The sequence below is a fragment of the Nipponia nippon genome, unplaced genomic scaffold, assembly GCF_047370975.1.
Source record: "Nipponia nippon isolate SJK-2023a ecotype South Korea unplaced genomic scaffold, ASM4737097v1 scaffold_1, whole genome shotgun sequence".
NCBI lineage: Eukaryota > Metazoa > Chordata > Aves > Pelecaniformes > Threskiornithidae > Nipponia > Nipponia nippon.
In genome coordinates, this window is record NW_028262290.1 from 56,249,416 (window position 1) to 56,515,043 (window position 265,628).

A 265,628-nucleotide genomic window follows, 5' to 3' on the forward strand; every position below is an offset into this window, starting at 1 on the left:
CTCCTTCCCCCGTACATGTGTACATCCCAACCATTAAGAAATGTAGTCTACCTCCCTAGACCAGGCTGAGGAAAATGAAGGAGCACTGGTTCTGAGATGTGACTTGGAAGAAGGAAGGCAGTGGGCCGGACAAAACCTCCATGAGCCAGGAGTTGCAAATGAGGTTGAAAATAATGGGTAAGATCTAGAAAGTGGAATCACTTGTAGTGAGGTGAAATAAGATGGGGAAGGGGTTGGAGAAACAAATAAGGTCAAGAAGAGATGTTTGAGATGGGAAAGAGTAAACCACGATTCTGCTGCCAGAGAGAGGAAAGCCAGACTGAACCAAAAACTAGGGAGAAGAGTAAGAAAGCCAGAGTTCAGGTGGAAAACAAAAACAGTGAGCCATCTGCTTTTCACATACATATAAGAAAAATACCCTGTGAAAAGATCATTCTGGAGTCCTCATGTATGTACTCCACATGATAGATTAATCCTACTCTAAGCATTGTTCTCTTTTGCTTTCCTTTGCCAAAGCTAATTTGGTCATTAGGCCCTTAACAAATCTGTGGACTTCCCTCAGTTTTACCCCAAAACAAGGAAAGTGCTTGCTGTTTTTAAACTGAATTCTTTCACTTCAGAGGAAGCCAATACCTGCTGCTAACTCAAATGCCAGATGGTGCATTTGGATTTATTTAGACATGACCCACTTCAGAGGCGGGAGTGTTGCCCATATAAGATGATACCTGTACCTTGTGGGTTTACATGAGGGACCAAACTTCAGCAGGCTGATAAGGCTGAATGCAAAGCGATGCTGAGCCCAGCACTGTATACTGCAGGTGATTCATCGCATTAGCAGCTCAGTTGGATGCCTCAGGAATCTAAATGCCTTCAAACTGGCAGCTTTTTTCCACATTAGGAACTAATAGTTCTTGCAAATGAATAAACTGCAAAAGTATCTTTCTGGACTGGGTCAGGCAAGAAGCATGCAGAGCCAGAGTGGAAGAAAGAAGCCTGTATTTCTTTTCACCCACATTTCTAGCTTCAGCCTTTCAGAGTGATATTTTGCACTCCCTTTTGCTCTCCAGCACTATAAAAACATCTGCTATGAGTCTCTAAAAGGTGACTGTTGCTAATCTGCCTAAAAAAACCACTGTAGAGACTGGCTTTAAAACTTCCTGGCGTCATTTCTTAGTTAGCCGAAGGAGTGGTGAATGAGCCAGGCTCTTCCAAAGAAGATTAGGATGGCATGCAGTGTTTCATGCACACAACAAAACAAAACAAGAAATCCATCCATCTCATATGTAGTTGTGTGGAAAGATGTCTTCGCAGAACTGAGCTGAGCAAGAGGCATGTATTTATTCACAGCAATAGAACACAAATAATGACTCGTAATGTCCATAAAGGCATTCACACTTCTCAAGCAATGCAGTTCCCTGGAGTCTGCTCACTTATAGGCGTTCACTAAGGTGACAGTGTCTTACTGCAGTTGTTTTTCACCTACAACACTTAAAAGATCTCCTTAGGGAACAATTACAGGATTAATACATCACATTTAGATCAAAATGACTGACTACCAGGTCATAAATGGCAGAGGTAAAATCCTGAACTTACAATGTCTTCAAAGTCATTAATTACCTGCTTCATTTTGCAGCCACCTGATTTAGGATGTCATGAGCTAGAGGGTCTCCAATAAGTGTTTCTAAATCCTTTTTGAAGACCCTTATACTTTGGACTCAATGGCATTGAGTTTAATGATTTAATCATGCATCCTATGGAAAGAGAACTTGCTTTTGTTTGCTCTTAAATCTGATACCAAATAATTTCACTGAGTATTCTGTAGCTCTCATGCTGTGAGAAATAACAAACAGCCACTCCTTAATCACCTTCTCTGTACCACTCATGGTATTATAAAATGTATCACATGCCCCCCTTCCCTCCCACTGTTTGTTTTCCAAGTTGAAGGGCTCTAGATTACTTACTCTTTTTCTGTGGAAGTTGTTCCACTTTGCAGATCAATGTTGCCATTCTTCTCAGCATCCTTCCCAGCTCAAGTACAACCCTTTCGAGATGAATGGCAAGAAGTTCATTAAATGTGAAATATATTTGTGAAGACAGAACACTGACTCCTACCATTTGTTTCCTATTTTTCAACACAATATTAATCCCTGAGAGATATTCTGGTTTAGATCATGATAGCTTTGCATGCCTTTGGTAAGAAATCTTTTTGAAAGATTATTGAAAATCCATGTGTATGAACAACTGTAATCATCTGCTCATCGACACCTTCAAAAGACTGTAATAAACTTGCAAATAAAAAGAAATTTGAGCTGATTTTTCCCCTATGTCTCATATTTACACTTCACCCACTGACTGACTTTATTCTCTCTTACAGTTTCTACAGATTTGCTTAGTATGAAAGTCAGATTTACTGCCCTCAGAACAAGCTCTGTAGCTCTTTTAAAGACAGATGCAGCATCTGCTTTTATTTTTTATGTATAAAAAAGCCTTCAGTATTCTGGCTGCAACTGTCTCAACCTTTGTATTCATTTAAACAAATGTCTAGATTTAAGGATATAAATAATGAATTAATCAGCAAGATACTATATACTTCATGACGGGAAGAAAAGTTTGAGATAGGTAGACACTTTCCAAGCAATAATTTTCAGTCATCTGACAGTTCTTCTTCCACTTTCACTTGCTTCCCTTTCTCTTAGATCTCAGACCTTGTACTTGATAGAAAAATACTATCTTCAGAGCAATAATTCAAGAAAGTCTACATATGGAAATTTCTTTTCCCTTTAGCTTGAGTAATTCCAGTCTTGGAGAGAAAGTGGCAAGCTGTCCTTTCTACCAGAACCTGAAGGTAAATGCCATTTTTCTCTTATGGAAACAGACAGGAATAAAGTGCGGTGCAGTCTTAACATGAACATACTGAGGTGCCCATGTCTTCATCGTTGCATTTACAAAGACCTGCCAAGTCCTGGCAACAAAATTCATTATGCAAAGAAAAAAACCCAAACATATACTGAAATATGATTCTAAAAGTGAAGTATCTGGTGACTTATTGATTGAGGAATTCAGAGATGCTTCCAGGCTACTCGTAAGTATGTACAAATTATTTATCGCTACCCTGCAGTCCTTATTCAGAGAAAAACATACACAGGAGTCCCTCAGCTTGAGAGATCTCCTCACAGAATTTTCTATGCGTTATTTTGAAAGTTTCTTCACCCACATTGTGCAATGCTTTGCCTCCAGCCCAAGCTCTCGTATTTCAGACAATATCTTGAGGAAGCTGTCAAAAGTGAGATGTTTTCATGCAGAAACCCTCTGATTTTGTACTTGGGTGGGTACAGGAAAGCCTAGAGCTCACAGTGGTAATATTCAGTCCATCAAGCAGAACAAATCAGCTAGCTGCAAATGGCTTTCTGAAGTTGCAGGGAGTTCAGCATGGCAAGAAAGTGATGTAGCTCCGCTGGTTTCCTTGTAAACTGGAAGAACAGTGCAGCAGCACCCAGCTGCAGTCTTTGAACAGAGCAGCCTCGTGTTATGGCACTAAATGGGAAACTGAGAAACCAGGGAACAATTTTCCTGCTCGCAGGCCTCCGTGACCGTGTAAAAATCTCTTTTAATCTCCATCTGTGAGTTCCCTGATGCAGGAAACAGGTTAATAGTGTGGCAATCTGAAAAGAGAAGGGCTATTTTTCTTGGCTAAGCCAACATACATACATGTATGTCACATATATCAATGTCACACTTTGCAGAAATATTTCAAATGTGCAAGCAAGATCCACAGGTTTAAAATAGCTTTTAATTAACATTGTCCTGCCTCACAGGGACAGTGAGAGGATGAATACACTGAAGATGCAAGGTGCTCCTCTAGTAATAGGACTCACATAAGTATAAATAACACCCAGTTCAATTTTTATAGAATATTCTACCATCTGACTGATTGAAACAAAAATATCATACAGGCCCTGAGATCATCACCTGCAGACTTATGTAACAGTAGAAACTGTTTTTCAGGAAAAATATTAATTGCAGCCTATTATTAGCCATGAAAACATTCTTCAGTGTTATGAGTCATGGTTCTTGTCATCAAGCTAAATGCCGTGAAACATATTTCCTAAAAGCAATCACCTTAACTTTACTCAGCACAGTCGTTGCGTTAGCATGGTTAAATGCTGGCTCTCCAAGGTTTTCTTATGAAATAAAATGGGCATGTGTGAAAGGACTTGGATGGTATCGCATGTATTTGGACTTCGGCAGTGGAGGGCTGATGCTGCCATAGCAACAAAATCTCTGGACTGTTTGAATTTGAAACCACCACAGTGAAACTCCCGGTTGTGACAGAAAACAGCTGGTATCGCTAGCCTGCGGTCACCGTAATTTTTGCAACTACGGTTGCCTGAGGTATGGGCCATATTTACATTATTAAGGGCTGTATTTCCCTAGGATTTTACATGCGGGCTGATGCTTCTGTAGTCCTTCCTCCCACCTGACCAAGAATTTTGTCAATACCAGATTTTCAGAAGATAGAGCTCTGTGTACGTCTGTATTTATATACCTAGATACCAAAGCTGTGGCTGAAGTTGGATATTTCAGTAGTAATATTGTCTTGATGTTGCTTTTATTTGATTGTAAAGTATAATCACTGGACTTATAAATAAACATATACACATTTTCACATCTTATTTTATATATTTATATGTATATATTGCTCCCTCAATCACAAACTCGGGGCAGTAAAATAAGCCTTTTGCCAGACACATATTTCTGATACTTCTGTTCTTTTCTTCCTGAGCTTAGCAGAGGTCTGGTTTAGGAGATTGCCTCTCTGCTTAGAAGTTGTAATGCCTGAAAGCTTATAGATGAGATATATTTTAAATTTCTGCCTTTTCCGGCATTAAACTAGTTTTTGCAATACCACACTTCAGATGCTCAATTTTTTTCACACTTCTTAAAGCACTAATGATCTTTTTCAAACACTAATCTGTCTTTTTCATATGCCAAATCTTTACAGCAATTGCAGTTACCAATTTCATGAATAAATATTATTATAACAGTATGAAGAATAGATATCAATTTTCAATCCTTTTAATATGCTGGGTACAGCTCCTGGTTTACATCTTTTCATTTCTCAACTGGTAGTGCTTTCCCAAGTAATACCATATTTTCTGTATTTATCTACAGCCATTGCTACTCTAAACTTGGTTCTTCCTGCTCTCAGACTGCTTATGTCACTCTGGTGGTGTAAAGGCTCTGTCTAAAGGTAGATCATATTTTCATCTATTTTCGGGTCTTTTTATGTACAGTAATTGCATTGGGTATCTTCAAGATGAAGGAGAATCAGGTGTTCTGGTGTATTTTCCAGCCCCTCTGTAATTTGCAATCGTGCACAGTCAGAAATGGTGTATTACGAAAGAGCTGCTACCAATTAAAATATTTCTGGTGGGAACCCATTAGTGAAAAACTATGTTCCATTAGTGAAATTTCCATTAGTGAAATTAGTTATATAGCCAACATAACTAAGTGTTGGATCAACATTCCTCTCCCTCCCCACCTCGTAACTGGTTCACAACTCATAGTAGAGCATCTGACCACTGCTACCCCAGGGAAATAAAATGGGAGTGTTTTTGGATATGGAGTCTCTGCTTCAAAGCAGAAACTTGCCTGTGAAGGCAAATTATCCACGCAGCTGTAGGAATATAGTTCACTGCTACTACTGAGACAGTGTGACAACTTCTATAGGAAGTTTCTATAGGATTTGGAATGTCTCTTTTCCATTTAATATACGTCTCTTCAAAAGCACTTTACGCCAAAATGAAAACAAGCTTAAAATCACATAGAGGTTCACAAGGGGACTAAAATTAACATACTCTCAGTGATATAATTAAACCGATAGAGATGATAAACTTCCCCAGAGAAAAACAGCCTTAAATAAGCTCTTCAGTTCTGCATTAGAGGTTCTTTCTCCCCCACTAATAAAAAAAGTGTGCAAAACACAAACTTGCTATCACATAAGCTGTTATATCTCATGGTAGCCCACAGAATGAGATGGTTAGACAGTGGGTGTTGCATCTACGTGTGTTATCACGACAATCCTGAATACAGGCATCTCAGAGGAACAGTTACCCCCTAGCTCACCTTATTGGGGATTTGTATTTCAGTTCTGACACTGAGACCCTGTTGGTGTTCGGGGAGCACTGGGCATCCAGGCTGCTGCGTTTTCCCTGTCTAGCACCAAAGGTTCCTTGACCTCAGTGCAATAGTGTGGAAAATAATAGATTGTGAAGTTCAACCCTCACTCAGGTTTTTAAAAATAAACACATTTTAATCTTGTGACCGGAGGCTAGCGCAGGCTGTTCTATTGCTCTCAATAAATTTCCATTGCCTCTAAAGATTAACCAGCTTGGGAGCTTTTAATATATCATCATCATTACATTTGCCTTTGGTAAATTTACCTAAAACGTCTTTCCAGAGGACTAAATTGCAGCATAGCAAGGGAGGTGAGAAATTGCTATTCACAAGCTACTGCCTTGCAAAGGTTAGCTTATAAAAATGTGTGCTGACTTAGGCAGTATTCTTCATTGCCATTTCGGGGATGAAGATTTGGTTGTATTAAGATTTCTTACACATCCAGGAGTGTCCTCACACATATATAAATAAGAGGAACTGATGAGCTCTGAAAATAAATCACTTTTAGTTTTGCTTGGAGATTTTTAGGAATTCTAAGGGCTGTGAAGATTAAAAAAAATGCTTAAAATACTTCCATTTGTCTTAAGAAAAGTCAGTTTTCAGTGGGAAGTGGGATACACAGCCAGTACTTCATCAGAGGCATCTTCCAAGGATAGTCAGGACACAGCACTGAAGAAATGAGTCAAGTGCCAGTTCTTGGTTGCCAAACTCAAGGTATTTTGGAAAAACCAGGTACCCAACATGTATGTAGAGAGCTTGGCCTGTCGATTACTGTTCTTCCTTGCATTAAGCGTGATAAAGGATTGCGGTAGCAGGGAACCAGAGTTTCATGAGCTTGGCAAGTAAAAGCGGTGCTGAAGCTCAGTATTCGACCTCCAACAGTATGCATCCATTTGCTTACCTGCAGAATAAAGAAGGAAAAGCAAGATCAGAAGACCTAATGTTGAGGTCCTCGCTCAGCCAGGTTTTACAGTTTTCTGACAACACTTCAGTTTTCAAAACATAAAAACCATGTGGAAAAGAACATTTATAAATGATTAAGTGGTCTGACATCTTATGGATGGATTCAGATGTTATGGGAGTCATTAACATGTTACAACGATAAAGAAAATGTCTAAGAGTTCTTCTGGTGATACGGGACTTAAAAATGATGGCAATATGTTCCTATTATTTAGTTTGCTTTAAAATTTTATTATGTGGAGCTGCACATCCCTAGAATTTTGCATGCAAATTAGTGCCTCTTAATTCTTCCTCCCATATGAACCAAAGCATTAACTGGGCCACATTTTCAATAAGTGGAGCTCCATGTGCGTACATCTGTGCTTACATGTGCAAATCCCAAAGCTGTGCTTGCAGCTGAATGTTTTGATATCTGTTATTTGCATGAAAAATGTTGTCACTAAGGGTAAAAGCATAAGTGTGTTTTGTATCAAATTATAGGCCTCAGTTTCCTGGAAAGATTTGAGCATTTGAATTAATATAAATACGAATAATATATGGCGTGATATGTTATCTCCTTTTGGGCTCATTCAAGTGGGAGAAATTGTCTCCATAGTTGGGAAACTACTTATCGTTTGGATAGTAAGACACCCAAACATTCTATGCTGGCCCAAAACATTGCAGTGCCGATGCGCTCCCTGAATCCCCGAAGGCATGTTGGATTGTTTCAGGCAGCATTTGTTGCAGAGACCCTCCAGCTAAAGTGGAATTGTCCCATAAAATCTCCGATGATAGCCATTTTGTTGGCAAAGCAGTGTAAAGCAGTGCACGCTCTTCTCCAAGAACTGCTGTAAATTATCTTCCTGGTCACAAGGCGGCAATAGGAAAAGAATATGCTTTGCAAATACACATATATTTGAAGCATAGCACTTCCTTAAGCGGACAAGTTTGTATACCAGCTTACACTTTGCTCAGAGTTCTTCCTGAGCATAAAATCTCTTGCCAGAGCTTTGCAGGGTCAGAGCAATGTGCACACATTTTTCTTTAAAGTTATGAAGTTTGGTTATAATAATCAGTGATGTTCTTAGGTCTTTCCTAGGGCACTAATTTCCCAGAGCTTCTTTTATAGCTAGTTCCTTTATACAGTATTTCAGCTGTTCTGGATTGTAGAAGAAGTTAGCTCATCCCATTGGCTATAGCATAAGCAAAAGGATGTTAGTTTCCTTGGCTAAATTTAATCTGTGTGAATAGCCCTTAATTTTTACAGTAGTTTTTTCTAACATCTTTCATGAAAGGAACCATTCAAAATAATGCAAATTATTCTGACAAAGAAGGGAGCCACAGGATCAGGTGAAGAGTATCTGGTGCCTGCTCTATTTTATCTTGCATATTGTCATTAGAGGATACTTTTGTAAACAAAGATTTTCCAGGATGTATTTCAGATTTACAAAGGACAACATTATCTCCCTGGTAGCCATCCTCCTTCTGTGTCATATGTTCTGTAGCTTGTAAATACCATACATTGTCTACCGCAGGCATGTGTTCTGCATATCAAGACATGTTCTAAAATTTATAGAAGTGGATTTTTGCATTGGGACAGCTCCCACCTTTTGCCAAGGAGGCCCTTCTCAGAACGCTTCTCCGAGTAGGAGAGAGCAGTGCCATCTATTGATTGGGTGGTAAAATAATGTCTCCCTTCTGACATTCAAAATGCTTTGGGAGTTCAAGTGCCTTCTTCAGAAGACGGGCATTGTTCACAAGTTTTTGTTTTGGTAAGTGTCATGCTTCAGTGATGCATTCTTGAGAGGGAAAAGACCTAACCCCCACAGCTCAAAAGTGTGATTCTTTTAGCTATTAAGCATTGCAATCTAGAACATGGTACAGTTAAGAAAAAAAGGCTGTACAGTGCTTTCTTCCTAACGTTTGGCTTAGGTTCTTTCTAGTGTTTAACTTAGTAGCTATCTATCTAATGAAAATGTATCTAATAAATGGGATACTATATAACAGAATTATCTACTCCACCACACTTTATTTATTAAGAATATACAAACAATATCTCTTAGACATGTCTGGAGACTTTATGCTACTATGGTTAAAGTAGAAATACTTTACTACCAATATTTTAAAATGGGCATATACAAGGCCAGGATGAATCCAAAAGTAGAAATCACTGAAGCAAATCATAGATGAATGGAAACAGAATTTTTGCATAATACCAGCTACCAGACACTCTGTTCAATATATTTCAGATTAAAATAAGTAGTAATGAGTTGTTTAACTAGCACATTTACAAAATTATAGAAATTGGATTTTCTTCCTATAGTATATCTATAGCACATACATAATAGAATACCATGCAGCATATCACGACATTCATTTAGGATGATGGGCATAATTCACACGCTTACTGTGAGTAAAGTAGTCTTCTCAAATTCATGTCGATGAACCCTTTGACTAGTACTTCATGCTGCCATTTATTTCCTAAAATTTTGCATGCTTATATAACAAACCTGGTGGTGCCTGCCACCTGATTGCCAATCTCATGAAAAATGCAACTACCCAAATAACACTGAAGTCTGCTCTACCAGCTCAATATGTTTTGATTCTATAGGTATTTCTATACGGCTGCTTCTTTCTTTTCACCTCTGAAGTGTCAAGGCTCACACTTACTTAGGAAACAGCAGTACCTGGAGACGTTGTTACCCCGCAGCTAAATAAAAGCGGTGCTCGTTCCTCACCTTCAGTACACAGTGCAATAGCTCCGGTTAAACTAATGCTGAAGATGGGTTTCAGCTAAGGCACCAGCTCAGATCTTGTCTGGTCTGTTCAAACGTGGCATCTTGCCCAGGTAACCGCAGACCTGAGCAATGGACATAAACGTCCACTGGGTGGCAATAAATAACAAGACTGTGGAGTGGTATGTCCGTATGTCCGCTATCGGCAGCGTAACCAGCTGGGTTAATCTAAAAGGTTACAGGATGCTACTGGCATAGTTGTGCATATTCCTCGGAATATTCTGAATTTTAGCTGTATATTTTCTATCAGGTTGGCCTTTAAAATTCACAAATGCAGCACTCTACTTCTTCTGTTGCAATGCAAAAGCATCACAGAATGGAGACACCAGCTGTGGCAAAACAAGGTACTGCCTCTAACAGAAATCAGCAGTTTGCTCAGAGTGACTATCCATCTCTTAAAGCCTGCCCTTTACTTCACCCTTTTCTTTCATGATAACAAGTCAGACTAAATCGATCAGCCAAACCTTCACGAAGAAGCTCTAATGTAGTTGTTATTAAACCTTGTTTTAAATACAGTCTTCACCATAAAGAAACAAAGAAAGGCAAGGCTTGTAAGAAGAGTCGTATCTGTTAGTAGATAATAGTGCAGTCTCACAAATGCCACCCTTTCAAGCATACACACATTCTTCAGGACTTAAACCTAGTCTTTTAACGAACACTAACCTTAAGGCTTTAAAAAGTTTCCCTCTTGTGTTGTTTGAAGTGAACTGAACATCTGAAAAACATCCTCACTGGGACTTAGTGTTTATGATTTTGCCTCCTAAAATATGGTATCACCATAGATCTCTGTTTTGCACTTGTATGTTAAAAAACGTAACATACGAAAATGGAAATGGCTGCAGGAGGTCACACTTGAAGATCCTTCCAGTCCAGCAGTGGCCAATAGTAGAGCACGGGGCACGTGGTAACAGGGGAAACAAATACTGATGGCAAATTCCTCCAGTTCCTAACAGCCTGTAGCTCAGGCACTTGCCAGCACAGAGGTGATATTTGTGCTCAATAGCCTTTGGTGTTGTTTTTTTTAATGGTTTTGTCTTATTTATATTTTCTCAACATGTGTACGGTTTGGCATTTATTGCTCTGCATAGCACTAAGTTCCACATTTAAGTATGCATTGCTTGAAAAGGTATCACTTTTTGATGGTTTTGAACCAAAAGAGTATTGCTAGGTGTTTGTTTTTAACCAAAAGAGTATTGCTGGATGCAAGTATGATGCTGCAGTATTACACACAAGGAGAAAAGTTTTACACTTTTAAATCAGATAGGAGGGCTGCCTAACCAGACTTACATATGCTCTTTGCATCATATAGGATAAAAGGAGCTGAAATTATATTTTGTATCTTCTCTGAAGTCGGGTGATTACAGCAGCTATAAGGCTTAGCTATAAAGGCTAAGACCTTTAGAACCAAGCTATCATAGTGTTTATCCAGGCATAAAAATGCTGTGAGGATAAAGCTCGTTATCTCAGGCCTTTCCAGATTGAGATAGAAGTGTTATATTCATAATGACATATGGGAAGTACAGTGATATAAAGCACCGAGGTGAGATTCTGTGCTGTGCTTGAATCATCTTACAAGATCTTTAGATGTTAAGATAGTTTTACACCTACCCAGTTCTGAGGGTGTCTGTGACTGAGGAACTCTGCCTGTAATTTATGCTGTTTAAATCTCTCTGGGGCACTCAGAGGGTCACAACACTGCCTTGTATCATCCCCTTCTGCTAAAACCTTTTCTATGACACAAAATACATGTCATATATTTAAAGACAGCGAAAGGTTCAGTCTCTTTAAACCAACTGTAGATTAAATCCATCAAGAGGCTCTGTGGTTCCTCCTTTCAACAGTTTAGATCTTAGTGTATTGCTTCCTCTAGAAGTCAAACCAGTGTAATTATGGGGAAATCTGTTGTCTTAAAAGGACGGGGGAAAGAACTTTTCCTTGGAAAACAGTCTAAAAATTGGTGGCTGACAGATTTTTTACAGAAAATACAATAAAAATCTCACGATAAGGAGCTGGAAGCTTCTTACATTTGTTCCTAAGTGGCATTTTTCACAAGCGAAAAATGGGCCTTGGCATTTTCCAGTCCTAAGGTCAACCAGAAAGCTAGGTGCAGACCTAGAGTTTAAAAGCATTTCCTAATTTTGAATAAATCTGTAAACAAAACTAACTGGACCAAATTCCTTCTAGCCAAACCTAAGTGAAGCCTGTTGAATTATGTCAACAGGAAAAAATTTGACCTATCTTGTTTTTAAAATGTTGTGTAAATATAACAAATAAATCGAGTAAACAGTTCCAGAAAGAGTGCAGCATCATCATTGAAAATACGTTCTAGGAGACATAAGGGTAGATAGTGAGCTGAAGACTTGCATCATGGAAAAAAAGCTAAATAAGGATTCAAATCTGCTCTAACACATTTAGCCTTGCTGCTCTTACTTCTTTCCCTAGTTTATTTAGGACAGAAGCAAAATCTACTTACCAATCAGACAGGACCAAACTCACCTCTGGTGTAATTTAGGTGGATTTAAGACCAAGACTGAATCAGTATTTTGATTGCCAGAGGATGACAGACAGTAGGCATGGGTAAAGTGTAGGGTACAATTCTATCTACATACATTGAATATCCAAAACCAATGAGAATACTTAGTGTCCACTGCATGGATTAAAAGCACTCCAGTATCTACCTGCACAGGAAATCTGGTCCATTGGATTCACAGATATCCTGTTCCTCTCCTCAGCTTCTGTGTGGTATTATTCCTCCCAGCAGGAGTTTCTTGTCAGGCCCTGCAAAGCCTGGTAAACTGGTGTGGGTAGCAGAAACAGCCCTTCCCCAACTGTTACAGCTAGGACCTGGGGACCACCATAATGAGAGAGTTCTGGGAGAATGAGCCAGTCAATAATTCAAGCAGCCTTCTATTTATACTCAGCTTTTAGGCAATCCATCTGTTAACAATCAAAAATCAAGCATTAATTAAACATACAGACGTAAACATGAAGCCTTACGTCTACAATACTGTGAGACTGACGCTGCATTGTGGTTTATGATGGCTACATCATTTGACGATTCTTAGCCTCCAAGGCTGCGTTGGCTGAGCTTGAGAGCTCTCCGGCAGGGGAAGCCACAACCAAAGGGGGCATATTCTCCCTTCCCCAAGCTCCACTGTGTATCGCTCATGTTTACATACAGCTTTCCCATGGATCAAGGCCAGTCTGGTCCAAAGTTTTATTTCCTCTTTCCCTAGGTCAGAACCAGTCTGTTCTGGCTTGTCAGACAGATTTTATGCTCTTCTGCGTGCAGGTCCAGTCCAGCCTCCTCAGGTGGGTGTTACCTGTTTGCAGACTGCATGCTGGCCATCTGATTCCTTCAAGTTTTTGCAGACTGGGTACAGTTATCTTGGCTTTACTATTTTTGTGCAACTATGCCAAGCAAACAGATATTACACAATATTTCACTTCCTACCCTAAATCAGTCAGTCCTGTGGTGTGTCTGGATGCAAGGCAAACAGGATGCCTCGTGTTTCTGCTTTAACTCAAGCAAGCTTGTAGTACATCTGGGTACAATGCAAACACAAATATTTCACAAATAGGTCTTCTCACTGCACAGCTATCCCTGCTGACTCTTGCTTCCTGCAATTCTGGAGGCAAACCAGCAGATCCCACAACCGAGTACAGCATGATTTTCCTTCTTTTGTCAAATCATCTTTTACTCAGCATGGAGTTAGAGTCACTGATTCACCTGTTCTCAGGTGAGTCACTCCTCCTGTACCTGAGCCACTAAAAGCTGCATTCTCACCAGGTGCCACCGAGTTGCTCTATTACTCCCCTCCTCAGCAGAACAGGACGGGGAAATAAGAAAATAAGATGGAAAAAAAAAAAAAGCCTTGTGAGTCAAGATAAAGGCAGTTTAATAAAAGCAAAAGCAAAGGCTGCATGCAGAACCAAAAGGAAAACAAAAGATTTATTCCCTACTTCCCATCAACAGGCGATGTCCAGCCACTTCCCGGGAAGCAAGGCTTCAGTACCAGTAGCAGTAGGTCTGGAAGACAAATGTCATAAATAACGAATGCCTCCACTTCCTCCTCCTTTCTCTTAGCTTTTATTGCTGAGTGGATGTTGTATGGTATGGAATATCCCTTTGGTCAGTTTGGGTCAGCTGTCCTGGCTATGTTCCCTTCCAAGAGTTTGCCCACCCCCAGCCTACTGGTGAGGGGGGAATGTTGGGGAGACAGCCTTGATGTTCTGTGAGCACTGCTCAGCGGTAGCCAAAGCACTGGTGTGTTATCAACACCTTTCTAGCCACCAGTACAAAGCATGGCACTATGAGGGCTGCTATGGGGAAAATTAACTCCATCTCAGCCAGACCCAATACTAGGTAGAAGCAAAAGATACATGTGTATTTAAATGTTTCGGTGTTTGTTTGTTTTTTTTTTTTTTCTTAAAGGGAATAGGTCATTCACATGCTTAAATGTAAGGTTATAATTGTACACTTGTCTGACTTAAAACTTGGTAGCAGTAACGGTTACTTGTTTAATGAGGGCTGGGTATAAATACTAGATGGAATTTATAATCTCTTGTTCTTCAACTGTGAACCACAGCAGATGATTCCAGTCTGTGCAGATTAAGAGCAAAGTAACACATTTTGTACTTTCAGAATAAATAGGAATAACTTAACACAAGTTACCGTTACAGCATGCAAAATAGGAAAGACAGCATTCTAAGCACTGAACATCTACTGATTTGAGCAGATTTTGAGATTATAAATATTACATTTGGCAGTTTAGAATCATCCACATCACAAATTGATGAGAAACTGTGAGAGAGAAGAATGAATCTGCAATAGGACTGGGGTTTGGTTCCCCTTCCCGTCACACCACTCTTCCACTCAAGTCTTTACAGTAATTTCCAATATAGCTTTTTTTCTGCAAGGACCCATATTAGAACTAGTTTTGTTACTGGAACAGTTCCTCTGAGTAAAGCCCTTCTCACGTCCCATCCTTGTCTCCAGAAGGTTAAATCAAAGCATTAAACAGGAGAGGACAGAAGTGCTTATGGGACAGATGGGGAAGCACATGGAAACAACACAACAGTATTCATCAGCGTGACTGGTATCAGTTCCAGCACTCTTAACTGTTGTCATGGGTTTTTTAGATATCAGAGCAAAGAAGAACTTTAACAAGGAATTGGAAGGTTATTTTAGATATTCATACATATAGGAAACTTCTCCCCAGTGGGCAGCACAGGGAAAGCATGAAACAAGTGGGCAACACAGACTGGCATCATAGTGTAACAGAAGAGGAGATTTTCCATAGAACCACTGCCTTGACGGCACCAGCCTGCCCGGGAGCTCCCACGTGTTTGGTTTTGGTGCATAGCTCACCATCCTGCAGCCCAGATGGCTGAATTCATGCCAAACATGAGATGGCAATTCCAAGCCAAGCAATCTCTTGTCACTCTGTATGAGGACAATGTCCAGGACAGAGGGAACGTTCTATACGACAGCACCTGCAGTGGAGACAGGCATTCCTGTTGATGAGTCAGTGCCAAGGTATGTCCTTGCTTACCTTTGAGGAGCGACAGTTAGCAGTGTAGTGCAGATCAGACCATGGATTTTGTCAGGCTGCACGATGATACCTGGTGTATTTGTTGGTCCCATAGTTCCTGTTGTCACCCAGTTTCTGACAAAGAAATAGCTGTTGTACAGTTGGATCAAAATAATTATGGGGACTGAATAGAAGAAATAAAAATATTGCTAATGCAGCTTTATAAGGGGGGAGAGGCCTTGAAAGTGAAAAAAAGCCTTTGGAGAATAAAGGAAAGGCAGAACTTTCCTTTATTTTGTGACCAAATTTGGAGAAACAGTATTTGCAGCAATATTCTGAATGGCTGTGAATGGGGAAAGATTGAAATTACTAGGATGTTTACTCAGGAGAGAGAAAAGAATGTGACAGTTACGGAAATAAATAATAGACTTAGGTGTCAGCAAAATACAAGGGCAGAAGCTGCATTAGAGTGGTTTTTTTTATGAAACCCCAGATAGCAATTGTAAACTGTTTGTTAAGTACGCTGAGAGATGAAAAGAGAAAGGGTGATGAGGAAAAGCAGGAAAGGCAGATGAGTTCAAGGGCACTATTTTGATTAAGATGGGAGAGGTTAAATCATGCCTAGATCTGTGAAGAGGATAAACCAAAGAAGAGTGAGGAGAAGCCTGAAGATAATTAAAGATAGTGTGATGAGTGGGCATCAGAAACCAAAAGAAAGGATGAGATTAAGTTCTTAGAAACACGGTCAGAAGAGGAAAACAAATGAGAAATTTGAAACCTCAGCGTCTATCGTGGCAGAAATAGCAAGCTGCAGACAGGTAAAGGCATATATGTTTTTGGGTCTGGTACACGGCTCCTCTATCTCCTGTTCCAGTCTGGCGATCATGAATCATTGGGTCAGCTTTGGTGGTGAAAGACTGGCCCAGACTCTGGCGCAGTCACGCTGTTGGCACCCAGGCTTGGTGCTGGGTCCTGGAAAGGTGTGAGTGTGCAGAGGACACACGTGTAGGAGCCTCTCATGTTGTAAGCAGGACCTGCGCACCAGGACGCTCCTGTCAACTTGGCAGCAGTTTGTTTCACCACGGGTATCAAAGTATGGAACAGCTGGATCCTAATAATCCACAAAGATATCAAATCGCCCTGTCTGTTCCCAACAGGCCTAATTACTCTCAAAGCTTTGGATATAAGACAAATGTAATTCCTGTGCTTGTAATTATTATCCATAGAGCTGCGGAGGTAGCTCTGACTAGGTCTGAATGTTTTGATTTACATTAGGTAAAACAGACTTCTTCCCTGGGGACCCACTTTGATGCAAGGGAAAGGCTGATATGACCTGGTGATAGGGAGGGCTATGCCAACAGAAGTATTAAGTCCTGGAAGGACCATCCAAGGTGAACAGATCAAAGATTAATGGATAAATAAAAAACAGCTTCTGGTCATCCAGGATGGTGTTCATGTAATAATAGTCGGGGGGGGAAAAAAGGAAAAAAAAAGTTACTGAAATACAGTATAACTGTTATAATAAACAGGATAATAGACAAGGATGGCAGAAACTTATTTGTGCCCTAGGATACCTAACAGGGTGAGAAGCATTTGCTTTCAGACAAGATGCTAACACATTAGAAAGTCAGCGCCCTAAAACTCTTACTAGGCAAAGTAAAAATCTCCCTTTAAACTGCATAATAATGACAACTGCATAATAATAATTTGACCAGAAGTCAAATTCTTTCCTGGTAGAATTTTGTTGTCTCTAGGGAAGAAATGAAAATGTCTCCTTTCATGCACACATTCATTGTGTTGCGTTTTTTTGGTTTTTTGTAACCTCAACCCCAAGAGGTTTAATGCATTTTAATTTCTTTTGAAGTAGGTCACTGGTTTTCCTTTTCTGCACTGCCCTCCTTCTAAAACAACTCGTAGTCTAAACCTTTACTTATTCTTTTTAGAATAGAACAAAAAAAGCTCTGCAGAAATTTCAAATCTACTTTAGCAATTCTACTGTATTGCACTTTAACCTCACCCACTCAAGACCCACCAGGCTGTTCTCAAGTTCTTGCCTTTCCATCTGCTAGTCCTTCACAGACAAAGATTCAGGGAGGAAGGCATCCCAGAAAGACGAAAGCTGCGTACTGCAGAAAAAAAGGAAACTTGTTCTTAAAGAGTATGACAAGGCAACGCAAATTGTTACTAAAGCTGTCACCATTTTGGTCATGCACGATCTTTGTAAAAAGCCAGTAACACTGACCATCAGAAGCCAAAAGGTAAACAGCCTAAAACTCCATCCCATTATGTCCCTCCTGCATTTATCTCCACTGAAAATTACAGTTACCTCTCTTCCAGCCCCGAAGACCTGCAGAACTTGATAATACAATAACCCACAAAATGTCAAAAATAATTTACTCAGCATGAGGTGGGGAGAGACTGTGGTGAGAGAGTGGCAAGAATTACAGTACATTCAGGTAGTAACTGTGTAGAGGGGGGTTCATCTCTGCTTGCTTGCCTGAAAGGTAGAGAGAGTGCATTGGTAAATTTTTTGCTTGGGATGCAAGAGGCTGCAACATCACTGGTTGCATTTGGTCAGCACCCTGAAGCCCAGCTTATGAATCAAAGGCCATGCCACAGGGACTGCTGTGTTCCTTGGAGCTTGCGAAAGCAAGTAGAGCAACATTCAGACTCCCATCTCTGCCAGCACAAGACGTGAGGTTCACAGGCACTGTGGGAGGAAGGCATAAATAATAAATGAGCTAAATAATGAAGACTAGCTGTACCTAATCATAGTTCTAGCTGCCCTTTTGAATAAAGAAAGTTCAAAGCTGCTGCAAAAAGACGCTGATCCCTTTTTTGAATGGTGTTTGAACTTCACGGATGATTAACATGGGAAAGTCAGGAGATGCCAATGGAAGTCACACCAGCCTTTCATAGCCTTGTTGAAGAGAAAAGTGGTGTCTCTTACAGCAGTTTATTTACACATCAAAACATTCTTAAGCTTAAATTAATATCTAGCCTGAATACAGAACCAATATAAGAAGTAAAATTAAATTGTGGACTATTTGGAAGCTGTTCTTCCTTATAGCTTTTGGTACCTGACTTGGGAGACTAACTTAGGAAAGCAGCTCTTCAGGCTCTGTACGTGGTCGGGGGAGAGTCAGTTAACTATGGAAGGAGTGCAAGTTCCCATCCTGGGCATTTAAGTGTCTAACGCTAAGTGTGCGAATGCATTTACCTCCTCATCCCTCTCTATTCATAGTTTGATTGAGAAGAATCTGTTCCTAGTGCCCTTCCCATGCTGCAAACCAGGGATTACGAATGCCTGATCACTGGGAACTGAATTTCTCTCAGACTAGGGGAAAAACGTGGTCCGTGGAATAGGAGGCCAGGCTATAGGTCAGTGGACTTGTGTTCTTTTCCGGCTCTCGGTGATTTCTTGTGACTGACTGGTGGTCAGTACACGTCTGCTTCACATTTTCCTGTCTGTGAAATAAATATAATAATTCCTAATCACATTCTAAAAGAGGTCTTCATCTTTGGATAACAAAGCCTTAGTTATATACCAACGACGATTATTTCATTCCCAGCACAAATAGCTATCCATATGGGCACATTTAAGGTATTATTACATATTTCTAAATAATGTGAGTAGTAGAAATAAAGGACAGTTTAAATGAATATTCGTTCTAAACTTTAAGGGCATTTCCACTTTCATACATAATATGAAATGTACTTCCACATAAAGGTGAAATTTAAACTGCTACAGCATATTGAAACAACTGCATTTGTAGCCAGTACAAATCTAATCAAGAGACTTATAAAATTGTACAATGTCTTTGTGCAAATAGTAAATGCCATTAAGATGTTTTTCACCACCCCTTATTCTGTCAGTGGAAGAGTGTTTCATATTACTGTATAGGCTTGCTCATTAGATGTCAGTAACACTAAAGCAACATCTAGGAACATAAGCAATGTGTAGGCATGTTGAATAAAGTGCAGTGTGTTGTAAAAGAAGTACATTGTAAAGAAAAAAAACATATCATGTGTTGCTAATCTGTAATGCCATCTGTATACAGAACAGGCTATATCATGAAGGAAAATGCCAACAAGTCATCTTTGAATTTAAGCACAGATTACTTCTGTATTTAAATATATATCAACCTTTATGATATAAAACAAAATAACTGGCTAAACCATGTATCAATATTTTTACTGAGTTCATGTCTCCACAGCTAATGCAAAACTTCCTCTTATTCATTCCGTGGGTGTTGTATAAAGAATGCCAAGGTTACAAGCATTTTATCTGCATTAGGTACCCAGTACTGCGTGAGCCTGTTTTCATTGGCATTCTCCATCGTTTACTGGTACTGCTACCATTTGCTTCAAGCAAACTGTGGAACAGACACAAATTTATCGTCTCTAGTACTCAAGCCATGGAGGTAAAGTGGTCATCAACAAAAGAACTGCAATATATTTGTCGTATAGAACGGACTGTAAAAGCTCATATTTCACAAACCAGTAGGCCTGGTCCTGGGATGAGGAAAATCAGTTCAGTTCTCTCTCCTTCGGTGGAGCTATACCACTTTCCACCAGCACAGAATATATGGCCAGTTACCTGTGGCAGTGTCATGCTCCTTCTTTAGAGGTATCTTTTCAGGTGCTATAACACCTACTACACCTTCCAGGTTTCCCTGGTATAGTAAAGATTATTATCATCCCAGCCAGCCTTCCCCTACAGCAGCATTCCCTGGTGTTCACTTCCAGTTTGATTCTTACTTGTTATTCAGCGCTGTGGCTAAGTAATTGTGGGTTGGGTTTTTTTCCCATGTTCCATGTGCCTTCTCATTTTCTTTCCAGTCTCTGTCCTTCTCCAGTTATTTCTCTAAAGAAAAACGTTCCACAGAAGTGGTTCCATGTACAACCTCAACACTACCCACACAGTCACCTTTTGTTGGAAGAGTTCCTTCGATAATGCTAATAAATATCTGTTCTAATATTTACAGTTCTCAGGTGAGCGTGTTGAACAGGCAGGCCGTTCATTGCCTGCTTTGTCTCTACTTTGCTTACAGAAATGGGTCTCAGATCATACTTTACACTGGTTCTGCTCTTTAGTACATATATTTTTTTGATTAATTAAGTCTGTCACAAGGATAGCAACACTTTTTCATCTGAAACACTCCTGGGTATATAAGCCAGTTTTTTGTTCAGTGTTGCAATGTGAAGATCACAACTGAGAATGTTTTATTTTCCAATGTTTTTAGGTCTTAATTATTTAATATGATCTCTTCTGTTTGTCCCCTGTGTTTTCACACTTCCTAAAATAGATCACTGTACTGGTGTAAATATGAACATACCAGTGTGTAATGCTGAGGTTTCAGAAAGATCTTAATAGCTTTTTCTTTTTCTTTTTTCCATAGCTGACAGCAGAACTGATTGAAGGTGTTTTAATGTGATAAGAAGCCTGTGATAATATTTGATAGTATTTATGTTCTCTCCAGACGACCTCTTTTCAGAAGAATCTCTTCAAATGGCTCGCCAACATTCACAGACCCTACACTGCAAATTACTTCTATTTATATTGCTTAATGTTAGAGCATGTATCACAGAATAATTAAAATTGAATGTTTTCAAGTATGATTGGTTAATATTACTTGTACTGCTATGGCTGGAAGTACTACTTTTGAATGTCAGAAAATATACAGCGAATGCCTGTACATGAATAATGGATTGAAGATTAATGAAAGCCAATTTGTTTATTTTTGTATTTCAAGATGGAGAGTAATGTAACAGTTGTTAAATATCCCTAGTGTATTTCCATTTAAAACAAAAGCCTGAAAGCAATTATTTGGCATAATGCATGCTAACAAAGAAATCCAATGACACGGTAAATAATTATTTGATTGCAAGAATAATTCTCCAGCCTACATTTGCAGAAAACCGTAGTGTTCTCCCTCTCTCCCTTACTACCCCACGCAATTAGAGCTTGTGAGGCTGCTGGGGAGAGGGTGCGAGGTTACAGGAAGAGGTGCTCTGGCCATTTCTCGCCGGCCCGTGCACACCTGCCCTGTTGGAGACACGGGCGCAAGTACATCATCTGCTGCGTTTCCAGACGCTTACCAAAAGAGCCAACACAGGGAGCCTTGTTCTCCTTAATGCGGCTTGCCTTTTGGGTGGGTCACACTGGAAAAGCACTTGTCTGGAATCGTCGCGGTCCGTAAAAGAGCCTCTTCGGAGTCACTGGCGGTTTGAGCAGCTGTATGCACGTGCTTTGCGGTGCCGCATCAGGCCCTGCGCGGGAAGGACTTTGGCACCTCGGCTCAGTGCATGCAGAAGGCAGAACGCGCAAAGCCAACGGGCAAGTCTGCAGATCGTTGCAGATGCCAGACTCCCATTCGAGGCCACGCTGTTTCCCATCTATTTTTTTAGTATTGTCATCTGATAAATAGACTGAGTTTAAATTACAAATGCTTCCAAATGCTTCTTTTTCCCTTGCCTAGTAATACGTTTATGAAGTCCAACTGAAAAATGCATATTGAGCTAACTTACATATTTAATAAATTACTGTGATTATATATTTTATAGTATACAAATGAATATTTATGAATTTATCCACACAGGAACAGTCCCTGAATCTAATCATACATGGCCTTTGCTATTCTTAGACTGTATGCCTAGGGCAGATTCTCAATGGGATATAAAAATTTGGCTTAGCAACAGAATGTGTAATTTGTGCTTGAACGTCACTGCACCATTATACTTGCTCTGCTTTAGGCAGTCTTTCAAGTGTTTTAAGAATTCATCTCAGGATAGTATACAAGTACAGAAATGAGGTTTATAAGCAACTAAATAATTAGTGAAAACAAATAAATGAAAATATCAAATACTGGTAGCAGCACTTAAATTAAAAATGGTGATAGTAGCTCTCAGCATTGAGGAAATGAAGAATAAGGAGCAGGAAAACAACCACTGACTGCAGTAAACCCAAATGTAAAAGGCAATAATCTAACCAGAGAGCTAGCACCACATCCCGCCTGATTTGTGTGAATGAAAAGTATTCTATTAAAAGGACATTAATTACACTAAGAGTTGCCAAATACATATGTGCAAATATACACATATATGTGTCTATTACTCTTGTGAAAGAGTAATAAACTCAGCATCTTAAATTGTTCTAATATGTGCATTGCTTAGCGTTCTGGGCTTTGTCTAGAGCTATCTGTTGAGATGCAGCGGGGCTCTTGTCTCGCCATGCAGACAGGTTTCTTTACAGGAGCCCTCCAGGTCCAACTCTGCAGGGCAGAGCCACTGTGGTTCTGCCTAACCTGGCCTTTTGCCCCGACAAGTGCCCCAACGGATCATTTTATCAGTACGAATCCATAATGCAGCCAGGAAATCGTTTTAATAAAATTCAGTTTGCTCTAGTGTAGTTCATCCTGCCTTTTGAATGTTTATATGAAGTAAAAAAGGGTCTTTCAACACAAATAAGCAGATGAAAAATAAGGTAACATTTTGGACGAAGGAGAACACTGTAAGGAAGGCTGTTTTTTTGTTTTATCGTGCATTTACTAAAAGTACTCGATACTCATAGCATCAACTAGCAGATCACAATTTTTGCAAAGGTAAAATATATGTGGATAGACTTTCACTGTGCACTGCATGAATTTAATAAGGCTGCATCACTGAAAGCCAGGGTGGGGAGCGCAGCGGAGATTCCTCCCGAGAAAGGAGGAGGATAGGGTAAGGGATGTTGGAACATCAGCTGATGCTTTGCAAATCTGCAATGCTGAGTATTCATCGGTATAAAAGACTTCCTTCTTGGTTGTTATTCGCAAAATGTGAATTTATTTTACAGTGAAAAAAATACATTTGCATTCCTCATCGGAAGACCTGAACAATAAGGGGTCTACACAAGGATGGACCTGTGACCGATGTTTCTAACAACCTATTACATCCAAAGAAGAATCTGTGTTACTCAGATTTTCTTCAGTTCCAATATTTGTACTGTACTGACTGAATTATACTGTAAATGAGAATGTTTATCAAAGACCAAGAAGACAAATGTTTAGTCTTGTTTTTTCTGATCAAGGGAGGTCAAAACATAGATGCAAGCAGTTCCAACATTAAATACCCTGATCAACAGAACTGGGTAGAAAGGGGGAAAAGGGAGGACCAAAAAAAACCTCACCAGTTTCTCCAATTTTCCCCTATTTATTACAGACACTTGCGTCCAAAGGGATTTGTTTTTTCACACTGATGTATGTCACAAAAGGTTGAAATCCACTGAAAATTCTCATACGGATCTTGTGCTTTGCTTTCTTTATTTGACACAAACCTTCCACGTCGGACAGGGCAGGAATCCAACACCTGCAGGAGGGACAGCCTGGATGACTTCTCCTTCCAGAACAGGCAGTCACGATACCTGCTAGCGGAGTAAAGCGAGCAGCAACCCACGCGTTGGGGAATGAGCGGCCATGACAGCGCAAGGTACAAACCGCCCGCCGCTAACGGCGCTAACGGCGCTAACAACGGCCAACGGCTGGCGCGCTCCCGCCGAGGCGCCCGCCTGGCGGGCGCGCGCGCGCAGCCGTGCGTGGCCGGCGCATGCGCGGGGCCCGTCTCCTTGCCGCTGCGCGGAGGGCGAGCCCAGGCCTCAAGGAGAGGGAAGCCGCGGGGGGCGGGGGTCGCCGCTTCTGCCGCCGGCGCCATGTTCCTCTGCGCTCCCCTACGGGCCGGGGTCGCACGCTCGGTAAGGGGGGAGGCTGCTGCGGCGGCGACACGGCTGTTCCTCGCCGGCCGGGGCAGGGCGCCCGCTCGGCTGGAGGAGGCCGCGGCGGGGAAGAGGGTGGGAGGGAGGTCGGTCGGTGCTGCCCTCGCAGTGAGCGGGCGGCTGGGGCCTGCGGCGGGGCACGGCCTCGGGGGAGAAAGGCCCGGGACAGCCGGTGGAATGGCGTCGCTGCCGGGTGTCTCCCCCGGGGCTTGCCCGGGTTACCTGACCGGCTCCGGAGTTGCACTGCCTGTGTCAGGCGAAAAAGGCTCCAGCAGTAACTGCTTGGCGCTTATGGTAGGTTATTGGGAGGCTTCCCAAGTGGAAATAAAATTCCCGGCTTGCCTATATACGTAAGACTAGCCATGGGAAGGAAGCCCCTTAATTTGGTTTTGAGTCAGCTCTTGACACCAATTGAAATGCTTTGGATCAGTGCAAAAAACGGGAGTTCATCCTATTTCTTCTTTAAGTCTGGAATTTACATCTGTGGTTCTTGAAAACAGAACAATATCTTCGGATGGAATAAAGGGTTTTCATCTGAAGTGCTTCCTTTTGAAGCAACACTGCATATGTGTTTTATTTACTTAGTATTTAGTATGATTTATACCAGAGCATCACATCCTCATTTATATGCTCCTTTCAGCGTTGTCTGCAGAATTTCAGTTGTATTTGCATGCTCTACTTACACTTTAAGTCTTGCCTGAATTTTATACGGTCTGGCTCACTGAGAGCACTCAAATTGGCATGGCAGTGCAGTTCATTTGATGTGCTTCACATCAGTTGATAAAGACACTAGACTGAGAGTCTCCTGGAAAAGGTGGCACTCAGGAACCATCTGCAGTCCACAGAGTGATCCGTGTATCCCAGAGTTCATTTTGGCCTCTGACACAGAATGGCAGATGAATTGCTTTCCTGGCTGCTGCACAAAGAGGAAGTGGATGCATACAATGTAATACACGTAATTGCATAGGAAATCCAGTGCTTCCTGGAAGGACTGATCATATGACAGGGAAAGACTGCAGCCATCCTGTGAAACTACACTGCAGGTGAAACTACGTGATCTGCTGCTGAAAAGATTGAGCGGATCGGGTTGCTCTTAAAGAAGAGCAGAGACTGTAGGTCCTTGGTACTTAGGCTTGGATTTCAGATCTGACCCTGTGACAGTATTTTTGTTAGTTTGATGCTGATCCACTTGAAGTCCCACAAATTTTATACAGTAACAGAAATTAAGTAGTTAAGGAGGGTTTTTTTTTAATACACCATGCTAAAAGAAATCTCAAAATCGATCTAGAATTCAATGTAAAAATGAATATAAAACTAAATTTGTTATGGAGTGATTACTTATGACAAGATAATATTATCAAATTATCTTAGTAATACTGGACAGAATATAGAAATCTTGATCTGTTTTGGCATGACGGATCCAGACAGAGAGTACAGAGAATAGCTGAACAGAACTTGCATATGGGTCTGTGTTCTGTTTATATTTCACATTTGTGTTTACTTTATGTTTGTCCTCTTATGCCTGTTCCCACTGTTCAGTTAGACAAAAGCTGAAGAAGCATGTAAATGCATACTAGAGAAGAACGTCAGTAGTAATGGTAGTTTCTGCAGAGTTTCAATTTAAATCACGTAGGATATAAAGTAACAAATGGGAAAATTCTTTGTGAAATGTTTGATGAGAATCTGTATTCAAGGTACTTAATTTAAGCTGTGGCAGAGTATTATCTGTTTGAAGTTAAATCCTTTAACTTCTACATTGTCTGAAATGGTTATGGTGAGTTTGCTCTCCTAATAGTACAGGAGAGCCTTTAATAGTCTCTTCTTGACTTAATTTAAATTATTAGTGATGACAGTAGAATTAATGGCTTACAATTGGAATAGAAATCAAGCTGGTTCTGAAAGCAGCCACTAGCAATATGTATATTATTAACTATTAATACTATCTACTTTATTTTGTTTGTAGATAAGGCAAATCCGATACTTACATAGAACAGCAGTGTGCAATGCCAGTGGAGGAGCATTATTTGTGGTACGTAATTTTCTACCTTACTGTAAGGGGAATGTGCAAGAAGAGCTTGGGATGTGCTTTTTTAATCTGCCTAAAAGCTTCTGATGGGCAGAACTTTGCTACAGAAGCCTGCTGGCATTTACAAAGAAGCGTTTTTTTCAGTAGAACTTCTTATTAGAGTTACGATGGAGTATCAAAAGGTTTTATTTTAGTTTTTGGCCTTGTGTTTCTTTCCTTATATAGTAAAAACTGTTATTAATAGAATGGTGATATTAGTAGCATTCGTGTGTGGTGCAGATGAGACTTTCCTTAAACTTCATTTCATTACAAAACTGTTCTTGTTTCCTTTTTTTACTGGAGTTAATTGAGTTTGTAATTGAAGCTCATGAAACTTTTTGCAGGCGCAATTTCTTGATTTCTAAAATTTGCCGCAGAATTACCCTTAGGTCCAGGTCTAGCCCTGTTTACTAGGAGTTAAAAAGTACAGTTCTTGTTCATATTATATGTGATATAGCATGTTGCAGAATGATTCACAATTGAGGCCATTAGGCATTATCATAATATGTATAAATAGTAATAGTGATTGCAAAAAAGAAAAAACCCTCAAATTTAAATGTGTAAAGGAGATGTGTTGTCTGTCTACCTCTGAAGAGATCCTGAAGCATCTCTGAGACGTGTATTGTCCCATTCTGCTCCTTTCAGAGCTTTATGTAGTCTGCAGTTTAACAGCTGAATAATTTGGCATTTTTCCAACATTGGGTAGAAATCTGCACTTTACTAGAGAATTGACCACTTTGTTGAAAGCAGGTGCTCAGCAGCTCAGCATTTTTGGACAGGTTGTTGTTGTTGCCTTTCTGCAGCTGTGTCTACGGTTTTTCCCATAAGATGAAGTTAATGGGATTATAATACATGCTTCATATACTTTTCCAGAAACCTGAGCAGGCATTGATGATTTACGGAGTGAGAGCTGTATTCAAGGAATAGAGGAAACAGTGTAGGCTGACAACTTAGGAAACTTCACATGTAGTTTGAGGTTGTTGAAGACAGGCAAAAGGTGTCTTTGGCACCCTAATGGATGTTGGTGCCTGGCATATGAAGCTAGACGGCTTTGTAAATTCTCCAGGCATTTTTCAAGATTTATGTTAACTGTTGAAATTATTTGCTGGAGGGAGGAGCCTGAAAATAGAGAAAAGGAAGTAGAAAAGTAAAGTTGTGTATTTTAGTTAGCTAGTTGTGATTTGCAGCTGTGTATTTAATAGCATCATTGACTACTTTTATTTTTTCTCCACAACAGAATTTTTGCTAGAAGAGCATGGGAAATTGTTTCTGTGTGTGTTTGTTGTTTTTTTTTTTTTGTAGGGTAATATTTGCTCTTCTATGAAGTAAAAAGCTGTAGGAAGAAGACAGTTGGATGTCACTGTGTGTGTGTGTAATTGTTTGCCCTAACTACAACTAAAAACCTTCACAGCAAATTTCAAGGGAAACTTGTCCTGCTGATCTGAGCTGAAGGTGTTATTTTAATCAACAGTAGGTGTTTGCATAGTCAGAAAATGGGACTTCTTTGGCCCAGAGTTCTCTAGAGGAAAAAACCCAACTTAAAAATAGTCTTAGTTTTCTGGAATATTACAAGCAGATGAAGTGTCAAAGGTTGTTAAAAACTGCTTGAGGAACAGTGGGCTTACCCGGGAGTAACTCTAACCTGTTGTGGTGGTCCTCTTTGTATGTCAGTTTACACACAGGTGTCTTGGTTTTGTTTTGCAAAGGATACTGGTGCTTCTTGTTGCACTTTCCATATATGAAATCTATATGTGAGGAAGGGAAATGCATACAGCATATTCGTTTTGTAACAGCAGGGGACAGGCTAGCAGGGGACCTGGTTGTCATAAAATCTAGTATTAAAAGGCAGTTCTGGTTTGCATACCTATGCATCCCTTTGCAAACTTTTTTCATGCAAGTTTTTTTCCTTACATGTTACCAGAAACAAGACAACTTCTACCGAAACTCCTTTTTATTCTGAAACAGCCAAGAAGATACTTTCTCTCTACCATTAAGCTCAGTTTGGTGCCATCACAGGCAGCTAGATCACAATTCCAGAAAGAGTCTATCAAGTTTAAAACTAGATAGATTGTTTGCCCGTAGTAACGTAAGAAAGCTGCTCCAAATTTATCACGTTTCTGATGGCTAGGGAAGGCCTGATTTCAAAGATACTGTTATTTACAGTAGTTACCTTTCTTTCTTTCATGCCTTCTCTATGTTTGACTTTTACCTGTCTTTAGCCTGCTTAACAGCTAAAACTTAACTCTTCTACTTTGTGGTTTTCAACACATGGACTGAGTTTCCTTAACACATCAACTGCCCTGATCTGGGCTTTGTCATAGGGCTGCACAGGGGTTCAGTACAGAATGTTAGATAATTGCTATATTATACTTTTAATTACTTGTGAAGATGGTCAGTGAAATACTTGGGTCTGAGAGCACTTCAACCATTCTTAATTGAAGAGAGGTTTATATCTTGAGTTCTGCTGGAATAGTCAATGTAGGGTACTTTCCCCTTGGAGGAGAAGTAATAAATTTCTTTTCATTGCTGATTTGATATGGACTTTTAACAGTTTGTTGCTCTAAACATCTTTTTCCCTGCAGACCACACGGATCTCTCATTTTGGTTTACAGTGTTTTGGACTGGTGTTTACCACAGGGCATAGGTCAAGTTTCAGGCGGACTTTTTTGCAGTATACATGAAAGCTAAATTATTCTAGTTATTATATTGTAATTCTTCATCTTTCTGTCAAGAAAGATGATTAGATCACTGAAAAAGAATAATAAAATCTCCCAGGTTGGTGTAGCAAAAAGGATGAACATTCAGCAGCCTTCGTACCGTCCATGGGAGAGTACCATCATCTGTGGGGACAGTGTGGCTTGGGTAGGCCTTCAGAGTGCCGTTGTTCACGCTATAAGTAGGTTAGGCTGAATGCTGCAATACAAATGTGATACAGTCAAGCTATGCATGGAATGAAAACATATTGTGTAAGACTTCAGGAAACTGGGGAGCATGAGAAGGGAATCTGAAAAAATGCGTGGGTAGAGTTTGACTTTGCTTTTCAACAAACTGCTGTAGTTGGTACAGACATAATTGTTTGTATTTAGTTTGTGTACGGAGGAAGCCTTAGTATATCGGTTTCTTTTTATGAGTGCCTCTTACATGAGGAAAGGCTGAGAGACCTGGGACTGTTAGAGAAGAGAAGGCTGGGGGAGGGGGGATCTTATCAATGTCTATAAATACCTGAAGGGAGGGTGCAAAGAGGACAGAGCCAGGCTCTTTTCAGTGGTGCCCAGTGACAGGACCAGAGGGAATGGCCTCAGAGAACATCAGGAAACACTTTTTCACTGTGAAGATGACTGAGCACTGGCACAGGTTGCCCAGAGAGGTTGTGGAGTCTCCAACCTTGGAGATATTCAGAAGCAGCCTCCTGGACATGGTCCTGGGCAGCCAGCTCTGGGTGTCCCTGCTTGAGCAGGGGGGTTTGGCCCAGATGACCTCCAGAGGCCCCTTCCAACCTCAACCACTCTGTGATGTAACATAGCATTCCTTCCAGTACTGTGTCCTTAATTCTGATCGTGTTCTGCAGAATCTGTATCCTAAAAAAAGGCAGAAATGCACCGATACCATTTAGGAGCAAATCAGCTCATGTAAGTCTCAGATAAATGGTGCATCGTCAGACAAATGGAATACTAGGGAACATGTGATTGACAAATTCCTAACAGCTTTGTAGGTCTAGAACTCTGTAAGCTCTCAATGAAAACTATTAAACTCTCCACAGCCCAGAATTAGGTGAAGCCCATTTAGGAAAATAAAAAAAGGTGACATGGTCTTATTTAGTGTTCATCTGTGCTGTAGCCTTTACAATGTATCTTGGAGCCCTGCTGCACAGAACTGTGTGGCAAACTGTAGCTTCAGATAAAAAGTCTTTATTATTCCTCTTCACGTGTAGGGTATTTAAGGATATCAGTTTGGAGATGATACACTGAAAAGAACAGCTGTTCTAGACAAAGAGGGAGATTTTAATAAATCAAATAGACTTGTTTGCAAAAGAAACTGAGATCAAGTACAATTGTAACTGTATCAAATAGATATGGAAGGCAAAATAGCAGCCTGAAATAAAACAGGCATGCAGATTTGAGAAGGAAAAGTTAAGTTCTGGAAATACTTATCGTGAATCATGGATTTGATCTGTGCAGCTAAGACACAGAACAGGTCTGTAAGGGAAAAAAAAGTAAAATTTGCACAGTATTTCCAATCAGTTTTTCCTCCATTAGCCTCTTTTTGAGACCTTTCATTAAAATTGATAGAAAACCCTCACCAACACTACATATGAGGAGTCAAACCCTTTATCTGGAAGGGTCAGTCTGAAATAGTGGCAATTGTGTTCCTAAAAGCTGTTTTATGTTATCTTGTAGACCACACAATAAGCAATAAATTCATACTCAATAAAATATTAGTATGTTCAAAGGGAATCTGTCATCTTTCTGTAATTCCTGTTATTAGGGGAAAGTCATCCTTGGTGGAGAAGTAGATATTGACTGTACTTTTATAGTTGACTGGAAACTGTGGTAGGGGTACATGCTCTGAAATCAATGGTGGCAGTAGTACTGTCTGCTCCTGGATACGGACAGGATAAGTGAAGGGAATCTCTTGCTAGACCAGCAAATGTAATTGAAGTTAAGTATTTGGCCTTTTGATATTTCCATATTAAAATTTCTAAATCCAGGAATAGCTATGGACTATACGTATTTTAAGTTCTGCACTAATGACAGTCTTTCAGTATGTAAGTATCTTGTAGTGTTAAGATTTTTCATTAAATCCTTTGCTGCTTAATAACGCAGTGTGGAAACTGCAAAATCACCCTAGGTTACTTGAGAAAATGATCAAAGTGAAAGTCAGTGGCATGGGTTTCTTTCTCATAAATATACTTTTAAAGCTTTTATTATTAGCTGGTTGTGGGTTACTTTTAACATCAAGCCTCAAGTATAGTTTGCATTCTTCCCCAGACTTTCCATTTAATTTGAAACTTTCTCAATTTGAAAACTGTATATTGGAATGAAACTTAGCTAGGAGTATTTCAGGGACACCCTAAATGAGCTGCTTAGAGATAACTGAAAATTTTGTGCAGGTAATTTTTCTGGTGGATAAAGATTTTTGTCAGAACTAAGATTTTATTATAGGAAAATGTCACTTTCTTTAAGACTTCGAAATTTCTATTTTCTGAAAATAGAAGAACTAATTTCAATTCAGTGTTTCCCTAGAAAACCACCTTAAAAATAATATTATAGAATACCTTATTTTGGAAATATGAATTCAAAATTCTGCTTCTTCCACTCTGATTCAGAATGTATCTAAAATTAAAATGTTGAAATCCATTGCAAATCAAAAGAATATGTTAAAGTGGGTTAATAATGTGTGTTTGAATGTGCAAACATTTTAATTATATAGCAAGCTTCTTGATGGATTTTCAAGTTTTTATAGTTAATGTCTCATGGGAAAAGACAAAATGGGCTGTTGATTTAGTCCCTTGTTGTTTATTAAGGTATTAACCAGAGGACTCTTAGTCTGCCTGTGATGAGTTTGAACATAATTGCCAAACTGTATTAAGTGTTTAAAAAAAAATGTATATTTTGATAACAATACCATATTCCTCAAGAAATACTTTTTAAAATAGGAAATAACAGGAATAAGTCATTATTTTTAGGAGTGATGAAATGATTACCGGTATTTTTGATAACTTTCTCAGAGATATTTAATCATTTATGATTGAGTACTCTGAAATTTTTATCTGGAATATATTGGTTTTATTCAAGCCACTCAACTGTAACTGTCTTATGAGAAGATATTTTACAACAGTAAATCTGTCCTGAATAATTTCCTGACAACCCTATTTTTACATATTTTCTCTTTCTTTTCCTGAAGCACAGGGACAGTCCTGAAAATAATCCAGATACTCCATTTGAGTTCACACCTGAAAACCAAAAGGTATGCAGACAAAAAAAGTTAAACACACAGACTTTGTCTTTAGATCAGTACTGATATTTTTTCCTCCTCTTTCCCTTTAAAAAGCGAATAGAAGCAATCATAAACAACTACCCAGGGGGACACAAGTCTGCAGCTGTCATGGCAGTACTAGATTTGGCCCAAAGACAGCATGGATGGTTGCCCATATCGGCTATGAACAAGGTACTTAGTACTTAATTCTCTTTCAAGCATAATTTTACTGTTTTCTTTACATATGTTACTAGAATATTGGCATTTATTTATCAAAGCGTACATGTGGCACAGAATTGTGAGAATTCTCTATGAGACTACATTTTAAAAAACAGAAGGGAAAACTAACCCAGGGAACTCTGGGCTCTGTTGTTTACATAATGTTAGCCCATTGCTAGAAACTACAGACAGAACAAAACAAAAATTACACGAGCCTTATTTAGATAGGCTCTTTTCCCAGAATCGTCCTGGAAGTAGGAACAGAAACTTGAAAAATTTTGTCCGCTGATGAATTTGGGGGAAGAAAAAAAAGAGAACAATAGTGGGGTTTTTCTTCTCTCAGATTAGTGGCACTACACACGTTACCAGGGTTGTACTTAATCTCTAGGCCTGTAAAAACTTCTGCAAAGCAGTGTTAGTGTAGTATGTGTCACGAGTGTTTTATAATGCCTCCCAGCGAGTGCCAGGAAGACTTAAGAAATTATTTATTAAAATCGTTTCAAAATAAGCAAGCAAGCAACTACACTGCTCCAAAGTGGTAAGTTGCATGACAGTAATCAAATACCAAGAAATAAAAAATTCTGGTTTGTATTCATATGAGTAAATCTATCATATTATTTGTTACAGTCTGGCATGTCATCAGTTTTAAAGTGAAAAGTTTTAAATTCAATCAAGATATGCTAAGTGAGGATTGTGAGCATTACAGAAATTACTGAAGGAATTAAACGCACATTTAGAGAAGGGCAGCTTACGTCTGCTGCTGTTTCTACAGTGTAGCCTAAAGCCTCAAATTGCCATTAATACTGAATGGGAAAAGTATTTTTGTTTATTTACTCTTAAGTTTCGGATTGATATTCTATTTAAAATGATCTTAAGATTTTTAAGTGAACAAATATTTACTGTGGTTTGTTATTTGCCTGCTACAGAGACTGGAACATAAAACAGTTACACTTTTGAAGACAGAGCCAGTTCTCAACCTGAGCAGTTTGCCAGGGTTCCAGGTTAATGAGGTCAGGGATACTTACACCGCAGCTGGCTCCATGGAGATCGTGCTTCACTCCCTATTTATTAGCTGTGACGCCAATCCGCAGATGTTGCGGTGGCGTTTCTAAGGCCAGCCCTGGTGTGTCACAGAACCCGAGACAGGTCTGCTGTATTTGAATTAGGTGAGCGTAGTACCAGCCTGTAAGTATTCCCTTAACCAAAAGGCTTACGTGGCTTAGCGTGGGCAGATGCGTACACGTTTGTTCATTCATACAGCAAAGGAGCAGAAGCGCAGTATGAGCTGGAGCTGACAATGAAAGCTAGAACCCAGCTGACTCCTCGCATCTGGCTTCTGTATGATGCTAGATGCTGGAGGGAACTGACTGGAGCTCCTCGCTGTGCTAATCTGTGGCTTAGTGGAGTTTGTGCTTCAGCAGGGTGACTCCAAGCGGAGTAACTCAAGTGCCTTTCCTTGGCACTCGAATACAGTTATGCTTTGATACCCATCCCCTCCCTCTTTATTTATCTGTTACTGCAGACAGAGGACAGGTGACTTTATTGTTAAATGCCTTTACTGATGCCCTGTGAGAATTCAATATAGTGTCCGTTTTCCCCTTGTCACAGGTTGCTGAAATTTTAGAAATGCCTCCCATGAGAGTGTATGAAGTAGCAACCTTCTATACGATGTATAATCGCAAACCTGTTGGGAAATACCATATTCAGGTCTGCACTACCACGCCTTGCATGCTGCGAGACTCTGATAGCATTTTAGAAGCCATTAAGAAGAAACTTGGTATGACACAAATTTGTGATATACTTTTTGTAATTTTTTTTACCTTTGTTTAATGATACTGAAGTAAAATTTTTCATATGGTGGGGATAGAGTGAAAATATAGAGTGAAATCATTGGAGAATACGCACTAAATACTTCAAATTTCAGGTTTGGCATTTATTCTTTATTTCTAAAGATTTCAGTACAGTAGAGCAGAAAAGGCCATTGTCTGGAGTGGTTTTAAAGGCCGTTTGCCAGGAAATGCGTTAATCTAATACGACCCTTGGACTGAGAAAGTCAGCCCTATCCCATGTATAGGAGAGGACACTGAATGCTATGGCACTTTTTTATATGCAAAGTAAGATTTTTAAGGTATATGCTATATGAAAAGTTTTTGTGAGGGGTTTTTTACTTGAGTAAGATGATAAAATCATAGAATGGTTTGAGTTGGGAGGAACCTTAAAGATCACCTAGTTCCAACCCCCCTGCATTGGGCAGGGACACTTTCCACTAGACCAGGTTACTCAAAGCCCCATCCAGCCTGGCCTTGAACACTTTCAGGGAGGGAGAATCCACAACTTCTCTGGGCAACCTGTTCCACTGTCTCACCACCTTCACAGTAAAGAATTTCGTCCTAGCATCTAATCTAAATCTACCCTCTTTCAGTTTAAAACCATTATCCTTTGTCCTATCACTACACTCCCTGACAGAGTCCCTCCTCATCTTTCCTGTAGGCCCCCTTTAAGTACTGGTAGGCTGCTATAAGGTCTCCCCACAGCCTTCTCTTCTCCAGGCTGAACAACGTCAACGCTCCAGCCCTTCTTCATAGGAGAGGTGTTCCAGCCCTCTGATCGTTTTCATGGCCCTCCTCTGGACCTGCTCCAACAGGTCCATGCCTGTCTTGTGCTGGGGGCTCCAGAACTGGATGCAGCACTCCAGGTGGGGTCTCACCAGAACGGAGTAGAGGAGCAGAATCACCTCCCTTGACCTGCTGGCCATGCTGCTTTTGATGCAGCCCAGGATGCGATTGGCTTTCTGGGCTGCAAGCGCACGTTGACGGCTCATGTCCAGCTTTCCATCTACCAGTACCCCCAAGGCTTTCCTCTGCAGGGCTGCTCTCAGTCCACTCATTGCCCAGCCTCTATCCATGTTTGGGATTGCCCTGACCCAGGTGCAGGACCTTGCACTTGGCCTTGTTGAACTTCACGAGGTTTGCATGGGCCCACCTTTCTAGCCTGTCAAGGTCCCTCTGGATGGCAAATATGATGTTAACGTAACTTATGAATTCTCTGTGGAAAATGTCAGTTGAGAGTGCTGCATCATATGAGATGCAAGGAGAACCCATGGGTTTTGTGTGGGGTTGTGTTTTTTTTTTCCTCCTTGTTGGGTGGTTGTGGGGAGAAGAGGGGATAAGATCAGCAACTAACAACTCTTCCCCTTTTATGAAGTCACAAGCTGTGCTAACATTTCCGAAGAACCACTGTGATAAAAGCTGCAGAACAGCTGCTTATTATCTTGCATTTCATATATTCTGTTGTCTGGAAAAGGCATATTTAGATGAAATTTGTCTTGGTTTGTTACTGCAAAGATAGCTTAATTTTAACTGAAACTCTTAGCTTGAGAAATCAAAGCATTAGGGATGATTGTGTAGCTCTTACTGAGACACAGGCCTTACTTAGACTTTTATTAGGCTTTTTTTCCCCCCCTTCTAATAAGTATGAAGGAAAACTGCTTTTCAGCATTCTTCCTTCCATGGAGTATTTTGTTGAGATCAGACTCGGATGTTATTTTGGCTAACCTGCCCTCTGGAGAATGTCTGTATCTATATCACTGGAACAATAATGTGTCATGGAAGCTAAGTATGTGTACAGAGTTGTTCAGGAAATAAGCCTTTGTGTATGAACTTGGAAGTTGTTTATGAATTAGTAGCTAACAACATTAATGCTTGGATCTTGGTTAATTTGGGAATTGAGTACTCAACCCTATATGTTAATGCACTTCATATCAGCACACAAAAGCAATGTTTTCCCTATTTTTTCCATTCTATTCTATTGATTACTAAAAATGTTCCTGAGTAGAGCTGTTCTGTTTCTTAGAACTGTCATTTCATGGGTTTTCTTTCAGTAAATCATACTGGTATGATTTTACCTGTAAACCTGTAAATGAGGTCTCAAAAATGTTTCTGAAGACTGACTTCAGAGTTTATTAGAATCCTTTGTTTAATGGAAACATTTTGGACTCATTTAAGAGGATTTAACTATGCAAATGTTTTTAAGGCCAAAATACAAGTAATGAGAAGACTATGGAGTACTTAGACTCATGCTTTATTAATCTTGTTCAGTAACCATTCCTGAACCTAATATTCTTTATTGGTTTAGGTATAAAAGTTGGGGAAACAACACCTGATAAACTCTTCACACTGATAGAAGTGGAATGTTTAGGTGCTTGTGTAAATGCACCGATGGTACAAATAAATGACAATTACTATGTAAGTATTATATTCCCTTTTAAAAGATTAAACTTCTTTGCTGTGTTACCTGTATTTTCACTTGTTTCAGAACCTGAAGGTTTGGTCAGTTACTTCAAATTCCTATTGGCAGGGACAACTTGCGACCTAGAGCATCTTTTAGTTTCTTGTCATCTTCCTAGAACGCTTCATCTGTATCACAGCGTATCCGTGTATTTTTCCTTTCAATTACTGTCTTGATTTATACAAGTGGGGTGATGCGTTTTTGTGATAGTGGTGTGCCCGTAAATCTGGAATTTTTAAATAGGTATTTGATAAGCTTTTAAAAGCACTTTAAAGCAGTCGGTTGGAAAGTATGGACTGGTTTAACACTATTTTTGAACTTTTAGACTTCTGAGTTATGGCTCACTTGGATGCCATCAGACCAAAGGAAGGAATGTATTAACTGAATCCAGCTTTTTAAAAAAACTTGTTTTTAAAATATTTTATTTTGTTATCACAGTCTGATTAATTTTTTAAGAATTGTACCCACAACTTTTTTTGTCACAGCTGACACCATTTTGTAGTATGTGCAATGGCATGTGTATAGTGGGTAGGCAGAGATCCAGCTCACTAATATACCAAGGAAGCTGAAAACACAAATCCATGTTATAGATGACCCACATCAACATGGTTAGTTTTAACATAATTTCTGTAACTATATGTAAAATAAAAATTTTAACATTAAAATTACAGTAGGCTTTTTGATTTTCCTAATTCTTTGAACCAGTATTTGTGTTAATGGACAGGATCAAAATTACCTGTGCTAGGATGACACCTAAGAGAGCCACTATCTGATGAACTTTGAACGCTGCAGTGAGCATAATTGCTGACTTTTTCTGTTTTGTCAATGATCTGATTTTTTTTTCTTTTTTTACAGGAAGATTTGACACCCAAAGATATTGAAGACATAATTGATGAGCTAAAGGCTGGCAAAGTTCCCAAACCTGGCCCAAGGTATGCTATATTTGCATAATAATGGCCAACTACCTGAAGGCTGATCCTTTAGAGTAACTAAGTTCCTGTTCCTGTGATTTCAGTTCACAACCTGCAGCTAAAAAGCATTAATTACTGAACAGAATGGCATGCATTCAGTGCCTTTCTATATATTCAAAGCTAAAAGAACTGGAAAGAACTGAGAAGAGAATTTTTCATGTTCTTGACGACTGACTAGAGGAGCATAAAATGTGAAAATGTCAATTCTGATTTGGCTTAGTACCTAATAGGGGAATGATATCACCTGTTGGATTTTTTTTGTCTAGATCAAGTAAATCAACAAATGCCTGTTGGTTTTCTGAGTTGTTTGGGTTTTTTTATTTCTGACAAAAACCAGGAAGATTGCAAGTTTGTGAAAGGGTTATTATTTCTGAACTTCTTTATCTATTATTTCCCATTGTTCTTTGTTAACCCAACTACACATATGTTTGTGTGAATAGAGAAATTAATTTGACTTGTGTGTGTTACCTCTTCCTATTGTTTCTATAATGATTTTTTTGAACACAAAACCAATAATCTTAAAACAGGTAGTTTCCAAACACAGGGAAGCATCTTTAACAAAAATATGATACTGCCTTGGGTATTACTGGAATCAACATCACTTTTGTCTGGCCAACCTATAAATAAATAGGAAAACTAGCGGTCCTATCTTGCATTTCAGTTATGAAACTCTGTCACTACTTGAATTTGGAATCCTTTTTATTTAAGAGTAGCATCACACATTTCTGAAGGATGAATAGGAAGAATGAAAGAAAAAAGAAGTGGCTTCAGCCTTAAGTCAGATTTGTAACTGTCTTCTATCCAGTGATTAAACAGTATCTGAGGCTATAACAATATCAGCAATGAATAAAACTCTCTTCATTTTTCAGGAGTGGACGTTTTTCTTGTGAGCCAGCTGGTGGCCTTACTTCTCTGACTGAACCACCCAAAGGACCAGGTTTTGGAGTTCGAGCTGACCTCTAAGGATTTTTTTAATGTAAGATGAACTGTCTGAAAACAATAAAGTAACTTTAATCTCGGTAAAATGATGTATGTTCTAGTACTTCTTTAAAAAATGAAGAAAGCAACAGCAATTTGAATATCTAACTTACCATGGTTTTAACTACTGCAAAGCATAATCATAATTCTAGATTATAAGAAAAGTGGTTCTGCAGACTGTAGAGTGGCTCACTAAAAGAGTCCACTTAGGATCACTAAGAGATGAAAGTTGCATCTTTTGATCTGTCATTGAAAATTCTTCCAACTTTTTCTAAGGTTCTTTGAAGAAGCAACAAAACTGACTAAATTATAAGTCTGGCAAATGCATAAGGAAACAAACTGAAAGGAGATTATCTGACAAAACTTCATCACATGTTACTTTTAATTGCAATTTGAAAACAAAAAACAAAACAAAAAAAAACCAATCAGGAAGGGTGACCCAAACTGTGTCATGTAAAAAATCTGGTAGGTTCAGTAATAAGTGGTTCTTCTTGAGTCTAATTCTTCTTACTACCATTCAGTGACCAGGAAAAATGTGAAAATTATCTTCTTATTATGTTACCAAAAAAAAACCCCAGGTACCAGTAGTACTCTAATAAAAGAATGAACAACAAGAAACCACTTCCTGTACAAATTTATACAATACAGCCAAGGTATGCAGTTGGGGGAAGACAGAATATACCACAACAGTTTAATACATGGCTAAGTGTAATATATGAAACTAGTTACTTGATTCACGGATCCTTCTTTGACCTTACTGCTACGTATCAGCTACTTTTAAGACCCAATCTGTGTGAAATTGAGGTATTTTTCCCAATATAAAAAAAGTTGAAGATAATTTTTTAAAAAATTGACTGCATATTGACACTTAATACATATGCTTGTAAAATCTGGGAAATGCTTTATATATATATATATACACATATATATACATTTCAATGTAAATTAGGAAATGTGAACATGTCAGTCACCTGAGACCATATTGGGTCTGCCTCTTCTAAAATCTGCTGTGGAGCTTAGATTCTTATTACAATTAATGTAATAGATGGAGCTTAATTGTATAATTTATATTTTATTCTGAATTATATTTCGTTTGTTTTGGTATTCTGATTAACAGTACTTCCCTAAACTATTCTCCCTCTTCTGAGTCAAATTTGGTACCTACAGATTTCCCTGCATCATGGTTATCTCATGCAGTAGTCTGTTCATGCCCCACCTTTACTTCAGTAGGCTGTGAAGTTCCTTGATGTATTGTTAAACAAGTAGTGTTACTGTTGGTAGTTCTGAGAGCAAAATATATATGTATATCATTTGTATGTAAAACTTGCTATCCCTTCTACATTACTAAATTTATAATATGAAATAATGGAATTGCATACAAACAGGAAAGTAAATTTGATAAATAAATACAAGTAATGAGTGAAGCAGTCACCCAATAAGCATGGAAGAAAATCTTGTAAGTGGTATAGAACACTGTGCAATTGTACATGGATTGAAATATTTGTAATTTAAAGTTGCTGAATGCTCTTCTGAAAGGTCACTGCAGTGTAACGGCCACACGCCTTGTAGCAGGCCAGGCATCTGGCACTATGCGGCACAAAATGAGATAGCATATTACATTTTGATACAAAGACAGACTCATTTTAAGACACCAGTCTAACTAAGCTGTTTGCTCAACTGTAACAACAAAGCTGTACTCTATTCCATATAGGATTATCTTATTCTAACCTAGTATGAAAGCAGGCAACTATTTTTAAAGTATACGTTGAATATAAATGAGGATTTTGCATGCATTATGCAACTATCGTGTGCTACAATTATTCATGTTTTTGTATGTAACTGAAACTGATGGGATTGCATAATTGTGTTGAAGGGAAACATAGTTTTAGACCTGCCAAGTTTGAAACTTTCAGGTATACAAAACCAAGGCTCTAGAATGCCAGACTCCTCCCATTGGTAAAGCTGGGCAGGAGAATTTGTCGCCTTGTCCCGCTTTTCTCCCCTGTTCATTCCATCTGTACGTGAAAGTCTTGATGTCTGTCTCATGAGCAGAACATGGACCTCAACAGTTTCCCATTTGTTGGAGATCACGTTAGTGATGTTCCACAGACAAGTATGTCAGTCACTTTGATGCAACACGTAACAGTCTGCCAATCACTTGACTAGAAAAGGATAATTTACATTATCCTTATTGTGTGGTACAAATCTGATACAGCACTGTTTAAATGCAATACTGCAGGGCAGCTATAGGACTGCGAAATATTTGAAGAGAAATAAGCAAATAACCATTACTCTTCTCTCTTACCCACTTCACTCATCAATTATATGAGGCTTTATGGCCCTGGTTTCTACATCAAAAAAGTTTGGCAATCATTGTATTAAGATAAATGATTAAACAAAAAATTCACATCTTGTGTTCTTTCAGGTTTTGTTGAAATTTGAACATTTCGAACATCTCCACTAGAGATACAGATTCTGCAATATTTGTTACATGTTGTTTATTATATACAAAATTACTTTCACAATGATAACTTCTGCAAGACTGTGATGAGGATTAACAAGGTGATCACTATGGAAGAGTTCTAGAATAGCGTAAGAATTAATATATCCAAGTTCTCTTTTCTGTTCCTGAATAGCTGCAGATAATACCCTGTGCTTGCTTTTACTAGTAGTATTGAATATTTTAGGTAACAAGTATTAACAGGACATAACTTCCATCATTCTCAATCTTCAATAGCAGAGGGTTACTAATAGTAGTTCTAGGCAGCTGACACTAACGTCAAATAATTAAACGCTTTTAATTCTGCAGTTTTGATCTCCTGGTTAATATCTTGGAATGGGCAAGTACAGGGTGGTGAGTTAAATGAAAAATGAGTTAACTACGGCAACTGCCAATGCAGTCCCTTAAACTGTTAACGCAGCAGTGACAGAACCAATTCTGTGTTTTTGGTGGTCTTGCTTGCCCCTCTCCTTGAACAAGGGAAAAATAAAAGAATTCACATGCTATATTAATTCTCCAAATGGAAAAGTTGAAGGAAAAAAAGGCCGCCCTTTAACTGGGGAGGAAAAAAAGATTACCTAGAGAAGATTTTAAGAAAAATAGGTACAGTCTTGGGAAAGGAAATGAGATTTAGAGCATGGAAGCAGAAGACACGCAAAGAATCCACTGGACTGAGAGAGCGGGTGGTGGCTGTTCTTTCCTTTGGTAACGATGGAAGAAAGTTTGGACTAATAGGAAACTCCACTAGATACTCAGTGTTGGATGATGGAAAGGATTTCCATGACCTCCACAGACCACTAGAAAAATGCTACGTGGAACTGCTTGCTGTCATGAAATAGGAAGCAGCAATGACATTCAGCTCCATCTGTGCAGTATGTTAGCTGGGCTCACTGGCTGACCCACCGGTTACCTACCCGAGGCTAGCGCATGTGCTTTCACCAGCGTGACATTTTGCAAGTTCTTAGGATAAAGTTCTTACTTTTAGATGTTTGTACTGCAGTCTGAGATTTTCAGTCAATTACTAGACTGAATTCAGCAATGGCGCAGTTGAACCAGATGCCATGCACGTTTGTCTCAAGACCAGGAGTTCACGCAGCTGATAACACAAGAGACGTTGGCAGATCAAGGGAGGTGCTAGGCACGCCACCTCACTGCAGCCACACAGGCGATTTGCAGCTGTGCTATGTAAAAGGGAGGGGCTTCTGGAGACAAGGGGAAGAAACTAATGTAGGGGTAGCAATTAGCAATTAACTGACTGATGCTTTTTGTTAGTCCGAACGGTAGTCCTTATTAAAGGCTTAAGGAACCATATTTTTTAGTTATTGAGAGAGATTATTATCAAATCTTAACATCTGCTGCAGAAGGTGTTGCTCACGAGAATCCTTCCCCGTTATCTCAGCTGCTGGTTGCAAACACTTAACACACACTGAAATCCTGCAACTGCACGCTACTGGTGCTGCTGCACACGGATCAGAATGCTGTATGACACCGCCACGCTACACCTGTAGCCTGTTGTTTTCTAGGTGGTGAATCATCAGTATCCTCCCTCTACAGTACTGTGAGAAGAAGAAATATTCTGCCTTGGGAAACAGCTCTTACACTGGCGGTCAGTAGCCTGCCTACTCTTCAATCTGCTTGCCACCTCAAGCGATGGCCTCCGTAATCAACCTGACGTGAAAAGATACGAAGTGAATGCAGCTCCCTTTCTTATGTGGTCACGGGTGTCACCATACCTGCTCCTAGTTAGATGACAGCACTCAAGGTACGCTGACAGAATCAAATGAAAATGAAGGCAGTTGCTTTACAACACCAATGACCTGTACCAGCATTTGTACAATAAGACTTTGGAAGCAAGCGAGAGAAGTTTGCCTGAACAGTAGGATGTTGTGCACGATGGCAATATTTGAGATTTCTGATGCCATTCTCTACCCATGCTGGAACATGATGGGTGGAAATCAGAATATAGAGGAAGTCCACACAATTAGGTGGCCTTAACCATAATAAGCTTTTAATTCTGAAAAATTCACATTTCTGACTCGCATAGTAAATACTAAGGAATTCTTGCTTTCTACACAACAACAGATGGAAGTAATCCAGTAGCAGGCTGAGCATGGCAATTAAGACTACATCAAATGGAAGGGCTTTGCTCAGCTGCCTTCTCAGAATACTGCACCTGACAGACCACCTATCTTTAGCACGTTCCAGAAGCCACCTGCAGAGTATTACTCAACAACCCACGAGTACAGAACCACACAGATTCTTTAAGTCTTACCACATAATACTACTTTAATAAGCAGATGCAAAACCTTTCACAAGTGCAGATGAATGACCCGTTTTTAGGGTTGCAACTAGGGCTAACGTCAGTCTACTTCTGTAATGCCTTTTGATGCATTGATATGACGTCTGGCTTTCGAGCACAAGTAAGACACCCTAAAAATCCGGGTTTTTTTTTTTTGTTTTGAAAACTAGAAGTGGGCCCAAGAGGCAGGTTGTGCCCGCCTGCGGGGCCCGGGGCCGCATACCCCCACCGAGGGTCCTGCAGCTCTCCGCCTGCACCCGCCGGGACGTGAAGCGCTGGGAGGGAGCGGCGGCGGAGGGGGACGCTGCCCAAGGATAGAGCCTTCGGCAGCGGGAGCAAGCACCGAGCGGGCCCCCGGCCGCAGCGGGCTCCTCCCGCCGCAGCCTCTCTACGCGGGTGCCCCGAAGGCGAACGGCCCCCCCGGGGCTCTCCGGCACCGCGCCACACGCACCTGCGTCTAGCGGCTTGCTCCCAAAAGCTGCGGGCCCTTTAACGGCAGCCTGCCGGTGCGCAGCGCTCCTGTCGGCGCTCAGGCCAGGCACTGAGGCTGCCCCTACCCGGCGGGTGCAGCGGCCCCTCCATGACCGTGACCGCGACCGCTACCGCCCGTACCCGCCTCATTCAGACGCGGCACCACCCACCGCGCAGGCGCACCGCGCCGGCTCTTAAAACTCACTGCGCCATCGCCGCCGGAAAACCCCTCCCCGGGGAGGGAGGGAGCGGCCGCCAGGGGCGCGGCGGCAGGAGGCGGGGAGCGCCGGTGGCCGCAGGTCGGCTCCCGTCCGGCGGGGACTGGCGAAGCTCTCGTTCCCCTCGCCCCGTCTCTGTCCCGCCACCGGCTGCGCCGCAGCCGGGCCGCCGCCATTTCCAGAAAGTTCCAGCGGCCGCGGCCAAGAAGAGCGCCGCTGCTCTGGCGCCTGCGCACTGCTCGCGCCCTCCCGTCGCCACCCTCTTCTCTCACACCCCCTCCGCCCCTGTCACCCCGCGAGCCCGTTATTCCCCGCCGCCTGCCTGCGGGGGGCGAGGCGAGGCGCTCCGCCCGCACCGCAGCGAGGAGCCCGGCGGGGCGGGGGGACGCGGCCCTGCCCGTCTCCCTCGGGACGGGGAGCGGAGCGGTGCGGTAACGCTGTTCCCCCCCCCCGCCCTCAACCGCCGCCCGGGCGCTGTAACGTTCGCGGCAGCCCCCGCCCGCCCGGCCGCCTCCCGTGCCCCGTCTGCGGGCCACGTGGGCGGGGCGCGGCCAATGGGAGCTCCGCCGAGCTCTGCTCCGGCAGCGGCGCTGGGGGGGGGGGTGGCGGAAGGGGGAGGGGAGCGGCAGCGCAGGGCGAAAGGGAGGGAGGGAGGGAGGGAGGCAGGGCTGTTTTCAAACCCGACAGCTACGGCGGCCGGAGCCGGGCCGGAGCCTCAGCCCCTGGGCACCGGCGGCGGGCGGCACCCGCTCCCCTGTCGGACCCCCGCGGCCGCGCCGCCACGGAGAGAGGAGGAGGAGGAGGAGGAGGACGCGTCCCGCCGCCGGCTCCCGGGAGAAGGTAAGGACCGGAGCGCACCTCCCCACCCCTTCCCGGTGCCCGGCGGGGACCCCCGATCCCGCTCGCCGCCGCCGTGCCCGCGGGGTGCCGTCCCCCTGTCTCTGAAGGGCGAGCAGCGGGGCGTCCGGGGAGCCCTCGCCCGCTGCCCACCTCGGGGGGTGTAACCGCCGCCCTGCCCTGCCCTGCCCTCCCGGGCAGCGGGCACCGCGCCTCCCCCGCCCAGCCCGGCGGGGCGGCGGGCGCGGCCCCGCGCTTGCCCTGCGCGGGGTGCACGGCGGTGGCGGGCAGCCGCTCTCCGCTGTCAGCCTGTCAGCGCCGCGGCGGGAGCCATGGCCGCCGCTGTCACCGTCTGGCGGCCGCGCCTCTCGCCCGCCGAGCCCAGCCTCTGCCCCGCCGTCCGGTGGGGGGCCCGCTTCTGGCCGGGGGGCGGCGGTTGCAGGGGGTCGGGGCGGCCGTTCCCGCGGGAGGCAGGGCCGGGGCTGTGGGGAGGGAGGGAGGGAGGCGGCGGCGGGAGCTGCACGGGCGGCCGGGGCGCGGGTGCCGAGCGCGGCATGGCGGTGTACACATACACACACATACACACACACACACCCGGACGCACACGCACACACACACACCCGCCCCGCCTCCCTTTCGGGAATTTCTGCAGCTCCCTGCAGCCTCGGGAGTTGCTCCGGCGATTTCGGCCGTGCCGCCCCGGCGGGGTAACCTGCCCGCGTCAGATCGAGAGCTGGGGCCAGCGGGCGAGGCGTTTCTGGCGTCTTCCGTTAAGCGCTAAAGGGTGCCCGGTTGTTTTGCAGAATAATACGTTCAGCTGGCTGGGCTGCCGGTACGAGGCAGCCGCCGCTGAGGTGGAGCACGGTAACTCGCACAGCACAGGTGACACCAGGCAACAAAGGAAGGATGAGAAATGAGAGAACGCCAGGCTCAGTTGCACAGTTCTTCATGCTAGTTCTAGCCTAACTCTCTAGGTACCATTGCTAATATTTTTTTTTTTTTTTGAGGGCTGGGTAACTGATAAGAAATATAAGGATTTTTTTTTTTTTAAATTTAAACTCCCATATAAAATGAGCAGTTTAACATCAGTATTATCAGCTAGAGGTCTTGTGGAAATTGCCTGGATGCTGTCGCTGTGTTCTGTGCCTTTCTTCTGCAGGCCATGTGATGCGGAGGAAAATCTGAATTTTATACCTCTGAATTACAAGATAGTTTATGGGATAAAACACCGCTTTAATGAAGACAAGCGAGTAAGTTTTGATGCTTGTAGGAACAAAAAGCTATCAGACAGATGTGGAACAGTCCAAATATACTCATGTTCCAGGAAAGAAATGTTTAATCTTGGAACGCTAGGAAAGGGTGAGATCATCATGTCTATAAGAAATCATTACCTTTTATTAAAATAATTCAGTGTTATTGACATGTCATGATTTGGAGGTGGGGGTCACTTCTACTCTCTAGTTTTGAAGCAGCAAGGGTTTGGGTGTCTTTCAGTATGCAAGTTGATGGCAGCTTGGTTGTTCTCACATCTAGGTTACTCTAGGTCCTCAATCTAGGTTATTCTAGGGACATGGTGAGCTACCCACAGGTGCTGCGCAGCTGCGAAGAGCTAAGCATCCTGTGCTTTCTTTCCTTCTTCCGCTATAATCTTCTGCTGTAGCTCAGTGGGTAAGAGTCCCCAGAGTGACAGATCTTCAGAATAATGTGAGACATCAGGGCATTTCAGCTGTTCTTATTATTCAAGGCTTGTGTAGATGTTGGGTGACACTCGCTTTTCTTCATTCTTTAGATGGAAACTCTCAGCTAACCTTGTAACTTGATGAGCTGGGGTCCTTAACCTCACCCTGTGTGAATTCAGTAGGTTTCTGTGCAAGCTTGAGAAACTGTCTGTTCAAATAAAATTGCAGGGTTTGAGGTATAGCAGAATACTTCATTGGGAAGGTAATGGTAAACCCATTGACTATCTGTGTCTGTCTACCCCCCTTTAATACTTCTACTTTCCTGTATATGTCTTGTAAGCTAAAATGTCAAGGAATTGCCATTGTTTTTCTCAGCACCCAGAGGACTATGGTGGCATTCTTGTGGTGATGTCGGGTTTTTTGGTGTACGGTATGGGAGTCCCTTTTTTGATTTCCTGGCTTTTCTCTAGTAATCACTGAGTACAGACAGATGATCAGAGAGCCTTTGGTTCTTTCACAAAGATGATAGCTCAGTCTTTCAGGTATATTTCTGCCTTTCCATTGCCATCTCTTTGTGTGTTCTTCTGCCACCCGGAGGATTATTCAAAATTATTTATGAACTCCAAATACTACAGACAGCAAAGCTTAGGACAGATGTTGTATAAGAAAGCGAGCTCTGTGCAACAAACTTAAGTTCATTTACGGTTTCTTCCAGCAGGCTTGCACAATAGGTAACATCTTTGAGGAAAAGGTTTTTTAATAAGCAGGCTGAATGAGTGCTTGCATGAAGCTTCAATGTTTGGCATTAGTTACAGGGGGTAGTACTATGTTACCACTTACTTTAGGATTAAAAGCACAAACTGAAAATTGAATACCTGTGTTTATTAAATTAGAGGTCATCAATCATAGTCTCAAGCAGCAGCTTCTTTGCACCATTAGGTGTGTGTTAAAATTGCTACAAAACCCATAAACTGTTGCAGCTTTAACCTAACTAGATGGAAAAGTCCTGGATATCCTTTTAGCGGAAGTATTGACACCTAGAAATGGCTGAGCTAGAACTTCTTCCACAATATTGGGCGTACAGATATATGAAAATGAATTCTGTTTGTTGAACTGATTTACCATGTTTAGACGATCTTAGGCTGATGAAATTGTCTGGAAGACTAGTGTAGTTGGGAAAATCTGGGAAAAATTATTGATCACCAAATATGTAATGATTAACCTGCTACCACACGGTTAATATGCACACTCAGAACAACTTACTTTTGACAAATTTGATCTTATCTTATGAAGAGGTGGGCTGGACATGAATGTTTGGTGTTTCTTCTCTTCCATGTTCTATTGCAGATGGAGCAGTATAAATGTTGATTGGTCATTTAGTCTCCAGATCAGACTATATTTTTTTTAACTACATCATTAGACTCTACTTAGACTCTAGCGACAGATGGTATGAAATAAATATTAGCACAAACTCTATCTTGCATTTTGTGCTATGACACTGAATAGTTTTATTAACAGAATAACAGAAGTCAGAGCCGTGCTAACATCTTTAGGTTTTTTCCTACCAGTTCATTATTATTCCAGAACCTAGAGAAGTCTTAGAAAGTTCCTCCGTAAGCTTATGGAGCCATACTTTGTACCTTACCTATGCAGTTGAGGACCTTTATTGCCACCTTGCATAAAACCTAAATATTTATTAAAGAGAGACTTGAGGCCCTTGAGAGTATGACTTTGCCTTGGCTTATTTTGGGTTATCTCCCTGGATCTGACAAAGCATCCTTATATCTTTAGCAAGCAACAAATGAATAAACTCTCCTCGGTTTCATAGCTGCTACTCAGAGTCCTCTAGGTAGTGATAATTTCACAGGAGGATTGATTTCACACTGGTTAAGCTAAGAAAAGCCATTAGCAGTGTTAGAGACACAATTATGATCTATATTAGAGGCAAAAAGTGAAAATGCAAGCTGACGAGGAAGACTTGAGATATTTTCTTCCCTGCCCCTGTCATGTGCTTTCTACTTGCCAGTAGCCTGGTGGAGATGAAGAGTATTGGAACGACTTTCTTCTTGTTCTATGTCTTGCATTCATGAGGCTGGAAAACATCAGAGGTAGAAAGCACTTTTTTCCCCTCTCTGAGCTTCAGAATGTATTAAATGCAACAGAAACCAAATAACACTTTGCATTTCCAGGAGTATTGTTGTGGTAGAAATCTTAGAAAGTTCCATCGTTTCATGGCAGCAGAAATGAGCTTACTTATGTGAAGACATTGCCTATAGTTTCCCTTTTCTTTCAAAGCCTTTTGTATTAGTCCTACTTAATAGGTGCCTGGCTTTTCAAACCATTCAAGCTCTGATAGATGGATAGCTTCCTTAGCCAGTTCGTGGAAATACCTTCCTCTTGTTTATACGTGCTTCAAGATTGTGCGCAACAAAGAGCGCTAACTGAGAGAAATGGGCTTTCTGTGGTGCTCTACATCACTACTAACCTGAGTTCTTACTACTAGTTTACTGATAAAGGAAAAATGGAAAGATCATTTAGTGATACTCTCTTTGTAGAGTGAGCAATGCTAATCCATTTGTCTTCTGACTTCAAGAAGGGACAGGTGTCTTGACAACCATATTACCTTTTTTAAATAAATAAAAAAAAAAAAGTCTTTTGTCTTGAAAATAACTGGTTCTTTGCTTTCCAGTCCCTTTGATTCTCCAGGTGACATAGTAAAACATTAATGAAGGTTAATTGCAGTACTCACTGTAGTTTTACAGCTCTAAATAGTTATACTTGTATGCAAACAGTATTCTGGTTATTCTCTGTTTCTACTCCATCTGTTACCTCACTGTCTCTTTTCCCCCAAAGAAAAAATACTTCTGTAAAGGAACTGCCGTATGATTTTGTTCTGTTACTTTTGTGATATGTGGTGATGGCCAAGAGGTGGCAATAAAGACTGTTGAATATTTTGCGTGTCTTCACAATTTAGCCAGGACAAAAACCTCAGTTATCCAGTTCGGGACCTGTAAGTAAGCCTAGTCAGAGTCAGAAGCTTGCTTTTTTTTCCCCCTGCATAGTGTTTTAGGTCTTACTCATGAACGGTAGCACTCAAGCACACTGTTTTACCTGTGGTGAATCCTGCTAAAGTTGAAGGACTGTGAGTAGGTGTTGGCAGTCCATCTGCTTTTAGCCTATGAAGGGCCTTTGCGTGTTTTTAGGTCATGTTCCTTCTGGCAGTGCTCTAGATAAGTTGTGGGTTTTCTTGGTTTTGAGTTGGCAAATTATCGTTAGCTTATGAAGATTTAAACGGAAATTACTGAGTTTCTAGTAATAATGTGTAGAGTAGATTTGAAAGCTCTTGTCTTGGAAATCTTTAGAAGGCTTCCAGAGGGGGACGTAGATCCCTGTAGAAGGAATTTAAACTTAATTGGCAATAGGCTTGCTTATCTTAAGTCTGGCAAAGTACTGATAGAAAAGCTTTAAAGTTTTTCTTTGGTAGGCGCTGTGGTGATGGAATAGTCTTTCTTAGCTGACAAATATCTACTTAGTTACACCTTTAAGGGATAACCAGGAGATCAAAACTGAAGCTTAGAACTCCATTTCTCCATTTAGTTTAATGGGAGTATCATATTATGCTAAACATCTGTGCAGGTGCTTCCTTTGAACCCATAGCTCATCCTAAAAAAGGCTCAAGAGGAAGCACCTGTGAACATACAAGTTTTTTAGACTTGTAGATTAAAAGGGAGGACTAATGGATTTTGCAATAAGTGTCTTTGACTCCTGAGAGCCAGAGTTCTTGGGCAAGCATGACTCTTTCTTGATCCTATAAAGAGGAAACCTATTCTGGGAAAGAAAAGAATCTCCTTTATTTTGAGAGGCTCTCCAGAATAAAGAGAGATCCCTTCAGGCACTCTGGAGGCTTAGGTATGTCTGATTCTCAGAGTAAAGAGCTGAGGTTGTTTTTCCATGTAAATGTTTACTTTGACAGCTAGGTATGTCCCTCAGTAGGAGTATGATGTTTGTAGTCTATGCAGCTGTCTTAATGATACGATTTAACTTGAATATGACATCAGTACTCACAAGCTACACAGGCTCTTCTAGCCACCTGTATAAGTCTTTGTTGGAATAAATGCTGTCCTGACTACATAGCATAAGCTGCTGGAGAATATAGAAGACTTAAACTTTTCATATGCTGAACGTATCAGCAGGAGGAGAGAACTGCCAGTAGACATGCTGCTGCTGAGGTAAAGAACATCTGCATTTTTAATGCATGGAACAGAATCATAGACTAATTGAGATTAGAAGGCACCTCTGGAGGTCATCTAGTCCAGCCCCCTGCTCAGAGCAGGGTCAGCTAGAGCAGACTGCTTATAGGCATGACCAGTTGAACCTGGAATTCACCCCAGTAGTGTGAGTAAAATGTTACGGAGTTCTAATATTAGTTTGTCTGCTGGGATTCCATGCTGAACCTGTTGCTGAAGGCTCGATAAATTGTAAAACTGTCAAACCTTTTTTTTCTTTCAAATGTGGAATCGAAATGTTTTTCAACTGTTGTAGGTAATGTGTTTTTCCTGACTAATCTCATTTTTAATAGTCAAAGGATGCATTCTTCTTGTACTGCCTGCGTGTGGTAGTCTTGTAAAGCTGTGGTGCATTTTGCTAAGTTCTGCTATACAGATTCTTAATGAAGTTTTTTTGGTTTGGTTTTGTTTTGGTTTTTTAAATTTAAATGACTAATTAACTGGTTACATAAAGAAGACTTCTTTGCACTTCATCTTACTTATTAAAAATGGAGTTTCTGATATTTATTTCTTTTTAAGAAAGAAAAGACACATACATGAATGTCTTTTCTACGTTGTTTGTACTGGAATTCAGTTGAAGAAAGTCTCTTCCAGTGCCTGCAACTCACAGTAGGCTTGTGAGTGAGAAACTGAAAGTGAAACGACCTTATTTTCTACTGCTAAAGGAGAAATATGAAAAGTAGCTAAAGCATAAATATTAATAAGAGCATTTCTTCAGAAATTGCCACTTGAATATTGATAACATCTGAAAAGAAACTTATGATATTTTTGATCTTGCGGAATTCCTTTCAAGAAGAGAAACAATTATTTATTCAACCAATTGTATTTGTACTCTCATCATTCTGTTTGTTTCTTTCTAGTGCTTCCTTGCAGAACAGCCAGCCATATGTAAAAACAATAATGCTAGTATCTTCCATGACAAGACAAAGGGTTAATCTGAGAGTAGAGAAATGCACTTGAGAATAAGACAATACTGACAAACATCCTTCAGATTCATCTTGAATTCTGGCACTGGTTCCTTACTGGCCCACATGGAGAAATGGTGTATGTGGTTCAGAAGGAATGATGCCCCTTGTCACTCTGGGAGCCATTCCTGACCAACTGAAATGGGAGTCAATGCCTGACATCTGGAAGGCAGGCTTATCACCGTTTTGGGGAGAGGGAATGCTTTTTTTGTTTGTTTCTCTTTGTTGTTGATGCCAGGAGTTAACCCTATTCTTAAACATACGTTTCCTACATCTTGTCCCTCCCAATTTGGGGCCACAGATGTGTACCTATACACATAAAAAGAAGCTTCAACACAAATCTCTTAGAATCAGGGAGGATTTTCTGCTTTTAAATAATTCCTAACCATTCTCTGATAAAAATGTCATCTGGTTTATGTTATACAAGTTCCACAAACTTTCAGCTTTGGTATTTTAAGCTGTTTCATTTAAAATTAGTTTTGTCATAAAATATTAATTTAAATGCTTTGAATGCAGCACTTTTCTTGGGTATTAAGAGGAAATTATATGAGAAAATAGAGAAATAGTGGTGATAGAATGATCTGCCCCTTTTTTTTTTTAACATCAAGATAGTACTGGCTTATTGATGAAGATTCTGCCATTCTTGAACAATCTGGTATGCTGTTATGCTATCAAATGTCTACTGTTTTATGTTTTTCTAGAAAAACTAGTATTTTTCCAATCCTGTTGTGAAAATTATTAATTACTTAAGACTATGATTTTGCAAGTTCATTTGTAACATATGTATCCAGTCCACACGCTTCAGTATTAAGCAAGCCCACAGCCCTTCAAGTGCTTATCTGAAATAATGGATAATTCTGTAATCTTAAGTTGGTAGGACTTCTGTTCTGAAAGTTTATCCTGAATACAACTATCTGTACAATTGAGGTGTAAATCAGAGAGTACCTATTGTAAAGACAGTCCCTTGGCCCTGCGTATTTCTTTTACTAAACAACTAACATTTAGGGTTTCAGGCTTGAGAAGCTATTTCTGTTCAAAAATAAAAGTGAAGAAATCGTAGTATTTGATCTTTTTGTTTCTTCAGGTACCTTCTCATTCAGTGCTTCCCTGTTTCAGCTGTCTATTTATATTGACTCTTCTTTTGGGATCCCTGTTGCAAAGCAACATCTTCCCCACTTGCCTGTTTTCAGGGTTGTAGCACCCTGTCAGTTTAGGCCATGTTTGTCAACATTGTTTTTCACCCTGAACAATATTACGTAAACAAATTAATTCCCATAGCTTTTTTTTTTTTTTTTTTAAAGTCAGGAAGGAGTTCAGTGTCTTAGAAGATGTTTAAGAGTCAACTGCGAAAGAATTCATCCCCTCCCCACTTCTTTTGTTCCATGTCTTTTCTCAACGCCTTACAGGGTCTTTGGAGGCAGTCTCTTGGTGTCTTCTTTTGCATGGGGCTTGATGCAGATGGGTTTACCAATGTTTTGGGTTCATGAATCTAACTGATTCTTAGAGGAGTGTCCTGTACTTTGAAAATGACACCTTTTTGGATACTAGGACTTTAGTGTACCACTGTGAGGTGTTAAAGTAGAAGTAGAGCTAGCACACTCATTTTCTTTAGTTCTTCCATGTTCAGTTATCTATGTGGAAGAACATTAAAGGTCATGTATAGCTAGCTGGGATCCTTTTGTTTCTTTTCCTCTGTCATGTTCTGTTAATAATTTTTAGCTCTTACATGCCAAGCAAGACTAGATTGTTTGGCATAGCACCTGCAAGGATCTTTTTACAAAATGTTAGTTTTTATGGTTTTTCAGTGGCAAGACATAAACAGTAATTAATTCCATATGAGTGTAGAAGTCTGATATCAACAAACTGCTTCTATTTTTTCATAATCTTGATGCACGGAGTGACATTTGCAGTGGGAGGATCTCAGAATCTATTTGAGATTAGAAACTTTAGAGAAAGTAAAGGAAGGAAATGAGAGTGTGTTGCAAAAGAAGTGAAGCAAGTTCTTCTTGTTTGTATTTGAACACTGTCTTGCTGTGTACTACAGTGTCACTGACCTTTGTGTTCTGCTGTGTCAGAAATGCTGTCTGCCATATATTAGAGTAGCACTGCTCATTTGCCCTTCTCCAGGTAGAAGAATGGGATCATGAGTTGATGGGTTTTGGTTAGGACTCCACTTTAAATAATGAACAGGATGGATCTCTGGGGATAAACTGCAATTGTGCAGTCCAGGACACTGCTCCAAGAGGAGTCCTAGTGCAGAAGTTGAAATAGGTCCTCTAACTTAGGAGGAGGTTGCAGGAAGAGAAAAGAGGGTCCCATGTTGGAGAAAGTTGAGTACTGACCCTGAAAATTACCAGTTTTCAGTCTGTTTTGGAATTTGTGTAAGATACGGACTTTTTATAAGCATTTGCCAAGTGTTTTCCTCACTTGTGGATAACTGCTTTGAGACTCTTTTACCTTTTTCTTTCTGCAGTGGTAGGGAAGAGGAGTTACTTGCAGAAGCTGAAACTGAAGTCACTAGTAGCTATGGTCTCACCAAGTATAAAGTACTATATGATGTGAAATAATCTGAAAAATAAGGTCCATAATGTATTATAGGTATGGCAAATTGGTCAAACTCTTGACCTCATTATTTCTGTGAACTTAAGTCGCCATCTGTAAAATGAAGGAAATAATGAATTCTCATCTTCCACCAATATTGCGAAAACAAATTAATGTCTGTGAAAGGAGGGAGAGCCTAATCCTTCTTAATCCCAGTTTTGATTGATGGATAGTAAGTTCTGTGGTGTTGTCCAGGATAGGTCCTCCTTTTCATTTAGGATGTTTTTTTAAAATGAAAAAAAGTGTTGTAGACGTTTCCTTCTCTTTAAGAAGGTGGAAATTGAGGCAAGCTTGAAATAGCAGGGAATCATGGTATGAGTGATAAATAGATTCTCTTTCTCTGGAAGCAAGTGAAGCCACTTGCTAGGTGTGTTTCTGGTCAGTGGTTCCTCAGAACTTCACCGGGTTGTCAAAAATTTTCACACAGCAATAAAGGAAAGTTTCTTCAATTGCTGTGAGAGTTTACCTTTGCCAGTAGTAAGAATGATCACAGAAAGTTGAAGCCCACTTTTTGTCTTGAGTGCTACTTAAACATTTCAGCAGGAGCATTAAGGGCTAAACTAACTTAAAAGGAATGTGCAGCAAATGAATATATTGCTTGATCATGTCCAAGGAAGTATAAATAAAATCACAGTTGTAAGATACCCTAAAAATCTCATTTGTTTCATCTTGTTTTGTTTTCACTTTCAGAAGCAAATCAGTGTGAGTGTGTTGGTTTCATTCCAACAGGTAGATTTTGGAGTTTTAATTAAAAGTGTGTGAGGTGAGATGTGTCCAACGCTACTCCAGTAGGAGTTTCGGCCCTTACTTGACTGACATTTATTGTAAGTGTAGTTGCAAGAAAACATTACAGAAAGAAGTGCAGGTGTATTTCTAATGATAACCTGTGACATGAAAGAGGAGCAATCTCTTGCTCAGATACAGCTGTTACTAAAGCATAATCTATCTGTAATTTGTAAACCAGTAGTACCTTTAAAATTCAAGTCAATCCACACAACAGATCTCAAAGGCATATTGGGGTGTAATATTTTCAATCAGTGAATAAGATTTTGTAAATTAGATTTTGGGCCAAAGCTTTTTCTCATTCCACAGTGTGCTGCTTCTAAAACTCTGCTGCATAATTTATAGGTGCCTACAGTTAGTCAAGAATAGGAAGGTCTGCGTTTTCCATGGTTTCTTTAACATTTTTCTCCTGCTCAACCTGCTCTATGTAAGGTACAAGGACGGCTGAAAATATCTGACTGACTAGATAACGGAGGGACTTAGATGACCTCCAGATGTCCCTTAACCTCAACTGTTTAATTCTATGAGCAATGAAGTTCTTGTGTTCTTTGGTAAGCATGTGTTACTTTAAAAAAAAAAAATAGCCTTACTAAAACTCAGTCAGAAAACTCTAGATTCAGTTATGGTCTTTAATAGAGCATATTCATTAGAAAGAGGTTGACAAGCCTAGGTGCTACTATTAGCACAGAAAATAAATTGAAGAGTATTGTGAAATCTGTGGAACTTGACACTTGAAACCAAGCACAGGTAAACTCAGGCTCTTAAAATATGGATTTGGAGGCGTTCTGGGTAGGAGCCCAAGGTCCTATACAGGCAAATGCAACAAAACCTCTGCAGAGAGTCTTGTTTGTTTTCTGCATAGGAAAGAGTTGTATGTCCTCTCATTTTTTGCTCTTCCTAGTAGAAATTCCTAGACTATGAGATACATTCTTTATTTTGGTAGGAAGTAGTGGTGAGTTCCAGCTGAAGTATTGGAAAATCTTTCTGCTGCCTGTGTCGGCTGTTTTTTAGGGACTTCGTCCTAGCCCTGCGTAGTGTAGTCTGGCATGTGATGAGTAGGTACTTCAGAGTATATTAAAAGCTGTTCTGGAGATTATGAGTAGTCACTGCCCGTTCCTATTTCACTATTCAAGGACATCTTTATAAAAAGGGATTCAAATATTTTACTTGTCTTATTACAGAAAGATTTGTGCAATCCTTATATGTTTGGATCTCAAGTACCTAAGCATTTCAAATTAAAATGTTGAAATAACTCTGTGATAGGACAGCAAGCCTAGTAGTCCATTCCATATATTAGCTAGGATCTGAGGAGTCTCCGAAATACACACATCCAAGTTATCTCATGGCATATATTTCTGAAAGGTGTGTTTATGTTAGGCTATTGCTTTTGTTTTCTTTGTTTTTTAGTGTATCATCTAAAATCTGGTAGGGAGAATTGCTGCAGGGGAGGGGTAAGACACTTTTCCTGAGGTTGCACAATAGCTATAGCAAAGGAAGGAGGAGAACTGATCTCAGTGTTGCGTGTCCTAGCCACAGAATCGTCTCAAGTATTGTGCAAATCTTAAAGGAAAATTGTAATAAGAAAGAATTCCTCACTTCTGGACCAAAAGTGTTTTGTCATATTTGATCATCAAATGCTGTAAAATCTGCCAAATTTGTGACTCATGTCCATGCTGGGTACTGCATTTGCACTTAATACCACAACAGACTGTTGCCTTAGGCACTGTTAGTTTGAGACTGTGTTGGAGCTTAATTCTTTCATCGTAACTCTGACACTGGAATCTGCATGGACTGAACTGTCGCAATCATGTGTGGAAAAGAGCTGGTGAATATTTTCCAAATAAAAATGTTCTTGTCACCTTTCATCTGTAAAAGCCACTGCATGTATCATTCAGGAACTGTTCTCTCCAATGTCCTAAATTGGTGTGCTACCTAAAGCCAGTAGTATTTAGTAATTCGTTTGCTGGTTACCGCTAGAGAACTGAATTTGCAATTCAGTACAATGAGAGAGCATGGAGTGCAGGGCAAAAAGTGCCTGATAAATTGTTCTGTTCATTGTATTTGCTGGTATTTTAGTGCACACCACATACAGGAAGTGGTGATGGTAAACAATTTAGTCTTAAATAGTATAGCGTACACAAATAGCCTCTTATTTCATCTCTTCTTATGCAAAATGTGTTTTCCTTTAAGCTTGTAAAGGACAATATGCTTCTGGCCTGCAGCAGGAGGCAGGCTTGCCAGTAGGGGTGTACTGCAGTGTATGTTTAGTCCATTATAGCTGCATATGTCTAATGTATTATCAGCTTTTGGAAAAAATGTTTTACTACATAGATCTCATACCTACTCAACTTTGACTTTAGCACCCTGGGGTTTAAGTTGTTTAGTAATCCCACTTAGCAGTAACATGCATGCTAGACTCCAGCAGCACCCTCATTTGCTAAATGATTGGGAGGAATTCTTTTTATGGGATCCATGTAACACGGTTTTCATAGGTTTCTGCACAAGAAACCTAAAACTATTTTTGCTCAAATGAAGCCTTTAATAGCCCTTTCATTGTCTTCATTGTAAAGGTCAAATAAACTGCTGCAATAATTATAGAATAGCTGTGTTTATATAGTCCTCTGCAATGAAGACCTTGGTACAAAGACTAATATTTTTGTGGCTATGGTCACTCTGAAATTTTGCAATTTAGAACAGTATTTCATATAATGTTCTAATGAGATTATTAAGTGCACGCCCTGGGCAATGTCCCATCCTTTACCATCATTTTGACATTCTCATGAGACATCAGTAGTGTTTAAGGCTTCGTTTCTACAAGTATGTCTGTCCAAGGAGGTAATGGAAAACTGACCACAGTAGTAAGCTTGTCATTTTCCATTAAAACTAAAAGGAGATGGAACCCTTGTTCTTGTTTGCCACAGGAATGGCAAGACTAAAGAATTTTGGTTTGTGTTCCATGTTCTGGGGAAAAAATTCTTGTGTGTTGATCATAGTCTCCTGTGCTTTCCTCCCAATCATGGTCCCTTCTTACCTGTCCTTTCAAGTTTCTCTGCTGCTTCTTCATCACAGTCACATTCTCTCATTTAGGTAATCTGAAGCTTTACGCCTCACAGGCATGCTTTTGTGTGAGAAATACCAGGTAAAAATATAGATGTTCTTTTCATACACAAGGTGTTTAAATTCCCAAGCCAGAAAAGCCCAGCTCTGTACTACTGGACTTTGCTACCCTCCTGCTGTGTGTTGTACCTGAACGGTCTCTTTCCCCACAGTCCCAAATGCCTGGTCTTGTGCCTCTTAGCATGTCCCCAGCCTCTAACCAAAATATCCCAAATAATGTCTGGTTCCATCTTGAGCCCTTTTTTATTACTGGACACCGTAGGTGAAAAGGTAGATGCTGATCTGATAACATATGCATTGCAGTCTGGCTGGGAGCTGTTTCATTTTATAGCAGTAGGTTATGGTTGAGTAACTATCTGTATAGAAGCACCAAGTTCTGTAAGAAGAAAAAAAAGTTGACAATGCTTCTACATCTCCCATCACAACGTTTCATGTGGCACTAGTAATGCTGGAGTTTGTTAACCTCTCTTTTGGAAAGAAATCACTTCTCCAAGTTGTTTGCTGAAGGATGCTTTTATTGTGAAATAAAATACTGAAGTCATTTGCACTTTCCTGATAAGAACAACAAACCCAAAGAGTGTTAAACTTAGTTAAATGAACGTCTTGCTAATATCTTTTTGCTTAAACTCTGCTCCTTACAGTAATTAAAAAGCCCTTTTTTTTTGGTGGATTTTGGTCCTTTGTACTACCCGTTCCCTTTCTCCCAGTGCATTAACCTCAGCTGCCTTTGACGCTCCCACCAGAATACAGATAACATTTGGCATGGCTAGGCAGGAGCTACCTACATACTTCTTAATTAGCCAGTGTGTACATATGGGTTGGCCAGCTGGCTTTCTCTGAACAGAATATGTAATGTTGGCTTTTGCCTGCCTTTCCCTCAGTTCAGCTGTTCTTAGATGTCTCTCTCTCATACTCATCCACCAACTTTTTTTTTTTCCCTTTCCATAATAGACTCTTAATAGCTTTGAGATCTAGATCATACCAGTCGTTTCTAAATAAATTTGGAAGAGACAAAGTCTTGGGGGGTGGGAGGGAGGAGATCGCTAAGAGGAAATCTACGTCAGTGTCTTAGTTTGAATCAGGAATACACCTTTAGAGTGACTGCCCCTGTCTCTCCTCACTGTAGTTTAGTTTGCTCTATGCAGTGGCTTCAGAGCTTGATTCCTCCTGTTTTAAGCCAAGAGACGTGTTCAGGAATGTGCTGAATGTGCTCCAGCCTTTAATGTGTGTTTAGTACATGGGGCTGCACTAGAACTAGTCCAGAGCAAAACTGCTAAATGTGACTGGTGTAAATTCTGAATTTTTGTTACCAGCTGTTCCACTCTACAGATCAGCTCTTGATAATTCTGTACTTCTTGCTAATGTAGATGTAGCCTTAGCTGTCATTTTCATAAGTTTAATTTTAGCAAAACATTCTGAAGCACTCCTGTCAAATATTTATAGCAGAAATTTTGTACAGTCGATTCACTTTTTCCCAGTCTGGAGTAAATCCCTATTGGAAGAGAGGGATATTTTTCTTCATTTTTTTCCTCTGCAGATGAAATAAGATATGGGAAATACAGAAGAACAGAGGTAGTTGAGAAGATTGCCTTATGCTAGATCCCCTGCTTTTTAAATGCAAATGTATTCTAGAGCTCAAGGATAAATGCAATATCTTGGAAATTAACCCATCTACTACTAATATTCTCATAGAATTTCAGTCTTGTGCCCCATTGATTTGCTATAATAGAAGTCAGCTAACCTTCAAGATCAACTGTACAACAGGGCTACCAAAGAAAACCTTCCATAAGCATTGTGTAACTTTTTGCTGTATGTGTTATAGGGAAGACATGCAGGCATAAGAAGGTAAGCATGCATTGTAAACCAGAAAGGAAACAAGTAGTTCTGTGAGCACCAGAACTAGTGATGCTTAATTTCTTGTAGATTTATGTCTTATGGTTGATAGACTCTGGTAACATGCAGGTCTCAACTGAAACTTCCCATGTGACTAGTGGAAAAGAGGGAAAATGGTTTATAAAGGCCATCTTATCTGGAGTTTTCTTACATGCAATATGGCATGAAGCTCATATTGAAACTTGCCCTTGGCGGAAACAGTGGCAGATTATTATTGTTGTTGTTATTATTATCCACCAGCCACCTTTTCCCATGAAATTTGTGAGTGCTTAATATATTTGAAAACTTTTCTCTGCTGTCAAATTTAAAGAAAATCCATCTACAGGCTTGAAAGTCATTGGTGAATCATACATACGCATGTAACACAAACACATGGGCCTCAGTTTCTCAGAGACGGGGCTGAAAGCAAAAACTCCTATAAAGGGATTGAACAACAGCAGCAGTGGCGCTGTTGGAGTACTGTATGCGTTCTCTGTTTTTGGTTTTTTTTTTTTACATAGGTGAAGGCATGGCCTTTCATTAGTGCTAGATGTAAGCTTATACAAATTAATACAGTAACTTATTAGTATTAGAGATTTATTATATGCTTGATTTTCTGTAGCTAGTTATATCTGAAATTCTGGTGGTCATTGGTTTTTTGTTTGGTTTTTTTGGGATGCGTTTTTTTAATCAAATAATCCTAGCTTTTTATATCACTGCCTATAGATCTGTTAAAATGCTTACCTTTGTTACTTTAAGCAGAAAATAGGATTATTTAGTTCCTTTACATGAAAAATGATTGAGGGAAAAGTTTAACAGTATTTCAAATTGATAAGTGATAATGAATGTGCAGGAAAGACATCCAAACGTAAAAATCAGAATATCTGATTTTGTTACATGCAAAGAAGTTTAGTAGGAAGCAGATTCTATGTTTTATTGAAAAGCATGAAATAGATCGATTTGTTGGAGAAAAAGCACAGCTGTGCCTGTTTGTCAGATGATAAGTGATGGCACTGCTTGTTGTGACAGAGGAGAATAATTTGAATGTAAAGAGTTTTTAACTTTTAATTTAGGGTTCTGGTGATTTGAAATATGCCATCAAGACTGCCTGATAAACCAGTAATTGCATTAAGAAACATCCCTGAAGGAAACTCAAAGCGGACAGATCTAGGTTTCCCTGGAAGAACCTGCTAATGTTCTACATTTTCACTTTGAATGCAAATGTTTGTTGACCGTGTTCAGAACATGACTCGAAATGGCACTGAACTGCAGGCAAATAGAAATAAAGTTAAAATGTCAGTAAAATCACTTCTTCATGTCAGGATTTTATTGTAATATATACTGTGTGGTCATGGATTAAATAGTTCGCTTACATTTCTGGACCATAGTGACATCATATGAAATAAAAAAATCTACCCTTTATGAAAAGTATTTTTTTTCCTCAAATATTTGAAGCATTTATGTCTATTTGAGAAGTATTTCACACAGGGATTGTGACATAGCAACCTGGCACATAAAACATGTAATGGAAACACTGCTGTGTGTCAGTGTGATAGTTGGGATGGTTCTGCTTTAATAATCCAGTATGTGATATACAGTTTTAGTGAACTTCCAAAGCGGTTTTCTCTTCAAAACATAATTGGCTTGGGGTCAAGAATTGAATGAATTCACATTTAATGTTGGTCATGTGATGAAGCAAATGGAAACATTCTATGCTTTCTGTTTTCATTTACTTATATTTGTGTATTATTTGTGCTAGCTGTCTTATTTAAAAATAACTTTAAAATTTATTTTGAAAATGTTTTCATCATCCTCTTGCCCCTATACAATACCTGTAGCTTGATTTTTTTTTTTTTTTTTGTCTGCTATTTTTAAAAATAAACTATTTCTGTTCAGTAAGACTTGAAAGAACATGCAGGGAGGCTGGGCCTTTTGTGAAGGAAGAACTCTTGTTCAGTTAATGTGGTTTAGCCCCTACTGGTGCGGCAAATAAGAGGAATGGAGCCAAGCCTAAGCTAATAAATTTTACTAACCTCATGAAGTTGGGCTCCTTAGTGTCAGTACCAGAAGGGCATAGGGAATGGCGTACCGCACCAGGAAAGGAAGAGACACAAAGCAGGAATGGCGATAGTTTCAGGGAGTCAAGTAGCAGGAAAAAAGGAAGGAAAGAAAACAGCAGCATATGCAATGAGAAATATTTTGACTAAAAAAAGATAAAGATAACTTTCACACGTTGATCTGTTTTAAAGTAGCTGTAATCATGATGATTTATACAATGGGAATTGTTGCAAATTAAACTTAAAGAGAGGATTTGAGAGGCTAACAGAGCAAAAGCAGATTTATGACTTGTGTTTGCTTTCTAAACCCATGAAAACAGAGATATTTGCTGCTATGGTAATACTCTATGTATGGTGTAATCAGCACAGTAGTCATTGTCTGCGAAGATACTAACTCGTTGCTTCTTTTAGGATTAAGAAATGTTTTTGTAAACTACAGGAAACTCATTCGAGAGTACTCTCCATTGCGCCAATAACTTTTTTTCTTCCTGCAACTGTTATGAAAAGCAAATTAAAAAAAAGGCTAATAACTGTGTGCTTTGATGTCCATTAAAAATGAACAATTACTCTCTGTATCAGTAGGACTGCATAAATCCTATTGATACTATATAAATGAAGGGAATACACTAATGTTTTTTTTGTTTTGGGTAAGAGAAGAACAGTAGGAATTTCACAATGTTGTATCATAGTAGAGACAAGATTCAGGTCATTGTATGTGAGACAGTTTCTAATTAAGCTCTTCCTTGTCGTTAATGTTTAAAAAAAAAAAATGAAAAAAATTCAGGTGTGGGGAAAGGGAGGAAAAGAGCAGACCTTAGTGCAGTATTTCCTAATTTTCTGACTTTAGGATTGAGCACTTTGAACTTTCATTCCTGTCTTATTCTTCCCCTTCTGATCTGGAAGAGTAAAAAGTAAGATGTTATTTTGTTGTATACAATGGTATTAATCTTAGCCAAGTATTCTGTAAGGGAATTTTCCATAGTTTAGGTCTTGTGGGGGATGGATGGGTCGGTGGGGTGGTGGTGGTGTGGTGAGTAGAAATTTTTTTGAATGTGAAAGTTTTGTGTGTCAGGTCTTGTGTGCAAAACAGTTTTCTCAGTCATGTGCCAAAGAGAAAATACCAGTCTCTCTTGTCAGTTACTTGTGTCAAACCAAAATAGTGGCCCTGGTCCTATAACAGCAACAAACTCACTAGGTAATGATCCCAAATTCTTAACTGTAAAGCAACAATAGAAATGTCATACGCGAAACAACGTCTAACTGAGACATAAAATTACTACAAGACTCACTAAGAATGCAATCACATCAGTTCAAAAAGACCCATAAAATGTCACCGGCTTCAAAGTGATGTCAAATGCAATTTTACTTTTCATGTGACCTCTCCTCCTAGGCACTCTTAGAAGAGCAGCTCTTCATTCTGTGTAAGAGGCAAGTCAGGCGAACAAGCGAGTTCAGCAGATGACTTTGGGATTTTTGGTTATGACACTGTTCCTGCTGTAAGCCATGTTTATTTGTTAGATTTTTTTGGTTTCCACCCTCAGCTGGAATTGGCTTCTGAGTCTTGGCTAAGCCAGAAATCTCTTAATATATTTTGGGATTTATGAGGAGTGGTCTGTAGCGGCCTAACAACACGTTTGTCTGTTAACAAGCCTGAGCAGATTGAATGAGAATCTCCAGTGCACCTTTGGGGACGTGAAGATGATGGTTCATGAGCTTCTTCAAGTCAAATGAGGGTTCTTGGTACAAATTTCTTTAAGTTAGCTTTCTAATATTATCTGCCATGTTTTCTTCTGTGGTCTTTTACTTACGCACTGTAGCGAGCTGAGTTTGCCCTGCTGATTCCTGTCTCATTTTAGCTCCTGTCTTGGCAGTTGCCTGAACCGTAGAACATGGAGAGATGTGTTAGTTATTTGTTCTTTGTTATTCAGAATTGATACTGTTTGCAGTCTTTTGTTGCTAAGCTCACTTATGATAATACTTAATGGTTTGCGTAGTAAAAATTCTGGTGTGCTAGCAAGATATTTTGGCCTGTTTCTTTATCTTAACTTTTTTTCTTTGTAGTGAGAACTTTATAGTTCTTAACAAGATGCTAAATAAATAATGCAAAAAAGCACTAGAGTGTCTTGCTGGCAGTGTTGAAAGTGTAGAGCAGCCTTCTGCTATGCTCCTGACATAAGTTTTTAGGACAACCTGGCTTTCCTTGGTAGGTATTGCGGTTGGACTCGATGATCTTAAAGGTCTTTTCCAACCTCAATGATTCTATGTATTAAAAATATTTTGCTTCTCTTGAAGTAGAAAAGTGGAATCAAAGCTAACATGGAGAAATCAAAATTCCGTTATGTGAATCTGTAACGACACTTACTTGGTGTACCCTGGCGATGAAACACCACAGAGCTCTTAGAGCTTTATATATATGTGTGTGTGTGTGTATATATATATATATACACACACATATAGCAATGGCTTATGTAATTAATTTGCTAGACAGTGGAAATTAAGGTTTCTAGTTCCAGGTCTAAGCTTTAGAATTTTCTTCTAACATATATCTCTTGTTCCAGCAAATAGTATAGCAAATCACCAAGATTTGACCTTCTTTTTGTAATATTTTGGATAGACAACATTTCAGTTTCCCAGGCTAGAAAGCCTAATTTCTCTTCACACTGTTGCTAGAAATGATCTTGTGCATCCTCCCAGTCTTATTACCTATAAAATTAAATGAGATATTGAACCAATAAACCATCAAATACCCAGAAGTGTTAAGTCTGCCAAAGAGGTAAGTTAGAGGGATGAGGTAATTAAGCAACTGACTTGGTGGCTTTCTGATGATGCTGTCCCCAGCAGTAGCCGTGTTAGACCTTTAGGGTTTTCACCGCAAGGTTTGAGCTGCAGATGAGTGGGATGCTTGAAGTCAGGTGTCATTGTTAGTCATCTTTTTTGGGGTACTATTCAGCTCTGCTACTATCTGCAGTAACAACATTTGTCCTGAAATGATGCTGCTGTGTGTATATTTATATAATGTTGGTTGTTTATTTTTCAGACACATGATGAACCCACTGATACAAGATACAGCTAGCTAAACAGCTATAAAATGCCCAAATTTGGGTCTACAAAAACAGTTCAAGTTGAAAATTCTGACAGCGATAGCACCATGGTGGAAAAAACAACAGCAAGAAAGGTAACAAAATTATATTCATGTCCATTTAATTTCAGTGAAATGAAGAGCATGTGTTTATCACAATTTTTGTTACTGTAATGGGAAGAAATAAATATGAATTTGTATTCTGATATCTTGAGTGCAGGAAAAAACGTAAGTTTTTACATGGCTTTAACTGTAAATTAAACTAGGGAACAGAATTTATGCCTTTTATTGTAACTTGCAACTTAATTCAAAATGAAGCTGGATGCGTTGGGTTTATTTGATGTAAGTTAGTGCACAGTTTCCATATCGTACATCATATGAAGTCTTTATACACTCACAAGAACAATGATTCATATTTTATTTAATTTTACAGTGTCTTACTCTCTGTAACAAACACATGAAACGTGTCTGAAGGCCCGTGATAGAGCACGGACCAATGAAGAAACACGTGTTTCTTATATTCCTTTGTAACACAGGGACTTGTTCCCTCTGTTAGGAGGACTTGAAAGCCATATGCTGCAGAAGGGTTAAGAGTAACTCCTGTACAAGGGAGTCCACTACAAAAACTGTACAATCCATTTTCAAGTGTTGGAGAATGAAGGAGTATGCAAGCTCCAGTAATACTGAAGGGTGGTTTGTTGTTTACAAATGTGAAGTATCCTGTCATTTTCAAACTTCTGGAGCCAAGTTGCAACTAACCCAGTTCTCTGTTTTGTCTGCCTTTTAACACTTGTACAACAGATGAGTTTATCTGTAGTACTAACAAATAACAAAAGATAGAATAATATTCAGTATTGTGAATGATGAGTTATATATCGCCCTAAGGAGAGAGAATCCATTTATCTACCAAATGATGTTTAAAATTGTTTTCTCTGGAAAAGAAGATTGTGTGTGTGGTCGTACTTGCTGTTACAATTTTGTTGGCGTCTGTATTCTCTGTAAGACCACTTAATGAATGGATGTAAGACAGGGAGAGATGAAAAAATAGAAAAAGATTAGAAGATCTAGCATCTGCTTCAAACTGTGTGTCTTCTGAAAACATTCATAGAAAACATTCGAGTTTTAGTCTCTTTCCAGTTTGTTTTATGGGTCCTAGTAAAGTGAGGCAAAGGCAGATGTTTCTGCTAGCTGTGTTGAACCACTTCGTTAAGAAGAGGAAGATAACAGTAAAATGGGGAAAGGAAATTGGCTTACTAGTAAAGGGATGAAAAAATGCTGGGTTTTTTTGTCATTGTTTTGTTCTGGTCCTTGTTTGGGATATGGTCAAGTTAATTGAAGTGTCATTCAACACTGGGAATAATGGGGAAAACTGGCACCTACAAGCAGCAAGAACAGGAAGGCTATTGCAATGAAATTTAGTGGTATTCAGTACTGCCTTTTTATTTAAACACTTGTAAATAAGCTATATTTTGTAAAGATTTTAGGTTGTTTATTTAATTTAAAAATATTTTCTGGCTTTATAAACTCTTGTTATCTTGACACTTAAGTATTTCTGAAAAAAGCTTTTAACACAGGAAAATCTTGAAGACAATCAACAGCTGCTTACGCTAGGAAAATTGACTTATGTAATTTTTTTCAAGCTTTACTTGTGTTTTCAATTTAAAAAATCTATAACACAGGTTAAAATGAATTTTCATCTTTTGTTCACTTTCATCAAAGCAAAAATAGTAGGTTTGCTGGAATGTGTAAATTTTTAGGTTTTGCTTTTCCCTGTTTCGCTGCTAAAGGTACAGCTTGAAATGCTTGGAATGCATTTGTTTGTAGGTTTGAACATATAGAAATAGATTATCATATCTTTATAGTGCAGATTACTTTCTTCCTTTGTAGGCTTTGAATTTTACATACAAATTGCTCTGCAGTCTGAGTTTTAAAAAAAAATAAACCAATCAAAATAAAGAGTTTACTTCTGAGGCCCCTTTTCCTCCTCTACTCTCCACCTCTGACTCCCCCTCACCTCCTCTCCCTGTTGCTTGCTGCCATAGTAGAAAAACGGTGCTGGTCTCCAGAGTGGCTGCTGTATCTGCGGCCACTGCCAAAGGAACTGTCTTAGCAGTGATCCTTGTGCCCAGTTCAGTATTTGCTGGTTGTCCTGACACCTTCCTCTGCAGTAATCTCCTGCCTCTGATCTACTAATAACAGTAGCAGTTATGTCTGCTGAGCCATTTAACCCCCCTACCCTGCAATCTCTGCAAAGTTAGGTAATCTTCTGAAACAGATATGTGTAGCTCTTTCACCAGAAGAAGATATGAATCCATATGAAAATATGAATAACTCTTTCTAGGGAACAGAACAGTGAACATGGTGTCATTTATTTAACCACCAGAAAACATGGCAAATTTTGATTTGATTTAGAAAGGAATAAATTAACATTCTATTTTTAATGGCTGCATAAAACCCTTTTGTTGTCATATTGGTTTGGGTGAAGGTTTCTCCTTAGCTGGGTGTTCTAACAAGGAAATGCTTGGTGTTGAGACTGATCACCAGTACAGGAATTAGAAGTATGGACCAGTGTGCTAGGTTGAGATTCTACCTTGCCTGGTATTGGAGATTAAGATGCCAGTGAAGGCAGGATTACTTAGGAAATTAAAATCCAGGGGAAGATGGAAGTTTGACCAAGGACATACACAATGGTGGACTAATTAGATTGATACCAAACAAGTGTTGCAGTTAATATTCCTGTATTCAGGTTTTTAGCACAATAAATACAGTTCGGTTGCTTTTGTCGTATTTTGAGAAAATTGAATACGTGGTTAAGATGTTAAATAGTCGCTTAAACAGTCACACAAACTGTTCTCTAACACATGGACAAGTAATTGTCAGCAGTGCTTAGCTGGCCCTTGAATAATCTGCAATCTTTTCCCCTGTATTAGAAAAAATAAAATATTGCCATAATGTAATCATTTTAATTCAGCCTAGAAAGTTATTTAAAATTCAACAGACAATATGGTAAGAGTAAAATTTGAGTTTGAACAACATAAAATCTTGAAGGCAAATCTGTATTACACACACAGATGTAAAACTCTGAAGTGAAGATTGATCGGGTCAAATCATGTTCATTTCAATAATTTGAAATGAGGTATCTTCAGGAAGAATTTAAAAACAATAGTCTTTGAAGCATTAGAACTTCTTATGAAAAAGTTATGGATTCATTAACCTAATGTAATTGATGTAAGGAGGTGTAACTGATGCTGCAGGTGAAAGGGATACTAAAGTAAAATTTTTGCTTTAGTGGCATTTCGATACGGAAGTGTCTTGATTCATCTGGAAAATACCTCTTGTCTGCAGACTTTTCTCAGTATTGTGTGAGCAGTGAGTGACCATTCACTGTGCCATCAGAGATGCCTGAGTCTTCTAGTAGCATGAAAAGACCCTGAGGTCGTCAGCATTCAGATAATTGCAGTGGTCCTTAGTACAAAAAATGCATTCTAATTGTATTTTTCATGTAGCTTTGGCTTCTTATTTTTTCTGCAGAGTAGTACAGTCAAACCACTTCTGCACTTTGCTATGTAAATGTGCTCTTACTTGCTTCTGTGTTCGCTTTGTTATTGAAGCAGAAATGTCTTTGAACTACTTGTGGAGCTTAATCTCCATGACTGTAAATGAACAGAAAATAGGTAGTTTAATTATTGGTGTTCCCTTACATGTTCATAGATGCATTGTAGGCACAGGAGGCCTAATGTGAAATAACGTTCACACAAAACACTGCATTTCCAAATGAACAGTAATGTTAAAGCATACCACTCCCTAAAAAATGCCTTATTCTTCTCAAAATAAAAACCGTAGTGGCCTAAATATATGGTGTAAGACTATTCCAATGGTTAATATATTAAGATAAAAGAAAAAACACTTGCAGGATTTATTTTTCCTAGTTGACACAATGCTTAGCTCTTACTGGTTGTGCACTCTTAGCTGTTGACTGAGCAATGTAGTAAAGTTACTGTTGTTATGAGACTTCATCTTTCATATTCGTCAAGTGGAAGTTAATGCTTATTATGCTGTTCTAGCAACCAGTAAATAGCTATGTGAATCAGCTATGTGTTCAGGTCTTCTGAGAGCTTAAAAAAATCATTAGGAATAATCCTGTGAATAAGCTGAGTTTATATCCTATATGCTTTAGGGTGCATGTATTTTTATTTCAGTTGCTCATCTTGGGAGCATAAAATAAGTAAAAAAAAAAAAAAAAATTGTAAGAGTATGTACAGCAGATAGACCATTTAGTGTTTGCACGAGATATTTTGTAAAGATAAGAACATAATGAAATTTTAATTTATCTGAATTTATACTTTAGAACTTACATGGCCAAAACTCAGGAAATAAATGATAGATACGTGGTCCAAAGGAGAAACACATTTGGGGTTTGTAAGAATTAACTCCCTTCTTAGAAGAGTCCAACAGTAGTGCCCAAAGCCATTTTAATACCATGCAGAACACGCTTCAGTATGTAATTATCTTTGATAGGCAGAAAAAGAATGCTTATTCTCCCGGGGCGTAGTACATCTGCTAGATTATATGGCATGCTTGTCTCCTTTTGTGTATTGTCATTGATTGTAGCGGTACCAGACAATAGAGCTGGAATGGGATATGAAGAGATTGTCCAGACCGCTGTTTGTTAGCCTTCTGAGACAGTTTCTGTTGAACAGATTAAAAAATGTGTTCCTCATCACAGCCCACTAGTATGGTTTTGTTGAGAAAGGAAATTCTTCCTTGTTACTACGTCCTCCAGTGAGGCATGCATTAAATGTTGAGACATGCAGATCCAGTTCATCCATTTGCCCCAGAGTAGAATAAGCTGTACTCAGTTCTTGACAGATGTTTGCCAGACCTTTTCTTTAAAGCCTTGACGGATGGAAATTCCAGTCTCCTTGGGCAATTTATTCTCATGCTTAATTATGCTGATTGGCATAGAGTTAGATACTTAGTAGAAGAATAAATAACCTTTGCATGTCTCCTGTTGCAGTCTAAAGCCGTTAAATGTTTTCTAACTGTAATGGACATGGAGAGTATGTAATGCTTTTCTCTTTGCAGCAATAGTTTATGTATCTGAACATTGTCATGTCTTCGGTGTTTTATTTGATTACCAGTTTTCACTTTGGATTAATGAACCTCTTTGGAAAGTCCACAGGTATTCTAAGTTACAGGTTGCCTTATAAGACATGTCAACTTCATTTTGGGTTGCTTCCATGGATCACATTAAACTAATACGTAGACCTATTCATGCTGAATTTTGAACCTTGCTTTGGACCCTGAAAAAGAGATGTCCATGCTGTTGCAGTGACCAGGAGTAGCTGGAACAACAAACGTTCACTCTTTAAATTGAAATGCCTGTTCTAACCTGCAGGGCTTGTTACCTCCTCTTGCCTTCCTTTACTTGCAGTTGAACCCAGGAGGCTGTTAAGAGTTTTGTGGCTTTTAATGTGGGGTCTTGTGATTGTACAGTTAATTATTTTTTTTTCAATTTGCAGAACCTTGGTTTTATGCTGGCTTTTCCCGTTTTGTATTTAGACTGTTTTTCAAATTCTCTAATTTATTTTCCCTTTGCCAGTGCTCTTTGCTTCTCCCTCTCTCCTGGTTGTGATGGTGTCTGCATATCTAATTGCATCTCTGTTTCAGCATTGTCACTGAAAATACTAAATAACATTGACTACTTTGTACAGACTTCTCAAACACCCTGTTCATTTCATCTTTTGGGCTGAAAAGTTCACCGCTGGTGGTGGCTGTTCATTTGCACAATAGCAAAGGAACAAAATACTCTCATTTTTCAGTTTCTGTGTTTTCTGTGTAGAGCCTGTTCTTTCATTTTCAATGTATCTTTATTTTTCTGGAAGTATGCATTTTGAACTGTCTTTCCTCCTAATTAGATCATCACAAAATTAATATTCAGTGATTATCAAGACGGTAGTGCATCAGTCATAATATTTTAACATAATGCATATATACAATTTAAGAATAAGAATAAATGTAAAGCTATAAAATCATTTAAGCAGCTTGTGTCTCTTTGTGAGCATGTACCGATGTATTTTACTGATTAGTACCAAAAAAAGTGGTGATTCTTAAGGATTACCAACCGCAAAAAGTTTGCCTTTTTTTCTACAGGACAAGTTGAAACCAATGTTTCCTGCTTAGGAAATTTAAATTATTTTTAATTGATCCTTTCTATCGCATAGTACCTAACACAGGATAATATTCTAGAGAAAGCAATAGAATTTTAATACCACTTTATCATATTGTGGGAAATTTACATATGTACATATGAGAAATAATTGGATTGTTTGGAACAAGGGATGAGAGAGCTCTTGGTGAGATTGGGCTGAAGTGGAGAAACTCTTACCTGTAATGGAAGAGATCGGAATGGGCTTAATGGAGTTTGGATCTGCTCTTGTTAACTTACAGATGCATTTGCAAATGATCAGTTGTGTTAGATTGATTAGCTTCTTTCAAAAGTAATAGCACAGACATTTTACCTCCCAAGAGCTTAGGGGAATCTTAAGGGGGTTTAGATTTTTAGATTTTCTTGTTCTAGCATGTAAGAAAAAGGCTGCGGGGGGTGTTTGTTGTTTCCTTTGGGGTTTTGGAGGACGGCTGGTTTTCGTGTGTAGGTTTTATTCTGCATTTTGGTTTGTTTGGGGTTTTGGTTTTTTGGAGCGTTTTTTGGTTTTTTTTTTTTTTTTTTCCAAGTTTCCAAACTCAGAGTGAAGATACGTTTTTCTCTGGGGGCATCAACCTTTTACTTCAGGAATTCTCCTGACATAGACTGGTCCCTTCTTTGTGATTTCCATGGTACAGACACTTGCTGTCTGAAGATTGTAGAGTTTGTTTGCAGGTTCTTTTTGTAATCACTTCTGTCTACTCCTTTGGCAACAGTTTAAACTGAGTGTCAGATGATACAGTCAAACTACTCTTCTTACCTGTGCTTGTTTTTAAATAAAGAAAAGGTGCTCTTGAGAATAGTACCTTTACTTGGAGTTATTTTCTAGTTTTCCTCTAATCAGAATAAATCTTTTAACAACTTGCTTCAAATCCAGGTTTTTCTCTGTTTATCTTGAAATACATTTTATGACCCCAAAATCCCAGATTTATGCAACTAAAAATTCCAAATATCTTGTACCTGTTTTTTCCAAATTTGATACCAGTTAAAATGTTTCTTCATAGATTTTTTTAAAATGTTTCTTCATAGATTTTCTGAGTTCTTAGTAAATTTTGCTTTAGAAAATGAAACACTACACTATTCTTGTTGAAATAGAAAGGGAGCTCTGTGTGGATGGATTATGGGGTGGGGGTGGAAGCAGGGGATGGTTGTTAGAGGGTTTTTTGTTGTTACTGTGTTACTGTTCACAGTCTGAATTGCAGTGTGGGCTTTTAATGTGCTTTTAATGTGATTATTATGTTATGGTCAGGGAAGGAAATTGGGATGGTCATTAAGACTTAGCAAATTCTTGTCCAGTTTGTGGTGTTCCTTTGCTTATTAATCAAGGCTCTAATAGTGAATAACAGTTCTACAGTGATATATCTGGAAGTAGAAATAACACAGAAGACACTCAATCTTAAAAAAAAAAAAAAAAAAAAAAAGAAAAAAGAAATGAGTGATTATTTTTAGCAAGGTTACTTTAAAAGTTTTTGAATAAACTACATAATACACATACATACACACATGCACATACATTCTCTCATAGCAGTCTTTTCAGTCTGTATACGTTATGAGACTATTCTGCTTTATGCAAAAATTACTTAGTATACTTTTTATTTATATTAGAGCAAGGACAAGATTGCATCCTACAGCAAAACTCCAAAAGTGGATAGGAGTGATGTGGGGAAGGAGATGAAAGAAAAGTCTTCCATGAAACGTAAACTTCCTTTTACTATTAGTCCATCCAGAAATGAAGATCGCAATTCAGACACAGGTAGAACCTTTTTATTTCCTTAACTAATTATTTGTTGGTAAAATACGTCCTAATTTAATTAACTGTATATTATGTTTTTTATATTGATTATTTTTTCCCTATAAAAAAGGATACTAAGTATAAAAGTTGCTTGCTTGCTTCTGATTGTTGCATCTCAGTCTGATAGGCTTTCATCCTATCGTTAGCAAGAGCTAGCTTGCCAGCATAGTTTATCTACATTTTCCAGTTGTTTCCTAACCTCATTCTGTTGCTTCTATTTTTAGTAATAAATCTTTCTTTTCATTGTCATCTCTTGAGGTTCATTTGCTTGAACAAGTAAACTGATGAAAAGATATGTAAGTGCCTTGATTTGAGACAGAGCTGTCAGCCTTTTGCAGCCTTTTTGGGGGAGGGACAGTGGGAAAGGGTGGTAGATGTACTGTCCTCCATATAAGAGAAAAGGTTGCTGAGGTTATGCAACTAACTAAACTAGCCATGGAGAGTGAACTTTTCTTTCTGTCTAAGCTCCTATGATCTGTTCAGGATACCTTTTCTGCACAGGCTGGTAGTTCTTCCTAACTTAAGCATATGCTATTAGAACTGATTTCAAGACTTTAAAATACCATTCTTAACATGGCTCTTTTCAAATCAAGATGGAGGGGTCTGGATGTATTCCAAGAGTACAGTCATCTCTTAGTTTAGGTAATCAGTTATCTATGTCCTAGTTCAGTAATAGTTCTGTTGGTAGCAAGACAGTATCCGTGCCCTCTGGAAGGCCACCAGAAGGCAAGTTTGCCAAATTTGTCAGTCGCTCAGTACTACAGTTTCTTATACAGTACTCATTGTATATTTGAATATTTTTATAAACGGGTAATTCCCTTAATATGCTTAGATTTAAATGCAAGATGAAGTATATACCTCAGTACATGTCTCATTTTTGTCCAGGATTGATTTCATGCAGAAGATTTGGCTCCTGGATATTACATACATATTTTTGTTACTGTAAAGAGAATATCGTAGGAAATCCAAATGTGAAATAGTGACATTACAAAACAATGCTCTTGGCTTTAGATCTCTGTTTTCAGTGGATTTACAGAATTCTAGAGTCTTACGCTATTCATGATACCACTTGATTCTGAAAAGACCATGTATAAATTACAAGTATGCTCCCAGCATCTGCTTTATTAAATTTATTGCTTGGCATTAGACCCTAACCATTTTTCATAACGGAAATAAATATATTTAGAAGTAATATTTAGCACTTATTTAATGTTTTCTGTGTTGAAAATCTTTTGTCATCTCTCCCCACCCCCATCAACTTTAAATAATTCATTGTCACAGCATCTTTTAAGGTAACATAATTTTTTGTGTTTCTCTTGCTATAGCATCTATTGTCACAGTTGCCACAAACAAGATGGATTATTCTAGGCACTTAGACATGCACAAAAAGACAATGCACACACTACAAAAACTTTTTGTTACAAGTTGTAGCAAGGAGATGAAATAAACAGTTCAAGTAGGGGCAAGAAATACTTAATGTAACAATAAAAGGCACATAGGTTTTAACTACTCTGTAGCAAACATCATAGCTTGCTTGTCTGTTTCATTACTGCTGAGGTAAGTAGGTAAGAGCAACTACCCTGTTTCACAGATGAGGAACTTGGAATATAAGCTTTCCATAAACTTTAGAGGCAGGAGCATTACTAGGACGAAAAAACAGTTCTTACAATGCTGATTCTGTACGTTAACAATTAGATTAGACCAGTGGGAATTAACCGCTTACATTGGTGCAGAGTTTGGCACTGACATGGATTAGGACTGACATCGGTGATCATGAGATGCAGTGCTGCTTCTGACACAAACTTGGCATTAGACATTGAAAAGGTTTGCCATCACTGGACTAAACTGTTAACCTCTGACAGAAGTGTCTCCCTGCTAACTATGTACAGAGAATGGCAAGTGTTATTTGAAAAGGAAGAAAGTAAGATTTTGGAAACGAGAGTGTAACCAGAGACAGGGGGAAAAGAAGAGGTGATGAAAAGCTTCATATCAGCTAGTAGTGCTAGCGTTTAAAAATGAAATAAATTTTTAAAAAATCCCAGTTTTCCTCTGATATTTTGTGAAAATCTGTAGTGGTATTCTAGGGAAATGGTCAAAGGTTGTGTATACAATTCATCATTAGAAAGATTCTGAAAAAATATGTGGTACTACTCCATTCTTCCCACTGTCCGTTATGGTTCCAGGATGTATTGTATCCTTTCCCTGTAGTTTTGTTTCTTTTTTAACAGTCATAGAATCATAGAATCGTTTAGGTTGGAAAAGACCTTTAAGATCATCGCGTCCAACTGTAAACCTAGCACTGCCAACTCCATGACTAAACCATGTCCCTAAGCACCACATCTACACCTCTTTTAAATACCTTCAGGGATGGGGACTCAACCACTTCCCTGGGTAGCCTCTTCCAATGCCTGACTACCCTTTCGGTGAAGAAATTTTTCCTAATATCCAACTTAAACCTCCCCTGGCGCAACTTGAGGCCATTTCCTTGTGTCCTATAGCTTGTTACTTGGGAGAAGAGACCAACCCCCACCTCGCTACAACCTCCTTTCAGGTAGCTGTAGAGAGCAATAAGGTCTCCCCTCAGCCTCCTCTTCTCCAGGCCAAACAACCCCAGCTCCCTCAGCCGCTCCTTGTAAGACTTGTGCTCTGGACCCTTCACCAACTTTGTTGCCCTTCTTTGGACACGCCTCAGCACCTCGATGTCCTTCTTGGAGTGAGGGGCCCAAAACTGAACACAGGACTCAAGGTGCGGCCTCACCAGTGCCGAGTACAGGGGCACTATCACCTCCCTGGTCCTGCTGGCCACACTATTCCTGATACAAGCCAGGATGCCATTGGCCCTCTTGGCCACCTGAGTACACTGCTGGCTCATGTTCAGGCAGCTGTCAACCACCACCCCCAGGTCCTTTTCTGCCAGGCAGCAATAGTCTATATAGCTTTAACCCTTATTTAAGTTAATCTTCTGAAGGATTCTACATGCAAGCTTTGATTAAGACTGGTAGAATTGGTGATGGAAGGAGAAGCTTTTTTCATACCTTTTTTTTAATAAGTTCTCTGATTTGAAGTCTCCCAGTCCAAAAACATAATTTGATTGAAAAGCCATCACTTATTTAGATTACTTAAATAGCACTATTTAAGTTTTGTTTATTTAATTAATCTGGTTATTTGTAAATAACCTCTGATGTGGTTATCAGAATAATAACAACAGGCAAGCGCTGCTTTTGCGAAGGACAAGTTTGTTTGCTTTCTCCACCTTATTAGTCTGAAGAGAGAAATGTTAATTTTTCATAATAATTAAACATAATTGCAGATTGTAAAAATCTTTTCATTGTGAAGATAAGCGTAGGCTTTTTTTTTTTTTGTAGTCTTGTTACATAGTTGATTATTCAGGAAGAACAACAAGAGTTACAATTACACTGAATGTGCTAATTTGTTGATCTTTCCTTGGAAATTGTGTTCTCCAGATTTTCTGTTTACAGTAGCATCTCAGTTTTGTTTTCTGACCCCTTCAATTTCTGTCTTTAAAGTAGTCCAAATATGGCACAGTCATATTTCTTTTAGCATTTAATTGGCATCCAGAAAAGCAAAACAACTGACCTCTTTATGTTCCACGTGTACATCACAGTAACACAATTTCTATACTTGTGCTTCCCATAGTTACAGAGGGTAGTGGGGCTATTAAAGGGACTGTTCACACACTGCGTTACTGCCTGCTGGATTTGGACGTATTGTTCAACTGTTACAAGATTCTTTAACTGTTGTTTGGGCTAGAGGCAGGAAAGTGGAGGTGGGTTTGTGTGTGTGTGTATGTGTGTGTTGGTTTGGTTAAATAATTATGCCATAAACTTGATTAATTAGGTATCACAATAGTACCTGGATATCTCTACAGTGTACAGTATACTGTGAGGTCTCTTCATCACATTCTAATCTTTCTCTTTCACTGAGGATAGGAAGCAGCAGTCAATCATGATGTGTTTCTCTTTAAAATAACTTCAGTCAGATTACCACAGTCACACAGTTCTCGGTAACTCTGTTTCTCTTAACTTCATAATCTACAGAATTTATTATCTTGACCTCTCTTCTACTGTTGTTGATAATAAGCATGTTAGTCTTTTGTTGCATATCACATCTTATCACTTCCTTAGAAGCATTTCAAGCAGTTCATATTTTAGCTTTGCATGGTCCTATTTTTTTAATCCTGTTATTCCTTACAATTTGCACTATGATAGGAGTTTTACATTAAACCAGACTACCATGAACTCTGACGTTTGAATTTGGTCGTTTTGCTTTATTTCCCTTATCCATGATGGTGGTTATTTTACCAAATGAAATATTCTGTTAGCTTGGCATGATTTGTTTTGAGAAATCCACGTTACATTATTTAATAATTTATTTTCCTAAAACATTTAGAAATTACTTAACCGAGAATTTGTAATTTATCCAAATAAAAAAAAACCCCAACAAACCAACAACAGATACATTATTGGTTGCCTTGGGACATCAAGTCATGCATAAGTTCTAAAATAATTGCTGGTGATTCTGATGTTTCTCATGCCAGGATGTTTAAGTACTGTGAGTGAATTTCATTAAGCTCTTCTACAAATAAGTGCTCAAATACACCTAAATCACTGTTTCACATAACTTGGCTATTTTTAAATCTGTTTTTTAAAGCGTTAGGTGAAAAGCTTACATTGCTAAAGGAAAATCTTAAAAGGGACGTTGTCCAGATAGATTTGCCTGCATATTATGAAAGTTATTTAATAAAGATAACTGAACATGAAGCCACTTGAAGAGTTTTGCTTTTTATTTTTTTAATAACAAGTAAGAATTTCCCAGATGTTCTGTTTCTAGCTGCTAAAGAACACCAAAACATGACGAGAAAGTGAATGTAAAAGAAGATATCTGTATTCCACAGACTTTGAAAACAAAATGCTCAGAATGTAAAAAACAAACAAACAAACAAACAAAAAACTAATTGACTCTAACAGTTAATTTCATACATGAAATTCTACCTAAACGTAATTTCTTAAACTGATATTCTTTCTCTATTAGGGAAGTTATTACTGTTCAAATTGTATAAACATCAAGTCCACAGCTGTGAAAAGTTTTCTGTTACCACAAGATAAAGAATATCTAAAAATATATAACGTTCAAAGTTCCTGAATGTTAAATTGGTCTTCTCCTGCTAAATATAGTGTACTGTGTGAGGATATTCTTGGAGCAGCAAAAACAAATCTTATAATATATTCTGCAATAAGCATAATGGGAGTTCCCAATATTTTATAAGACTTTTTCTGTGGATTTGTGTAGCTTCTTTATCAACAGTTGCATTGTTGCTTTCCATGGATTTAAAAAAATAAAAAGTATTTTTTTTACTATCTTATTTATTGGTGTATAAAAATTTCTCTTTTATGTGCCCTACTCCCTTCCTTTTGCGTCCTTCCACCCCTTTTGTCCTATATTGTTTTATCTTGTACATTCAGAACCAGGGCATACACATGAGATCTTGCAGGGAAAAAGTAATAGCCTCTTAGAGGACATACTCCTGTAAATGGATTATCAGGTGCACCTGCTGTAGCCCTTAGACTTTTTTTCTTTAGGTTTTTTTTTCTTTAGGTTTGTTGTTGATCATATTAATTTTGTGTATTGAACCGTTTAGATTTACAGAAACACATATGAAGTCTCACACAAACTTTAATAAAATTGTGTCTTTTTTTGAGTGGTAAGGGCATAATTACAGTATAACTTGGTGAGAGCAGCTGTATTCTTATTAGGTACTTTTAATTGGTAAGATCTAGAAATGCTTTGCAAACACTGTGTTAATAAAGAGTAATAGAAGAATAATTTGCCCCACCACTGAAATGCATTGGAATATGTAGGGGAGGATCTTCATGTTGTTTGACAACACTAAACACGAGATGGGACTAAATTGCACTCATTTACTCGTAGGCTTTTCTAACAAAATGATTAAAACAAACAAACAAACAAACAAAACACAAAAAAAAACCCAAACCAAAACAAAAACCAACAGATAAAAATACCTGGCAAAGGACACTGTATAGTAAAAAAGTAAAAGCTAGATCATCAAAAGATTTATTTCACTTATTTTGATGTATTATTTTCTCAAGCTGAGTATAGCTATAAAATTGTAAGGAATAATTCAGAATGAAAACGAATGTGTTTTTCAAGAAAAGAATCGTGAACAGTAAATAGCATAAGCTAAGAAGCAGCAGATCATGCCAGACAAACTGAAATGTGTTGTTTTGATGGAAGTACAATTTCATTGTAGACTTTCTTTAAATCTTCCTATGCAGACATTCTACCAATAGGGCAGTAGTGTTTATTTGGATATTGAATGAATTTTTAGATATTCAGGAGTATGACATGCATGCAGTTTAGAAAACTCTCATCAATTACTTGTGTAAAAGAGGTCTGGTTTCCTTTTTAAACATGATGGATAAACTTGTAGGGTTTTTTTAATATGTACATATGTCTGTAGCTTTCTGTTCTTAAAATAGTCTTGCTTGTAATTGTTTAGTCTGTAAAATCATGTATTTCTTCTTTGGTTACTGTGGAATTCAAGATGTGCACTATTTACCTGCCTTCCTCTGCGTCAAGAGCATTGCATTACTAGAGCCTGTGTATGTAATCAAGCCTAGAAGATGAGACTTAGAGAAGGCTAGGAAGGCAGAAAATTAGTTGAGAGGAAATGAGTGACACAAGGAGGGCCAAAGAGAGGGCCTAAGGCAGAAGTGGAGAAAATCAAAAGATAAAAAAGGGTCCATCTGGGGCTTAATGAAACAGGGAATGGTGCATCGTTAGGAACCTCAAAGGCACTTAGTATTCTAATTAGTAATTTTTATTAATTTTTGGCTCTCTGCGGTAGGTTAGTGAAGTTTGCCTCAGTGGGGTCTTCTGTTTTAAGATTTTTCTAGTTTTGCAGATGACAGATTTTGCAGATGAAAAGTGTTTAGGGTTGTGATTTAGGAAGGGAAACTGGAAGACCAGTATAATCATAGGGACAGTAATAAAAATAAAATTCTCCCCCAACCTTGACTGCAGCTTAATTGCATTTCCACATTTTTTTTTTTTTTACTGTGGCCCAAAATGCTAAGATTAACTAAAACCGGATGAACAGTGCCTCATCAGATGGTAATGAGTCACAGAAAGAATAAGATGAAATAACTTATTACACGAAGAGCTAAAAAGATCAGTGTGGCACCCAGGCTTATTTAACTAATAGTAACAATCCCCAACCACGTCTCAACCCATTCCCAGCCAAATTTTAGCATACTACTATGGCCAAGTCCGATTAATCAGTCCAACATCTTTCTCCCCTGCCCCGCTTTCATTTATTATATATTTCCCATTGTAATTTTTAGATCTCAGCTTTGTTTCATGTTCTTGCTTGCTTTGTGGGGGGTTAGCCCATCAGCCAGCCACAGAAGAGAAAGCAGGCATTAGACATCCTTACTGAATTCTGTCCCTATCTTTGTGGTCAGTACTCCAGCCTGGAGGGTGAGTTGGGTTTACTCGTGACTGTAGGGTTCAGAGTCCTGGCTGGCTGCTTAAAGGCCTTTTGGGAAGGCGGTCGGTAGCAAAGCTTCCAAAAGGAGAGGGTGCGGTAGAGTGAGCAGGATCTCTGGAAAAGCTAGTACTGAACCTGGACTTTTAAGGAGAGAACCAAGGGGATTATTTGCTCAGAGTTCGGAGATGTTATTTTTGTTGGTTGAATCTGTTAGAGTACTCTTCACACCATTCATTTTTGACACTGGCGGCTAAAATTTATTTTTAACTCTTTCAAAAATTTTAATTCCAAGTCACCAAATGTGTAACTAAGGTTCCTTAAGCCATCTTTTACATCCAGTGTGTTTATATGCAAGTAGTAATCTTAGGGGCTCTGAAGAAAAAGGTAGACATTATAGATCTAACATGTAAGTAATATAAGCTGCTTACAAAATCTAAAATGTTGAATTTGATAAGAACTTGTTAAGACAGAAAAAGAGCAGTTGCCTGGAAAGACGAGATAATTACAGGAAATGAATGGTCTTCACTACACATAAATGCAAACTAATATGTCTCTAGGAAAATGTAGTTAAACAATAATGACCAGATAGGGAGATCTGCTGAAAATAGTTGTACCAAAAGAAATGTGATGCACTGAGAGTTTGTGATTCTTTGATGTTAAAATCGTTAAATACTGTTCCAGTTAAAAGTGATTTAGCTGAAGTCACTTAATCACAAGTCAGTTGTTTTCTATCATACTTTAATCTAAATGCCTGTGTTTGGTTTAGGAGACCTTTCTACAGAAAAATGAAGGGAAGACTTTTGAAAAGGATGGAAGACATAGACCAAAGTTTCCAAATTACACAAATAAAATTCTAGTTTTGAAATTAGTTAGGTATTAAAAAGTTGTCTGATTTCAGAACACATTTAACCAGAACACAGTCTGAAGATCTGTGAGAATTTGTAGGTACTGAATAGCTTTAGAAATTACCTGTTTATCCAGATGTGTAATTTTAGCTCCTAGTTTAAAACTTGGACATGAAATATTAAACAACTACCGTAAATACTCATAAAAGGAAAGAAGTTCTGTAGATAAAATAGCGGTATGTTTTTGAAGGATATGAATTTTGGAGAAGAAATTGCTCTAATGTGAAGTAACAGGATGAGTTTGAGAGAAACAATCTTTTGTCCAATTACCTAACAAATACCAATATTAAAAAGTCTTTTCCTAATTTTTAGCATGGTGTCTTGAGAGAAGTAGAATAGAGCACAGTCTCAGATCTGTATTCAAGGCTGAAAGTTGACTAGCTGATCTTACAGAATTTTTTAAGCGCCTGACTTGATTCTCTGAAAATTAAAGTTGTGACATATATAGTCTTCCTGCTGCGAAACAGGTTTTTCATCTTTTAGAATTTTTTAGTAATCCTCCTTACAGCTTTAAGTGCTTTAACTCAGTAGCTTATTATCCTGACATGAACAGGTAACCAAAACTAATGCAAATGCAGCAAATTAGAGATGCAGTTTCTGGTTTTCTTCACCTGCCACCAATCACCAGTTCACATAGCTTAAAAGGATGTTTTTATTTCTAGAAAAATGTTCTAAAAATGTTAATATTTCCAGAGAAGGAAGGTCCGGAGAAAAAGAAAATGAAGAAGGATACTGGAAATAAGAAATCAACACCAGTTAGCATTCTTTTTGGTTATCCTCTGTCAGAGCGCAAACAGATGGCACTTCTCATGCAGATGACAGCAAGAGACAACAGTCCAGGTGATCTTACAAAGTTAACAGTCTTCTTCCTCCTGCCTGTTTAATTCTGTCCCAATCAGAATACTCTGAACGCTGCTGGTTTTCAGCAATCCTTGCTTTTTATTGAATTTTTTTAAATTATTCATAATTCTGGTAAAACTCTATTGTGCATTGACGAGTAATTTGATGAAAAATTCTTGACCTTCTGTATTTATGTGCAAAGCTTTGCATTATGATAGCTGTAAAACCTGAAAATCTCTGTTCTTCCTTCGATTATTTTTGCCTCTCAAACACTGTTCCATATGCATTAATTAAAAACTGAAATACTATCTGTTTTTTATGACATTTAACTACTGTCTCATTGCCTCCATTTGGAGCAGGATTTTAATCTAGAAGGAAACTGGATCGTCTCCTTAGGATTTAATGGGAGAGGGGAGACACCTTGTTTTTAATTCAGAACTTCAACCTTTCCTTGATCCAGCTATATTTAAAAAATCCTTATGTATGTATATGTTCTACCTGTGTAATGTTTTTACAGATTTAGCATTTAAAAGTGAATGGCTGCATTTCCTCAAGAATTTGGTGCCAGTTACCTAATCTTTTACTCTCCTGCTATGTTTAAAACAAAATCTATGTAGAGAAAGGCAAGACAATCTCATGGCAAGAGGAGGTATCTTTAAAAAGTTCCCCAGATTTTGGAATACTTTGTGGGGGGAAAAAAAAGGATATTCTTTAGTCTCTCATGCCAGGAAGTCTACCCCATTATATGAAAACCTTTGAGTCCCTGGCCCATGGATATGTTCTCAGTTGCTTGAGTGATTAAACTCAAGGAATCACGAAGATGGAACCTGCTGGACAGATATGCTCTAGCCTCCCTGTCACGAATTATAAAAGTTGCAGAAGAATTTGGGACTTCCAGGCTCTCTTCTTTCCATCAAACCACTAGAAACATTGCCTGAAGTATTGCATACTTTTATTTAAACTGTTACTGAAATGGAACCAGACTGCTTTGGTTAGGGATTTCACTTTTAACTAATAGGCACTCTTCGATAGAATAATGTTTGAAGGGAAATACTTTAGCTAGAATTCTATTATTTCAGTATATATTTATATTCATAAAGCACTTTTTTGTTGGAAGCATATATTCTATCAACTATATTAATAACTTTAATTACAGAAGATAATATTTTAAGTGACTCCCTGTAACCAAAGACAAACGGAAAAATACAATAGAGACTGTCTTACTGCAGTTTCTCCTTTTGTGTAAATCTGGCTTTGTGGCTTCCCTTATTTTTGAGAAAATGTTGAGAAACTTTAGTAATAGTAGTTTACTGTCCAGTCCACCCAAAAACATTTGTGGTGGCACAACTGAGAAAGTGCAGGGAGCACAATGCACAACCAGTAATTCCTTAAACTGGCATCCCACTACATAAAAATACAGCAGAAGTGTGCTGGAGGAAGGGGAGGCAGGCTAGATACTGATCTTCATGGTGATGTTTTTTTCTTGTTTCAGAAGAATTTATGCCAGAGTATGTGAACCTTGTGTTTTGGATAGACTTCATCTGTCCTTGAAACCTACTTTAAAAATAGTGAGACTTTGCAAAACACCCTTTTGCAGATTGCAAATAGGCATTGTGTTGATAGATGTGAAGTGTCAAATACACCCTTTATTTAAATATTATTCACTGATAACTGTAGTCTTTGAATACAATTGTGAAAATGAGATGAAGTAAAAATAGTGTTCAATAACTTAGTGACCTTTTAAAAACTTATTTTGTAGATTCCACCTTAAATCATCCTGTACAAACAACACCAACACAAAAGAAAACTCCAAGTTCCTCTTCAAGACAAAAAGACAAAGTTAACAAGAGAAATGAACGAGGGGAAACTCCTCTACATATGGCAGCAATTCGAGGGGATGTTAAACAGGTTAAGGAGCTAATCAGTTTAGGTGCAAATGTGAATGTAAAAGATTTTGCAGGTAAGTTGATACATGTTCTCTTAACTGTACGAATTAAATATTACTGCTGAAATTGTCAGAGGTTTAATTTCAGTTCATGCTATATGCAAATGAAAAAACAAAATTTATTGGAAATTTTCAAATCATGTTTTTATTTCTGATGGCAGTGGTAGTACTAGGATGCTGTAGTACATAGTGGATTATTAGAATGGTATAATAATACTTGGATATTTGAGTTGTGACCAGGGCCTTTGCACACTAGGCATATATAAAAATACGTGTGCATGTTTGCTGAACTTTGTAGAATGACACTAGGCAAAGCCAGTAACTGATAATGGGATTGTAGGCTATGTCAGGAGATGCAAAGTTTAGTAATAGTGAAGGTGGTAGCACTGTAATGTACCTTGTCTTCTCTACTGTGACAGCTAATAAACACCAAAGCAGATGGGTGTGGTATAGCTTGCACTTGTCATTTAGTCCTGCTAGATTAATACTAGTTTCGGTATGTCGGTATCTGCTGTGATTTCAGCACTGATTGATAAACTTTAAGGTAAGTTGTAACTTGTACCATATTTTTAGTATCTTTATTTGGTATCTTTCTTTACCTTTCTTAGTATCTGTTTAGTAACCTTTCTATAACGAAATGTCTGTGCTGCCTGTCTGTTTGTCTGCAAGACCTCCTAAATAATATTTTGGAACCTGCTGGCAAACTTTTGCCTATTTTGCTTTTGCTACTCTCATGGTAGTTAAGTTTCTACATGTTTTAGTAAAAAAATCTCCAGGAGAGTAAATAGGAGATTCCTAAAGTACTGCTTCCACGGAAGACAGAACCTGCAGTTTTGAGTTCAATAGTTGCCAGCTGTTGATTGGCCAGGCACCAAATTAAATGCATTTACATAGTGAGATAAGCCGAAGTACCTGCTGGTTTTTCCTCAACCAGTGTGAAAGGGCATAAGACTTAGGAGCTGGAGTATTGGGTAGACATTTAGGGCATAGAAGGGGGTTGGGGTAATGAGGAGGGATGGAACAGAGTGAAAGGAAGGCTAAATCAGAGGATAAAGGGTTGGTGCAGAGGTGGTTGTGGGGTTGGGGTATAAGAGACATCTATAAAAAGATAGGATTCAGTAGATGTTTCTCTCTTAAATGCAAGGACAACTCTAAAAAATAATACAAGTATCAAGTGCACATTATATAAACAGCATAACAAACTGCTCCTAATACTCTGCCTCTTGACATTAGCAATTAAACACTGGCTTTTTTGCATCCACAGTAAAAGTGGATCATGGGAAAGTGAGGAAATATATATAAGAAAGAGCCATGTTGCTTTTGGTTATGTTCAAAAAGACTGTGCTCCCAATGCAAAGGGTAATGCTGAAGAAAAGGCAACAAAATTTGTGGGGAGCTCCTGGCATCCCAAGGGAATAAAGAGAATATTGAGAATACTTGGTATAATTAACTGGCAACATTAGCAGTTTCAAGTTTTTAGGGTCATTGCATAATAGAAGCAAAACCATAATGAAGGTCTGAACGAGAGTTTTGACTAGACCTACAGTGAAGCCTGCTAAAGATGCTCAGTTTATGGGTGTGAGTGGTTATAAGGAGAATTATATTCTCAATGGCAATGGTGAGATGAACTGAGGTAGCAGGCTCCAGTGCGAGAAATTAAGAACTATATGGTACAATTAGTTGTCAGCTCACACTTGGCATCAAGAGAAGATACTAATGAGATAGACTAAAATCTTGATTTTAGGTAAGAAACAGATCAGTGGTTTCTTGGTGTACAGAGGGTAGCTGAATTCGTGTTTGAAGATGCAGCTGCCCAGGACTCATTTGTAGAGGAAGAAGAGAAAGGAAGCAGAAGTAGAACCCAGTGGGATCTTCAGAGAAGTTGAGAGGGGAGATAAGAACTTGTTGAAAGAGCAATTTTAGAAAAGGCAGGGGAAGTTCAGGGGAAGACAGACCCACAGAAATCACAGAAAGAACAGAAACACTTCAAGAAGAGATGTTGTAGTCGGTTAACCTTGGCCAGCTGCCAGACACCCACCCAGCTTCTCTCTCACTCCCCCTCCTCAACGGGACAGGTGGAGAAAATAAGATGGAAAAAAAGCCCTCATGGGTTGAATTAAAGACTTCAATAAGAAAAGCAAAAGCTGCATGGGCAAGCAAAGGAAAAAGAGGAATTAATTCACTACTTCCCATTGGCAGGCGAACATCCAGCCAATTCCTGGGAAGCAGGGCCTCAGCAGGTGTAAGGGTTGCTTGGGAAGACAAACGTCGTAACTACAAACATCCCTCCTTCCTTCTTTCCCTGAGCTTTTATTGCTGACCATGACATCGTATGGTATGGAATATACCTCGGGTCAGTCTGGGTCAGCTGTCCTGGCTGTGTTGCCTCCCAGCCTCGTGTGTGTGGGAGGGAGACAGAAAGCCTTGACACTGTACAAGCACTGTTCAGCAGCAGCCGAAACACTGGTATGTTATGAACACTGTTTTATCCCCCAGTGCAATGCACAGCACTATATGGGCTGGTATGAAGGAAGTTAACTTGATAACTTCATCCCAGCCTGAGCTGGTATAAATCGTTAACTAATTTTAAAGGCCAATGAAAGGATGAGGAGAACGGTTGAGAGTTGGTTCTGAGAATTGATTGGGAGCAAGTCATTAGAGACTTTATTCAGAACTCTGGAGGAGGTGTTTGGGATCAAGTGAGATACTTTTCCATTGGTAATCCAAAGTGAGAAGCAGAGGTGGCTGACCTTCAAAATCCTGTGCAGAGGAAACGGTCAAGAAGAGGGGGAGGATTTGAGCAGTGAGTCATGGGTGGAGCAAAGTAAGAATTTAGGATGCAGTGAAGTTTAGAGAATTAGCGTTTTTTACTAAGAATTTGGCAGAACTAAAGGAGCAGAAAATGAATTAGTAATGGAGGAAGTAACTCTGCTCATGGGATATCTGCCAGAATGATACTGCTGTGTGAGAACAAGAGCAAAGGAAACAGATGTTGAGAGCAAGCCAGGACTAGAGTTGGCAGGCTGGACGTTGTGGTAGGATAGAAAGGCAAAGCAGTAAAACATGGAGAAGAATGAATTACGGAGAGAATTAATAAGAGGGAAGAAGATGGGTGTGAGAGGACTGATAGCAGAAGAGTGTCATCATTATGTGTGAGTGGGGAAAAAGGCAAATGACAAGAAAATGGAAGGAAGGAGGTGGTAGCCAGGCCGTGCTGGAAGTTAGTGACCGAAGTGATGATTGGAGGGGAAATTTAAGCAATTTAAATGAGTGGCAGGTGAGAAGTTGAGTGAGAGGTGAAGATGAGAAATTACGTTACTGAGGAATGAGATAAGTCAGGGTCTTCTTGTAGTCCTTCTTGTACCTCCTCTTCATGGATGTACTGATTAGATGCAGAGTTCAAGTGAATAAACTCTTCCAGACTTGGACTGGTTATGTTGGAAACAAAAGGTGAATGCCTTCCCAGAACTGGGCTTTAAGAAGGCATCAACAGCAGCCTGGAAGTTCAGGGCAGCTATGAAGTGGAAGGCATCAAGTTGGGGAGAGGAAATTGAGGTAAGGAATATAGCGTGTGGGTCGATCGTCATCTTTGGTTGAGGCTCTGCTACCAAAAATGAGCACTAAACTTCAGATTATCAATTTGGAAATCAAAATTGCTAAAAATGACTAATATTCTAGGAAGTATCAGGGATAAGTTCTTCGCCAATATTTATTAATAGCTTGCTATCTAGACTAATATGCTGAATGTTATTAGTGATTCCTGGTACATGTTCAGTGGCTGTAAAGGAGCACTGGTTATGATAATTTGCCATACTTATTCTTTCCAATAGTGTGGTTTTCAAACTGTTTCCATATAGAATAATGTTATTTATATATACCTAACACTGTGTTCAAATGCTCACTAGTCAAAGAATTTCTAACATGTTTAATCTGGGGATTTTGTGCCAGATTTTGTCTTGTACTATTTGATTAGTGATTTCTGTGTTCAATTTAATCCCAGTAAAATTTGGAATTTGTTGGCATGAGGTTTAAAGTTGATAAAGCATGTGTTGTTCATCAGATGCATGGTATTACCTTCCTGCCAACTACTGTGCGTGAGTGTATTTTGAAATGTTTCAAGGCAATAGAGATCTATAGCACAGGAGAAAAAAAACAAACCTTTGACCTTTCAAACTTACACTTACCACCTTTCACTATAGGTTGGACACCACTGCATGAAGCTTGTAATGTTGGTTACTACGATGTTGCTAAAGTCCTGATAGCAGCAGGAGCCGACGTGAACACGCAGGGCTTGGATGATGATACACCACTTCATGATTCTGCTAGTAGCGGGCATAGAAATGTGAGTTTGCTGGGAGAGTGGGAGGGGAATGAATAAGTGGTTTGAAATGCTCAGTCTCTAGAACAAATCCTAACTGTCCTGATTACTCTCATATAGTTTATAATCCTGCTTCTGCTGTTTTGGGGGCATCTTAAAGTTGTTTTGGTTTTCTTTGTTTCATCTTGCTTGTCATCCTACTTCTGTTGCCAGATATTTTCTACCAGTATCTGGTTTCTCAAATATTTAAAAGTTTCACTTTTACTTTTTTAATAAATAAAAATTTTAATGGCTTTTAAAATAAATAAACATTTTAATGACTTGTTGTTTTAAGAGAGACTTCTACTGCATAGGATTCTTGAAAGAAAAATGTCTCCAAACAGTATACTGGAGGTTTGGGGAAATAGTTTTTATTTCTGTGCGCACAGGAAAGTAAAACATGCTTTTCTATATATATAAAAAGTATTTTAATATATTTTTATATATAAAAATATTTAAAGTTATATATCCTGCATTTATTTTTATACATTTTTTCATGGGCTTTGAAATAAAGCATGGATGTATATATATTCTTTATTTTTAAAAAAAAAATTGCCAATAATGACTTAGCAGAGAGGATAAATGGAGCACTGTAGGTATTTTACATTAATTTTTTAATTTATTCTTGTTTTCTGCAACCTAAATGGAGAAATGATTCTGCTCTCCTTTTACGTCTATTTCATTACTATGTATGTGATCTGCTGCATAAAGCAAAAAACAGAAAATATCCTTAAATCAAGTATACCTTCCAAACAAGGTGTTCAGTTTGAAAGGATATTCTGGAAAGGCTAGAGAAGAGAATTATGATAATCTGATTGTGAAAATTTTATTAACTGTTTAGTAACTGTTTCTTATGGGTATCTAAACAAAAGTGGGTCTTTAGATCGAACTTGCATAAAATTGTAGTAGAGATTTGGAGAACAGGACCTCTTGCTTGTCTAGTCTCAGTATACATAACGTCAGTGAGATGGTCACAGATATGTATCAGAAAAATTCTGAAGTTTCATGTTACCATATCGCTGTCTGCTGAATTTCCCCACTCTTAGCATGTAGGACCAAAAAAAAAAAGTAACTGATACTGGATACTGTGCTGAAAAGGCAGTGGCCTGGTATCATTGTAACTTTAATCATTTCTTTTGCCCTTGATTCTAGAGAAATTGATGATTTTGCTGTATTATATTCAGTTGGGGATGGGGGTAGTTTGTTCCTCCAATAAGATACTTGGATCTCTGTCAGGGTTTTTCTGGAGTGCTGTGGAAACCATAGTACTGCTACTTGAAAAACTCTTCCTGCTCCTTAGAGTTAAGTGCTATAAAATTTGGAGGAAGGAGGTGAATTGAGTGCAGAGGAGTGGAGAGCTTGGTAGGTGAGGAACCACATGAATTGTGGGAGGAAATGCTAGAACAGCAAGAACAAAAAGCCACTGTTGCTTTTGTTTATGATGATGCTATGTCTGTGTAACGGAGGACAACTTTCTTTAGTCTTCCCTGTTACCTCTTCTAATGAGCAGATAATGAATACCTGGACTTTGCATTCTAGTTGCTGAAGCCTTGCTTTGCAGTCTCTATTTCATAGGCAGGAGATTAGGATTGCATATCCATTATCCTCATTCCATGTGCAATGGAAGATTTTTATGCTGGTCAAGTAACATGTGGTGAAAAACCTAAAAGTTCATTTATTTAATGCTGCAGATTGTGAAGCTGTTGCTTCGACATGGTGGAAATCCATTTCAAGCCAATAAGCATGGGGAGAGACCTGTTGATGTTGCTGAAACTGAAGAGCTGGAAATGCTGTTGAAAAGGGAAGTGCCCATCTCTGATGATGAGGACAGTTGCTCAGGTAACAGTAGCCATTTAATTGCACACTCAAAGTGCATCAGGTCACCTGAAGTTAAGTGGTTTTAATCTTTTGCATAGTGTTAGCTATTAAGAGTTGCTGCACATACCAATTGCTATTACTAAGGCCGTTTTCCACTTTTAGTTTCAGAGGTAGTTTTCAGATCTTTCCATTGAATTATCTGAAATGTTTATTCTGACTTTCTTTTTTCCTTCTCTCCCTCTTCCTTTAATAAGGCCTTCCCACTCTCCAAATCAACCCTACCTCATAATGGTGGTTTTACCAGAGAAAGATACAGAGAAAAATACCATATTTATTATAATACAAAGTGGTTTCTGAGAGGTCGTCTTGAGAGAAAATATCCCCAAAGTCACTTATTTCACATCCTTCGTAGATGAATCAGGAGCTAGTGTCTCACATACGCATAACTTACATTACACTTACTCAGTAAAGAAAAGTCCCTGCCAGTGGGGGAATCGCTGGTTTGTGAAGGTGACCAGATAGTACCTTGCTTGGTGGAGGCAGTAATTCTTGTCCCCTGCTGTATTTCTGCAGATTAAGGGGCAGGTATCGCCTCTTAGGGCACAGAAAGAACTGTTGTCTCCTTGGAAGCAAAAGATTCTTGACCATGAGTAACTTGCTTGAGCACCAGGCAGGAACTTTTCGTTCTGCTTTTACAGAGTCTTTAGGAATTCAGATTATTTTGAGTAAAAGAAATCAGGTGGATTGAAAACCGGCTGAATGGCCAGGCCTAGAGGGTGGTGATCAGTAGCACAAAGTTTGGCTGGAAGCCCGTAACTCACAGTGTTCCTCAGGGGTCAATATTGGGTCCAATCCTCTTTGACATCTTCATTAATGATTGGGGTAGGGTATACCATCAGGAATTTTACTGATGATACAAAACTGGGAGGAGTGGCTGATGCACCAGAGGGTCGTGCTGACATCCAGAGGGACCTTGACACGTTGGAGAAACGGGCTGGCAGGAACCTCTTGAAGTTCAACAAGGGGAAGTGCAAAGTCCTGCACCTGGGGAGGAACAACCCCCCATGCACCAGTACAGACTGGCATTTGACCAGCTGGAAAGCAGCTCTGCAGGAAAGGCCCCTGGGGGTCCTGGTGGACACCAAGTTGAAGATGAGCCAGCAATGTGTCCTTGCAGCAAAGAAGGGCAATGGTATCCTGGGCTGCATCAGGAGGAGTATTGCCAGCAGGTTGAGGGAGGTGATCCTTCTTCCCTGCTCAGCACTGGTGAGGCCACAGCTGGAGTGCTGGGTCCCTTCTGGGCTCCTCACTACGAGAGAGACATGGACATACTGGAGAGAGTCCAGTGAAAGGCCAGGAAGATGATGAAGGGACTGGAGCATCTCTTCTGTGAGGAAAGGCTGAGAGAGCTGGGACTGCTCAGCCTGGAGAAGAGAAGGCTCAGGCGGGATCTTATCAATGTGTACAAATACCTGAAGTGGGGCTGGAAAGAGGACAGAGCCAGGCTCTTTTCAGTGGTGCCCAGTGACAGGGCCTGAGGGAATGGGCACAACCTGAAACACAGGAGGTTCCCTCTGGACATCAGGAAACACTTTTTTTTTTTCACTGTGAGGGTGACCAAGCACTGGCACAGGTTGCCCAGGGAGGCTGTGGAGCCTCCATCCTTGGAAATATTCAAAAGCTGTTGGGACACAGTCCTGGGCAACCGGCTCTGGGTGTCCCTGCTTGAGCAGGGGGGCTTGGATGAGATGACCTCCAGAGGTGCCTTGCAACCTCAACCATTCTGTGATTCTGTGAATCACATATATGATGGAGAGCATCGTGTCACATGATTGTTAAAGTCAGTTTCTTTTTCCCTGACAATCAAAAAAGCACAATAAAACAAAACAAAACCAAACCAACTAAGCAAACAACAACAAAAAAAACCCAACCCCAAACCCCTAGGAGTGTTTTCTATTCAAGGCTTCACTATACTTCAAGGAACAAAAAAGTCGTATTGACCTATGTAGAGCTAATAAATACTCTGATGTAGTGTTAACTTTTTTTTGAATTAGAAGAATAGCCTGAAATACAGTGCATAGTCATTCTGTTTTAAGGCATTGCTCCACAGAATCTATTAAGCTTAGCCAAATCATTAAGATGAAGAAAAATATTTTTACATATGCATAATAGAAACTTGTTACTATTTAGCAGTTGATTCCTCAGCAGTTGTATGTCTGTGCAGGGTATTGCTCCGTTTCCATGGGCTGGTTTCCAAGAGGAGCAGAATGTTCTCTGCAGTTTCTCAAGGAGTCAGGCTCAGAGAATAGGTGATCAGTCTCCTGTACTTCTATTGTTTTACCTTTGGTCATTAAAGGAGTAAGCTGTCTGATGTGTTTGGAATGGGGAAAGACTGTTAAGAGCAAAGCAAACAGGGCCGTGGAAGAGAGAAGCAGGAACTACCTTGTAGGAAAAGGATGAAGGGAAGGCACAGACAAGCTACAAGGAGTGGTTAGAGTTAAGGTGGGAAGATGGCGGCATGTACATAGGGGTGGAATATATAAAAAGCTGATAGAACAGAACTAGTAATGTGTTCTGGGTGTTACAGATAATATAGAAGATAATAGGGACTTCTGGGGTTTATTTTATTGATACTGCGTTGTTGAATACAAAGTGTGCGAGAAGCCTGTTGGTAAGGTATGTGTCTTAACCATTGTGTACTGGCAGTTGGTCCACAGAGGATCCTACTGGAAATGAGGGGGAATCTTGCAGCAGAACTTTTTTTTTTCCTCATTCAAACTTTTAATGCATTGAAACTGCTTCATCGCTTTCCTTACACTATTATCTTAAACTCTTCTGTTACTTTTTATTCAGTATGTCAAATCTCTAGTCCATGATACTGAATATGACAATACTCAGTTCTTTTTAAAAAGCAAACTGATAGATTCAGCTGAAGAGGCTTGACTTAGAACATTATTTGGAGGGAACAATACATCCAGAAATACTTCTTAAAGATTTTTGAGTTCTAGTTTTTCATATGATCAGGTGGTGATAACACTCCAACATGTTTCCTAGAGTTTAATTTTAGGAACAGTTAAAAGGTTTATATTTTGGACTTGAAAGTCCAAGACATCCACTACAACATACTTGCTCCATGCTATGCACTCGTATAGCAGAGACCAGTTGCAGTGAATTATAGCATAGTCTACTTCAGACTGTCCGTATCAGATGCATAAAGATTCATGAGGGAATTTCTTCATACGAGCAGCTCTTTCTCTTTTAAGAATAAAAGCCCATTGGACGCTGAAACATGACTAAATAGTTCATGTGGAGGAACATAATTTAGTTGTCAGAGAGCGTAAGAGCTGATGAATTTCCAGAGGAATAAGTCATCGTAGCAAGATGTCCTTGAGAGAGAGTCAGATTATGCAGGAATTATGCACAATAGATGAGGTTTACCAAACTTAAAGTGCATTGCTTTTATTAGATTGGGATATAAATGCTAATTAATATTTTTACATACCCGAGTGACAGCTGTAAAGTGTGGGGAGCACTTTGGCTTCATGACCTTTTTAGTTTCTCTTAAAAAGCTTAATTCTAGTAAGAAGGTTTACTGTGTGTTTTGAGTGGTTTTTTTCTTTTTTCATTTGTATAGCAGTGTGACTGCTGAACTGAACTATTTTGTCCTGAACTGAAGTGTGAAGAATGTCCCATCAGTACTCAAGTAATTTTTTGTTTTCTTACTCTAGATTCTGAAGAAGCTCCATCTGTAAATCCTTCCAGTGTAGAGGGGAATGTTGATTCAGAAGCAGAAAAGGACTCTGTAGCCAATGACAGCAAACAAATGGTCCCTAGTAAGGCACCACCTCCATCTGCTCTTGATGAATATGAGTTTAAAGATGATGATGAAGATGAAATGAAAAAAATGATTGATGACAGACATATTCTTAGAAAAGACCTGAGGAAAGAGGATGAGACTGAAGTGGAAAAGAACAGTTTATTTGTGAAACAAGAAAAAGTTGTCTTTTCAAAATCATTTAAAAGCAAAAAGCAGAAACCATCTAGAGTTCTGTATTCAAGTTCTGAAAGTTCAGATGAAGAAGTACTTCAGGACAAGAAGATAGTCTCTCCTTGCTCTATTTCAGAGACATCAAATTCTGACGTAAGAGTAAAGAAAGAATATATGGTTACAAATGAACACAAGCAAAAAGGCAAAGTTAAAAGGAAAGTAAAAAATCAGAGCAAAAATAAAGAGAATCAAGAACTAAAGCAAGAAAAAGAAAATGCTAGAGTAACAAATATAGCTACTTCTGGGTTAGATTCTTTAGATAAAACTAGAGAGGAAGAAACCTTTAAGAAGTCTTTCACCCCAAAAGAAGATTCTTCTTTACATCTGTTTCATATCACTGCTGGCAAATCTCCAAAGCATCCCTGTGGATTAAGTGAAAAGCAGTCAACACCATTAAAGCAAGAAAACACCAAAACTTGCTTATCACCAGGAGGTTCCGAAATAACATTGCAATCCGAATTAGTTCGGTATGATCACAATGCTGATTCTGAATTTCTAGTAGAAAGTTCTAGTGGCAAATCTTGCAAGCACAAAGAAAAAAGCAAGCATCATCAGAAAGATTTTCACTTAGAATTTGGTGAAAAATCTAGTCCTAAAATTAAAGAGGAAGATAACAGCTCAACATTTGAGAATTCAGAGTATACTCTGAGGAAGATTGACAAGGAAGGTAAAACACTTAAAAAGCATAAATTAAGGCACAAAGAAAGAGAAAAGGACAAGCACAAAAAGGAACAGGATGGGGAAAAAGAAAAACATAAACATAAAGATAATGTTAAAGAGGTTCAAAGAAGTGTTGAGTTTGACAGAGAATTTTGGAAAGAGAACTTTTTCAAAAGTGATGAAAATGAAGATATGTTGTTAAATATAGAACATGAATCCCTTTCTTCAGACAGAAAATCAAAGCTAGAAAAAGCTCTGGCAAAAGAAGATAAGTTAGTTAAGGAGAGGCCGTTCCAGAAAGAGAGAAATGCTAAAGAGGAGAGAGAGAAAGAGAAGAACAAAAAGGAAAATGAGAAGTTTCTGAAAGATGAAAAAATAAAAGATACAAAAGAAGAAAAAGAAATTACGCTTGCAGATAAAGAAATGGAATTGTTCTGCTTTGGTGTTAAAGATGAGGCAGCCAGCATGCATTTAATAGAAAAAGAAACAGATACTGAAAAGCAGGAAAAGAATTTAAAGGAAAATAAAGAAAAGACTGAAAAGCGAACCTCAGGCAAAGAAAAAGATGTTGAAAAGATAGAAAGAAAAAATGGAGAAAAAGAGAAAAAGGTAAAACATGAATACAAGACGGAGAAAGAAAAAGCAGAAGTAAATGAAAATATAGAGAAAGTAAAGGAGAAGCCCAATTTCCAGCAAGCAGAAAGATGCCATAAGGAAAATGATAAAATAAAAAGCACGAGTACTCTTAAAAAACTTGATGACAAAGAAAGAAATAAAGAAAAAACTGATAAGAAGCATGATAAAGAAAAGGCTGATAAAGACAGACATTGGGCTGAAAGCAAAGAAAAACACTGTACTGAAAGAAAAGTCAAACAGTCTGAAAAAGAATCTGAGTATACTAAATCAGAAAAAAATAGAACTAAAGACAAAGAAAAGGAACTTGAAAAAAAAGACAAATCCAAAGACAAGGAGATCTCAACAGCAGCAAACTCAAAACACATGCAAGAGGAAAAGAGATGCAGTATTACAGAAAGTAATAAAACAGCGCATGACAAACTGTCATCTTTGAAAGAAAAAACAAAAGATGATTTGTTGAAAACTCCAGATGGTAGAGAGAAAGATAAAAAAGATAAAGATATAGACCGATACAAAGAGAGAGACAAGCATAAAGATAAGCTGCATCAAAGTAGCTTACTTAAACTAAAACTCGAACATGAGAAACTTAAGCCTAAACCAGCTCCTGCAGCAAAGGATGCTCGACCTAAAGAAAAAAGATTAGTCAATGATGATTTAATGCAAACTAGTTTCGAAAGAATGCTTAGCCTTAAAGATCTGGAAATAGAGCAGTGGCATAGAAAACATAAAGAAAAAATAAAACAGAAAGAGAAGGAACGTTTAAGAAACCGCACTTCTTTAGAACTTAACAAGATGAAAGAAAAACCAAAACACTCGTTAGCTGAAGTAAAAAGCAAAGAACTGATTCGTTCAAAAAGCTCAGAGTTGCCAGATGTTTGCGTGAAGGAAAAACAGCAGAAAGATGCTACAAGTAATAGATCACAATCAGTAGATACAAGAAGTGTCAATGTTATAAAGCCTTCCTTGGTTTTAGATAATGTAAATAGATCCCCCAAATCAGAAAGTGAAAAGACAGGTCTGAGCTCCAGATCAGTGTCCATGGTTTCAGTTGCAAGCTCTGAGGATTCTTGCCATACGACAGTAACTACTCCAAGGCCTGTAATCGAATATGACTCAGACTTTATGCTAGAAGGTTCTGATTCCCAAACGTCTTTTTCACAATCACCGTTTTTGGCAAGTGCCAAATCACCAGCCCTTCTTGAAAAAGAGACCGATGGTCTTGCCGAGTTGCCAGATCGCATTAAACCACCTTTCGCCAACAGGCTTCCACCAGCATACATTAGATCAGCATCTGTTGAAGATGTTAAACTGGTTTTAAATGAGTGTAGACCTGTTGTAGAGGTTCGAAGATGCAGCATGCCTGCTGCTGTTTCTGAAAGCAGCAAACAGCCTCGAATATCAGAAGAAAATAATCAGAATGCTCTGCCATCAGTTCAGACTTACGTCAGCACTTCTCCTAAACCAGACCTACCACGTAGCATGCTTGAAAGAGATTTTCAAAGTAGCGTGTCTGGTTTGCAGTCAAACTTTACATCATCTCTGACTGGAGCTGCTAGCAACAAGCAGGCAACAACGGGTACAAGTACCATTAAAAATACTGCTCAGATGAGCCCTTCAGAAGACTATAATATGCATTTAGAGCCGTGTAGTCAAAGTAGTGTGACTCAGCAAACCAAACCGTGGGATGTGCCTTTTGACAGACTTAATTCATTAAACAATGAGTTTAACAGCTCAGGTTATGGTGTATCAGAGCAAGACACTAACAGTGTTATAGCAATGCATAATTCTGAAAACAGGACTTTAAAAGAGCAACAAGTATCTGAATTTTTGCCTCAGAATGCTGAAATTGAGGGAAATTCCAGTTCTCAAGAATCTGCATCGGTTTTGCCTTCACACTCGCCTTGTTCTTTACCTATCCAACCACTCCCAGATGTGTCTAAACACATTTCTTTGCCAGGCATTAGCAGTCAAGATTCATCATTTGTACAACAACAAAATCTTGTTCAAACTACAGCCTCTGCTTTGGATACAGATGCTACTAGTAGCAGAGAGATGGAAAATGCGTTCTTCCCTTCAAATATTAAGAAGGCTGATGCACCCATTGCTGTATATTCTGAGAGCTCTGCGAAGGATATTTCACAGAGCTATGAAAGGGTGAATGATTTACCTACGGTACCGTTAGAAAAAGATATTCCTGAAAGTGATAGCAGTTCACAATTAAGTGTAAATTCATATACGTTCAATAAACTTGTTTGTAAGAATGCTCAGAGTGAAATAGACAGTAACACAGCAGATGCTTCAGACATTAGAAATGAAAAAGGCCAACAAGAAAAGTTGGTTTCAGTGCCTGTTGATAGTAAAGCCGATGCTGATCTCTGTGAGCTAAGTTCAGGAATGTCAAAGGGAATTACGAACGAATCAGCTAATAAAAAACCCTGCACTGCAGACAGAGAAAATGCGTTGACAGATGATCCACCACAGTACTCCTCTTTATCTAATTTGGAAAATAGTTCACAACAGATTACACAGGAAGAGGTGCATAAATACAGCCAAACAGCTAAACTAGAAGAAGAAATTGCTGAGGATCAGAAGGTGGAACAGCAAGAAGTACCTCAAAGAATCACGAGGAACAGAGCAAATATGCTTGCTAACCAGGGTAAGCAGAATCCTGTTGGCTGCACGCAGACATCAGAAAAAGAGTCTGAATCGTCAGCATCTATGAAAGCAAGGATTAGATTAACTGAAGAGGATGATGCTCAGGTACATCATCCACGTAAAAGAAAGGTGTCGCGTGTGCCTCAGCCTGTGCAAGTGAACCCTTCTTTACTGCAAGCTAAGGAGAAAACCCAGCAGTCGCTAGCAGCTATTGTTGATTCTTTGAAACTTGAAGAGATTCAGCCATACAGTTCTGAGAGAGCAAACCCATATTTTGAATACTTGCACATAAGAAAAAAAATAGAAGAGAAGCGTAAATTACTGTGCAGTGTTATTCCTCAGGCACCTCAATATTATGATGAATATGTGACCTTCAATGGCTCATACCTACTGGATGGCAATCCCTTGAGCAAGATATGCATCCCAACTGTAAGTAACATGGTCTTTAAATATACAATACAATGAAAGGCATGTTTTGGTTTTATTTTTTGTAACTTTCATATTCTTCCTAACTTCCTTCTGAACACTTGTGCTGAAAATAGTAAGTTGACATACGTCAAATTAATATTGACCAGTAATGTCATATTTAACAGCCCCATTCAGTGGAAATATAAACAGTGGTTTCACAGTCATTACAAGACAAACCATCATGTATGACACCTGTAAAAGGCAGAGAGACAAATATTATATTTCAAAGTATTCACTACTGTAAAGCCTACCCTTTCAAAAGTGAAGTCACTTGTTGAGACCGTCTCTGAATTTCTCCTGGTTAATTTGGTTAAAAAGAATTATTCAAAGCTGTTTCATTTGGAGGGGGGGGGTGGATGTGCAGTGCTTTAAAATATTAAGTCCATCACCAGAAGTTTTAAGTAGGAGAGTACATGCTAGCAGTTGTTTGGCTGGCATACAGTAGCTTGATAATGTCAGAATTCAGCAGTATTTGATTGTATGGCCATTACTTAAGATGTGTCAAGTTAAGGGAGAGTCTGAGTTTAGGAGGAATGGGGAGAATATGTTAATCCTTGAATGGCAAAAATGCCTACTAAACTGAACTGTTTGTGTGTATGAAGTCTCATGTGTACAAGCCAAGCATCCAGTCTTCAGCTTCCATATTTCTGAATGGACTAGTTATTATGTCGACTCATTTGAGATAGCTTGCCCCTACTTGAGACGCTGCCTTAGCTCTTTCCAATTGAGTTTGAAGATTCTTTTGATTAAGCAATGAACACTCAAATTTAATATATAAAAGTAAATTTAAAAATTTGTTTACTTCATTCCAGAGGTAGTCATAATCCCCATATAAGCTGTTTTCTCTCATTTTTCCACTATGCCCCCTATGTCTGCCCAAGAGAATTAATACGCGTATCCTCTAATGTCAAGTAAGTTCTCTCTTGTTTGATGGTGACCACAGTTCTTTGAAATTAGTTAATCAGTTATAGTCTGAGGAAAGATGTGGGTAAGATGACCCTTTTATTTGGTCTGTAAGTAAGCTAGGATGTATAGTGAGCTTTGCTACAATGTACCAGGCTGTCAGCCCTCCCCAGCCTAGAAATCTTTTTCAATAGCCGTTAGAGCTTGTATAATCCATCTTTATCACCGGAAGCAGAGAGATTTTTATTTTTTATAGCAGCTGCTAGTCAAGTACATACTGTTTCCAAGCTACAACTTGCTGATTTGGCATCACACTTCAGTGCTTAATTTGGGATAAGCAGAAAGTGGAGAAGCACAGCATGTATTTTTCCCTAGCCTATCTTCTACCTGGGCAATAGAATTCATTTACCTGTCATAAATGGCAATGTGTGTAGGCACTACAAGAAACGGAGGGTTATTGACTTGATATTAAAGCGTTGCCTCATCCTTCCTTCCTGTCTCTCTTGCTGTGTACAATAAGGACTCTGCAGTCCATGAGAATAAATATAGGTAGTGCAAATTCTTGGGTAACTTATGTTCAGTAAATATCTGAGGTGAATGTGTACTCCCCATTCTCATGGCTTTTAATTGTTGAAAAATAAAAAAAAACAACTCTAAAAAATGTGAATACATGCTTGAAGGATTACAGTTATTGATTTTTATCTCATTTAGAATTCTGAGTTGCTTCCCTACACATACATGTTCTGGTGGTGCTGATGTTTTAAACCATTACTTGTTTTGTATATGCGTTCATGGTACTGTTAATTTTCTACAGTTCTAGAAAGAACAGCTGAAGCTTTTTATTCCATGCCGGTAGGAGCAAAAGGGAAGGAAGAAAAATGCTGAGAAGCTAGAATAAATTATTAGGAAATTGGTGTTTATTTCTATTAGGAGTAAAAGTGTAAGAAAGCAGCATGAGTTGTAATCTAATGAGGGAGATATTTTAAGCATTTTAGTTTTGTTTGTCTGAAAAAAACCACCTACAGTGCAGCTAAACGCTTTGTTTAATTACTGTCATGTGTAAATACAAATTTTGATAAAATTCTTCATGTTTCTTTCCTGAAAAAAGATACCATTTAAAAAATTACCAGTAGTTCAGATTTAACTTCTTTGCAGAGCTTGCTTGTGTATACAATTTAATAATTTTAGTTTGTCACCACTGAAAGTCACATTCATGGTAGTTCCCATTACAAATACCATCAAAAGGAGTATTGTGAAACCAGAGATCATTTCATGCTCAGAAATGAATGTTTGTTTACATATTGCACACATTGTCCAACAACATGAAAATAAGGCCTATGCCTAGTCTCTCTGCAGTTGTGGAATATTAATAACATGTACATGTTGTTATGCATATAATGCTTAATTGAATACGCAACTGTAAAATGACCTCTCTGGGTTTTGGTTTTCGGTTGTTTGGTTTTTTTTTTTGATTTTTCCTTAGGTGGTTCGTTAATGATTCTCTGTTAACCTGATTTTTGCCTCATTAGTTTACACAGGCTACGTGGAAGTAGATACTCTTTCTGAAATTATTCCCATATTTTAGATATCACTGCGTGAAGGGCTCCATAAAGACAATATATTTAGCTCTGACACTCTGGGACTTGGAATAGTTTGTGTTCTCTGCATTGGAATTTTATTGATGCACTATAGTTTATCTGATGAACCTCAAACATCCTGTAGGTGGGAACCAGGAGATGGTGTGCTTAAGTTTGATTTCCACAGCCTTGTTTATATACTGTAATTTATGGCCTATATCACCCAAGGCTGTAAGGATAGTCACGTATGAATTGTGGCTTCCCTCTCACCAATGCAAATACAAAACATAATACAGGAGACATCAGGTCAGTTCAAAGCAGAAGGAAACAGATCTGAATTTTCTAACAGAGTAAATTTAAGTTGTGCTTAGCTATGTTGCCTTTCAGATTGCTACGTCAGTATGTTCTGTGGGGTTCGGTCATCTTTATCTGTACTGCCTCCTGAGAAGAGATAGCAAGATGATTCATTTCCAGCTTGCGATGGCTATCTAGCAGACGTGTTTCTAGTAGAAGGGATTCTGTCCAGTCTCTCTGGCATTGCTGTAGACACTTAAGTGGCAAAAGCTTATTTTAGTGCTGCCTCCAGAAACTTGCTTCCTAAATGCATGAAATACTATAGCAATAGAGCGGGCCAGTCGATTTGGGTGGCATGGGCGAGGGGAGATAATAGGGATGTGTGAAAATAATTGCAGAAATTTTGTGTATGTGTGAATCTGAGTTAGCTTAAGCGTTGCTCTTTTTTGTAACGGGCACAAATGAGGATTGAAGGTTTATAGTGAAGAGTTGGTGTTCTTGTAGTTGTTATGAAGGATGCAAGGCATGGAAGAAACTTTCTTAATTGATTTTTCATGTGTTGGAGATGGTGAGGGTACGTCTTGAACCTTAGCTATCCCCGAACAAACCTGTTCCGATGGCTGCCTTCTAGTGAAGCGGAGCAAAGCGGTGAGGGGCTGAGTTCTGCCCAGCTTTTCTGGGTAGCTGCTCAGACTGGGATTAGAGAATGCCCTCGAAGGCAGGGCTCCTCGGTTTCCCTCTTTTCTGTAGAGAGTCTGGGCCCTTAAACTAGCTTGGTAACTTATTCTGGTTATACAAGGAACTGAGGTCACCTTCTCCTTGCGGCACCTCGGTTTCATGCTCTGTTCTTGCAAGTCCAGCATACGCGTTCCTATTTTCCCTATACGCTTTTTATGGTCTCTCTACTAACCATCTCTTTGACTAGAAGATCCAAGGGGCTCCTCTGGCTGTTCTTGCCTTGAAACCTTTAACTTCAGTTTCCTTTGAGACCAGAAAGTTTACTTCCTCCGTCCAAATCCAGTGCTGGGTCACCAGTTGGGATTTCCAGCAGGTGGAGGGAGACGGCGCTAATCCTGTTTGCAGACTTCAAGAGCGCGAGGCTCGTTCCTCCGGTGTTGCTCAGAGAGGAAAAAATGCCCAATTTCGTAAATTAATGTAAACAAATTCAGTACCGTGTTTAGCTTTGTTTCGGAAGGCAGTATAGGGCTGACTGGAGTGAAACGTTCATACATTCAGACAGCGGCAGGAGGGATCTGCCGATCACAAAGCCCTGCAGCCGCCGCAGAGGCAGCCTTTCGTCCTGCTGGCGCTTAGTGCTCGGGCAGAGCGGCGCCGAGGGCACCCGTGGGGCCGGCCGCGGCTGGAAGGAAGGCCGCGGGTTTGGCCGCCGCGAGGCCCTCACCCCCGGCGGGGGCGGCGGGCGTCCCCCGGCCCGGCCGCCCGCCCGCAGGCCGCCCTCCCGCCCGGCGCGGGGCGAGGCCGCCCTCCCGCCCGCCCGTCCCCAGCGCTCGGGCGCCGCCTGCTGCGCGGGAGGCGGCGGGCCGCGGCGGGGGGAAGCTGGGGAAGCGCCGGTGCGGCCGGCCGGCAAAAGCAGCCAGCTAACGAAGCAGTTCCGCGGTCTGAAAAAGGCTTCTAATAAAAGCTGCGGTGGCGGAGCAGCTTCACAGGCGCGGAGCGCTCTTACACGTTCAAATAAAAGTCCGCACAAGTTCGCTGCCGAGATAATTAGGTCCTTTCCACTTATGTCCTGTGGTATTGATTCTTCTGTCGCAAAATTAAACGGTCTGTAGATTTGAAGGAGTAACATTTTATAAAAACTTCTGAAATTGTTCAGGTTATACGGATGCTTGCCAGCTCTGAAATTTTTATTGCTGCATAAACTCAGGGAGTATTTATAGACAGATCTTGCTTGTTACGCTGTGTGCTTCTCTATGAACAAAAGCGCTGAGATTTCTGAGAGATCTTTTGGGGTTTAGTAAAATTAATTAAATAAAAGCTTGGTGTTACTACAAACGTCTTATGTTATTGAAAGACTATGACAGGACTGTTGTACTGTGCCCTGAATGCAAAGTTTCCAGGCAAAACTGGACTGCAGTATATCTCGGGCTGAACTTAAACACACTGAAATCCATTATGATTGAGACAGATTATTCCAGTAGGTGTTTGTGAGTTGTTTGGGTTTTGGGGGTTTTTTTGTTTGTTTTTTTCTGTTGTTGTGTTTGTTTTTAATACCGATGACTTATACAAAATGGCATATGCCATAAACGTTACTCGCTGGTTTGGGAGCCAAGCCATTTTCATCGAGAGAAGTCAAGTCGTATCTTCCTTAGCAGTTTGAAATGTGAAGGGCTTGAATGTCATTTTATACCAAATAATAACTAAAGGAATGAACCGCAATTAGTTATTCAAGATGTTCTCTAATTCCAAAGACACTGGCTAACTTCCAGTTGGGGAAAAATTGTCCTGAAATCATTTTCCAAGATAACAATAATGGAGTAACTTTTGGCAGATAAATCGCTTTGTTACTGGAGCGTCTAGGTGCACCGTTGATACCAGTAACGTAATGTGTCCATATTTCCATAATGGATTTATTATTTCTTGACAGTTATAGGATTCATATTATTGAATGGAATTATTTATGTCTATGTGTTTGTGTTAGGTACGAGGCAGAGTATAATACCTGTAGGGTATGTATTTCAGCTGTGGTTTCTGAGTATCAGTGGTAGTAAGCAGTATTTTATTTAGTTTTGATGAGTCTTTCCAAAGCGGTACCAATGCTCTTACATCTAGCAGTTGTTAAAAACCATGCTGAACTGTCAGACAGAATTTGCATAAAGAAAAGTAAACTTTGGGTGGAGCCTTAAAACTCCCGAGATGTTTATTTAGTTACTTCTCAAGAAACATCTGATTTCTGCAGTTGCCATGAGGGCTCCAGGTGCCTTTTCAGTGTTTGTCATACAGCTCACTCAGGACAGTAATACCGGTTGTTTACTGTAATTGACTAAAAATGCAAAATGTTTAGAATCTAGCCAATCAATAACAATGTTAATAGCTCATTCAAGTCTATTTGAGGTTTTTATTATTAATTTTTTTTAGGCATAAGCTTTTAAAAAAAAAACCAAAACAAACATATTTCAATAACTTACAGAAGGAAACGCTTTTCCAAGCCACTGCCTGGGGCTCTAGTGTACTTTTTGCGCTTGCCTGTGTTCTGCATGATTGTAAGATTAGTAATATGGTTGGTTATCTTTTATGCCATATAAAATGCCAGTGATGCTGTACAGATACATCAAGTGACTTATTTTTTTAGCAATATTTTTCTTTTTCTTTCCCCTTGTATTTGGCTAGGCAGGTTTTAACTTCTCAAAATGAACAGTTGTGCTTTAAAGAGTCCTTAAAATTGAAAGCAAGTTTTATTTTTACTATCTACTAATGTATAGCCTTTTTAAAGAACAGCTATGGCATGCTGACAATGACTGGTTAAAAGCACTGAACAGTTTGAAATGCCATTTCAGTAGGGTTTATTAACTTTATGGTAAAGAATCCTTAAAACCTTTTATTGCAAATGGATTGAAGTCACATAATTAATGGAATGTACAAAACTCATTTTCCCTAAAAAATACCTTGCTTATGGGTTTTGGGGTTTTTTGTTTTTGTTTTTAATAAATGCTCAAATCATACAGGCAATGTTAAACATATGTTAAATACATATTCACTGTACTATTTATAAAACTTTTTCCACAGATTACACCACCTCCCTCACTGTCAGACCCACTTAAGGAACTATTTAAACAACAGGAGGTTGTAAGGATGAAACTACGTTTACAGCACAGTATTGAAAGGGTGAGACTGAAGTCTTTTTTTTTTTTTTTATTTCCCAATTTTAAGCTTTAGGGTTTTTTCTTTTTCAATGGATAGACTGTATTTTGCTCAATTTAACAATGCTTTAGAAGTAATCTGCCTTCTATCCAAATGTATGAATTAGAGAAACTTGTAAATACAAAAAAAATGTTTTGGACAGCTGTTAGCAGAATACTTAAGTCAGTAAGATAGCAGTTTTTTCCTGTTAATTGCTCTAAGATGTGGCCCGCGTTTTTCCCGGGGCAGTGGGAGTGGGAAGAAAGCTGCAGACTCTAGTTCTGAAAGCTAATAATCGTTGTAGACTTCAGAACCAAATTGGCTGAGTTAAAAGAACTGAAGCAAGAGTAAAGTCTGTATTGGTAGAAGACACATGTGGCTCTAAGACTAAAACATCATTTGCAATATTCTGCTTGCAAAAACTGCCTAAAATTATGTTAGAACTACATCTGTAGGCTTAACTGAATTCGAACACAGAAATTGAGAAAATATTCCTGGTTTAAGAGTATTCTTTATTTTTAGGTTGCCCAAGCCTTTTTCCTTGGCGGCCTAGATTAAGATATCTTGTCAGTATTGTGAGCCAGATTGCTTGTGGACACAGGCAGGACCCCCTTTCTCATGAGGAATGTGTCTTAAGGGTTTCCACACATTTATACAAGCAGCTGGCTCATTAAAACCCGACGTGGTAGTTTTTTGATTAAGTTGATTTCAGTGCGGCTTAACAAACCAGTTGAGGGAGGGGTTTTACTTGAATTCAGTATTTCAGTGTACAGCTAGGTATAAAATAACAAGCACAAAGAACGTAAACATGGTTCAAGTTCTGACTGAAAAGAAATTAGTTGTAACCAAAGGAAGATGCTGCTTTTTCTGTTTTCCAAGCTTTTTATAATCCACCTTGTTTTCTTTTGATAAAAATTAGAGCCATTATGTTGCAGAACAATAAACACACATGTGCATTCTTTCATGTCTTTTAAAACTCTGCATATTTTTAGTTACTTTGCTCAAATACACTGTTCTTCAAATCAAATCCACTTTATACAACTATCAGTCAAGTTTGGCCAAGTGAGCTATATTTTTCTTGTCTCAGTTCAGGAAAGAATCTTTGTCCAGCTACGGATTTACGGAGTTTCTGCATGTTGTTTAAAGAAAAAAAAATGTAAAAAATTAAACATTATTTAAATTATCCTGCAGATTATATTTCTTCTTCAGTTTGCTTGGCCATTGTGCCTGGCATGACAAGCATGTGACAAAAAGTCTTAATACAGTCAAGACTCACAAACCTATATCCCAACCATGTGTTCCTCATACCTTTCATCTTTCATCTTCTTCATTAGCTAGAACTTGCCTCAGTAGCACTAAGTGGAAAATCTGGGCATGACACTCAGCCAACAGTGGTGGTGAGGAAGAAGGTGTTTTCAGTTCTGACATTCAGGGAACCCTCTTTGCATCATTAAATTGAAATTTTGGATTTGATTAGATGAACAACCGTTCCTCCCTCCACCAGCCCATTTCTCACACTGTTCAAAAGTGTAAGTCCTAAAAAGAAATGTTTAAATGAATGGACATTTATAGGAATCAAACTGAGATGCTTAATTTACCAAATGTATATTTATATGTTGATATCTTATTCAATTAGGAAAAGCTTATTGTTTCTAACGAACAAGAAGTTCTACGTGTTCATTATCGAGCAGCAAGAACGCTAGCTAATCAAACACTACCGTTCAGTGCCTGTACTGTTCTGCTGGATGCCGAGGTTTATAATGTGCCTCTGGATGCTCAGGTAAAGAGATGTATTTCAGAATTTAAGACAAAAAGGTCTTTCTAGCCTGACTCAAAAGGAGTGTTTGGAGAGAATTCTGTTCCCGTGCTGAAAATGTCATTGATTTGTCTGGAATTAAGATTTTGCACATTATGGATTGTTACTTTGATTAGGTCCCACTTGGGTGTACATTAGCAAGAGGGATATGGGTATATGTATGCTGGTTTTCTCTTTTGTACCACATCTGGTTTTCTTTCATCTCCAGAAATTAATGAGAACATTACTCTGCTGGTATTTATGAAATCAAATTTCAAACAGAACATATTTTGGAAGCTCACAAATACAGCTTCAACAACAACAACAAAATTATCAGAATAGAAGATCATTTTTGTCACTAGTGCAGAGAATCAGAATGCAGTAGTGTGTGAAGTGATGAGATTGGTTCATGAAATTTGGAAATATTTTGTGGAGATATTCACATAATACTTTTCTCCTCTCTGTAAGGCAGTCATTAGAATTTTCTATAAAAACCAGATGACCAACACTGAAATGTTGAACGCTACCAGATGAAATTATTTTTTTCAAAATCACCTCAAGCTCCATATTATTTACATGCGCGACGTTATTTACATGCTCAATGTTGGTATTTAGCTCCTGATTAAAACCTGAAATGAGCAATATACTTTATAATCTGCATCCCTTTTATGGAGTACCGCTCAGAGGTTTCCTGCAGCCATATCTCCAAGAGAATATAATTTTATGGTTTAAAATAATAATTTATTTTGTGAACAGGTCTGCTAACTAACAAAAACGGAAACAGCATTCAGAACCTGTTTCAGTGACTGTGAGGAGCGCATAATGCAAGGAAGAAATTTGATGTTACAGATATAATAAAAGTGTTGATGCATTGGATGTTGGGCATTTTAAAATGAAACGCCTACATTTCCAACATATGTGGAATTCTACTTTAGACCTGCAGCCCCTTATAGAATTATTACAACTTCCCGTATTTCCTCAGTCTCTTATTACATTTTTTCCCCATCTTTAAAGAACTAGAGCTATGCACAATGAGGTGATTCAGCAGGAGACAGCAGTTTTATGGAGACTGTATTGTTCTCCCATTTTAAGCTTTATACCTACAAATTTTTAAATCATCGTTTCCTTAGTAAATCTAACTGATAGGACAAAAATGAGCTTTTTTTTTCCTCTTCTGTTAACAGTCCAAGTATCATCATGGTTAGTTCTGAAGTTCAGAATCTCCTTTGCTTTTTTTCCTGCCTCAATTTAGAGGCCCTGAGCTTCTTAGAAATTTGAGATGCATCTGAGTTATGCATGTAACTGCATTTTTATAGTTAACGTTTTACAATTGATTTTAAATGAGCTGATTCTATATTTGAATTCTGTGAAACAAAAGGAATCTTTATGGGGGGAGAAGTTGTTGTGGGTTACCCTCCCCCCCCCAAGTATTGCAGCTTTTTTGACCATCTATATAATAACAATAGTAGTAGTAAAATGCCTCTCCTTCCTCCTCACTACCTCAACAGCTTTATGTTTCGGTCTGTGGTAATTTTTCTTAGAAAATGATAATACTGCACATAATGTTCAACAAAGTATTAAATATATTTTTTATTATAATTGAAATCAATGTTTTAAACTGCCAACTTGATGCTTTGATTTAAATTTGCTTCATGGGAAGAATGTAGATGCATAAGAAACCATTCTCTTGTAATGCATTCTGCCACTTCCCTGTTACCCCACTTGCAACTCTTAAGTTTGTTCCACAATGAAGTAACGTTTCTGATGAAATTTTTCTTGTATTTGAGCAAATAGCTCGGCAAGATTTGTAAGCAACGATCTGGTTTATTTTGCAGAAAATGACCACCTCAGAACCGGCTTTGTGGGATTTCTGAGTCTTTGGAGGCTTGCCTTTACGGCCGTGCATATTGGGCAGACCTTGAGAATCATACTTCGCAGTCGTATGGGCCAAACCAGAGATGGGGGAGGGAGAAGGCCCAGTTTCTGGCGAACAGACTGTTAGCTGGTCACGGCTCACCTAAAGGCCTACAGTTCAGGTTTACAAGATCAGTGTTGTTGAGGGCTCTTTCTAGAACCAACTTGTTGAGCTGTCCTTGATATCTGAAATCTCAGCTGGCTTACAGAGATTTCAGTCTTTGCAGGTTTTTTCTTGTTCTTGCCCATTGCTACAGTGTACAAACTCCTGCAGTGTCTTTTTTTGTTTTCCTAAGAAAGTGATAGCAGCTTCTTCTATTTAGTGATTATTATTTAAATGTTAAATTGTCATAGTCTGGCTTTAGGGCTATCTATAGAGTATCTAGTTTCTCACGATGGGCAGATGTGACATTCCAGATTCTTATTAAATAGTTTTTGGGTTTTTTAATTGTTTCATTGAGCAGGACATTAAGATGTGTCTGCCCACTTTTTTTAATCTCCTTTTGGAGATTTTGATGGTAAAAAATATTTTTTTTTATTATTACTTTTGAATATTTGTGTAGCCAGTTAAGTCAGGCTGCTTAAGTTTTCCTTTATTAATGTTTTTTGCTTTCCTGAGGGAATATTCATTTAATCTGTTACTGAATTTTAAAGAGAACAAAGAGATAGCAATTTTGTGGAAGGTTCTGCCTTGTACTGATTAAGACTTCAAGGCATAAATCTTTAAGCCTCCTACTCTAAATTTCAAAAATAGAGTACAGTAAATAGCTTGAGGGAATCTGAAAATACCATTTTTACTGAGCAGCTGGCTCACAGTGAAAGTGGTGGTCAACATATATGTTCATATATACCTTGATACTTTGATTCAGAGTTTATTTTTCCATCTGAAGCATTGTTTATGAAGGTCCCACAAAGCAGGTTTTATGTTTTAAAGTATGTTTAAGACTGAATCATCAAATAACCTACCGTTTGAATAAAATTTTTTTTGCAGACTGATGACAGCAAAACATCAGTGAGGGATCGATTTAATGCAAGACAGTTTATGTCGTGGTTACAGGACGTTGATGATAAGTTTGACAAATTAAAGGTACACTTTTTTGTCTTTCCACTTAAAAAAAACAAAACAAAACAAAAAACCAAAAAACCCCCACCAAACAAAAACCAAAACAACAAAACCTCTAATGTCACTACGAAGGTGAGATGAATAAATAGTAGATTTGTATGCAATACTGTAGGCTATTGTAGAGGTTTTAAGGGCAACGTAAAGGAGGGTCTAGCAGTATAAAAAACTAACCTTTGTTGCTATATAGCTTAACGGAATAACCTGCAGATTTCTAAATACATAGTGGGGAAATTACTTACTACCACCAGAGAGACTCCTAGATATTTTTTCTATTTTCAAACTTGTTGCAATATTTTTTCAAATATTGAAGTAACTTCTTTCTCAATTTTAAAATAGACGTGCCTTTTGATGAGGCAGCAGCATGAAGCAGCGGCTTTAAATGCAGTGCAGAGACTGGAGTGGCAGCTTAAACTACAAGAACTTGATCCTGCTACATATAAATCTATCAGCATTTATGAAATTCAGGAGTTTTACGTTCCTCTTGTTGATGTTAATGATGACTTTGAATTGACACCAATATGACAACGAGCATCTTCTGGCTCACCCTTTCCCTTGGGCAACTAGAAATTGAGGTGCAGTGATACACAAAGGTATTTTTCTTTTAAGACAGAGCACTTAATTCTGTGGAATACTACTTTTCTCAATCATTCAGGTGTTCCTTCAGAGAAGTGTGGCACAGGCTCTCGCTCAAACACAGAAGATGGATGCTAATCTGAAAGTCAGTTTCCCAGTAAATGCCATTATCTGTATTTTAAAATTGCCTATAGCTTTAGCGCTTATTGCTGAAAAAGATGACGAAACATGGTGAGTTAACAGCGCTGGAAGCTGTTAATAACTAAAACAGCCACCAAAAAACAAATGATACTTAAAATCTGCTATAAAGCTTTGTATTATGAAACTTCAGTAACAGTTGAACTCCCACAGAAAACTGATGAAAAAGCCTGTGGAAGAAGATGTAAGACTTGGAGGAAAATAGTCTATTAATCTTATTATATTTTGTAAATTACTGTACAGTTTTCTTTTTGGAAAAAGATGTAATATTGTCTTCATTTTTAAATAATTTATTTTATACATATTGTGCAAATGTAAATAGTCTTGTAATTAATGTTCAAACCTGTATAAAATAGATATTTTAACTGTAAAACTGTTTTTGTCTAATGTTTTATTGGACCAAAGTTGTAGTTTTTATTAAGTGTAGTGTGTTCCTGGTTGGCAGTTCTTTTTTGTATGGCATGTGTTTGATTTAGCTGCTTGTTTCATCACCATAACTGTAAAAGAATTGAAACTGAACTGTATTGCATGCTTCACAGAACTCTTTACTCCTTTACTTCAATAACTGATACCTAAACAATTGTAATACTTACAAAATCATATTTCATATTAGTCTGCTGTTGTAATGCCATACCTATGACTTACTATACTGAAAATATTTTTGTGTAAAACAAAAAAACCCCTTTTGCTCTTATATGGTGGTCTCGTAATAGAGCCTATTTTTTCCAACAAAATGCCTTTGAATGAAAATTCTTAAATTGTATATTGTCTATTTTAATATTAATCTATGGAAGGATATGTAAATAGTTGTAAATATAATGTTTAATAAATTTTATTGGTCATGTTACTAGTTGGCATTTCTTAATATTGTAACACTTGCTATATCAAATCTTAGCATTCCTGAAATATGTTAAGGAGGCTCAATGAAACAAACAAACAAAAAAATTCCCGTGTTGTGAAATTTAACGCTTTCTCATTCTTCCTACTGTTAATGAGCAGACAGTTAATTATTTATTAGTAGGAGGTTACAGATATTCATGAAAAAGATTTGTTACCCTCTAGTCCGTAAATTATTCAAGAACGCTTGGGATCTGATGTCTGTGAAATTACTTCTGAAAGAAATGGGGCTTAGGCACGAGACCTGGTTACCCGGAAAAGAGATTTAAAGTACTTGGTTTGAACTGATTTTTAATTACTAGGTGAACTACTCCAGAGGGCTTATTCCTTCTGCTTGTATGACCGCCCAGGGTACCTTTCTTGCGATGGAGAACCAACGGGCATTGAAGAAGAGACATGTCCATACAGCCCTATTATCACTAGTTCCAATCAAGAATAAAGTCACAGTAACTCAAGCATAGTAAAACCAATTAATAGGTAGTTCCTGCCCTGTAACTATTTTTCCACTTTTAATTTGTTAGGTACCTGTGGGAGGAGAAGGTGTTCCTGCTTTCATATAGGAATATCTTCTTGACATCACCCAGAACTGAAGACGTCCTGAGGAAAATGCAAATGTGATATTCTTCTGAAAGTAAAATACTGTTCTGGAAGTAGCTGTAAAATTTTAAAAATAATACAGAAATCCGTTATTTTAAAAATAATACAGAATTTCCTTGCTTAAAAAGACAAGGAAAAAAATGGATAAAGCTGCAAGGTGTTAAGGTAAGTGGCTATGAGTTTACTTCCATCGGATACTGAAGAGTAATAAAAAGTAACATACGTAGTGGGAAAACCTAATATAGACTTTTAGAAGTATGGGACATGAATAATTGAGAGTATTTCATAAAGAACAGAAAAGATAAACTGGGTTGCAGGAGCGGTGGCTGCGTTTGGCAACACGCAGGTGACAAAAATAGTTGGGATGGGGGAGACAACCGGGCGGATTCACAGCTGGAACTTGGCGGATTCACAGCTGGAACTCGGCGCGGGCGTACGCGGTGCCTCGGCGGGTGCTTGGGGCGAGCCAGGGCCTCGGAGCCTGCGGCGGCCGGCGCCAGGGAGCAGGGTGGCCTCGGGGGTCGGGGATGCGGTGTGTTTACTGTAAAACAAACAAAGTTCATCCTCTGTAAGCATCAGCAGAAACATTTTTGTGATAATTTGAAAATATTTTGGCGGTATCCTATCTCATGAGGAGACCTGAAGACAGCTGCTTCTGAGGGTTAGCCTGTGTTTTCTTTACAAGGAGAGATGATTTCCCATTATCAGGGTCTGTGAAACAGATTTTTGCTTTTTTCAGCTGCAACTTAGTGAAAATGTAGTTGCTCAGAGAAACGGGACTGTCCAAATGTTTCAGTCCCTTAGGCAATGATCTCCTGGCTTCTCTCATTCGAATCCAGGGTTTGTTCCAGTTGTGTTTTGGTTTTCTTGTTTTCACGTTTACTCTGTGGGATGATACCTAGCGTGTTGGTTAAGGCCACCCTGCTGTGGATTTCCCTCAACAAAGCGGTGCGAGCTGGGAGGGGAGCAGGAGGGGTGAGACGAAACGCAGGGGTAACTTTTTGGGGAGAAGGCCGTGTTTCCTTGGCGAGGGTCTGGCTGGCCCCTGGGAAGCCCGAGGGCTACTGCGGGTTTCCGGGTGCCTCGCCAGGTTCATCCTGCGCTCTTCTTCTAGGGACCAAAGCTGTTCCCTTGGCACGCAGGAGGACCAACCGCCCCCCAGCGGTGTTTTTGGGATCCTGAGCGAGGCCGTCCGAAAGCACGGGGCCCCTTCCCCATCCCAGGCTGCCCCTGCCCGCCTCGGACTGGCTGCGGGCCTCTCCGCGCCACCTGCTCGCCGGGGGCAGCCCCCCCGCCGCCGGCTCTGCCTCGGGAGAGCTTCTGCCCGCCCGCCCCGAGGCCGCAGCTCCCCTCGGCGGGCTGCCTCTAGCGGCGGAGCCCGCCCGCTTCCGCCGCCGGCTCTCCCCGCGGCGCAGGGCTGCTTCCCCGGGCGCCCTCCCCTCCCCTCCCCGCAGCAGCCCTTCGGTAGAGCCCCCGCGCCCCGCTCCCCCGGGCGGGGTTCTGCCCCCACAGGGCCGCCGCTGTTCTCCCTCCGCGCACCCGGGCGGGACGGGGGACGCCCCGCCGCTCACCCGGAAGAAGCGCCCTCCCGCCGCCGCCGCCGCCGCCGCCGCGCAGCCCCTCCTGAGGCGGGCTCCGCCGCCTCGCTCCTCCCGCTCGGCGGGGTCGGGCACCAAGCTCCCAGCCGCCGGTTCCCGCCTTCGCCCCCGCCCCGCTGCGGGGCGGAGGGTCCCGGGGCGCGCTGCCGGCGGCGGGGGGAGGGTCCTGGCGCCTGACGGTGCCCCGAGGCGGGGCGGTGCGAGGCCGCGCCGCCGCCTCCGCGCTGCTCTGCGGCCGAGGGGGGAGCAGCGGCCCGAGGTGCGCGGTTGTTGCTGCTGCCGACGCCGCCGCCGCCTCCGGAGCAGCGAGAGCCGCCGGCGGAGCGGGGGGTGGCCGGCCCGCGGCGCCGTCCGGTGAGCCAGCCGTCGGCGGAGCGGGGCGGGGGGGGCGCCGGCGGGATGGAGCCGGCGGCCCGGGAGGAGGAGGAGGAGGAGGCGGCGGCGGGGCCGTGGCTGCTTCTTTGTGGAAGGAAAGTTTCGGTGCGGCTCGGCGCAGCCGCCCCGCTGCCTGCCGGAGGAGGAGGCCGGGCCCCCCGGCGCCGGGGGCGGGGGGCCGCCTGCTCCGGGCCGCCTGGGCGGGAGGGTGCGCTCCCTGTCACCGGCCTGCCGGGCCCCTGGCAGTGCCATCTTTGGGGCCGGGGCCTCCCGGGAGGCGACGGGGAGCCGAGCGCGGGCTGATCGGCCGGAGGGATTTTTTGGGGGGGTCTTTCCCGCCCCGGGTGTGAGCCCGCCGGTGAGGGAGAGCGATGCTGAGCCGGGGCTGGGGGGAGCCGGTGCCGCCGGGGCGGGCTGCGGGAGCGGAGGGGCGGCGGGGCAGGGTCGCGCTCCGGGGGGGACGGGGGAAGGTAAAAAGTCTGGGGAAGCAGCGGGCGGTGAAGCGAAAACCGAGCGGGGCTGGGGAGGCTGGGGAGGGGGCGGGTGCGCGGGCAGCCCGGGGCGCCGAGCAGGCTGCTGCTGGGGACGGCATCGCTCCGGCTGCGCTTCTCGGGCCCCTGTCCTGTCGTACCGCAGCCCGGCTCGGCCCGTCGTCGGCACGGTGCGGTCTTGCAAACACGCCCGGATCGCTGGGCTAGCCCAGCACCGCGCTCGCCTTGGCTTCTGCGCCTGGCCCGCCGGAGCGCAGCAGCCGCCGCTGGGTTTGGGCTGGGACCGCTTCTCGTTCAAGGGAAACTTTCTTCGCAGGGGGTGGCTGGGAGGGTGAGCGGTGACCCCCTCCCGCTGCCGCGGGGGCAGGGGTGAGGGGTTGCGGGGCGCCCCGTGCAGAGGGACCCAGGAGCGTTTAATAACCGTTGTGAGAAGGGCTCATCTGGCACAGAAACGTCCAGATTGCGCCCTGCTAGCACGTTGGCTTGTTTTTCCTGCTTTTTTAATGTTTGGATAAAGTGTTGGGTTTTTTAGTTCATGAAGCAGCAAAACAATACCGAAAGAAAGAAATCCAGTGCCGCATTAACATTTTTTTCCCCTCTTATGAGAACAATACAGGCTCACTGTAAGCTTGCCCAAACATGGGCTGCCTTTTATTATATATTGGTACGGTGCCTGGTGCAACAGGGTCCTCTTTTGGCTGGGTTCACACGCTCAGCACCAGTAAGAAGTGACTGGCACACCGGGGATGATGCTGTGTTGGTGACAAATACCACCTGCTGAGAAGCTGGGTTTTCACAATGGGAGAAAGGTGGAAGGCTTTGAGCAAACCCCGTTCTGTCTGTTTGAAGTAGCAGATGTTCGGCTCTGGTTGACTTCAGTCACTTGCGTGGCTCTTGAAAGCACCTTGTTCAAAGTCCCCAGTACCTTTTTTTTTTTTTTAATGTTGGTGTCTGTATTTTTTAAAAAAGAAGTTAATAACTTTGTGATTGAATTGAAAGACTATGTGACATCTAACTGTCGGTACGAAAACAACTGTCTGTCTACATTAAAGATGACACGGCAACTTACCTTCCGTGCCGTAAAAGGTTGCTGTATAGCTTTGGTCCTAGACACCTATGTGTACCTTTAGCCTGAGGAGATACTACATGAAACCTATCTGTCTGCTTTATGCATTTACAGAATTAGGTCTTCATTGGTGGGTTTTCTCTTCTGAGGCATTTTTTTATCATCACTGCTTATGGGGTATCATATTTGATATTGCAAGCTAGAGATTGTTCACTTAAGTTTATTGCAGTTTTAATCCAAAGGTGCAATAGCAGAAAGCTTCAAATAAGCTAGTTAGCTGGGGGAGGAGGGCTTGGGTTTATTGTTAAGCACCCCAATGTGACCTTTTTTTTTTTTTCTCCCCTCCCCCCCCCGCCCCCAAGAATTAACCTTTATTGAAGGAGCTGCAAGGGTGAAGGGAAGTAGGATTTAACTTGTGTTCCAATAGACTTTTCAGTTGCTGGTTTTTATTTCAGTGCTGGTTGAAGTACTTGTGAAAATTGCTCACCTGCAGGAAACATGAGGTCGCAGTACGTCACAGCGCCCACAGTCACTCTCCTTCTGTTCCTGCTGTGGATCCAGTCGTCAACAGGCTGCAATAAGGCGCTCTGTGCTAGCGATGTCAGTAAATGCCTGATACAGGTACGAGTCATGTTTCCTTTATTTGCTTTTAAGCGTTTAAGAAACAGTTGTGAAGCTGTGTCTTGAAAAGATCCAGTGATAAAAATAACCGGTATTTTATGTTAAATAGTGGGTTTTTTTAAAGAAGTTAATTATGGTCTCCTGCACACGTAAATGCACATTAACAACCGTTTTATAGGTAAGTGCATGTGTATATGGGCATGTTTGTTTTTTTAATCCTTGACATTTTCAAGTCATTTTCAACCCAATGATTGCTGGCTTATTGTTAGAAGCCACTACCAGTCACACAGTTAGTTTTCAGTCTCTTCTTCTTTATTAGTGATATTATGAACAAGCAGCAATTTAAAACAGGCATTTTGTTAGAAAGGTTTCTGTAGGCAACAATTGGGTTTTTTTAAAGGTATCTGCAATACCAGCAGTTCAAATGTGCCGACAGTGTTCTGATATCTGTCTGACATGTTCCCCTTAACTTGCAATCTGTCCGCTTCCTTAACTCTCCTGGCCCAGGCAGAGAGTCAGGAGTTGATGCCTGATGTTCTCCATAACATCAGGTTTGTACAGTCGATGAAAAGATGCCTGAAAACTCACATGAGAGAACTAACACGAGTAGGGACCTAACTTGTCTTAGAGTCCTGAGGTGCATTTGGAAAAGCTTTTTGATCAGGAGGGACCTATGGCTACTAATGGTAATGAGCAAACTCTGAAAGCATGCGGGTCTACCTTAAAAAAAACCCAACAAAACCAAACAAACCCTCAAAAACCCAAACAAAACACTTACAAGTTGAACTTGTAGGCCATGGAAGTTAAACTCAAATCCAGCTGCTGCTTTTGACTCACTGTGTGTAATGTCCACACAGTGAAAGAAACTGACTGAGACCAGGTTGCTCTTCTTATAGCAGGAGTAGAGAGGCGTGAAGTGCAGCAGAACGAGAGCGCCTTTTGTAGCAGAACTGCAAGCAGTTCTGGTATTTACCAAGTCTTTATTTATTGATGGTGTACTGAGCACGCTTTTTGACTCTATATTGGAAAAAAAGGAGCCATCGTGTGATCAGAATAGAATAGAACAGAACAGTTCAGTTGGAAGAGACCTGCAACGGTCATCTAGTCCAACTGCCTGACCACTGCAGGGCTGAACAAAAAAGTTAAAGCATGTTGTTAAGGGCATTGTCCAAATGCCTCTTCAACACTGACAGGCTTGGGGCATCGACCACCTCTCTAGGAAGCCTGTCCCAGTGTTTGACCACCCTCTCGGTAAAGAAATGCTCCCTAATGTCCAGTATGAACCTCCCTTGGCACAGCTTTGAACCATTCCCATGTGTCCTGCCACTGGATACCAGGGAGAAGAGATCAGCACCTCCCTCTCCACTTCCCCTCCTCAGGAAGCTGTAGAGAGCCATGAGGTCGCCCCTCAGCCTATTTTTCTCCAAGCTAGACAAACCCAGCATCCCCAGCTGCTCCTCACAGGACATGCCTTCCAGCCCTTTCACCAGCTTTGTTGCCCTCCTCTGGATGCATTCAAGGACTTTCACACCCTTCTTAAATTGTGGGGTCAGCTGCAGCTTCTTTAAAAGAAGCCATGTCTTACTGCCTCTTTGTAGCTTGGAAATGCAAAAGCAGAGAGCACAAATATCATAGGCCAGTAATGTGGTAGTATGTTTACTGTAAACGTATGATCACAGTCTGAAAAGTGATGCAGAAGTGGTGTGAAGCATTTCCATGTTTACTTCATTCCATTGACTTCCGTATAAAATTTGTCTGGTTTACAAATAAAAATACTTGCCGGATTCACGAATCCATCCCGTGGCATGAAGACTGACTGTAGGCTGAACTGTCTTCTTTCTGGCTTCTGCACTGCCATGGCTTTGGAAAAAAGAAAAAAAAAAAAAAGAAATTGCTGTTGCTTCTAAATCAGCCAGAGTCTGTAGAATTGTTAAATACAGGAGCAAGCAAGAGGCCTTTGACTTTCACATTTTCAAAGACAATGTCAGTGGTTTTGCTGGTGTGTTGGGCATTGTGCACTGTGACAAACTGATGTACTTACAAGTTCCTTCTTTTGCATTTTTTTGTATCACCTCTGGGCTTGAAACCTTTAGAAAGTAAGATGCCAGTAGCGGCACTGGATGTACGAGGCACTTAAATAGCAAGCACAGTGGTACAGATATGTTGATACATATTCAGGAGAAAGCAGTTGGTCCAAACGAATGGGGACGAAGGGAAAAACAGGGAAGATTTATAGTCTCCTTTTCCTCTGCCGATAAGGGAGTCTACCACCCATAAAAGTACAGGCATCTCCTTTCCATGTACCTTTTCTTAGAGTCAAGCCTGAGACGTACAGCATTTAAACTTCATTTTTACGAGCTAGCCTGGATAGGGTGCAGCCCAGAAGTGGAACTAATGCTACTGGAGTCCTTCCTCAGCTGGGAATGAGACAGGTGAGGTTCAGTGCTGCACAGAGGTGGCTCACACGACTGTGCTTTACTTGGATTATGTTGGCATCTCCGTAGCGATGCAGTCCTGTGCATGCAAAGAGGCCCCTGTACTGCTTTACAGTAGAGAGGTGTGTTCTGTCTTTAATTTGTACAGGTGATATGAAATCCCTTTTTAAAGCATCGCCCTAAAATCAAAATGGTATGCGGTTCTCCAAGACCCTAAAGTAACCCAGGCCATGTGAGTTGTGTACGTTTACGGGGGAATTCCGCTGTTCATTTTCACCATCTGGCTGCTCTTTTTTCTGTGAACAGGCCTGACATACCAGTCAGTATTCATTCTTCATAGAAGAACAAATCAGGTCAGACTAGTCTGATTGTGGATATGAAGACTCCTAAAGCTTTGACTCCTAAAGCAATTGTCATCTTTCTTCTTGGGTTTTTTGGGTTTGTTTGTTTGTTTGTTTGGCTGTTTTTTTTTAAATCTTCAGTGCTGTTGTGGCAGAAGCACTGCACTGCTGCGTGAAGTGCGTGTTATTTCTTGGGTAGGCGTAAAGGTAGAGTATATCCATGTATTTTTTTACCCCTCTAAACTCTTCCTTTGGAGAAATCTGAACTTAAAAATAAATTACTGCATTGAGTGAGTTTGCTTGACTATCGCAGGACATGTTTGCCTAACCTGTTTTTATAACTGTTCTAGTTTGGCAAAATCTGTGGCTTGAAACCAAGATAACGTCACTCGGAGACAACTAGGGGAGCAAACAGAATGTGAATGTTTGTCATCTGCATCTGCATGCAGAAAGTGAGGCTGCCTGTCTTAGAGGCATAATGAGACAAAAGACCTACTCTCTCAAAAAGCATACAGTTAACATAAATATTTTTGCCAGCATGGCTAGAAGTCAGTACAGTCATAACTGCCGCTCCTTAGGAGCTGCTCTGCTTAAGGGTGGTCCCTACATAAATATTTATTTTGTTAGCTCCAGAACAGAGCATGAGATCAACAACTCGCATGCATTCAGCTTTCCTTTTACATCTTGAGGCTCTAGCTTCATTGGTACTCTCGTAGTCTACTTATTTTTCTGTAAGCAAAGACCTGTAAGAAAATAGCTTCGGGCATCTCTCCACATAAGCTTAGCCTTTGCAAAAAAACCTTGTGGCTTCCTGTAGTTGTTGAAGGAGTTGTGGATAAGACTTGGGAGTGTAGGCAGAGTGGGACCACAAAATTAGTTCCCGTGAAGGCTTTGGATGTAGTGCCTTCCCATGTCTCTGGAATTGGGGCACTGAAGTCAATAACTGACTGTTACTTTGCTTTTCAGGTAGGCCACTGAGCCCTGGTTGCACGCGACGTGCATATTGCACTATTTATTCTAGCACATCTGTTGTTGACATGGACGCGTGGGTTGTTTTGATGTTTCCATGTGTGGAGGAGATGAGAAGGCCAGTTACGCTCGCTGGGCGGAGTGGAGGCGTATATTGTGTCCTTGCAACATGGAGGAAATCCTTGAAGGCAGAAACTTCTAGGATGGGACGTTCCCACAATTGTTCGTAGCAAATGGGTTTGAGGCGAGTCCCAGGCTGGCTCTTGCGGTGCAGAGCTACCTGCAGTAGTCAGGCTTGGGTGGTACGTCCGTGTTGTGCTGTTGTGCTCAGGTTTGCTGTCTCGTCTGCAACAGCTCTTTGAACTACTGCCGTATGTAGGAAACAAACGGTGCTGCAGTTCAGGCATGGATTTCAGATCTTTTTAAAGAGGGGTTTTCTGCAGAATACAGAGTTTTCTTTCCCTCCCGAACGCTGCATGCCTGCAGTCACCTTGGCCGGTGCGGCATCATTCCAATTAAAATCTCTCTGCGTCTTTGTCTTCACCTCCTGTTAATCTTGTGTACAAACTTGTCAGCTTGAAAGGATTTCCAAGACTTTTTAGTCCTGTGGTATGAAATAAACACCGCTCCTTAACTTCAGGTCTTAGGCATCTAAAAATTACTTTTAGTGTGTATGTTGTAGCTGTAGTACCTAACACAGTTGGGTTAACGAAACAGTTCTGGCTGGTTTGCTTCCAGGAGATTTTCTGTTATTAAACTGTTCTAGGAAAAAACATTAGCTCTCTTTCTTTCACGCCCCCTTCCAGTTTGCAAAGATGTTGCCAGTGCCTTCAGGTCCTGTTTCTCACTGCACTGAGAAAATAGTCTCTGTCATTTCAAGAAAGCTTTGGAAACATGCAGATGTTAAATACCTTGCAAAAATCTTTATTTGCTCTCTGGAGCAGAAGTATCTTTATTGTACAAACCTGCCTGCATCCTGTTTAATGCTGTATTTTTAGACTTAGAGGCTTATTTCTTGCCTAGCAAAATACATTCTCCGATGCACCTTCAGTAGTTCAGCTTGGGAAGTTGCCAAGTTGACTTATGAGTAATATTTTCTTCCACTGACGCCTCACCACCCCCAGCTATCAACAAGGAACATTTCTCATTCTGCCTCGCTTCACCCACGTCTCATATAAGCATTCTTTTAAAAAGATGTATCCTGTGCAAGTATCCAGTGTGGATGAGTCAGGCAGAAGGACTCAAGAGTGGTTAAGGAAACGATGTACGTGCAAACACATATATGGAAAAACATACAGTTATTGCCCTGAAGAGACAGCCGAACTCTGAGAAGGGGGGAGCTGGAGAACTGTGCAGAAGACTAATTAGATTGCTCTTTCTTCCCTCATCCCCCTCCAAGTTAAAAAACCAAAAAAGGTAAAAAATAAAAATAGAAAATAAAATAAAAAATTACACTACTCATAAGCCCTTCCTATAAAAATAAAGTTATTAAAATACTGGTAGGTATAGTGCTGCTATCCCAAGCTAGTGCTTACAGATATGAAAGCTAAGCAGAATTTTTTTATTACGTTGCAAATGTATAATTTAAGGTTACATTTAATTCAGTGAGAATACTCTTCTTAGACTCACACAGTGCAATCTATAAAATTGACACAACTTAAATTCAGTGAATTTTCTGGCTTTGATTCATACATTACATTTAATAGTTTATGGAGAATTGCCTCCTCTCACATACTGGCTTGTTAGTGTTGCAATGTTTTTAATAAGTATAAAGTCATTTGCCCAGTTTTACTGTTGAAGAACAAATATATAGGATGTTTTTAATGCTAATATGTATTAATATTATTCTCTGGCCAAGCTAACAGTATTTTACTCATGGTTGTTCTTAAAGTTGTCTTATTCAAGCTTTTTATTCTCAAGGCTGACACGATCTGTTTATCAAACGGTAGGATAAATATTTTAGAAATGCGTCATTCATTCACATAAGTCATCTTTCTAAGTTTGTGGTGTCTCCTCTTGTGGAAAAAATTGTATATTAATGAGCCTGTTTTTCATCTTTCACTTGGAAACAGCATAGTAATAGGTGACAGTAATAAACTTTGAGGATGAAAAAGTAAAAAATCTTGGTAGTTTTCCACTCTGTAAATAAAAATTCAAGACTTAACTAAGGCTGCATATTGCAAAAATGCATGTGGAGCAGGAGTTCACGCTCAATCACTCCGCAGGGCAAGCAGTTCACATTAAATTGTGCAGGCGACAGCATTTCTCAGCGCTACGTAGAACATGCAGTAGTTTGTGAATTTTGTTTCTTTGCCGGCTTGAAGAAGTTTTGTGATCTAGGATGAAGTGAATGGAAAAATATCAGATCAATGCGTTTATACTGCATTAATATGTTGCAGCGTGTCTGCAGCAGGTTTGGGGGTTTGTTCAGTTTTTGTCCAGGACTGAGAGCCTTGCAGCAGAATTACTTGGAGTGGAGTATTGCCCCCTCTGCTTCTTCCCAAGACGCTACAGAAAGACATTGCAGGTGATGTTTGTGTCTGCCTGTAAGGAGTGGTGTCCCTGACCCAGCTGTGGTTACCTAGGGTGGAGCCTCAAGTGGCAACTCCAGGTTAGGAGAATTCCATGCCAAACCATCGTCTTGCCCTTCCCTCCTGTCCGCGTGCGTCTCCTGACCACGCTGCGGAGCCTCCCTCCCCTGCCTCTGGAGAGCGGGATCAAAGAGCGGGGATGGACGCCAACTTCTCCCTGGTCCGGTGTGTAGCAGAGATTTGCCAATGGCTCTTCCAGTAAAGCTGGGATCCAGTGGTCAGTGTTTCCAGTAACGGGACTTTATTTTCTCACGAGTTGTGCGTAACGTGATAGTTAGACAGACATCATCAAAACCAAATTCTTAGACAGGACAACCAAATGTGACTTCTTGACTGTCCACGTTTTGCCCTATGGCATAATTCAAGCCTGTATATTATCATCACGTAGCCACAGTCTTACGGCTGAACTGGAATTACTAGTACGGATTTGAGGTAGAGGGAAGGAGACAGCCTCGTTTTTAGATTTCCTTCATCCGTGTAGGCTATTTCCATGCTTTGAGGTCTGCAAGTGTAGTGTCTTCAGCAGGACTGCTAAACCAGCGCCTTCAGGTTTAGGTAACATGAAGAGAAAGGTTTGTCTTTTTGCTTCCATGCCTTTTCTGTTTTTCTAGCTTAATAACGGTTGAAGAAGAATGTGTGTGCATACCATTTCACTTTCTAGAGGCTCAAGCAGTGTTGGAAGTATCCCAAGGTGTCGAATGGCAGGGGCGGGAAGGAGGGTGAGGGTTGTTTTCGTAATAGCAAGAATGAATCAGCTGGACCTGGGAAAAAAAAATATCTGATCACTAATATTGTAAATGGAGAGCAATGTGTAACAAGCATTCAGAGATGCACAAAATCCTGTGGTCAGATGACTTAACCAAGTAAGTTCCTTTTAGAATCCACGAATAGGTGTGACGGTAGACGTCGTGTATCTTCTTTGGTATGCACATGCTGCTTATAGTAACTTCCTTTTTTAACTAAATTATAACGTATGCGCACTATTTCTGTAAAAAGAAACATCCTTCTCTGAATTTCCTGTTGTGATGGGAAAAACATTCAAAGAACTTGTAGATTCAGGCATACGTAGAAGTGCACACACCTTTCCCATGAACAGGATTTTATTCTCTTTTGAATGCTGACTTCAGATTTGTCTTCAGAATTTCATCTTTTAAAAAAAAAAAAACAACCCTTGCAAAAGATCCTTTTATAAACTAAGATCGGTTCTTTGGCTGGAACTATTGTACCGTTTACTCACTGTATTAATGTACTAAGCTTTTTTAATGCCGTAATTTGAGTTGCGGCTTGAGGAAGGAATGCTGTGCCGTGTTAGCATTTTACATCTGGGGTTGCTGTGGTGTAATGAGTTTCTGTTGTTTTCAGGAGCTGTGTCAGTGCCGCCCTGGGGAAGGGAACTGCTCCTGCTGTAAGGAGTGCATGCTCTGCCTGGGCACACTTTGGGATGAGTGCTGCGACTGTGTTGGTAAGTTTGCATTTGTTTGGGATTTTCTTCTTTTTTTTAAATTGCTTCCTCCTGCCACATGCTGAGCTCACAGTCTTATAATAGAAGTAAAACATCGGGACAGAATCTGTGCTTTAAACATCTTACAGCTCAATTCTGTGGGTACTGAATAAATTACTGTGGGGAACCAAACATTTGAAGGCTGTATCTGCTCTATGGAGTTGGGGGGTGGCGGTAGTCCAGATTTTGCTTGGTTAATGTCATTGTAACTGACTCTTAATTTTGTCTCTAAAACATAAACTCCTTTTTGGATTCATCTTGAGGAAACTACGCAGCACCTGCTTCATGGGGTTGGATGCTGTATGGAGGTTTCTAACTGTAAAGTGGATTGACAGATACCCCACAGGGACGATTTTAGGTTTGAGTTCCCTTGTGAATCCTTGGGACCTGTAGTAAATGTGCATGGCCCAGTGTTTTCATTGTTCTTTTATTTGCAAAAAGAGCTCTTTGTGGAGGGTAAGAAAGAGGCATCAAGTTCTTACTGTAGGATTAGATGACAGTCTTAACAAGAACAGCATTGCTGCTAACAGGTAGTGTTCAGACTTACCAGATCTTTGCAAGTGAATGCTGCTCCTGCTTAAGGATATATTCTAGTTCTGTCTCTTGTTTTAAATATATGGAAAGCTTCATCCTCCTGTGGTTGCTGTAAGTCTCCCTCTGCTGCCATTCAAAATCCACCTGACTTCCATGAAAGGGATGCGTCCTGAGTATTGTACTGGCTCTTAGCTTCTCTGGCTGGCTGGGTCTTCTCTGAATTCACGAAGATGATTAGCTGCAAAATGCTCCTCTTCAGTGCAGCCCATTGCTTCTCCTGTTCCATCATGATGTGAATATGCTTTCTGACATCCTGCTTTTTCCTTGGCTCTGGCTAGCTTACCTTTGCTTTACTGTCTTTCAGCAAGCAGTGGAGTGGCATGGTCCTGCGCATGTGTGATTCTTCCCAATAGCATAAAGTATTTTCAGCCCCTGCACCTGTGGAGGACATAAACTTAGAAATAGGCCTTAGAGTTTGTTTTTTCTTATTTGATCTGAAATCTTTTAGTGGGCTTCTTGAAAAGTGAAATATAAATATATATCTCTCCTTTTTTCCCCATCCCCTTTGCCCTTCCAATGTCTTCTTGATTTTTGTAATGTAATACTAAAATGTGCTGTTGTTATGTTCAGTCATAGGAGTGAGACATAGGATAGTAGGTTATTTCCCTTGTTCAGAACTGCTATCTGCTGTAGAAAATAAGGCTTAGTGTGCCACTCTTCTCTAGGGAGAGGAAAAACCTACCTCTTGGGATTGTGAAGAAAAAGAGCTGAGTCCACATATGTTGTTTTTTTTTTTCTTTCTAAACCTGCAGATTACTCGCTGTTCTGCTGTTCTTTCCCATGGTGTTATCCAGGAGAGATGTTAACGAGGTTTTAGGTTCAGTTTCCCGGTACTGAGTGAACCAAAACATCTCCTGATGGTTCTGCAGGTGCCTCAGACCTTGTTGGTTCTATGGTATGGTCCTATTCTTCTCTTCAGCGTAGGGTCATCCTTGCTGTAGCCTTGTTCAAATGAGGAAACAGGAGTGCATGCCATACCCAGCTTCCTGAGGACAGTTCTTTGCTGATACTTGAGCTGATATTTAAGTCTCTTTATAAGCTGATCACGTCTAATGTGAGAGCTGATAGGTTGTCATGTCTTTCAGGTCATTTCTGCTTTGAGGTCAGGAATTGCCTCCTACCTTCCAGCATTAATTTTACTTCTGGTCAGTTGTTGTCCTGTGTTTTGTGTGGATCTTCTCTCCCTTCTCTGACAGGGATAAAGACACTAGAGGAGGGAGAACAACTACAGGTTCCTCTTTCCTCTGTTTTTCTAAGCTTTGTGGGTTAAGCTCTTCTAGTCCCTTACGTAAAGGCTTGTCTGCTTCCATCATTTCAATAGCCCATTTCTGCCTTTTCTCATCCAAGAAAGATGGATTGGGACTGTGTACAATGCTGGGGGCTGGCTAAAATCTCCATGTGAGAGCTGTGATGCTGGAAGGGAACTTGGATTTTCGGTAACAATATTTATGAAGAGATGGGTAAGAGGAGGGGACAAAAGAAGGAAAAATACTTAAATAGAAAGGATTATTGTATGGCTTGTTACAGTTGAATACATTTGTGTTTCTTTCAGTTGCAGGAGTCCTAGCTCTAGCATAACGGCATAGTTACATTTTAAATTCTGGTTATCAAATTCTGTCTTATATCATTGGTTTCCAAGGCAGTAATGTAGACATGTTTGTTTCTTACCAGTTGCTCTTAACTTAAGCTTTTTTATTTTTGCTTTGACCAAAGCTACTGTATTATAATAACTATTATAAAATTATAATTATTATAATTAATACTTTTAAAAAATAGTAAGAGGGAAGGATCTTTGTGGAATGAGCAGTTACCCATTAAACTATGAACAATGGTTTCTTGGTACCATCTTAAGATAACATTTTCATACTGGATTGATATGCACACATACTGTCCACATTCTGCAATAATTTGATAAACAATCTTGATGTTATTTTTTTTCCTGTGTGTCCTTCTTATCAGTGAAATTTATTTTCTGAATCCAACCTGATGGAGGGGGCCCCTAGAACGGCTCACTGATTTCCATTTCACAGCATTGATAGAATGACATCAATTAAAGTGTACATCTCTTGATGTATTTGTGCAAACCTCTTACCTGGTTTGATATCTCCCTAATTAAATTTTAGGTGGGCATCCTTTATTACCATTGTATGGTGAATATTCCAAGTGCTTACTAAAAGGTGATAATGCAGCGATAGAAATTTTTTATTAAAGCAGTTAGTCCAGAAACATCTGTGAAGAGCAAACCTAGTTGAGAAGAGTAGGAAAATAACTGTTTACAGTAGGAAGCTTGCGTAAGTGGAATTATTTTTTAGTGTGACCTGATGTTTGGAGGAGAGGGTTGGTTTTTTTTTCCTCCCTACTTAATACTTGGCTCACCTTTTTTATAGGAGCAGACTATCTTGTGTTGTTCCTATTGTTAAATGCTGGTAATGCTAAACCACTTGCTTAAGATTTGCCAGATCTCATGCTAATCATCATGGGCAAACTTCACCCTGTTTTGTTCATTATGGAAATCCATCTACTTAGATTGGAAAGATTGTGGTTTTGTATAAGGCTCTAGTTAAACACGATTTCTGAAGCTGGAGTCCTAATGTATCTGCAGGGCAGGAGATGCTTCTCTGGTTGTGTGGGGCAGGTAGACTTTGAACAGTTACGTCTCATATCGCTTTGATACTTTAAGGATTGGTGTGCTCTGCAGCTGTAGCTGTCTAAAACTGTGTCTGTGAAACTACCCAAAATGATTTCCAGGTGTACATAGGGAAAATGGATTTGTCTGTCTCTTGCCAGGTGACTTCTAATAGTGTTTTATGGCTTCTGAGTTTAAATACCGATGCAGATACAACTTTTCTTTTTAATCTTGGTTGTTTCAGTGTTCGGATTAAATCAATATACCTTTCAGTTTCATTGCTAGTAATAAATGTTAGTGTTTAAATGGTTAATGAAAAACTGGCACCTGCATTGCCCATCACAAAAACATTTTGTAGGAAGTGGTAAAGAGAAAAAAGTTACAAGGTTTCAAAAAAGATATCACAAAAGGCATTGAAAAATAAGGAAGAGGTAACCTGGAAATAAGCATTTTGCCTGTAGTGACCCCTCCAACTAAGAAGCAAAACAAGGTTCATCTCAGCTGTCTCTAAGCAGGTAAAGTAATTCAGACTTTTGATCCCTCCTGATAATGATCTTTGCATCTCTGGCAGACAACTAAAAAGATCCAGTGCGCTGCTGCAGCAGATAAGATTGAATACTTGAATTGTGATCAAAAGTTTCATGTACCTCAGGACTTGTCCAGATACTATCTTCATTCAGTTATAAGCTTTCATTCCAGATTTATGCTAGTATTGACTATACTGTGCTTTGTCTCTTTTCCCAGGGGAAACAAACCTTTCGTTGAACTCTTCGTATTCTAAACCATAATGCTAGGATAAAAAGGGAAGCAAAGGGCTCTTTAGATGAGGTTTTTTGTTTTCACTTGGCTCTCACAAGTCACAGGTGTGTTTTCTGGAAGTCTGCGGAGGTCTGAAGCCTGCCATTAGGGAAAGCTCGTCCTGCTGTATTTGGTGGCACTTCTGTTGTTGAGCTAAGCGTGGGATATATATGAAAGGGCTCTGTTCTGCTTCACAAAAAAAAAAAAGCGATTTTAATTTTCTAAATATTCCTGCCTGTTTCAAAGAGAAGAGTTTAGGGAGTTTCATGTAACTTACTCTTCCATTCCTCTGCAGGTATGTGCAATCCTCGCAATTACAGTGACACCCCTCCAACATCCAAGAGCACTGTTGAGGAGTTGCATGAACCAATTCCTTCCCTTTTCCGGGCACTGACAGAAGGGGATACTCAGCTGAACTGGAATATCGTTTCCTTCCCTGTGGCAGAAGAACTGTCGCACCACGAAAACCTCGTTTCCTTTTTAGAAACAGTGAACCAGCCACAGCATCAGAACGTCTCTGTTCCAAGCAACAATGTCCACGCACCTTACTCTAGTGACAAAGGTAACGAGTGTAGTGTCTAAATTCCTAGCGTTTCCTCTCGCCTCTTCCAGGCGCCTTCTCGGTGCATCTTCTGTGCTTGTCTGTGCTTGCTTCTTTTTTTTCCCCATAAAAAAGTCTGAAAAGTTCAGTCTAATTTTGAGCATGACCTAACAAAAGGAGCGAGGCAAAAACATTGAGGAACATGGAAGATGGTGTTAAAGCGTCTGATGATCTTAAGAGACGCTGAACCACGAGTTTGTTATCTCTATAATTTCTCCTGTGCCCTGAGGCAGTTTGTTCACGTTATTTCATGTGCACTGGCATGGTATGTTCTTTGACTTTGAAGCAGTTACCTGTAGCTTAGGAGACAGGACAGACCAAAAACTGAATCCAAATCATGTATCAGTGCAGAGGTAGGCAGCTGAAATGCATGGCTTCACATGAGAAAGCCACATCCCACAAACCATTGTATCTGGAGTAGATGTTTATGTCTTTCATCTGAGCTGGCGTAACTGGAACTCTTTCGAAGGATAGTTTGTAGGAAATCCAGGATTAATAGTAAACCTGAGTAAGATTAGCAAGATCGCTCTTTATGTTGAGGACGGATATGTGACAGACAATCTTAAAAATAAGCAATTTGAGGGTGGGGGGCTCAACTTATGGACTCATTTCTCTCATTTTCTATCAAGTTTTTTTTTATACTCTCACCTTCAGTTTAGAGGACAGACTTCAGAATATTGCTTGTTGGGGTAGGGAGGGGAAGATGAGAAGTTTGAGGTAGTGACAACAGTGGCCTAAGAAAAATACTCTCTGATTCTTCGTTTCCATGCTAAACCTGAAATACTTTTCCCTGCAAATCATTACATCAGACTTAAAAGAATCTCATGAATAGTTCATAGTGAAATTGCTGCTTAACAGGGAAAAAAGAGCATCTGATTTGTTTTATGAGTGTAATTAATGCTTTACTTCCTTCCCAACACACACTTTAAATATTCGTAACCACATATGTTGCTGTTGTGATGGCTCTTTTATCTTATCAATGAAAGATACCCTAATTGATGGACATGCTGCTTTTCCATACCATTGTGAACCTTTGACCTAGTTACGTTTCTGAGTAGGACTGCTGTTGATTAAATGAGACCATGATGGCAACTTTTCTAATTTCCTTTGGTTAAGGCACGTTAGAATAATAAATTAATTCCAGAACTGGGAAACCAGATGGTCAGAAAGCACCTCATTCATATGTCTTTGACGTTATTAAAACACTTGTTCGCCATCATGAGAACGATGCAGAAAGCCATGTTAAATGGCAAGCCACAAAAAGCCCGGTGTGCAAACGCTACAGTATTTAAAGATGTAAATTATACTTGGGGAAAAAAAATTATGCTTGGAACAATCTTGAGTATATCCCACTGTACTTAGGTACTGCAGCCCAGATGGCTGTTCCCTGAGAGTCCCTTACTACCATACCAACAGGATGGGCTAATGATAGTTTTGGATTAAACTTGGAAATTGCATTGCATCTCAAGGGTGTGGAGGAGTTTTGAGTTTAACAGTACAGACAAATACATAACACTGCAATTTTTTCTTAGTCAAAAGTCTCCTTCATTTCATTTACTAAGAACGTATTAGAGATTAGGTCGAGAGGGCTTTCACTGGAATGATGACAGTCCAAAAACAACAGTTATATTTGGAAATAGTTACCAAATGCCACTGGTTTTCAGGCTTCGGTAGACACTTAGAACAGAAATAAATGTCAGAGCTGTTCTTGTAATCATTGGCTATGCCTCCTCCATCTTAGTGATCAGTAAAGAGCTGGAAAAGGTAGAAAATGGCTTTCAACATCCTAAACTTTAAGTATCTAGATATGTAAGCCTATTGAGGAGTCTGTAATTTCTTGGTCACAATGTAGATAACTTTGTAGTGCTCTGCTTTTTCGGAAGTCATATTAAAGTTTGCTTATAAAACCATGGATGATTCGAGCGGTGAGAACGGGAGAAGGTGGAAAGAAAAGTTGGCTGCTGGCCTTGGTGGGTTGATGTTTATTATGGTGAAAGCAAGGACAACTGGGGAATTGCACCTCTTGTGCTGGATGTTGTGTGACCCATGGGGTGGCATTGTTGTTAATACTTTTTTTGAGGAGTTCACAGGGAACACAGTAACCAAAAGGTGGAGGGGTAGTAGGTCAAATGCCAAAGAGCCTAGTGAGCGTGGGCCCATAGAGGCAGCCCAGGAAGCTGCTGGAGCCTGATGGCTTCTGCCCATGCAAAGTTCAGTCACACAATCGAGCCACTGTGGTTTAACAAGCTAGCATGTGTTAGAAGAACCACTGTAGTACAGGGTGGGTCTGTGCATGTGTATCTGTGTGTGCTCAGCTGCAGTAAAGACAAGCATAGCCTGCAGTGGAAGAAACGGAAGACCATCTCTTTACCCTTCTCCCCAAACATGCTGCTAGGCTTAAGGGCAGATCTTGCAAATGGAGACGTCCTTAAGGTGACTCACTAAGCAGTTGTCTTCAAGGCCGTGACTTTCAGGGATTTGAAAGAATATTCCTGTGAGCAGGAACACAGATGCTTTATGTTTTATTTACGGTGCTGTGCCTCCTCCATTTTGTGGTTCTTCTGTGGCTCCTTGCATGCTTGACTCCAACACGGTGTGCTGGCAGCAGCCTATTGCATTGCCTGTAAAGGGAGAGGGGCTAATGAGAGGTAGATTTTGGTAAGGCGACAGTAGTCTCTGTGCAGTCTTCTGGAATACATCCCAAAATTTGGAAAGGCTCTGCCTACAAATACCTGTTGTCATGTCGTGTAACACAGTTCTGATTTTAATTTCAACATGCGTTCATGCAGGGATCGCTGTTAAGCTGGTCCAGGGTGCCAGACTTGCTCGATGCAGTTCTGGGTGAGTGCCAGGAAAAGCAGCACCAGCCACGGGAACCCACGAGCTTTGTTCTTGAGTGGCCTGAAGCCACCGGCCCCGGGGCGTGGGGGCAGCTGTAGATCTGGGAGGAGGCGGGGTGCGGTGAGATATAAAGCATTCCTTTCTCGCCCCAGCCTACTGCGAGCCCAGCCGCCAGACCTTGAACTTCCCTGTTATTATCTTAATGAGTGTCTTCCCTTTCCTCTTGTGAATTGACTTTTAACGTTTTAGCTGCCAAAGTATGCGTGCGCTGCTGGAGCTGCTGTAGTTCTCCGTAGCAGTAGTTTCTGGCATTTGAGCCGCTACTTCAGAGAGGATTGTGATGATTATTAATCTAGAGCTACATTTATACTTTATTCTTTTTGCTTTACTTTGAGCTGATACCCTCAGAGCTCTGAACTGCTAGTTCAGCTGTTTAAATAAGCTTAATTGTTTCAGATGATGACAGGATGTTGGTGAGAGAGGGGAACTAGATAATCTTTTGGCAACTGATGAAACAAAATCTTTGTTGTAGTTAAGGGTTTCTGACTTATACTGCTTGGTGACACAGGGGATGGCGTCTGCTGTGTGCTTCTGCCCCCCTCTCATGCCAGCCAGGTAGAGGAGAGCTAGAAATCCAGTGAAGTGGCATTTACCTCTGTAGGTACTCTAGGGAGATTTTTTTTTTTAAATGTTTCTTTTTATAAATTCTGATTGGCATAAAATGGTATGGCTGCTGGCTGGACAATTACTTTTTTAAAGCACTTTTAGAGTGACGGATAAACAGACAAGCAGACAACTGAACTTACATAGCACCTTTAACTTCAAAGGTGGCATACAGAGAATTGTCATTAACTGGGAAAGTTTTTTCATCTTGTAGATGGGCATTTTTCCTTAACTTAGAACTGAATTGTTTTATCTGCTCTGAGTTGCTAAATTCTTCTGTAGTGCACCAATCCAGATCTCACTTGCAGCACAGACAGTATCATAGCAAAGCCTGATAGAAACATGAGTCCATTTTTTCTGGTCATTTTGAATTTAGACTTGATTGTTGTTTCTCCTACGCAACCTTTGTTGAATATGAATTAGGAGGAAAAAAAAGGTGAGAAGCTCATGTTCTGGGAAAAAAAGAATGTTGCTGCATCCTTCTCCCTCCCCACACCTGTAGTCTGTGGTCCTTACTGTGTGAAAATTGGCAAAATGGAAATGAAAGAGCTGTTACTGCACTCAGTAACACCCTTTTTATCTACACTGAGGGAGCCAAGTGATGACTATGTAATTAGGTTTGTGAAACAATTTAAATACTCTCCCGGATCCCAGCTGAGCCTGTAGGTATGTATTTTTTTTCCCCTGTGGAACTCTGTTTCTGCAGCCTATAAAGACAGATTTCATGCTTGATGCGAGGAACTCCCCTGCTTTCAGTAAGTCAGCATCTACACGGACGCACAGGCGCTGCTGAGGAGAGGACCAGGAGTGTCCCGTGACGAACAAAGTGCTCTCTGGCCAATCTGACTCATGCAGACCTGGCAAGTGTCTGAGTGAGCGAGACTTCAGAAATGGTTTGGTAGCATGTACGACAGAGCGTGTCCTCCAGCTGCTTACGAGAGCTACTGGGAACCAGCCAGGTCTACTGCTGGCTCCAGCCTGCCGTGTACAGTCTGTCCTCTGCCCTTCGCAGCATTTTTGGACGGGTCCTCCAGGACCTAATCCTCTTGGCTTGTCTGCAGGTGGAAATAAACTTTCTTCTCCACTCTCCAGTCAGTCAAGATTAATGTCCTTGGTTGTTGCTGCCACCTTAATAAGGCTGAGGTCTGGCTTTGGTTCCCGTTTTGGTCCTGGGAGAGTGGTCGAGGAAACCAGTCTCTCCAGTCACACAGGGCCCAACTGATATCATCTGGTTCTGCCAGGGTTATGGGCATGGTGCTGCCCGTTCTTCCAGCCTCCTTCCCCCTGGAGATATCTTCACTCATGCAAAAGCGCACCTCAGCGTTACTGCTGAAGAAAGGCTTATGTTGCCTCCAGCTGGGGCATGATGCACAGAAGGAACATGCCAGGCTGAGTGGGTCCTCATGGCGGGGGAGCTGCTCTGGGCATTTCAGTCCTCTGAGGAGATGGTGCTTGAAAAGAGGGCCAAGCAGAAGTTGTCTTTGTAGTGAAGAGCTAGATGGTGCCTCTGGGTGGGTCAGAGCTACCACAGGGATTCTCAGCAGTGCGTTAGTGGATGCTGTGGCTCTGAAAACAAGAGGAACAGCTGGGACTAGCCATCTCCTGCTATGAGGAGGAGTAAAAGGGGAAGGACAACCTTCAGGTAGACCAAGCCTGGACGGTGAGCCCTGCTGTTGGAGGAACAGCAGAGGCAAGACTGCTGGGAGGGGTGCCAGTAAGAGCCACTAGCTGCTTTGTGCATCCTGCTGCTGGAGGAGTACCAGAGCTTGGTTTTCTAGGGATGGTGCTACTGGTTGTGCCCATCTGCTGCTGTACACGTGCTCCGCTCTTTGTGATACAGCCTGCTTTTCCACAGGCTGTGCCTGTGTCCTGAGCCACCAACTTAGTGCACACGTTGGTTAGATTCCACTGAGCAGCAGACAGGAACTTCAGGCATGGGTAGTTCAGTGTCATTGATTCTTTGCACCCTAGAAATCATATGCTCTTCTTCCAGAAGAGGTTTACTTCAAGTTTCAGCAGGCATAAGCTGATGAATTGGGCTCCTCCAGAACTTCTGAACTGATACTGTCACAGATGAGGCTAACACAAAGGTGACCACAGGAATCCCCTAACCTAGACAGGACTGGTCATTCCCTGGTGTGAAGACAGACTGCAATTGCTGGGAGCAGCTAACCCACCTGAGGGTGTGCACAACCTTCCTGACGATCTTTCCTGACCTACTGGCCTTCCGTTGCATATTGCAAATAGGAGTGCAGTGATCAATGTGATAGCAGTGAGCACTTCTAGCCACCCTTTGGAGATGACTCTGGTTTCTTAAAAGAGTTGTTCCACTACTGTCTAGGGAGAGCATGAGTCGTTTTGCTTCTCAAGATGACCTGGAGACTAGGTCAGTCAGGTGGAGATAGCACCTCAAAAGGTGATTTTGCAGCAAGAACTCTTTCTGGATTAGCCAGGATTGCCTGTTTTGGGGCAGAGGCTGTGTGCCTCCAGCTGATGCCTTCTAAGACTGACCTTAGTCTTAGCATTTAAGCACTGACCTTAGCATTTAAGGTCAAACTTGAGAAGAAAACTACTAAAAAAGGATCAAAGGAGTGAACTGGGATGAAGCAAGAGGTTATAAAAAGCATGAATACTTCTTAGAGAGGTTTCTGTAAGAACTCTTCCTCTGGTTGCTGTGCCTCAGGCTTTATTAAAAAGGGTCATAGAAATAGAAGTGCCAAGAATGGGACAGGACTTACACAGCCACAGTGTATTTTGTTGAAATTTCCAGCAGTACTTCAGGTACTCCAAGATTTCTTGGGCAACTGCAGCTTTACTCACAGCACAGCTTTCCTGGCAGCAGAAAACCACTTCAGCTATGGGTCTGCACTTCCTCCCCAAGATCCTTCTTGCCTGTAGCGCTGTATATGGTGCCTGCAAGAAGTGTGCATCAGTTCAGAGCCTGAACAAGGCCGTTAATTCTTCTTGCTTTCAGTGGGCTGGCAGCATGTCCTGTGACCCTCTGGCAGCTGTTTAAGAACTAGTAAAATAGTTTGACAGCGATCAGGGTTCCCTCATACATGTTTTGACAAATGGTAATTCTTGAAAGGGTAGGCATGGTTTCCAGATGTCAAGGAGGAGGACGTGTCCACAGAAAGGCTGGCGGGTACATTGGGCTCTCCTCCATGTTGTGCTGTTCCTTGCCACCTGCCCACAGAGATCATCTATTGTTGGTGCTGGGGAAACTGACTGCCTAGATCTGATGGCTTGTAGGGTGATGGAGACCCTTGGTGGCCTCAGCTCACCTTTGGACCTCACCTTAGGAGCATGCCATGAGATATGCATACTACTGAGGTTGCTAATCTGTGGAACACCAGTGTTTTGAAGGGGAGGTTCTGGTGCACTGCAGCCTCCCAAGACCTACTCGCAGATAAGAGACTGAATAAACGCTATAGTTAACACCTACACTGCTCCGAGAGTCCTTCGGTTACTCACCCTTCTCCATATCTCCATAATAATTCAAAAAAAACCCCACTGTCCTGATTTACTATTTACGTTTGGATTACATTTTTCTAATCCACGTTGGAATGTAGGTCAGTATGTTTCTCCTGCATCCACACGCCATAAGCAGTAATAGGCTCGAAAGCCCCTTGATATCTCCCGCTCACAAACCTGTCTGATGTGTGCAAGTGAGACATTTATGTTTGCCAGACAGCTTTTGGCTGCGCTTTTCCCCAAAGCGTGCCAAGTTACATTGGGGGTAAATGTGATGCAATCAAGATCCTTTGGAGGATGAACGAAGTTACGGTGTAATCACCCAGTCAGCACAGCAGAAAGTTGGTGGAATCTGTCAGCGTGGAGAACTGGAAGCAGACTGGGGAGGGATGTTTTCGTTTTATAGCTGTGGTGAATGCCTCAGCTCCAGTTTGAGGTTGCAACACCAAACTTCATGGCATTTCAAGTAATTGCATGGATGTTAGAAGAATAAAGTCGATGCTTAGGCAGAAGGGGTTTCTTAATCTTAGTAGTAAAGCTGATGTTGTTGCTATAACAAGAACAAAAAAGTGTGCAGTTTCAAGTTGAGGAAGACGTGATTCTCTAACTCTGTGATTTAACGTAGTTTAAGAATATTATTGAGTTGTGAGGGAGAGGAAATGTTTACACTTAAATAAGTGGGTTTTGGTGTTATTTAAATAACTTCTCTAAACCTGAACTTTTTAATGATAGCATATAGTAACTGCTGGCAACTGTGAAAGTGATATCTTGGTGATAAAGATACTACCTTCAGAGGACACATGCTTGCTTCTTATTTTGGCATGGCCCATCCTTACACTTTAAAAGGTATCCCTTATAACCGTGGGACACAAAAAAAACCCAACAAAAACATTCTCGCCTGTGACTATAGAAATAAATTAATCTAGAGGCAGGTTGAGTTGTAGACACTGAAAACTTGGAGTTGATAGATTGCACTTAGGGTCTCTGTCTCTTCTCTCTGCTTTCACCTGTTTTTTCTTTATGCCTCGTAGTCATGATGATTTGCAGTCCTACTTCAAATGCTGCACATTTAATTAATTTTTAACTAACCTTTAAAAATATTCTAAGACCTTTTAAACCAAATTTTTTCCCCCTCTTGGTTTAGAACACATGTGTACTGTGGTGTATTTTGATGACTGCATGTCAATACATCAGTGCAAGATCTCTTGCGAGTCCATGGGAGCATCCAAATACCGATGGTTTCACAACGCCTGCTGTGAGTGTATTGGGCCAGAATGCATCGACTATGGCAGTAAAACTGTAAAGTGTATGAACTGCATGTTTTGAAGCAGGAAAATTGTAATATAGCAATACTGAGGCCAAAGTAATCTCTCTCAGTTAAAGAGGTGAGGATTGCAAATACGGCGTTTTGGTGGAGTGCCTACTGGTTGCAATTAAATGTACCTGATTGAAAAAAGGTGTATAAAATCTGAAAACTTTTTCCTTTTTTTTTTTTTTTTTTTTAATTCATGTAAGCAAGGCTAACTAGTAGAAGTTTCCACACTATGTTTTAAATTTATTTTTCTTTATTTCTGCTCGAATGGTACAGCCATGCTCATCCTTGCCGTTCTGATTGTTTTCCTTTGATTTGAAAGTATTGACTATACTGTTTTTCAGAATGTAGTACTATATCTAGTAGTAGAGTAGGGAAACCTTAGAATATGGTAATGAGATTCCCATCATCTAAGTTCAACAAATAATTAAATGGCTGCTAGGTTGGAAGGGAGGCGTGGTTGTTCTTTAGGGGCTGGGTTTTTTTGGTTTAGTTTCTGGTTTGGGTTTTTTTACTTTATTACCTTCCAGTTTTTGAGCTTAGCCTTCTATTGTGAAAATGGTATTTGGGGAAAAAGAAAAATTCATGCTTCCTCTTGAAGTTCAATGCATGGGCTGTCATGGATAAAATCCTAACTTCTTAGAAGGGCTGCCCAACAAAACACTATGTATGGGACACTTTTCTTCCAAGTTTCATTTGCCCTGGTCTCATAAGTACATTGGGGCCTGTGTTGCATAATTAATATATTAAAAAAAAAAAAATCTTTCGGTCTTCTCTTAGATACCAAAATAAAGCTGTTAAGTGCAGTTGCATCTCCCTCCTTTTGCACTGTTCTCTAGGGTTGCTTACTCCCTGAACGTTCAGTCCAGTAAAGGAAACACGAAAGGTTATGATGGATTTAATGACTAAATGAATAAAGAAGAATGAAACGTCATGAACTAGCAAGTGGTACGGGGTTACCAGTTGAGCAGTTGGCAGTAGGCAAGTTCCCATTTAGTAGTTTGCTGTGAATATTTATTCCAAAATATATATTTTTTTTTCTCCCATGAAATGTTGTCACTGAAGAAGGAGAGAGATGTCCACAAAGGCAAAATTAGGGTGTTCTGAGTTTTGAACATTCTGTCCATTTTTCTAAGTAAGAGTTTTAATATGATGACAGTTACATAGCAGTTACTATGACCCAGTTGGGTCTCCATTGATAATGGTACTAAGTACAAGAATAAAGTATATGAGTAGTTAATGATCAGCTTTTGGTATTTATAATGATGTGGGTTTTAACGCCTTGAATTTTTTTTAATGCATATATGCATATGCACACACAAAAAAGAATTACAGTATTCATGTTTCTCTCGCTAACCTCAGTCTAGAGGGATTAAACTGTTCTCTAGTCACACCTGTCTGTACCATGTACAAATGAAAGCAGTCATTTTAAATTTATTTTGTTGAAAAGTTTGCCTGAATGTTTTTTTCATGTTTTTTCTCACGATACAGTTCTTTCAGTATGATGAAATAATAATAATAAAAAAATCTATTCTTGTGAAATAATGTTACTTTCTTCAGTCTCTTTTTCAGCTATAAAGAAGTACTTGAAAGAGGAATGTTTATTGTTTTGAACTAGTGGATAATGGAATACCTTCATACTTTAGACTTGCAATTAAGTGATAAATCATAGACGATGTGAACAGAAGAACTTAGCTTATCACGAAGGAGTTGTTCTTCCTATATTTGACAATTCATATTATTGTTTCTTCTGCTTGAGTTTCTTAAAATGAATGGAGAGAAAGAAAGAATATGTTAGAGTAGCTGTGACTGTTTTTAGCTGGAGGGTGATGCATCATCGTTCTTGACCAAGATAGGAGACATGGAGCAGAATTGCCTCGGGTCATTAGTGTGCTTCAGATTCTTGCAGTGTTAAATTATTGGAAACATTATGGTCGTTCAGAATCTTCTTGGGGAGGGAAAACCAGGGCTGATGTTTGTGGTCGGGCACCTGCTGCCCTATGGATCTGTGGCACGGTCTCCATTTACATCATCGGAATTTCACTGTGAGGTCAAGTCAAGGGAACAGCAAGGGTGGGGAGCAGGAGGGAATCTGGGACTGGCCCAGCAGGTGTCCAGGAAACGCTATGGGGAAGGGCATAAAAATGTAAATACAGTTGTCTGTGTAATGGCCTGAGCGTAGGCAGCGAGGATGCACACTTTCTGGGGCTTGCCTTATTTTTTGTAATTCCTGATGCTGTCGAGATGTTGCTGTAAGTGTTGTGTGTATGCAAATGTCATACAGCAACATCCAGTGTATTTTACTACGATGAGTGTTTTAAGAGGTATTTTAATAAAAAGACATTACTTGTTCATGTGTTTTCTTTCTCATTATTTTCTCAGGGCACATGTTACCAGGAAGCATAGTATAAAAGTTACTGATCGAGATGAACGAAATAATACAGAGAATTATTAAATCTTCAGCAGTTTTTTCAAAAACTAAAATTGTAGTTGCCTTTTAAGTATTTACATAAATCAATAAAATATAATTTTACTAATAGTCAAAATGTTCTTTCTGACAGAAATCTAATCATTTTGGAAGGTTGTTTATTTAGTCTTACTCCGTTTTGCAAGAAAAATAACCATTTATTTGGGGGGCTTTTATTTCACCGAGGTCTGGATACCAGCAAACCATCACCTATCTAAGGGCTTTAGAATACTTAAGAACATGCTTTGAAAACTTGTCTGTCTAGGAATCTTCTCCAGGTAAAGCATCAGCCAGTTTTATCACTGTCCTTCGGGATAGAATTGTGAATCACTGAACTTAAAGGGAAGCAAAAAAGGGCATGTGTACAGTAAGAAATTATACAAATCCCTAGTCTCGTTTGTTTAGTGGCTTTGTTTTAGGGGTTTGGTTTTGGGGGTTTTGTGTTTGTTTGTTTTGTTTTGTTTCTCCCCACAGGCACTTGTTGCTCCTAAATTTCAGAAGCATTGATACCGTGCAGAGAGAGTGAGTACAGTGGCCATAATGTGACGTTGCTTTCCTGTCATTTCTTAGGGTTCCTGGCTTGCTTTTAGTACCTTTAATGGATTTCACATCTAGTACTTAAAAAATGAATATCAGAACACCTGCTTGTATCTCTAATAACATATCTATGGTCTCTCCAGTATCCATCCCAAAATTATGGCTGCTTTGATCCCTGGCTCCCCGCTCTCATCCTGCTGGCTGGCTGGTCTGCCTTGATGTTTGCTGGCGATCGCAGATTGACACACAGGCCCACGGAACGCGCACGTGCTCCGGTCTTTCCAGCCACGGGCACCTGAGGCGCACAGGCCCCTGTGACCTGTGGTCCCCTCTCCGGCGACTGGCACTTACATCCCCATGCATGCAGCACAGAGACCCCCTCACCCAGGAGAAGAGTTTAACGAGGACAGGGCAGACCGTGGCGATGAGGTACCCGCAGGGCACGGCCGGGCAAGTGTACTGACCGCAACCTGTTTGCAGCTCGCCGGCCCCTTTTATCTTCTTATCCCTCTTTTTCCCCATCTTTGTTCATCCCCAAGCAGCCCTGATCCTCCTCCCCTTCCCTGCCTTTGGTCCTTCTGCTACAAATCCTGTAGTGAGTCTTGTGCAATCCCAAAATGCTCTTCCCCTGCGTCCCAGGAGTCCCATACTCCTGGAGGCAGTGACCCCACCTTTCTAGGTGCTCTGGAGAGCTTCTCTCGTAACTCACAGTGACAGGTGTCACCCCTGGCCCATGGGCGGATGGCAGTCATGGGGCAGCCCCGGGAGGGGCTCATTTCTCTGGGTACCGCATTGGGGTTCCCCCACCTGCCGTTGTGCCGCTGCGCTCCTTCGTGCTCATGGAGAGGAGCGTTGATCACACAACGTAACATTTTTGCTGATTATAATGTCTGTTGGGTTTTGCGAAAGAAACACTTGTTTTGCCATGTGCTCTTGGCCTGACATCTCACCAAGCAGGACATCGTTGAAGTTTACGCTACTCAGATAGCAAATCGGACACAAGACATTGCAAGGAACAAAGCAGATCCCTTTCAAATAAATCTAAGATGTAAGGCTGCCAAAACCCAAGTTTTTAATATACTCTCATTGCTTAAGTATTTTTAAATTTTCTTCTTATTGCAAAGATCTTAGAATGGTGTGACTCCATAGGGCTCATGGGACGTGTATAGGCAGAGTTCAGTGTCATACAGCTCTTCTGGCACTCTCTTCTGCTGTGTGGTGGTACTTAGAAATAACTATAGGGTTTTTTTTCTTCCCCAAAACCATTATCTATTTCTTCTAGCTTTTCCTTTGTATATTTAGGCTCTCGTGTTGTGTGTGTGTTTCTGTATGTGGCCAACCAGTTTCTTTCTGTGTATTCCTTTATTGCTAATGAGAATTACGTAGTGTGTCTGAAGCTGTCCCAGAGTAGTACAGCCCATGTAGACTCCCATCTCTCCAAGACAAACTCACCCCCAAAACCAGCTTTCTTGAAGGAGCAGTATAACTGAGAGGGAAGGGGAAGGAATTATTCATTAATTAACACAGCTCTGCCTTTTCCACTTTTTTTTCCTGACAAAATGCTCCGCTCCATGATTATTTTATTACATTTATGAGGCTCAGGTACATCAGCAAGACTGAATTTCAAGGCAGAGCGCTTGCCACCTCAGAATCCTTCCTTGATTTTGTCCTTAAAGCAGTAAGAATTTATGGAGTGAATGTGGGGCAGGGAGGGTGTAAGAAAGTGCCTCGGTCTGCGTAAGCAGGCCTCAGACTGCAATGAGTTTCGTGTGTCAGAAGTCATCCAAATGTGTTTCACATGGCAGTAAATTGGTGTAGTCGGCACTGCACACCATCACTTGTTTGTCTTCAAAAAATGGGAGAGGATTCATTCTGGGTTTGTTAGCTGACGGGCCCGTTGCGCGTGAACTTGGGTTGGCAACAGCCCCTGGTAACACTTCAGAGCGGAGAGCCTCTGGCGACCGTCCCTCGCTTCAAGTGGAGATCCTCACAGGCAATCATCTCGAGTTACTAGGGGATGTTACTGAAGTAACCTCTCTTCTTTTGCCAGAAGGATAACAATAGCCTTTGTATAACAAAAAAAAAACCAAAACACCCCCTCAGCTGCGACGTTAACTTAAATACACTGGTAAGCCCTTGCTGTTAGGCTGTTTCTTCTGGAAGGGAAGAGGTAAATTGGGAGCTGCCGCGGTTATGTCCTGCGTTGTGGAGACAATCTCTCTGTGCTCCAACGCGGATCGCAGTGTTTACAACCCTCCCTGTTGTATTTTGCCCTGAATGGCCCAAATTCCTGTGGGGGAGCTTTTACACGACGGCAGGAGGTTGCACAAAGAGCCCGTTTGACGGGGACTCGGCGGCGCTGAATCTGAGGCGACTGGAGCGCGGCAGGTGGCACGCTGCCACAGCATTAACGCGCCCGGCAGCCCAGGGACTGTGTTTGAGGCTGTGGGGATGAATCGGCCTGCTTCTTGCTGAAACAAGCTCCCTCGTTGACGAGGAGCCCTGAAAAGGATTCAAGTTACGCAGGTGCTTAACGCCGACAGACGCTTGCGTTGCAAGGGACAAAGGCGACGGAGCCCCTTCCAACATCCCCGCCAACAGGCGCGCGTTGAGATGGAGAGGTGCTGCTCGGCACAGGCCGCCCCGGGTGCCATCCACAGCGATCCACCCTCCATTTTCCTGCGTGGCGGAGAGGGGCGACCCGGGGCCAGCTTGGTGCAGCCCAAGTCGACGGCTGCTCCCCTGTGAGCTGCGAGCCTCGGAGCCGGCGGCAACGTTATTCGGAAAGCAGGCGGGAAGTAAACGCCTATAGACCTGCGTCAGCTCTGGCCCTCGCATTAACTTTACGAAGTGCCGTTACCGGTTTCTCCCCGCCGGGAGGTCCCTCAGCCAGCCCCGAGCCGCCCACCTCCCTCCGCCACCGCGGGCCTGGGCGGGGGGCGAGGGAACGAGCGAGGGAGGGCCCCGGCCGCCGCTGGGGGCTGTAGTCCGGCGGCCAGGAGCCGGCCCGCCGCCCGCGCCGGTCGGAACTACAGTATCCGTCATGCCCTGCGCGCGGGAACGGCCCCCGCTCTCGCGGCACTGCGCGTGCGCAGAGCGCCTCTCCCGGGCGGGGCGGGGCGGGGCCGGGCCGCCCCGTGCCGCGGGGCGAAGGCGGCGGCGCCTGCGCGGTGGGCAGCTCGCGCCGCTCCCCGGCCGTCCTTGGCAGCCGGGCGGCGGCGGCGGCGGCGGCGGCGGAATGGGGCGCGAGGCGGGGCCGCGCGCGTGAGGCCGAGGCGGAGCCGCTGCGCCGGCGAGCGAGACCCCGACGGTCAGTGCCCGCGGGCGGGGGGCTCCGGCCCGGGCCCCGGCCGCTCCCGCTGAGGGGCGCGGAAGCCGCCTCCGGGCTGGCGGCGGGGGGGAGGTGGGTGGGTGGGTGGATAACGGGCGGGGGAGCTGCCTCCGCCCCTCAGGCGCCGCTGCCGGGTGGGGGAGGGGCCGACGCGGGCTGCCCGAGGGCTGGGGGAGGGGCGGGGCCGTTGGGGACTCCGCCCCGCTCTCCCCCTCACCCGGCCCGGGGCGCTGCTGCCCTCCCCCGCCGCGGCGGCGGGGCGGCCCGGCCCGGCCCGGCCCGGCCCGGCCCGGCCCGGCCCGGCCCGTGTGCCTCGGCGGAGGTGCAGGGGCAGGCGTGCGCCCCAGCGGCGGCTTCTTCGTCGGGCCGCTCCGGAGGGGGACCCGACCCCTGTGCGTTACTTAGGGGCCTCGTCCTCCCTCCTGGCCTTCGGGGAACGGGCGCCGGGCTCCGTCTGCGCCCGGTTCTCTCAGGCGTCTGTGCACTTCGCGTCGTGCGGGGCTGCCGGTAGCTCAAGCTCCGAGGGAGCTCTGCTGGGCTGCGGGCCGGTGGGGTGGTTCTGGGGTTGCTCTTCGGGGCCGTCCGGTTTTTTATGACTTCTAGGTGAAGGCAAATGAATATTTAAAAAAACCCAGAAAACTCTCACCATTATTGCCATTTTTCTGCATCTGGTGTGTTTAACAGTCCTAAGGATGATGTGTTTTCTGCCTGGTAATGTCATTTAGAAAGCGTCTGTTACCGTACGTCATGTGTCAGTGTGTGATGTGTGAGTAAATAAGCAGATCTTACTTTTAAGTGCTTATGTGTGTTAAAACAAACCACAAAGAAAATGCCAGCAATCCACATGGATAATTTGAAAGTGTCTGTTCATGAGAATGGTGTGGTTTGAGTTCTCCCCCCCACACACACTCCGGTGTCCCTGAGGTTAATGGTCACCCCTAATAAGGAATAATAACAAAACATAATAGGCTAAGGCCTTTTTACCAGTTGCGTAAACCAGATGGATTTGTGCAAGTCTTTTGTTCCAGCACTGCAAAACAGCCATAATTGCATTCTTAGACCTGTTTCTCATCTGGAAAGCACTTGAAGCGCTTACGGTGCATGTTCAGCATTGCTATAATGCACCCGTTCAAGGGTGATGTTAAAGCTCTGTTGGATATGGGGCAGGATTGTAATGGATGTGAATTCATAAGCGAGCGTAAAGAAAAACAGGAGAGAGGTCCCTTGCATTTGGGTTTCGATGTCATTTGAGGTGTTGCATGCAGCTTCTGATGAATGATGCCATACGGCTTCTTCAGTTCGTTTTAGTACAGTCCACAGTATAGTGTCAGTGTGACACATACTCTTGAGGGGCTCTTTTCTACAGAGAAGTGAAATAGAAGTAACAAAGGCTTCCAAACTGTTGTGGTTTTGAGTGTTTACTAAGTGTTTGAAATTTACTAAACCCCCTGCTGTAACGTCGTAGGTAGCTAGGTCAGAAATAGGGTGTCTGTTATGGAGAAGCAGGGAACTTTACATTCCCTGTTCTAGGGTTCTCATTTCTGGCTTTGAGAACGTAAGTTGTGTTGTTTAGTCTTCCCATATCTGAAATAGAAGGTAGGTGTAGCTGCCTCAAAATTTTAATTCTCCAGGTGCAGCTCTGGTATTATTCTGTCTTAGATAAGGTGTATTCAGGGGTGGAAGGGCATGTTTTGTGGTTTGTTTTGTTTTGTTTTGTTTTGTTTTGTTTTGTTTTGTTTTTCCCCCAAAAGTAAGGATTTCACTCTAACACCCATGGTGTGATTGTAGTTATACAGGGGAAAAAAGTTTTTCATTAGGGTAGCTTATTCCATTTCTATATGTGCATGTCTGTACCAGAATATATTGTCTTGGTATTGCAATAACTGCGTTCTTGCTTCAGAGCTACATGGCTTAATTCTGTAGATGTAGTTACAGCAAAACTGACGTGCATACGCACTGTATCTAACGCTTTGGGGCTCCGATCTCAGTTGTACCCTTTAGGCACTTCCCTAATATGGTTTAGCTGTATTTTCTTACAGAAAAGGTTTGAATATTTTCTGAGTAAACACTGCTGTTTCCTACAAGCTGTTTTTAGACTAATATGGAAGATGCTGCTGTTTAGCAGTAAATACCAACAAATGCAAATCTACTTTCCTTCTATAAAGCTTGGTGTCATGTAGCTGGCCTCAAAATGCCAAAATATAGTATGACATTTATATTCAGTTTATTGTATGTCTAGTATAATGTACTAAGCTTTTCTCTGAACTAATGCATCTGATTATTTTGAATCAGTGAATGATTCACTACCCTTAAAACTAGTCATGGTTTGCCATGTGCCAGATTTTCACCTAAAGAATTCATCAGCTCTTTCTGCTGTTCACCTGAGCCTCATGGACCATAGTTTTAAAATAGTTCCTCAAAAAAATAAATTAAAAAAAAAAAATCAAATGAGCCCATAGTTGGGATGGAAGTAGCCTGTGGGAGGCTTGTACTTAGGCTGCATCCCCAGACATGGTGGTGTTGAGAGGAGAGGTGATCGCTGTCCAAATAACAATTACATTTTCTGCCTGCCAAGGATGCAGGTTGATTTTAGAAAAAGGAAGGGTATGACTCCTTTCCTGTCCATACTTATCCCTCCCATCCCAGCCGTCCCTCACCTTTTGGGCTTGACATGAGCCAATACAAACTTGGTTGAAGCTGTGAAGGTATCGTAGAGTGAAAGAGCCTTTGATGTTGGCGGCAGCAACAGCAAACCTTCCTCTCTGAAGCTGAGTAACAGCAGGGATCCCATGCTCCCTGCTTCCAGTTTTTCTTTAGATTGTGGCGGAAACTGAGGGATGACTGCTTACTTGGGACAGCTGCTGGGAAGTGGGATGGCAAGGGATGTATATAATTGCCCGAGTAAGGAGTGGTGATCCAGTATGGCTCACACAACACTCACCGCACATATATCCGAAGAGATTATGGTTTGTTCTGTCCTGTTACTAGAAGATAGTGTATTAGGAAAAATTAGTTTATTTAGATTTCATCAGTAAAGTGCTGTGACAATTTTGAACTTGTAGGGAGGAATTTCTGCAAAAGATAAATACAAAGTACAGTGGCTTTAGTGGATAAAGTAATTTATTAAGAAGGTAAAAAATAAAGTTAATACCTAAACAAAATATGTCTAACCAAAAATACCTGGGAAATATAACGGGGGTTCTTAGTGTCAATTTATTACTAGTTGTGCATTGAAAAGGCAGATGACGTCTTTTTTTCTTGTCTAATCTATGAATTCCAAGTACGTGTGGGAGACTGAGATCTACCAATTCGAAAACATGAGATCACAGTGTTTAGGAGCGATCAGTTCGCTGCCTACAAGTAGATTTCCTTTGCTAAGTAAATAAGTTGTATTTAAATAGAGAACATGGTTTGGTATTTTTTCCTTGTATAGCTTCTGTAATACTAAGTAAACAAAAGTACAGATAATGAACATTTCCCAGTTTCTTCCAGAAGCAGCTTGGCATAACATCCTGACTAAAAAATAGCAACTAATTATTTAATAAACACAGAATTTTATAATAATAAAGAAGTGCTCACCAGTTGCTAAAACAATAATAACATAAATAGCGCGAATTAATGTGGTACGTAGCCCAGTTTAAAAGAACATTAGTAGAGAAAATGTTATGTTTAGTTTTAAATAATCAGATTTAATATTGTCTTCTATGTCCACAATTAAATCATGCAGTTGTTCTGATATAATAGTAATTGGAGGGCGTGATGTAAGTCACTTCATCCTCATTGGTGTGCCCTTAATTGTTGATAGTTTGTCATCTGTCCATTTGTTTCAAGTGCTAGGAAGATAAGTAGAAATATAAACCTCAAGCAATCAATGCAACTATAAAATTTCTTTAAAAGAAGGTTTATGATCCTTGGTGTTACAGATTAATTTACAATATGAGCTCGTATGTAGTCCCTGGCTTGCTTCCATCTGGGCTACTGTCTTTCCTGGAGGAAGCAGGGAATGGCTTAATGGTTCTTGCCAGCTACGGCCCGACGTGAAGCACAGTGCTGGGGAAGACCTCGCGTATGTGTGCAGAGGTGCACTATTTTAGCTTCTGGGGGATAGGCTTTTTCACAGAAGTAGATGCTGCCCTCTACTTCAGTGCAATGGAAGGGGCAGCTTTGCAACTAGTAGGAACAGATTTCTCATTTGCACACTGCCTTCTTTACTCTCCTTCTTGCTCACAAGGAGCCGAGCTTTTTTAGACTGGCTATTTCGGTCTCTGGAGGCACACAAGGAAAGAAAGGGATGAGTGATGGCTGCTTGTGTGAGGTGGGAAGGGGCCAGATGGCTGCTGTAGAGGAAGAGCGAGGAGCGAGTGCTCGGTGGTCAGGTTTGACATTCCAAATCAGAACGCAAGTTTGGACCAAACTGAAAATTATTTTAAGGAAAATAAATTTAGTTTCAGGTTGGTTGTTTTGTACATTTGCTAGCAGTGAATAACTCTTCAATCAAGTCAACTCATGTAGTTATGTGTACATAAAATGTATTTTTGTTTCATTTTTGTCCTCTGTAGGATGACAATTTCAGATGTTTCTATGATCTAGCTTAAGTCAGCGCATGAGGTTTACTTCCTGTTTCACAGTTTTAGTAGGATCCCCGGGCTTCTGTGATAACAGTCACTGAGCTTCGTGCTAGAAGACAGACATCTGGCAGGAAGGAACGAACTCTTGGGACTGAGCATAGATCTCTGGTACTACCAGAGCTTGAGCTGGATACATGTTTTTTAAAAACACAATGTATGGTGATAATACTGTTAACTTGACACTTGTGGAAAAAGAGCTATCACAGTTACAAAAATTGCGACTTCTCTTTTTCACAGAAAATTAAGTAAGAATTCTGCAAGGATATCACTTCTCTTTAAAACCATACCTAACTTTTTAAAACAGGAGTTACACCTAAGAGTTAGAAGCTATAATTTTGATGGTTTTTTTCTATAATAACTTTTGTGAAATTTAACATTTAACTTGCCCTGGTAATTAGGCTTATTGCTACTTTAACATTTCTAGCCTGTCCAGGTGTGCTTTTTAAATATAAGCATCACCAGTCAAGGTGCAGAATTTTTTTGGACGTTGCAATGAAAATAAGTTTTCACTTTTTTTTATTAGCATGAACTACATTGAATGCTAAGTGTAAATTGTAATGCTAAACATGCCAGCAATGAAACTCTCTCATTTCGTAGTATTAGTAGTGTTTTTCTGTCATGTTACTATGGAAGTCCATAATTCTTGGTTATTGTTTTCCTCTGTCCGATATACTGCTTTCACATACTTAATATTGAGTGTATTAATTTAATATTGCCTGATGTAAGGTAATTAAATTGGCAGATATTTTACTATATTTGTAATAATCTAACTCCAGTAGATTTTAATATTGTGAACCAAATGCTATATAAAAGCATAAGGCTAATCTGTACAGAACATAAAATACCTTTTTTCTTTTTTTTTTTTTTTTAATTGGATTTGAAGAAAAGTATCATCTGACACCCTCCTCTCTTAATTTTCAATTGTCGTTGCTCCAAAGGAGATGCTGTTCTTTTAAGGTAGCCTAAAGAGCTTTTCATATTTGATGGGATTTTTTCACTTGATTGAATGGACTAAAAATGTAAGAGCTTGGGAGAAAAAAAAAACAACCAACCAAACTGATTTAATAGATTTACCCAGCAACTCCTTGGATTATTTCAGTCTAGTGGTTTTGGCTTTTCTTGTTCTTTAGATGTTTTAATCTTTACAAATTCTGTAAGTTTTCTTTGTGCTGGCCACTTGCAAGCTAATCGTAGATGCAGAGATCTTTCACAGGTCATGCTTCTGAAGTTTTAATCTCGAAATTTGGCGTTGCAGTTCTCCAAAATTTATACAACTCGTACCACTGGTGATCAGGTGTGTTTTTATCAGTCGTGTTTTGAAATTATTTTAAGAGTTGTTGGAGGAAATGAAATGCAACTTTGCAGCTGAAAGAGGTAGTGATGAATATGTGGAGTTCTTACCTTGTGGTCTAGATGGTTCAGTAAATTAATGTGACAGACATACTAAGATGTAGATTCAAATCCAAAGTCCTCAACAAAGATAATTAAGAAGAACTAATTTTCTGGCAATGACTATCACAAGCCTATCTTGGAATATGCCAAAATCTGTATACCAAAAAACAGTGGAGAAGTGGCATCGGTTTTTACCTGCAGCACTCTTTTTGTGTGCTACAATTTTATGATATTTTATTTATTTTATGATAAAACTGGCTTACAGTTTTCTGTTATGGCTTGGCTTCTTTTGGTGGCTAGTTCTTTATAAATCCTTCTTTTGTAAGTTTTTTAATATGCTATTTCAGTCAGACTTTGAAGCCATCTAAAAGATACACAAACGTCTGTCACACAAGTTTGCACTTAGTGCGTATCATTAGAACAGGCAGTTACAGATGCATATTTTTTAGTACTTAAGAGCAAGGATTTCACCACTCTTAAAAATGACTTATACCGATGGAGGCAGTTTATTTTCTTTTTGGGGCGGGGGGAGGACAATGGCACTATTTGTCATATATTTACTAGGGCTTCCATTGAACTACGTACACTAATTTTATTTAAAGCAGAATGATTTTTCTTGTGTAGACAAGGCTACACAAGAGATTTGGGAATGGCCGTAAGAACTTGTTTGGTTCTGTGCTGTCAGATACTGAACTTTTTTGCCAGTGGTGAAGCATACATATCTTTAGTGTCTATTTGTGTTACTATTCAGTTCGTTTTTATTTTGTTTGGCAAGTAGATTGAAAACAGCAATCATTGTCTATTTCATAAGGTATTTTTTTTTTATGATACTCTGAAGCCATAGGATTGCTGAAAATTACTGCATGAGGTGCTACAGACTGAGCTGGAGCTTGTTTTAGAAAATACACATGAATTTAATTTTAAATTCTAAGGATATTTATACATTTTTCCAGAAATCTGGTGTTTCATGTGAGTTTTCTGGTAAGGCTGTTTGGCTATGTAAATTGGCATGGAAGACAAATATTGTGAACTTGTGGGTCCTGCTGCTGTTTCAGTAATTGGTAATTTAACTGATTAGTCTTCCCCATAGCTTCCCTCTGAAGGAGCCTTTGCTGGCTGTGGAGGCAGATTCCTGCTTCCCAGCCATTTGCCGCAGAGAGGAACCCTGGGGACCAGCTGCCGCCTCAAGCTGGGTGGTGCCACACCTTGCCTTGAACATATTTGTGAATGTTTTCAGTGTTCACACGCGTGACGTTTTGCAACATCTCAGCCCTGGAGGTGGTGATGCTAATCATAATTAATAATCTACTGAGCTTATAAATATTTAAATTTACTTTCCCCTCGGGTATTGAGTGAATCTGGGGCAGAGGTGGAAAACAGAACTTGTTAATCCCAATTCTGCATACGGTTCTGAAAAAATAACTAAAAATTTAGAAATTTACAGAAAGGCTAAATACTTCATGTGGTCTTGATGAAGAGTTGTCATTGACATTGATGTCTGAAAAGAGATGATATAGTCCTCTTCTTGTGTGGAAACTCATATGCCATGGTAAAAAAAAAAAAAGGAAAGATAATTTTCTTTTACATATAGCATGAGTTTGACAGACATTGGCATGTATTCCAGCAGGTTGCACTGCTATAGACATAACATGGATCAATAAAACTATTATTTTGTTGTCATGGCTCAAAACAGATCTCCAAATGAAATAAGCTACCTCAGAAAACAATCTTTGGTGGGTAAAACTGCATCTACAACAAGGCCTTGCTAAAAACTGCTGTGCTGGGAGCACGGAAACATTATGCTCCTATCCATTATAGTTAATCTGGGAAAATGTTTGCATGCAACCCAATCTCCAGTTGATTTCACTCAGTATGGGCCTAATAAAACAACTGGTGAGGGCAGAAGGGGAGGCTTTCCTTTTACTTTGGTTTCTAGGTCAATAGCCACTGATGTTAGCTCGATAATATACAGGACTCTCTAAGCCAAAAACAAAGGTGCTGCAGATAGACGTAGTTATCAAGTAATCACTAAAAATAATCAGCAGATAGACATAGTTATTAAATAATCACTAAAAATAATCAGAGAAGCTGTTATATAAACAGTTTTTCTAGATCAAAGTCCGTCTTTGTTTTTCCTTTCTGCTGTTACAGTAGAATGGGTTTTATCTTCACCACCACAGTTCTGTTTTAGTTTAATATTCACTAGAAGTTGGATCTGATTTGCCGGTGTTACATTGGAACATGCAGGGTTTTAAACATCAAAAAAAATAATATGTGGAAACTGATCATCTGTGTCGTGTATCACACTATGAAGAGATCCAAGCAAAGCTGTTCTTAGTTTCTCCTTATGTTACAGAGTTGTCAGTTCAAGTGACAACCTGTAATTTATAGATCTCTTCATCTGTTTTCAATACATGGTGGCAAAAATTCAATGTAAAGCGCAAGAAATTTAATTTTCGCAGTTTTAACCCTAAAGGTTTGTGTGTCATTAATATACTTTCAGAAAATGCTTATTTCTGGGAATGATAAGGCCTTAGAATTGAATATTCTTTGCCTTTGGTAAGGTAAACTAGATTGTTCATACCGACCTCCCAGTTAAAGGGTTATGAAGTGACTTCTGTAAAATGAACTTAATGCTGTTTGAAAATTCTATGAATAAAATAATGATCACAATTCAGCCAATTCAGTGAAGAAGCATTGTACTTCTAATTGATTTTTCTACATCCAGTTTAAAAGATAATATCTCAATAATGGATTAAAAAGCGACACTGTCTGGATTCAGCATGCAGTACTTGGTGCAGCGTGCGCGCTCTTTGTCATTTGCCCTACGTATTAAGGAGGTTTATGCAGTTGACAAAGTGTAGCTAGGCCTCGTCTGTGCTAAACCCAGTGTGCTGGTGGGTGGTAGCAAGTGGCTTTTGAAGGACAAACCAGCAGACACAAGTTAAGCGATGTTCGTAGGGGGGCATACCCGTCCTGGTTTCGTTGGAATTGGCATGGATGAGAACGAGGGGGATAACGCAGCGGCGTTGGCGTGTGCCTGTGCCTGTCAGCTGAGCGCGTTCCCAAAAGCTCCACAGAGCCCGAACTCTGCCTGCCGGCAGGCGCCCCACGATGTGCTGCTATGTGTTCCTGCATCTCTGCTGCTGATGTTGCTTTGGCCAGGTGCTGTTACAGAAATGCCAGCGTGTTATAGTACACGCATTTCTGGTGCGTAGGCAGGTCCCAAATTTGTTGCCAGTGTTAAATCCAAGGCAAAGCTTCTTTAATATTTGCTGTTTACCCTTGTCATTTCTAGTATTTTAGCATGTGTTAGCTAATGCGCTCTTAAAAAAAACAAACAAACAAACACAAAACCCAAAACTAGGCTATATATAGCCTTAGAGGTTTTTTTTTTTAATTGGGTGATGGCACTGAGTGTGCAGAGCTCTGGCCTCTCTGGAAAGCTAGATTCTGTTCTCTGTTGTGTGATCTGCCACGGTCAGTCTGTAGATGCTCTTGAAAGAATAGCAGAAATGCTTAAAACTCCAGTCAAACGTTTGATGCCAAATCTGTTGACTTCTCTTCTGCTTCATTGTGGTTTTTTCACTCTGATGATTAGCACTTGCTTTTATCACAGCATTTGTAGTACATTCAACTCAGGGTTTTGTGGTGGTTTTTTTAACTGACTCCACTAAATGAGCAGCTGTTCTCAGGCTTGCTGAGTTCAGGTACTGGAGTGTGACTGACGATGCCGTAGTTGAAATCTCTGATATGGGAAATTTGTTATAAAATAAACCCAGCCCAGGAACTGATAAAAGTATAAAAATTAGTCTTAATTTGCTAGATCACTAATTGCTGTACAACTTGCTGCAGAGCTTTGGTGACTAGGGATTAGAGAACTCCTGGAAAGACCTGTCAGAAAATGTGAATTGTCTAAAACTTGTATAGAGTCCTGAGGGCAAACAAAACCTGAGGTGATACTATGTTTATAGCAATTGTTAAAAAAGTAAACTGCATGCCTTTTATTGCATTTTCCTCCCTGCCTTTGTTAAGTGGTAAAAGTAAAACTTTCTGTTCTGTTTTACAAGCATTAGTGCTTGGCATGAGTGGGAATTTGGAGAGGTGGACAGGAGAAAAGGGACAGGGTTGTCACACCAGGAGTAATTCTAAGGCCAATCTAAGCAATAGTGGGTATTATATATGATGTACAATGTGGCATTTTTCAGAAGTACAGGCAAGTTTGATACATTTGCAGGAGAGTTCGTGTTATTCAATTCAGCTCTCAATAGTTTAGCCCTTATCAAAAGTTACCACGTTTTTATTTGGGCTGAAAATTGCTTGGTTGGGTTTCTTAGGCTGGTATTTAGAAATTTAAACAAAATGCTCTAACCAAATTCTTTCAAACTATTTCTGAGAATTAAGCTAGCAGGAAAGTAAAATCTCTTTACCAAAACATTTTTATTTACAGTAATCAGGCAAACCTTTTTAATGCTAATTGCATTTTAGAGTGGAAGCATAAATTTGGCTGGGGATGACCTCCCAAGTTCCCTTGCTTATGTGTGGACTGTAGTTTTCAGAAACCTTAACTAGAATGGAATGTGGGAGAAATAGAAGGTGGCAAGGGAAAGCCTGGGAAACGGTGAGCAGCCAAACGGAGAGATTAGATGAGGCACTGGGTGTGGAGAAGAGAAATGGTGAAACTGAAGTTGCACATGTCTAGGTGCTGAACACCTGCGTGGTGAGGAGGAGGTTGTGAGAGAGAAGAGGTACAGTCCTGACGGTGGAGGAACTGGAGTGCAGGAGAGGGGAATGAAGAAACTAATGGAGAGGAACTGAGCCTGGGAAGCAGTGGGACTACACCACGGAATGGGAAATTAGTGTACTGGGCTTGAGTATGGTTAGGGGAGGAATTGGTACTGGGTTACTTTGTGGCGACAAGACCATGGGAACCAGGAGCAGGATTCAGAAGGGGTAAGACCAGAGAATGGTGAACAGTGCGCCAGCACTTTCCCAAGAAGTTTGAAGGATGAGGAGTTATTGTCTGGGTGGGCAGCCGCTGTTGTGATGCAGGTAGCTGATTAGTCAAGATACTCCTGCAAAAGTCTGGCCTGGTTACAGTGCCCATCTGCCTCATGATGGGGAGTCCAGAACCTTCTGCTTGTTGCTTCAGAAATATGCAATGTAAAGCAATTAAACAGCAGTCTTCCCAGGTGTTAGCTAGACAGTTATTTCCAAGAATGCCTCTTATATATGTGGTTGTGATCATAATATAGTGCACCATTTTGAAGCTGCTTCCATGGCAGTTGATTTAGTTGAGGAAAGACATGTGGTGGGGCTTGCTGAGATACTCCTGAAGGATGGGAATGAGCATGGGAGCCACGTGTAGCATAATTCATGGAACCTCTGTATACGGCTTTGATCGTTACCCTGTAACAAAGATCTGTGCCTGGCTTTTCTCCTAGACTACCTGCTTTAGCTTGCTCTGGAACAGACAGCGGGACGTAAGCTGTCACAGCATGCCTCACCAGGGAAGCCGGATGTTACGGCAAAACTGGCAGGGTGACCCCATAGCCGGTGCAGGAGGCAGAGTCATGGGACAGGGGCTTTCCCTATGTGGTTATGGTCAGTCTCTTTTCAGGTGTGCTCTCTCTGGAGCAAAGCACTTAAGCCTCCCCAGGGGATACAAGTTTTGTTTTCCCCAAGATGTCTGTTGGAAACAGCCTGTGAATTGCATACTGATGGAGCTCTACAGAATTTGTAGACTAGAGGCTGTGATACTTTCCCTGAAGTGAACCCAACTGGAAAGCATATGCTACCACATATCTGGAGATTTTGTCTTCCTGTGATTATGAGACTTTATCATAATGTTATCAGAAACCTTGCTTCTGATATTTCTAAAATGTCTAGGATATTATGTAAGGTTGGCTCTCTACTGAATGGATTAATGAAGAGCTGGAATACCTTCAAGTAATAAGGAATAAGCTGGATACTGCTACATATTCTGAATGTGAGCTGGCTCCTGTAACAGTCCACTCAAATACGGATGTCGTCTATAGCGCTCTGATTGTTGACAGCTAAGTAGTTTTGTGTATTTGTATATCGCTACTTCTGAGTTGGTGTGGACTCTGAGAGCAGAACTTGAAATACTTTGGATGGTACTGTAGTTGCGGCAGACTTTATCCACCCGCAGGTAAATGGGAGAACACACAAACCTGTTTATGTTACTTTTAGAGCTGATCTGATGCTGGCATTATTTTTGAAAAATGTACAGCTAACTCCTATGTGACTTGAGTTGTGTGATTACACACTCTCCTTTAAAGTAAGTTTTCTAACATTCTCATAGCATCACATATCGTGTAAAGTAATCTTAGGTTTAGGAGCTCAATGCCGCAATGCAGTTTTGTCTTTTATTCTCTTTATCCAAAATATCTTGTGAAGGCCCTTCTTGAGGCTTTGATTATTGCCTATTATGAAGAGTGCATGACTCACAAGGGAGTTACTTAGTGCTCTGTTTATGTGATTACTCGTGACTTGTGAAATTTTAAACTTGCTTTACCTGTCTACATGAAGCACTTCCCTTTTCTTTCTCCTTTCATGGACATGTTGCCTTATTAAAGAAAGGAAAGGGCACGGTTTATGTACCTAGGTATTGCTTGTTAAATAAAATAGATGGCCTCTGATGTCATTTTGCTATTTGACTGCATGGCAACATTTCAATCTAAGAAATGTTTGTGTGAAAGCAGTGTTTTGTATTAAGCTTTTCAGTATGTTATAAAAAAATGCATCTTTTTATTTCAAAACACAGCTTAAACTGTTGTGTTTTGTTGCAGTAATAAAATCTCAGAACAATTTGAGTAAAACATAAATGGTTTATTAGCTTTAAGCTAGTAAAGCTTTGTTCTTTGCCTAAGCTGTGCTGTAGCTGACAACCATCAGTAGTTACAAGATGATTAATTTGAGGCGTACCTAACAATATCCTCCACTCTTGGAAGGACCATGGTTTTAATGGCCTCCCACACTTTGCGATAGTCTGAGCAAGATACAGAAGTTAGATGTGTCTCAGACATTGTATAGTCTTAATAAATAACTTAATTATAACTCTCTCTTCTCACCTCCAAGTCATCTTTTTCAACCATCTCAGCAGTTGTATGAGTACCACTCATAGTTTCTGAAGTGCTTTGACATGCTTAGACCACAAAGGATAGTTTTTGTTCTTTCCACTTATGGTTCATTACTTTCCAAAACAGAGCTATGCTTATTACTAGGATAATTTTTGTCCAAAAGCAGTGTGCCTCATTTCTTCAAGTAACATCAGTTTCTTCACAGTCTTCCAGATCTTTTGGACTGAAGGCCTATGATGGTGAGGCACTGCTGTGTTCTGGGTCTTGCTTTTGGTGAGTTATGATAGAGCAGGTTCTGGTAGCTGAGTGAGCGTTCCCACTCTGCCTCCATCCTTTGTTTACTGGCTTCTTGGGTCTATTTTCAGTGGAACACCCAGCTTTTCAGAGTATGCCTGTTTGCAGCAAAATGGGATGAACTGGGGACACTTGCCACACTTCAGATGTGGTCTTGCATAATGCTTGTTGCAGAAAAATTCCTTGTGTCCTTCATTCCGCCTAACAGCTTTACAAAATAACATCTGTGCATGCAATCACCTGCTCTAATTTGCTTCTGCTGTTGCAATTGACTACAAGGCACAAAGTGACAATACAGACTCAGTGCGAAATAGAAATAATGGAGCCTTCTGTAGTGAATGAAAGAGCTGTGAGTTGGTCTTTCAAACTGTGTCTCTCTTTAATGTGTTCATGCTGATTTAGATGAAACACTGTAATAAGTGACATCTATTAAAGTTGTCTGTCGTGTCTCTCTGTCTTCGCTTTTCTATGTTTTTTCCAAACCTCAGCTGTTTAGTATTAATTTTTACTTACTAGATATGTAGCTTGGGCTGAATTTTTTAGGAAAGAGCTCAATTATTTTTAAAAATGAGGCTAGGAAAAACACATTATTTTGCCCATGCAGGCATCTTCCTTCCTTTCCCCAACCCACATTCCTGTGTTTGGTGTATGGTCTTGAAAGATGGTGGTGACGTGATGGCTAGGAGTTTTTGTGTTAAGGACATACCTTCTGCTTTCCATGTTTGAAATCTCTTTTCATTTAGTCTTCCCTTGGAGGACAGAGGAAAGGTCACAATTCCGCATATGTTCAGTGAAAGCTGTTTATTTTTCACACTCAGTTATTCTGAAGGATTTGATTCCATGTTGAGCAGGAAGATGGTTCAAGAAACTGCATTTTGGGAGTACTGAAAAGAGTAGCTAGGTCTGAGGAGGCGCTTGAACTGCAGGCAGCTCTCTGATGCTGTCACGGAACAGCATTTGTGGCTCCTGTGGAAGAAGAATCCAATGTCAAGTGAACAGGAACTGGTGGGAGACGAGGAGCCTGCTGTGAGTAGGGAGGTAAGGAAGAAGATGACTTCTTGTGATACTAGGGAGAGACTGAGAGCCAGTGGGAGAAATGGGGTGAGAAGATGAGGTAGATAATCGTGAGGAAGAAGAGGGAGAACTTTATCCGCAAGGAAGCGGTGTGCAGCAGGAGAGGAGGAACCAGCTGAAAAAAGAACAAGGGGAGGGGAAAGTGGGAGACTGAGCAAGGAGCTTGGGTCACAGAGACCAAAGCAGATGAAGAACACGTTGTGTGTGATATACTGAGGGTGAAAAAGAGAAATCAATCAAGACAGGCACCGTGGGAGTACTGGCACTGGGTGGTAAAGAAATCGAAGCTTGAAGTTATGGGGAAAATACTAAGAATGAAGTGAAATCTGGGGAGATGAAGCTGTGTGTGCAGTATCACAAAACAGAGCTGCCCAAAGAGGGAGGTTGCATTCCTGTCACCATGGTTCTGCCACTCCTCTGCTTTCCATCTTTAGTGCTTGTTGAGCTCTTCCACGAGCCAGCTCAGCCGCAGAAGCCTGTTGGAGCAGCTAGCAAATTGAGTCATCTCACAAAGGGGTCTTGGGAGGGCTGGAATTGCTGGGGGGGTGTTAATGGGGGGGGTAGTATGACCTTCCCACATGGCAGTAGTGAGCTGTTAAATCTCCTGACAGATGAGAACTGCATAGGTGAAGAGAAGCAATTTGAAGCGAGGAGCCTGCTGCAGAGAGGCAGGACTGAAGCAGTAACAGATTGGGAAGAAAGGATCAAGTCTGAGAGGGAGAAGTTGGCAGAAGAATCACCCTGTTAGAAGTGTTCCTTCTCAAAATGCTGAGAGGATTCGTAATTTTTTCAGTCTCACTATTTATTGCTGTCAGCAAAAATTTGGAAAAGCTGGAGGAAAGGTGCAGATTTATATGGCAATAGGACATTAACATCCATTAGCCTGTAAAGCCTTTGGCACAGTCCCACGCGACATCCTTATTTCTAAATTAGAGAGAGATGGATTTGAAGGGTGTACTGTTCGATGGATAAGAAATTGGCTGGATGGACACATCCAGAGAGTTGCGGTCAATGGCTCTGTGTCCAGGTGGAGACCAGTGATGAGTGGTGTCCCTCAGGGCTCTGTCTTGGGATCGGTGCATTTCAATATCTTTATCAGTGACATAGTGGGATAGAGTGCACCCTCAGCAAGTTTGCAGATGACATGAGGCTCAGTGGTGCAGTTGACACACCTGAGGGACGGGATGCCATCCAGGGGGACCTGGACAAGCTGGAGAAGTGGGTCCCTATGAACTGAGTGAGGTTCAACAAGTCCAAGCATAAGGTCCTGCACCAGTACAGACTGGGAGAAGAACTCATTGAGAGCAGCCACGCAGAGAAGGACTTGAGGGTCCTGGTGGACAAAAAGCTGGACATGAGCCAGCAATGTGCTCTCGCAGCCCAGAAGGCCAACCGTATCCTGGGCTGCATCAAAAGAAGCGTGGCCAGCAGGTCGGGGGAGGTGGTTCTGCCTCTCTACTCTGCCCTTATGAGACCCCACCTGGAGTACTGCATCCAGCTCTGGGGTCCTCAACATAAGAAAGATGTGGATGTTTTAGAACAGGTCCAGAGGAGAGCCACTAAGACGACCACAGGGCTGGAGCACCTCTGCTATGAAGACAGGCTGAGGGAGTTGGGGTTGTTCAGCCTGGAGAAGAGAAGGCTCCGCGGAGACCTTTTAGTGGCCTTCCAATACTTAAAGGGGGCTTATATAAAAGAGGGGGAGAGATTCTTTTTAAGGGCAGACAGCGATAGGACAAGGGGGAACGGTTTCAAACTGAAAGAAGGGAAATGCAGATTAGATGTTAGGAAAAAATTCTTTCCTCAGAGGGTGGTGAGGCACTGGAACAGGTTGCCCGGAGAGGTTGTGGATGCCCCGTCCCTGGCAGTGTTCAAGGCAAGGTTGGATGGGGCCCTGAGCAACCTGGTCTAGTGGGTGGCGTCCCTGCCCATGGCAGGGGGGATGGAGTTCGATGATCTTCAGGGTCCCTTCCAGCCCAAGCCATTGTATGATGAGTAAAAGTGGAGGAGGTTTTTGCAGTAGGGGCCTAAAGGCTGATTCTGCTGATAAGTCCTGGTATCATTTGAGCATGGTGGACTTTCTCACTTATTTAAAGGCCTAGGAAATTATAGGAAAGTAATGCTTTCTTAAAGTTGTAAAAAAACAAAAAATATGAAACATAAGTGCAGTCTTAAATTATTGCATTTACAGATATGCACCATTATCTTTATTTTTAGTTAGTGTCTCTGCCCAGAATAAAGAATGAACAATATTAAAAGGCCTCATGAATATGTTGTTTCTCATCATAATTGTGTCTTACTGTCCCCTATTCAAATCCTGATCTGAGTAACTGTTAATTTCCATAAGCACTCTGTGAGTGATCTCCTGTAGTGAGATACTTTGTTTCATACATACATTAAATTTTCACTCTGTTCTGCATACAGAGACTGAAGGATGAGAGTTTTTTTTTAAAAAACAAAACAAAAACAACAATCCCTTCCCCCCCCCCCCCCCCCAAGCCCAATTAGCTGGACACAGTTATGATTATTAACCTGGCAAAACACAATTCCATATTACATTTTTCTGTACCAGTCTGTAAGTAAGACCCTAGGAGTTTAGTAACTGAGTAAAACACAGCTAAAGAACGTCGTGGAACATAGGGGCTAAGTCTGGCTTCATCCCAGGAGCCCTGCCGGGGTCCAGGGGCAAAGCAGGCGTGTCCTCATTTTCCAGGGTGATGTTTAGGTGCCTTTGCAATGACATTATCCCTTTCCTCTGTGCACTTGCCCATCTTGCCCACGTTAGACAGGGACTGATTTGTAGGTGTGGTCCATCCTGTTGGATTAAAAAAATTATATGTAATATTTCTAATTTCGTTTCCATGAGTTACTGTTGAAATACTGTCTATTGTTTAATAGCTTTTGCTAGATTTGGGGGGAGGGGTGTTTTGGGTTCTGTTTTTTGGGATGGGGTGGGGTTTTTTTGGTAGATGAAATGCAAACAGGTGCTGTGCAGGTATTTTACAGATTATTGTGATACTCAGATGAGAATAGTACTGCTAGTCTATGTCATTGGTAATATTGAAAATGCTTGTATAACTGAAAGTTTTGACCTTTTTTGAGATCTGTAAGTCTGAAGCTTGAGATACCTGGACATTTCTCCTAAAATGTGTTATTGGAGCACTGCATTTACTTGTTTAAACACAATATCAAATTAGCATAGCAGTGGAGTATTTGATATCCATTAAAAATATAACAAAACCCAACAAGCATGACAAAAAAAAAAAAGAAAATGGCAGTGCCTCACGTTAATGCTATTCTCTTTAAAAGAGGCTTTCTGCTTTTGCATAAGAAGTTATAGTCCAGTTTGCATGATGTATCAGGAGTTCCTGCTTAGCCAGTATGTATTGTTTATTTCTCTGAATGAGGGGTTTATAAAATACTGGGTATTCATGGTTGTTTGCTTAACTTAGCAAAGGGTTGACTACTTTCTTCTTAATTGTAATCTGTACATCAACATTAAATAGCAGGAGTACCAGAGGTTACTGCAGAGTCCAAAGGCTAGTGCAGAAGCCACAGCTATTATATCTGGATATACTCTTGTCGAAACTAAAATATTTATGGAAATAGGTTTGATATGGCTTTTGTGTGTAATCTTACGACGTGTTTTAATTCTGTTTTTTTGAGGCTATGGCTACACAGTTACCTTGATCACTTTAAGTCTGCAGTGCAGGGCACCTTCCCCCAACTCTCTCAGCCTTCCTTGTGCTTGCCTTGACACTTGTATGGCTACATAGAGAGCCAGGCTATGGAACTGATGTAGCTTAAAAAAATATATCTTTTTTTTCTTCTGTTTGTCTTCCAATAGATCAGTTTCCTTGTAGCACGGATTTAAGTTGGATTAAAGTTAGCATGCGACCATGACTTGACCTCTCATCGAAGTATACCAGTGCGTGTGGGAGATAGCTTTTTCTTTTTCTGGGGTTTGCTCTATTTCTGTTTTATTTTCATCCCTTGAAAGAAGGGCTCATACCATTTAGACACAAAGGGCCAAATTCAGCAAAGCAGACTCCGGAGGTGTGATGTCCCATACAGCATATCTGTTCTGTGGAATTTCTGAAATTCATCTGTGCTAGGAAGAGTTTTTTGCTTACGACTTCCGTTGCTGAGAATTTATGTGTTGCCTTCCTTCAGCAATTTTCATCTTAGCTTTTATTTGGCCATAATTCTCAAGCAAACAACGTACGAGCATCTGGGTGCAGATGACCTGATACAGCCTCTTCAAATGTGAAGGTGTTGCCGTGTACCAGAAAAACTTAATCATTCTTTTTCTACCTTCTTTAATTTGCATTAGCATAATTAGAAGATGGATTTGACTTTAGGACTCTCCCCCCTCCCCCCCCCCCCACCTTGCAACAGGCTAGGCAAGTCCTTATTTGCATCTGTAAAATATGCTTGGGAAAAATGAAAATAATCTTTGCCTTAAGTGCAGTGCTCACAAGCACTCTGAGCTTCCAGGTAGACCTATGTCATGGAAAAAATTTAAAGTTAGGTAACTATTTATTAATAAATATTACCAATCAGTATGCAAGCTGTCTCTGAATTTTGTAAGAATTATTTAAAATGTTCTGATACTTAATATATAATGTTTTATATAGGATAAAGTAGAGATGGCTAAAATAGCAGCTCTCTTATTATGTTAATGTGGCTTAGGAGTTAATGAACAGATTCTGCAATTGCTGAGCTTAGGACCTGATGTTATGTTACTGTGTCTTGACATAAGTTGGAGCATTCGTTGTAGAAGGTATTGCTGTTTGTTGTGTTTTCAGGATACAGCTCTAAACAAGGTGTTCTGAAACCTATTGCTTAAAATTGCTTGGGGTTTCTTTTTGTTTTCCCTGGCTGCAGGTGTGATGGACAGGTAGCAGAAGATCTCACTTTGATATCAGGGAATCAGAATGACCGAGTGCTTCCTGCCTCCCACTAGCAGCCCCAGTGAACACCGTCGGGTAGAACACAGTGGGGGTCTTGCTCGTACTCCCAGCTCTGAAGAAATCAGTCCTACAAAATTCCCTGGATTGTACCGCACCGGTGAGCCTTCACCACCTCATGACAGCTTGCATGAGCCTCCAGATATAGTATCCGATGATGAAAAGGAGCATGGGAAGAAGAAAGGAAAATTTAAGAAGAAAGAAAAAAGAAGTGAGTAGGCAACTTCTCTTATTTCATGTGTATAATTTCTCTTTCTCTCTTTCTTTCTCTCTCAAAATTGCCTAATATTCCCAATGGAACTTGTTCAGGTGTGAAGGAAGTTAACTTGTACAACAGACTTTGTGCAATACCTGTTTCTCTTCCAAAAAACCCCACACCTTAACCAGAAAATGGATTTGGTTTTTGTTGCACAGATACAGGTGCCAAGCTCGTGCCCAGAATTATTAATAAACATGTTTATCCAAAACCTTTAATGATGCATTGGTAATTGCCTGGCATGGGGTTCTTCTAATCTCATTATCTGTGCACATGCTAAGTGGAGGTTTCCAAGTGTATTTCCAAATAGATGCTTTTTGCAATTGTAGCTGAGGTGCTAGCTAAAATAAAACTGTAAGTTTGACCTGAATTTTGTACTTTCAAATTTGGAAGAGTCAGTTTCAACAACTTTGACCGTTTTCCCTTATGTCTCCTGTATTCAGAGTTTGCTGTTGTGTACCATCTCAAGTTTTCATGTGCACAGTGCACCATTATTTGAGGAGTAATAAAATCTGTGTCCTTTTTCCCTCTAGTTTCTTAGTGTAGTCTGGTCATGCAGCTTCCTTCAGCAGTGCCTAAGTATTATTGCAGAGTTCAAAAATATGCAAGCCAACATCGGGATCTGAATTTGCTAGAACTGACAGAGTAAAGGTTAGAAGAAAGTAAAGCTTTGACTATAAGAACCCATTCTTTGTCAGTGTATCAGCGGAATGGAAGTTTTCATTTAAAAAGCGTACCCCTCCTCCAAAAGAACAGAAGAGAAATCTTATTTTCTGCCTTTAGATTTGTGCAGAAACTTTTGGAAACATGAAATAGTTTTTATTCAATAGAGTTTTTCTACATGTTCTGAAAGAACAAAGCACTTGGAAATACTAAGCTGATACTGAGCACTCTCAGTACGAGAAAGATCCTTACTGTCCAAGTCTCTGAAACCTAAGTATCGTAGCCCAAATGATAGTACTTTTTAAACTGACATTTGTTTTAGCAAAATTTCGAAATAACGTTAATCTTCTACAATGCCTGTGTCTCTGATGCCTGGAAGTTCTGGATGGCAGTGTACCTTGCCACTTCTTAGATGTGAAATTTGGAAGATCAAAACCAATGAGACAGCACGCAATATTCTGGCATGTTAGGATGAATATGGTGACTATTTGTAATACGCATTCACATATTTAAATAATTACTCTTTAAGAATTTGCTGCCCCTGCACTGCTTTTAATCAAACCTGTTTCCTGGAATGCGGGATTTGTTTCTCCCACAGTTTAGGAGGACTATTGTTATTAACTAAAGACTGTGTGCATAAAGGATACCGTAACTGAAAAATATATTATCCTCCAGTGAAAACCAACAGTTTGAATTCCTGCAGGTTTTAAGGAAACTGATTCTTTAGGTTTTTTTCCTAATGTAAACAACATTAACATAATACAGAATATTGGATTGGTGATGAAAATTCAGTATTGATTGGATGGGTCTAAATTCAAGCTACTGCTAGCTGTTTTTTTCTTTGCAAATCAGCTTTCTGTTACAACTCTGGATTAGACACCTCTAAATTTGGAATTGTTAGAGGTCAGCATTATACACAGCGTGGGTTTCTCTGTGGTGTAATTCTGCATGTCTCATGGTGATAGTCTAACTGAAGGCTGAAGAGTAAAAATGCTTCTTCAGCAAATATGTGCAGGTCTGTGCACATTGGCGCTGTAACGGCTTTCTTCCACAAGTGGTTACAGCACATTTTATAGCTGATGTAAAGCAATTTTTGTTACTTAAAAGAAGCTTTAAAGGTACGAAAAATCCACAAAAATGCAAATTGTAGGAAGACTCAAATTCTCTCTTGCAGTTGTAATATAAAAAGCATTCAGCATTTTAGCCCTAATATAAGTATGTCACATAATTGCCAGTCAGGTATAAGGGTAAGTTACATACAAAGCTCTCGGTATCTCTCGTACAATCCAAAAATAGTCATTATTGTAAATGCACCCTGAACAAACATTTTACTTACGTAAATGACAAGGACTCTTTACAGTTGCTTAATGTGGTTGATGTTAAGAATTCCCCTTCCAGCTTTGCCTTTTCTTATTCCTTCTGTACTGTTGATTCTTCAGTTTCTTCCACCTTTTAAATTCTATTGCATGTGTTCAGATTGTTTCTTTTTGCTCTTCTGGCCAGCTGCTTTGATTTTGGTCAATACACAACCTGCTGTGGTCATGTAATTTGGGGCTTAAACAAATATAATTGAACATTTCAATGAGAAAAAGACAAGTGTTGATATTAAATTATGACGGAGTGAATGTTTGTTGAACGTAGAATATTAGTGAATTATTGACAAGGTCATCCAAACTCCTGAAACTGTAGGTAACTTTAATCCTACAAAGATTTTGGGGTATTTTAATAATACTCTAAATGTTAACTTTAGAAATGCTTGAAGAGCAGCAGGGTATGTGGAGAGGGAAGAATAAATATCCCAAGGTTACTCATTTTAGTTTTTCAGGTAAATCCTTTTTGCTAGAGTAATATACTCTTAGCTTCAGCATTATTACCTATTTCACAAAAACATTTTTGTATGCTAGCAAGGGATCTTTTTTCCTATGTGGGTAATATGATCATTTGATTTTTTTCATGTTAATGGCAACAGCCTAATAATACACAGCAATTGTCCTGGGGGAAAAGTTCTAGAAATTTTTTGGAGGTGATAGAAAATTAAATGGAATATTGGGGGTTTTTTTATGTGGAATGACTACTGGAAAAAAGTTTCAGCCACTGATTTCTATTCTCCACTCCTCTGTGACGGCCTGAGCATTGGTTAGCTGCAGAGTGAGTTAGATTAAGGGACTTCTTAGGGGTTAAGATTAATTTTCTTTTTACTGGGATAGTTTTAACTCAGATCTGTTTCCTGACTCAAAACAACCTTTGTCCATGCAAGAACTTGTGCTGTGGCAGCATGCGAGCAAAGCCGGATTTTTTTTTTTTCTTTGAAGCAGTAATGTTTTATATGAGACAATGACCAGAGTAATTGATTTTTTTTAAAAAAATTCTTAACTTTCTGTCAGTAATCACATGTCGATAAAGTCATAACATATGGAGTTCCTTGCAAAAGAAAAAGGTTTTAAGTAATACTTATGAAGAAAAAGCTGGTCTACCCGTTAGAATCTCTGTAAATAGAGAGTCTGTGTATGTAGTAGATCTTACTCTGCTTATTCGTTTTGCTTCTGAGATTGGTTCCGTTGGACAGGATGGGTTCAATATGCAGCTAGGATTTTTTTGTTTAGAATAATTTTCATTTTCTTTATATAATTCTTGGGAAAATGGAGAATTGGTTGAATTTGTACTAGATTTTGAACTAAACTATCTTGTGAAAGGACAGTAGTATCACTGGTATGATATCTTCTGAAATTTTTAGGAAATATTTTTGAAGACCAAATCCCTAATGTGTTGGGCAGGGGGTCCTATATGTTCTTTTGGGATGTAGATGAGGGCTAAAATATTCCTCCTGTTAACTTGGGGGCCTGCTCCAAACAATCTTTGGTCCAAATTGGGTGTTAACCTTTATCTTCTTTCTCTGAGTTGCTGAGTTGAGGTTTTAGCGATCTGCAGCTCTCTGCTAGGTACCACCAGAAGGAAGACAGCAGCCTATTCTCTCTTCCGTCACCTTAAGGGATTTTTCTCCAAAATAATTTCTGCTCAGGAATGTGGACATCCAGCAACCACGCAAATGCTCTAACAGTATTCCCAGCTGTTCCAGGTAGAGCAATGACATGATAAGTTGTCTCTGTGCTTATGATCCTTCGTCTCTGTGCAGAGTGCTAATGGAGATGGATTCTACAGTAGCGTGATGTACATGGATGCTACATGTCTGTAGGCAGAGATCTGTTAGAAATTGTAAGGAGGCCGTCGTCATCCTACAAAATAACCAGGTAGCTGCTATTGCAAACAAAACATTATTTTTACTGATCTGGTGTGTGGAGAAGCTCTGAATACAGTTTCCAGATCTACAGAATAAGAAGTTACTAGAATTTTCTACCCATGATAAACATTAGAGGCTCTTCATATCAAGGTTTGTCTTTCTGTGTTGCTACATCCTATTCTACTGACAAATTACTATGTATATCTATATACCACTGTGTATTTGTTTAGCAAAGTATCATTTGCAAACAGTTTAAAAGTCTGCCTTTCAATGCCAGTAATTATTTTAAATCAAAAGCTTCATTTGCTCTCCTTGCATAGCACTGCACAGTAATCTGAATGCAGACTTTCTTTGGGAGTGCTGTGCTCACATCAGTGAGTTGAATTAAAAGCAAACTGATGTAACTGAAAGTTGGATAGTAAGTGTTGGTAGTGTCTGTATTTGAAGTTTCTATTAATAATAACAATACATCTTGTGGGTGAGGAGAGGAAATGGAAGCCATCTACCCAAGCTCATAATGCATCCATGTGTTCCTTACCATTTTATTTAGAAATGGTGTACAAGTTGATGGCAATCCCTCTGACAAATTGAAATTAGATAACTAATGCTAGTTATTGCACATTGGTCCATATAGTCATATTTGACCTACTAATTCTTCCATATGTAAAAGCGATCCGTGTTTTCTTTCAGTGAATTAATTACAGATGCATGCAAATTTCCCCAGGGAGCCAAAATCAGATGTTAAAGGTATAAATGACTTAAAAACTCATCAGAGACCTGATGCGCAAAATGTATCTTGTGGTAGGTTTGATAAGTGGCAGTTCTACATAATGCAACCCTTTGTCTTAACAATAAATATTATAGCATGAATTTATAGCTTCGTTGTAAGAGTGCAGGAGAAGTATTCCCAAGTATGCAGACTGATGGAAACAGTGGCCTCACTGCATGACAGAGCTTTTAAGCCTGTAAGTTAGATTTTTCCAGGGTAACACTGGAATTTTTTTTTACTGTTTTTAAACGGGTTTTCATAATTTTCAGTAAGATAAGGGCTATACTTGCAGCATCATATTTAAAACAACTGCAGTGAAGGCATGCTTGTGGAAGGTCTGACAAAGCCCGAGCAAGGAACTGGCAGATAGTCCAGTCGTTATGCCCGTGGAATTGGAGTATTTATTAAATTAGTACTGGTCTCATATAGGTGCAGGAAAATGTCATTGACGTACGTTAGGGTGATGGGAAAATACAGACTATTAGTACTAGAAATCTTGAGGAAACAGTGGACAGAAATACCAGTTTACTAACAGTAGGTAATACTTCTTTCCACATTTAAAATTACCTGATTTGTCAAGTGCTTTTGGTAATTTTTCTTCTGTATAAATTTAGGTTGTTTATATTTCAATATATTGTATCACTGGTGAAAGGGATACAGTAATTTTATTACCAGGAGTATGATAAAGAAAATTGGGCTACTCTGAGAGACATACAAACCCCGTCTTGGTGTGGGTGAGAGATTCTCTGTGAATCTGTAATTAGTCATCTAAACTTTGTTGGCTTACATTACTGAAACAAATTAGAATAGGCTGGTTTTGTATTTGACTTGCTCCTTCATGTCTTCTCGTGAAGTCAAGAAATTCCAGTTTCGGTAATGCGCTATTGCCGGTGTTACATTACCACAGAGCTAGAAAAGCACCAAGGTTTGTGTTGCAACGTGGAGTGTTGAGACATGCAAGGCAGGTGCTCTGTTGGTGGCACCGACCTCCAAGCTTGGGTGCTCTGTGCTGACCCAGCGGACGTGCTGGTGCCATTCCTGGGGGGGACGGGGGACCCCACGTTGTCCAGCTGGGAGCTGATACAGCTACCCAGCAGGAAGGATTGAGGGCAGGTTGTGCTGGGCTCTGTCTGGTGAAGATTTGGCTTCCTGTTTGGAAGTTACACCTGTGAGCCCCATCTTGAAACTCGGTGCCAGCCCCATCTCATTCTCACAAAACACAACGGTGGTGTGTGCTCCTCCTTCGTCCCGTAGCTGGTGCATCAGCGGTTCTTTCTGTATCGGAGTGAGATTGGAATCCTTATTTTATGCACTGCAGGTTTCCTTACCCATCTCTGGTTTTAATTTACAAGAAGAGTGAATGATGGTATAGCCAGTAAACTGGGAGGATGAGACCTGGTTGCCGGTTGTCCTCCAGTTAACGTTTGCATTTTTGTATTGAAACGCACTTGGGCAGGAACAGTGCTACGGTCTTTCGCCGTCTTCTGTGAACGTGCATGTTTGGTAGTCCTAGGGAAGAGTCCAGGATGGGAAGGGTGAGCTGGTCAAACAACTGTAATTATTTCATGGCAGTTCCATGCTTTAATACATTTCTTATATTTATTTGACTGTTAAAAGCTACCTTCTACAGAGCAGCCAAGGAGGCTTCAAAATATAGACAGCTCTTTGGATGTGCTGAAATAATGCTGAGAAACTCTGCAGCTTCATATAGTTTAGAATTGGAAGAATAGAAAACGGAATGTCCCCTGGTTCTTCTGCACAAGATCTTTCACCTGTAAAAATTACAGCCTATAATCTCGTCCGTGATGCTCTCTCTTATAATCTAAGGGGGTTATTTTCCACCACCCAGATCTATTCATGCAGGAAGAGCAGTTGGCTGTCGGTGTGCTTCCTCGTTGGGGCAGAGGCACTGCCTGTCGGTGGTGGAGGAGCCTCAAAGGATCTGTATAATGGGGGCTTCACGTTGAAGCAAGAGCTTGGTGCCCGCTGCCTCGGGGGACCTGGCTGGTGCAAACGGCATGTAAAATGTCGGCTTTGTTGAGCAGGTTTCAGGCTTACTTTTCTTACACAGGGTACTGCCTATGTAAAATCACAATTAATTGACTTGGAAGCTGTGTTGGTTTGTATGTTGTTGGGTTTGGTTGTGGGCTGGATTTTTGCTGGTTGTTTTTTTGGTTGTTTTTTGGTTTGTTTTTTTTTTTTTTGTAATCCACCTTTAAAGATTTCCTCGTCCTTGCCTGAAGGATAGGCAGGGCTAGCTGTGGAGGTGTACTTAGTAAAAGCACTGGTGCGCATTTTAGACGGCACTTGGTGTTTTGCTGCTGAAACGGTGTACTCCGCCCATGGACTTGTTTGAAGCTCTCGCATATGCTTTTTAAGGCAAATACCTTCGCTGACAGGTATTGTGCGAGTGTTACTGGAATTGTTTTATTCGTCTAGTGGAAAAGTAAGTGCGCTTGGGCTTTCTGTTTGTTTGGGTTTTTTTTACTTTTTGGGGGATTTTATTTGAGGGTGAAACTTTATTATACTTACCTTAAAATTCATAATATTCTGGAAAGGGATTGGGGAGTTAAGTGGCTAAAGTTTAGTTTGTTCTTAATAGAAGTTCGACTGATGTGTATGTAGTAGATGATCCTTAACAGCGATTCTTATACTGTTGATTACAGGAACATAGAGAAGTTGCCAGACAGTTGTTTTTATTTTGCATTTCCTTGACTATTAGATGGGAAACTAGCCCATAAGATGGACATTGCCATTATGAGTAAGTATATAAAGTATTAATTGTTTAGATCGTTCAGGAGCTGTGTGGCTTATCTTTGATACGATTATGAAGCTTTATTTAATCCTTGTCCACTTAATTGTGTAACAAGTAAAGAAAAACTTCTGAAGAGTCAGGCAGGTGCTATTTTTTAATTCATGTTGCTGCTTCTCTCTCCTCCTTACATACTACTTCTTGTTCTCTCCCTGTTATAATATGCTATCTGGAAACTGAACAGACTTACAGCTGTCCTTTTCCTCCTTTGCCTAATAGCGGAAGGTTATGCTGCATTTCAAGAGGACAGTTCCGGTGATGAAGCTGAAAGTCCTTCAAAGTTGAAGCGGTCCAAGGGAATACATGTCTTCAAGAAACCCAGCTTTTCCAAAAAAAAGGAAAAGGATTTTAAAATAAAAGAGAAACCCAAAGATGAAAAACACAAGGAAGACAAACATAAAGATGACAAACATAAAGAGAAGAAGTCAAAAGACTTAACTGCAGCAGATGTTGTAAAACAGTGGAAAGAGAAGAAGAAAAAGAAGAAACCAATTCAGGAGACAGAGATACCTCAAGTGGATGTTCCGAGTCATAGACCCGTGTTTGGCATTCCTTTGTCTGATGCGGTAGACAGGACCATGATGTATGATGGCATCCGCCTGCCAGCAGTTTTCCGTGAATGTATAGATTACGTAGAGAAGTATGGCATGAAATGTGAAGGCATCTACAGAGTTTCAGGTACTCTGCGCACACTGACATGCAGGTTCCTAAGGTCTTTACTTGCAATTTTCTTATTATTTTACCATTTTCAACACCTAGAGACTCGGTTTATAGCTGCATTAATTTTAATTACCCAAAAGATAATCAAGTTAAGCAAACCCATAGGTGTGAGGTACCAGAAAAGTTGCTAATACGGTGGTACTGCTTAATGGCAGTAAAAATACACTTGTTTTGGCCTTTTGTGATAGGATGGTAACGATGAATAAAATGTGTTAGCATGGCCAGCTTGTAATTTTTTACTTCTGCATTAGAAATACAATGTTAGTTGATTGCAAAAGCAAAGATGAGATATAACCATTTTATTCCTTCCCACTAAGTTGCTTTTTCCAGTTACTTCCATTGTATGATTTTTTTTTTTTCTTCAAGACTTCTTTTCTTTAAGCAAATACACTAATAAGCAGAAAATACAAGTTTCGCTATTTAAGCTTAGCAACAGCAGGCTAATTAACCATGGTAGTTGTGTAACACCAGCTTACATAAATGAAACCTCAGTTTTAGTGACGTTAAACAAAACAGTCCCTTTATTTGGGAACTGCATCTGCAATATAATCCATGGAAGTACTGCTGTGGAAATGTTTAAGGGAGCAAGAGCAAGTGAGAAAAGGAATTTGAGGAAAAGCATTTGAAACAAGTTGCCTAGCACTGTAAGAAACAGTAATCAAACGATTTTAAAGGCTTCATTAAGCTGCCTTCATGCTGTCGATCTGCATGGTATTCGGTAGGCATGCATAAATACCGCAGCAGCTTAAGCAGTTTCTTCATCTTGCCTGTTGGAACATTCTGGTTCCGTGTTTTTTCAAGATACGATTTGTTGGGAATTTTCACGGACAAAGGTGTGTTTTCCGTAAATCATTTTTGATGTTTGTACTTTCTAGGTGTTCTCTAGTGCAACAGCACCCTCTTGTGTGTGTGAGATTGTTTAAATTGAGGGCTCAGAGAGACAATTGCAGTGGCTCAACAACCTAGCAGCCGTTGCGATGACTAACTTACTTGGACATGAAACCGAGCATATTTTACCTGGCGTTTACCATGGGCTGAGTGCACCCAGTTTTGCTTATTGCGTATGAGCCAAGCCATGGCAGCGCATTAAGTCGGTGTAACTCAAGTGGGTGTTTGAGCTTTAAGAAAGAAATTTCCCTGAGTTTGGGAAGATTGGAATGTTGCCGAGTTATAAAAACACCTTACCGAAAATCTTGGCTGGGTTGAATAACTACGTGAACGCACTTTTATTCATGCAGTGCCTCAAATCGAGAATCCCGTGTGAGATTCCTCTGCTGAGGAGGGCCAGCTGGAGATCTGGAAACTAAATAAAGTGTGGGTTTTGTTTTGACAGAAGAAAGCTGTTATAGGTAGAACTTGTTGCACAATATTGGAGTTGATAGCATATTTGCTGCTTGGCTTAGGGCTGTATAATTGAACAGCCTGAAAGATGCTGAATGCAAATACACAATTAATCTTACGTTCCCCTACCCTTCCTCGCCCTGTTTTATGTTCCTTGATGTGAGGGAATGCTGGCGCCAGTTCTCATTCAGAGCTTCAGCAGTGCTGTGTTTTTGCTTCGTAGTAGTAGTCAGTGCTTTTAGAAGCAGTGATCAGTGATCACGTAATTTTGAGTCATGATTTTAACTTTGTTACATGTGGATAACTTTTCAAAGGTATCCCTCAATCAGTTTAAATTGTAAGGAGAGGTGAAATAAATGCATCTCAAAAAAAAAAAAAAAGCTTAATTATAACTATTATACGTTTACAGTTGAAGATTTCTCCTAATTCTTGATCTAAATATTTTAAGGAATAAAATCAAAAGTTGATGAGCTAAAAGCAGCCTATGATCGAGAAGAATCTCCCAACTTGGAAGAATACGAGCCCAATACAGTAGCCAGCTTGCTGAAACAGTACCTACGAGAACTGCCTGAAAATTTGCTTACCAAAGAGCTAATGCCCCGCTTTGAAGATGCTTGTGGGAAGAGCACAGAAGCTGAGAAAGTCCAGGAGTGCCAGAGGTTGCTGAAGGAGTTGCCAGAGTGTAACCATCTCCTGATTTCTTGGCTGATTGTGCATATGGACCATGTTATTGCAAAGGAACTGGAAACAAAAATGAACATCCAGAATATTTCCATAGTGCTCAGCCCTACTGTCCAGGTACGTGCGCCACACAGCAAGCGTCAGAGCAGAACTTCAGCCCGAGAAAGACTTCTTTGTAGGAATTCTCTTGCAGGCGGGAATCAGCTGTTGTCTGATAGAGTTAAGCTGAAGTACAACTCCTCTCTATACCTTGGGAACCTAAAATGCTGGGAAAGGAGGAGCAAGACTTTCTGAGTGTGAGCTTGCATACGATGGGTCTGATATTTGGGTTATTATGAGCGTATTACAAAGACTGCTGCCAGGGTTTTAATTCCGTTGTGAATAGAAGTAATTTAATGCTGAATTTGTCCAATAATTCATGCAGATACACAATTTCTGTGGGCTTGTGACTCAGTGATAATTTAGCGAAGACTATATAGTTGCTTAATTTTAATATCAAGTCAACAAACCGTGTCCTGCAAATAGATCTTCCTGGTGCAGTAATGACTTGGGTATAATGGCTTTGGTGTCTGCGGTCAGATTGCTGGGGAAAATGACTGACTTTTAGTTTTCCAATAAGATTTTGTGGTTTCTGAATTGACTCATTCCTTAATAAACGTCTTGGAAGTATTTAATTTAAATACAGCTCAGAATTAGTCCTGTGCATAATGGAAACATGGCATTATGGGGTGTGGGTCTTCTAGAAGAAAACCCGCACTTTAGAAAAGCTTGGCTTTATAATTAAGAGTCTAGATAGAGGCCCAGGAGCAAAAGGGCTGGGCATTATTCTGGTTATTTTGCTGTGCCAGACACTTTCTAGCTAACAAAAGAGGTAACAATGAATGTAAAACAAGGCAGGCCCAATCTTGTTTTGTTGTTAAGTAGATTTTCGCAATTTAAATGCAGGTAGTGACAGAACGCCAATCTTTCTTTCAGGATACATTTTTGAATTTTAATGGGAGATACAGTATCAAAATAAATACTTGCTTCTGTGTCACATTAAAACAAAGAATACAGTAGCAGCTCCTTTCAAACTACTTTTTCTACTTTATTAAGTCATCTGAGAGTGAAGCAGTAGGAAATACTTCTAGGTTGGGGGAGAAGGTAGCCAGCAACCAGCCATAGCGCAGTATGGTTGGTGGTCCCTCCTACCTATTGCTATCGCTACCTTTACATGAGTAAAATGAAAGAGTTTATACTAGATTTATTTCTGTATTTACCAGCGATTCATAGAAATAATTGTGGTAGGTTAAGGCGTGTGAAAATTCTCAATTTAGCATGAAAGTGCCTCAGATGCACAGGTAAGAGAGACGGTGAAGTGATTCCTTGAGGCCAGCACTAGGTCATTTAAAGTATTGGTTTTAATCCAGATTTTAATCTCTTAGGACAAACTAACACAACTGTGACTCACAGAACAGCATACTAAAGGCTGTTCTATTTCTGGAGAAAGATACTGTGCTTCACAGGTAAAGATTAGGTGAATAAGTCATCTTAAGCAATATTTTGTCTGTCCTTTCTTTGCAGATCAGCAACCGCGTCCTGTATGTGTTTTTTACACATGTTCAAGAGTTCTTTGGGAATGTGACCCTAAAGCAGGTGACAAAACCTCTTCGCTGGTCAAATATGGCAACAATGCCAGCGCTTCCAGAAACACAAGAAAGCATCAAAGAAGAAATCAGGCGACAGGTTGGCAGTTACTTCAGTGTTCTTTTTATCTTTGCCCTGGCTTTTAGACATTCAGTAGTAAATTCTCTTAAGCTTGTAACATACTCTTTAATTATATCACAGTTGTGCTGTCACTGGAGACCACTGGAAAGAGACGGGTGATATTCTTGCCCGTTGGGTGTCTGGAAAGTTTCTGTGGTCTTTTGATGACTGTAGCCACGTCTTTGTGGACTGCTTTGCTAAGCAGTTCAGTCCTTTTACGGTGGGAGGAAGGTTGGGAGAACACGCTGAAGAGCAGTATTAAAGAATCCACGCGCTTTAACTAGCGCGAGATCGCGTGCTGAATGTATGTGAACGCTTGCTGTTGGTCGACATGTCAAGCTTCGAAAACCAGAACTCCAAGCCTGTTGCCCTGAAGCCAAACAGATTTTTTCTTTTCAGTCTGCCCTGCTATGATATATTAAAGACACTCATTTCTTTGGCTGTATTTCTAGGAGTTCCTACTGAACTGTTTACACAGAGACTTGCAGGCAGGGATAAAAGACTTATCCAAAGAAGAGAGACTCTGGGAGGTGCAAAGAATTTTAACAGCTCTTAAGAGGAAACTAAGAGAAGCTAAGAGACAGGTGGGTAACTTTTCTATTTATTGGCCAAAACCATCTAAATCAGGGATTAAACTCATGTGGGGTATTTTTAACTATGGCAATTCTTCCTAAAGTTTCACAACTATCATTTTTTCGCTATTTACCCATTTCTTGGGGAGCATCATTCAGCCTTACTGTTTAATCTTACAGTTGAAAATACCATAAATGTGAGGTGGGTCTACAGCCACGGACTGGGGGGTTCTTCGAACGCTCAGAGAGTGTGACAGGTGTAGGGTCAGTATTCTCTGGGTTTATAATTTAGATTTAGAAAGGATGGAGGACACTGAGGAATTTTATTACGAGTTCCTGCATGTGCATTCAAGTTTTCATTCTGGTCTGTGAGTTTGAGCTTGCAAACCCTAAAGAGAAATATAAAAGAGACTTTTCTAGAATCAACTTTGCATAATTTCTGGTATTATTTTAACTCCAGTTACAGAGCTCTGGAAGTATGAGGATCCAAATGCATTTTTAGGGAAAAACTGGGCAATTAATGAGTTCATATAGCTGTGTCAACTGGAAATGCTGGAGTTCTGCTCTTCCCTGTTTCCAGGATACGTAGAGAGAGAGAGACAGATGGACAGGGTGTATGCATGTAACGAGTGCTTCTGTGGGTTCAGTAGGAAAAGGATCATTTGACCACTACTTTTTTGAAGTATAAGTGCAGTCTGTTACGCTTGTACCCAGGACGGTGTTCTCTGGGTGGAGCAGATATCTTTATTCCTACTATTCATACAATTTGGAACAAAAATACCTGAGCATTCCTTGATTTGTGACACTGCAAAGGTACCCAGTTAGATCAAACCACATTTCAATCTTTTTACTGCAGATTTGTCATCATAACTAACTTTACATGGCTGGAGAGCACTTGCATTTTCTGGTTAGCTGGCTCTCCCCAGGGACAGCGAGATCGTCACACTCCTTCACAGCTGTTTACCAAAAAAAAAAAGTATGATTAAAAACTTAGTGTTGGATGGAGCATGTATTCATTACGTGCTTAAAACCGTGTGTCCTGGAGTACCAAAAGGAATTACTGGAAGACTCAAGGTTAACAAACTTCAGAAGCATTTTTTTTTTTTTTTTTTTTTAAACTGTCCTATGTCCCAGAGCAGGGACAGACCTTGCTGAAAAGGGTCAGGACAACCGAGATGGTGATTCTAAATTCGGAAAAAATATTTTTTGCAGTAAACAGAGTGAGTGGGGAAGCTGTCCTTTTAAAAGTTGTTCTCTTTCTCTGGCAGGAGTGTGAAACAAAGATTGCACAAGAAATTGCTAGCCTTTCAAAGGAGGATGTCTCCAAAGAAGAAATGAATGAGAACGAAGAAGTTATAAATATTCTGCTTGCACAGGTAGATGGCAGGCTTTTACCTGTTTGTCTGCTGGTGGTTTCTTGTTCCATATCTTTCAGAAATATTAAAGACTCTTTTGTTCCTTCTAATGCAGTAAGAAATTGAAAGCTTAAAGGGGTCTCCCTGTCGATGAAAATACAAGGCTTTGTTTTAATGGTAAATAAAGTAGGGAAGGAATGCTGGCTGCAGGAGTGAACCGCAAGCTGAGCAGACTCTTGTTAACAGCAGAAAGGAGACACTGTGCAACAACAAAAAAAGTAGCCTTTGTTGTTAACGTACTTAGAAAGCACTTCCAAATCTAACCCGATTGAATACCGTTAACTGCTTTCCTGCCGATCAAAGTAGCAAGGCAACTGGTTTGGCTTTTTTGCCTTCCTTTGCTTCCCTCAGTAGCTTTGATCTTCGCTGTACTTTCCTCCTTATACTACGTATTTTAGAATTCAGGTTTTCTAGTTATTTTACTGGTTATCCGAGCTTTCCGCTGTGATTTAAGGGAACAGGCAGCCGAACATGCCAGAATTCGGTGCATCATCTCCACAACTATTCAGTACAGCGATCGTCTTGAGGATTCAGAACAGACAGTGTTGGTTTTGAACCGACACTTGCTTTGAGGTCTTGATGAATCAGAGTTCAAAGGAGGCGTGCTAACCACGTCTGCTGAAAGCATTGCAGAGAACAGCGTCACCTCATCGCTTCCCAGGACCCGCTTAGCGTATGTTCCTGTAGAACATAAAGTCAAGGCTTTAAGTGAACTAATTGATCATTGCAGGAGAACGAGATTTTAACAGAACAAGAGGAACTGCTGGCCATGGAGCAGTTTCTGCGGAGACAGATTGCCTCGGAGAAGGAAGAAATAGATCGCCTTCGAGCAGAAATAGCTGAAATACAAAGGTAAAAGGGAGACGGCCTCCATCAGACCTCCTGCCAGGGGAGCGCTTCTTGATTAAAAGTACCTATGTGCTCTTCTGAAACAGTACTCTAAACTACACTTAAAAACTTACCCTGTGAACAGCACCTTTGAAAGCCTCTTTTTATTGAAATCTCAGCAACTTTGGACCTTTTGGGATATTTTCTGTTAGTATAATGATGGAATTACGATCTAAAGGAAACTAGACCCTGTGCACTAAAAAAATCCCCTTAGGAAATCACTGGATTATTCAATTAAGCTTTGAAAGGAAATTCTGGGGTTTTTTTGTTTTGTTTTGTTTTGTTTTGTTTTAAACCGTTGCAGATTATTCAGTGGACATAAGTTAACTCTCTTATGCTGCCGCAGTTCTGGCAAACTTGAGGAAGGATTTAAATCCGAGTTTGTCCTTGCTCTTTCAGTCGCCAGCAGCATGGCCGAAGTGAAACTGAAGAATATTCTTCCGAGAGCGAAAGCGAGAGCGAAGATGAGGAGGAACTGCAGGTCATCCTGGAAGATTTGCAGAGGCAGAATGAGGAACTGGAGGTAAGGTTTGAGTCCGTATTAACTGGTACCCTTCTCCTTAGCGCTTACTTGATGTCGTCTGCGCGGAGACGTTTGCACATGTGCACTGGGGGGGGGGGGGGTTTGCATCTGCTTTGCCTAGGCGTGAAACCCGCGGTTTAAATCGCTGTTGTGTGCGCGTCGGGGTTAGCAGCGATGCTGAACAGCCCCCTTGCGACAGCAGTGCTGTCAGAAGGAGCCCTGACCTTTGTTTTCCTTACTTCAAAGATAAAGAACAATCACCTGAACCAAGCGATTCACGAGGAGCGAGAGGCCATCATAGAGCTGCGAGTGCAGCTCCGACTGCTGCAGCGCGCTAAATCGGAGCAGCAGGTGCAGGAAGAAGAGGAGCCAGAGAAACGCGGGGGGATTTCTCAGCAGCAAAGAGACAGTGTCCTGGAGACAAAAGCAGCCAAAGAGCAGCCAAAAGCAAGCAAGGAGCAGCAAGTCAAGCCATCGCCAAGTAAGGACAGGAAAGAAACTCCAATTTGATCCGGCTCCTTGAATATGCATAAAAATCAACTGAACTGTGCAAATTACTGTAATTTGAGTCAAACTGCACAAATTATTGCTGGCTGTGTACATTCTGTAAAGAACCTTTACTTTTAAGCCCTGGAGACTTTTGTCTCCAGTACTTGCGGCTTCTACTCATCAGACTCAGGTGAGTTTGGAGAGGCCAGAAGAGTTTTCCGGTTAGTATCAGATTATTTCAAGACTGGTTCCTTCAGGTGATTTAAAATAATTCAGTAACAAGTCTTATTTTAAACCAAAATCATTATTTACCGTCATTGGAGCAGAATTGGAAGATCTCGTTTTCAGTAAATAAACAAAACCCCACCCACCCGTACTAATTATTTGCCTTGTGAATCTATTCATCCTCATTCACCATTATTTCTGCTTATTAACCTAGTCACTTCTTGCTTGTGCCTTTGATACCTTTCTGATGCAGATTATATACAAGGGAGCTTTAAATTTATTCTGGGCTGGCTGAAAAGTTGGGAGACTGCGGGGTATCGCGTTTACCTACCACGCCCTTAAGCTTCATTTTTGTTCGGAGATGTGCTGAATAAATGTAAAAACTTGAGAGATGTTATTTATGTCCCTGTATGACGGAAACGTTCATCGAGAGCTGTTTGTGTCTTTTAGCCATGTAGGGAACCCATTTACTCATTTATAAACCACCATCATCACAGCTCTTTAAGACAGGCTGCGTTCACACTGCTGCCCTCGAGCCAAGAGCTTTTTCTTCATCCATTTTAAATGTGTCAGCCCCTGGGAGAGAGCCCCTGACGGCTGCTTCGGGCAGCGCCGGGGATGGGCGCTGTCACCTCGGCCAGATCTGCCTGACGGAGCGCTAGCCCATTTCCCTCCGCTGACATGCCAGCCACCTGCGCTTTCCCAGTGAGGCCGAAGGAGGATGCTGGGGGAGGCGCTGGGGGCTCAGCAGCACCTCCTCGGTTTGCTGGGGTTAACAAACCACCCGCCCCCGCCTGGGCCTCGCTTTTGGTTTGGCTGCTTCTGCCCCTCGAAAGCCTGCGGCCACGCGGGCGTTCAGGGGCCATGTAACGTTTCATTCACGAGACTCATCCACCAATTCGTACCTGGACAGCAAACGCCACAGAGTGCAGATAGCCTATCTTATTTTTTAATCTGGATATTTATTTCCAGCACCTGTTGGACGTGGTTGTATTCTTTATCTATTGCACTGTTGTGAATCATTGGCCATGATTTGATTTTGTACAAATAATGCTTTGATACGTTATAGAAAACAGCATAGTATTTTTTTAAAATTTGGGGAAAAAAAAAAAGTTTATAAACACAGAAAATGCGGTCAGATGACAAATGTAAACTAAAGCATTCTCTCCCTTGCCTTCGTTACATACGTTTTTATATTTGCTGGCAATATTTAAACTTTTTGTTTGTTTGTTTAATTCACACTAATTCCTATGAATTGTCATGGATTTTTCTAATGTTCTTCAGACAAATCTCTTAATATTGGTTAACTTTTATTTTGTTAGGATTGTATTTATCGAGCAAATAAATTCAACAGCCATTTGAAGTAGTTTCTAGTTTATCTACTTCATAATGCAAATGACAGTTATTCTGCTTGGGTAGCGACCTGCAGCTGAGACGCTTATAGGAAAAAGGAATTCAGGCTTTCTTAACAGCTCTGCTCCGGTAGAACGCTGTCTGCAGTTGAATGTCCTAGAACGCTTCCATAACTCAGCTGATGATCAAGTTTAATTTCATCAAATTAAAGATTTTCAGACTTTGCTTCTCTATTACTACTAGAGATCGGAGTTGTGAAGGTAAAACCCATCCTATTTATCACATCATTGCTTCCAGCACATGAGCAGCGTTCCTTCTCCTGCAACCTTACAATGCACTCGAGTGTGTCGCCGTTGAAGTCTTAAACAGAGGTGGAATTGCTGCTCCTGCAGTAATACAGCAACTGTGACCAGAAATTTAGTTTCAAAACACCTGAAAGATGCTTATTTGAAGTTTTCTCTCACATGCTTTCAAATGCTAAGTCCGATGATAAACACAGTTATTGATAAAACTCCCGGAAAGCCTGCAGTTAAAGCCCTAAGTGCGACCTCGGACGCAGGCTGGCAGCGCTGCGGCCCAACAGGCCAGGGAAGTCCCAGGGCAGGTGGCCGAGGCAGCTGCAGCCTCTGGGCCGGGGGTGACACCAGCTCCCGGCCCGGCAACCTCCAGGAGGGGCTTCGGCTGCCCCAGAGCCGGCGGCAGCGGCAGCGTCCCCCCCGCGCCAGCACTGGCGGTGCTTGTGGTGAAAAAGCTATGCTAGCAGCAGCGGTTTCAGAGCCTGCGTGCAGCAGCTGCAAATTATTAGCTGAAAAAGCCAAAGCTAATTTCAAATAAAGTGGAAAGCAATTACAAGACAATAATCCGAGCGTGTTGCCCGGATCACTTTATAAGCTGCCGTATCAATGCACAGTGCCTTACCCTGAGCTCTGTGCGCTGCAGCACTCGGGCGGTTGCCCCCCACGGCACCAACAATGCCTGCGCAGCCGACCACCCTCATGAAGTCCCTACATGCCTTGAATAACCAATTTATCTAAATCAAAGTATTCTAAACACATTTAAATTGACTTAAAATAAGACTTTTTCCAACACTGTGCAGCTTGCATGGGCTGAGTGCAGCAGCAGAACCTGTCAGACCCTTTGGACAAAACACCAGGCTCGCTTACCCTTACTGAAATGAAGAAAGAACAGGCCTGCCACGCTAATCCTGGTGTTCTGGACTTAACAAAACTTTTGTGAGGGTTTGATGTGGCCCCTCTGCTTTCCTCTTAAAAATCTTAGCGTTCCCACCACAGAGCATTCCTTCAGAGAAGGGGGGATGACAGGACAGGGGGCCGCTACATTCCTTACCTAGTTTTATAGTCCTTTTCAACACAATCCTGGAAGAGGTTTTCTCAAATCAGTCATTCAGAAAGCCGAGGGAGCAAGAAGCACCGAAGGAGCGAGTCACTGGGACTACGGCACCAACGCCAATCGGGGCACAAACCTGGATTTTGCCAGCAGCAGGTTACTTGGCATCTAACTGGGCACGTGACAGCTTTTATGCTCGTAACTTATTGAAATACCGCAACTGTACAATGAGCCGACTTCAGACATTTTGCATAGCAAGCAGGTTTTTCTTCCTCCCAATAAAGTCTTTTTACTCTGAAAAATAGCAGCCTGAAGTGAACGGTTAGTTGCCTGAACAGTTGAACGGGGAGGGGGGGGGTATTTATTGGGAAAAAAAGAAACTAAAAAACCCCGAACAAAAACAAACAAACAAAACCCAACAAAAAACCGCACTCCCATGAGCAGTACTCCTCTCAGATCACATCCCTACCACAAGTCTAAAAACACCAGCTTGTGTCCAACACCTTTCAGCATTCCCGCCATCCTTCCAGGTTTCCCGGGCTGTGCGTTGTCCACACCAGGTTTCCAACACCGGCTCAGCTTCGTTCCCATGGGAGCAGAAGCCATGGGTTCTGGTGCGATTCCGAACGGTTTCCTCTCCGGGGCAGGGAGGTACGTTGCACGCGCTGCTGCGTGGCAGGGCCCTATGCGGACCCATCAGGGGTTCCAGAAATTCATCGTCCGTTATGGTGAAAGATAACGGACGGCTCCACAGGAAGCTTCACCTCCATTCCGATACCAGCACTGGGGCGGATTCATTTTCACCTCTGCGTCTCTTCAGATTAATAAGCTACATCTAATTTTTATAGTCTATGTACTGAAGCCAAGAATTTTACACCTGACCGTGTAAGACTATTCTCTTTAAATGAAAATAAAATGAAAAAGAAATTAAAGCATCAGCCTGAATCTCTGCCAAAAAGAGGTTTGACCAAGTTTAATCTGTCAAGGTTTTCATTTTTCAGCATGCACTTCTGACTCACAGTGCTTCATCTGCAGAGGGGAAAACGCCTCCTCCAGACCGGTATGGCTTACATCCAGCAGCACAAGTTCCCCTAAAGCGTGCTCTTTAAAACACGCTCTGACAGCAGAAGCCAGCAGCAGGCCGTCAGTCCTCCCTGTTGGGAGAGGAGGCACGGCCTGGGGAGCGCAGCCTCGGGCCAAGCCCCCGGGGGCTGCTCCATCCTGCGGGGATGCAGGTGCCCAAAGCGACGCCTGCCAGAAGGGACCCTGGGGCGCTCCCTGCCTCCGGCTCAGCGCCGGCACTGGCACTGCTGACCTGCTCGGACGCAACGGACCAGTTCCAAGTTTCATCTGGAGTTTTCTGTGTTGCTGATTATCTTAACACCATAAGCAGGAAGGTCTGCCAAAGGATCAGGTTGCAAAGCCTACGATTTTAATCGGACAACCCCTATCCCACGCACTGGAAGAGTTCCCCACCTGAACTGCAAAACGGAGTCTCAGCACAGCGAAGCTGCGGCTCAGGCCCTTGCTGCCTGCTAGCACGCCCCAAGACCTGCCCTGGCCGTACCCTCCGACCATCCGACAGCCATAACAGTAGCTGACAGCCCTTCTGCAACTTCTGTATCCGAAAGGGGGACCTGTGGGGAAGGGGAGGGCAGACATCAGGATAAAGGCCAAGACTAAAGGTCGCTGCATCCTAAAACTTCTAAGGCTGTTCCTCAAGTTGTTTTGCCTTGGCAGCTGACTCCTCCCTAGGTACCCCTAGGTGCTCCTCCACATCCTCCTGTCAGGGCTGCTCCGTCCTCCAAGGCAGGAACGCACTGAGGCTGCTGGAGAGAGACCAACCCGCTGCGAACTGGGGCTCAGCAGCATGGGCCTTCCCCTTCCCAAATCCCCCTCCTCTACTGGAGCCCCTGGTCCAGGAGAGGAACCGCAGCGCTGCCTCCCTCACCGCAGCCTAAGGCTCCCCTTCAGAGGGGGAAAGGAGCCGGCAGCACAGCCTTGCTCAGCTACAGCTCAGCAGACGACTGGGGAAATCAGCAGTCGACACATTTTGCTTTGACAGATGGGAGTACTGCATCCAAGATTTCTGCACCAAGGAACGCCACTTGCCGACACGCAAGACGTCCACCAGGGAATCCTCATCAGCTCCTGTCGCTGCGCCCCCCCTTAGGCAGAACCTCACCCCGGTACTGTGCGCCGCTGCCTGTTCTGTCACCGTGCGGGGCCTCGAGGTAGGTAGGGGTAGGGGTAGGACATCTCGGCTGACAGGTCTGCTTATCGGAAACAACCTTGTCAGGCACAAAAACCCAGAAGGTGACCGGGGAAAAAAAAAAAAAGAAAACCAAACCAAACCACAACCCCCCTCAGTCAAAAGGCCAGAAGAAACAACTGTGAAATAGAGGACCAATACAAGGGAAATGGCCCAGCCCTCATCTGAGCATTCGGCGTCACCTTACTCAAACCAAGTTTATCCAGGTTCTTACTTACACAGGAAACCTGAATTGACTAAAAAATAACTGAAATTTCTTTTGATGTTCAAACAGTGCATCTCTCCTCTCAGTAGCCTTGTTAAAAAACATGCAGAGAAGTGTACTCAGTACCTTCGCTTTTGACGGTCGTGATTCAAAGCCACCTGCAGGTAATCCTTTTAAAACACTTCCCATACAGAAATATTACTACGCCTCTGCAGAAATGGGTCACGGTGTTTCCGGCAGACCACGATCAGAGGGCTGCAAGATGTTTAAAAATCTGTTTACCTGTCTCTGCTAAGTCACAGTGTATTTTAATTGGCTAGATGTAGTCCAACCTCAAGAGCAACTGAGCCCTAAAGCATTCCCATTACCTTGGGCTCTTTATTTATTTTTCTGATCTAAGCAAAAAGTAAAGTAAAAGTAAAACCAAAAGGCAGAGCCTGAAAGCACTCGGGGGTGGGGAGGGAGGGGAAGATCATGCACATTTTAAATGAGCTTTCCTGTCATAGCCTTATATTTTTAAGGCAGTCTATCAGTACGTCCTAACTCTGCACATAAAGAAAAAAGATTAATCGCTTTAAATGTGCTTTCCATGTTGTCTGAATGCCAGCACAGATAGGAAGATGAGCCTTTTCCACCACTATCAGAGAGGGAAGAACTGACATGAGAGAACAAGTGGAATACAGAATCAGCTTTTGTCCATCTGCCGGTCTCCGACTCCTCTTCCCGTCCTAACGAGCCAGAGAGGTCCCTGGGCTGACATCAGGTCAGGAAGCACGAGCATGCCCACAAGCTTCCACGCCAAAGGACAAGGGAACCAAAGGAGGCCTTGCTGACGGGAAAGAGACCGATCAAGGCGTAAGAGTGTCTGAGCCACAGGACAGCCTTCGCCTTCTCCCCTCTCTACCGATTCAAATCGGCCACCTCTGAACCCCCAACCTCTGACAGTGCAGAGGAAAGGGGGCAAGCACTAACACTGACCGAGCGCAAAAACCGTCACAGCCAGACCGTACACCTGCACAGGAGGGCTGTCTCTTCTCTTGCCGAGGTTGCCAAGCCCAGGCAAACGTTTATTTCACAGTTGGGCTGAAATTAGCCGGCTGTTCTGCAGTCTGGAATGTAGAATGTAGGATCTTGTCCACGGGGCCAAGAATTTGTGCAACAGCTATCTGGGACATTCAAAACAGCAAAATCTGATTTCCAAGCATCAGGCATGTTTTGGTTAAAAACAAGCTGCCCTCTGGAGGGTTCCAGACGTTTGCCAGTTTTATTGGCATGAAATCTGCAAGAAAGCGTGGTGAGGAAACAGCGCTACCAAACCCCAACGGGTCTCTGGGGAGGAACAACCAAAGGCAGAGAACCTGCTGTGAAAAACAGCAAGTGGGAGAAAGGCAGACAGTGCTATAACCAGGACATGGGAAAAAAGGGATTTCCCATGAAGAAGCTCAAAGAGGAGTAAGCCAAGAGATTAAATGGAAAACAACAAAAATTGCTTGTGAAGGACTGATTTGGTATTCCACCAAGAAGGCAGGGGTAGAGCTATGATACTGCTTTTGGGAAATTGCAGGCCAACAGATGACGATTTGGGAGCCACCTCACTTTCTGCTCGAGAAATCCTGACCAAAAGAGAAATAAATTGAGATACAAAGCTTGTATCTTTCTGCAGGGGAGATACGCACGAGGGAATTCACCAGTTTCTTTCGTAGTGTTCCCAGACACCACCTCCCAGAAGAAACAGCTCCTTTTTTCACCACTCAGAACCCAGCTGCACGTTTCCTCAAACCCCGTATCCTTAGCGACAAGTTGAAGCTTGAATTACTGACGCTGCTAACGCTGCCGGCATGAGAAAATTCCCTATCAGAGTTAAGCAACAGAGACCACATCCCGCAGGCTGTAGACGAAATACTCTTGGGCAATGCTGAGAATAAAGCAAGTCTTTCCTTCCCTTTCAGTTCTTGGGAATCACCAAATGAAGCAGAAAAGAGGCAGGCAGATCCATGACATGCTGGGTGAAGAAAAAAAAGGGAGAAAGACAGCTATTTCTCCTCTTCCCTGAAGACGATCTTTCTTTGTTCCATGTCAGGGGAATTCAGGCACTCTGCAACTGAATACATGCAGCCTTCCTTCAGAAGAGCCTCAAACTCTCTGTCAAATTCACAGGCCTGCACCAGTATTGAAGAAATACGGAACAGAGAGAAATAAAGCATCTGGAAGATCTGTCTCGTTTTTCAACTTAAAGGTGTCTTATCCTTAAATAACTAGAAAATACCCAAAGGGATGAGATATAATGCTTCATTTTACTGGACTAGTGGAACAGTACATTAGTACAGAAACAGAATTCGGCTGGGACATGTTCATTCTAGACTCAAACACTAGGATTTCTTTTAAGTCTCAGTACTCCTCCAGTGAATACTGCACTTCTTTCACAGCTAGAAGACGACCTGAAGCATGCTCTGGTCTGAACAAAGAGCTGATCCCATTCACCTCAGAAATCACACACATGACCTAACAACAATTCAAGTGTCGGTACACTGAGGCAAAAAACAAAGGGATTTACGTACCCTGAACAAAATGCACAAATCGACTGCACTTCAGTGCGTATTTCTAAAGTGGGAATCATCTGGCCTGGGAGAGGAGTAGTTACTTTTAGTTGTTCTCCGTATGGCAGCAGGGAAAGCTCAGAAATCCTCCTGCCTGAAGAGCCCACGGCTTTCCGACAATCTGCTGTCACCCAGACACACTGCCTAGTCCTCTGGGGATTTGCACATGATTTCTGAACAATTATTGGAGAACATGAGGAACAGAAAACCTGACGAGAATATTACCTATACTACAAGAACTTCTGACCTGGGCATATAGTTGCCTTTTCAAATTTTAAGCAGATCTTGAAAAGAAAAGGGACAAGCAAAGGAAAAACCTGGAAAAAAAAAAAAAAAACAAAACCACCAACCAAAAAACACAGAAAACCAAACCAAGACAAGACTAAAAAAATAATAAAAATGAAACAAACCCCCCAAAAAACCCAAACCTACCAAGCTTCATGACAGACAGAGATGACTGTATCTTAACCACCTCCATGGCCATGCTCAGGAGTAGAAAAGCAGGCCTTTGGGGAGTAAATAGCAACTTTGTTCACTAGAGAAGAAACTGCAGAATAATCTGTTTTCCCAAGAAAACCGGGAGCGGGGTGGCGGAGACACCTGTCTGAGGCTGAACTGCCAGGGTATCAGGCACCTAACTGATAAATGAAAATGTTCTGCTAAAATAAGTCAAAGATAAGCTGCCGTAGCCATTTCTACCTCCTCAGGACAATAAGCTTCACGCACTTCAGGTTCGGCAGGCTGGAGGAAAGGTGATTTAAGCAAGTTGTCCCTGGAAGACACAGAAGGAGATACTGTATCAGGCATTTTAAAGGAGAGGAAATGAAAGCAGTCAACGGACTGAAGGCAGATAAAGAAGGTAGATAAAGGGCAGTTTGAGCTCACAGTTTCCTGTAAATCTGGACCGAGGTGGATATTGAGACTCACTTCAGCAAAGATGCCATTTCACGCTGGAGTGACAGGTTCCCAAGCACAACAGGGATGCTTGAAAGAGAATCTAGCAAAACCTCAATTACACGGCCAAAGTACATCTGTGCTGTAGTATATTCCATCTCAAAATGCAAAATTCTTCACAGTCATTAAGCACACCCCTTCCCCCTGCAATAGCCATCAAAGTGCAAAGAACCAGAAAAAAAAGCGCCACTTAAATTTCAAACTTATTCTTTTAATGTTTTAAAAAGGTCACAAGATTGCTTTCAATCTTATTAATAAATTTTATTTGGACAAGTAGAGAACAACTTGTATCACAACAGCTTTAAACAACATGATTAAAGACTGCAGCACTCCAAGGAGGCTCACAGATATGTACAGTATATGAAGAAAAAAGTTGCACCTCAGAGCCGATCATGATCAAGTTAAAAATACCTGACTTAAAGTACATGTGCTAATAAATTTCCTTTAGGTCATGACCAGCATGAAAATAATTAGGACACAGGTACTCAGCAAAGTTTTCTGCTAATGGTTACAGCAATATGCTGCATTTAAGGATTAAAATCAAATTCTAGTTTAGTGTTAGCACTGAGCCCTTAAGAGAAATCCAAATTTCTACTTTTCCCCATTTACAAACATCAAAGCTATTCCCACTTAAGGGTGTGCCCAGCTGCACACAAATCACGTCCTTGAATGATAAAAACTTTTAGCGCTAATACTGGAGGTCTTACATCCCGGTATAAATTTACCTTTCTGGCCATTTCATCTATCAGTTGCTACAGAAAATACTTGCTAAGTTAACTCCTCAGGAGAAACAATGCAGGTTTCTGGAAATCCCATCCTTTCTACAATGAAAATGATCTGCCAATTCAAGTTTCATTTGTTCAGGAAGACAGAAGATTTAAGGCTTCGGTGGCAAAAATAATCCTCTGAGCAGTGTTTTTCTAAAGTCAAGCTGACACAGGTATGGTTACTTTTTCTTGACTTAAAATCCCTGGTATCAGGTTTAGATAACATCCACCTGTTAAGTCTGGCAAAAAATCTCTCCTTCCAAAGAGGTTGTCCTAGATCAACCATTTTAGAAGCATTTGAGGATAGTTTGTTTAAAATTTTTTAATTATAGCAACATTCAGAACTTTTTAATAAGTTGATGAAGCAGTGCTCATGGCATCATCTGCAATTTTGGTACTGGCAGGGTGTATGCTTGCAAAATATTTGACATCACTGTCATCATCCATTTGAAGCGCCATAATTGTTTGCTCCACAGCTTCTTGATGAGAGTTGGCAGAATTTAGGAAATATTCTGTAAGAGAAAACACATAAGACTTACAGGAGGAAAAGATGGCAGATACTTCAACGCAACCCTCAGCATACTATCATGAGGTTCAAAATCTCAGGAGACAGTGCACATGTATAGTTAAACTGGAATATCTGAGCAGGCACACAATACGCTTCTGAATAAACCTATGAATTCACCTTCAAAAAAAAAAATTCATTGTTTCAGAGCACAGTTGCTCTAACAGTGCTGTTAGAGTACAGGAGTTCTATGGTCCTTCAGTATAAATGTAAGCGTGACAGACTCCATGACCAAAGACGAAAAAAAACCTGCAAGAGACTCAGGAGTGTGCTTATGTTTGTGATGGAGGGAAGGTATCACAAACCCACGGCCATGCCACTCCATTTCACTGGCAGGCTTGCCAAATAATTATCAAACAATAAAACTAAGATAACATGAAATAAGAGTGGAAGGAGTTCCAACATGTGACAGTTTTCATGAACTACACAACACAAGTTGCATAAAAGCAGCGTAACTACAAACAGTTCACAGGAATGGCAATTTCAATCTGAGGTTTAAAAGCTTCTGAACTTATTTTTTAAATCTGCCTTTCATAATCGATCCACCATCCCTAATCATGCACGCAACATCTTTGAGGCAGGGTCTACATGTATGATAAGCTTCCGTAGTGGCAATGCAGAATGGAGGTGTACCATCCAGGTGGGGAACACAAAAACAACGAGGACAACAACAAAAATACCAATACTACATGATAACAGGAAGAACAGTGACAGCCTTGGCATGGTTAACAGAGGATAAATTACTGCACATCGGCTGATCCATCTTAACTGTCTACATGTGCTTACTCAGAGTTTCCAGCATGCACAAGACAGCTAGCAATAGCCTACTTCTCACTGTGTTGGCATCCTCTGTGTTGTCCAGCATTTTGAACATTTTGCATTTTTCTTCACACTTGCTATGCTAGGAACAGCAGTCCTCGAGGCAACGTACGGTTTTGAGGAAGAAAGTGACCAGAACTGGATGAATTATTCCAAGCGTGGACACTGCTGGTTTACAGAATAGCATTATATTTCTAATACTATTTTCCTTTACAGTGCTTTGGAATCTGAGCACTGATGATTCTTCTGGCATCTGCTATGCACTGGGGATGCTTTCCTAAGCAAAGTCTGCAATTTGAAAAGTTACATGTCTAATTTCCCTGAAGAGACTCCAGAGAAACTTTCCTCCCACTGCTACCATATAAAATATAAAAATACAGAAAACGAACAGCAGCCATCTCTTCCCCCCCAGCGAGAAAACAGAGATGGTGGATTTGTATGAAAGAATTTTTCTTTTTTATCCTTATTACACAGAACAGATTTTTTTTTTTTTTAATCAAATAAAAGGCACTGCACAACATCTTCACAGTTACTAGTTGCTCAGTCGTGCTTTCTGTGCCCTGACGACACCTCTACAAACTAGCTCATTCAGGAAAAATGCTACAAAAAACAGGCTGACATATGAGCAAGAACTCTTATTTCCCCAGTGTTACACAACAACGGCTCTGATACCACAAGGTTCCTGGTTTTATCTCAGCCAAGGTAACATTCCACACCAAGGAGACTGTAAAAGCAAGAGCAACCCACATCTGATGATGTTTCTTCTTTCCCAGCTGACTATAGGAAAGCAGAGGGACAAAAAGATACGCAGTCAGCCCATTGCAACTCTTTCTGACCACTAACCTTTCTCTAAAAGAGTTTGCTTTAACGTTTTTGCAAGCAGGACTCGAACATTTGGAACCCTGTCAGATGCCAAGTGTAGTAAGTGTGGCAACAGATGCACAGCAAACTGGTCCATGGGCAGGCAGTCATCTTCGCTGATAGTCTGGCAAGAACACAGAAGCAATTTCATTAGATTTCAGCACAGCGAGGACAAAATCCCAACACATAACCAGAGCTGACAGATCTTACTACTTTCATAGCACGAATACAGTAGGTAGAATCCACAAAGTTTTAAAATACAGTACAATGCTTTCTAGCACAAAGTCGTACACAATGAAGCAAGTTAGGGTCGAGGAAAATCAGGCTCAGTTAGAAGCCCACTTTATTTTGTATGAAGTCCGGCAACTTCCTTATTTTTTATTGCGTTTTTTAAATCACTGTATCAGTTGAAAAGAGGGAAGAAAAGTAAAAGACCTTCCCAATCCTTTTTAAGATTAATTTAGCCTTTGTTTTAACTACGTACTATATAAAGACAAGAATGGTCCATCTCAATGATTGTACCCAAACATGTTTCTCTATATAAGCTCAAAGCTCACATTTCTCCAAGTACTTCAGAGAATTGTCCCACTTGGGCAGCAGCCATGTTGGCTCCCAGTCTGCACCTCTGCTACAGCCTCCAAATTTGACCATTTCCTTGGGACCCCAGCTAGTTGCAACTCTTCTGCTTATTCTGCTGAGAATACGTTGGTTTTGACCAAGCTGCACTAGCTGGCTAAGGAGACATAGGCAACTCATAGCACTTGATTTCTTAAGGGTAACACAAAAAAGTGGCAGACTGCTGCAGCATATTATAAAAATCTCACTTAATGCTGAGTAACAAAGCAGCTTCCCAACTCAGGGATTATTTTGCTACGCGTTTGTTTCATATTCAACGCCACATTTGACAACCTGATGTTAATATGCTACGCTAAAGATGCATTCAAGCTCATCTATGGAGCAACGCTGAAGAAAGCAGCCATGAAACCTATTTCCCCTGGAAAGAAAGTTCTCAAATATTCATTAAAATATTGTCAACAGGCAGCTAAAGAGTTCCAGCTGTTTACGCCCCCTTCATTCTTACCACCCCCCACCTCCCTGCCAAAACCAAAAAGATGAACAAAAAGACATTTTACCTGGCAAATAAAGACAAAAGTTTGCCGACCGGACCATTTGCGGCATCTACAGAACTTTTCAACAAGTTCATTCATGAGGTCTACCACAAAGGTTGATGTTGAAGCCATGTACAATTTTTTTACCATTTCGCTAACCTTGAAGAAATGAGAAGAAAGAAAAAAAAATACAAAAATTACTTCTGACCACCAACCGTCAGAAGTTTGAAATCCTGAATTTACTTAGATTGCTTTACCAGCTTGTAAGAAATCCAACGGACAGAAGACACTTTGTCTGCACAGAGGCTGAAAGCGATAGGTCGCAAGTAGTCATAAATGTCTCTGGCACTGTACAGATCTAGAAGCAAGATCAGTTGCCTACAAGACGGAAGAAGAACCAAACAGAGTACATTATAATAAGAAGAAAAATAGCTTTAACTGTGAATATGATCATTTATATGACAACACGTGCCAAATATGCAATATGGCCATAATAAAGTTAATGAAAAGTAAAATCTTTTCTTTTTCAATGCCATCAGTTTGACTATGGGTCACTTGCAAATTTTAAATTGCCACTTTTTCACAATAACGGCAAAATGCTGCATGAGCTCAAAGAATGAAAAACTAGGGGAGAGGCAAGGGAACCAAGGTTGCATTTACAAGGCGGGGATCCCGATACCGGCTACAGCGTACATGGAGCACAGTGATCCAGATGTGAATGACGCTGCAGTGTGCATATACATTTGAATACCTGGTAAAGACATCACACATACATAACGCATGTACAGCTACAAACCAACTACTCTGACTTAAGTGGCCAAGGATACTTATCAAACTAAGTACACCGATATATTAAATCAATAAACTTCTACTTCAGAGTACACTGGACAACTAGAGAAATTATCACTTCTTCAATTTGTAATGAGTTGATTGTTGCACACACAAGTATGTGTCATGAATGGTAGGAAGCATGTCAAAAGAAGTGGCATGACACGTTACAAACAGCCGATCGAACATCTCCATACCTGCAATAACAGGTAAGTGATTTGTAGTTACTAAATCAAAACAACACTTAAATGTAGCAAAAACATGACATCATGATCAGTTGTTAAACTAGGTCTCTTAAAATTTAATTCAAAAGACACACTGCAATTAGTCATTACAATATACTCATTTCATCATTCATGTTAGAGAAGCCCTGGTCCCACAGCTCTCCTCAAAGGGCACATGCTGCAGCTTTGATCATCCTGGTGCCCCTCTGCTGAATTTGTTCCCGTTTATCAGCATCTTTCCTCTATTGGTATTACGCCAGATGAGATCTAATGAGTGCTGACTAGAGGGGGCTGATCTATTCCCTCGATATACTGACTTTGCTCCTGTTGATACAGCCCAGGATCATGCTGGCAGGACACACTACTGGCTCATGTTCAGCTCACTGTGCTCCATGATACTCTGGGCCTTTTCAGAGCTGCTTCCAGGGCAGCCAGTCCTCAGTCTGTCTCACTGTCAGAGCCTCTTCCTTCCCATGCACAGGACTTGACATCTGTCCTTTGCTGAATTTCATAAGGCTCCTGTCAGCCCCTTCCTCCAGTCTGTCTAGGCCCCTCTGGGTGGCAGCCCTTCCTTCAAGCCCAGTCAATACTGGTCATCCCATTCTGGTGTCACCAGCAACCCTGATGAGAGTGCACTCTGTCACCCCCTCCAGGTCACTGATAAAGATGTTAAAGAGGAAAGGTCCCAGAATGCACTCCTGCTATATATCTATAGCTATACTCCAGGTAGAGTACAACCTATTACCCATAACCTCCTGCACCCAACCATCCAATGACTTCTACTCATCTAGCCTCCACCCATCCAGATCATTATGTCCTAACCTGGCTACAAGAATATCATAAGACATGGTATTAAAAGCCTTGCTAAAGCGGAGGTAAATGACATTCATCACCCTCTCCTCATCCAGATTCAGTCATTTAATCACAGAAGGCAGGTTGTTCAGGCATGATTTACTCTTGGAAATTCATGCTGACTGTTTTCCTGAAGGAGTCCTCCTTCACATGCCCAGAAATGGTTTCCAACAGGACCTGCTCCATGATTCCCAGGGCCTGATGTGAGGCTGACAGAATTTTAACTCCCCTGACAGTACCCATCTTCTAGAAGGCCAAAAGCACATCATATGCCTTTCTCTAGTTCACAGACTCACAGAACGGTTGGGGTTGGAAGGGACCTCTGGAGAACATCTAGTCCAACCCCCCTGCTAAAGCAGGTTCACCTAGAGCAGGTTGCACAGGATCGCATCCAAGTGCGTTTTGAATATCTCCAGAGAAGGAGACTCTACAACCTCTCTGTGCAGCCTGTTCCAGCACTCTGTCACCCTCAAAGTAGAGAAGTTATTCCTCATATTCTGATGGAACTTCCTATGTTTCAGTTTGTACCCGTTGCCCCTTATCCTGCCGCTGGGCACCACTGAAAAGAGTCTGGCCCCATCCTCCTGAAACCTGCCCTTAAGGTATTTGTAAGCATTGATAAGATCCCCGCCCAGCCTCCTCTTGTCCAGGCTAAACAGACCCAGCTCTCTCAGCCTTTCCTCATAAGAGAGATGCTCCTGTCCCCTAGTCATCTTCGTAGCCCCTTGCTGGACTCTCTCCAGTAGTTCCTTGTCTTTCTTGAACTGGGGAGCCCAGAACTAGACACAGTGCTCCAGATGTGGCCTCACCAGGGCAGAGTAGAGGGGGAGGATAACCTTCCTCGACCTGCTGGCCACGCTCTTCCTAATGCATCCCAGGATACCATTGGCCTTCTTGGCCACAAGGGCACATTGCTGGCTCATGGTTAACTTGTTGTCCACCAGGACTCTCAGGTCCTTCACCGCAGCGCTGCTTTCCAGCAGGTCAACCCCTAACTTGTACTGGTGCATGGGGTTATTCCTCCCTAGGTGCAGGACCCTACAATTGCCTTTGTTGAACTTCATTAGGTTCCTCTCCACTCAACTCTCTAGCCTGTCCAGGTCTCACCGAATGGCAGCACAGCCTTCGGGTGTATCAGCCACTCCTCCCAGTTTTGTATCATAAGCAAACTTCCTGAGGGTACACTCTGTCCCTTCATCCAGGTCACTGATGAATAAGTTGAACAAGACTGGACCCAGTACTGACCCCTGGGGAACACCGCTAGCTACAGGCCTCCAACTGGACTCCTCGCGGCTAATCACAACCCTCTGAGTTCTGCCATTCAGCTAGTTCCTGGTGACCTGCCTGTATCTTCACAACATTTCAAAGGTGATGGCTGATGGCCTCGCTATCACATGGGCCAGCTCTGTCAGCACCCTCAGTTGCAGCCTGTCTGGTTTGATGGATATACATGGGTCGAGTTCTCAACTAATCCCTTGGTTGATCATCAACCGCCACTGAAACCTACTCTAAGCATGGAGGCCTGGGAAATCTTGTCAGTGAGTACCTTGTCAGTACCTCAGCCTTCTTTGTGCCCACTATCACTAAACCATCCACCCCGTTCAGCAGCGGTCCCACATTTTCCCTGTTTATTCTTTTTTTGCTAACGTAACAGTACTTGACACCCCTTGCAAGTCTCAGTTCTAGCTAAGCTTTGACTTTCCCAATACAACCCTACATGCCTGGGCAATGTTTCTAAATTCCTTCTGTGCACCCTGTCCCTGCTTTCACCTCCTGTATAATCCCTTTTTGCATTCAAGTTCAGTCATGAGTTCCCTTCTTAGCCAAACCAGGCTCTTGATACTTTTCCTTGTTTTTCTGAATATCAAGAAGGACTATCCTTTCACTTGGATGATGCTGTCCTTAAAAATCTGCTGGCTTTCCTGAGCAACTTGACCCTTCAGAGCTGCCTCCCATAGGAACCCACATACCAGTTCCATGAAAAAGCCAAAGTCTGCTCACATAAAGTCCAAGGTCACTACCCTGCTACTTGCTTTCTTTACTCCCCCCTCAAGACCTTGATCTCCTCCATTTCACGGTCACGAATTCAGCCTGCTCATCAGACACAGCAACTTGAAGTCAAATGGCTAGAACAATTCTATTGACTTCAAGAGCAAGCAGATGTGGTCTTCTCTTTTGGCAGCTTCTTTTTTACAGAAGGGTAATGTTTTCAACATACGGTGATGCAAAAGACATTCAAGTTCCAACTTGAGCACTTATAAATGATACACAACTACTAGGAGTTTTTAAGCAATGGGGACAAGTGGAGGAGGATAAGGACTATCCACTAATTAAAAATGAAGTTAAGAGCGTCACTGTAAGACATTTATTCCATGATATTAACATCTTTAAATATCCATAACAATGAAAACAAGCACCCAGAAAACTACATACTCAGCCAGCTCTGCACGGAAACGCCAGTTCCTGCTGTTATCAGTCACTAGGAATTCCTGGAGCTGATAAAGATACTCTCGTCTTTTGTCAAGATGAAGAAGCTGTAACAGTAAATATAAACTTACATAAAGAAACGTAGGCTACAATCAGCAGATAGAACAAAAGCTTTAAAATACAACTAATAAAACGCTTTTATTTTAAAAAATACTCTTAGCAATAGTGTTGCTTTTCTGGACTAAACCCTATCATGCTTAGGTCTCTAGAATCACATGGGGCACTACTGAAAGCAAAATCTGATCTAGTCTCTGCTTGTACTCTAGGAGGTAAGCAGTAAAGATAGTATTGATTTTAAAGGTTTCATGATTTATGTCTTTCAGCTCCAAAAACGAGGCAGTTACAGAAAAACTCCTAAAGAAATTTGAGAAGTTGCACAGAGAGGTTAGAGCCAAAAAACCCAATACCATCCACTGGCACCTATATATTGAATAAACATGCACAAACCAGGCTCTTCAGAGAAAAGAAAGTATCAGCAACACAGATGTCCTGCAAAATATACTCCAATATTCAGACATCTGGATTCCATCCAGCTTTGTATGGATTCCCACAGAATTATACCACTGTTTTGTTAAAAAGCAAGTGCATACAAAGTAATGAAGCAAAACACATAATTTCACTTGACCAGAGTTGAACACAGACATACCTTGAGGAAGTCATGCAAGTGTTTAAGCACACCTATCCTGACTTCATCTAGATCTTTTAAAAAGCCATTGAAGACAGGAACTAAATCTCCAGCTGTAAGCTGGTCTCCAAGGATGACAGCAAGTTCATGTATAGAAAATGCTAGTGTCCGCCGAACCTTCCACTGTAAAATAAATAAATAAATGAATTTTACTGATGTATCATCTCAAGTGCTCTATTTTAACTTGAGGGTCAGTATCCAAGCTGGACTCCCAGCGAGTTACAGTACTTAGAAATACATTTAACAGTGACTCATGTAACAATTGAAAATGAAATTGGAAATTTAAAAAAAAAAAAAAAAGGCAAATGAAAGTAATGAAAATATTTTAAGGGAAGGAAAATAGTATTCCTGATATCAGTACTCTTCCACACATTACTCTCTCCTTTAAATTCTTTTGGGTAAATTAGTTCCACACTACTTCCACTCTCTCACTTGTCTAATTTATAAAACAGAGCAAGATATATATCCCACAATATTTCAGCTGGCATAGTCTAGCTTCCATAATAGGTAAATTTTCACCCACACTGAGTGCCCGGCAGTCCAAGGACCAATAGAGCTTTTCTTCACCCTAAATTGAGGGGGCATCATTTTAATGGAGTAATTATTTCAAGTAAGTCTTTTTAAAAATAAAATAGCATCCGTTCTTTAGCCAGCACTTTCCAATTAGCATGGGTACTGTTCTTTTGCCCTGGTTTGGCAATTCAATCTTAATGCAGATCAGACTGGCGATAAACTCTGGACAGTTTTGAACACAGGGTAATTTGGTTTTATTTATGTTTGAAATTTATTAGTTGGCTGTTTTTAGTGGCTGCAAAAGAGTTCGGAAAATATGAGCAATAGCTATGTATAAAATTACTCACTATCACTGAGAACTGCTGCTCTGACATAGCAAGCAGCAAGTTCAAGAGAGGTGAATTAGTCTGAGAATGTTTAAAAAAATAAAAAGAGCATCTCCAAAAAAGGAAACAAGGGAGGACTGGGAAACAACTGTAAACCAACAGTAAAATGCACAAAGCCACCTCCTTACCACCTGACAACAAGGAAAATGCTATTTCCAGTATTTGTTTTTAAAATAGCAATGCTGCATGGTGATAGTGATGTTATTCCCTTATGACTCGATGCAGCACCAAAAGGCCACCAAAAAGCCTGGCGTGAGGCTGACTCACTGAGCTCCAGACATGCCTGCAGGGGCACATGTCTGCTCACGCACAGCAGCACAGCCCAATTTCTCACACTTCGGAGAATCCCAAGCACTGCCATAAGATCTCAAGTGAGCAGAGGAAATCGGAGACCTCTCCTCGCATTCCCACTGGAGATCCACCTCCCACTCAAACTGCCCCACTTCCTTACTACCTGAGCACCCCACACACAGCTTCCTCTGAGACAACAGTTACACTTTTATTCATTATATGAATAACTAATATCAGGAATGGGAAGCTCCACGTAAAAAGCAGAGCAACCCAACAACCCAGTAAACAAGAGAAATCATCATAAAAGTTCAGATCATTCACTGTCACATCATAAAAGTTCAGATCATTCACCGTCAGAGCTTCTTGAGCTTACCTGCATGTCAGATGCCAGCGTCTCATAGGTATCTTTCAAACAGTGCCAATTCTGTCTGCCTAATGTAAGTGCCACACCCGGCAGGCTGTAGGCACAGTGTTTGGCAATCTCAGTATCAACTGTTTGTGCGCGAGATGGATCGGTCATTGATAAATACTGATCCAGCAAGGCTTGAGGTACAACATCCTACAGCAAGAAAAGGGTAGAGTGTTTACACTATTTTCAATAAATCCTCATAAGGCTTACTAAAATTCCAGGGCATACTGTCAGAAGAACATTTTTTTCCCCACGACTACAGAGTATTATTCAATTACAATCTCTTAATAAGAATGCAAAGATTTTGTATTTCCTAAGTTCCACCAAAAAGTTCCAAAGAAATGACATGACTGGGGGCTACTTGAAAATATACAGACCAATGTAACAGATGAGTGGGTGGATCACTGTTTATTTAGGCAGACCAGGAAATTAAGAGACTACATTCTACCTTTCTACAAACATTCAGGTTCACAGGGTGTGCAAATTCGCTATTTTAACTCATCCATAAAAACAGGCAGAACAGCAAGTGATGAGACTTGTTCAAAAATCATTTTCCTATTCCTCTCAAAATCTTGGGGAGGTGGGGAGAAGAAAAGTAAATTAAAATGCCTTGAGGAGGGGGGGAAGGGGAGGAGGCAGAGTATAGTGCGTTCAATATTGCTTCCAAACTCCCTAAAGAGACAGCAGGAAGGAAAAGAGTTCTTCAGAGACAGAGATCTCTGGTGAAGACCAATCCTTCTCTCTGCTGAGAAATCAAAGCACCTGAACTAAAATTTTGTGAAAACCTGTTTGTGTTGACTTCAACACTGTCTTTGCCTCAGCTGCTGTCAGTTTATCTCAGGCACTGACCCTATATCCAAGGGGGTGCACAAGAGCATTTCCCTAACACACAACTGCCAAATAGCTCGGCTCACAAAAAGCAACAAGAGGGACTGAGGTTTCCACTCAAGGAATCATGCTGGTGCAGGGTGGCACACATAATGCTGAACTATGTAACAACAAACGTTCAATTCCTTTTGGGGAAAAAAACAACAAAGAGACAGTTCAAGCTTAATGAAACACTTTCACACCTTTTCTTCAAAAAGCTGTCAGAGGTTGGGGACGGTTCCACTCAAAACATTTAACAAAAAATCCAGTTTCCTCAATAACCTAATTTCCATTACAGGATAGTTTCCATAGAAAATGAAACCAATTGAAACCAGAGCCTGGAAGTCTACAATATTGTTCTCATGTCAAACAATACTGTCATCTCTTATACATAACTAAATCAGAAGCAACTGCCAAATGAAGCCATTATTTCTGGAAACACAGAATATTTTAAAATTACTTATTTTAAGAGGTTTGCCATATTTTACAGAAAACACATCAGAAATGACTGATTGAAATGCATAAAAGAAATCCCCATATACATTCCACTTATCTGATACACGTAGGAAAAACAGAAGCCACTGTCATTTACCTGTACTTTGGATTTTCTTTCTTCTTCAGGGCTGAAACTACTGTTGGTGCTCAAATCTGAATCATTATGAATATACTGAAGTGTAGAATCCATATTCTATGGAGAAAAAAAAAAAGGTCACACAAAATACACTCAAGGATTAAACACAAAACAAATGTCAACATCAAGAGTGCTGTCCTCACCTCAGGGTCTTTTTCTTAGATTAAAGAAACACATGTTTTAATGTCAAATACAATTTTTCTACAGCTCAAAAATCAAAAGGCCTATAAGATAAATCTTTGTGTTTAAATTTCAAACACAGGCTCCTCTTATTCTGCTCCATTTTGGTTTTTAGGGAATGAAAATCACAGGAGAGGAGTACCTTTGAGACTGCATTAAGGAAAATGTAACTAACATACAAGTCACATTGTTTCTCCCCTGAAGGGAAAATGAGAAAACATCTGTAGCAGATTTTGTTGGATTTGTTGCTTTGGATTTGTGCTAGAAAAAGGTCAAAACAAAGCCATCCTCACACTTAAAAGTAGCAACTGATGAGATTTATGCTGTTGCTCCTTTCCTAGAGGTGATTATTCTATAATCTTCTCTGCAGATGAGCTTCACCTTATAATACAGAGTCCTCATGCCTCTCAGCAGTTCTATTAAAATAATTTTTAGCAATCATTCAAGCATCCTGGCTACATATCTGGGCCTTGAAGATAAGGACTGATACTCTGTTTCAGAACTCTACTGAGCAGCAGAGGTTTGATACGTTATGATAAATTGTGCTGCTGAGGGGATGCACTGTCACCTTCTATACCAGTGGAGCTCCTCAAATACAATGGACTTTGCATAATCAACCGTGAATTTCAAGAAGTAGATGATAAGTATTTGGAAAGTAGATTAGACTGCTGTCTGGTAGAACAGGACAAAGGCATTTTTGTTAGATATGAGCCAAGGTATCTATTCACAGGCGCTGCAGGGCAAGCTCTCAGGGTCAACACAAGCACCGAGAATATGCCTACTCTACCAGCTGCTCAGATCAGTTTGACAATGAGAATTTTCAAGCAAACTATAAACTTCTTCAAAAAAGCCTCCAGGATACCATCTGTCTTCCTTGGTTTGACTTCAGACAGTTGCTTTTTCCTCTTTCATGATCTGCTTTCATCTAAGCATTGGGTTGTAATTTTAGTCACTGAGGTATAATTACAGGTGATAAAGAACAGGGAGAGCTGTGAGGCAATTGCATATTGCTGGCACAGCAGCCCAAATCACCTGTCAGGCTTATCAAGCAGCAGCAAGAAGGTGTCAAAGAGCCAAGGAAAGAACAGATCTGCAAGTGACTCCGTAACTAAATGTGTCCACCAGCATACAACTCCAACTATAAAACCTCCAGAGGCTCTGAAAGCCATCTCTGCAGGATTTTAGTTTGTCAGTCAATTCTTTACTCCTTTTTAGCCTTTTTTTTTTCCCCCTCCAGAAAAAGAGATTGTTTTCAGCATTGCCAGAATGTCACCAGCTTTCAAATGAAGAAATTATGAGGCAGCCAGCACAACATAGCCACAGGGCTTTCCATGAGTTGCCCAGGTGCATGGAACTGGAGGCTAGTCATCCATTCTGCTACAATAAAAATGAAAATACTTCATCTCTCAATCTCTGCTACCCTTGCTTTAAAAGGCTAAGTTTAAAAAAAAAAGATAAAAATAATACTTTATTGATTGAACTAAGTTGAATGACTAAATATACTGAAGGGTGTCACAGATGGGAACATTTTTACCCAGCCACTTTTAAAGTCAAATATACATTCCAGAAAGGAAGAGCTTCAGTACAAAAGAACCACAGCATCAGTCAATGCAGTATCTCCATTCCTGCAGATGAAGTTCCATCTGTACATTTTCCGTGTAACATGCACACACTGAACTGAGCATTGCGGAGAGCCAGGACATAAAAATTCAGCAGGGTTTAGCCTGAAAGCTTCTTGCGTACCAAACTGGCCAACCGCCACCTCAGAGATGCAAAATCTTTGTCGCGGCCTTACAAATCTCTTATGCGAGGTTCCCTTTAGCTGCAGTGTAAGAGGAGCTCCATGGTTGTGCTCCACAGACCCCTGCTCTGCAACATGGGTTGCACACAAAGCCCACAGCACCAGGACAAGTGGTGCTGGCGTTTCCTGACCAGGCAGCTGGCCCAAACACAGAGAGATGAGGCCAGTCTCAGGGCTCCAGTCTCCTCCTGGCATCCACCCTCTTCTTAGAGAGATGTACTTGTGCCAGACAGGGATGTCCTAATTTTAGTCCAGTTTCCTTTTTCTTTCTTTTCCTTCCCTTCTCCCTCTACCTCCAACCAAAAAAGCGGACTCCCACACTTATCCACTGGAAATACGACTTAGGGGATTTCTTGAGGCTTACATTCATTTATCAAACCTTATAGAGAGCATACAACCTAAAGGAAATGAAAACGGTGGCTCTTCAGGAAAAATAAAACAGCTACCCTCTTCCTCAACAAACAAGCTTCGTCTATGTCCCCAAACCTTATTTGTTCACTTTATTACAACATTTATTTTCATGTGAATAGAGAATCTCTCTTTAACATGTAGCACTAACTCCTTCAGGAGCCTATATAGCTGCAGAAGGACAAGCAAAGTATGATTTTGCTTTGTGATGTGTGTGCAGAACTGTGAAGGCTGCTTTCAAATACAAAACACTGTAGCTCAAGTTTTCTAAAGTATTCAGTACCCTATTGACACTTTACTATGCTGAGACTTAAAAAAAGAAAACAAAAAACCAAAAAAAAACCCCACAAACAAACAAAAACACCACAAAAAAAAACTACCTGTGAAAATCAGAGCTCTCTTCACTGCTAGGGGTAACAGTTCACTCGCTCAACAGATCACAGCTTGATTCCCAAATTCTAGGTCACCTCTATAATATCCTTTCACTTTTAAAATGAGGACTTGATTCAGTGCCAGTAACAAACAAGGAACTGACAGATTAAGAACATCCTTTTAAAAAAGTAAAACCGAAACATGCAAAAATATCATATACCAGCAATGTGACAGGGTCTTAAACTTCCTGTCAGCATCATACTCTGTAAAGAAATAAAATGCAAGAAAGTCCCTCTGAACAAACACCACCCTCATCACCTCCAAAAAATGAGAAGGACAGAGGATACATTTACACTGTCATTTTACAGGTTAGCATCAGAAAGAAGTGACTACAACAGATCCTATGATAAAGAAATATATCGAGCCTGACATCAGGAATTGGGGGCAGGGTTTTTTTTGTTGTTTTGGGGTTTTTTTGGTTTTTAAAAAAAAAAAACAAACAAACCAAACACATTGGTAGTGTTAAATTATGATCGTGTATAAACAGCAATATCCAAGTAAATGTCACATTCCTCCACTCCCAAAATGTTTTTGCGCTACATGGTAGTCCAACAGCTTAGGTGAAAAGTTAATTAAATGTCATCTGCTCTGATAAAAGAAGGTTGAAAATGTCTGCACTGGACTGATGTCAACTCCTAGACTTTTCAAAGACATCAAAATTTCATCTGAAAATACCATTTAGGCAATATGATTCAACAAATCACTTGCTATAGATTTATAGAGCATATTTTGGAACCATTGCTTACTACATAGCTATAGCTTTTAACACCAAAGCTTGTGGCACTATATGCAGTGCACATCGTGGGTTTGGCCCAACACACAGTACAGAACAGAAAAAGATATCAAATACCACAGACTTCAGTCGGGCAGGGGGCAGTGGTGGAGTGCTGAAGAAATAACTGCAAAAAACTTTAAAATGTTACTGATTGCTAGAAGCCACTTTCTCTTTCAACAGTCCTCACAACATCCTAGACTGCAGGTCCTGAGCTACTCTTATGCAGGCCAGTAAACTGCTATAAAACACTTTGACAGGGAGCACAGGGAACAAAGTACTTCTTTCTCGGGGGGGGGGGGGGGGGGGGGCGGGGAGCAGGGGAAGGCAGCAAAGCAGGCAGGGCACTGGAGAAGGGGATTAACTTATTATCAGTAGGACTCTGTTTTACGTAAGGCAATTTTGGAGTGATCAACTGCAGTAGTATTTAAAACATCTTAAAATGTGATATTCACAACAGAGATTTTAACAGAAACAATTTAAAGAATTTATATGGACAAGCACAGACCTAGCAAAAACAAAGGCACCCAACACAACCCATTTTATTTTAGTAGTTAGCGTTTCAATACAGCCAACAAAACCGAACATCACACTAGCCAAAAGCAGGAAGCATTTGGCTGCAATTACTGCATGAACTCAAAATACAGCTCTATTACTGGAGCCCTGGAAATCCTGAAGGGGGCGGGGGTGGGGAATAGAGTACAAAACTCACTTCTTACCTCAACAGTGTCACCAATTAAAGGCACAATATCACCCAGTATAGGTTTAAAATTTTGTTGGTCATTGATGGTTAGTTCAGTCTGTGAGTCTGTTTCCTTGCCGATGCTGGCTATTGTCTCTTCTTGAGGATCCAAACTGGATGCTCTGAGTGCAGCAGACAACACCTCCACTTGTGCTACAGCGTATGAAAGAGAAATACATGAGAGACTGAACTGCAATAAACTTTTATCAAGTCCACAAATCAACTTTTGGACAGTGACTAATTAACTGAAGGATGGCAGAACAACTACGGGGCAGGTACAAATTTAAGATTATTGATAGTTAGCAAATCCCAAACTAGGGGCAACTAGCATAAAATGTAAGGCAGGTTAACACTCCACTCTTTTCCTAGGGTGCTCAACCACACTACAGTTCAGTGAAATTTGTCTGTAAAGCAAAAAAAAAAACCCAGGAGTAAGAGACTGCTGTTATGGCAGGATCCGTTCTTTAAGAATCTCAGTACATATTAATGGTGCAAATAGTCTTTGGGGCTGAATACTAACTTACTGACTGGGTCTTTTGTGGGTGGTGGGACTAAGAGAGAGAAGGGAAAAGTAATTCAAATAAAGGTTGAGAACAGGTTTATTCATAATGAAAGGATTTTGATTCTGAGAGGCTGTGTCCCTATATATGGCCATTAAATTCTTAAGTTTTTATAGCAACTCTAAAGCAAGATCTATATAGGAAGGTCTTAGACCCCAGCAACTCTCTTCTGCACAGGATACTTTAGACTCCTTGTGTGCTCCAAAGGAATAATGAAGGTTGCACTGTTTTATGTCCTCTTATTCATCAAAAGAAAGCATTAGCACTTCACACCGCCATCCACTCTTTTGAAAAAGATCCATCAGTTCTGAGACTGCTCTGCTTTCCATCCCTCCGCTTAATACTAATTAAAAAAAGCTTTGTTGAGCAATGTTCCTTGGATATAGCCTGACCTAAGCAGATCAGGTATCAGAAGCAATCTTAGCTGCAAGTGACAGAGAATTCAGCACAGACTGATCTACCCTGCCTCTCTCCTTCTCCACTTCTTTCCAAGAAGGTAAGGAGGAATAATCTCCCGACCCATTAAATTTACCCAGCCATCCAGAAGCTCTGCTCCTCATAGACTTTGGCTTTTCCGAGGTTTCCTAAATGCTTTTTCTGAAATTAAATGTGAAACCACATGCCTGGTTTTAATCCCACGTTGACATACTAAGTTACAGAATCTGAATTTCTCCCTTTAGCTTTTTTGATAGGTTTATTAACAAGAATTAGACAAAGGTAGTTGGACTTGTTTGTAGACAGAAGAAACAGACATGCAACACATCTGTTACAAGAAACAAAACTATAACTCAGCACAATCTTAGCTAGCAAAAAATTGGAAAACACGCTACAGATTCACTGGTTTCTAGATGGGAGTCTGATGAGCAGGAGTAAAGGTAATTCTTCTCAATATGCAATGCTAGGTTTGTAACTGTGTCAAATTTCTGATAGAATAACTGAAAGATATTCTTGCTGTATTACTGTAATTCATCTCAACAGGAAAAACCACAGCAAGTAAGACACTGAAAAACTAAACAAACATCATATTAATACTTCCACTATAAAATGCATTATGTTAGAAAATATAGTTTCAATATATATCTACAATATATATTATAATACATGGTCTATACATAAATTATAACATTTAGGAATTTTACAGTACAATTTGTAAGATTAACAAAAGCTTGCTATGGCTTCACTATTCAAGCGTTACTTCACTGACAATAAACCTCTGCACTTTAGGGCCCACAAGAATAAACAACATCAAGGCTAGCAAATTCCTCCAAAACTTAAGTATTCAACAAACCACCCCAAAACCATGCAAGCTAGGTGGCACCTGCTATGGCAAGAAATGCCTGTTGGATTTCCAGTTTATTCTCATTTAGAGAAATCAAACAAGAAAATTAAAAGGAATTATATCCTGCTGCACATCAAGGAGACATTTTTCATGAAGACTTCTTTCATGAAGGACTTCATGAAAAATGTAAGCTCATTTTCACTTAAAAGTCAAGAAAGCTTACCCTGACTGGGTTACACATACTGCTTCAACACTGAATATTTATTTACTGAAAAATCCACACAGAGCTCTAAAGATTACTTCTAGTAACAAAAATGAAGGTATCTACAGCAGTAAATGGGTGTTTTCCAACACTGCCAGCCTGCACGCCTGGACCACCCTTGCTTGGGGGCTTAATGGGATGGAGACCACACGTATCCTGATCTCCTCTGCCTGCCCTAGAGGAGATATGACACAAACGTGCATCTCCTCAGCTTCTTGTCAATTCTACAATCCCCAGACGTGGGGATGAAGGACAGGAGAGGCCAAACTCCCAAGGATTTCACTGACTGGCAAGTGCCTTCTTTCTTCATTGAGTGCTTCTCCATAGGTCCTGTCACCAAGGGTGACTCCAGTGCTGTCATTCACTTTTCAATGAATGACCTTAAGTCTGTAAACTTCTTAAGGTCCTAGCCAAAAAGAGAGCCAAACACAGAAGGCTCCAGAATGGTGGAGTACTGAGTAAAGGAGGAAGAGAAAGAGAGCGCGTGTGTGAGTATGTGCACCTAGGTGGCTGCCCTGAAGATACTGAAACTTGAGACAGCACCCTAATGAGCTGTCTTCGCTCCCCTTGTAATCCCATTACATGCTGACACAGTCCAAGATCTCTGCTGACACACTTCTGACTGATGTGGCTGCTGCTCCTCCCCATCTCCCACAAAGATCTTTCCTACAGCCATAAGACAGGCAACATTTTCCAGAAAACCATTAAAAGTACACGCAAAGGATAAGGCTCCCCTCTCATGCATGGCACAGAAATGCTTCAGAGCTCTTGGTAAGCAAGGTTTTGGGAAGACAACTGGAACAGAATCTGCTGATTAACAAGCTTTCACAACTACCTTCTGTAAAAATTGGAGTGTAAAGGTCAGTTTTATGCATTATACAGAACTCATATATTGCATTGGTAAGATAAAGTCAATGTTCACTGGATCTTAAACCATCTGCTAATTAACTCTTCCTTTGACTTTGCTTCAGGTGAGAAGTATTTTTCAGCAAGAAATTATTTACTCCTGGCTACTGTACCTGCATCCTAAAATAACTGTCACAACCTTTCAACTGAAAACCACATTTTACCTGGACTTATTAAATTTCCTGGTCCTCAGGAGGAGAAGGTCCTCCTTCTCTCCTTTCAATATGCTTTATTGCTGTTTCCTGTTTCTCCTGATGTTTCACCAGAAGACATTGATATTTCTAAGAGGCATGCTCCCTTCTTTTTTCTGAAGGATCTGTGTTCCTTACCCTCACTTCTTACTCAGAGGCAAAAGCTATGGGCTGCATTAATAGGTACAGAGATGCAAGTAATTAAAACACAAAAATAAGAGGAGTTTCTTCTCCACTTCCTCCTCACCTACTGTTCCATTAACAATATATTTTAGACTTCTACTGCAGGCAGCACTAGTAGTCTAACTTATAAACATAGTTTTTATAAGGGAATGGGATCAACTGACCCCGCATTTGGGCTGGTTTATCCTATTAGGTCTCCATTTGGCAAAGCAGCCTGTAACTGGCATAAGCCACAGTTAGCCCCAGTAACCTGCAAGTCAGGCTTTCTCTCTTTCCCTCAAATAATACTAAGAAAAGCTTAGTAAAACTCTTAGTAAACTCTTAGTAAAACTCTTAGTAAACTCTTAGTAAACTCTTAGTAAACTCTTAGTAAACTCTTAGTAAACTCTTAGTAAACTCTTAGTAAACTCTTAGTAAACTCTTAGTAAACTCTTAGTAAACTCTTAGTAAACTCTTAGTAAACTCTTAGTAAACTCTTAGTAAACTCTTAGTAAACTCTTAGAGAAGCTGACATTACATGATTTAGCTTTTTCTGTGCAGAACGTAAAAAAATAAATAAAGCTGAAGAAAGTGTCCCTGGAAAGAAAAATAAAGAAATAAAAACATCTGGGGAAAGAAAAGCAACCTCTGAAGTAAGTGAAGACGGCAGCAGCCTCAGGGAACTGGAAAAAGGTGACCTGAATAAAGACCCTGTGATAATTTTAAAAGAGCTGGCATACTTCAGAGGAATGTGGAGGTTTCCATCTCCCGGTTTGAGACCCTCAGGATGTCTGGCCAGTAGATTGGAAAGGTCTTATTAACAGGGATTACATACCACTGCTTAACTTTGCACAGCTTGTGTAGCTCCGCTAGCCAGCAGTTTGTCTGTGAGAAGACAGGCTGTCTTTATCTTGGTTGCTGACTGCTCAGCTACCTATTACTCAAATTTATCATTCTGGCAACACGCTAGCTCTGGAGAGAAAGCCTCAAGGTAAAGATTTTGGGGAGTGAGATTCAGTTAAAGCAGTTCACCCCTTTCTGAGAATGAGATTATGGAAAAAAAAAAAGTGTTCCATGGCAGTTGCTGGTCGCTGTTAAAAAATTCTATTTGCTAGAGACCCAATCGGTCTCCATGCCTTGGAAAAAGGATTTGAAATTTGAAATGGAAACTGCTCCGATGATACGGAGGTGCACTACAGAAACACAGAGAACACAGTCAAGTTACAAACCTAAAACCCCCCAAAACAAACAAAAAGACCCAAAAATCCCACACAACCACAAACAGCTCATTCTGTGTATGTAAACAGTAACCCGTTAGTGCTTGGCAACCAAGACATTTGGAAGACTGGGGTATGCACTGAATATACTGTACTCTGGGCTGCACGAGCTAGCAATGCCTTTCCTTTCTACTGATCCTTCCCCTTGTCATGGTATGCTGAAGTACCCTTTAGATAAAAACCTGAGTTACTCTGTTCTCAATAGTTCTGCTAGAATGCTGCAAGCAGGTGAGGGAAGAAGCACCTTACAGAACATAGAAGGGCAAGGTGAGATGTGAAGTAGGGGAATGCAGAATCCAGAAAGGAAGAGAAATGAAAACAAAAAAGGAAATAAGAGGGGAAATATATATGGAGGGAAGGGATAGGGGTAACAAAGGTATAGTAGTTGCTATGGATGCATATACAGCACAAAACACAGGGAAGGGAGGAAGGAAAAAAAAAAACAAACAAAAAACACCACACTGTACTGAGAAAGAATCATTGCCAGTTGAACTCCAGTACCAAATCTCCACACCTGCCTCAGCTGTCAGGGACTGGCTCTGAAACCAACTAGCAAAATGGAAATCAGTGTCCACTGATTGTACCACGAAGGACATCACCTTATTACTGTCACCAGTTATTCTGTATGATCTTAAGTGTGATCTATTCAGCGTGATCTTAAGATCCTTCAAAAACCCTGTGCCAATGACCCTGGCCAATATGGTTCCACACAACAGGTATTAGTTTTCTTCTTTTTTTTAAGTTTAGAAAATAGTCTCCAAAACAAAACATGTTAAGAGAAGGTCGCTTAAGTTGCACAGTCAAGCACTGAGAGGCTAGGTACAGCCAGAGTTAAGGTCATCCAAACAACTTATGCATTTGTCAGTAAGGTTAACATCATACACTACAGTCTCATTCCCAAACTACACTATCACTACTCATCCCTGCTTCATCTTGTGATGTCGCTAGGATGCTTGCCCCATTTGTTATAGAAACCAGAAGATGCGTACCTACGGGAGCTCTCCAGTATGGCAGGCCCCTGCTTACCCACCACAGAGAACACAACATCTTCCACTCCCATCCCTTGGCTAGGAACACAGCGATAAAGACAGGAGCACAGCATGCAAGCAGGAATTCAGGACTTGGGTGACAGCAAACCAATGAAAAAATAAGTGCAAGAAAAAGGTCACGAGGATTTAAAAAGAAAGAAACAGAGAAGAAAGAGTGGGGGAAAAAAATTCCTAACTTGCTCAGTCTTTGCTGTCAAGAACCAGCCCACTCACAGTATAAGACTCAAAAACATAATGGCTAGTCTTGTGGGGCAGGGCGAGCAGGGGAAGACCATAAGCACCGCTTGGGACCAGGGCAGTTTGGCAAACGCTTATAAGCCACATACACTGCAGACAAAACTACCTGTGAAATTAGGAAGTTTCATAAAATGTCTATGAAAATAACAAATTAAGACAACCTTTGGACTTAATATTTATACCATCAGTTTGCAACAACAGTTTTAGATGGTAAAGAGGGAAACATTAATCCTGGTATTGCCATGAGCAAAGAGGCAGTCAGGGCTCTGATCTTCTGGATCACCCCCAAGGGGAGTTTACCTCCCTCCTGTCACAATTTATGGAGTGTAAGGTCCAAAACATAGGCATTAAGTCAGCTACTTGAAGACTGAAGTCTGGATACCTACCAATTCTACACGCGCTTTAGTGTTTGAGACAAGCATGCAAAATTAATACTATTCTATCAGTTTTGGTCTCAATTTCCTTACGCCTCAATGCACTTTGTGTAAAATTAAAATAGCAACAGTACCAAATCAAAATAGGCATGTTGTTAAATTCCAGCTTCTGAAGCATTTAGACCACACAACGAGAGTACAGGCAAGAGGAAAAAGAAGAGTACAAGGTTTAGAAGGTGTGTTTCATGGGCCTTCACTGCAGCCCTGACCAAGTCAGAGGTACTGAACAGAATACAAAGGTGAATGAGTAATTAAGACCACCCACCCCCACTCCACCCCAAATTAGAATAAATGGCACTGGTAACTCTAATTCAAATCTTTCCTAACTTGTGGGCACTGGGAACACATGGTGTTGCCAACCTAGGAACAGTTTTCTTCTACTGAAATGCACAGTACTAGTCAACAACTGCACAGAAAACCTCTCGACACCCAGTTGAGAGCACTACAAAAAAAAAACAACCAAAAAAAAAAACAAACCCTGCTCTGAAACCAGACATGAACACACACATGACAAACAACCCCGTACCACAGGACCATTCTGAACACACAAATACATGCCTACATAAACCTTCATTACAAGTGTTCAGGATAGGTTCTGTAACTGGACAGAACAAGGTTTTATAAAGCAAACCTAAACAGCAGTGCAAGTTTTAACAGTGGGTTTCAGAGATGGGTTATGTGAAGACTGAGATCATTAGCAAGGCTGAAATGTTTTTCTTATCTCTTTCCTTAGAGAGTGCCCAAAGTGCTCTTAAGGCAACAAAGTTTCATCTGCTGACTTCACAACAGATTAAACAGAAGCAGCCCAAAATGGATTTAAGAAAAGTTATTAGCGTATCAACCTACTAACAAAAAGAAGTCGAAAGGAGTACCAGTTTATTCTAACACGTTTTTCCTACTCCCAACTCGCCCCTCTTTCTCCTTCCTACTTTTTCCGAGGCATGCTTTCCCCTAAGGGTTCTTCACCTTCAGAATCACACGGCTTCTTCCTTAGTGGTACCTCTGGACTTTCTGACTGTGACGCTCAAGCTTGATGTGCCTTAGAATTTATTCAGCATACGAATACCAAGGGAAACATATCTCCAGTAGGTATGTGTGAAATGGCCGAGTCATCTTAGCCCAGGAGGTATCTCTGAGGTACTGCTCCAGCAGCTGGTCATACTTATGAAACCCTTCTCCACCCTTCAAGAGCTTTTAAAATGGAGGATGTGCATTCACTTCAAGAATTCAGTTTGGATCCATTCTCAGTTTGACCCAACAAACTCAGCACACTTAAGTCAACAATATGAGACTGCAATAATAAAAGACCTTGCAGAAAAATGGAGAAGACTAATTCATTAAAAATAAAATCGATAATGTATAAAATGAAAACCATTTATCATGCTTCAATATTTAAAAAAAAAAATCTTAATCTGCCTTCTTATTTTGCATGTATGCTAATTACAAATTAATTTCCTGATGAACAGCTTATGCCATTGAACCATCTATTTGATTATACTGTCAAAACAGGCAGTCAGAAGTTTATACTCCTAACTGTATGGGTATTCAGTTTATGGAAGGAATACCTTTCTACCTTTAAACATCTTTACACAAATGCAAGTTCCCTTTTAGATCATCAATTTTCACAATTAAATCAAAATAGATACCATCTCTTTGAGGACCAGGAGAAAGTAGTACTTCTGACTTAAAACAACTGAAAGGTTAAAGCCCAAACTGCTAAAGCAATGTATGCATATCTCCAAACACTTAAAAATGCTTCAGTATCTTTACTATACCTTTAACGTCTGGATCATCTATATGGGGTTCCAAATTTTCTATCATTTCTTCCAATTCTTTCCTTGTTGCCATAGGAATGTTTGGAGACACTGGCATAGTGAGTTCCTGAATTTCTCTATCGAGTATTATCTCAGAAGTCTGCTGAAGCTCGAAGTCAATATCTATTTCAGGAAGTGGAGTCCTCCAGAAATGGAAAGAGTTGTACAATTCCTGCTCTGAAAGAGAGGTTTCCTGTGAATTCATCCCAGCCTCCCGCAGACCTGCTGTACAGCAATGAGAACTTCGCTTGTTCTCGTCAGCCATTTCCCCACAAGATTCTGAAGACAAAGTGCAACGGAAGGATGACTCAGCCTGGAAATCACTTTCCCTCTGGGAGTTATTTGACACTGTATTTTGATCTTCCATGGCATTTTCAAGTTTTGTTACAAAATCATCATTATCAACATGTGAAGACAGATCCTCTGTCCTGTTGTGCTCATCCTCTGTTGTGACATCCTCTGTAGTCCTGATTTGTTCACTGTTGAGTGCCAAAGCAAATCATTTAAAAACCAAAATACACTTGTTGCAAACAGATTCTCTTGAAAATTCACACACATGCTTATCAGCTTGCTATTTATCAAACTAGATTTACTTACAGCATAGCAAAATACATCATAGAATCACAGAATGGTTGAGGTTGGAAGGGATCTCTGGAAGCCACCTCATCCAACCCCCCCTGCTCAAGCAGGGACACCTAGAGCCAAGTTGCCCAGGACTGTGTCCCAACAGCTTTTGAATATTTCCAAGGATGGAGACTCCACAGCCTCCCTGGGCAACCTGTGCCAGTGCTTGGTCACCCTCACAGTGAAAAAAAAAAAAGTGTTTCCTGATGTCCAGAGGGAACCTCCTGTGTTTCAGGTTGTGCCCATTCCCTCAGGCCCTGTCACTGGGCACCACTGAAAAGAGCCTGGCTCTGTCCTCTTTCCAGCCCCACTTCAGGTATTTGTACACATTGATAAGATCCCGCCTGAGCCTTCTCTTCTCCAGGCTGAGCAGTCCCAGTTCTCTCAGCCTTTCCTCACAGAAGAGATGCTCTAGTCCCTTCATCATCTTCCTGGCCCTTCACTGGACTCTCTCCAGTATGTCCATGTCTCTCTTGTAGTGAGGAGCCCAGAATGGGACCCAGCACTCCAGCTGTGGCCTCACCAGTGCTGAGCAGAGGGGAAAGATCACCTCCCTCAACCTGCCGGCAACACTCCTCCTAATGCAGCCCAGGATACCATTGGCCTTCTTTGCTGCAAGGGCACACTGCCGGTTCATGGTCAACTTGGTGTCCACCAGGACCCTTAGGGCCTTTTCTGCAAAGCCGCTCTCCATCCAGTCAGATCCCAGTCTGTACTGGTGCATGGGAGGTTGTTCCTCCCCAGGGGCAGGACTTTGCACTTCCCCTTATTGAACTTCAAGAGGTTCCCGTCAGCCCATTTTTCCAGCCTATTGAAGCCCCTCTGGACGGCAGCACGACCCTCTGGTGCATCAGCCAGTCCTCCCATTTTTGCATCATCAGCAAACTTGCTGAAGGTACACCCTGCTCCACCATCCAGATCATTAATGAAGATGTTAAACAGGACTGGACCCAATATTGACGCCTGAGGTACACGAGTAGTTACTGGCTTCCAACTACGTGTCCCTGATCAGCGCCCTCTGGGCCCAGCCATTCAGCCAGCTGTCAATCGACCTCACTGTCTGCTCATTCAGCCCATACTTCCTCAGCTTCTCTATGAGGATCTTATGGGAGAACATGTCAAAAGCCTTACTGAAATCTAGGTAGACTATATGCACTGCTCTCCCTTGTCTATCAAGTTAGTCATTTCATCATAAATGGTCTATCATCCTAAGGTATGCTAAGTTACTGAATAGTCATGTATTTTTAGTAAATAACTGAAAATTCTGGTAGTCTATTAAGTAAGATGAGAAGTTCCAAATCTTTCCAATTACCAAGATAAACATTCAATTTATGCAGGAGAGTTAATTTTCTTAACTTGCAGTTCATACAGAAGAAAAACAAGGAGCAAAAAATAATCTGTAGATTTAGCAAATTCTTCACCTGTTTTCCTGTGCAGAACCACAATCTTCTGGGTTTTTACCATCTTCTTCTTTAAAGTACTGGCCACTGCTGGATGGATTAGCAAAAGTTGATATGAAAGGCCCCAGAGACTGAAAAGCAGCTTGGCGGACCTAGTGGAAAGGGTCCAAGGTAGAAAAAAAATTATTTTTATATATAAAGCTTGCCGTCCTATAAAACATAAATCCCTGTTACTAGGAATTGGAAGGGTCATAAGCCTACTGAGGAAAGCAACAGCAGAGGCTCTGGTCTGGAAAGAGGCAGCCAGCTGTATACATGAAGTGCTAAGTAAAAAAAAAAGTTGAGAAAAAGCAGGGTAAAACAGTTAAATCATGGGTAACTAAGTTGACAGGCCTATTCCCCACAATCAAAGAAATCACAATTACTTATATAGTAGAAGCAGGTAAATGTGAAAACTCAGTTGAGAATTTTAACAACTTGAAATGAAAAAATTATGTGCAGTGAACACACATTTCACTACCATAAGTTTAACTGATGATAAGGTCTGCATTTCTTTCCCTTTCCTATGTGGTTATGTTGTTCATTTGCTCCTCCTTTCTCCTACTACTTATTCTCACCTTCTCAACAATTATCTTATCTACCTTGATTTTTATTATTTGATTAATTCTGCTGGGCTACAACCTGCACAGCTTTCCAGGATCCAAGAGCTCATGCTCCTGTGCACAAGATATACTTTTGGCTCTTGGAAGTTGTCTGCTCAATAACAAACTTAACAAGGTTTGAAGAGTAGATCTTCAAGACAAAAAACAAAACAAAAACACAAAACAAAACCAAAACCCCACCCAAACCAAAGCCAAACAAACCCAAACCCAACAACAAATACTACCACCCCACTCCACTACCCCACTCCCCCCCAAAAAAGGTGGTGGTGGTAGGGAACCTCAAGAAATACAAATAAGTCACATCTAATTTTCCCGTTTTGTTAATGATTTTCAGCAATGCTAAGTCACAGGCAGTTCTGTAGTTAAGAAAAGCTATCCCACTGACACAGTTTTTCTTGCATGCTGCAGTGAAAATGTGAGGGACTCTCTACACCCATGGACAAACTAAGCAGTCTAAGAAGAATTTTGCTTGAGGTGCGTGAAACAAGTTATGTTATCCACACCTGTGGGGAGAAGTTCTATATGGAGTATCACAGTAAAATGCTTTAAATATATCAGCTATACAAGAAATAAAAAGTATTTCTTACCCATCGTGAAGGATCACTAATCAAATTAATAAAAAGGGTTGACAATTTTGTCCTCCGGACTTCCTGCGATGTTGCACAAGAAACTGCCATGAAGCATTCAGCACAGGCTTTCCTAACTCCCCACACATTATCAGAGCAGAGCTGGAAAAACCTCGGCAGCTGTTAGGAGTATAGTAAGTTTGCAAGTCTTAACAGGCAGTACTTGTTTCAAAGCAAGTTCTTTTTTCACATTCATTTCCTTCATCCCATTCTCTGCCCTCATACTCAGATGCAGGACTTTAACATTTGCAAGACAAAGAACACACATTCAGTAGCACCACCCTTCTAATCAGTTGCTCTCATGTTACTAATGGATACAGATAAGGAAAATTCACCTGTCTGAAGAATAGCAAAAAAGTACTAACTTCCTAACCTTATATATATAGCAAAACAAACAAACAAACAAACAAAACTCCAAAAACCCAACTCCAAAAATACCCCCAAGCCCAGAAAACCTATCATAAGACAAAACCTCATCTCTACACCGTTCTTTTAAAGTACATAACATTGAAAGGAATAAAACCATAAATAATACTGGTGCATTAGTGTTTTACCTATCAGAGACCACTTCAGATTTTTGTAAGATTCTCACTGAAATTCAAAGGAAGAGCATCTTCAGAAAGAAAGCAAGCCCCTTTCTTCTCCACCTGAACTTCTCATTGTTAGATTTACCATTCTCTGTCACCACTTACCCTACAAAGCAGGACCTGAACTGCATAGAATAGAGGAATGAGAAAAACACGGCATTTGGTGCAAGAGAAAACAGGTTTGAACAGAGCAGTGGTTTTACTAATAAAACTGAAGCATTCTGAAGTTGTTTTTTTGGAAACAGTAATGGTAAGGATGAAACGGTGGACAGAGTGCAGGTGAGGCAGTCAAAGACATGCAGGTCATCACATGGCCGCCTTCGCTTGCAACAGGCAGAGTGGTAAGATGCAAGTAATACAATGACTGTTGCTACAGCACTGTTCTCAATTATTGATGTTCAGCTGTTCCTACTTTCTGCAGCAAAGTCTTCTGGACTTTGCTTCTGATTTAAAAAAAAGCATTTATATTACAAAAAAAAAGTTTTATCTAAAGCCATTCGGTTTTTGCCCCCCCCCCCCCAGTCCCAAAAGAGGGAAAATTGTATTTTCTGTTATGGAAACAGATCCCCAACTGTCCAGCCACATGTTACTGCTTTCACATAAAATAGCCACCACTTTTTTATTTCATAGTGTAATTGCATCCTCTACAAAGTTTTAATCCAAATTCATGACATGTATCACTAAGAGGGCATTTGTGTGAGCGACATCAATTTACATCCCCAATCAAGAAACATACGGGATGTAAATCTGTGAAACAATACTTCATTATCAAATGGCTTGAATCACACAGTACCTAGGGAAAAATGCAGCAAATGCTGTAAGAAGACAAGAAATGCACTGAGGGTCACGCTAGGCATACCTGTCCTAATACCACATCTGCAAAAGGCTGCAGAGCCTCTTGTTGAAGTCATGCCTGCATTTACTCTCTCCATATAAGTCCCTCACTAATTCATGGCACTGACTCATCAACCTCCTTTGGCCCTCAACAAGCTTACTGTCCACATCCCCAAAAGGAGAAAGCTTGAAGAAGGACCTCAGAGACTGTCAGGCTGATTTCTGCTCCCTAGCCCTGTCTTGTCTCCAAGCCTAGCAGCATCCACCAGCTCCTTGGACCTGCCAAGGGAATGGGGGGGTACTGTTAAGGATCCTCTGCTCACTGCTCCATCCAGTTCCCTGCTTTTCTATTTTGAATATGTCTCTCCTCCCTTTACGTCATTTGTTATTGCCCAGATGAATTTGTTTTCTCTGCCTTTCCTTCTCTTTCACTCCTTCCCAGGAGGGTTGTGAGGCTTTGTTAAGAGTCAGGAAAACTGAGTTTAAAAGATTAAATCAATGAACAGAGGCGTTAAGTGATGCTGTTTAAAGAGACCACATAAGCCTTGTCACTTCTAGCAGCCTATACCACCCATGCTCCTCCTGCATCTGCAATTTCTCATTGCATTTATGGACATTAGAAGACATATTCCTGCTTACTTCTTGCCTAATGTATTTTTGAACTTGCAAATACTCTCTGCCTCCACTGCCCGAGGTATTTTCTTCAGTCTTGGTTTAAACACTTCTCCCAGCTCTAAAATTGAGCACCCCTTAGGTCTAGACTGTGTGACTTGGCAAGTAAGAGTTCTGCATTCATAGTAACTGTCTTCAGTTTTGCTGACTTGAGGTTATAATTGACATTTACAAAAAATCTTGAAGTCACAGCTTTTTTAGTCTCTCCTCACTAAGGGAATGTAGCAGTTGTCTAATCATTTTAGCTGCCCTCCTCTGTACCTTGTCTAACTCCACTACTGACTTGTCTTAAAAAGAAAAATCCTTAAGAAATGGCTTACCAGCATTTCTTCAGTGGCTTGCTGCCCAACCACACTGCAGATATCTCCAAAATTGGCTGCACATACCTAGCAGACAAAATGCAAGAAATAACCACTAAGACCATAGTTTTAATACAGCAAACAAAATCAAAGGAAAAACGTAAACAGCTTTTAAACCCATAAAAACAGGTTTTGGTGCAAACTCAGTATCAGCCACTTCCCCATTCCAACAGTTCCCATGGTTTAAAAAAAAAAAAAAAATTAAAATAGTTTTCTTCATTCCAAGCTTAATCAGCCTTTTTTAATCATGAAAGAACCACCCCAGAATGTAAGTGAAAGGGAAGGAGGATAAAACACATTCAAAGTGCTGTCAAATGAAAGAATACAAGCAGTTATCAAAGAAAATAAGCTATGCAATGGCAGGGTGAAACCAAAACACAGCCTCAGCACCTAAATACCATGATGGAGTACTGGTTTATTTCATCTTAATGAGCATCCTTAATTCCATCTATGCACAGAGATATGAGGTCAGGTGGTTGATGCTGTATCAGTTACAGTTGGTTCACATTTTCATGGCTACCTACACAGTCATAAGGACATGCAGATTCTTTCTTTGTCTCTGATAATAAAGGTAGGGATTCTGGAAAAAACTCAGTGTCAAATATAAAATCTGTGGAAATGCGAGCTACAAAAGAAACCCCATAGCTTTCACTTATGCATGTCACAGATGAGATCAAAGAGTCACTTAGACAAATGCAAGATCCAAGTTGATGACACTCCTTTCACAGATAATCCAGATCAGATGCTGATAATTCATACCTTACGAACATGAAACATTCTGCAGTCACAGCACATCTCGCAAAACCTAGGAAGAACAAGTCTTTCCGTGATGTCCTTTCCCACCATGGAAGCCATTTTGCACATTATCTAATGGCAAGACAAACACTAATCAGGGGTGCTTGCAGAACACACAATTCCATATCAGTTAAGTAGAGGCTGTTTACGTTTACTTTTCATTCTGATGCACATAATTTTATTGAAAATTGTGAAAAATACTGGGGGGGGGGGGGGAAATGTATTTTGAATTGAAAAAGGTTTGGCCACTTCTGCAGAAAGCTTTTTTTTTTTTTTTTTTTTTTTCTTTTTACGCTCCCCCTGTCATGATGTAACACAGCTGTAGAAAACATTAGTCTTTCACCAAACTAAATCAAATTCCTAACTAATGGAGATAACTGAACTGTCAGAAATTACTCTCATATCTTACCAGATTTACAAAAACAAAAAAAAAAGTACAAGATTCTTTCACTATTCTAATACTTAACAAACATATATTTACAATTAACAGAAAATAGACAATTATTATGCTTAAATGACTTCTACAACTTCTGTATGATTTAAAAATTACAATACTCCATATTGCACATATGCAACTCCCGAACATAAAATTACTGAAAAAGCATATTGTACCAAAGAAAGTGACAGCTTTTCCCTCTGACTGCTCTTTCATTCTGATTTTCACTACAACTTTCAAAAAAGAAGGTAATCTAAAAGAATTTTATGTTTAACTTTCCTAATCGCATCAGTAGAACTACTTAAATTCATTTTCCTATAATAACAAATTATTATTTTTTTTAACCTCTAGGGGCTCAGTGAGCTACAGAAACCTTTCTCAAGTTTCAATACCTTCAAAACAACAAAGATGGGTAAAACAATTCTGCTTTACATTTTATTCCCTTATGTATTTGTAGCTGCTTCAAGAAAGTCCTAGAAATTTGGTGCCAAATACAATAATGCCCAGCCTGCTTATTGTTTACGAGTCCAGCCACATTATGAAAGTAAAATATTAATGAGGTCTCTCTGAACCAAAAAGAATTAAAAGACAAAAAAAAAAAATCACCCCGCAAAAAGTATCAACCTAAACTGCAAAAATTCAAGGGAAACATAAGGACATACATCTTCTGCCATTTCTCCTTTATAAATTAGCTTACTAATTTGCTTATTATCTTAATTCAACACACAACAATTTTTAATTATTAAGGTTGTGTCTAATGCAAAAAAACCCTACCAGCCCACCATGAGTTAATCGACTTAGATGCTTATTATCTCATTCAATAACCAAAACAAAATGTATAAAGAGACTAGACATACAGCAAAGACCAACAGAATTCAAGCATTAAAGATTTTCCAGTGATGGAAATTTTGCACATATGCAATTTAGACTTCTGTAAAACAAACCAACCTGAAAAAAATAAAAAGCCAACAATAGCAGATGCTTTTGGAGTCAATAAAATGAATCCCCTGCTGGATTTTTCTTTACAGCATATATAAGCTATTGAATTTAAGTCTAACCTTGACTTGAGTGTAACACAGCACAGGAAAAGTTACAGATTAGTTATGGATAGCAATATAATTTTTTCTCTTTAATACCACATGGATGGGCATCTCTGAATCACACTAGCATCACTGCAACATCACACATTCAAGCAAACCTTATACTCTGTAATTTGGGGTTGCTGTTACTTACAGCCACGGCTTCCGTCTTGACATCGTCATTGCTGTCTGGAGCTGTCAGGTCTATCAGAACAGGGCATACTTTGGTCTCCACATCGTATCTCTCTATGAGTTCTTGCTCCAACAGAACTAACAATGCGGCCTGGCTTGTTTTTCTTACCTATCATAAAAAGACAAAAATCAACCCAAGGAATTCAAAGACAGTTTTTTGGTTTTTTGTTTAAATGTGTGTCCTGTATTTCGGAAGCTGTACCTATATACTGCCACACATCTATACCAATTGCACTCAGCAAGAGGACAAGTGCTCCAAAATCACTTTTGCAAACACTCCATGTTTGAAACAAACTATGTTTGAACCCAAGAACACCTGCATATTGTAAACTAAGGCAACGTTATTATAAAAGTGTCCACCTACATACTTCCTAGAACACAGGACAGCAATATCAAAAAAAGCAGTCATGGCAAAGCTCATGCAAGAAAAGCAGCACAACTAATTGGGAGTAGCAAAGTTCTACGAAATGTGACTTTTATTAAACAAATCCTCTTTTTCTGAGATTAACAAGTTTGGCTGACAATGAATAATCATGCTTATTTCAAATGTATTTTAAACTCTAAGAGACAATTTTTCTTAGTCCCATCTAACAAAAAAAAAGACTGTACAAAAATAAGATATCGATTAATAATTGACTTCATATGTGGCTAGCCCCAGCCTCTCAAAAAGTAAGTTCATCAGAAGAGAAAACATTACATAAAACAAGAGACTATATACTGCAATGCAGCAATTTTGAAAACACCTTCGAGATGTTTGTTTCAGAGCAAACCAGCCAAATAACTATGCAGTATCAACAGAGGTTAAGGCAATGAACAGAATCACTGATCTGCTAGCAAGAGAATATCAAGCAGAAGTATGGTTGTTGTATTACACATGAATTAGCAAACCAACTATTAAGAAAAATAGGTTTTGGTACCTATTTTTAACTATGGAAAAATCTGAAAGGGCAAGGAAAAAAGTGACAAACATAAAATACTTAAAACAATGTATCACCTAGTATTAGTCTAGTCTGAAATGATGTGGAGAAGCCTAGAGAAAGCTGTAGACAAGCTAACTCAGACAAGCAGAGAAACAAACCACACAAGTTCAATCCAAAAGCTTCATTGGATTGATATACAAATAACTGGTTATGAAGGTACATAACGGTGTTAAAAAACTGAATTATACCAAGGAGTCAGTTTTTCATAACTACTGGTCCTTTTTGTCAGAATTTAAATTATGTAAGCTTATCAAAATGATTGCTTGATTTTGTCCATAAGAATACAACGCCAGATAAAAGGTCCCAAATCAAAACAGATCACTTTAGATGAAAAAATGTTGGAAATTTTCTTTAATTAAAGTTCAGAGTGCCATGTATTTTGTCATTCAAAACCTTTTCACCCTGAAATATTACATAGTTGTATGATGCTCAATTATTTAAATTGAAAAACCTCACACCGGGTATATTCAACTAGCTAATAAACTACTTGTGAAAGACACTTACCTGGTTATTCTGGTCTGCGAGGTATCGTACCACAATAGGCAGTAAGTATTTGGAAAAAGCATACGGTATTGAAGGTCTGTTTTCTTGACAGAACATAGCAATATGAGGCACCTGTTCCATCAGTTCTGCCCGCACTGTTGGCTCTGTCAGGGTCAAAATAAAACCAAACAAGGCACAATAAATATTTACAAGCATACTGCCAGAACAAGCTTTTTACAGTCCTGTACATACAAAACTATGTTCTCAAGTGTTTATGGCAAGCTTCATTTTAACAAGCACCATCTTTTTGGAAAATGAGGTATAACTACACTCTGTACTGCTAAACTACTAAAAAGACAGGTCTCACATTCTCAGTAAAAAACAAAGAAGAGGTATACGAGAGCAAGCCACCAAACTTAAGTATCAGAGTCTGTCTGAACTCCCTACAAGCATCACCTACTTCTAAGAAACCTGCTAAGCAGAAAGTCAACCCAACTCTGGTACCACTATGGGAAGAAACAAACTGAGGGGCGCTCCTGGCCACAGCTTCTCATGCGGGAAAAATCCCACTGAGCAGGACAACCAGCCACAACTACCAATGCTCTTTTCCATTCTTTGCTTTTTAAGGCTACTGACATTTTCGTCAGATAGAAAAGGTCCTGCATCTTTCTAGTTGCTTCTGTTAAACCTTCCAGGTATGTTTTTCAAAGTTGGTGACTATTTAATTAACTTTTTAAATTCAGAAAACAGTGCACTGCTTCAATCAATCCTAATCCCTGCAGAACATGCACCATCTATTTAGGGGATGAGAGGAGAAACAAGAAAAGAAATACAAATATGGATTAAGTGTGAACTATTAAAAAGTAGCTTCAATTTAAGAAGTAGGTCATTATCACATGCCTGATAGTCCACTTGTCCACAGGGGGAAAAAAAAAAATTTTAGACCTAAGTATTTATGTCCTTTCAGAATTTTCACATCTATAGTTACCATTAGAGAACAGAGTATCTATAAAAAAGTATAATGAAAATTCATCAATTACTCTCAAGTTACAGTAATTTGATTTACAATATTTTAAATATTAAGATGTATACTGTTCAGAGGATAAGCATCCCTTACTAAATTTTTATTTATGAATTGTTCAGGTAAAACTTAATGGTATGAGCAGAACCATCTTCCTTGGAATTAACATGATACATTAAAAATACAACCTTTTGCTAGGTAGAAACATGGAACTTGCATTGGTATTTAACATGACCAATGCATGCAGCACTTGGCTTTCTTGAACACTTGTAACAAGTGACAACTTAGGCCTGAATAAAACAAAGATAAAGCAAGTACCATGCTGTGTGCAGTCTCTTCTTCACTGAGGACAATAAGAACAGAACAGATCATAGCACACAAAGTAATCAAATGCCTATAGGCTCCATTTCTTTGGCTATAGACTTAAATTACTTTTCCTATAGAAGAACATAAAATCCTCTGTAAAGTTTATGAATTGCTGACAAAGTTTCAAGAAACAAAATTAAATCCCAGATAAATCAATACTGAATAGGTTTGCTGTTCATGACAATAAAGAAAAAAAGTCTTCCAATCTGCTCTGTTTCTCCTCCCAAAACATTAACAGGAACACAGAGGACAAAAGCCTTTTTGTTTAAACTTCAGATGTTCTGAACCATGTGCAGATTGAACTCCATAAGCAATACACACATCCCAAAGTTTGTAATGAAGAAGTCTACTCAAATTACGTACAAGTTTTAGCAGACTTGAATTAACAAAAATGAACAGATAACAAAAGGCTAAATTCTAGTTTGGTGGACACTATGTTTGTAGCACTAAACATGACAGTTGACCAAAATAAGCACCTGTAAATAGCACAAACATAATAATTAATGAGATCATTAATTCTAAAAGCTTAATTCTACATATCATATTGATGCAAAGAAAGGAAATACTGTTTCTTGCAGTTTTTCTTAAAAACGTAGTCAGAGAATAAAAAGTTACCATCCCCAGTCTAAGTTTCTAATTTCAGTCCAACCTTCTATTGGGAGCTTGCAGCACCTCCTACTATTGAAGCTGCCTCCAACTTCCTATCACAGTAACTCATCTTTCACTTCCTTATAAGAGTTGGCCAGAGCGGTCCTTAGAGCAAGAGATAGCATAAGCTGCAATTCTTCATTAGGATGAGGTTTCCTCGGGAAGGGGCGGGGGGTGGAATCAACCACAGTAGATCAGCTGTTTTCAAAACTAAAGTTGGCAAAACCATCTATCTTCTTCCCACATTGAATTCTCGTCCTCTTATCCGACAAGGCCTAGCTTCTTCACTTCTAGAAGAGGGGCTTGAAATGTGCCAGAGAGAGGAGTCCTTTTACATCTCAACATGTTTCTTCTGTGAAAACCTGCCCAAAGGTGGCTGAGCTAAGAGGCCTTGAAAACACCCTCCATTTGCACCTGCCCAGTAGCTGACAGAGAGCACAGCAACTACAAACTGAAGAGTCCTTCCTTGCTGAGCAGGTTTTGAGATGCAGAAAGCCATCATCACTGCAGACAGGCTGTACACAGCCCCTCTCCCAAGACCAATTCTTTTGAAAAGGCTGCAGATGGGAAACAGAGCAGAATGGGGAACCACCAGGCTGGGTAAGGAGGGATGGAGGGCTGAGAGGTGAGTGACAAGGAGATAAAACTAGTGACTAAAGGGAAGGGAGGCTGAAACTTGCTGGACAAGAAACTGGAACCAGGGCCCAATGCCAGCACTGGAGGAACTCACTCCCACCTTTCCCATAGGGCTGCTCTTTCAAAACATACCCAGGACATGATCTAAGGGTACAAGAGGCTTGTGTCACAACACTTATCACTAGGATCTCGTTCTCACTTCTTAGGACCCCTGCCTCATTCCTTGCAGCAGACAGAAGATGACTGATGTGGGGAGGGCAGAGTCGGGGGGGAGAGAGGAAGAGAAATTTGGCTGAGGCTGCATGCTTGGGCAGCAATGCTTCTTAAATTGTTTCCAAATTTGCTTCAGGCAGTTCCCACCCTCCCAAACCCAAAACTTGCTGCTGGCCTTTCCATTATACCAATGCAACTGTTCGTGCAGCCAGACTACAAACCATATCAAAGAACTGATCTGGCTGACGCAGCTTTTGCCCCACCACAGCCACATGATTACACAGCAAGAACTGGCACTTAGATTGGTCTCCCTGTGCAATCATGCGTTTCCCTCAAGTAGCAGAACTAGCTGATGATAGAAGCAAGTAAGTGATGGTAAGAGGGAGCAGGAACTGCTTACTGTGATATTACCATCAAAACAGAGTGAAAGAAGTAAAATGCTGAGAAACCTGATTTGTTCCTTTGCCTAGCGTGAAGCTGTGCAAAATGCTCAGGCCAAACTCCTCACAGAGTAATTGCACACTATTCATTTGATTGCAGTCCGAACTCCATGTCTTCACTGCTGAAGAAATACCACTGCTACAATCAAAGGCAATAAGAGCTCTGTATTAAGCTTATCAAGAGCTACGTATAAAGCTTCGGACACTAGGCATTCAAAATGGGCAGACTGTTTTGATTTTGATACCTCTACAGTTTGCCTACCCACTGGTAAAGTAACAGCAACTCTCCCCAAACCGACTCGGTTTGCTATGAAATTGAATTCATAAATTTCTTTACAAAGCTCTCCAGTAAGAGAGCAACGAGTACCAAAGACATAAGATCCTTTTTCCTTCAGAAGAGGTTTCATCTATTATGCAGCACTTAAGAGAGTGGTCACACTGCCTGACAATATTGAAGAGCTGCTCACGTAAAGCGAACCCCCTTCTTACCGAGGTACTAAGTAAGCTCTGGCTTTGTGAGGATCACAGACAGATGAGATGATGCAATTAAACATTTGAAAAATTCATGCCCAGGAATGAATTAGAACTGTAAAGTCACCTTAGTTCTTACATTCCCTAACTTTTAAGTACGTGGCTCTGAGATCTTAGTAAGGTCAATTCAAACCAACAAACAAACCAGCACTGTGTATGTAACTGGCTGTGTAACGGAACACCGCAATTCACTATCAGAAAGGCATTTCTGCTGTTCTGGGGAATTACTGCTGCTATGCAAGAACCTGAACCTTAAGCTTATCAATTTAGATAAGATCTCAATTCTTCCAAATGCTGAAGCATATGTTTCAGTGTATACTGAATAGAGCCTACTCTTGCAGTCTGATGGGGTTACAGTAGAGCTTTTTTTTGCATTCTGTTTCCTAAAGACCCAAAGCAACAATGCCAAAAATTTCCACTAAAGATACAGCACTTTCTCATTCCCTTCATCCATTCCTCAGCTTTGTCTTTAGCTTAGATGGGTAGCAGCTTCTAATACAGATTCCAGCAGGCTTCAATACATGACAGTGTCTGCCATTTCAGTTTAAACTTTTCTGTTGTTTATAACCACACTTACGGTTTAGTCATCAACACAGTGAACAGAGCACGGCAGTATCAGTTAAAATTATTACACACAACTTCTTAAAGCATAAGCTCATCCAGCTGGGGAATACATCTGTATTACATATTTTTTGCACTGTACAATACAGTCGGGATCAGGCTTTCATATAGTGCAAACAAAATCTGGGTGGAGAATTTTGCTTCACATCAAGACTGAAAGTTTCTATTTTAGGTACTCTGGAAAATCACTGTGTACAATTAGGTTCTCCATAACTTTTGCTTGGAACAGTATTTTTCCGTTTGGCAGAGGAAGTATTTTTAAATGCTGCTCTTTTCAAACTATCTCCTGAAGGTACAAGTTTATGCCTTAAAGCAGCGGGCTACTAGAAAAAAAGCTGCAACTTGTCAAAACAAAAGAATTTAAAAAGAAATATTAATATAAAAAATTAGTTCTCAGAAGCAAACTCGTATTTGTTTTTCTCATTTATTAGCACTATATTTCATTCTATCAGGTCTTGTGTATTCTCTAGGTACAGAATTATACTGAATTAAGTTTTAGAAATCAAGCAAAACTAAAAGAATGACAGAAGAAAGTGAAAATAGACTTCCATTTCTTCTGTTTGTGAAAGAACTTTGAAAAGAAGTTGTCGAAGTAAAATGACACAGTTCTAACTGTCTCGATTTCCAGACGACATGAAACCAGCAATATATTCCAACCAACATCTCCAGAACCTGGTCAGACTTGGATCTGCACACACCAGTGTGTGTTTTAGCTATTTCACAAATCACCATTTAAAATCAACATCAAAAACTGACTCCAAAATCATAGAAGTAATCAACTGTTCTTTCCCCACCCATGAAAAAAACATCTAAATTTCCCCTAGAATTTGACACCATCTGTCATGTAGCACATACACTTAGCTTTCCTATCTAAATGTATAATGTTTATTTCACCCCTGCTGAAGCTTCAGGTCACTCTCTATTCCAGTTCAGCTATGAGGAAGTAAAGCACCACGGTTAGCTGTCTACTGGAAATTAAAAGGGGATTATTGCAGAGCTGTACAGTACAATACCCACTAATTGCTCCAGAACAGTTATCTGTAAGTGAAGTAATTATTCCAGAGCCAGCTGACAACTAGATTTATTTCACAATAGCTTATTCTGCAACAACGTACAGTATTTAGAAGAAATTCTGCAAAGCTTTCATTATCCCAAAATGACCATTCTGGAATACAAGGAGCAGTCCATTTCCCCTACATTTGTGAGGAGCTGTAAGGCTTTTCTGTTGTAAAACTGTATATGAAGAACAACTGCTGGTGATGTTAACACTGCTTTAACTGATGATTTTGATGAATGTTTTAAGTACACCTGAATATTAATAATATTATTCTTATTAGGGTTGTAAGAAGTAAAGGCGTACGTGCATAGCTTTGCATTTACACTTTCATTCTTTTAAAAAAATATTTTTGTGAAAGGCAAATGAAAATACTGATTTATATGTGCTAGAGAGAAACAAGCAGTGCAGAAAACACCTTCATGCCCTTCCTCCTGTATAGATCCCCATTTGTGTTCAGCCTGAGTATAAGGTCCACAGCATACTAAGATGCTAATCTACCAACGGCATAGCAATAGTACTGAATTTGTATACATGTCTATTCTCAAACTGAATGTCATTTCCATGATCAAAGTTTAAATAAATTCTACAGTTTATCAACTCAAACTTTATCTATCCCCTTCTTTCCCGAATATAACTTTCCTTCCCCTCCTTTTTTTCCTTCTAGTGTCATCCATATTTTCCCTTCCGATTTCTCTCATTTCCCGTTTCATCTGTCCCTCCAACTTTTCTACTTTTTTTGAAGGCAAAAGAAAATCTAGACAAGTGAAAATACACTGTAACCAGAGCCCATCCATTTTAGCTTACGAGTCCATCAGAAAGACTGATGAGTCTGATGTGTGTGCTGCTTCAGTAGTCAGGTTCTTTCCTCTTACTAACCAGAAATGGACTTCATTACTGACTGGCAGAACAAGGAGTGAAATACAGACTAATGAGGGAGGGTACAGTCACCATTAGTCATCCATCAGATGCATGGAGAGACAAAACAGGATCACATCAAACAAAGGAAAAAATTCTTAGTATAGCAGGAGATGAGAGAAGAGGTATGGAAAATCCAGAAACATGAAGGATGGGAGAAAAAAAAAAAAAAACCACAGGTGGAGCTATTGACAGCTGGGAAAGGCAAGTATTAGCATTCCCATTAATACTGCTTATATATGAAGATTTTGTTAAATGAAGTGCTGTAATATGTGCTATTCAACAGGTACTGTTGGCATCTCTCACTGTACCAATAGCAGTAATTGAAATGGTCTTACCAACATAGGTTAAGCACACTATTAAGTAATTAAGGTTGTGAGGCCATCCACATTAAGCCTGATTATACAGCTTCAAAACATAATGACCCATTAGTCTAATAATTGTTTTTAAAATCAGTTTGTTTTGCGAACTGCATTCACAACTGATTCTATGCAGTAAAGAGACTACTTTTCATTCAGGACGAAAAAAAATTCTAGTTGGTTATATTCAAGCAAATAAGCACCAGTCCTCCAGGAAGTCACTTTCTTTTTCCCCCATTATTTCTTTGGAAAGATACCTATACGCATCTATTTCATAGCACACTAAAATACCACATATATTTTAGAAATGAAGATACAGACTCTCCCTCTAAAAGAACCCTCAGACAATAAGATTTAAAGCTTCTAGCACCCAGTTTTGCAAGCACACTGAGCAAAACGCCAATAATGCAATAATTCTGGCTGAGGCTAACTTTCAAAGCCAGTTAATTGTAGTTGTGTGCACAGTGATGAAGCCTTATATCAGATAAGCCATTCACAAGCTGGTACCAAAAAAAAAGTTTGAATAATACTAATTTACTCAAGCAAAAAAGACAGACATAAGGGCCTTGTTCAAGCTCACGTAAGTCTGTTGCTAGTCTATATTTGAGAATGAAGAAGGCCCAGCTGTTTTAACACAAAGCTAAGCACTTCATCACTAACAAGGGGTTATGGGGGATAAATTAACATCTGCCAAGCACTGAGCTTCTATGCCAAGCTGCTTCTTGGCTTCTATAGGTTCAAAGACACCATAAAAACATCTAGAGTGGGAAGCCATAACCAACATCGCTAAAGAAACAGAGAAATTAGTGTGACTAAAGAGCAGATTAAAAAGCAATACAAGGTAGCACCTTTCTTACCACAGCTGTAACTATTCTAGAGAACTCACTACCAAAGATGGTAGGGAAGTCCAGAGTTCGGAAGGACTGAAAAAAAACCAAACCCCACAGCAAAATCAGACTTAGCAGTAACACCCAACTACAGCAATGAAGGCAAACACTGAAGAAAATAAGCCTTCCAAACAACTCAAATTTGGAGAAAAACTTTCATTGGCAAGCAAGGGGGTTGGAGGCAGCAGATTGTTCCCCAGCTGCCACTGATGGGTTTTCTCCACTGGAACAGCTATTCTGTGCTGCCATTTACATATAGCAGGATATGATACCAGGACACAGCAATTCCGGTGTTCCATCAGCACTGGGAGCAGCTCGTTTCCAATATCACCCAAAGTGGATATTTTTTCCCAGTAGAAACATACTAGTGACCTCAAGGTTGCAAAAACCACATGTAACCTGGAACTAATTGATTAGAAAGAGTCCAAACTGCCCTGTCAGGAGAAGACCCACTTTATATCATTTGTATGTGCAGTGACACAACAGTAGTCAGAACTTTTCTTCACAAAATACATTTCACTACAACTCGCTGCCTGTCCACCTGCAACCCGCACACTGGCTGTTGACGGAGAGATGTTAAAACATCACTTCGCATTCTTTAGCAATACTTAATTCTTCCCCTCCCAGACATACTTTCATAAATTAGTGATATTAATAAGAGATTACTCAGAGAGTCCAAATGAGTTCCCACCAAAAGCTATTTCTTTGGGAATTTTTTGTCAACAGTTTTTTAAAAATAGTTTTAGAGCTGATATTTGCCTTTGCCATGATGCCTCAAAAAATTACGTCATGGCTATCCAGTTGGTATGTTAAGATCTGTGTCAATCATACCAAACCATAGCCTCATGATTTTTTGTACCTTCCATCCTACAACCATATATTTGGACCCAGATCTTTTTCTAGTAAAGATTAATTTTTATTTCACGTTAATGCAGTGTTTAGCATAACAGAGATGACATTTAGCTTCTTAAAGCGTTATCACAGTACATGACGAATAAAAATAATTATCGTTTTGAAAATCTCTTGCTCTCAAACACCGAAATGGCTGTCTCATTGTAGCCCCAGCTTATTTATTTAAAAAAAAAAAAAAAAAAAAAAAGAAAAAAGGCAAAAACCTCCACACACACACACCCCCAAACCCACAAACAAACAAACAAAAAAAACCAAACAAAAAACCCTAAACATGTTTCTTTTTCAAGCAAAGACCATGTCTGAAAAACATCAGCCCACCTACAGGACTTCTGAAGTTGCAAGGTATTAATAGGACAGTTGGTATTTCCAGTTCACTGCAGCAGTAGCACAAAGAGAGCATGGATATCGTGTACCCCAGGGACATTCCTCAATTCAAACCTCATTATACCAACTACTGCCAAAAAAAGTACCTCTCTTTCTGTGACTTGATTTGACGAGAGAAGACAAATACTTCCAAATGCTAACAAACAGGCATAAGACAAATGACTATCACCTATTAGAAACAAGAAGACCTATACACAGTTGAGTTTGTCTTCCCAACAATTTGCTTTTATATTTTATTATTTATGCATTTAAACATGAAGGCTTGTCTCCAGGATGGCTCTAACCAAGCAAGTCAAAATGCACAGATAATGTTTTCTTATTCCAAATTCAAGGGTTGTTTTTGTTTTACAGAACAAGTTGGAAAAAATATCGTAAATGGAAAAAAGCATCAGATTAGAGAAAAATGAAACACAAGTCTAATAATAGCAACCTTAACAGAAAAAAAAAAAACAAAACCCCAAACCCCAAAACAAAAAACCGAACAAAACCCACTGTGCTGCAGTTTGAATAATAGCCAAGCACATATATTAAGAAGATACAAAGCATATCTAGCTCCCTAATGAATTTTCACATGGTTTAAGACACAAAGATATTCTAATAACCTGTCTTACAGAAACAGGCTAAGTCCAATACTGCAACTGCTCGAGGCACAAAAATCCCAGTCAAGTTTGCAGAAATTTAATTTGTGGGGCAGCTGCAGAATCCAGTGCTACTAGTTTGGCAGATCTGAGACAACTTCTACAATGCAGGAAAAGCCTGAAATGCTGCTTTTACTGACGCTGAGAAAATCTCAACCCTGACTAAAAGTGTGCTCCACCCTTGTTAAAGGAAACAAATTGATTTGAGCTCAACTCTTGGCTTCCATTACATTTCTACCTAAACAAAGTCAATTTGACACACTTAGCTGGTCACCAATGAAAAGCCTAAGGCTACAAAGTTGCTGCACAAGACCATTTTCCCCTGGACAGGCCTGTCCTACTTTCCAAACTTGAAATGAAGCTTCAGAAAGTTTCTGATGCTCAAAACTGTCAACGTGATCACACAAACAAGCACTGTATATACAGATTTCAGAAGCAGAGCTTTGCTAGGAGAGCACTCTGGAAACAGTAGCATGCCACTGTTCTCAATTAAAGACACATTTAATCTTAAATGAATAGTAACTTTTTTTTCCTTTTAAAGGATCCTTGGAGACGTACTCGATACAATTATGTAATGCTTACAACAGGCTGTTTTTCCTGGCTAAACAAGGACATTCCCTCAGAAAAATAAAAACGTACATTTTATATGAAGACAGTAATGACAGAATAACAGAAAGGAGCAGAATACCTTTTTACCCTTGGAAAGCATTACGTTCTGCACTTCCAGAAGAAGGGAGAAAAACTAACAGACATTAAACAGAAGAAACATTTTCTTCTCATACAAGATTTAATACAAGTTTCTCTCCATAGCACTCCTACAATGACAAAAGAATGAACTTCAGATCTTCTCTGATGTTTTGCCGCTAAAGCCTTCCTTCTTCCTTCTAGTGCTTCAACTGTATCAGCTATGTTGAAATCAAGCCCTTAATTCTTTCTAGAGCATCTTCAACCTGGAATTTTATTACAGCTCTGCCCACACCATTTTTCCCTTCATCCACTCCCCCACCACTTTTCAAGCACTCCTTTTCTTTCACAGTTGTTTTTCATTATTCTCCTGCTTTTGCCTTTTATACCAACCACCCAGTAGTCTCAATATATTCATGAGCAAAAGGCCCTCTATATTTACAGAGCCCTCCTACTCATTACTCATATCTGCATCTTGCTTACCAATTCCTGCTGCCTCTCTTTTTTTCACAACTGGTTGCCCAAAAGGGACCAACATCAGCATTTAAATTCTATCAAAACTAATGGGAGTTTTGCACAGATGTTTTGCAAGATTCTTTTCAAGGCAAGAAATTAATCTTTATCTACAAATCTAAAATAATCATGTACATAATAAAAGTTATTCAAAAACGTACTGATGGAAAGTGGTAATCCTATGTTTTGAAAGGGCTTAATTCTGTTGAGCAAAATAGCAAGGAGAAAAAAATGATCTTTGGGGTGATGATTTAGCAAAATGAAATTGTACAGTATTTTATGGCATGTGCAGAAGCCTAGTTTGAATATTGAGGATCAGAAAGAACATATTGGTCCTGTGCTGAACACAGGTTCAGCAATTCCGACTTTCCTTCATTAACCCATTAAAATGTTTAATGCTACCTACCTGAATCATCAGCTAATCTGCTGATTCTCTCCAACACAGCAATACAATCTCTCTCATCATCACTGACTTCCTTCAAAGTGTCCAGCAAACTTCGAGCCACCATTTGCCTAGTTTACAAGAAAGATTAAAAATTAGCATTATTTGTGTCCAGAAATACAGCCAAATCAAAAAGTTGTGCAATCATACAAGTTTCTTAAACCAAACAGTAAAATTTTACATAGATTTACTTTTAACTCAGTAAATTTAGTTAGTCTTGTTTTGGGAATTGTTAATTCTGATACCTGGCATAATCCTAAAGAACTGTTAACTTTAAATGTAACATTAAAAGTATCCCTTTGGTTTACAAGGATAAGGGAAACCAGCCACAAAGATAAAAAACAGTAATCATCTGCCAAGTGGGCAAACAGGAGCTGAACGTTAGGAAGTCAGTGTCAGCCTTCCATCCTCACCTCTGAATTCCCTAACTTGTTCCATACAAAGCAAGACACCACCGCTATTGTCAGAACAGTTTCAAACAGAACTATGAACTTACTTTACAAACAGAAGCATGAAAACTCAAGCTGAAGATTTCCATACTGACAGTGACATTTAGAAGCTAAACTTCATTCAAATACTACATAGAGCAATGGGTATATACTGTGAAAATAAAACATACTAGCCCATGTGTGCCTGGGACATACATTAAGCAAAGTAGAAAATTAAACATTAAGAAAACACAAAACAAGTCAGAATCAACTCAGTTACTACTTCTAATGCATGAGAAATTTTTCTAAGGATTAACTTGTCAGTGACAAGACATAGTCAAATTTGAGTTTTTGTCCTCTACGGTTCTGTTGCAGCCTATGTTACAAAGTCATAGCCATCAGTTACCTAGAGAGCCCTAAACATTAAGTTTTTAAGCAATGTATCTGGCAATGTGTGACAATCAACCTTTCTCCTCAACACCAGCCTGCAATGGTATAACTTTTTTCCCCACCCTTTTGGACAACATGGGTTGAACATCAGTTCAGATAGCTAGAAGGATTACCCCAATAGTGGAACAGGCCAAGGAACACTGTCCAGCACGCTGCTAGCTCTTGTACTGCCCCAGAGCAATTTTATCAAAATGCTGGAGCAGCAAGGGTCAAGTGCCAGGTATTTCCAGAACTGACTGACAGAAACACTGTTAGGATGTAACCTAGATGTAAGCATTGTTGACAAACAGCAGTGCTGTAGACGAGCAGAAGCATAGCTAAACTTGATCATGTTCACTACAAACAGTGAATGTGAGCGATGGTCACAAACTGGTAAGAAACAGACAGTTACATTCCTAGTGTATAGGAGAAGCTTGAGAACTTTACAATTCCATGCAATTGGAGAAACGCAGCAGGTTTTCATGAATTCCCACAGCTAAGCACACATTTCCATTTTCTCAAACTAAAAATCAATAATTTAAGTGTTTCACATTGGCCACTTGCAAAACTATCTTAAACTAAACTGTTTTGACATACAGATGAACAAAATCCTCTAAAAAACAAGCTGCAAAAAACTGTTTGCCTTTAACAAATTTCCTCTCCCTCACTCTCTTCGACTTGGTAGAAGCGCAACATCTCTCAGCCGAGATCTTGATATGCAGTTGGAAGTTCAGCTATCAAAATCCTAATGGAGGGAAACAGACTACGTGACACACTAACCTAGAAGCAGAGTTGACTTGGTCTTTTAAAGGGCTGGACATCTCTGAAAAGAGAAGAGGAACAGATGAAGCATATTTCATAAACCAGCCTGCCTGGATGCATGGGTCTCCTACATATTAAACGTAATCTTGGAAAGCGAAGTACAAGTCAATGGACCCGCTGAGTTGGTCTCAGCAAGTAAGGAACCACAATAAACAGCTCTATATCCCATCCGGCTCCTGGGGACTATGGAATGGCCCCCTACTATGCTGGGAGTTTTGAGAAGACTCTCATCTCCTCATAGAGCTTTGTTAGCAGTATCCTGAACTGTAGTAAGTCTTTGCTAGCTCCTGTGAGTTGGACAGATGGCTATGCAGAAGTAGCCACTCTCTAAGCTGAAGGGCACAAACCTTCTGCTCAAGAGGAGGAAATGAAAACACAAATCCTAACTTGAAGTAGATATGACTTATTTATTAAATCCACTGAAAGCTAAGAAGGGACATTCAACTTTTTCCCTAGACTAATAAAGGTAGAAGATGGCCCCCAACTACACCCAGGTGGTATCTCCCTCTTTGGCTTGTAAAGGAATCAATGGATCTACTTTTACATTTAGGAGATTCTGGTAAAAAGCATTACAACAAAAGGCAACAGGGCAAGCTAAGTTCACTTTAGAAAACCTAACTGGGCAGGCAGCCAGTAACGACAGGGTAATCTCTTAACTCCATCCATCCAGTGTTCTGAGAGACGATGTCCACTCATGTCCTCCAAGCATTACAGGCTCTGACCTAGCTCTGCCACCATCCCCAACAATCTGCCAAAATTATTCTTGTGCCTCCAAGGCACAAACATAGGACACAGAGCTAAACCTACCTCACATTTGCCACAGGCTGAGAGCTAGCATGTAGGCAACTAATGCAGAATGACTTGAGCCCTGCAAGCTCACACTTTAACATGCTCTGCTCACTGGAGAGTAGAGAATAAGCAAGGGTCCCTGGTGCCCTGTCTAGCAGTCTGATCTTCCTTCTCATGCAAGCATTGGCAGTCGAGCTGCAAAAAGCCTACAACAGAGGACTGCAATGAACTACCAATGCATAGTAGCATAACATAAGTTGACAAGCAGTAGCTTGCCCAGCAACTTGCCAGGTGAGCATTTGTGAAACTCTGACAGAGTTCTGAAGGATGACCTGTCTGCTCTAGACACAAACAAAACAAAAATAGGCGGACATGCTTCATGCTCAAAAGGCAAGGAGGTACCTCCTGTGACAGGGAAAGAGAGGAGCAGGTTTCCTCTAGGGATAATGACAACACATCCCCATAAACTGCATTCTAACAGGGAATCAGATGCCTTCAAGTACATACGTGACAGAAATGACTCCACCAACATTAATGATAACAATATAAGTCATTTCAATGGCATATGTTCTGTTACCATACATTATTCCTGGTTATCAGGTCACGATTTGGGTCTAGGATTAATGGTTTCTTGCCATTTCCCTCCTGCCACTGGCTTGGGTTTGTGCAGTGCTTGCCTCTAATGAGATATCAAGCTCCACTAAGAACTTCCACCTTTACACATTCTCAGTGCCAGCAGAGTGGTCTTCATTGCAACAACTAATAGAATTGCATCTTCTTGCCCATTCAGTCAGATCTCATACCTGACTCCTCCAGGTCCAAAGAGACTTTCGCTAGCTGCTCTGGCAAGTGAAGCTTCAAATCAATAACACTACAGCTGTGAACTCCGAAAGAAAATTATTTATTCACCATGTGTGTCTTTGGTATACAACTGCCACCTAAGCAGAGATGCATCTATTTATCCATTAAATAGCTTACAGGCCAAAGAAAGGGCAGAGGTCAAAGGCTGGAACGTAACATGCAGTACAAGTGCTTCAGCTATTATGTACAGAAGTGGAGGATTATCCACAAAGTTCAAGTTTTCATGAGCATGCATGGGGAGAGCTTCTCCAATGGTAGAAAAACTGGCAGTTAGGATACCTTGTAGGCACACTTCACTGCAATTAGCAGTGGGATAAAATGGGGATAGATTAGAAACACCCTGCCTTTATGTCCACATGCAGGGGACAGATATTTCGAAGACTCTGCACGCACGGACATAACTAGGATTTGTGACGATACACTCCAAGAAGAGCTATAAATATCTTTGCTTGGCTCATTCAAGCTCCTTTTATACACTCCTTTGACCTTACTCGGAATCAATACTGGGAGTTCTAAGTGGTATAATTACTGTACACCAATCACCATCATTAGCCCTTTAATAAATTTCTACTATAGAATTTAAATGAGTTCGTCTTCACAAGGGGTGCATTTAGCTAGTAAGCTATGTTAAAGGAGAAAAAAAAGAGAAAGAAAATAATTTTTTCTTCGCCCATTTTTGCAGAACTTCTAAATCAAGATCTGATGACATTTCATGTTTAAGTGAATATTGGTAGTAGTAACTTAGCTTGGCACTGTTTTCCCCAAAAAATCTCAGAAGATATTCTAAATAAACTCCCAATTTCAAAATCAAAATCTTTGTACCCTTCTTAAGAAGAAAGGCTAAATATGCAGAGGTACATTCCGTACTGTTGAAGTAATTAAGACATCTCTTAGTACTTTGGGAAAATTCTGTCCTTTGATACTTCAGCTTATCATTTTAATGTACACTTACAAGGTAAACTTTCTCAATCTCTATTGTGAAAGTTAAGTAATTTATTTGGTATGCACATATCCGCAAATTTGTGCAAAAACATGCAGTTTGAGGTTTGTTTCATTTTTATTAAGTTTTATTCTTTGACATACAGTGGGCTCAGGAAGACTGAAACATGAAAACAGAGGAGAGTTAGAGATTAGGAGAAATAACTTAATTTATCCTAAAGTGATGACAAGTGAGAATGAATACCACTAGTTTCACCTGCATGGTTTTGGTATGAGTTTGGCATTCCCTTATTGTCAGTACTCAGCAAATATCCCAAAAAGAAAAAGTTTAAACTGGGCTAGGCTGCACACACAGAAGGAAAGTGAGTATGGAGAAAAAAAAAGCTGCAGCTGTGTATAACCAAATTCTCAATTAACTTATTGGTTATAATCTGATCATACCTAAATTAAAATAAGGCAAGGTAATTTCTTACACTTCAGGAAGGTCTCAATATCCCACCAAACATACTATTTTAGAGAGGTTTTTGATACACAATACAGCACAGAGGGTTGAAAACAGCATTCTTCTGTTTTAGTAAGGGTACTTTCTGCATGCAAGTCCTAGTTTTTAAATACACAGTAAAATGATGTTCTTGACTCCACAAAAGGGAGTGAAGAACTGGAAAGGCTTATGGTATAGCCCTGATATATCTTCTAATTTATCATTACGCTTAATTCCTTGGAAAGAAATTGATCTCTCAGTTCCTGAAACAGAGCATATATTCTAAAAACTTCTAGACTATTTTCCAGAATCACAGACATGTAAAACCAAGGTTTATGTTGTGACTGTTGGAGCTAGGAATCAGATAACCAGATTAAAATAATTCATTGCCACATGTGGTACAGCCTCCTTTCTGATGCCAGTCTCTCTTCCATCTGGAGTCTAGAAAGCAAGGCTACCTTCTACCAACCACATCAGAAACCACATCTCTGTGCCATTAAGTCAGAGGAACACATCTTTTAGCCAAAAAAGACAAGTCACCCAGAATGCTTTAGGCCAAATCTTCACCTACATTGTAGACAGCGCAAGTACTACTGATAAGGTGTACGTGAGTACACACACCTACGCTTAATCCCTCTGAGATCCAATATATCCTCAATTACTGCTGAGTGCTGCTCTATGAGTATTTTGAAGTTAAACTATTTAAAAAAAAAAAACTATTTCAAAAGACATAGGGTATTCTCCCAAGGGAAAAGCAAAGAAGTACTTCAGAACACAAAGAAGCATGGCAAGAGGATAGCTTAAAAATACCTACATTGATGTGTAGATATAGTCTTGATAGCCAAGACTGATCATACTGATGAACGAGAGTCTGCTGCCAAGATCTGCTTTGGTTTGAAGAGAAAGGGCAACAGCAATTCCTCAAAGAGTAGGCTGATCAAAAGGAAGGGTCTGCTGTTCAGGAACTGCCTCACTATTCGAACTGACCTATTGGTGAGTGTTATATACTTCTGAGCCTTCTTAATGGGGAATGGAAGCAAGTTAATGGCAATAAAGCTTAGGAAAACTCACAAAGGATTTTTAAAATGAGAAGAGACAAAAGCTATGCTCCAATCTGCACCAGCAATTGTTTTTTAAAGCAAATAGCAAAAGGGAATCCTCATCCATGCATGCATGCACACACACCAGTGCTACCAGACACAAGGAGACCTTGTGTTTCAGGGTCATGGTCTTGGCTTTCTGCTCGGCATCTGCTCTTGCTGCAATGTGATATTAAGGCATATGCTAGAGATCGTTCTCAAATCTGGTCTGGAGGCTGCCTCTTTGTTAATAAAAACCATAACCAGAATCCCATTTGCCTTGGTTTTCAGATACAAGAGGGGTCATTTATTGTAATATTCATCAGGTTCCGCTGCATTCTCATAGACTAAGACAACATCAGTGGTGCTGATCAGCAACACTTAAAACAGTGAGTATGCAGACCATAACATGCCAAAAATTGTCACACAGCAACTCCTTCCACCATTTGGGAAGCTGATTAAGGATTCCCTACCTCACTCTCTTTTTTCAGTTCATCCTGTCAAAAATCATATTTAAATGAAGATGCAATTTCTATTTGCAAGTTCCAAGTCTGACCTGCTAAAATTTCTTAGGATGCAGAAATAGATCCATTTCCATCTTGGAGCAACTGGCTTTGGCCTTCAGACACCAGCTGAGAAATCATGAGCGCTCAAGGAATCCACTCAAAGGAGATTAGGCTTTTGTAGTAATTGTTAAAAATCACTTCACTTTAATCATGCAATATAATCACACATTGCAAATACGACACATATGTAGATGACTAACCAGATAGAAAATTATAATAAAAACAAATGCAATGAGAAATAATAAAGTGAAATTTAAAGATTTTTTCCAAAAAAAAAAAACACACTAAAAGCAAATTCATCCATTTAAAGAAGAAAAAAATTTAAAAAATCTTACCCTAATTTACCCAGGCTCAATGATTATGTTTCAAGGGTTTGGGCATCTATAATTTGAAGCTTCCACACAAATGCAGGTTCAAGGTCACAGAAACAACCAAAACATTATTAACTCAATCATAATATAAAATAATGTTAAACTACACATAAGTAATTGGATGTGATTATACCATACTAACAGACACATTAAATTACATTTAAGTTGTTTATTCTTATCTTTTCCTTATGAAATGCTCCAGTTCATGTGTCTAGCAAAAATCTCTTCAATGATTCCCAAGACTGACTAACACTGAATCATCATAAACTGCCTGCAATAGTTACTCACTATCACTGCTAGTCACAGTTATATCACTAATGGCTGTCATATGTTATTTCCTATATTTTCTTATGCTACCTAACACAGTAGGCCTTGTAAGGAGAGCTAGGATTAAACAACATGTTCATACCAGAAAAAAAAAACCAACCAACCAAACAAAAAACAAAAAAACAAGCAAACACACACACACAAAAAAAAAAACCAGGAAAAACTGAAGTTACTCCACCCATCTTGCCCTGCAGGAAAGCACAGGCAAGCACAGGATGCGTAAAAGCTGGACAGCATCATCAAAAAGATTTCAAGCTTATGCATGCCCCATACCCCATGCAATTCATACCGAGAGACTCAGAGAAGCAGTTTTTTCTTAAACAGGCAAGTAAAATATTAGGACCACTATTCTTGTTTAAAATTCAACAACACACAACTTGAGTTTCTGAGTTTGTTCTCCTCCCTACTTGCTTTTATTACATAATCGTCACCTATAGCCCTAAAGGCTCCTCTTCCCTCCCCATGAAAAGTCAAACTCAAAAAAACTCTCTTCTGTTTGGCAAATTGCTGATTTCATCTCAAATTGTAAAACACCACAAACTCTGGATTTCAGGAAAACAGAAAACTTTAAAATCAGGCATTTCAGAACTAATTTATGCATACAGATTTATGCAGGTTATATTAAGAGAAGCCATTCTATAATTGTTAGCTTCAGTTCAATCAGAATGAAAACCTACCAAATGGGGGATGTTCATACATGTAATATAGAATTTTAGGTGCACTTCACATGACTAAAGTTAAGCACAGGGCTAAATCCTTACAGACCTCAGGCCATGAACAACAAAACAGAGGCTAACCTACAGGGTGGTTGACTTATCTTCCGCATACTACTGAATTAAGAATTCAACATAAAAGCAAACATGCTTTATTAAAGATTTACTTGGAGCCCAAACTAAACTATGTTAAAATAAAACGCCAGAAAACCTCAACCTTAACGTATTTTATATACTTCTGTGATCTTGCAACTGTTTGCAGTTACAATTAAAATAAGTGCTGGCTTTGAATTTCTCCATTCCATTGCAGAGTGTCTGTGTGCAGGGGATGGGGTGGGGGGTGTGTGTCTGTCTGAAGTATGCTACAATATCTGTGCTTTTAAATGAAACAACTAGCATTACAGAAATAAAAAGGGGAAAACGCAAACCACAGTATTAACTGGGTAAGATAAGACTTTCTTTTCAGCAGTTTTCGTTTTCAATAACCAGAAGCAGCAATACTGAAACTGTAAACTGTGGATGAGAATGATCCTGCAGAACACTTCTTAGGTTCCTCTGGGAATCTACAGTGATGTTCATTATCCTCTCCTGACCTTCCATGAAGTATTTTCGTAAAGTCACTTTCCACACAGAGTTATAGATACAGTTTACTGTTATCTTCTAGTCCTGTGTCAACAGGAATGTTAGCATCCACAAATAACCTAAAAGGATGCGGTCCAATTAATGAAAAAGTTCAAGAAGTCTTGGATTACAGTTGCTTAAAAGGTAAGCAAATGTTTTTTCTGTTATCATTAATATTTCGCTCTCTGTAAGTAGAAGGAGTATCAGCAAACAGAAGGAGTGGAAACTGAAGAATTTTGTAAAGTTGTTGGGTTTTTTAAAATTAGTTGTATTTCATGCAAATTAAGTCAGATTTGAATCAGATGTAGAGTTTGCATACCATAAGCCAGACAGGACATTTAAAAAGCATACCTGTTAAATATGTTCTCACTTGCAGCGTACTTGTCCAGTCTTCCCAAAGGCGTCAACATTTCATCTTGTGAGACAAAGTCCAGGGCTGAAGGTATAATAATCACATCAGACTCTGAGCTGTAGTCATCCACACCAACTATCAGAGACATCAGAAATATTCCTTATAATCACAGTAGTTTAACACTAAAATGATGTCTGTTGTTGGTCTGAAATACAGAAGTCTAGGCAAGGTCCCATTGACAACTTATTTACTAACTGCACTACATCATTCCCCCTAGCTTTCCCCAACCCCTATAAAGCCTTTTCTAAACAAGGGTGATTGATTATGTATAAATTGGACTAAATGGATTTTGAGTAATTTTCTCTAAATTCCCAAATATGATGTTTCACTAAACATCCAACGTTCATGATATTTTTAGCTGACAAACAGTAATTTTATACCTTACATTTTTATTAAGCAAATGACTTTTAGCTAATTCTAAAGCCAGCTTTATGAAGATGCATAGACTAAAATAATAGTGGTAATTAGCCCAGAGATAAAGAGTTAATACAACATCATCTAACAGAACAAAAAAAGAAGTTTTTTTAAAAAAGAAAAATCTAAATTAAGTGCATTAAAAAGTTCAGATGTGTGTTGCTATATCCGACTACCAATTAAAACAGGCACAATTCACCTATGGCATAATTATTAACCAGCAGATCAATAGGGAACTTCATATAAACAGACACCTTTATCACACGGAACCACAATGAAATGTCCTTCCTTGCTCTGCAGAGCTCCTTGAAGAATTAGGATTTGAACTACAACCTTTTCTGGCTTCCACATGCCCTCTAAACTGCTCAAAAACTCAGTCCCATAACAAACACCTTAGCCTACAAATGCAGTCACTTATTTGCTAGTATTGCAAATGCATTCACTTATTTGCAAGAACTATGCCAGGTCACCTGCTTTACTCTTGAAAATACAACACTACAGTACACTACAACTATTATTCAGTCTAGCCAAGTTTCTCTGACAAGCCTTTTGAAAACTAGCAAACAGATATGGATAGAAGACAGGCAGATCTAGGAGTCCAACAATGACTTTTTTCAAAAGTAAACTCTATAGAGGAAAGAAGAAAAGATTATTGTCCTCTTACCTTCCATACAATTATACTATGTTATCAGACAGTGTATCATTATCTTCAACATTGAGAATACACAAGCAGCTACCATTTTCTGAACGTCTTCCTTAACATATTTCAAATGTCAAAAGATTTAACACCAAACTCTCCATAACAACAATATTTTTAGACCTAAACTGAGTTAATAGCATCCCTTTACCAACAAACTAATTCTCCCATTTTCTAGGTAGAGAATCAATGGACATTGTTTAATTGGTCATAAATAAATCCCACCCCTGGAGGAGGGTCCAAATTCTGCAGTTGCTGATAGGACATGAAATCCTTGCTAGAAATCAAATGAAGAAGTGATGGGAAAAGAGCAAGGGCATAAGAAGAATCTAGGAGACAGGGGCGAAGAAGAAAGTGTGCTAGGAGCAGCGAGACAAAGTAGAGCAAAGAGTAGACAAAGAAGAGCAATTTGGGGAGAGGAACTAGTGCTCTTGGATACAGCTAAGGTAGAGGATAACAAACTGCAGGGGGAGGAAGAGAAGGCTCAGAAAAAGAGGCCAGATGCAGAAAGCTATTGCAGCACAAAGGGAAAGTACTTAGCAAGCTCAAGTTTACACAACTGTTTGAACCTGTGTTTGGTTTGGGTTTGTGGGTTTGGTTGGGTTTTTTTGTTTGTTTGTTTTGTGTTTTTGCAAGAATCACTTTTATTTTCACATGAAAGGTGGGGGAAGGTAAAAATGCACTCATAATGCAAATTCGGATTTTATGCCAGGTTAAGTTAACAAGGAACAGGCTACATCCTTTGAGAGGCTCATAGGCCTTTAATTCAACCCATCCAACTAAAACCAGAGGTTTTCCTGTGTTTGTAAGTTATGCCATGCACCTTTCTCACACAGATTAGTCTTTTTAAAATAGAATATTTCAGTTGAAGGGACCTACAACGATCATCTAGTCCAACTGCCTGACCACTTCAGGGCTGACCAAAAGTTAAAGCATGTTGTTAAGGGCATTGTCCAAATGCCTCTTCAACACTGACAGGCTTGGGGCATTGATCACCTCTCTAGGAAGCCTGTCCCAGTGTTTGGCCACCCTCTTGGTAAAGAAATGCTCCCTAATGTCCAGTCTAAATATCCCTTGGCACAGCTTTGAACCATTCCCATGTGTCCTGCCACTGGATACCTGGGAGAAGAGACCAGCACCTCCCTCTCCACTTCCCCTCCTCAGAAAGCTGTAGAGAGCCATGAGGTCACCCCTCAGCCTCCTTTTCTCCAAGCTAGACAAACCCACAGTCCACAGCTGCTCCTCATACAACATTTTACTGTATGCAAGCTCCTACTGTCGGAGGGCTGACTCAAGACATACTTTGAAGCAACAGACACATTCTGCAGCATCCACACGACATAGGTCAGACAGATACTCCTCATTCCAGGAAATGAATTGCCTTTTTTTTTTTTTATCCTTATAATTGCACCCTTCACTAGGGAGCTAAACCACTGCACTCAGATCAATTTCTAAACTACAGAACTTAATACAGTTAAGTTGTGACATAACCAACTGGGAAGAAAAAAAATAAATCACTCTAATATTCAGTGAAATTAATTCTATGACAGGGTCCTATTTTACTATTTTAAAGCCTGTTGATCATACCATAAATTTAAAAGCATAAATTGAAGAAACTATGTCAAAATACCAATCAATTATATTGTCACCAATATAATTATTTTTATTTCACTATCAAATGCATGAATAAAAAAAAATAAATAAATGCTGATCATTATATCAACCACCACTAGCTTTACTTCCTCCATTTCTCTCCTCTTAGCCTCAACTTTATGTTCCATGTTCCTCTCCTTCCCCTCTGCATTTATTCTCCCTTAATACTCCTGCAGTGAGTGGTCCAATGTAGATGCCACCTTAGTGCAGAACATGGCAACTGCTCACTCTCTATGTCTTAACACATAAACATGCACCAAAGTTGACTAAATCATAGAATCACAGAATGCTTTGGGATGGAAGGGACCTTTGAAGGTCATCTAGTCCATCCCCCCTGCAATGAGCAGGGACATCTACAACTAGGTCAGGTTGCTCAGAGCCCCATCCAGCCTGGCCTTGAATGTTTCAAGGATGGGGCATCTACCACCTCTCTGGGCAACCTGTTCCAGTATTTCACTACCCTCATTGTAAAAAATTTCTTCCTTATATCCAGTCTGAATCTACCCTCTTTTAGTTTAAAACCACTACCCCTTGTCCTATCGCTACTCATGTCCAGATGTCCGATGCCTTTGATTTAGTGAACTGCATGTTCCGATAATTTTTGCCTCATGAAACCAGTTAAGTCAACCAAACTGCTAAATCCACTCTTTATCAGATGTAAATATCAATGATAAACATATCAGCAGCTGCTTACAATTTATCTGTTTGATGTCTCCTACTAGTTCAAACAGAAAGTGAGGTGTGGGGATTTGACTCTGATGTGTTTGTGCATTGTAAAATTAAGTTTAGCACTACATGGGGTTTGATGTGCCTCTGCTTATGCTGAGCAACATTTATTATTTAAATAATTCCAGCATCTCAGCTCGTAGTCACAAAAGAGATCATTCAAATGGCAGCATCCTGATAAAATACAACACTAATACCAGCAGGGAAAAGAGGGGTGATAAAAATAAATCAATCAGTACATGAACAGTTTATAGTTCTTTTAAAGTACCATTACAGTTATCTTACATATTCATTTTCACTTTCAACATCAAGACACCAATCCAAGTGAAAAGAGTCATTGGCCCAGTAGAATTCCCATTCTAACAAAGCCCCTCAATTGGATGTTTGTCTTTAACTTGCCCCAAATATGATTCGCTAACAGTCTAAGCACTCTTCATCTAAAATGCATAAAAAGCATACTTTGCATTATTCAATAAACCAAGTCACTTTGATATTCCCTACACTTGGAAGGTTATTCCAAAAAAAAGCTATCAAAAAGGCTATTAACTGAATATTGCCTCTTCAGCCCTCCTCTGCTTTCCACCCAACTTTGCGCACTTGCCCAAGTACCAGAGGACCGTTTGTAAATTTTACAAATGCAAAAAGCACCCCTGAACACAAGTGTGCTGGCTTTGGCTGGTATAGAGTTAAAATTCTTCATAGTAGCTTGTATGGGGCTATTTTGTGCACCTCCAACCTACTCAATGGCAGGGCAGTGTGAGGAGTAGTAAAGAACTTGATGCTGTGTAAGTGCTGTTCAGCAGTAACTAAAACATCCCTGTGTTACCAACACTAGTTTCAGCACAACTCCAAAACATAGCACCATAGCAGCTACCATGAAGAAATTTATACCTCTGCCCCAGCCAAAACCAGTACAGCAAGTCTTGGCTAGTTCAAATGCAGAATGTCCAGATTCATTCCCACTTCAGAATATAGACCAAGCAACAGGGCCACATGTTACTTTCCTCTCCTGCTGCATAAAAACTATAGGTCACTTTTCTTATTTTCTCTGCTTTTTCAAACCAATACAAATAAGTCTGGACCAAATGCTCAGCTCCAGACCAAATCTAAGCTACAAGACACCACTGAAAAGTAATGCAAGTTCAGAGCCTAAGTACCTTTTAATGTGATCTTACATGTTCACACCAACATGCAAAAGAAGTAGAGTAAGAAATTAGGAGTTTCTATAAAAACGCCCTATCTCAGCAGTTTAAAGTCACTAGTGGTGATGGGGGGAGGAACAATAACTGGACAGCAGTGTGAAAAGCAATCACAGTGCCCCTATTTTCTATCTGCATGAGCACCAAAGCAGAGCAAAATGAATAAATGCGTTAATTTATCTAGACTAAGTAGTTTACAAACTTCTCTTCAAAACTCTACACTACTGCCACCAAACTCAAGGCAGCATCGCATAACAAGACAAGCGCTGGATTTTGTTTCAATATCTATCACTGACCTTGTTGTATGACATAAGCCACGTAACTCCTCCTCTCTCTCTACCTTCATTTTTCTGTCCAATCATTTGTTTGATTGTTTTTTGCAGAAGTTGTTCAGGCTTGTCTGTCTATCTTGTATCTGGTCCATACTGTACCAAGAATATATTAACACCCCCCTGCTTTAAGTTCTCCTGTTTCCCTTAAGTTCTCCTCTGTTTTATGGCAAGGATACAACAATTACTTGCCACAATTAACTAACACACACCATACAGCAATCTTGCTGAGACAGACTATGTTTAGAGGTGCTTAGTCAACCATTGACAAGCTTTGTTGAGCGTACAACAACAAAACAGAAGTCCATTTAAAACTCAGTCCCCTATAAAACCATAGTCTATGGGCCAATTTTCAAGTGAGCTGGTTTTTCTACTACGTCTCATCTTCATAGTATCTTTCACAAAGATCTTGATCATATTGTGTCTTTTACAGACAGGTGCACAAGATCATATTTGAAAAAAAAATTTTTTCTTTTATTTAATAATGCATGAACTCTTTGCCATAGACTGTTCAGTAGCAAGGTCTCCATGTATTCTTTGTACTTGAGTCCATGGCAGAAACATATCCTCCCTCATTTTGGCATGCAAACTCAGTAACAAGACAACAGGTATTCTAAAAATGAGCAATTTTCATTTCTCAAATCTGAGCAACAAACAATTTGAGAGATTCAAGATTTCCAACTAATATTACAGTTCCCTCATTTTATCTTCTGCAATCCCAAGGCATTCTCAAGATCTATTAAGAAGTCTCTATGGCAGCTGCTACAGATACATCTAGTAAAATGGACTAATTTATATTCAGCTGTAGTACAGGCTATTTGCGACGGTCTACATCAATCGTTGCCATAAGCATGTTCAGGTTAATACAGCACTTATATGCAGAAAGAACTTAGTTCTGTTCTGCTGTTCAAGCAAGTAATTTTTCTATTTAATTGTAAAGCAAAAATAGTAGTCCCACAAGCCCAAACATTTGATATCATAATCACAGGGTAACAGCAGCAAGTTTTGTTCTAAGTCACCATCCTCTATGCTATGAAAGAATCAATTCACTTTATATTCAGATTTCTGCAGAACACAAGTAGTGTTCTCAGCCCTTCAATATTGTAAATACATTCCTTTCCACCTCATTTTCTATAAGAAGTATCGTTTTGCATCTTGATGTTCTGCAAAGAGAAATCCACCTCAGCATGAGGACGGAAGCTAAACATCTATATTTGTCCACGGTTAGGAACTCATTACTCTTACCCTTTCATAGTGCACTATATTCCAGCTCCGGTTCCGCAGTGACATCACAGACCAAAGCGTCAGTCATGCTATTTCAGCTTCACTTGCTACCAGAAATTTACTGCACTGCTTCAGTAACATTAACAAAGAGCTATCGCGATAACAGTTACACAAATATTACAAAATGTGTTTGTAATGCTGAGTTCCACCATCTTGCCTGCCAGATCCAGGTGTCACTCACTGGTGATCATAGATCCCACTGTCAGAAAGTGGGAGCTGATTTTTCCAAGAGACACTTAAATATATCATCTCCGTTCTCCTGCTGTAGTCTGAGACGGAAAATGCAAATGAGGTGCCACCAGTTTACCCTGATACTGCAAATGTTTTCAAAGAAAAATACAAGTTTGAACTGTGTGTAATCTTACTCAGCAAAACTGCAAAACAGGTGAACAAAAGTATAAAAGGGATCTGCAAGTGATACTCTTTAGATTACAGTCCATCCACCATATTAGCAGAAATAAGAACCACACTTCCCTTTCTCTGTCTCTCCCCCAAATTTCCCCTTCAAACATGCACCACTAACTGCCTTGAGCCTCTTACGAATGTGGTGAAGTCACCACACCTGAATCCATAGACTTTGTTGTCTGCAATCCAAGTTTAGTGGGATTGGATTTGGGGGTGGGGTGAAGGAGGAGAGAGGTAGGAGCAAGGAAGAAGATAAGAAGGGGGAAATGCAGAGCAGCTCTGATGCAAAGCTGCTGTGCTAACAGCAAGGCTTACCACATTAGCCCCTATGCAGCACTTTCATAGCAAAGCTTGCTAACAGCTTGAAGCACAGACAGAGCAAACCCTATAAAATAAAAGCTTCGGTACAGGCTTGGTAGGGGGAGCTTCGGTGCAGGCTTGGTAGGGGGAACATTTAGCAGATGAAAGACAGACACAGGAATCAAAATTGGCCGCTGTTTACATACAGAACTTACCCAAGTATGGCACAGCAAATTTAAAAGACCTACTAGACTAAACATAACAAAGAGTATTTTCATTTAGCAAAGGCCTTCAAAAAAAGATACAGTTATCAAGCATGCCAAAGGAGTTCCTTTTCTCATCAAGCATCAGAGGAAACAAGGGGTGACAGAAAATTCTTTAAGCAATGAGGACAGGTGCAGCTACAGACAAGTTTGTCTCTTCAAGGCATACACAAGCAGCACTGAAAATCCTGATTGCTCTGAAACAAAGGAATAGTTCTCTCTCATATTGCTCGCTAGTCATTTATTTGCACAACAGCAGAATGTACCTTTTACCAGTTAACAGTTTGACCTGCAACAAAAGCTGGTCCAGAGGAAACTGAAACAAAGAGAAGAACATCCAAGCTACCAGTTAAAACAATCAACAGTTTATATTTTGTCTGCCAGTTTCCTGCTGGGAGCACGTCACGCCCATCACCATGGTACTCAAGTCCCCTGCTATTTAAGTCCCTATCTTTTACCCCTTCCAAACAACTCCACACAATTAAGAATTGTGGAATGAGGCTGGAATGAAGCAAAAGTTAGCTAGTGCAAGCAGGAAGTTCCTCTAAAGTACTTTTTTCTCCTCTACAAGTTCCTTACAGTCAAAGAAAGGTATCCGCCCTCTCTCTGCAAAGCACTGCTACTTGTGGAGTTTTTGATTCCCTCCATGACTGACTGAGAATTTTGTAGCACTGCAAAGAGAATCCCACTTCCATCTTCAACCAAGATGTTCTTCTCCCTGGTCCTACCATGACAGGACACATACATTCACTGCACTTGCGGCCATGCTCAAGTTCTGCCCCTAACTGGCTATCTGGTACACACAAAAACATCAAGTTCAAACTACATATGCTTTAACCTTGGACTAACTGGACAGGAGAGCATTATGAAGCAAGCAGTTGAAGCTCAAATGCTCCAAATGTGTGTGCTAGCTTTGCAATGCTGATATGACGCCATGAGTTATAACACATCAGATAATAACTCTACTCCACTTGAATCAAGTGTTGCTCTGCTGTGCAGTTACTTTGACCGGTTCAATCACAGTAACTGAAATACACTTACTGGGGCTAAATGCTGCAGAGAAGGCAAGTTCTATGACTAGTACATCCATAATCTATAATGCATGGCTTTGCAACATAAATAACTTTGAACTTCCTAACTGTACTTCTCCTCCCTCCTCTTAAACCCCAGACAATGCTCTTGAGATGTTGTTTGACAGCATACAAAACTCTTGGTGGGATAAGCCTTCGTGTTTCCTGAGCGTTCAGAGGCGGAAATTCTTTCTGCAACTCTTCACACTTTTCTTCCTTCTGCAACTCTCCACACTTTTCCTGTCTGTGCTCAGCATGAAGTATAAAACTGGGCTATGGGAGAAAATTGAGCAGTACAGAATGCAGTAGATTGACTCTTAGAAAAAGCAAGAACAGTCATGGGTGTTAATTTCAATGTTATTTAAAATAGAGTTTCCTCTAATAAAACATACATACAAGCAAACTTGCACAAGCAAGTATCCCTCCAGACTAATCAAGCTATTCCTCCTGCAGGCTAGAGAGGAAGGAAAAGGTGGTCTCTCTTCCATTCAAGTATTTGGGAACTGTTCAGGCACTATGGCAACAAGGCAAAAAATATCTAAGCAGACTTATTTATTAGAGAAAAACACTCCAACAGTCTGCATTATCGCTCATATAGAATGTCACTTTTATACATTAATATATTTAGCTTTCATGGAAATTGTATCTCAGAATAATGTGTACTTATTGTACTATTTTCCTTTCATTTTTCTTTACCTTAAAAATAGTTAAAAAAAACAAACACACAACAAAACCCAAAACACAAAACCAGTACTCTCGACTCTCAGTGCAGTTGTTCTGCTGTCACAAATGAACACCCTTCACAAACCTATTTTGACACTTCATTCAGCCTATACATTGGACAGGATTTTAACACCCTATTGCCAGAAAGAACCGCAGCATCCCACCCAAACCAAGAAAAAAAACCGTATCAATTTTTCTTATGCTATACCTTCTAAAGCAGACAGAGAAGCACTGATGTTCTGCATTCCTTTAGGGGCAGCTGTCCCTGCCTCACTCTTCCAAAGACAGAATTGTTACTCCAGCTCTCAAAGCAGAAGTTATCCTTTCATCCAGTTCTGCTACTGTTACAAGTCATCTCTTGCAGCTACTACTGTTACAACGAAAACTTCCTGCCCACACAGAGGGAAAGTCTTAGCAGCAAAAGACACACACAGGAAAGAGAGGCATTTTATCTTCAACACACTGCGGTCTGCCACCTCCACAACAGGTCAGCAGTCAGAAACAACTGCATGAACACCTAAGTTTCACTCCGTCTTAAGCTTAAGATTTTGAAAAATTCCATCTCTTTCCTGACTCATTCATGCCTTCCCCTTTTTGGTTTTTTCCCTCCAACTGGGAGAGAAAGGGAGAAGGAGAATACCTGAAGCCGTAAGAGATAAATCAGGAGACAAAGACAAAATTAAAAAAAAAAAAAAAGAGAGAGAGAAAGAGAGAGAGAGAGAGGAGCTGGCAACCTTATCTGAGGATTCCTGCCAGAGACAGGAACATAAAAGGTGGCTGGTGAAAAGCACATTTCCACATCAGAAGTAATGCTACTGGCTTTGGGAAGCTGAAAGCCTAGAAAAATACCTCGTCTTCAATCCTCTGCTAGGTGTAATGTAGAAAACGTGCAGCTGCATGAGGAAGGTTCATTAGTCTCTATCAAATCAAGCACAACCCTTTCCTCACATCATCTCCTTCTCTCTAGGATCCTAAGAGGCTGCTGGAGAAAAAGACACTAACCATTACCCACCTGAGACCACTAGAATCAGAATTCCGTAGGGACACAGCCATCCACCTGAGTCTCCCAGTTTTTATGAGGGTCAATCACCACATTAAAAGACAAAGAAATGAACTGAAGAGTCAGGGGAATTAAAACCTGATCTCTGGGGGAAGCAACAGACTTAACAAGTATGCTTCATTAGCATTAAAAACCAGTTATTAGCTTCCCAACGGAACAGAATCTCAGTCACACCAGAGAACTGAAACAGGAAGTCTGTCATTAATTTCTGTTGTTATTTTTTTGCGACACAGACATTAAAGACTGCAGACTACTGAAATGCCAACCCAGTAACTCAAACTATCTCAGCACTCTTTCACCAGAGCTAAGTCTGTGATGAGACCAGAAGGTCAGTACTGCAGCATGGGATTTGAACATTATATTGGAAATTTAGCTATACTCAAAGCTGGAATTAAGTCTAAGAAGTTACCTGACTTGCAGTCTATACATAACAACCAACAGCATAACAAAATTTGCTAATTCTTGTTCTGTGGTAAAGGAACAAAGGAACCACAATACAAAAGCTTCTGATATTACTATGTACAACTGCGGGAAAGGTAAGGTGAATTTTAACATAATGAATGCATGTTATTCCAGCATAATTCACTGCAAGGGAATAAGAACTACAATGCAGCATAAAGCTGTGATTGTGATTTGACACCATAGGGAAATACAGACCATTTTATTTAAAAAACAAAACAAAACAAACCCCACCAACACCTTTTAACTTTAAGTACTATAAAAAAAGAAAAAAACTTAAAAGAAAAAAAATTAAATTGAAATTAGCTTCTATTTGGAAAGAGACTTGTGTGCTACCCAAGGCTAAAAGAATAATTTAATTAAAAGCATTCAACCAACACAAGCTCACTGCCGATACATGATGATTTGCTGATCACCTGGAACAAGAACATATCAAAGATAAACCAGCTTTTGATACCTGCAGATGCACAAAGAGTATTTTCTTCAGCTCAGCTAAATAACTGGTTCATTCACAGCTGAGAAGCCCGGTGGGAGGAAAAGCTAGAAAGACCTGTCCTCCCTTTCCAATCAATGAAAAAAGAACTCAATACTAAAACCAGAAGTATATTAGATTATAACTACTGTATTTTTTTTAATCTTTAGAACTCTTTAATCCACTAGTAAAATCCACTGGTAGTAACACTAGATTTGCTGATTGTAAAAACTATCTTATTGTTAAATTTTAAATCTGTCTTACTGTTAAACTCTTATGCTAAAGAAAACAAGTTTACACACAGGTGTGTATACATCTCTATAAAAACTCATTTAACAGTTCTAAACTAGAACTGTCTAAACTATGCTTAGATATTAAAATACCATTTTCTGCATTTTTAGTTAAAACATCTGAACACTAAGCGTACAGAAAAAGGTAACTTATCACTCACCATTTTTCAACATGATAAAAGGTAAAGCTTTGGAATCTGAATGTTAAGCTACATAACCACCAAAGCATGTATATAGTACTTGCAACTATCAAAAGTCCAAAAGTTGTATGTAAATGCAGCTGCCAAAAAAAAAACATTTTTCAAAAAACATAAATGCAAAACATTATTAAAACCAGTTATTAGATCAAAATTTCTTTTCTCTCCTGATTTAAATCACAATTAAAATACCGAGCTAAATAAAGCTATCCTCTTTCACAACCTGAATTCTAATTACAGATGGCTCCACTTTTCAGAACACACATCCTGCACACATCAATGGACAGACTGAAAGAAGTCAGCATCATGGTACGTTTGGTTGCATCTATCTGTACTGATCAGTCCAATCTTCAGAAACATCTAGGGAGAAAAGGGGATGTGGAACACAAACTATCCAGGAAGAATCATAAAGAACATTTTATTTACCATCAGAAATATATAATTCTACAACCCCCCGCGTTTGCTTTTCAACCATTTTTGTTGCTTATTTTCTTTTCTGTTCTATACTTAGCTTATACAGTTATGTTATTCTATTATAGGATTATATTATTTTGATATGCACAAAACAAAGATTTGAACAAAAGCTAAATTTTCACTGACTTCTTTTCATATACTATGCAAGTTTTTAGACAAAAGATCAAGGAAACCAATAGTCCAAGTAGCCTTATGGGTAACTCTCCAGCTGACACTGAACCACTACCTTAATTTTGCAACCTTATAGCAGCCAGATGGGATGGGGAGTCTTCTGCAGGCTTCCACTTTGAATTTTCACCCTATTGCCTTGGGGGGCGGGGGGAAGTTGCCTTAATGGATATCGTGCAAGGATTCTTGTTAGCTTCACCTTCACACAGATGAAATGCAATGATATGTTATTTATTTGGGGTGTTAGAGTCAATAACAAAGTTGCCTTTCACAATAAGAACTTACATTTAGGAATTAAATTTCCTTTATAACCTTCTGTATGTTCAGCCAGGACACAGTCACTGATTTTTTTTTTTCCTTCTTCTTTTACTTCAAACTACCAAACAAGGAAAAGCCACTGGCTAAGTATGCGAATTATTATCATAGCCTCTCACATCAGGAGCTACCTCTACAGAAACAAAATATTAGCTAAAATTAAAGTACTGAAATACCAAGTGCCAAGCTATGCAACTACTTAAAGCAATCATCTGTGTGTACCATCAGGTGTAAAGTATGCATTTACCTGGAAAAAAAAAAATAAAATCAGAGCTTTCCAGTGGTTACCAAGCAACCAAGAGCAGAAAATAATACGAAGCTTTCAAAATAGAAATGCAAACCAAAGCTGAAATTAATTATTTAAAAGTCAATCCAGCTGGTGTATCAACCACTCTCTAAAAGCCTTTCTTATAAAAGCTCCTGTTTAATCTCTGACCTCTTAAACAAGTAAACAAAAGGCAATTTTTAAATAGCTGCCTTCCACAGCATATATTCTGAAGCTCTCCCACTACTCCAAAAGCAGATTTACTACTCTGTTGAAATCCAGGAATGCTTCATTTAACCTAAATATTTATCAAATTCTCTTCGGGAAAAGGTAAACTTTCTTTTACAAGCAACTATTAAAACAGTACTCCAAAGATATAATAATTTACTGTTTTATATTTCAGGTTAATCAGCATCCAGTGAGTTTGCACAATAAATGAGGAGAGGCACAAATTGTACAGTTGTACAAGTTGTTGATTAAACTCCAACTTTCCAGTAAAATACTTAATTCCAGAGACCTTAAAGACAACAATCATAAAACAGCTGTTCTTAACTCCGCACATATAAAAAGATATACAGATGCTTGGTTCGCTACTTTTAGCGGCGACTGCTAATTGTTGTTTGCTCAACTCCAAGACTTTCTCCTACTGCTTTAGAACATGACTAATAAAAGGTATCTATTAGTCACCTTAATGATTCTTTCATTTTCTTCTGTACTTTTATTGTATTAGAAAATGGTGAATCACATTGTAAATTATCATTATTAAAATAAAAACAAAACCGATTTCATGATTCCAAATCAAACCTAGACTCACTGATGAGCTACAAAGGAACGCCTAATCTAATGAAATGTCCTAAACCGTGTGCCTAATCAGAGACCGAGATTCAGATGTCCAATCCAGATCTGTACACACGCATCTAGACTTAATCACTCCTGGTTTCTCCAGTGTACCTCATAGATGTTTTGCTATTGCTTGACACCAGATCAATTACAAACCAAAAAAATCTATTGAAAACCACATAGTTCACTTTTCAAAATAGCCAAACAACTGATCCCATCTCAGTCTTTTCTTATAATTCGTATTATTTTACATTTACCTAATTTCTCCTTCTAAATTAAACCATCAGGACTACAGGTATGCCCACATGCCTTTTACCTTGTTTGTCCTGAACTATAGCTTAGCACATTTAATAGCAAGACTGCAGCTGGCAGAATCATGCATGCATAAAAGCTGCCAGCACTTCCAGTTTTCTCACAATTGCATTACTACTTCAGGAACAGACCTCTAAACCAGTGTCTAACTCTACTGCTTCAAAGAGCTGTAAACATTTGAAATATTTACAATAGAGAGATACTGTAGGGTGGGGTTCAGGTTTGGCACAGCCAGGCAAAAATTGCAGCTTTTTGTCTTTTTTTGTCATTGTCTGTTTCATACGTGCAACCATGAAATGTAATCCCAAACAATGCATCAATTGGGAATATTTTCATAAATTGCATAAAACCTGTTGTACATGGGTACAAAACATGGTTATTTCAAAGAAATACCACTGCACAAGAAACAGTGCTTTTGACTAGATATGTACAGTCTTTTGGTCTGTATTATTTTTCTTTAGCTCAAACCCACCCCACAAGAACAAAACCACATAAAATTTAAAACCATAAAAGACATCGCATGACTGAACTATGTCCAGACAGCACACATTGATTCATACAGATTCCTGTTTCTCCTCTTAAAATAATATGCAGAAGTATTGAGCTATTCACTTTTATCTACTTCCATCAAAACCTCAGTAATTTTTAATGAGGTTTCAAATGTTTAGATTTCTACTGCTCCTGCCTTCAGGATGCTCTCATCTGGATTAAGTCATATCTCCACGCATATATTATGCTTTTAAAGACAAGACCATAACATTCAAACCATCACTAGAAACCCACGGGTTCAGAATCATCTCTCCGATGACTACACTCATATCTATCTTCAACTCCTGTCAAGAAAAATCATGATCTAAGTGGAAATTTAAGACACTACTTTTTTTAAAACAAAAAAAAGTGTGTCACTTCTGAGAAAGTCCTCTTGTAATCACTCAAAGTTTTCAAACAGCTATGCTATCAATCTGAATTTCAAGCAAGCAGAATTGGGGGGGGGGGAAAAAAAGCCTTAGAGAAAGGCTCCCTCTTTGTGCAAGGCAACGCACGATAGAAGCCTTTTAAATGTCAGATGACAAAACTGAAAAAGATGTAAAACGTTTACAGTTAAATTCTGAAAAGTTAAAATAACACTTCCCTAAAAACGTAAGGCATAAAATGAAAGCTTTTTCTCCTGCAATCTAGTCCTGGTGAGCAGATCGCTGTGCAGACTGCACGTCAGACAAGACACCTTCAGACAGCGACAAGGGTCCGCACGCCCACGGCAGACTGCGAGGCAGACGCCTGCGTTACCAGCTACCTCCGCCTCCATTTTCACTTTCCGCCCAAAATTTATCCTCCTCTGCTTCCAAGAAGCTCCCTCGGTACCGACATTACCAACAGACGCCTTCTCACCTGAGTAACATTTTAACAGTCTGCCCAGCCAGGCTTCATACCCCTGAGTTAGTAATTTTGCACCAGAGCCACATTCTGCAATTTGCACCCTGACATTAACTCTTTTCCACACATCTCTCCAGCAGAGTCAGGAAGAGGAGGCCGGGGGGGGGAGGGGGACGACACACACAAAAAAAATATATATAGATATAAAAGGAACGAGCAACCCACACGCTGCAGCCTCCGACCCGGCAGGTTTCTCCTCGCCGGAGGCGTCCCCCCGTGCCCGGGCCATGAGGGGACGACTCCCCGCGGCGGCCCGCAGGCTGCCACACCTCCCGGCGGGGCGGCCTCCCGCCCGCCCGCCCGCCCGCCCTCGGCGGCCGTTAACGGAAGCCCCGCACCGCCCCCCCTCCCCCCCCGCGCGCTTCCCGCCGGCCAACGCACCCCGCTGCGCGCCGCCGCTCCCCCGCGGGAAAGCCCGGCGGAGCCCGGCCTGCCCCACGGGCGCCCGGGTGCGTGTCATGTACACGGGGCAGCGCGGAGCATGGCCTCCCTCCTCCTCCTCCTCCTCCTCCCCGCCGCCTCCCACAATGCACCGTGGGCGCTCCCCTCTGAAGCCACTTCCTCGCTCGAAAGCCGCCCCGCGCCACCGCCCCCCGGCCCCACTCACATCCGTCGATCTCCTCCTGCAGGTCCTCCTGGAGCAGCGACAGATCTGCGGGAGACACACCATGTGCCAACGCGCCCGGCCCGCTGCCCCCCGCCGACCCCCCGCCACCTGTGACCCGGCCCGCCCGTGGGGCCGCCGCCGCTAGCGGGCTCCGCAGGCTGCGCCCCGGTGTCCCCCCCTCGGCCCGGCCCGGACCCACCCCGCAGCCCCCCGCGCTCCGAGCCGGACAGCGGCGGGAAGCGCTTCCGAAGCCGGGGCGGGGGAGAGGAGGGGGGGAAGAGGAGGGCTGGCGCCTCACCGGGGAGGCGGCGTGTGCGGAAAGGGGGTGGGGGGCGCTACCTACCCGCCATCTTGCTGCAGCCCCCGCGGGGCGCCGGGCTACATTTAACCCGCGGCCGAGAGACGAAGGGGGGCGGCGGTGCGGGCGGCGGGAGGGGGGCAGGCCCCGCGCGGTCCAGGCCCCGGGCCCGGCGGCGTCTCCCCGCGTCCCCGGGAGAGTCGCGGAGGGAGGGAGGAGGGAGCGGGCGGGCGGAGGAAGGCGGGAGGAGGGGTCTGGGCCGGACACGCTGCCCCCGCCTCCGCCCGGCGGAGCCGCGCTCGCTCGCACAGGCGGCCGCGCCTCCCCGCCCCTCGCTCTGACTCACGCCCGGAGCCGCCCGGCCCGGCCCGGCCCGGCCCTGCCCTGCCCTGCCCGCGGGGGGCGAGGCCGGCGACCGCCAGGGCAGGGCCGCACGCCCCGGCCCGCTCACCTGGCCTCGCCTCTTCCCCCCCGCCGCCATCTCGGGGCTCGGGCTCCTCCTGCCGCCCGCCGAGGGGCGGGGAGGGCAGCGGAGCCGAGGCGAGGCCCCACCGCGCTGCCGGCCCTGCCCTGAAAGGCCGCGTTTTGGGTGCCGTGGGGTCACCCGGCGAGAAGGGCCCCCGCAGGACGGCCGCGCCGCGAAGGTGCTCCTCACCTCGGGCTGCCCGGGGTCGCTTCCAGAGGAAAGGGGCCTGGGCGGGGCCGCAGAAGTCCCCGCTTGGGGCGTTGTGGGGTCCCCTGGAGAGAAGGGTCCCCTGAGGGGTGGCCGTGCCGCCCGCGAGCACCCTTCTCCTGGGAGCTGCCGAGGAGTGCCAGCAGCGGGGAACCCGCGGCCTGAAAACACGCCGCGTTCCCCACCGCCCTCGCCTGACTTCGGTTTTTAAAGTACGCGGTTCAGTTGGACGTGTGCGCAAAGGTGTCCGCCGTTTCCTGCTTTTCTTGGCTGTACCTTATGGTCAGTGCTGATGGTTGTTGCCGTTTTAACTGTTTTCATAGATTTTTCCACTGTAAATTGGAAGATTAAAAGTGTTGGATCAAACAAATGCTCTAATTAGTTGATACCCGGAGCGCTTGATAAAGGAAAAGGACTATTACTGGTACTGGTGCTACCTGGGAGCCTCATCTGAGTCTCCCATAGTCTTAGTTTTATCTCGGTAATAACTGATGAAGTCGTTAATACACAGATAAGCAAAATACGTTGGTTTTGCTCAGTTTTTCAAAAAAGGACGCAATTTCAGTAGCTCTGTTTTGAACTGAATGTTCAACAGCATGTCTTGTAAGCTGCTTTTTAACATCATACGGTTGTTTTCATTTTGGAAGCTGGACAAGGATTAAATCTCTACAGTCATTCATTCTCTTTGCCATAGCGGCTGAAAATGTGTAATCTTCTTTTAAAATGCATACATCCCTTTCCTTACAGTCCTATAGAACAAGCTCTGCCCTGTTCCATACCCGTTAATCTTTAGACAAGTCACTAGGGCCTACTGGATACTGATTATCCAACACTTGCTTTTATTATTATATATAACCTCAAAATCTGAGTAAATTGAGTAAATTCACCATGACTAAGTTATATGAACCATGCCGTTCTCTGCCAGTGTAATTTAAGAGGAGATTCGGGGGAAATACTTGACATTACAAATTACTGGCAATGCTGGATGTAATAGCAATAGACCTAGAGCAGAAAAATAAAGTGTACTTGAAGATCCCATTTTTATTATCTCTAATACCGCAAGTTATTTCCAGGAAGTTTTCTCTCATCTCCTCTGCATCCTTCACCACAACCAAGGCCCAGTTTTGCTACCTCTGAATTCAACAGCAACAGCCTAAAACGTGATGTGCTTTGTTTTACTGAAAGAATCAAGGGGTTTGGTTCCTCTTTCCAACTCTTTACGAAGAGGCATTAACGCATGCTAACTATAGATTACTGTGGTCTGAGAGCATCAAAGCTACCTTGACCATTATTATTATTATTATTATTATTATTATTATTATTATTATTATTATTATTATTATTATTATTATCATCATCATCATCAGAATGAGAAACGGAATGTAATGAGATACGTCTATGACAACTGGGTTTATAATTTGGAATGCACCAGAATTACTGCTTTTAAAAGTGTTATTAATAGTATTAATTATTGTCAATTAGTTATTGCCCCATATGTGATGGACTTTAGAGTATTTTGGATTTTTTTTTATTTCTGTGTACATATTTGTTTAAAGAGAGGAAGTACAATTAATGCAATAAAACAAGGTAAAATGATGATTGCCAGAGATCATACTTAACATAACTTCATATAAATTAATTTTGGATCTTTCTATGAGCATGTGATCTTCTTAAGTGGTGGTTAGTTCCTTCTCTATAGGCAGGACTGTGTGGTGTTTAAATAACACAGATAGCAAGGATCAGTGTGATTTAGCCTTGCAAGACAAATTATAATTGTTCAGGAATTGCAATTTTTTTTGCTACATGTTACCCGTAGGACATCAGACTGTGTTCCTCAGGTGCAGTTGATCCCAGCACCATCACTAGCAGCCATCAGGAAAGGTCTCTTCCTCTGTGAGTAGAAACTCTGTGGCAAAGCCTTTGGCTCACACACTGACACACACATGGAGGGGAAAAAAAAAAATTAATAATAAAAAAAATTATTTGGCTTCATGCCAACACACAATGCAAAATCCCACTTAATTAATAAGTAACCATATTTCTCAACTTCTCAGCCTCAGTAAATCCCCAGGTACTCCTTAAGGGCCTGATCCAAAGGTCGAGTTGGTGGTAAGATTCCATGCCACCAATCACAAGCAAGGCAGACAGAGACCCTGTAAGTGTAGGATAGACGCTGACTTTCAGAGAGTGTGATGAACAGCAATTCTAAAATAACACACCTAATTATGAAAGAAAATTTTCATAACAGACTTGTTTTATTAGATCAGACATGTTAAAGAGCAAGCAATATAGCACCCACCAAAACGTTCTAGCAGATTTTGTGCTGGAGCTCTCAGTCAGTTTGAGTATCCTTACAGGCACTGGGAAGTGAAAAACTTAAGAAATAGATAAACTCATGTTCGCACGCTCTGTCTCACAGACAAACACACTACAAAGGGTGGAAGCCAAGGCTATGGGTGGAAGGATACAAATGGAAGACTCCTCTGCAAGATGCTTTGCATGTGATAAAAGACACCTGTATTGCTGTCTGCATGATGTATCTCAAAAAAGTCCATAGCTATCGGCAAGACGTTATAGTATTTACATAAATCCTTTCAAACCTACACGTGACCAAGTTAGACACAAGATACCCAACATCCATCTAGACGCATTTGCAACGTGTTATTCCATAGTTGGATTAGTGTCATTTCTTCAGTCAAAACTGCTCCAGGTATAAGGACCTCAGGCTCAAAAACCCTGCAGCCCCAAGAACTCTCCCATATTATCTTATTCTATTATTATCTAGCATATCATTACCTATTTTCTCTCATTTGCTGTGAAGAAGCAAGTCTGATCAGACAACAAGGCCAGCTTTCAACATCCACATATAAACTAGCTTTGCATTTCTCCCAGGCTACCCTTCGTGTGTGGGAAGAGCTTCCCATAAATATCTGCGCAGCCATCTCGCTAACCTCCTTCGGATTCCTTTGCAAAACTCTCTTTTCCTGTAAAGCCTAGCAAAAAATGTATCGGGGTTAGACTGCTGGTGCACCAAGGCAACTGCTTATCCTCTTGCATAATACTGACTCACAGTTTTCTTGTCCACCCCCAGGATTCTGTCTGCACGCATATGTTGTGCTTTATGGTTAAACTATACACTCTTTATTTTTTAGACCATCTTTTTGTTCTTTATAGAGTGCTTAACCAAAATTGGCCCATGACTAAATATACGGATTAAGTTACATATACACACGTAAGCACAGGGGTACCTATAATATGTGTAGATACACATGAAAACCTGATGGCTGAAGCCTGGGACGCAGTCAGTTTGTGTTTGAAAATATGGTAAAGCATTTCTGCTAAAAAGAAGTGGTCGTCATGAAACCTTTCCTTTCTTCTCCTTTCCCTTTTCCTTCCTTCTCTCCTTCCCTTCCCTTCCCCTTCCCTATTCCCATTCTTTTTTTCCCCTCCAACAAAAATACTGGAGGGGTTTTTTTATACATCCCCTGTGGTTGTGAAAGTTGTTGACTGTGCACCACGCAGTTTTACTTAATTTTCCCTGTTTCCTGGGTAAGAGCTTGAGCTGGTGACTACCTGCGAACCTTAGCGTCAGAGTCCAGCTGCCACTGCTCCCAGTGAAGGATTATAAACACATTAGTATGCCAACCATGAATAAATTAACACCTAAATTTGCTGACAAAAAGAGCTTGGTTAATACAAAGTTAAGTTTGCCTTGTGGGTTCCTCGTGTCATTCCAGGACAGCAACAAATTCAGTGGCAAGTTCAAGTGGATGCTCAAACCTCTGAAAACTAGGAAATGCCCACCTGAGCTACATTAAGGCTGCCCCTGGAGCTTGCAATGGCTCTTGGCGTTAACTTGCAAACAAATCTGTTGCACCAACGGCATGAAGATGGTAGCTGTGTGGGCAAAAGGAAGAGACATCTAAATTGGGAGACAAGTCTTGACGCCTCATTTCGTGATTAAGGCCACTACCAGTGGTGATATCCCCAGCTCCTTTGGCTATAGACACTGCATGAGGGTGGTCTGTGGTCTTTACAGTGGGCAAGTGAAAGTCTATGTCTGTATCTGATCCTATAGGTGCTCAAGCTCACTGTGAAAGAAGACAAAGAATTAATGTATCAAAGGCTGTTTCACAGACCTAGGTCTCGGTGTTTGAGTGCAGCGTATGTACAGGATTCCTCATTTAGTAGCACTTGCCTGGACACAGGTTTTCCTTTAAGAGAGCTGTGCTACAGCTCTGAGATGCTCTGCTTCAGGAATCATGTGTCATGCATATGTATGTTACGGGAAGACTGAATCACTGATCAAACAAGGCAGAGTTCAGGTTGTACCGATGCATCTTAGCTCTGGATTTCCTGGTTCTCAGGGGTTTGTGTCTCACCAACATACTGGAAGGAAACAAGACTGGGCAACCAGAAACTGAATCTTTTCTTCACTGAATTGCCTGTTGAATTTTTTTTTTTTTTTTGAGCAGAGAGAAAAAAAAAATCCAAATTTTGGCTATTTCAAGAAATTACAGCAACCACATATATGTGCAGCTGGGATACTATTGTAGTAGATGCCGATATCCCCCAACTCTTCATCCTAGATCTCCAAATCATTTTGAAAGGAAATAAATGTCATTAATCTCATCTTACAGGTAAAGAAACAGAGAACAAAAGAAGCACAGTGATGTGCCTGATACTGCTTGAGGCCTGAGATGGAAAATAGTGAATAAAATAAAACAGACCCAAAAAAATCTTCTGCGCTATTTTTTGCTATCTGATGCCATTACGCATATGACAGGTAGCAATCTAATGCATGGTTCCTAATGTGCCAGCTCTGAGTTGTATGCCAGGCCAGACCCTGCCTCCCTGTTAGACTTGCCCTTGAGTCAGCCGGGCTTTCCAGCCTTTCCTCAGCCCACGCAGTCTCCCTTCCCACCCAACCAGTCCCTACCTGGCAATACTTAACCTGATTTTCAGATTAATATATTTGCATTTATTCACTCCTTCATTTCCTGGTCTACTGAGTTTAAATTTGCATCTCTCTAGGTCTGCTTAGATATTGGCACATACCGTCAGCTCACACTCTTCTTCTCCTGGATCAGAGATGAGTTATTAAGATCCAAGAACACATCTCAGAGGGATAAATGGGACTGAATTACCACTACCACCAAACCTGCTTTTCCTTTTGGCGGTTGTCCTCCAACATCAGTTTCACATCCTTCCAGCTGGTCCCTTCCTATGATCCTTTCTCTTCTTACTACAGCACCAGCTCTCCCC

At 40.6% G+C, this 265,628-nt stretch overlaps 5 protein-coding genes and 2 long non-coding RNA genes across 25 annotated transcripts; 4 read left to right on the forward strand and 3 right to left on the reverse strand.

Annotated features, from left to right (window-relative positions):
- Window positions 1-3,776: 3,776 nt before the first annotated feature.
- Window positions 3,777-44,768, reverse strand: LOC148057387 (uncharacterized). The gene is made up of 6 exons (XR_015704607.1): window positions 43,944-44,768; window positions 21,548-23,794; window positions 17,478-17,571; window positions 15,467-15,580; window positions 12,590-13,941; window positions 3,777-7,078 (listed from the first exon to the last, which is right to left on the reverse strand). It is a non-coding gene; the product is annotated as an uncharacterized LOC148057387 (long non-coding RNA).
- NDUFV2 (NADH:ubiquinone oxidoreductase core subunit V2) lies at window positions 23,994-41,501 on the forward strand. Of its 2 annotated transcripts, XM_087756598.1 has the most exons (9): window positions 23,994-24,176; window positions 26,161-26,226; window positions 32,167-32,229; window positions 32,314-32,430; window positions 34,066-34,234; window positions 36,592-36,701; window positions 37,600-37,676; window positions 38,585-38,691; window positions 41,119-41,501. In XM_087756598.1, exons 1-8 carry the CDS (start codon window positions 24,135-24,137, stop codon window positions 38,676-38,678), a joined length of 738 nt encoding a protein of 245 aa, XP_087612724.1. In that variant the 5' UTR covers window positions 23,994-24,134; the 3' UTR covers window positions 38,679-38,691; window positions 41,119-41,501. The 2 variants fall into 2 exon arrangements, with proteins under 2 accessions (XP_087612724.1, XP_087612714.1); XM_087756588.1 differs by lacking the exon at window positions 41,119-41,501 and having other exon boundaries at window positions 23,995-24,176; window positions 38,585-38,740.
- LOC148057388 (uncharacterized) lies at window positions 26,243-37,593 on the reverse strand. Its single transcript, XR_015704609.1, has 4 exons — window positions 36,751-37,593; window positions 29,485-29,840; window positions 29,080-29,175; window positions 26,243-27,381 (listed from the first exon to the last, which is right to left on the reverse strand). It is a non-coding gene; the product is annotated as an uncharacterized LOC148057388 (long non-coding RNA).
- Window positions 44,769-44,859: 91 nt separating the features above from the next.
- Window positions 44,860-113,102, forward strand: ANKRD12 (ankyrin repeat domain 12). 7 transcript variants are annotated; one of them, XR_015704596.1, is made up of 15 exons: window positions 44,860-45,021; window positions 45,822-45,992; window positions 46,178-46,268; window positions 65,416-65,553; window positions 73,268-73,415; window positions 82,581-82,727; window positions 84,487-84,687; window positions 88,872-89,014; window positions 90,721-90,868; window positions 94,576-99,275; window positions 105,833-105,931; window positions 107,583-107,726; window positions 109,577-109,777; window positions 110,647-110,742; window positions 111,115-111,155. XR_015704596.1 is itself a non-coding variant. In XM_087756565.1 (14 exons), the coding sequence occupies exons 5-14, from the start codon at window positions 73,392-73,394 to the stop codon at window positions 111,298-111,300; spliced, it is 5,919 nt and encodes a 1,972-aa protein (XP_087612691.1). In that variant the 5' UTR covers window positions 44,861-45,021; window positions 45,822-45,992; window positions 46,178-46,268; window positions 65,416-65,553; window positions 73,268-73,391; the 3' UTR covers window positions 111,301-112,396. The 7 variants fall into 7 exon arrangements, 5 of the variants coding, with proteins under 5 accessions (XP_087612691.1, XP_087612661.1, XP_087612704.1 ...); XR_015704595.1 differs by lacking the exon at window positions 109,577-109,777 and adding an exon at window positions 112,968-113,102 and having other exon boundaries at window positions 44,861-45,021; window positions 111,115-111,368; XM_087756565.1 differs by lacking the exon at window positions 109,577-109,777 and having other exon boundaries at window positions 44,861-45,021; window positions 82,550-82,727; window positions 111,115-112,396.
- On the forward strand, window positions 113,078-140,292 carry TWSG1 (twisted gastrulation BMP signaling modulator 1). Of its 4 annotated transcripts, none has more exons than XM_087756620.1 (5): window positions 113,078-113,208; window positions 117,029-117,194; window positions 124,893-124,992; window positions 129,345-129,611; window positions 137,773-140,292. In XM_087756620.1, exons 2-5 carry the CDS (start codon window positions 117,072-117,074, stop codon window positions 137,952-137,954), a joined length of 672 nt encoding a protein of 223 aa, XP_087612746.1. In that variant the 5' UTR covers window positions 113,078-113,208; window positions 117,029-117,071; the 3' UTR covers window positions 137,955-140,292. The 4 variants fall into 4 exon arrangements, with proteins under 4 accessions (XP_087612746.1, XP_087612762.1, XP_087612737.1 ...); XM_087756636.1 differs by having other exon boundaries at window positions 113,098-113,208; window positions 117,067-117,194; XM_087756611.1 differs by lacking the exon at window positions 113,078-113,208 and adding an exon at window positions 114,847-114,995.
- A 3,798-nt stretch (window positions 140,293-144,090) lies between these two features.
- On the forward strand, window positions 144,091-181,437 carry RALBP1 (ralA binding protein 1). 2 transcript variants are annotated; one of them, XM_087756665.1, is made up of 10 exons: window positions 144,091-144,254; window positions 163,654-163,947; window positions 171,694-172,152; window positions 173,984-174,333; window positions 175,780-175,941; window positions 176,415-176,546; window positions 177,803-177,910; window positions 178,680-178,801; window positions 179,237-179,360; window positions 179,607-181,437. In XM_087756665.1, exons 2-10 carry the CDS (start codon window positions 163,704-163,706, stop codon window positions 179,868-179,870), a joined length of 1,965 nt encoding a protein of 654 aa, XP_087612791.1. In that variant the 5' UTR covers window positions 144,091-144,254; window positions 163,654-163,703; the 3' UTR covers window positions 179,871-181,437. The 2 variants fall into 2 exon arrangements, with proteins under 2 accessions (XP_087612791.1, XP_087612799.1); XM_087756673.1 differs by lacking the exons at window positions 144,091-144,254; window positions 163,654-163,947 and adding an exon at window positions 171,352-171,423.
- A 7,611-nt stretch (window positions 181,438-189,048) lies between these two features.
- PPP4R1 (protein phosphatase 4 regulatory subunit 1) lies at window positions 189,049-260,108 on the reverse strand. 8 transcript variants are annotated; one of them, XM_087756697.1, is made up of 20 exons: window positions 259,736-260,108; window positions 259,393-259,437; window positions 243,376-243,460; window positions 234,563-234,669; window positions 223,353-223,495; window positions 221,831-221,977; window positions 220,126-220,233; window positions 219,328-219,393; window positions 216,876-217,034; window positions 215,648-215,778; window positions 213,564-214,081; window positions 205,409-205,584; window positions 201,058-201,153; window positions 199,563-199,748; window positions 197,961-198,122; window positions 197,261-197,361; window positions 193,181-193,301; window positions 192,948-193,082; window positions 191,797-191,938; window positions 189,049-190,081 (listed from the first exon to the last, which is right to left on the reverse strand). In XM_087756697.1, exons 1-20 carry the CDS (start codon window positions 259,740-259,742, stop codon window positions 189,918-189,920), a joined length of 2,799 nt encoding a protein of 932 aa, XP_087612823.1. In that variant the 5' UTR covers window positions 259,743-260,108; the 3' UTR covers window positions 189,049-189,917. The 8 variants fall into 8 exon arrangements, with proteins under 8 accessions (XP_087612823.1, XP_087612813.1, XP_087612840.1 ...); XM_087756687.1 differs by having other exon boundaries at window positions 243,376-243,511; XM_087756714.1 differs by lacking the exons at window positions 259,393-259,437; window positions 259,736-260,108 and adding an exon at window positions 259,167-259,270.
- Between the last annotated feature and the right edge of the window lie 5,520 nt (window positions 260,109-265,628).

What these genes read in the sequence shown, in the direction of transcription:
- NDUFV2 (XM_087756598.1), top strand. Translation starts at nt 24,135, where the DNA reads ATGTTCCTCTGCGCTCCCCTACGGGCCGGGGTCGCACGCTCG. An exon ending in TCACACCTGAAAACCAAAAG is followed by an intron (nt 32,230 to 32,313) that starts GTATGCAGACAA and finishes CCCTTTAAAAAG; the next exon opens with CGAATAGAAGCAATCATAAA. An exon ending in CCATATCGGCTATGAACAAG is followed by an intron (nt 32,431 to 34,065) that starts GTACTTAGTACT and finishes CCCTTGTCACAG; the next exon opens with GTTGCTGAAATTTTAGAAAT.
- ANKRD12 (XM_087756535.1), top strand. Translation starts at nt 65,467, where the DNA reads ATGCCCAAATTTGGGTCTACAAAAACAGTTCAAGTTGAAAATTCTGAC. An exon ending in TGATGAGGACAGTTGCTCAG is followed by an intron (nt 90,869 to 94,575) that starts GTAACAGTAGCC and finishes TTCTTACTCTAG; the next exon opens with ATTCTGAAGAAGCTCCATCT. An exon ending in TACAGCACAGTATTGAAAGG is followed by an intron (nt 105,932 to 107,582) that starts GTGAGACTGAAG and finishes TTATTCAATTAG; the next exon opens with GAAAAGCTTATTGTTTCTAA.
- TWSG1 (XM_087756620.1), top strand. Translation starts at nt 117,072, where the DNA reads ATGAGGTCGCAGTACGTCACAGCGCCCACAGTCACTCTCCTTCTGTTC. An exon ending in TGAGTGCTGCGACTGTGTTG is followed by an intron (nt 124,993 to 129,344) that starts GTAAGTTTGCAT and finishes ATTCCTCTGCAG; the next exon opens with GTATGTGCAATCCTCGCAAT. An exon ending in ACCTTACTCTAGTGACAAAG is followed by an intron (nt 129,612 to 137,772) that starts GTAACGAGTGTA and finishes CTCTTGGTTTAG; the next exon opens with AACACATGTGTACTGTGGTG.
- RALBP1 (XM_087756665.1), top strand. Translation starts at nt 163,704, where the DNA reads ATGACCGAGTGCTTCCTGCCTCCCACTAGCAGCCCCAGTGAACACCGT. An exon ending in TAAATATTCTGCTTGCACAG is followed by an intron (nt 177,911 to 178,679) that starts GTAGATGGCAGG and finishes TGATCATTGCAG; the next exon opens with GAGAACGAGATTTTAACAGA. An exon ending in GGCAGAATGAGGAACTGGAG is followed by an intron (nt 179,361 to 179,606) that starts GTAAGGTTTGAG and finishes CTTACTTCAAAG; the next exon opens with ATAAAGAACAATCACCTGAA.
- PPP4R1 (XM_087756705.1), bottom strand. Translation starts at nt 259,245, where the DNA reads ATGACACGCACCCGGGCGCCCGTGGGGCAGGCCGGGCTCCGCCGGGCT. An exon ending in GAATGTTTCATGTTCGTAAG is followed by an intron (nt 219,394 to 220,125) that starts GTATGAATTATC and finishes TTTGTCTGCTAG; the next exon opens with GTATGTGCAGCCAATTTTGG. An exon ending in AAAGAAAATCCAAAGTACAG is followed by an intron (nt 199,749 to 201,057) that starts GTAAATGACAGT and finishes TTCTTGCTGTAG; the next exon opens with GATGTTGTACCTCAAGCCTT.